We start from the raw sequence: 266,827 nt of genomic DNA, 5'->3' as shown, positions 1-266,827 counted from the left end.
GGCCTTCCTTCTTTGCCTCTTTGCCTCAGTCTGTTGGCAAAGCGTCTCTTCAAACTGGGAAAGGCCATGCTGCATAGCCTGCCTCCAAGCAGAACGCTTTAAGGCCAAGGTTTCCCATCTGTTGAGGTTCATTCCTAAGGCTTTCAGATCCCTCTTGCAGATATCCTTGTAGCGTAGCTGTGGTCTACCCGTAGGGTGCTTTCCCTGCACAAGTTTTCCATAGAGGAGATCCTTTGGGATCCGACCATCGTCATTTCTCATAACATGACCAAGCCAACACAGGTATCTCTGTTTCAGCAGTGTATACACACTGGGGATTCCAGCTCGTTCCAGGACTGTGTTGTTTGGAACCTTGTCCTGCCAGGTGATACCAAGGATGCGTCAGAGGCAGCGCATGTGGAAAGCGTTCAGCTTCTTCTCCTGTTGTGAGCGAAGAGTCTATGACTCGCTGCAGTACAGAAGTGTACTCAAGACACAAGCTCTGTAGACCTGGATCTTGGTATGTTCTGTCAGCTTCCTGTTGGATCAAACTCTTTTTGTGAGTCTGGAAAATGTGGCAGCTGCTTTACCGATGCGTTTGTTTAGCTTGGTATCCAGAGAAAGAGTGTCGGAGATCATTGAGCCAAGGGACACAAAGTCATGGACAACCTCCAGTTCATGTGCAGAGATTGTAATGCAGGGAGGTGAGTCCACATCCTGAACCATGACCTGTGTTTTCTTCAGGCTGATTGTCAGTCCAAAGTCTTGGCAGGCCTTGCTAAAACAGTTCATGAGCTGCTGGAGATCTTTGGCAGAGTGGGCGGTGACAGCTGCATCGTCGGCAAAGAGGAAGTCACGCAGACATTTCAGCTAGACTTTGGATTTTGCTCTCAGTCTGGAGAGCTTTCCGTCTGATCTGGTCCGAAGATAGATGCCTTCTGTTGCAGTTCCAAAGACCTGCTTCAGCAGGCATGTTGATATCCTTCAGTCTTGGAAGACTATGGTGTCACGCTCTGAATGGTGGTTCTGGAACAGAGTGTCCTCTCCAGTGCGCAAAGCCTGGGTAAAGCAGGTATGGAGGATAGGCTGTTACCCATGCAGCAAATCCCCCCTCTCCACGTCGCTGAAATGGTCCAATGGAAAGGCAGAGGCCAATACGGTTGGTTCCAGCGGCGTCGCAGGAGTTGCCAGAACGTGACTGTGCTCAGCCATGAACTGCCTCAGGGACTCCGGCTCCGGATTTTGCCTCGAGGTTGACTCCTGAAGCCTTTTCCATAACTGGATGTAGCCATGAGGCAGTGGAGGTTTGGGATCAGAGTTTTCCTTCTCTCAGATGAGCTGCCTTCCCAGGCTGACGAGTCCCATCTACCCGGTGGCTGTTTAGTCGCCTCTTACGACAAGTACAGCCAAACTGAGGGCCTATTCTTATCAGTGAAGAAAATCCCAAAGAAGGTCGGCGCGAGAACACAGCCCTGCTTCACTCCACTTCGGATGTCAAAGGGGTCTGATGTAGAGCCATCAAAGACTACTGTGCCCTTCATGTCCTCATGGAAAGACCTGATGATGCTGAGGAGCCTGGGTGGACATTCGATCTTGGGGAGAATCTTGAAGAGGCCGTCCCTGCTGACCAGGTCACAAGCCTTCATGAAATCTTTGAAGGATATAAAGAGCGGCTGTCGTTGTTCTCTGCATTTTTCCTGCAGCTATCTAAGGGAGAACCGGTGGTGGATCTGTTGGCTCGGAATCCGCACTGTGATTTTGGATAGACGCTCTCTGCAAGTACCTGGAGCCTCTTCAGTGCAACATGGGCAAATAGCTTTCCTACAACGCTAAGGAGAGAGATGCTGCGGTAGTTATTGCAGTCACCCCTGTCGCCTTTGTTCTTGTACAGCGTGATGATGTTTGCATCCCTCATGTCCTGTGGTACACCACCTTCTCTCCAGCAGAGGCAGAGGATTTCATGCAGCTCAGTGGCGATGATCTCTTTGCAGCACTTTAGGACGTCAGCAGGGATGCTGTCTTTTCCAGGTGCCTTGCCAGAGACAAGGGAGTCCAGGGCCACGTGAAGTTCTGATAGGATTGGTTCACTCTCAAGCTCCTCCAACACAGGCAGGCACTCAATGTTGTTCAGTGCTTCCTCGGTTACTGCATTTTCTCTGGAATATAGCTCAGAGTAGTGCTTCACCCAGCGTTCCATCTGCTGCGCCGGGTCCTGGATGACCTTGCCTGTGGCAGACTTCAGAGGTGCAGTTTTCTTCTGTGTTGGACTTAGGGCCAGCTTGATACCATCGTACATCCCCTTGATGTTGCCCCTGTCAGCAGCTATCTGTATCTGGGAACAAAGTTGGAGCCAGTAGTCATTAGCACATCTCCTGGCAGTCTGCTGGACTTTGTTATGAGCAGCTCGGAGGACCTGCAGGTTGCGCTCACTGGGATAAGCTTTGTATGCTGCTAGAGCTCTCTTCTTTTCCTCAATGACTGGTGTCAACTCCTCAGAGTGGCCTTCAAACCAGTCTGCCATCTTGTTGATCTTCTTACCAAATATGGACAAGGCAGTGTTGTAAACGGCATTTTTGAAATGTTCCCATCTGTTGGATGCATTTGCATCAGCCGGGCCTGGAAGAGATTCCTCAAGCGCTTGTGCAAATTCCTCCACTTTTCCCTGGTCCTGGGTCTTGCTGGTGTCAATGCGAGGTCTTCCTTCCTTTTTCATGTGATACAGTCACTTAGTTAGCAGTTTCACTCTGCTGCACACCAGGGAGTGGTCAGTGTCTCAGGCAGCACCCTGATAACTGTGTGTGATCTTGATGCTGGGAAGGCTGGAACGTCTGGTGAGAGTCAGGTCGAGCTGGTGCCAGTGCTTTGATCTTGGGTGTCTCCAAGAGACTCTATGTTGGGGCTTCGTGTTGAAGAAGTTGTTGCTGATGCAGAGACCGTGATGACAGCAAAGCTCTAGCAGGCATTGGCCATTTTCGTTCATCCTCCCAGTGCTGAACTGGCCTAAGCAAGTGGGCCACGAACTGTGATCAGCACCAACTCTAGCATTGAAATCGCTGAGGATGAACAATGGCTCTTTTTCGGGGATTTTCTTGATAGTGAATAATAATAATAATAATAATAGTTAATGGGATTGCAGTCTATAAACAACATTTGACAATTGCATAATGCTTCTGTTATGCTGTTTAGCATATGGGATAAAATGGGGGATGAACAAAATTTTAATTCACCTTGAAAAGCAACCCCACCTCTTGAACCAGCCCTGAATAACTGGTTCAGGGCTGGTCCAAAAAACAACTCTCATGTTTAAATGGTAATCTCAGCTTTGCTTTCTACTTGCTATTGAAGATTGCAGCACATGGAGGACTAAAGTACAGCTACAGCTACCATGTCCTGCAACTGTCACAGCTGATATGTTAATGCTTTCGGTGCTCTGGTGCAAACTTTGGTGTGTACCAGTGGAGTATATATTTAAACTGAAAAGTGCTGGGGCTCCAGCATGCCTGAAATGAATGTTCTCTTAACCTGGAAATGCTTCCTCCGCATGCCAGATGTGCTGGGCTATTTGTGACTACTCAGGGAGGAATTACATGTTATGATAAACTCTGGACTGCTGCCAGAAAAATAAACGGCAGGTCTGTCAGGACATGTGGCACGGATGTGCAGTAATTTTATGCCTTGACATCATCATCTTCAGCAGCAGCAGCGGATCAATGGAAAAGCTGCTTCTGCCGGCTGGCATCTTTATCAACCCTCTGGGTCCATCTGTACCTCCTCCTGGCCTCTCCCTCTGGAGGGAACAGCGTGGAGGCTGGACCATGCCATCAGTCCCAGAGGAGAGAAATCTCTGCCAAACACATCCCCCTGCCACCTCAATTGTTTATGAATCTATTTGGTTTAATTGTAGCTCCTGTTACTGGAGATTTTAATCTAGTTTATGGTTCTAAGGGTCCAACCCTATCCAATTTTCCAGTGCTGGTGCAGCCATGCCAATCGGGCATGCACTCCTTCCTGTGGTGGGGAGGGAGTCACAGAGGCCTCCTCAAGGTAAGGGAATGTTTGTTCTGTTATCTCGGGACAGCATTGTGGTTGCACCAGTGCTGGAAAGTTGGATAGGATTGGGCCCAAAATTAGATAAGAGCACTCGATTTGGACAGAGATCCGGGTGATTCAATCCCCAGGTTAGTACATCTTTTGAAAAATGAAGTAACCTGCAGATCAATGGTTCTCACACATTTAGCACCAGGACCCACTTTTTAGAATGAGAATCTGTCAGGACCCACTGCAAGTTATATCAAAACCGGAAGTGACATCATCAAGCAAGAAAAATTTTTCAATCCTACCCACACTTACCCAGGAGTAAGTCCCATTTACTATCATTGTTAAAATAATATACATAGTAGCTTGTTACAAGTACAGGTCTGTCATATTTTCTCAAATGCAGTCACATATCATGGGAGCATCAAGTATAATATATTAAAAATAAAATATTGAAATGAATGGGGACCCACCTGAAACTGGCTTGTGACCCACCTAGTGGGTCCCAACCCACAGTTTGAGAAACACTGCTACAGATACTTGGAGATTTCTCCATCCAGAGGAAAAGATATTTTTCTTTTATTCACCCTGCTTTTCTTCTTATTTGAGAATTGCTTCAGTTCTCATCTCTGCAAACATGGCGCAGACTGTGCTGAGCTCTGCAAAAGGGCCTATAATTGAGTCAGATCAAAGCCTGTTAATCTCGGCACCGGATGGGTTTGGAGAACAGCCTTGTACACCTTACAGAGCATTTTAATTCAGTCCACATTAACTGCCATTGTTTAGAACATAAGAACAGCCCCAGTTGATCAGGCCATAGCCCATCTAGTCCAGTTTCCTGTATCTCACAGCGGCCCACCAAATGCCCCAGGGAGCACACCAGAAAACAAGAGACCTGCATCCTGGTGCCCTCCCTTGCATCTGGCATTCTGACATAGCCCATTTCTAAAATCAGGAGGTTGCACATACACATCAGGGCTTGTAACCCGTAATGGATTTTTCCTCCAGAAACGTGTCCAATCCCCTTTTAAAGGCATCTAGGCCAGATGCCATCACCACATCCTGTGGCAAGGAGTTCCACAGACCAACCACATGCTAAGTAAGGAAATATTTTATTTTGTCTGTCCTAACTCTCCCAACACTCAATTTTAGTAGATGTCCCCTGGTTCTGATGTTATGTCAGACTGTAAAGAGCATTTCTCTATTCACTCTATCCTTCCCATGCATAACTTTGTATGTCTCAATCATGTCCTCCCTCAGGCGCCTCTTTTCTAGGCTGAAGAGGCCCAAACACTGAAGTCTTTCCTCATAAAAGGTGCCCCAGACCAGTATTTATCTTAAGGCACAATCCTAACCCACTTTCCAGTACTGGCATAGCTGTGCCAGAAGGGTATGTGTTGCATCCTGCAGCTGGGGGGCAGTCACGGAGGCCTCCTCAAGGTTAGGGCAAGTTTGTTCCCTTACCTTGAAGTTACATTGCCCTTATGTCCGTGCTGGAAAGTTGGTTAGGATTGCACCCTTAGTCGCTTTCTTTTGCACCTTTTCCATTTCCACTATGCCCTTTTTGAGATGTGGCCACCAGAACTGGACGCAATACTCCAGGACTGCTCCATTGTTCAGCAGATAAACTGAGCTGGAAAAACCATCTAGGATTAAATGACAATGCTGCAATCTTGCCAGTAACTCTATGGGATGCTACAAAGGCAGAGCTGAGGGGCTGTTGTGTGAGTTTGAAGTTCTCAGAAAACAATCACAGGGAGACACAGAATAAACTGTATGATGAGAGAACAGCTCTTGAGGCCTCTCATAAATCAAACAGGTGGTGCTAAAATTTACAGGCTGCTACCTGGAAGGTACAGGTACAGAATTGGAGACAGTATATGTAGTAAATGTTCATAGAGCCATGGCATATGTTGGGTAGAAATGTTATGAATCTGGGAATAAGAATTCAAAAGTCAAAGAATTCAAACATCAGATAAGAAAAAAGCAGAAGTGTAATAAAATTTATGCATTAAATCTGGTCAGGGAAGTAAAAGTTATGATACTCACAAAGCAATCCTTACCTGTGCTTTAAGCCGGTGCAGGCTCCTTGCGCCAGCCTCAGAATGTGACAAAAGTAACATAAGCCGTGTTTGCGTGGACCCAGGGGTTTCGGAAGCTGGTGCAAAGGCTCACAGCAGCTCCCAAAAGTCAGATACTGTGCTGGAGAAGGTGAGTTTGTACTGTCCAAGGCAGGCTGGCGCGGGGAGTGGGAGATGGTGGTGGAAGGGGGAAATGGAAGGGAGAGGTGCATTTTGGGTGAGGGGCGGCAGTCTGGGAGGCAGATAGGGCCCAGGAAGGGGCAGGATCTGTGGCTATGGTAATGCAGGCAGAATCTGAACCCCCACTCCTGGCCCAAACAGCCTCAGAATGTCACAGGTTCAGGCTCAATCCTGGCCCAATCCTGGCCCAGTCAGGCACAACTTGGGCTAGTCAAATTTGCACCAGCCCCATGGGTAGTCCCATTGGGTGGATGGGCAGTCCCACGAGTAGTTCCATGGGGTGGATGGAGCGTAATTCAGGGAAAGGGGAAAAATATTCAGCTGGCACCTACCTTGCATTGGGTATAGTGCAGGCCTGATTGCCTGCCTATTCCAGTGCAAGTTAGGATTGTGCTCTTAAAATAACAACAGTAGGGTTGCTATCCTATACATGCTTTCCTGGGAATAACCCCACTGAACACAATGGGGCTTATTTTTGAGTAGATATGCATAGAGTTGTGCTGTTGGTTTAGGAATGCTTACTTTTATCTGTGTGCAGTGAAGCCCACTAATTCTTCTGACAGAGAGGCTTTTTGTTAACAAAGCAGGAATTACAACATTAGATCTACAGCATCCGTCTTCCCTGAATCATGGCACAACAGAAGAACTTCTTAATTATCTCTACACTAGAACATTACAAAGTTCACATGTGATCCTTAAAATTTGCAGAACAGCTGGCCCTACATTTATTATAACTTTTTAATGATATATTGAATGAAGGTCCCAGTGGTGTAGCTAGAGGGTGTGAAAAGTGCTAAGTTTTGCAGGAAGCCTCACCACAGTGTGCAAGTGGCCCCAACCCTCTGGAGTCATTCCGTGTGGGGGGAGCAAAATGGAGGCATTGGCCTCCCTGCATTGGCCTCCATTTTGTATTCCCTGCCCGAAATGGCTCTGAAGGGGAGGGGAAGGGGCTGCTTGCATGCTGCGCTGAGGCTCCCTACAAAATTTAGTGCTTTGCACCCCCCTTAGATATGCCACTGGAAGGTCCAGTTCCCAATTCCTGGGGAACTTTTTGGTTTACTGTAATTCCTAAGTTGAGTAATTCCTATAGAAAGATCCAGAAGATGTGCAAACATCGGCAGGGAATGGGCTGGAAGGGGTGGATCTCAGTGGCAAACGTGCATCCCAAATCCTATCCTCCCTTTTCCAACCAACCCCCTTTCTCTCATAAGAACTTAAGAAGAGCCCTGCTGGATCAGGACAAAGGCCAATCTCTGCCAACTCTGGTGACCCCACTGTCTGGGTTAAAGATAAAGAGCAAGATAAAGAGCTTCTGGGGGCTGCATCTGGCCCACTGGCCTTGTGTTTGACACCCCGCGATAAGCTTTTGTGGGCCAAAATTCTGATAAAACCATGTGGAGAATGCCACAATTTATCTTAGGCTTACCCCGAAATCTGGTTCAATCGTATCCAGTGGGGGAGAGGTGGGGGCCAGTAGGCTATCAGGCCTTTCCCTTGCGACGGTGGCTACCTGTGCCCAGCAGCAAGCAAGCAATTGTCTGCAAAGTGTGTATGGAGAACTCTTGGCAGTGAACCCAGATGTATCCAGCTAGCAGGAGAGCACAGGAAAATCCTGAGAGGAAGTGCCTGGTCATTAATGACAATGGCTGGTTCTTCCCCAGTCCTTGAAACAATGGACCAAAAACACATGTTTACACAAAGGGGGAGTGGAATTGTAGCATGTCTGGAGGAAGATATCCATATATGAGCAAAAGGTTTGCATCCTTGCCACTCTCGCAGGCCCCAGTGAGCAACAGGCAAGGCTTTATTTTAGCACTGTGCTGAAGGTTATAAACCTTCCAGCTCCTTCACTCTAGCCCTATTGCAAATAGCCTCTGGTGCAGCCATTCTTTGACTGCACCATTTCAGACTGCCAGCCGGGGACTGCCTATTTGATGCCTTCACCCCACACAATAAAAACTTCCTCTTTGTGGAAAGCTTGCTGGCCAGGGAGAAGTCAAGGCGGAACACCCATCTTCCTGAAATGCTAGCTTTCCAGGGGTAGGGAGTCCGAATGTGGGGAATGTGAAAAATTGAAATATGCTGGTCTGCATCGGATCCAATCTGTTTGTTCTGTTTTCCCATTTCGTTTTTCTATTCCTTGAAAAAACAAAGAAAATCTGATTGCCCCCCCCCCCAATTCACATTTCTGTTCCAAGGTTCAGTGAGTTCAGTGGGGTTCACTTCCATGTAAATATTCATAAGATCAGAGAGATAGTTAGCAGCTGTTACCCTGCACATGCCTGATCTTGTCTGATCTCAGAAGCTAAGCAGGGTCAGGCCTGGTTAGTACTTGGATGGGAGACCGCTTGGGAATACCAGGTGCTGTAAGCTTATACCATAGTCTTTCGAGACTGAAGGTTGCCAACCAACCATTAGATTCCTATGTCACTATATTGTAAAGGTTTGTAGGCAGTAAATAAAAGTAAGTAAGTAAGTAAAGACAAGCCCAATAACAAGCAGGAGTGCAGTAATAGGACCAGTGGAGAGTTCAAAATGAGAACCTTCTGTAATCGGCTGGAGTTACTCTACCAGTGGATGTTCTCTTCTTCCTCCTTTGAGTTTTGAAAGGCCCAATCCTATCTACAAGATTCTGGCATATCCCTGTGCAATGACAGCCCCATCAGTGTAGTAGTTCGCACCCTACTCTAATGGAACCACAGAAACCACCACACATGGGAAAAATGCTCTGCAGATATAGCTAAGACAGCTGAATGCCAGTCGAGCTCCACCAACAGAGAGGTTAAAACGGAGGGGGGGGGAACTGGGGTGTGACAGGAGAGGGATGAGGAAAAGTGAATGTACATCATGTCCTAATTCCACTTTGGACAACACACACACTCCCAATCAGTCAGTGGCGTAGCTGGCCCTTCTGGCACCAGGGGTCATGATACTCGACGTCAACCCCCCTGGAAATGCCTGACCCAGAAATAAGTGCTGTGATGTGATGACATCAGCACCAGTTACTTCCAGGTTGCAGGCACTTGGAATAGTTGTGCACCTCTGTGAACAGCCGGTTGCTTTTTTTCACGGAAAAAATAGTGAGAAAAGCTGTCGGCCACTCAGAGCTGCACAAAATTGCTCTGAGTGCCCAGGGGAAGGTGCCCAGGAGAAGGTACCTTGACAACCCTCAAGGCTTGGTACCCAGTGCCCTGTATCACCAGAGCCCCCCCTTAGCTATGACACTGCTTCCAACACCAGAAAAATGGTATACCAATGATAGATCCACTTCCCTCTCTTACTTTGACCCTGCAAAAGGTGTGAGCGCAAATCTTGGTGTGAGCACAAATTCCTTGGCTGGACTCAAGCCTGTCCCACCTGTCTGTGGCTTTTTGCAGTGGGCCACCAACACCCTGCTTTGTCTGAATGCTGTTGTGGGTCCCCTTGTGACTTATCCCAGTCCCTGTCCTGTCAAAAGGGTTCCTTCCAGCTGGCAGATGCTCCCATGAGAACCTGGACCCTTCCCATGGAGGGGATTCCAAGTTTGTTTCACTTGTCTGCACTTTTCCAAGGCTATCTACTCACGCTCTGCATAAAAAGTATTTCTTGGATGTACGTGTTTCTGTGGGCTCAGGGGTCCCTAACGATTCGCTGCGTTAGTCCTGAAATATGCACATGGTTCCATTTCATTATAAATGATCTGGTATTATTTATGTGATCTTATACAGGAGCATTAAATTTTGTGGACTGCAATGCTGTCACCTTTGCTTCCAAGAAAGAGTCCTCTAATTTGCCCCATAAGTTATTATTTGTCTTCACCTTTACTGCTTCTTGGAGCAAGTAATTATAGAAGGTCAGTGTCCAGTTAAATGAAACACTGAGATAAACTAGATGAACATCCTGTTCCAGCCTCTGGCCTTTCAGAGTTTACTCTGGCCTCTGGAGTTTACTTTCCAAGTAGCACTGATGTTAATGGACATGGCCCATGTTTGAGCATTAAAAACCAGAGAAGCAATTATCATTCTTCACTGGCAGACCTAGGAAGGGCCAAAGGGGCACCCTCTGGGGGCAGCTCCACCAGCCTCACCCCCTTCCCGCCCTTTTGTCCTTTTTTTAAAGGAGAAGGGGCGCTCATGATCTCTGCTGGAAAAGCAGCGAAATGCTGAATGCTTGCAGGCCCTCTGGGCACCCCCTGTACTCTTCTCCTCTCCTCCAGCCTTGATCAATCCCAGGATGCCCAGGGTGAAATGTAGTCCTTGGGGCAAGGTTGCACATGGAGAGATGGGAGGGGAAGAAGCGCTGGTTGTGTGAGGTGGATGAAGCAGGGAGGCTGTACAGAAAGGGGGACTGTTCCGCAGGCACTCAGGACTCTCCACTGGCTGAGTATCAGCCAAGCAGCTGACTTGCTTCTGCAGCCCTAGCCCCCTCAGCCAATTTCTGTCAGCCAGAAGTAAGTTCCATTGTGTTCAATGGGTCTTACTCCCAGGTAACTACATAGAGCTGAGGTGTTCAATCTGTGCATGGGGCCTCCCTAGGGAGGCGTGGCTAGCTCCCAGGGGCCTCCTGAAGCATCTGGGGGAGAGAGGTGGCTGTAGCTGCTCAGCTCAGCTGCACCTGCTGCCTCCCTACTTGCTGCTTTTCTGTGGCTGTGAATGAGGTGGGGGGAGAGAAGGCTGGCTGGGCAGTGGAGGAGGTGCTGCATCTCATCAGCACAGGGCGAGCTCCTGGCAGGCTTCAAACTGGGAGGGAAGAGTAAGTACAGACAGCACAGCACTTTCCTCCGCTTGGGAAGGAGAAGCCCAGCCTGCTCTTAGTGTCCACATGCCCCCATCTTGCCTGAGGGGAACAGGGGTGGCATCTGCATGCTGGGGTGTATATGTGTGAGCAGCCCCCATCTACTTCAGGGGTGAGTTGTAATCTTGCTCAGTGCTGCTGCAGTCCTAGTTGCACTTTCCTGGGAGTAAGCCCCATTGACTCAAATGGGACTTAATTTTGAGTAGACCTATATAGGCATGGGGGTCTGTGTCAGCTTAACCAAGGATCTTCACCTTTCTCTTTTTCCTCCCACTTCAAAAAAGAAAAACGTCACTTTTGATGGCTTTGCCTCCAAAAATAGATTAAAAAATAAAAATACCCATTCCTTTCCAGCCACCCCCCTTTTTCCTCCTGCCTCTTGGGGGGGAACTTCCCATGTTGGCTGCTATTGTAAGACAAAAGGCACAATCCTAGCTAGGTCTACTCAGATGTAAGTCCTATTGTGTTCAATGGGACTTACTCCCAGGAAAGTCAGGTTAGGATTGCAGCCAAACAGTCTCTGGCTCTCAGTTTGCAATTAGCAGATACACACAAAACAAAGTCTTCCCCTCCCCCAGCAAATTCATCACTTCCTCCCTCCCTTTCCAAAACCCTCCAGGTGTGCTGCTAACAAACTCAGGGCACAATCCTAACCAGGTCTACTCAGAAGTAAGTCCTATTTTGTTCAATGGTACTTACTCTCAGGTAAGTGTGTTTAGGATTGCAGCCTCAGAGTGCTGGCAGCTGTTCTTTTGTTTCTAATGTATAATTATAACACCTTCATGCCCATTTTGGGGGTAACTGAGGTGTTGTTTCCAAATAAATGTGCTCAGGATTCTGATTTATGGGCAACTTCTTACATTGCATTTTAAAGATCCAGAACACTTTAGGATGCAGCTGTCTCTGAGAGAATGCTTTTGATCAGATATTTTCAGAGGTCATAATGCTACTTAAGACAGAACTGTATGTGTGGGAGATGTGCCAAGATTGTAAAATATTCATGACCCTGTGACAACTTAGGGCCCAATCCTATCCAATGTTCCAGTGCCAGTGCAGCTATGCCAGTGGGGCAGGCACTTCATCCTGTGGTGGGGAGGCAGACACAGAGGCCTCCTCAAGGTATGGGAACATTTGTTCCCTTACTTTGGAACTGCACTGCAGCTGCACTGATGCTTGGAAAGTTGGATAGGATTGGGCCCTAAGGCTGCAATCCTAACCTCACTTTCCTGGGAGTAGGACCAATTGAACACAATAGAACTTACTTCTGAGTAGACTTGCTTAGGATTGTGCCCTAACAAAGTAATGTGGTACAAGTTTTTGTAAGCTAAAGTTATTTCATCTACCATTTTTACATTGCTATCTTCTATAATACAGTAATAATAATAAATTTAATTAATTAATTAAATCATGTGGGGGCGCCAAAATGTTAGTTTGCCGCAGATGACAGGTTATCACGGTATTCAAAATGCCTGCCACATCAGTTGAACTGGGTGCAACACCAGATGCAATTCCCCTAAAGAAATGCTTATTTTATGCATTTAATTATGTTAGCATTTACAGGCTGTCAGTGGATCATAGCCAGAAACAAAATCCAATAAAATAATCAATTTGAAAACAATTAAGTCAAATTTATTAAAGACATTCATCATAAAAACAACCCTGTCCCAGAATAGCTAAGACAATAGCAGGCTCTATGTTTTTAAGATGCCTCCTCCAAAGGGAACCATAATGTGACTAACCCTGAACCTCCTACCATTTGGCACAAGGGCATGAACCTGTAATAGTCAATGCCCCTTGGATGTGAGTTAGGATCACAATATTTATTATAGCAGATTTTATTTATTTATAAAATTATTTATAGTCCACCTATTTGCTCCAAAAACTGGGCCAGGCAACAGAAGAAAAACAACAATGAAGCAAATTAAGAGTGCAATCCCAAAATGTAGATCAGCCTGCACTGGCTCCCAAGCATCACGAACATGCTGTAAAGCACATTCCTGCCAACTCAGGAGTCAGCTGGGCTGGTGCAGAGGCCTGCGCCAGCTTGAGGAGGCCAGAACCATACTCTGTGCCAGACTAAGGGTGCAATCCTCACCCCTTAGGTCAGTGCTTTCCAGAACTTCCATAAGGGCAATGCAGCTCTGAGGTAAGGGAACAAACATTCCCTTACTTTGAGGAGGCCTCTGTGAGAGCCCCCCAACTGCAGGATGCAGCACATGTCCCATTGGCACCACTATGCCAGTGCTGGAAAGCACTGACATAAGGGGTTAAACTGCTCCCTAAGAGGGTAAATTCATGCTGAACCAGGCAGGCCAGTGCAGGGGGTGGGAGGGGGTGGGTGGGAAGGCATTATGAAGGTGGGGAGGGGGCATTTTTGAGTGGGGAGAGGGCAGACTGGGAAGCGGATCAGGCCCAGGAGGTGGGTGGGACCAGCAGCCCATTCTGAATACTAACCCCCATCCCTGGCCTGAGCAGCCTTACATGGGCTGCTTGGATTTGCATTAGTGAAATCACTGGTGCAGATCTGAGGAGCCCCATAGGGGTGGCTGTGGCTTGACACGGGGTAAGGGGGGAAATATCCCCTTACCCTGAGTTGACATCCAGCCACCTCCTAGCCAGTACAGGACACAGCACAGGCCAATGAGCCTGCCAGTTCTAGAGCAGATTAGGACTGAGCTGCCCAGTAGACATACCAGCCAATAATATTACAGAAAACAGACAAAAGCTAAAAGAAAAGTCAAATATAATTAGAAACTAAATAGAGTAAATCTGCAATTTAATATGAATATTGTTTAGTGGGGGGGGGGGGAACTTCACCAGTGGACTCTGTTAGGATTGGCCTGTTAATTGGGTAAGAGGCACTTTTTCAAGTGGGTGCTCCTTTTTTTAGCAGGGGGAGAGTAACTGGTCCACCTCGCCCCAGCACTGTCTGTTCTAGTGGCTGTCTGCTGGTGTTCTTTTTGCATCTTTTTAGATTGTGAGCCCTTTTGGGACAGGGAGCCATTTAGTTATTTGATTTTTCTCTGTAAACCGCTTTGTGAACTTTTAGTTGAAAAGCGGTATATAAATACTGTTAATAATAATTAATTTAATCAGTTAACAGATTAATGAACTAGCCCATTGATAAATTAATTTATCTGATTAATCAACTATGATTTATGTAATTGGATGAAAGCCCCTATCTAGATTCTTTGCAACACTGCTGCCTTTGTTGACTGTGCCCCTCTTTCTGTAGCTTTCCTGTTTATGTTTGTCTGTGTTGTTCTGTGTATATAATATACGCATTTTTCTCTTCCTCTGTGCAGTTCTGTTTCCTTTTAATCAGGACTTGTGGGGAGCTACATTTGATTTAAATTGAAGGCAAGTAAGAGATAGCTGGCTCAATAATAGGCCAATTTCAATGGTGGCAGGTCTGAAAAATATCCTGTCGAGTCACATTTTACCTTCAACTTTAACTGGCTTGTGGAAAGGCTTTGCTTCAAATAATCATAAGGCAGATTTCTAGAGGACCTAATGCTAAAGGCATCCAGAAAGATCTGTTCCAGTAAAAATTTGAACCATGCATTTTTACCAAGTGACTTATTAAAGTTGCCAAAATATATATTTTTTAACTTTCTCAAGTAGCCAAAATATTTCTCTTTCTAAACAGAGAGATCTAATGTCATCCTTGTAAATGTAACAAATTGGTCGCAGATGGAACTGAGAACACCCTAGAAAGGAAAGATGCTGGACTGGTGCTCACAGTATAACCATAATGCTACTTATCTGTGCTGGGTTCAGGGCCTCTGAGAGGAATTTTATCAGGGGGTACAAAGTTTCCTTTGGGCCCCTTCCCAAAGGGGGAGGGAGTGAAATAGAGTGGAGGCAGAATGGGGTGGGCAGAATGAGGGCAAAACAGGCAGGGGGAATGTGGCAACAGTTGGAAGAATCTTTGGAGCCCATGTCTATCAGTCTTCCCAATGCAGAGGTCAGATCTACCTGCCTGCCCGGTGGTGGCAGCTGGATACAATAATACGGAAAACACTCCTAAGTCCCTCTAAAATATTGAATGGGAATACACTATTCAATATCTCTTGCAACAATGCATGTATCATTTTCCAATATTTCTTTGCTTTTTCACATGTCCACCACATATGATAAAAGGTTCCTTCAGTCTCTTTACATTTCCAACACTTATTTGATGACCCAGAATAAATGTTTGCTAATTTCTCTGGAGTACCAACCCCTGCTAGCTGGGTAAGAGGCACTTTTTCAAGTGGGTGCTCCTTTTTTTAGCAGGGGGAGAGTAACTGGCCCACCTCACCCCAGCACTGTCTGTTCTAGTGACTGTCTGCTGGTATTCATTTGCATCTTTTTAGATTGTGAGCCCTTTTGGGACAGGGAGCCATTTAGTTATCTGATTTTTCTCTGTAAACCACTTTGTGAACTTTTAGTTGAAAAGCGGTATATAAATACTGTGAATTAATAATACTACCCTGCATTTATCAACTGAACAATTTTTTATCTTGCCTCCCCTGATATTTTGAAGGAGCTTACAGCCAACAAGTAACACAAAAATAAAATAAAATCAACCCACAACTCTAACTTTCATTCAGCAGCACAGTCATTCCAACTGGGCACAGAGATCTTCACCCTTATATTGCACCTGAATGCAGTGGTTCCCAAACGTTTCAACACTGGGACCCGCTTTTTAAAAACAAACAAAAAAACAAAAACAAAAAACACTCCATTGGGATGCACCTATCCCTACAAGACTTTTAAAAAAGGTAATCTAGAAAGAAATTATTTATTTATTTATAAGTAATATTTTATTTACTTGAGAAAAAATTGATCCATTTATCATCTTGAGGCAACCCTAATGAAAAGCCTCAAGGCTTGAAGGGCTTACATCTGTGACCCAGCCTTCACCTGCCCCCACTATCTGTCATTGATAGACTTGGAAAAAAATCACACCAGATAAAAGAGGCTAAAACATTTATCTCCCTATATTTGCACAAGCTTGCAAACTGCAGGACCTCAGCTGTTTGCAGGGTAATTCACAGCTATCTTGCAAACTGCAGAAGCTCAGCTCTTTGCAAGACATTTACTAGCTATCTTGCAAACTGCAGAAGCTCAGCTCTTTGCAAGACATTTACTAGCTATCTGATTTTGGAATAGCTTCAGGGCTTGAGGCAATTAGTTATCTGATCTTTCCATCACTCCTGTTTTCACTGGAGGCTCTGCAAGACCCACCAGAAATTGGGTCACGACCCACTAAGGGCACAATCCTAACAAACTTTCCAGCACTGGCATAGCTGTGCCAGTGGGGCATGTGCTGCATCCTGCAGTTGGGGGGCAGTCATGGAGGCCTCCTCAAGGTAAGGCAGTGTTTGTTCTCTTACTTAGGAGTTGGACTGCCCTTATGTCAGTGCTGGAAAATCGTTTAGGATTGTGGCCTAAGTAGGTCCCTGCTCACAGTTTGAGAAACACTGCCTTAATTCATGTGCACTTTTAGTTCTCTGTTATGCTAACCAGAACCAATCCTGCCAGGGTTGGCCAATACAACCAGGGGGCCAATCCTGCTTGACAAACAGGAGAAAGCAGCATCTTACTAGGAAGTGCAAGTAAGGACCCTTCGTCCTGATGTGCTAGTAGTTTCCTGCATATAGGGAAGTGTTTTGTATAACATTCAGCTGTGTGAGGCTCCACCTGCTGTCTCAAGTGGTACAGCCCAGAAACAGGTTTACTTTCTTCACTGCTGTTTCTGTGATCCAGACTTCAGTGCTTGTGCAGTTTGTGAGGAATGAGATGCTCCAAGTGCAACCAGTTCCCTTAGTTACTCGCCAAGTACTGTAGCTGTGATTGGTATGTGCTTATTGAAAACGGCCTCATATACCTGTCCCAAACTGAAAAACGATGTGTCACAACCAGAAATGAGAAGCAGGAACAGTTGATCTGTGATAAATGTGTCATCCACCCAAATTATCAAGTGATAATTGCAGAAATAATCTAGGGCATGCATTATCTACCAATTAAGCCTACAATTCTGGTACAGGTTTGTGGAGACATGTAGTGACCTGCATGGTGATCTACAGCCTAATCTTGCACATGAACACAGCTTTGGAAAACCGAGAAAGCAGCCAAAAACAACTTAACAGTAAATTCTACTCCCTACATTTTCTTGGGATTTTTTTTTGTCTCAACATTGCATCTTTGCCATATTGATTCTTGTGAATTTTATGGCTGAAATCACTATGCTAACACAATAGTATAGCTTAATGTACCAGAAACATTTCGAAAGAACAGCTAGATAAATTTAGCTGGGAAGTATTGACCATTCTGCAAGATATTTGTGTTGGAATTGCTTTTTGCACTGTCTTATCTGAGCCTACAGACTAGCCCTATGTGGCAATTTCTGCTATATGGCAAGTGCAATGTTTTTAAAAGTTATTGGAAGTATTTATTTAAGAAATTTGTAACTTACCTCCCCCCACCCAAAAAAAACCTGGGTGCTCAAGACAGTGTACAGCATAATAATAAAATACAATAGAACACCATATAAAATATATACAGTGCAATAAATTACTAATATAATAAATAAAATATTAAAATAACAAATATAATAAAACACATTATAAAGCAGTAAGAACAGCAAGAATATACAGGTAGAGCCTATTTATCCGCGTTAGTTCCTTTCTGTGACTCGGCGCGATTAACAAAAAACATGTTGTGCTGAGTCCATAGAGCAAATAAGCTGCAGCCTGACACTTCTGGATGGAAGGAAACTAAGGTAGTTGTTCTCAATCCCCTCCGCTCTGTACTCAGCCCTCCTGTTGCCAGCTGTCCTGCTTCTTTCACAGCTGGGATGCTGAGCTTGCTTGGGAAGCCTCGTCTTCTGTGTCCCAGGCGGCCTCCCAACAGTGCTGCAGGTTCTCCCCCTCTTCACTACTGCCACTCCTGCAGCCCTCCCAACCACCATCATGGAAGCTCCTCTGCCCTGGAGCATTCTGGGGCTTATAGTCTGGCTATCTGCTCACCCTCACCTGTCTCTCCAAGGCTTCCCAAGAGCCTGCATCATGGGGGGGGGGGGATTTCAGCAAACACTCCCTGGGTTTTTTAAAGCAAGCCCCTCTCCTCCCCCTCCTGCCTCCCTTTCCTGAGCCCTCCCCATTGCCAGCAGCTCAGGTGGGATGCTGATCTTTTAAGAGTCCAGCCCTATTTGTTTCTACTCGAAAGTAAGCCCCATTCCAGTCAATGGGGCTTACTGCCAGGAAAGTGTGGAGAGGATTGGGCTGTAAATCGTATGCTTTGCTTGGTGGGAAGGCTATCACAAATAGCCTGCACCATGGGGGGGGGGGGGAATTCGGCAAACACTCCCTGGGTTCATTAAAGTAATCCCTTCTTCTCTTTTAAAGCAATCCCCACTGTTGCTATGGCACCTGCCCCTGTGTGTGTGTGTGTGAGAGAGAGAGCGAGCGAGCGAGCGTGCTCCACCTCCACCTCACTGCACGTGTTCTGGCTACAGAGGTTCTTGCCCCCCCTTCCCCTTTTCAGCCTAGGCTGGCTCAGGGGCTCCAGGAATGTTACTGTTCCTTTGCAAGGGGAACCTCTTCCAGGGCTCCAGGGCTATTCCCTGCCTGGGTGAGGTGGAGCCTTTTTGCAGTGTTTTGGGCTGCCTGGAAACAGATGGAGAGCCAGTGCAGGGCAAAGGAGGGTGTGACTTTCAGTACCCCTCCCCATTCGTGTTGAGACAAATTCGCAGATAAAAAATCTGTGGATAAATAGGCTGCACCTGTACTAAAATATTCTACACATGATTACTATGGCTATGGAGCCAAGTACAACCTGACATAGTTTGACATACTATGAGTACTACTAATACTGCTGGCTGAAAAGTCAGGATGTAAGCCAAATCAAATGCTGACCTAAATGAAAACATTTTATAATCTACAATGAAGGGCAGGATATAAACATTTTAAATATGCAACAATTAAAGGAATATTAATATAGTGGTTAGTGTAACTTTAAAAAAAAGGCAATCTCAGAAAAAAGTCCAGAACTTTCTGAAGAAATATCTTGATGTAGATAAGAGTGAGAATTGACGCCCATCTAATTCTGATAATTAAAATTTAGACAGCTGAACGCGCTTCTAGAAAATCTTATCTATCACGGTCCTTTTATCTCTTTCAAGGTTACAGAGTTTGTAGATCTTGTTTCTGATGATTTTACACTGCAGTAAATTTATATCGTCTCCATTTCTAGTTCCACATAATAAATGCAATTTACCTTTTGAAAGATCAACGAAGACTTTTAATACGTAGTTATTGCTCCATCGCAACCTATTTTTGAAGAGGTGAGCAATTCTGACAGTGATTTTATATGCATGTATACTGTACACACATTTATTAAGTGCATAAAACAGATTATAAAGAGAAGATCCTTGCCTGCAGGCTTACAATTTAAGAAAAGTCATGATACAAATCACACACAAGAAAAGAAACCTGGAAACTGAAGGCACAGCATGTCATGAGAAGGCTTGAGCAGACAGATAAGTCTTTTTAGATTCATCTTGAAGATAACTGTTATGTATGTAAATTATGCAGGATCGAAATCCTGCATAACTGATTGGACCAGACTTATGGCTGGCCAATCCGGTGATGGATTGAAATCCTACCATCCGATTGGCCCTCTAGTTAAGGTTTCAATTGCACCAATAAAGAGAAGTCTGGGTGGAGTTAAAGGCTATAAAAAGCCAGGGGTTTGCCTTGTATTTTGCTAGGTTCTGAAGATGGTATGAACCTATTGAGCTGTTATCGCTATGCCTTCCTTTATTCGCATGGACCCACTATATAACAATAATGATCAACAGATCAAGTAGATATTGTGGCATTCCATGATAAGGGGCAGAGAAGGAGATTGTGCACAGCTGTGAAATGTGTAGAAAGGCTATTGGTGGCAAGTGAAAGAAGATAGGACAGAAAAGATAAGAGAGTATAGCAATACCATCATTGATGTACCCAGTGCCTGACCCTGATGTGTAAGGTTGCTGACCCCTGGTGTACATGTGTACACCTACCCACACACTCTCAACCCCCACTCTTGCATTGCATTTTGCATCTCTTGAGGCAGACGCGCTTTCCATGCGCTGCTTTCTCATCTGATGCTTTCTATTAATACGTTCAAGTTCTGCAGTGACCTTCCCTGGCTGCTTGTCTCTCTTCATGACTGCAGGCTCCTGCGGCACAGAAATCTGCAGAAATGGGTCAGACAGTCCAATCAACAGAATTGTTTACATGGAGTGCAGCACCACTCTGCCCCACACGTGCAAATTATGCAAATACATGCCTGCAGATGCCTGAGCAGAGACATTCCTGCCATCATTCAGTCAGATATACCTTAAGTCCGTCCTCTGCGAATGACCCCACTGCCAGCTCCAGGAAACACAGGCTGGCATTAACTATAACAGTCAGAGAGTGCTTGTTATGTATACTTTAAAAAGATCCTGAGGCTGACACAGACTTGGCAGTCTGGAAGCTTTGGGCTCCAACTTTACACTGTCGGGGTTGCATATAGTAACTGAGTGGTGAACGGTGGGTAGTCCATTGCATACTCAGAGGGTCACCAAGCATTCTCTGCTTTGTTATTATTTCACATGCTATGGCAATCCTTCCTCGTGGGATGGACTGCAGAATAGCATTGTCATCGGGGCAGGATTCCTATCATGGTATGTGAACAGGGGCAAGTGAGTAGGTGGGAGGAGGAAGCCATGTTATCCCTTGCAGTGGAGTAGCTAAAGGGAGTGCAAAGCACTATGTTTTGCAGGGATCCTCACCGCAGCGTGCAAGTGGTCCCTCCCCTTCCTCTTTTGGAGCCAAGTGGGAGTATAATGGGTTTTGCTCTCACAACCTGGAATGGCTCCAAAGGAAGGGGGAGGGGCTGCTTGCACGCTTTGGTGAGGCTCCTTGCAAAACTTAGTGCTTTGCACCCCCTCTGGCTACACCACTGATCCCATGTCATGTTGCAACTGCTTTAGGAAGTGCAAAATATTTCTGGACCATCCCATTTTCTTAGCTCATTGGACTGCTTACAGCACAATCTGTTTTCTTATCTTGTTTGTTGAATTTAGGCTCCACATATGTTGGTAAGTTAACTTATTTATAAGGTTGTAAACAGTTCACTGGCAGGGCCTCTAATATAGGCCTGCTGCACCATTCCTCCACGGCTAAGGGAAGGTGAGGGAGGGGAGTATGCACTGTGCCTGAGTGTGACCCATATGAAGGGCAGACACACCTAGAATGCTCACATGCAAATAAAGATGAAGCTCCAGCCAGCTGGGCAAGATGTCAGCTGTTGCAGTGGAGGGCAGGGCCCTCAGATAATGGCCTTCCCCTCTTGTCTCCTTGGCGCACAGCTCAATTTATTCAGAGGCATTTTGCCTCGGTACAGCATATGGAGTTGCATTTAGTTGCCAAGATTCATAGCCCTCCATAAACTCACCCGCCACAAATTAATTCTTTAAAAAACAAAACAAAGCAAACATGCAACCCTCACATTTCCTCAGCACTTACACTGCAACCTACTGCCAGAACTGATCATGTTATAGTGTTCAGAGGATCGAGGAAAGGTGCAATTGCTGAAAATAACTCATGCAACCATATTCCTGTCCTTCTTTGCATCCAGTCACTTCATATATGGTGGCAGCAGATGCATCATTTCACATTTACGCCTGAGGAGGGGAGGCACCTCAAGGAAACTCTCCAAGAGTAGGCAGGAGATCAACTCACATGAGCATATTGGCATGTTGGGGACCTGGGTCTGTGTTGGGTCCATGCAGAATCCGGCACCAGATGAACAGGTGAGTAAAAAGCAAAGGAGATCCGGAGACCTTCTGCACTTTTAAATGTTGTATGGAAGAGGGAATTTCAGCATACGCAACTTGTCACCATGCATCCAATAAGAACATAAGAACAGCCCCACTGGATCAGGCCATAGGCCCATCTAGTCCAGCTTCCTGTATCTCACAGCAGCCCACCAAATGCCCCAGGGAGCACACCAGATAACAAGAGACCTGCAAGGCCTCCTGGGAATTGTAGTTAAGAACAGAAGAACAGCCCCACTGGATCAGGCCATAGGCCCATCTAGTCTAGCTTCCTGTATCTCACAGCGGCCCACCAAATGCCCCAGGGAGCACACCTGATAACAAGAGACCTCATCCTGGTGCCCTCCCTTGCATCTGGCATTCTGACTTAACCCATTTCTAAAATCAGGAGGTTGCACATATGCATCATGGCTTGTATCCCATAATGGATTTTTCCTCCAGAAACTTGTCCAATCCCCTTTTAAAGGCGTCTAGGCTAGACGCCAGCACCACATTCTGTGGCAAGGAGTTCCACAGACCGACCACACGCTGAGTAAAGAAATATTTTCTTTTGTCTGTCCTAACCCTCCCAACACTCAATTTTAGTGGATGTCCCCTGGTTCTGGTATTATGTGAGAGTGTAAAGAGCATCTCCCTATCCACTCTGTCCATTCCCTGCATAATTTTGTATGTCTCAATCATGTCCCCCCTCAGGCGTCTCTTTTCTAGGCTGAAGAGGCCCAAACGCCGTACCTTTTCCTCATAAGGAAAGTGCCCCAGCCCCGTAATCATCTTAGTCGCTCTCTTTTGCACCTTTTCCATTTCCACTTTGTCTTTTTTGAGATGCGGCGACCAGAACTGGACACAATACTCCAGGTGCTACTTGAATCAGGGACGTGCAGTGGGTGAGGAGGCAAGTGAGGCAGAACCTTCCCACCGGAGTCCTTCAAAGAGCGCCACTGCTGTATGAGGCATGCAAGCACTCACAACCCATGTGCATGTGTGTTGTGAGTGTTTGCATGCCTCATACAGTGGCGGCGCTTTTGAAGGACTCTAGTGGGAATGCTCTGCCTCACCTGCCTCCCCACCCACTGCATGTGGTGTCCAGGACAACAGTGGTGTCCTGGCAGGCTTCCTGCCCTCCAACCTGCAAAATCCTCATCTACATCATAATGCAATTCCATTTCTTCCTGCCAGCCTTGCCAGCCTTTCATGTGCACCACTTCAGCGCCCCCTAGTGCTTTGTTGCAGAAAGGAAGACATGAATCTTTCCAGAACATCAATACTGAGCATGACATGGGTGTGCAGTTATGGCACATCTGTGGTGAGTGAGCCACATGCAAAAAGATCTGCTTTCACGATGCAAAGGGCTCAGGGTGTTACTCTTGTGTGCTACTCACTTCCCTGTGCATTAGACATTCCAAAGGCAGGATTTGGTTTCCTTTGAGTGAGTGACAGAGTCAGTGCATGAACAAGAAAGGAAGGTATGGTGTTTTTAAAATAACATGTAGAAGTGGTGAAAGCCAACAGCAGGCACAAGTCAGCCAAATCTGCAAATAATAGATAGTGTGGAAAAAAAGTGGAGAGGGCAGTTTTCTGCCTCTTCCATAGAACTTTAAACCCAGGACATCCACGTGCATGCACACACCACTAAATCACTAACACCAGCTGTAGCATAGCTACTCCATTTATGCTCAGTTTTGCTCTAGTGGCCCAGTATGGCTCCAAAGGGGGGGGATGGTTGCTTGCATGCTGCAGTGAGGTGCCTTGGAAAACTTAGTGCTTAGCTATGCTACCGCACACCAGCCAACTGAGGAATAACACTTCGTGCAATGAAGTGGACTCTAGTTCACCAAAGCTTCTGCAGAAATAAATGTGTTTGTCTTTAAGTTCCTTCCAGGCTCTCTGTGTTTTCTACTCCAATTATAGTGGTTCATAGGTACCCTTGTCCACCCATCACTGTCCTCTGCCTGGACACCCAAACCCAACTGGAACAAAGAACACTTTCTCGAAAAACTGATGAAGGACAGCTTCATTCAAGGGAAGGGAACTCCAGCACTGAGGGCCAGCTAGCTACTGTGAACACTTTGTTAGGGCACAGTGAAGTTGAAGGCGGGCCATTACAGCGAAGTGCAGTTCTCTGGAGAAAGGCAGTGGGCCAATGGTACAGCACCTGCAGAGCATGCAGCAGGTTCCAAGTTCAGCCTGTAACATCTCCAAGTATGGCAGGGTAAGTGCCTGATACCATGGAGAGCTGCTGCTGGTGGCAGCCAGTGTGTAGACAACACCCATGTCACCAGTTGCAAGAAGCCCTTTCTGAAACCCTGGAAAGCTTAGGGTGCAATCCTAACTCCTTATGTGGTGCTTTCCATCACTGACATAAGGGCAATGCAGCTCTGAGGTAAGGGAACAAACATTCCCTTACTTTGAGGAAGCTTCCGTGAGTGACACCCAACTGCGGGATGCAGCACATGTCCCATTGGCACTGCTACGCCAGTGCTGGAAAGCACTGACATAAGGGGTTAGGACTGCGCCCTTAGTCAGCCAGTGCAAATGATACTGAGGGCCCAGTTCTATCCAACTTTCCAGTACTGATGTAGCCTCAATGCAGCCCCAAGAGAAAGGAGCAAACATTCCCTTACTTTGCGGAGGCCTCCATGACTGCCCCACCACCACAAGATGCAGCAAACGCCCTATTGGCACGGTTGCATCACTGCTGGAAAGCTGGATTGGATTGGGCCCTGAGTTAGACAACTATAGAGTGAACTTTTAGTTGAAAAGCGGTATATAAATACTGTTAATAATAATAATAATAATAATAATAGAGTCAGTTCTTCTAAGATGGTTTGGTGGGGCATGCTTCCCAGTTACACTGGAACCTGCTCCCTTGACTTGCTCACTGTTGCACTTGAAACCACTTTCTTCCTGTCAAATATTAGAGTCGAGCAACACAATTTAGCAGAATCACTTTTAGCAAAATAGCTCTAAGCAGCTCTTGTTGGACTGTACTACTTGAGAATGTAGGGAGATAACTTTATGTATAAATGCAGCTTCTTTATTTAAAGAAAAAATTATATACTGTGTGAGTGCATGAATGTGTATATGCCCCACCTTCCCTCAGACATAGAAAACGTGTGTGTGTGTGTTTTGGGAGCACTGATCCACAGTCGTAGTCTGTGGTGGCCCCTTGAGGCATAAGTCAGTCCAGCAATACTTTAGCATGCCTTGTTTCTTCAGCAGAAGCCAGACTTTAGATCTGAGGGTTTGTGTTCTCTTTGTTTCCAGTTGCTGTACTTCAGGATCACTTCTGAACATTCCCTCCGTGTGTTTTTGACAAGCATGTTGTGGCACAGAGGGCCCCATGGAGTGGACAAGTGAGGCCCAACTGGGGGAGGAAGACGGCTTCATTGTTTTTGTGCAAAGAGCAAACTGGGTCTGGAGGCTGACAATGAGGTTTAAATGTGGCCATTGTGAGTCATGCAGCTGGACCTCTGCTCCACTTGGCACACAAAGCCTGTGCCACAGGAAATGAGTCAAAAGTGTTCTTCCTCACAGCATCTTGCCCTCACAGAATGGGATTATGGAAACAGTGCAAGAGGGTGGTTCTCTCTTGAAAAACGGGCCATTCTCTGGGTGGGTGGTCCATGCTGTTTGTCAGACTCTGTGCACTGGTCTCTTTTATGTCCTGTTCTTGTCCAGCCCAAGTTTACTTGCAGTGGCTCTTTATTGATATTTCATCTCTCACTTCTTTTGTTCTTCTTTCCTGTTTTTCTTTTTTTTTTTTAAAGTTTAATTTCCAATTTGGCAGTCTGGGAAATGATGGAGGTTCAGCCGCACACTCAGACAGTGCTGGTTTCCAGGCGGAATCTGGCCAGGCCACAGAGCCCAACAAGTCCAGGGCAGACTAAACTGTTTATCTCAAGCCTCAGATTCTAGCACAGCCAGGAAAGAAATGGTTCACTTTTCCAACCCAACACTCCCCTTCCCAAAGTATAGTCCTGTTTTTGCTTCAAGGACAACCCTTTGATGTTCAGAGGCTGAGGCTGGACATCCAAACTATAAACAACACGCTCCATGAAGACGTAACACCTGGCCTTGGGGAACTGCGGTTTAATGTAGGGTGCAATCCTAACCAACTTTCCATCACCAAGGGAAGGGCAATGCAACTCTGAAGTAAGGGAGCAAACATTGCCTTACCTTGAGGAGGCCTCCCTGACTGCCCCAACCCCAACTTCAGGATGCAGCACATGCCCCACTGTCACAGCTATGCCAGTGCTGGAAACTTGGTTAGGATTGCACCTGGTATCAGATCGTTGACAAGACACGATCCACCCTGAGACTTGGTTGGAGGTAACTTGCAGGAGGGCTTCTGTGGTGGCAGCCTCCACATTGTGGAACGCCCTTCCCCACAGGAGATGCCCTTAGTACACTCATTGGCCATCTTTTGCCATCAATTGAAAACCTTTTTGCCTTTTAATCCTTGTGTAGTTTTCTCCTTGGCATTTAAGTTTATTTTTATCATCTCTCCTAGAATTGTTTGGTTGCTTGCAATTTGCATTTGTTTTATTGCATTACTGTTAGAGGTGTGATTTTTTTTTTGTAATAAAGACATAAAAACTGATAGCGCCGCTTTCTGCACTTCTCATTTTTGTAAAAACAAACAAAAAAATCCAAAATCTGTGAAAAAAACAAAACCATTTTCTAAAACCTGAGTGTAATGACTGTGGATGCATCTGCCGACACTATACCACCTATATCACCTACCTAGTACACTTTTAAAGCTATTGTAATTTATAAAACTGTACCGTTGGAATAAAAACACATAACACCGCCTTCTTCCTTGGGAAAAAACAAAATCTGCAAAAAATAAAAACATTGCAGAACATCTCTAATTGTTGCACTTTAAGATTTGCTATTGAGAACTGCCTTGAGCCATTCTGAAAGCCCACTCCTATCCTCCACCCCCCCCGCTGATGCAGCTATGCCATTTGCAATCTTGGGGGGGAGGAACTGAGATTCTTGGGAGAGGCAAGGGAAAACATTTTTCTTTACCTCCCCATAAGTATCCTGCTCCCAAGCTCCTCAGACCTGCATCAGCTCTTTACCCGGCACAAGTCTGGAAGAGAGAAAGGGGATATGCCAGGAGGTGAGGAAGGGGATAGTAGTCAGGGCAAGTTGCCAGTGTCAGGAGCCACCCCTCCTGCCTCCCAACATGATTCCTGTCTCACCAAAGATTCACTGTCATTGGCGGGTGCTCCGTTGCCCTCTGGCACATGGTGGACCTCTGCGGCCTCTCCATCAGTGCATGGCTTTGCCTGCTGCTAGAGAGATTCTTCCAATTGCCCTAAGGCAGTATCTGCTGGCTGAACACTAGTTCTGCCAGTGGATAAGCTCAGTAGGATTGGGCTGTCAGAAAGGCAGGATATAATTTTTAAAAGTAAATAAACAAATCACAGTTGAGATAAATCATGGTTTTCTGAGTTCAAACATAATGGGAAGTGATGTTGTATTCTGAGAGCAAAAGCTTTCAGTCCCTTCATCTCTCTTACGTGAGCATGAGGTTCTCATCTCTCCAAGGTTCTTTTCATGCACGTGGCAGAAGTTCAACAGGATGGATTACTGTGGACAAAGTTTAGGCACTACCATGACAAAGGTCCTCTCTTGTGTACCCATCAGCCACATCTCCGACAGCAAAGGAACCCAGAGCAGAGCCTCTGCTGTTCATCTGACCGCACAAGCAGTCAGAGGTCCTGGTTTTGATGATATCCTGGTCCTAGACCAGCCTGGGCTGTAAAGATAAGAACCAGCACTTAATGGGGTTTGGAAGCAAAAAGGCCTTTATGATCAAGCGTGATGGGACCGTAATGTATGATACTGTCTTCTGTAGGATCTGACCACTGCTCTTTCTAGACAATTATATTGACATTATTTATCCATTACAGTATTTATATTGTGCAATTTCCCCCTCCCCTTAGATGGGGAGGAGGCACTCAAGGTAACATACCAAAAACACTGGAAAGATTGTAGCTCTGCAGGGCTTCAGTGAGTTTTCCCCCAGCCCTGCCTGGCAGTGGCATTCCCAGAGGGGTGGGGGGGCACATTACAAAGTTTTGTAGGGTGCCTCATCACACCCTGAAATCCCTTGTCATTGGAGCCATTCTGGGAGGCAAAAGTAACACAGAGGAGACTTACTGCTGGCAGTTTTGCGACAACGGTTGCGGGACAGCACAATGGCTGCTGGCGTTGCCCCAGCATAGGTTCAGGCCCCTAATTCCATTACCACCAGGTGGGTTTTTCTGGAATGTGTAGGTTGGTCCTAGAATTTCTGGAATTCTAATCTTATGTCTCAGCTTGGCCTCTGTACCCAACTGAAACAGCAATAACTTGTCTACCTGCTGCTCAGGCAAAACAGTAAGTTGCTTTTGGAATGTAAAGCAGAGTTTTCTTCTTTCAAAAAAAGGCTTCAGGGCAGGAGAAGCAGAATTCCTTCAGTTACACATTCACTGAGCTCATTTTCTGTGGACAGGTGGACCCCAGAGGGATGGTAAGTTTGCGGCACTGTTTGGCTTGCAGGAAGTCCTGGTAGGTTTTATAAATGCCTTGCTTCGGCTCTTCTTGCAGTTTGAATTTTTCAGAAGCCTCAGAACTGTTTTATTACAAATTTACAACCTATGACAGACTCAATCAACCAATCACCAAGTTCACCCCAGCATTATGTCTTATATGCTATTTTTTTTGGTATGCAAGGGGGGAATGGGGCCATGTGCCCCATCCTCTCTTGGGGTAGGGCACCAAGCTGTGGCATGTTCAAAGGGGGCAGGAAAGACTGGTTTCCACTTATTGGGAGGGGGGAGTGACTATGCTTGATCCACAGGCACCCAGGAAGGCTCAGTTCCGCCAGATACATGAAGAAATGGGAATGTTTTGAATCAGATCAGAAGTAGCATGCAAGGCAATATGGGAGCTACCAGGTAAAAACAGATGACTTCTAGAGAACACATAGTAGCTGTAGTGTCACTCTATCTCCCCCTCCTCCTCATTCTCATTCCTTGATTTCTGAAGTTCCCAGCTTCATAGATACGATAGTAGCAAAAGAAGGATCACCCACAAAGCAGATACAGGTTTCTGAACAATTACTGAACTCCAGGAGTTTGCAGAGGTTCAGAACTTTTAAAACACACACAAACACAAAAGGGGCAAGGCCTCCTCTCATGCTTTTTCCAGTCTACTGGAGGGGGGCGGAAATACTTTCAATTTCAATGCGAGCGCAAGAAATCTTTGAACTATTTGAGGATGAATTTGTGGAGGGGAGGAATGCAAGGTAGAGAGAAAAAAAAACAGCTGGCAAGATTGGAAACAAAGCGGGGGGGGGACATAAATACAAAAACAGAGCTGGGAAAACTAGGAACTGAGAGAGATGACTGGCTGTACAATGCTGGGGACCCACCCAGCCCCTGAAGCCAAAGAGTTTGATCCAGCACACATTTGCTCTGGAGCAAGGCCCATGGAGTAAACTGGAACTTCCCCTTGGGGCCATTCGCAGACTGCAACATTCTGGTGCGGGATCCCTCTTGCATTCATACTGAAGGGCACACAGCCACCTGAGTTCACTTCACTGAACTCAGGTGGTTGAATCACTATCAGTGTGTGTGCAAAATGGGGCCACCACAAATAGGCAAGGGAGTGGTTGCTGCATACTCTGAGGATTTCCTGGGTACACAGAATTAGGTAATATTGTTAACTGAAAGAAAAAGAAAATGAACCCTCCCAAAAACAGCCAGAGCATGCTTAATGCCCCCCCCCACCAAGGACTAAAGATGTCTATGGGGGGGAGAGCATGAGCAGAACATGGAGGGGGCAGGAAAAGAGAGGGATTTGGCCTACCTGTGCCAATTGGCACTAGGGTTGGGAAGATGCAAATTCACTTCCGGTGGGTCCTGACAGATTCTCATTCTAAAAAGTGGGCCCCAGTGCTAAAAGTGTGAGAACCACTGCCTCAGAGAACAGCAGGATGAGAACTGAAATAATAATACCAACAATATTGTAATTTTGCAGTACTTCTCACGAAGGAAATTGGCCTCACCTTGAAACTTCCTATTACTTGGAGGAAGCGGAACGTAAGAACCACAAGCACTTGATGAAGAAACCAGTTATAAGAAAGAAGAAGGAGCTAGTTCAGTAATTGGGTAGTCTCACTTGGAGATATGTGTGGAAACCTGCCAAGGGGATTTTGGACAGCACTTTGCCTGTTCAGCAGTTTTAGAAAGTCAGACATATTCTTAACTTCCAGTTTCACTATTCCTATTCATTAAAATTACTTTTTATAATAATATAAAAAAATATTAGCATCTGTGTTTGCTTGCCTTTTGACAATGAGGGCATATGAGAGGTCTGCAGCCAACATTTTGGCTGGTCACCTATCATTTTTTTCTTCCATGTGTTGTCTGTTGAACTTTAGGATTATAAAAACTGCCTTCTACTGACACAGGGCCCAATCCTATCCAATGTTCCATTGCTGGTGCAGCAGTATCAGTGGGGTATGCACTGCATCTTGTGGTGGGGCAGCAGTTACAGAGGGCTCCTTAAGGTATGGGAACATTTGTTCCCTTACTTTGGGGCTGCATTGTGGCTGCAACGGTGCTGGAAAATTGGATGGGATTGAATCAGATGCTTGATTCCATCTGCTCAGAATTGTCTGCACCAGTGGTTCTCACACATTGAGCACCGGGACCCACTTTTTAGAATGAGAATCTGTCAGGACCCACCAGAAGGGAAGTCATGACCGGAAGTGACATCATCAAGCAGGGAAATTTTTAACAATCCTAGGCTGCGATGCTACCCACACTTACTCAGGAGTAAGTTCCATCGACTATCATTGTTAAAAGTATATACATAGTAGCTTGTTAAAAGAACAGGTCTGTAACACTTCCCCAAATGCAGTCACATACTTGGTAGCATCAAGTCTAATATATTAAAAATAAAATATTGAAATGAATGGGGACCCACCTGAAATTGGCTCACGGCTAGTGGGTCCCAACCCACAGTTTGAGAAACACTGGTCTACACTGACTGGCACGGATCTCCAGGTCTTCAGGTAGGGGGCCTTTGCTTTGAACCGATGGGAGGAGTAACTCTCAGAAACAGTTCTTGCTGAATGCACTTTTCTTTGGCGATCCAGGACATTAACTGGAAACTAATAAGACAGCATGCACAAATATTAGATGCTGTCTTTAATTTTGTGCAGGGAACAGCGTCTACAGCATAACATGTGAGGTGCAGTGCACTCTCCTCTCCAGGTACACAGAGCGGGGAGCCTCAACTCAGCCTTTGCAGGCATGGCAGGAAATAAACCTCAAAGTTCACTTGTTATATATTATACCCACATCACATTGTGGTTTATTGAGGAAGCAGTTACTGCTGTTTTGAAGAGCCAAAAACAATACATTAGCCTTTGAGGATTCTGCACAGGGAATAATGATGGTGAAACAAGCAGTAGAAGACAGGAACCACTGAATTTAATAACAGTTGATACAGTGCTCCAAATTACTTTACATGTATTATAACAACCATGTAGGGTAGACCAGGATAAACAGCATTGGTTGTATGCTGAGACATAGGGCACAATCCTAACCAGGTCTACTCAGAAGTAAGTCCTATTGTGTTCAATGCACTATGCATTGTGTTCAATGCACTATGATTGCAGCCATAGTGAGTTTTTGTGGTTGTGAAACTCAAACTTGGGACTTTCCAGAGGGACTTGACCTCTTAACCACACCTTTTGCTTCCAGCTATGCCAGATAGATTAATCTGGGAAAGCACCAATATCTGTGAAAGTTTCCTTTTCCTGTTAGAACCTCCACTGCAAGATTTTTTATCTTATGTGTTCCTTCACGTGTTCACTAAAGCTGTGGCTTCTGTCAGCTCAATGTATGAAGGCTTATAACAGACGGTGGAGTTAAAATATTGGGATACATATATAACTGGAGATAGTTTGAACTTTACTCCAAAGGTAATCCAATTAAATTTATTTTCCCATTTCTAACCTGTCTTTCCTGAAAGGCACCCAGGCAGCTAACGGTGATATAATTAAAATCTCCTGTAATTAAAACATAAAATAGGGGTGTGGGGAGTGGAGCGGGGAGCAGAGCTCTCCCAGCAAGGACAGTGACATCAGGGCCTAGGAGAGGGGGGTAAAAGGGGTAATTTGTACCCGGACGCAGGGTCAGAAAGGGGGCCCAGGAGCCAAAGGAGGGGGCCCAGAAATTTCCTGGGATCTGACATTTTATAATCTCACCCAGACTCACTGCCCACACGGGATGCTGTGGGCATTACCGTGGACACATGGCAGCGACTACTGCCACAAACCATACACACCAAGCCCAGGAATGCATACATTCCTTAACAGTGTCACAGCTGGGAGGAAACTGACCTGCTACCGTAGCTCTTTGGCCTGTGGATCCACTAACCAGGAAGGAGTGTGGAGGAGCTCAGGCACACAGCTGCAGGATTGCAGCTACTATAAAAGTCAGTTTTGGTGTACACAGGTCACCTTCCATTCTAGTGTGAGCCTAAATACAATGAGATTAATCTCCTGTAATGATTTTCTGTATCTGAAAGATTTTAGAGAGACTGACAGTGCAATCCTATGTATGTCTACTCAGAAGTAAATTCCATTGTGCTCAATGGGGCTTACTCCCAGGAAAGTTTGCATAGGATTGCAGCCTTAGGAGTGTGTTGGGTTTTCCATATCCAGCTGCCAAAGCCAGGCAAGCAGGCAGATGTGAGCTCTGCATTGGGAAGACTGGTAGACCTGGGCTCCAAAGACTATTCCGGCTGTTGCTATTCTGCCCACCCTCATTGCCAACCCCCACGCTGTTTCACCCCCCCTCCCTCTTTACGAAGGGGCCCAAAAGAAACTTGGTACCCCTGGATAAAATTCCTCTCAGAGGCTCTGATCACTTGCATCAGCAGGTGACGCTCATGTGTTGCCTCTGGAAACTTTTTTTTAAAAAACACCTCAGTTGAAAAGATGCATCCGGTTTAGTAGCAGGCAGACTGAGGAATTTGCCAATGGGCATATGTTAACCTCTCTAAGCCAGTGGTACTCAAGTGTTTAGTGTCGGGACCCACTTTTTAGAATGAGAATCTGTCAGGACCTGCCAGAAGTGATGTCATGACCGCAAGTGCCATCATCAAGCAGGAAAATTTTTAACAATCCTAGGCTGGAATCCTACGCACGCTTACCCAGGAGTGACTATCACTGTTAAAAGCAAATACATATACAGTAACCTGTTAAAAGTACAGATCTGCAACATTTCCCTAAATGCAGTCACATAGCAGTCTAATATATTAAAAATAAAATAATGAAATGAATGGGAACCCACCTGAAATGGGCTTGTGACCCACCTAGTGGGTCCCAACCCACAGTTTGAGAAATACTGCTAAGCCATTGTCATTCCTGAGGGCTGCCTAAGAATCAGTATAGAGCTCATGTTACATAAAGGCAGGGGTGCCCAAACCCCGGCCCTGGGGCCACTTGCAGCCCTCGAGGCCTCTCAATGCGGCCCTCAGGGAGCTCCCAGTCTACAATGAGGCTCTGGCCCTCCGGAGATTTGTTGGAGCCCGCACTGGCCCAATGCAACTGCTCTCAGTGTGAGGGCAGCTGTTTGACCTCTTGGTGAGCTGTGGGATGAGGGCTCCCTCCACTGTTTGCTGTTTCACATCTGTGATGCAGTAGCAGCAGAAAAGGAAAGGCCAGCCTTGCTTTGTGCAAGGCCTTAAGCTATTGTAAGACCTTCATTCATTCATATAAGGTCATCTTTAATATATTCATTTATGTAAACATATGTAAATTTATTCAAATTTGAAATGTAAATTAATTCTTTTTCCCCCAGCACCTGACACAGTGTCAGAGAGACAATGTGGCCTGTGGTATTTTCAAGTGCTTAAGCAGAAGCACACAGAAAGCCTTGGTACGATGATTGCGGGCAAACCCCCCTTGTTATTGGCAAACCGACAAGGAATGCTAGTTCCCAGGCTGAAGTGTGACAATAGCTGATACAGCACTCTGTGAAGAAGCACCCATTGTTCTCACCCCTGTATGAGACTCTAATGTGGCTTTATCTGAGAACTGAATGTAGCTGTCAAGGTTGCAAGTACAATAAAAACGCAGGAGGAGGCTAGTAGAATCAGCTTTCTCTCTCTCTGCTTTGAATCTAAAAGTCTGTCTCTCGTCTCTTCCTTGGCTCCTTGATTCTTTCCTGCACTTATTCAGCAACCTAGCCTGGGGGCTTGGTTGCTCCCCCAAGAGTCACTGCAACATCTGGCGCACCGAACAGGGACCCTCTGCAACAGTCAGGTACAGTAGACAAGCTGCCTTGTTCTTTTCTATATCAAGCAGCTTGTCCCTGGTTACCTCCCAGTCATTGCTTCATCTGACCCTGAAACAGGGGCCACGCAGACTACAGCCCGCTCACCTCGCCTTGCACAGGTTACAGACGCGTCAATCATCCTTCGAGATCCCAGGTGAGTATGGGTTCCAGCCTTTCGGCTGAACAAGAGCATCATCGCAATGACTTACGGTTCCTCCTCCGAAAAGCACAGCATTCTGTTTCCTCGCAGGAGGTCACAGACTTAGTGCGCATAATTGGAGAACAATGCCCATGGTATCCGGAGGCAGGCACTTTTAGGGTACACGATTGGGAACATATAGGAGAAACTTTACATAAAGAACCCCGGGCTTCTATTCAAGTTCTTCATTTATGGCATCTTTGTTTAAATGCTGTCAAAAGCTGCACTCCAAAGCCAGAGCCACCAGGGCAGGAGAGTAACAATGCTCCTTCTAAAAGCCCTTGTATTTTTCCTCCTCCCCCTTCTGCACCAGCTCTGTTAGAGCAAAAAGAACCACCAAACATTAGACAACCCTCCTTCATGGAAGCCATGGCTCGCCAGGCCATGAAGTCAGAGAATTTAACAGCAGAAGAATCCCTCGAGCTATCCTTGCTCTGTCCTGTGGTGCAGGGTCACGATGCACAAGGACAGGTTACTAGAGTGTGGCAAACTCTTCCTTATTCAGCACTGAAAGAGGTAAGGGTTGCACTCAAGGATTTTGGCATCACAAGCACCTATTCCAGAGGGTTGCTAGAAGGAATTGCCAATGCATACCGTCTAGTTCCTTATGATTGGAAATCTCTCATGCGCATGGTTTTAACTCCTGCACAAAATGCAGTGTGGCTTAATGAGTTTCGCCAAACTTGTGAAATCCACGCTGCACGCCTGCGCGCACAAAATCCACAAAACAACGTAATTTGGGAACAGCTAGCAGGAGAAGGCCAATTCAGCACTACAGACATGCAGGTACAACTAGGGGACCAGTATTTAAGTGAAACAGCCAATTGTGCACTACGGGCTTTACATAAAGTCCCTGTAACAGGGCTGCCTGGAAAGTCTTTTGCAACAATTAGGCAGGGGGCGGCAGAATCCTACGTGGATTTTGTGAACCGCCTCCAGGAAGCCATTAGCAAGCAAGTAGACAATAATGAAGCAGCAGAAGAGCTGTTAATGAAACTTGCTATAGACAATGCCAATGAGGACTGCAGAAAGGCACTTCAACCCTTATCAGCAGTCCGGAACTTAACTCTGGCAGACATGATTAGAACTTGCCAGAATATAGGCACCCACAGTCACAAAGCTAGTCTCCTTGCAGCAGCCTTACAGCAGTCAGACGCCCAACTCCCATCCCTAAAACAATCACAGTGTTCACTGATGGGTTTCCAACCAGGGGGGTAGTTACATACCAAAGGGAAGGTCAGAAAAAAAAAAAAACCACACTTTATAACAAGAGCAAATTGTACAAGAGAGCTTTAAACAGCTTGGCTCCAGTTCTGATCCTCAAACTGCTACTAACAAGCTAAACTCACCCCTCCCTTTCAGTTTAGTTTGTAGTAGTTCCCTAACTTTTCAGTGTCTCTCATTCCACACACCTTTCAGAACGGCAACCATCGGCCATTTTGTCCACCAGCAGCAGTTATTACAGCTTTAAAGTCAAACTAAACCTTATTCTGTCATTAGTCAGAGCTACACCTCTTTTTATTAAGATGTTTATGTAAAGGTAATAACAAAGCTATTCAGGCTTTTAAAAAGTCTCCCTGTTCTCATAGCTTTGACTGATTCTATCCTGTTCCATCAGAATCCTATAGTTTTAATCAAGCCCTTAAGGCCTTTTTGTTTTCATATATAAGTGACTAGCAGATAGTAATATTTTAAATTAGTTGTAGTGGTTTAATTATATCAGAAAGGTTTACACAAGGTTATTTCCAGTTCAAAGTTCAGATTCTCACAGAGAGTGCAAAAGATAGCAGTTTAGCAACAGTTATGTTGCATTTCAAAGACCAGAGTAAGTCATACAATGGTTATGAAAAATGAAGTCATTGTGATTAAAAGTGCAATGCCATTTGCTGACTGCAGAGAGTATGTGAATTATATGTGTAAGATGAAACAGAATTGTTTCCAGTAAAAAATGTATGTGTTTCAAAGAGAGAACCCCACATTGTAATAACACACATACAAGCTTTTCTCTTCTTCTCACTTCTGAATCTCACACACATACTCAATGCTTAGACATAAATCCCTTAAGATGTTGATGTAACTTCACTCACTCTCACTTCTAACTCTAACACTCTCTCAATGCTTAAATATAATGTGCTTTTACCCCCCATGTGCTTTTACAGATAATTGCCGGACCCAGAGTAAAAGGGCAAGCTTCATTAATAACTTAGCAGCAAGATTCTGCTATTCTGTTTATTTTCACAGAAATGTTTTAAGTGTCAGCACAGTGCGTGAAGATGCGTGGCACTAAAGTTTCCTGAAGACATCCAGTGAACCAAGAACCCCTAATAAAAAGTTCAATGTTGTTGTTCTTATGTTTGTTTTTGCTTTTTATAATTGTGTTAAAAGATAGTCATTTAGCACCCCCCTTAAGGGAGTGCATAGTATGTAACCAAGTTTTTAAATTTTCCCAATGTTTGCATAGCTCATGATGCAATGTCTTATAATGTAAATGTAATTCATGGTGAAATCCCAATGTCCATTTTGCATGGTGTCAAATGACCCACAATGAAATGCTATCTCAAAATTAAAAATAAAAATAAAAAGGGGGACAATGTGGTATTTTCAAGTGCTTAAGCAGAAGCACACAGAAAGCCTTGGTACGATGATTGCGGGCAAACCCCCCTTGTTATTGGCAAACCGACAAGGAATGCTAGTTCCCAGGCTGAAGTGTGACAATAGCTGATACAGCACTCTGTGAAGAAGCACCCATTGTTCTCACCCCTGTATGAGACTCTAATGTGGCTTTATCTGAGAACTGAATGTAGCTGTCAAGGTTGCAAGTACAATAAAAACGCAGGAGGAGGCTAGTAGAATCAGCTTTCTCTCTCTCTGCTTTGAATCTAAAAGTCTGTCTCTCGTCTCTTCCTTGGCTCCTTGATTCTTTCCTGCACTTATTCAGCAACCTAGCCTGGGGGCTTGGTTGCTCCCCCAAGGGTCACTGCAACAGTGGCCCTCCTGCCAAAAACTTTGGACACCCCTCCATAAAGGCTACAGTCCTATGCAAATTACCTGAGAGTAGGTCCTACTTAGTAAACTGAGAGTGCAATCCTGAGTTCAATCCTGAGTTCAATTCGCTCTATGAGCTGTCACAAGTCCCAGTAGTGTCACAAATGTGCCATAAAGCATAAGAACATAACAAAAGAACAGCCCCACTGGATCAGGCCATAGGCCAATCTAGTCCAGCTTCCTGTATCTCACAGTGGCCCACCAAATGCCCCAGGGAACACACCAGATAACAAGAGACCTGCATCCTGGTGCCCTCCCTTGCATCTGGCATTCTGACATAGCCCATTTCTAAAATCAGGTTGCACATACCCATACATCATGGCTTGTAACCCGTGATGGATTTTTCCTCCAGAAATTTGTCCAATCCCTTTAAAAGGCATCTAGGCCAGATGCCATTACCGCATCATGTGGCAAGGAGTTCCACAGACTAATTACATGCTGGGTAAAGAAATATTTTCTTTTGTCTGGCCTAACTCTCCCAACATCCAATTTTTTGTGCCTCTTTGCACACTGGCCTCTGGAGGCTGCATCTAGTCTCCATGCCGCTCAAAAAAGGTATGGTTGTGCTGGCTGAGAGGGAGGCGGGGGGAGGGTGGGTTGTGCCAGCCAGCGGGAGGGCAGAATGAAGGCATTTTGGGGTGAGGGCAGGTGGGCCAGTGGGCAAACCAGCCTGGGGATGGGGGGTGGGACTAGACTCTGCCACTTAGGCCAGATCCCAACTCCAATCCAGGCCATTTGGATCTGTGTCAGTGATTTTGCTGGTGCAGGTACAAGTAGCCCCATAGGTCTGGCTGTGCATGACACAGGGTAAGGGAAGTTAATTCCTCTTACTCTGACTTGCACTGCAGCCAGCCCCAGCCTTGCGCTGTATTTGGGACAGACCAGCTGGTCTGCCCATTCTAGCATGCGTTAGGATCAGTCTGTGAAAGTGTTTAGGATTCAGCCTTAAAAATTTAATGCCATTGCTAATTTGAAAGACTGGGGGGAGGGGAATTTAGATTTACAGAACAAGGAATATCCATGTGCATATGTAGAATTTGTGAAGGTTGTAAATGTCCTAAGCAGTGGTTCTCAAACTTTTAGCACTGGGACCCACTTTTTAGAATCTGTCAGGACCCACTGGAAGTGACATCATCAAGCAGGAAATTTTTAACAATCCTAGGAAAATTTTTCAATCCTACCCACACTTACCCAGGAATAAGTCCCATTGACTATCATTGTTAAAAGCATATACATAGTAGCCTGTTAAAAATACAGACCTGTAACATTTCCCCAAATAGTCACATACGTGGTAGCATCAAATTTAATATATTAAAAATAAAATATTGAACTGAATGGGGACCACCTGAAATTGGCTCATGACCCATCTAGTGGGTTCCAACCCACAGTTTGAGAAACACTGTCCTAAAGTGTTATTTAAAAATGTTACGTGTTGTGAGAAGATGGTTATTATTTGTCTGTTTTATGTACTTTATGGGTTTAAAAAAAATACTTGTAATGTTTTTAAACATGCACAACATGAGTGGCAACACTAGTATTAAATTTTGATTTTGTTGACTGATTCTGTAGACAGTTGTAGTGACTGCCGAATAACGCACCAGTCCCATCAGACTGGCATCCTTGAGAATGCTTCTATGTCACAGTTGTTAAGAATAAAGCTAGAGGGAACATATTAACTGGTCACAGCAGGTTGTGCATTCTCAGTGGAATCTCAGTGTCACAATTTATCTTCTGCGCATACACCAACCTGCAGAGCATTGGTTCGGTAGTCAGTCATGCTTCAGGTTGATTATCTGTCCATTAGTATTATTATTATTATTTAGTTGATTTTTATACACTAGGTGTATATAGTTGAACTTCTACACATTCATCCTTCATCTTATAAAGAAAATAATCTTCGAACATTTTAGGAAAGTTACAAAACTACAGCAGGGAATGAGAAGGAGGTGGGCTGGGTATGCTAGCCGACTCGTGCCTTTCACAGCTGGCAGCCCAATCCTATGCATGCCTCCTCAGAAGTAAGTCCCATTAGAGTCAATGGAGCTTCCTCCCAGGAAAGTCTGGATAGCATTGGGCTGTGACTTGTCCTCCGTTCAAACCGAAACAGCCTGGAAGCTTGCAGAACTGGTTTTGCTGTGCTCACCCTGAAACAGGAAAAGGTTTGTTTGCACTGAACTTTCAAACAGTTCCTGTTGCTCTGAAAATGTTATGTCTGTATTAACCCTTAGGAACATTTGTTTACAGTGGCATAGCTAGAGGGGGTGCAAAGCCCTAAGTTTCTCAGGAAGATTCACCATGGCACACAAACTGGCCCTCCCCCTTGTAGCCATTCCGGGTAGGGGAGCAAAATTGCTCTGGTCCATCACAGAGCAATTGGGGTCTTACTAAGTTTTTTCCTCCTTGCATTGCACAGAGAAAGTATGTATGTCCAGGAAGTTTATCCACCTCTCTTCCTAAGCCAGCCTGAAAGCCACAGCCTGGAGGCGTAGAAAGAGGTCTGCATCGTGCAGGCATGCGGAACAAGCAGCAGGCATTCCTGTTCTTGGAGTGTTTTCCATTTGTCTCCTCTTCTATGACCTACTTCTGGACATATTAGAAGAGCTAGCACTGACTGGGTTTCTTAGCAACTGTGGGGGCATGGAAGTGACCAATCGATGTCTCTAGTCCTTCTCCACTAGAGAAGGGTCTGGAATCTCCACAACATAAATGTCATTTATTTCTGCTTCACTATTTGATGTATAATAAAAAATGGAAATCCTTTGCTGGTAAAAACCATCCCAGCTTGCCTCTGATTTTGGTGCATTTTGCAGATGCTGGCTGAGTTCAGATGTAATGCCAAATATGTGAACCGTAGTTAAGAACACCATGGTTTGTGTTCCAATCATGTGTACACTGCCACCTGAATACCTCCTTATTCATGGCTGCTTGTTATCTGGCCTGATGCCCCTGAAGTTTTATTAAAAGTGCTTTTATCTTCTCTGTTTTATTGTGTTTTCCTTGCTTCATGGTTTTCATATGGTGAATTTCAGACTGTGTTGTTGCCCCTTTGTACAGAGAAAAAGCAGAGTACAAATATTTTAAAGAAAGCAACATCTCCCAGTTCAGAAGTGTCACCCTCCTGCAGGCACAATTTCCCAAGGTTCTGCTCTGCTTAAAAGCTGCAGACAGGTTTTCTTACAGACATGTCTTTGTGCTACTAAAGGATAACCTGTTTACTGGAATCTAAGCCAGCACTGCAGTTAGATACATGATATGCCCTGCTGGTTTCCAGATTTTTATAAATGCTAATGAAGAGAGTGCCCCAGGAGCATGAATTCGGGTTGTAGATACAAATGTTATCTCCACTGAACAATACTTTGGCCAAGTTTACATTCCTTGTGGCTTAAGACAACAGGGATATGCCCTGGGCGTTTACTACCTGTTTAAGCACTTTCTGGATTTGACATCTGTTTCATCAAGGAAGCTTCAGATATTTTTCCTTGAATGAAGTGACAACTGGAGAAGTGTGTGGAATATTGCATGTGTACCTTTCACTTGAAAAGACTAAGGGCCAGCCTTGTTCAATGGCCAATTTCTCCACACAGCCTTTTGACAGCAGGACCGGAGATCATCAGGCATGTTGAAAACCTGCTCCCCAGCAGCAAAAAGCCTCAGGCATAGAGGAATGGGGGCATTAGGCCAGGGCTGTGTTCTGAACACGTTTTGAAGACTGTCATCAGCCTAATATCTTAGCACATGTGATTGGGCATTTGCCAGCACCTGGTACTGACAAAGGGGCTAGCAGGCCTATGGCACATGCCCTTTGCACTTGGCGCAGAGAACTGAAAGACACCAAAGTTAGCCTGGAAAAAAGCACACAGGAGACAGCAGTCCTGGTTTCTGAACATTAGCACCCTGATGCTCAATAGGTGGATCGCGATCTACCAGTAGATCGCGAGGCAAAATGAGTAGATCGCGGAGTGCCGACCCCCCCCCTTCAGGTGCCTCTGGGAGGAAACGCCAGGAGTAAGGCCCATTGTACTCAATGGGGCTTACTGCCAGGTAAGTGTGGCTAGGATTGCAGCCTCACAGCCTAATCCTAGTCACGTCTACTCAGGAGTGAGTCCTGTTATACTCAGTGGGGCTCAAGGTACACCAACATACATTGTACGCATAAATGTTATATGTTATGATGGCGTGAACATTGTAAAAAAAACTCTGGTAGATCTCCGGGCCTTGCTGGGTTTCAAAGTAGCTCTAGAGCCAAAAAAGTGTGAGCACCCCTGCCCTGATATGTGAAATGTGACCATTGTTTAGCTTGGGGACTAAAAGCTAGGTTGCTTTATGGCTGTCCAGCATTGCTCCAATCCAGTGGCATATCAAGCAGGGGGTGGACGTGGGATGCCCCAGGGACCAGGCTGGAAGGGGGTGCCATGTGAGGCCCTTCCAAGATGTCAGGGGCAGGAGAATCAGCAGCAGCAGCAGCATGGTCGCAGGTATGTAGAGGCTGGGGTTACCACCTCCTTGAGTTTCAGTGCCTCTGTGATCTCACTCTCCTTTGGAGGTTGAGCATCCCCCGCTCGCCTAATCGGGCTGAGCAGTGGGTATAGGAAGCAGTGGTGAACCTGGGCCACTGGTGCCTGGCATGCAGATACAATACGTGGCACCTGGAAGTAGTTCAGTGGTGACGCAATTAAGTCATCATGTCATTGCACCCACCACCACGTGCTTCAGGGGGGTCACTATCTGTGGTCATTCAGAGTATGCTAGGGTCCATATGCTACACAGAGATCCTCTTGGTGGGGACTTGGGTGGCATGCCTATCACCCCCCACCCCATCGAGGGTGTTGCACCTAGGGCGGTCTGCACCAGCTTGCTTCCTTAGCAATGCTACGGGGGGGGGGGGTGTCAATGCAGGGCAGTTTACCAAAGGTCCCCTGAAAACTGGAGCTGGCCCTGCTACTTAGTATTGGAAACAGAATGCCAGGTCAGATGGATCTTGATCTGGTCCAATGGAACTCTCTGATATTCTTGTGCTGCTCCCATTCATTTCAGCAGCACCTATGCAAAAGAACAAATTGGTGAACTGTGCCCAGTTTGGTGATCTCTCAATAGCAGTATTATTAAAGGAAAAAAAAATACTTTGATTAAACAGCACAGAAAATTTTCTGTAATCCAACTGAGGCCTTCTCTGGTCCAGTTCTGGTCGCCGCATCTCAAAAAAGACATAGTGGAAATGGAAAAGGTGCAAAAGAGAGCGACTAAGATGATAACTGGACTGGGGCACCTTCCCTATGAGGAAAGGCTACGGCATTTGGGCCTCTTCAGCCTAGAAAAGAGACGCTTGAGGGGGGACATGATTGAGACATACAAACTTATGCAGGGAATGGACAGAGTGGATAGGGAGATGCTCTTTACACTCTCACATAATACCAGAACCAGGGGACATCCACTAAAATTGAATGTTGGGCGGGTTAGGACAGACAAAAGAAAATATTTCTTTACTCAGCGTGTGGTTGGTCTGTGGAACTCCTTGCCACAGGATGTGGTGCTGGCGTCTAGCCTAGATGCCTTTAAAAGTTTCTGGAGGAAACTGGAGTTTAAAAGTTTAAAAGTTTCTGGAGGAAAAATCCATTATGGGGTACAAGCCATGATGTGTATGTGCAACCTCCTGATTTTAGAAATGGGTTATGTCAGAATGCCAGATGCAAGGGAGGGCACCAGGATGAGGTCTCTTGTTATCTGGTGTGCTCCCTGGGGCATTTGGTGGGCCGCTGTGAGATACAGGAAACTGGACTAGATGGGCCTATGGCCTGATCCAGTGGGGCTGTTCTTATGTTCTTATGTTCTTATGGTAAGAGGCAGAAAATTTCAGCACTGCAAGTAAATGAACACAGATCAGCCTTTGAAATCTGCTCTATATGGCAATGACCTGAATCCACTTAGGAAAAGTATGGGCCTAATTCTTAAGATGTGAGATAAAATAGATCTCTTTTCTTCATATGCTAAGTTCATTGATGCAGCAGGGATAATCACAGCGCTTATAATGAGGAGCGTGCCTAGAAATTTTGCGTGCCTAAGATACTGTAAACCCGCCTTCCAGGTGGGAGAAGCTAAGTTAGGAAAAACTTCCCAAACAGCATCATAAAAAACAGAGCCTCCAATCAAGAATACTTCATTAAACTCAGCAGGAACAAAAGAAGGTAAGGAAAGTCTGGATGACTGACTCTGAAAACAGTGACTCAAGAAGAGCTTGTGATGAATAATTCACCTTTCCAAGATAACAAATTCACCTTGTGTTTTGATGGGGGGGGGGGGGATAACAGCAGGAAAACCAAAAGGTGTCACTGATAGGGAGAAGGCAGGAGCCCCTGCAAGATCAGGGGCACATGGAGAGACTGAAGTGCTTGCAGCAGAAAGGCTCTATAGAAGAGAATTAATAAACAAAATGCAAAACAAGAAACAAAGGCCACTTTCTATAAGGTGAAGTTACCAACTCTGACTGAAGCTATTTCTGGAGACTTTCCGGTGGCTTCCGGAGATGCCATGCCAGAAGATGCACCAGCCTCTGCTTCTCCTGCTCCTTGGACTGTAAAAGGAAGAGAAGGGTGGAATGGAAGAATTCTAAGAGCTGAGAACTCACAGTTTAAAAACATCAACTCATTTGCTTTCTAGTTTTATCAATATATTTGACAGAAATAGAAGCAACAGTATTTAACATAGTTTATCAGGAGCCTCAATCATTCACTAATGCTAGTAGCATACATGTTAAGCAGGCAGACATCTTTCAGGGGCATGTCCATCAGCATGGCATCACAGAAGAGAAGCTCTTCAGCCTAGAAAAGAGGCGCCTGAGGGCAGACGTGATTGAGACATACAAAATTATGCAGGCGATGGATATAATGGATAGAGAGACATTCTTCTCCCTCTCAGAACCAGGACACATCCACTCAAATGGAGTGTTGGGAGAGTTAGGACAGACAAAAGAAAATATTTCTTTACCCAGCGTGTAATTAGTGTGTGGAACTCCTTGCCACAGGAAGTAGTGATGGCATCCTGCCTAGATGCCTTTAAAGGGGGATTGGACAAATTTCTGGAGGAAAGTTCATCATGGGTTACAAGTCATGAGAGATACATACAAGCTCCTGGTTTTAGAGCTAAGCTACCTCGGATTGCCAGATGCAGGGGAGGGCACCAGGACGCAGGTAGTGCCTTGCTGTCTTGTGTGCTTCCTGAAGCATTTGGTGGGCCACTGTGAGATTCAGGAAGGTGGACTAGATGGGCCTTTGGCCTGAGCCAGTGGGGCTCATGTTCTTATGTTCAGTCCCATTTTCTGTACTTCAGTATTGTTTCTTGGCACAAAGTGTGCACTGGCAAACCAATTTTGTCTCTACTTGCTACAGAAGTGGTTAATATCAACAGTGCAGGAGCACACACTGTAGATGCAAATATAGAAAGATGGACGGTTACAGCTCCTGAGGATCTCCAGATCTGTACCCTAGTCCAGCTTCCCACGTACACTGTGTGCACCAATAGCATATCCAGAGGGGGGAGGCATGGTAAATATTGCAAGCACTGCAACAAGCTTTGTAAATGGCCCCCCTTCTTGCTGATTAAATTTTTTTTAAACAACTTGCACTTTTAATTCCAATCTACTGCATGAAAATGTACTTGTAAATCTAAGATGCACCTTTGATTTTAAAACGAGTCTCTTGCCCTCCCAATGTTTACAATATTCTCCTGTAATATTGTAAGGGTGACTTGAAGGTGCTTTTTCTTGTTGTATATGAATTTGACTCCAAAACGTAATCTTTTAAATAAGCTGATTGACTTGATAGCTGCAGCTCATAACAACCTTCTCCTTCTTGTGTAACCTTGTGATGCAGGCTTATCAAATTTAAACAAGAATTTGTGTTGACAGAAGATTAGCTTTTGTGGTTACACAAGAAAGTCTTTTCGGTGCACCTGACGTTATATGCAAGATATACTATGTAGTAGCTGCTAGAAAAGATGGGCTTAAGTTGTGTCTAATTTATTTGAATTAGCGGTAAATGTAGCAAATGGACTTTTATTATATTTCTGCAAGCCCAATCCTAACCAACCCCCCCCCCCAACGATGGAGCTGCGTCACAGAGTGTGTGCTGCAACCTGTGGGTGGGTGGCAGTACTGGAGGCCTCCCCAAGGTAAAGGAACTTCTGATCCCATACACTGGGGTAAGCCTCCAGTGCCCCAGTGGGTCTCCTCAGATCAAGTTTCCTTAGATACCACTTACTAGTCTCGCTGCAGAGGGGTGACTGGTTTGAGAATCAGCCCCAGCCCAATCGTTATGTACAAGCTTTGCATTCAGAAACTCTGACACTCAATCCCTGGCAGTGGAAGATATGGGAGAGATTTCTGCCTGGCATCTTGGAAAGTACTGGCCCAATCAGAGCAGCCAATCCATAGATGTATCAACCTGTGCTTTGACTCACAGAAAGACAGTTTCATATCCTCAAATGAGTCTTTGGTTTCCTGTAGCAGTAAAGTCCACTTAGGTTCTGCTAAGTTCAAAATGGTGCAATGCTCATCTAGTATATGGATCCGAAGTTGTTTAAGCAGCACCAGCGAACCAGAAGTACAAGAGGTGCCAGTTCAATCAGGTTGATTATGAAGGACAAAAAGGGTGCCCTCAGGGTGGTTCAACTGCCTTTTTTGAACCATATTTTCCTACAGAACAAGGAAGTCAAAGGCTCTGAAAGTAGCTACATTTGCATAGGCTGGATGAATTTACAAGAGAAATGAGGAGACACCTAGGTCAAATCCACACATCTAAATAACATGGAAAAGTCACAAAAATGCAAAAGAACACTAGTGATGCATTCTTATGCCCTCTTAGTAGGGTGTAAATACCACTGAAATCAGTAGAACCTATTTCTAACTAAACATGCTTAGGCTTGTGCTGTTACTGATTATGCAATGCCTTCTAAGTGCTCCCAACACTGCTCATTCACAAGCACACGTATGTTCTTACACATGTCGTGCATGCACGCACACAATAACATAAACTGAACCAAACTGGGGAATTAATTAGCAAGACTTGTAGAGAGGTCAAATCCAGCAGTGTCTGATGATTTTGGGATCGCTGACATGGTAAGCCAAGCAAACAACCTCAAAGTGCCTCCAAATTAGGCTACCAGTAACTACAAGACTGGGCTTTTCAAAAGAACATAGAGTTTATTAAAGAAAAAGTCATGTTTACTTTTAGTTACTTTGCTTAGGGGATTGATTACAGAGCTTTAAATGGTTGCAAAAGACAGAAATACTTGGGGGGGGGGGCATTTTTGCCTACTAGCAGGAGTTGAGGTTGTGGCAACAACACACTGCTGAAAAGGATAAACCCACCAAATACCATCTGAGGCCAATGTTTCTTGAACTCTCTGGTTGTGTGAGGTCCATTGAGGACCCCAAGTACCATGTGGAAGGATCCTTGAAGGGTTTAACACACATCTTTTGTGATAGTTACACAAGAAAGTTACAGAACTGCAAAGAATCAGGTTCAAAATCTAGGGAATGTTTCTGGATTCAGCTTTGCTACGGAGATCCAGCCAGCTGGGCTTATGCATTTTCAGCTGGTAAGCCAGGTGCACTCCTTCTAGGAGAAGATAAATCTGGGTACTGTGATCCATGCCTTAGTTGTAGCACAGCTGGACTACTGTAACATGATCTATTTGGAGCTGCCCTTGAAGATTGTCTGAAAACTACTGGTGATGCAGAATGCAGTGGACAGGGTATTAATCCCTTTGATAGAAGACATTTCACCAGTGCTCTGTAAAATGCATTGGCTTCTATTGTTTTTGGTCAAAATGGATGCTGGTTATTAACTATGAAGCTCTAAATGGTTTGGGACCAGGATACCTGAAGGACTATCTTCTCCCACATCAATATGCGTGCACTTGGCATTCATCACCAGAGGCCTTGCTTAAACTTCCCACACCTTGACTGGAAGGTATGGCTGGCAGAGATGTGGGAGAGGGCAATCTCAGCAGTGACCCCCAACTTGTAGAACTCTCTCCCTTGGGACTTGCCCTGGTGTTGCCCACTTTTAAGAGAGTAGTGAAGACTTATACTGTTTTATTTTACTTTCTCCTGAGTTCTTTCAGTTCCCTTGTTTTTCTGTTTTGCTCATTGGTGTTTTTCCTTTTGCTCACTATTCTGTTGTATTATTTATTTCTGATTGTCACTTTAAAAAAAGAGTTTATAATATTATTCTGTTGAAGTGCTTGGGTGATCCCTTCAGTGGAGGCAAGAGAATGTTTCAGGTCAATATTTATAGAGACGAGTGACTCTCAGCAGTGTGGAGATATTGCATCACCAATAACCACATTTATACTTTTCATTTCTGACTTGATCTTGCTGTATTTCCCTTTCCATTTCCTACATCATCTGCTGGATAAATATGGGCACCTTTGAGAGAACAGACCATCATAGCAGGGAAGGAAGCAAGTAGCTTGAATATGTTACTGTTATGAAGTCTGCTTGAAATTCTTAAATTAAAAACACTAGTACAATGCTTTCCTATCATTGTGCACAGCTATCAACACAGATTTGTATCCTGCAAATCTACCTGCTAAATATTATATATATCAATACTGCATAAACTAGCATGTACATTTTCAGATTAATAACACATTTTCAGATCCTGCCTCCTACCAAAATGCTGGCATTCTATTATTGGGCACCAGTGACAGATAAGCTCCAGTATCAGGTGCAGTATCAGGTGCAAATTCAGGCTGAAGGGCTCAATCCTATCCAATTTTCCCATGCTGGTGCAGCTGTGCCAGTGGGGCTTGCACTGTGTTCTGTGGTGGGGAGGCAGTCACAGAGGCCTCCTTAAGTTATGGGAACATTTGTTCCCTTACCTTGGGTGCTGCATTGTGGCTGCACTGGTGCTGGAAAATTGGATAGGATTGGGCCCTTCAGCCGTTACTGAGCAAACAGGCATGGCACCCATCACCTGAATACTGAAGGCCTGCATGCTACTATGGAAGCAAGAATATGAGTAACACCTTCCCTTTTCAAAAGGGAACATCTCTTCGCTGCTTCATACCTCTGATTTCTTATTTCCACAGTGACTGAAGAGTTGTCCTTCCACAGTCTTGAGCCTTGAGATGACCCCTCACCCATTTTGTGGCAAATTCAGAGGACAGCAACATGGAAAGACAGAAATAGCCAACCAAGGGAAAAGGAACACTATTTCTTTTCCATGTTTGGTCAGGTTCTCCCACGATGCACCAAAGGAATGACAACTGCTGTTCATATTGGTCATGCCACCTGGCATTAACAACAGTGGCAGAAGAGGCATCAAGGGGCCTAAGGTACATCCCTTGGGTTCCTTGGGGGCCACACACACACAGAACATAGGCAAAAGAACACCATAAAAAGAAATCCCCCAGCACCCACTTATGCAACAAGTCAGTGGCATAGCTAAGGGGTGCAGGGGGTAGCAGTTGCACTGGGTATCAAGCTTTAGGGGGGCAACAAGCTGAACCTGACACAAATTACCAAAATTGTGAAAATCTTGGTATATATGAGTAATACCATCATGTTATGTATCATTGGTAAGGTAATTTAATGCAGAATGCAATGAAACAAACTGCATAGGAATATCTGTATTCTATCAAAAGTTATGGCCAGTGAACCAGAAAATGAAAACTCCATTGCCTTATGGAACAAAAAGTGGATTTTCTTAAATCAGAACTGACCTATCAGACTGATTGTTCTGAGCCAGCAACATATTATTATGTTATTGACATGTTGCAATGACATGCTATCATAATACAGCATGAAACTAATAAGGTCTTAATATGAGTCAGCTCTCATTTCCATGTATCATAATACAGTTACCCCTGCTAACTGGGTAAAAGGCACTTTTCCAAGTGGTGCCCCTCTTATATTTAGCAAGGGGAGAATAACCATCCCTCTTCACACCAGCACAGTGTCTCAAACCTATCAGGGGCACACTTTTTTACTTATTTACTTAATTAATTTGATTTTGTCTGGGGGAGGGGCGGCTACAAATCTGATGCCAGGTAGCAGATAGATGCCTTAGCTATGCCACTGACTGGAGGGAGGCAGCAGAGCAAGCAGGTGGCAAGCTGCTGTGGGGAGAAGGTAGGTTTCTCCCAATTTTCACCTTTAAAAAAGCCCGGGTGTGACATCACTTCCGGTTGTGACATCACTCCTGGGGCAACATTTTGAGCTTGGCACCGGGCTACAGGATCATTAGCTATGCCACAGCAACAAGTCTCTTCTGTGGCTGATGTTTCGTAACACCACAAGTGTTATTTCTGTCCAGGTCAACTCTCAATCAAGGAACTCGGTGCTGGCAAGAGGAAGGCACAGTTCCTCATCTTCCTTGAGGGGGTGGCACTCACGAGGACAGAAAGCTGCTCTTTCAACACCCAAAGCTATTCAGGGTGAACAAAAAACTGGTAATCTCTTCAAATTGGGCCTGTTCTCCAAGTAGCAGCTTCACAAACGGGCAGAAACGATGTCACTGCAGTGGCGCCCGGGGCAGTGATGTCACATGGCTTTGTGATGTCACTGCAGTGGCACCCGGGGCAGCGATGTCACATGGGATTGTGATGTCACTGCAGTGGTGCCGGGGGCAGTGCTGTCACATGGCATTGTGATGTCACTGCAGAGACGCCCGGGGCAGTGATGTGACATGACGCTGTGATGTCACTTCTGGGTTCTTCCTGAGGTGCTGGCGGCTTCGTGCCCCCCATTCCTTCTCCTGTGGAAGCTCCCCTTTTGGGGAGCCTCCACTGGAGAAGGAATGGAGGGGTGCGAAGCTGCCAGCACCTCAGGGAGAACCCAGAAGTGACTGCCTTGCACCCCCTGGCACTGCACCCGGGGCAGGTGCCCCTCAGGCTCCACCGCAGCTACGCCTCTGTCCCCCCATCCAGGAGGAGCCCTCACAGCAGTGGGTCTACTCTGAGTCAGCCAGTGGGTGGGGCAAGAGCAGGCAGGGCTGGGTCAGTCACTGTTCCTCAGGCCAGTGCCAGCCTCCCCTCAGCCTTCACTGCTGTTGCCCCCCTTTGCAGATAGGCCCCGCCCCAACTGCTTCAGGGCCCGTGGCTCCCATTGGCCACGGCTCTCGAGGGTGGGGCGAGAGGGGAGAGTAAAGGGAGGGCGGCAGCCAATGGGCAAGCAGAGGCGGCAGTGCGCGGTGCCGGTGTGAAGGGAGGGCAGCGACCAATCAGCAGGGGGAAGGCTTCTGAGGGGCTGCGCGAGCGGAGCGGGGCTTCTGAGGGCCTCTGCATAACGGTGGGGGAGGGCGAGAGTCGAGGGCGGGGCAAGCGGCGGCCAATGGGCAGCGCGGAGGCTGCGGCCGACGTTGGCAGCCTGCTGACTCCCTCGTCGGCGGTTGGCGGGCAGGGGTAGGAGGCGCCGGGCGGGGCGCCTTCCCTGCCCCCCCCCGAGCGCAGTGAGGCGAGGTGGCTGCCGGCGCCCGTCAGGTGAGGTGAGTAGCGACCGACTGACCGCCCCGCCGACCCCTGCCGCACCTGCGCTCAGGCCGTGCGGGCGAGAGCGGCGGTCGGTGGCGCGCGGGGCTGGCGGGGGGGCCCTCCCCGGGGCGGGCGGCTGGCTGGCTGGCTGGCTGGCTGCCCGCCTCGTGTGCCTGTGGGAGGAGCGGGGCACTCAGATACCCCCCGTCCCTTCCCCTCCCCTTCTCTCTGGGAGCCCCTCGGGGCCCGTCCGGGCGGGGGAGACTCCACTGAAGAAGGGAAGGCGAGCGCATGCCTGTAACGAGTATCATGTATGTGTGCGCAGATATATACACGTTACATATATACACACACTGTGTGTGTATATATATGGTGTGTGTATATGCAGTGTGTGTATATATATGTAACGTATATATGTGCATTTACATGTATATACCTAGTTTGTGTGCATGTGTGTATTTGTATGTAGTGTATGTATATATATCTGTGTCCACACATATTTATTTATTTATTGTTTATTTAATTGATCTATACTCTGCCTTTCTCCCCAAAGAGCCCCAAGGTCTATATATATCTTGTGTGTGTGTGTATACAGTGTGCATTTGCATGTGTGTATCTATCAGGGGCGTGCAGTGGGTGGGGAGGTGGGTGAGGCAGAGCCCCCCCACCAGAGTCCTTTCAAAGCATCACAGCTGTGTGAGGTGAGGCAGAGCCTCCCCACTGGAGCCCTTCAAAAAGCGCCACTACCGTTAAGCAAAGCACCTGGGTTGAGTGTGCGTGAGCACCTCACAAGGCGGCAGTGTTGCTTTTTGAAGGGCTCCATTGGGGAGGCTCTGCCTCAACACCCACCACACCTCCCTTATATATCTTTGGTCTCCTGATGACATTTCCTACCCAATCGGGGTGAGGAAAATCTGTCTTTGGAGACTGTCTTAGGAAACTCACCCCCCATTACTCTTGGGGGGGGGGAGAAGACACTGGAATGTGGGTGACACTGATGCCAGCTGTCTTTAACATCACGTTCTCTGGTTTTTAGGAGTGATGACTGGAGTGGATCTTGAGTCCCCTGGGTAGGCTGGTTTGTACTGGAAGGAGTGGGGGGGGGCTTGGTCCCCTTCGTCGGTGCCCCTGCTATGGAAGACCTGCTGCCTTCCGCTGTGTTGGAGATCTGCGTCCTGGTCGGCGTTTCTAGGGACAGAGTGCAAGAAGCTTACCAGGTAAAAACTCAGCAGCCATCTGCTTTTTTGAGAGGGTCTCTGGACAGTTGTTTGCTGCACTTGGACTGGCACAAGGTGGCAGGGCAAAACATTGGAACAGGTTTTGTCCTTTCAGGCATGGATTTTGTTTAAACCAGTGCAGCCACATTTTTCTGCTACCCAGCTATGCAAAGATGCATTTACAAACTGGTATGCCCACCCTGAGGCTGAAAATCAAAGCCAGGCTCTCTTCCACAGATTCCCTTGTAAATGTTTAAATGAATTACAGGCACTTAGAATTATCTTGACTGGCTCACTAATTTAACTTCCTCCTCGGTTTTTTTTTGGCTCAGAGTGTTTGGTTGCAAATTTCAGTGTTGTGTAGTGTCAGCTTTGTAAAGGTTTTTTGCCTTGTGCAAGGTGAGATAATTCTTGCACAAAGTACTTTGCAAACAAATAAGCCTCTGGATGGGAGCATTCTGAAATGGAGAGGTGCTGTGGTGCTGAAAGTTGGCATGTCATCAACTTGTGATGCATCACTGGTATGCTCTGATATGCAGCAGTATCTTAGTCATCAAACCTCCATAAAGCTTAATTGCTGCATTTTCCTGTTGAGTTGCAACTTCTTTTTCTTGTTTGTCCCCCAGGGTTTCTGGATAGGGATTAGTCTAGCATTATGGCTCACTTATTGAACATGAATCTTTGTATTGATAGTTATTCTAGGCTTATTGTACAATCCTTGAGTGAATCTGCAGCTCCTTTGCAGGGGCTTTTGAACTGGGGGAATTACAGTACAGTAATGACTATTTTCTCCTGTTTCTTAAGAAGCAAAAATAAAATGAGGATTCATGCTGTTTGACCCCAGTGTACAATGTCAAACTCAGATAGCCATGGGTCATACCCTTCTCCTTAAAAACAGTTTTGTATGCTTTAGAGTGGGCTTTTGTAGCATACCAGCTCCATTTGCTGAGTGTTACTGGTTATATGTATATACGAGTGCCTGCATGTTGTGTTGAGAGGGCCGGACAGGATTGGGATTCTGTTGGTGTACCGCCCGCCCTGCTGACCAACAGTCTCCCTGCCTGAGCTGACTGGGTTGATCTCGGGGGTAGCAGTGGAGTCCCCCCTCCTACTTGTGCTGGGGAACTTCAATGTTCGTGCCGAGGCCCCTGCAGCAGGTGCAACTCAGGATTTCATGGCCTCCATGACAACCATAGGCGTGTCCCAGAAGATCCTGGCCCCAGCACATACAGCAGGGCATGTGCTGGACTGCTGATTATAGCTGGGCAAGGGGGTAGCGATCTGGATGTAGATTAAGATCACTCCGTTGTCATGGACAGATCACTTCCTGGTAAGATTTAGGCTTGTTGCGACTTCTTACCTTCACATTCTATGGTCCGCCCCCGGAGGCTAATGGATCCTGAGGGTTTCCTGAGGGCTCTGGGGGATTTTTCCACTGCCAAGACTGGCGTCTTGTCTGAGGCCCTGGTTGACCTCTGGAATGGGGAAATGACCAGGGCAGTGGATGAGATTGCTCTGCCACGTCACAGACTTGGAGCGGCTCCTTGGTTCACCGAGGAGCTGCGAATGATGAAGCGGCAGGGCAGGCATCTAGAGCAATGGTGGCAGAAAACCTGTGATGAATCTGATCGGACATGGAGTAGAGCTCACTACAGAGCCTATTCCGTGGCGGTGGTAGCAGCGAAGAGATTTTTCTTCTCTGATATCATTGCGTCTGCTGAGAACCATCCGACAGAAGTGTTCCGTGTGGGTCAAGGCCACCTCCATCAGGCCCCTCCAGTAGACCAGGAGGAACATGCAGTCAGCCATTGTGACGTGTTTGCACAACATTTCGCAGATAAAATCAATCATATTCGACATGACTTGGATGCCACATTGACAATGTCTGGCGATGTCCCCTTGGCAACTGCTTGTCCGGTGTTGTGGGATTCTTTTCAGCTTGTACAGCCTGAGGATGTGGACAGACTCCTTTGGAGTGTGAGGCCATCTGCCTGTCTGCTTGGCTTGGTTGATGAGCTGCCTGGGGTGGGCTGGCTGAGTGGAGGGTGGTCAATTCTTCTTTGATGGAGGGGACGCTGCTGCTTGCTTTGAAGCGGCTGGTGGTTCAGCCGCTCGTGAAGAGACCCTCCCTGGATTCCACTGTATTAGACAACTACCGGCCAACATCCCGTTTCTGGCCAAGGTGATTGAGCGCATGGTGGCGTCTCAACTCTAGAGGGTCTTGGATGAAGCGGATTATCTGGATCCTTTTCAATCTGGTTTCAGGCTGGGTTTTGGGACAGAAACCACTTGGTTGCCTTGGTGGATGACCTACGCTGCGGACTGGACAGGGGGAGTGCGTCCCTGTTGGTCCTGCTGGACCTCTCAGCGGCTTTCAATACCATCGACCATGGTATTCTTCTGGGCCGATTGACCAGGTTGGGAGTTGGAGGCACTGTTTTGCGGTGGTTCCACTCCTACTTGGTGGATCGGTCCCAGATGGTGGTGCTGGGGGATGCCTGTTTGTCACCCTGGCCCTTGAGGTGTGGGGTGCCACAGGGTTCAGTTCTGTCCCCCTTGCTATTTAACATCTATATGAAACCACTGGGAGAGGTCATCTGGGAATTTGGAGTGGGGTGCCATCAATATGGCTGATGACACCCAGCTCTATCTCTCCTTTCCTCCAGATTCCAGGTTGAGGTTCTGGAGCGCTGACTGGAGGCAGTGAGGATCTGAATGAGGGCTAACAAGCTGAAATTAAATCCGGATTAGACAGAGGCTCTCCTGGTTCGGAAATCCTCAGTACAGGTGCTGGAGTATCAGCTTGTGCTGTATGGTGTTGCGCTCCCCCTGAAGGAGCAGGTCTGCCCCTTGGGGGTCCACCTGGACTTGCAGCTGCTCCTGGGTTCCTAGGTGATGGCTGTGGCTAGGGGGGCCTTTGCTCAGCTTCGGCTGGTGTGCCAGCTGCAGCTGTACTTGGATCGTGCAGACCTGGCCACGGTGATCCATGCCACGGTGACATCAAGGTTAGATTATTGTAACGCGCTCTATGTGGGGCTGCCCTTGAAGACGGTTCGGAAACTGCAACTAGTGTAGAATGCGGCGCCCCATGTAGTTACTGGAGGTAGGTGGTTTGACTCTGTCAGTTTGCTTCTCCAGTGGCTGCACTGGCTGCCTATTTGTTTCCAGGCCCAATTCAAGGTGCTGGTTTTGACCTTTAAAGTTATATACTGCTCTGGGCCAGGGTCTCTTAGAGATCGCCTACTGCCATACAATCCTGCTCGTCCTCTTAGGTCATCAGAGAAGGCCTTTTTAAAAGTACTGCTGCCTAGGGAGGTACATGGGGTGGTGGCAAGAAATAGGGCCTTCTCAGTAGTGGCACCAATGCTATGGAATTCCTTCCCCCTTGACTCTTGAAACTTTCTGGTGAGGCCTGAAGACTCTTCTGTTTAGACAAGCCTTCTGAGTTCCTGGCCTTTTAAACATCATTTTTAACATCTTTTAATACCATTTTAAGAGCTGGTTATAGGCCTGGATCCTTTTATAAACTGCTGCTCTATACTCTTTTACACTTTTGTCTGACTACTGTTTTTTAAGATGTGTTGCAAATATGTTTTTATCTGTTTTTAAATTTGTTTTTAACCTTTGTTGTGAGCCGCCTTGAGTCCCTCTGGGGAGAAAGGTGGGGTAAAAATAAAGTAGTAGTAGTAGTAGTAGTAGTAGTAGTAGTAGTAGTAGTAGTAGTAGTAGTAGTAGTAGTAGTAGTAGTAGTAGTAGTTGTTGTTGTTGTTGTTGTTGTTAAATAATAACAATAATAATAAATCTATTTGATTAAGCTTTACTTTGTGTCCCTCCAACTAAGTTCAGGCATTTTCTGTCAACCTGCTTTTACTTTTTTCTATCCCCCTCTTTCCCCTTTTGTTACACTCACTGTCTTTTGGATTTTGAATAAGATTTTTTTTTTCCTGCTGCATAGTACATGTTCACAGGCAATTCAGTGTATTTCCTGCATGGTTGAGATGCCACTGTGGCTTTGATTTTTGGAGTGCTCTCCTTGGAGGAGAGTTTTCCCATATGGGTCCCTTCTACCTGGTCTCCGTAGCCCAGGATGGTGATAGTGGATTAAAAACTACCAGTTCCCTCCCCCATATAGCTGCAAACCAGTGAAATGTGTGCTAACCACTAGGCACTATTCCTCTTGGGCATCTCTGGGTCCCTTATCCTAACTATTTTGTTGGTACAACAAGGTAGTTCAGGGACAGTGGGTTCTTACTTGCCAGGCTGATCATCCTTTCAAAAACAGTATTGAATTTCAGGTTAACAAAATTTCTCTGTCTATTCAGTCTTCATTGTGATATAGTTGGAACTCAGTATCTGTGGAGGATCTGTTTCCAGACTCCCCTGCAGATACCAAAACCCACGGTTAAGCAGATCCGTGACTCTGGTTCGTAGGATCTTTGGACGCAACCGGAGATGTTCTTTTGTCATGTTCAAAGATGTTTTTGAGGGCCGCTGAGGTCTCTGTGGGCCTCAGAAAGGCCTCTGTCGGTGTCAGAAAGGCACTTGGTTTTCATAAAAATTGAAAGTGCTTTTTTGGCACCTCTGGAGGCCTTTCTGAGGCTTGTGCACGGCCTCTGTGAGCCCCAGAAAGCCTTGCACACATGACCAGAGATAAATTCCAGGATCTCGGGTCCAGCCCTCCGCTGCAGGTTTGGAACCTATGGTCCGTTAAATTCGCAGGTCCCAAATCCACGGACGGACCTGTACTTTTACAACTGTATTCTACACTATAGTACCAATACGCTGGTTCTGGGGTGCACTAGATTTTGAAAAGTCAGCATGATGGATATTTTCTTGAAATTTCTGGTTTAAATATTTTATTAGTTACAAATTTTTGCCCTGCTTTATCTCTCCGACAAACATTCAAAGTGGCTATCTTTGTAATTGTTGGCTGCTTTAAATACCTTGTAGCAAGGCAGACTATAAGAGGCGGCCTCTCTGCATGAATTTGTTTGAACTGGATGTTGTTGTAGAAAGTCAATCACTGCATCCTGAGCACCCGGACATGGTTATGGATCCAGGGACCCCCCCCTTCAAGCCAGAGTGAGCAGGGAGTGCTGAACTTATTCAGTGATTGGAGTCCTTATTTCAGGTTTTCTTAGGTTGCTCACTTCCACCCACCCAATCATGCATCATGGACAGATACTAAGGCTAAATAAAGCTAGCTGGGTTGGTTGAAGAAGACGGAACTGAATGTCATCTGTTTATGTATGGTGCTTTCCTCCATAGCAGTGGTTCTCAAACTGGTGGGTCTCAACCTACCAGTTTGTGTAATGCTTCCCCTGTCCCTTTAAAGGGCGGGGGAAGGGGAGGGAGGCAGCGACGCGATCCCCAGGATCGTGTTGCTAAGGGGGGTGAGGGGGGTGCTTTGCACTCATGTTATGTAGGCAGGGCTGCAGCAGGCTGCAGGAGGTGCGGGAGCCCTGCGCAGCCCTGCACAGTGCCCCGAGGCTTGGAACGTTCACTGAAAGTGGGCGCGAAGCACTTCTGCTTTGCAGGGGGTGCTTTGCGCCCGCTTTTAGCGAACGTTTCAAGCTTTGGGGCGTGCTGCGCAGGGCTTCCTGCACCTCCTGCAGCCTGCTGCAGCCCTGCCTACATAACATGAGTACAAAGCACCCCCGTCGCCCCCCTTAGTGACATGATCCTGGGGATTGTGTAGCTGCCCTAGCCCCTCCCCTGCAAGAACTTACAGAGGGTGTAAAGCTCCCTCAAAGTTTGAGAACCTCTGCTCCATAGGATCTTTTCACTGGGAGCTTGATCATCGTGTGTGCTGAATGTTGATGGTGACCACATCCTCTGCTTTTTGGGGGGGGGAATCATGGGAGTGTTTCAGCTTGTGGGGGTGAGGAAGTGGCTGGCTCCTTGAAGACTGAAATAATGGAATGACTGTGAAAAATATGGACAAGATCAAAAATGGTCCCATGGATTTTGTTTTGAGAACAAAACGGCTGATATTATAATGCCGTTGTACAAATCTATGGTAAGGCCACACCTGGAGTATTGTGTCCAGTTCTGGTTGCCACATCTCAAAAAAGACATAGTGGAAATGGAAAAGGTGCAAAAGAGAGCGACTAAGATGATAACTGGACTGGGGCACCTTCCTTATGAGGAAAGTCTACGGCATTTGGGCCTCTTCAGCCTAGAAAAGAGACACCTGAGGGGGGACATGATTGAAACATACAAAATTATGCAGGGGATGGACAGAGTGGATAGGGAGATGCTCTTTACACTCTCACAGAACACCAGAATCAGGGGACATCCACTAAAATTGAGTGTTGGGAGAGTTAGAACAGACAAAAGAAAATATTTCTTTACTCAGCGTGTGGTTGGTCTGTGGAACTCTTTGCCACAGGATGTGGTGATGGCGTCTGGCCTGGATGCCTTTAAAAGGGGATTGGACAAGTTTCTGGAGGAAAAATCCATTACGGGGTTACAAGCCATGATGTGTATGCGCAACCTCCTGATTTTAGAAATGGGCTCTGTCAGAATGCCAGATACAAGGGAGGGCACCAGGATGAGGTCTCTTGTTATCTGGTGTGCTCCCTGGGGCATTTGGTGGGCCGCTGTGAGATACAGGAAGCTGGACTAGATGGGCCTATGGCCTGATCCAGTGGGGCTGTTCTTATGGATATGTGTGTCAAGTTCAGTTCTCTCTGGGCTAGGAAACTCAGTGTTTTTATATGTTTGGCTTCTGGGCTAAGAAACTCACAGTGCTTTTATATGCACAGTGCTTTATGCTTTCAGTGGAACTTGACTACATGTATGCAAAAAATTTTCGCTTAAATCTGTTGGCATCTGATATACAAATGTAGGTACTACATAAGTTTATTGAACATAAAGGGTGGACTTGTGAGCATAAAATAGTCACACACTTTGTAAAATGCAGGTGTTATTTTAGCAATGTTGGAGCTTTATAGCCAAAAGAACTACTTGAAAAAATAAGATAGTAATATGTGAACCATCATTGGGAGCAAGATTGGGTTTAAGTTTTGTTCTTTGTTTTTTAGGCTGCTCAGAAAAAAGATGTGAAAAGCTTTCCTTCGTTAGAACCTGAAGTTCTTTCCGTCTTTGTTCCTCCATTTATCAGCAAACAGGAGTCGCAAATGGCAAATATAAATAGTAATGCATTGAATAAATCAAAACGACGTTCCTTTCGAAGGAAGAAAGAGAAACCGAAGATTGAAAGCGCGAGCACTCTCAATGGGGGCCAGAAAACTCCTGAGACTGAAGATATTACTGTTCCCAAAGATGTTGATCTTAATGGATTGCCACAGCTTTGCTTTCCAGGTATTGTGTAGCCTTTCTTCTAACAAACAACTTCAGGTCAGGCAATGGATAGAAGTCATGTTGACTTGCTGCTGTGCAGTGCTTGTAGAGTCTTATGTGACTGAGGTGTGGCCTTTCCTTAAGGACTGGTTCACATACTTAACTAACTGATGAGCCTTCTCTCATTCTGGAGGAAAGTTGTACCCCACTTCCTATGCACATAACATAAGATTTGACAGGAGTGCTCCACACAGAAGCTGGGAATGTGGGAAGATTCTTTCTCAAAAAACAAGGACTGTGGTGGGTGGGCAGGCAGAAGAGTGTGGTGAAGAGGCCAGCCATGGGTCTCTGAGTGAAATGCTTTTGTCATGTATTACATATGTGTGAAAGTCAAGCTGCATAGGCTATGCTTGAGCCTTATGCAAGTTCTTTCATACTCACAATTGAGCACAATGAGTAGAATTATGCTTGTTTGATGTAATTCCTTCACTGTAGGAAATTTCCATTGCTATATTTTCTGTAAACACTAGACGCTGTTCCAGAACCACCTTTCAGAGTGCGATACCATAGTTTTTCAAGACTGAAGGTTGCCAACGTATTTTCTGTAAATGGATCTAGTTTTTCTTTTTTTTCTGTGTATGAACAAATGGTGCCCTCAGGTAAGGAGTTCTAAAATAGATCTGTCACGGAATAAATATAAATTGTCCAAACATCTCAGATTTGGAGATGAAGACACTTACCTTCATCTGCAAAGTGACCTTGCAAGGCATGGCAACTTTAGGTATAGACGGAGCATTCCCCTTTCCCTGACTTTCACTTGTTGATTATCTGCCTTCATAATCCTGCTTTGGGCCAGTTTTTTTGGCAATTCAATAAATGCTTGTACTGTAATCAAGATTCCTAGTTTTTTATTTTTATTTTATTATTTTGCTGACTTCTGAAATACAATGTTTTTGCAGAAGGATTTTATGTATCATTTGAATCGAGGGAGGACAATATTCATTTTCTTGTGTTCACGGATGTCTATGGTACCAGAACATATGGTGTCGTTGCACAGTATTACCAGCCTATGCAGGTATGTTATCAAATCTGTTGTCGTTGTCCTCTCTAAGACTGCAAGTCTGTCCTCTACAGACTTACCTGGGATGAACAGTGTAATCCGATGCATGTTCACTCAGAAATAAGTCTCATTGTGTCAGTGGGTCATACTTCCAGTAATTTGTGTACAGGATTCTAGCCTGATAGCCTAAATTTAACCCCCACCTGCTGGCGTAACTAGTGTTGCACCTACAGAAGCTGCTTTATGGCTGTTACAAAGCAGTCTCCAGCATCGCATGCTGCAGGTCTGCTGGCAGGGAGGCCATAATGGCCTCTTTTGGCCATGGACACACACTGGAGCAGGTAAACCTGTAGAGGTAGTGCAGAAAGTGTATGGGCAGGGCAGAGAGGAGGGTGCATCAGACACAGGAGGGGGGTGAGACGCAGCAGAAGCCGTACCAGCACTGTTTCATTGTTGCTTAGAAATTTAGGTACAATTGGGCTATAAGTCTCGTTGAACTTGGTGGGTCTTCTGGTAGATCTGCATAGGATTATGCTATAACTTGTTTATTTGGCAGTGATGTCTAATTTTTAAAATAGCTCATCAAGTGTTTGTGTCTGTTGATACTGTCATGTTCTAGTTTAGACTTTACCTCTCTGAAGAGCTATTACATGATCGTGTCCGTTTGGGCAACTTCTTGTTAATATGCAAATGTAACCATATATAGGGATTGTCAAACATTTTAAAAATTAAGTGGTTATTTGTTATCTAATGTGTGCTGTAACTAGTCTGAAACTGACTTTCAGTTTTTTCCAGATGAACCTTCATTCTCTGTATTCTATAAAAACTCAACTTGTGGGTTTTCCAAAACTGAACATTTCACTTCTTACGCCATGTCTCAGTCAAGAATTAACATGTAATTTTATTGTAGGATGGACGCATCTTGAACGGGCATGTTCACTGGGAAACTCGGCAGAGCTCTAAAACGGCTGCATACTTTGTACCGTTTGCCATTTGTGTCATATCCAGATATCCATACTTTAATGCTCTGAAAGACTGTCTGTCTTGGTAAGGATTATTATTTATGCTACCCATGCGACTGTGTGCCTGTACCTGTGATTTTTTTTCCCTGGAACTATAGGAAGTGCCAGAATATTCTGTATCTCTCTGTAGGAGAATTAAGTCACCACTTCTGCTTGTAGGCAGAGGAAACAGAATTAAGCTTAAGGGAAATGTAGCAAACAAGCTGATACATGTATAATGTTGCTGTGTGACAAAATGTTTCTGGTCTTCTACCTGTTGAGAACAGAAAAGTATTTCTTTTCCAAGTAGGACTTCCTTCTGTAGTTGACCTTTTTCTGAATATTTCAACTTGGGGTTTGCAGCCATGTAGCATTTTACAGCAGTCCTTCCAAGTGCTGAACCAGGATATAAGGCTGTCATATAGATCCAAGTATTGGGGAGTGGTCTATTGCTTGTGTGTAGAAATAGGATGGTGTTTTCTTCCAGGAACTGTTTTGTGCCTGGAATGAATTTGGCCTCTAGAGACTGTGGGAATCAAGCTGTTAGGTCCTGAAGGGTGCAGCAAAAAAAAAGTCAGTGCATGTGAAGCCCTCTGGGCATTCTGTCTTCTCCGAAGTGGGCAATTCTACATCATGGGGTATGGTGGTTGACATTTTTCTCACTGCTGTGAATGGAAGTGCCCAAGAGGGTGAGAAGGATCAAGCAGAGCCAGGAATTCCGTGCAGCCTTGGTTGATTGGTCCATATAATGCAAAGAGGGGAGGTGCTCTTCGCATTAACCCTGGTCCTGGCTGGTCAGGTTAGTGGCGGTCCTAACCACCTGGGTCTACAGGTGGTTAGTCTAGGTGGTTCTAGTTCTGAGAGTTGGATCAGGATAGTGATAAACCCAAGAAGGGGTTTCTTTCTCTTAGCTTGCGACAGTGCTTAGAATTGCCCAGGGAGCACTCTCCCAGGGCCAGGTACTTCAGCATGTGCAGAACCCATGACCAACAGACAACCTTGATCTGGTACTTAATGAGGTATAGTTGCTGCCCTCTTCTGCCTGTCTGTGCTGCATGTCCCTGCTCTCATTGAGGCTTCCCTTTCTTCTCCTGGCAACGCCCTCTGGGAGGTCTTCCCCACCCTCTCCCTTTCTCCCCTTTTCCCTGCCTTCACTCTGACCTGTGTCTGTTGCCTGCATCTCCTTGTGTCTCCTCCAGTCTTTGCTCTTCTCAGCAGTCTCAATTTCTGTCACTCTCACTTTTCCCCTTTGGTCACTTATTCTCACTCTTTCCATCTCTCTCCGCTCCACCCACCTCATTGTGCCTGTCTTCAGCCCTTTTGAAGGGTTTCTGCTCTGGCCGGCCTCAAACAGGTACCCCAAGAGGTACCTGTTTGAAATGCTTGCTGTGACTCATGGAATTTCAGTTCTCAGTGGTGACGTCAGAGGCAGAGATGGCCAGCATGGTCCCAGCCAGGATGTGGGGCATCATGGTGGGCCATGTGGCATATGTTGAGTGAGATTTTTGATAAGTCGCTTGTCTATTTTGTAAACATCCACATGAAGCCTGAAGCTCTCCATTAATGTTGTGGTGGAATGCAGTTTGGAAGCCTATATTTAATTGAATGCTATGCTCTTTAGAATGCTTTAATACCTGGGACTCCTGGAGTGACTCTTGTTTTAATCTATCTCCAACTGTGCTGTACCCTAAGAAGCACTTCTGCATTAGTGCTTATTCAAGTATTTTGTCCCATTCTCCTCCCAGGGCAGTTCTCCTAGTCCCTTGAGAACCTGCTCCCAGGGGGAGGAACACCCTCAAGAGTTTGTGAAGAAGGAGAAATCCCTATAAACTGCATGGCGTTTCCTTATTTAAGAAGAGGGTTAAACTAGATTATACTTGGATGCTGCAATTTGTAAACTTATGAAACGGGAATTTTTGAGTGTCAATTTATTTTGTGTGTGTAATGCACCAGAATGGCTGCATTTGCAGAGCTACATAGAAATGTATATAGAAGCTGATAACTTGATTGACCAGCCTGGACACAATACTCCAGGTGATGGTAAGGCCACACCTGGAGTATTGCGTCCAGTTCTGATAGCCACATCTCTAAAAGGACATAGTGGAAATGGAAAAGGTGCAAAAGAGAGCAACCAAAATGTTTACTGGGCTGGGGCACCTTCCCTAGGAGGAAAGGCTACAGCGTTTGGGCTTGTTCAGCCTAGAAAAGAGGCGCCTGAGGGGGGACATGATTGAGACATACAAAATCATGCAGGGGACGGACAGAGTGGATAGGGAGATGCTCTTTACCCTCTCACACAACACCTGAACCAGGGGACATCCTCTGAAATTGAGTGTTGGGAGAGTTAGAACAGACAAAAGAAAATATTTATTTACTCAGCGTGTAGTTGGTCTGTGGAACACCTTGCCACAGCTTGTGGCGATGGCATCTGGCCTGGGTGCCTTTAAAAGGGGATTGGACAAGTTTTTGGAGGAAAAATCCATTACGGTTTACAAGCCATGATGTGTATGTGCAACCTCCTGATTTTAGAAATGGGCTACGCCAGAATGCCAGATGCAAGGGAGGGCAGGATGCAGGTCATGTCTTGTCCCTGAGGCATTTGGTGGGCCACTGTGAGATACAGGAAGCTGGACTAGATGGGCTGTGGCCTGATCCAGCGGAGCTGTTCTTTTGTTCTTATGATGCAAAAGAAAGAAATGTTTAGAAGAAATTAGGATGGAGTTTTGCCTTTTTCTGGAATCTGTCTCACTATTTGCTATCTTTTTGAAATTTCAGCTTATTAGTGCAGCTGAAACCTTACAAGGATTTAGATGTGGATGACTGCATAAAAGAATTTGCAGCAAAACTCTCCTTAATACCTAGTCCTCCTCCAGGACCGCTCCACTTGGTAACTACTCAAGCTGCTGTGTTTGATGCTGTTATATACTGTTTTCCTGAATGTTTTGCTGTAAATGAAGGAGCTTTGCAAATGTTTGCTTTTGGGATTGTGAATCCTGGAGAGCTGCTTCTTTACCTGGTGCTTAAAACAGTTGACGTTCCTTTTTTCTTTTCCTGCAGGCTTTTGTCTCTTCCACCTGCTTTTCTCTCAGGCTCCTTAGTCTGCAGTCTGCTTGGAACTCTCCTTCAGTCATCCTGCCTGTGGGGTTCCTTCACACCAGTGTGGGTCCCCCTTGCCCACAACAATGTGGGGGGTGAAATTTCCAGTAGCTGCAATAGTGGGCAGGACCTGGTGCTGAACATTTTTTTTTGGCCACTTCCCTTCCCCATGCAAATCTTCCTTGCTGTTTTCACCAAAGTGCATTGAACAGCAGGAAAAAAGGTCTGTTAGGAGGGAAGGTAGAAGGAAGAAGAATTCAGTGCCTTCTCCTGCCACTATCCCCATGGCGTTTTCATACTGTTGAGTAGTAGTCTGTGCTGGAACACACAGGCCTGTTGCTGTTATGTGTAGCTCCCCCTGAGTTCTTATCTCCTTGGATTTATTTCTCTTCCTCTAGCCAGACCCTGGTCTCCTACACCTTTCCCTTCCTTTATTCAAGTTGATTTGTATTTCTTTTACAACAGCTGGCCTCTCTTCTCTTGTGCATGACTTAATGTTCTCAGCAATAGGAATTACTGCATTTGATGTCGTCCTGGTAGTTCAGCTAATCAGTGTTAGTGGCTTTACTGACCTGTCAGTATCTCTCTTACAATACAGATTATTTCTTAAGGGAAATACACCTTTTAATTAGGACGTTGTATTAACTATGGGGAAAAATAAATAATGGAGGTGGTCGGTCTCCATTGTAGCATGTGGCCTAATCTGTAGGAGAATGTGGCAAAAGATCTTGTTTTCAATGTGTGTGTTGGGGAATACACACAGTCCTTGTGTGTGCTCGCTCTCTCTCTCTCCCTCTTTGTCAGCAATCTGTCTCTAGGGTTTGGTTGAACCTATGTCATCTGTTGTCTGATCGCAATACATTCCAATATTTGGCAATCTTTAAAATACGGGGTGGTTTTATAGTCTCCCCTTGGGCCTAAAGTCTGAGTGAGAACGTGATGTCAATTAATTGAAATTTTCTGTCTGCATTGTACTATGAGCCTTGGATAGCAACAGCTCAGTGGTAGGGTGGGGGTGGGGGAGCTCTCCAGGAGTGATCCATCAATTTAGCAACATTGGTATTTGTCTTCCTAGTTCACTCTCTCAATAATTCAACAATTCGTTTCCGCTTTTGCCTGACTGATTGAACAGTATTGTGTTTGCTTCAAAACAAGTCTGAAGTTCTGTTTTGCATATAAAAATGTTTTTTTCTTAGCAGTTCAGCCTGTTCCTTCCTGTTTGTTTTTAAATATCAAAATATTGGGTTGCAACAGGAGTTTGTGGAGAAAATGTACTTGGTGAAATATTAGCTGGATCCCCTCTTTTGTTTAGGTTTTTAATATGAAGCCTCTTCAAGTAATATTTCCGTCTCAGGAGGACCCTGACAGCCCAATTATTGATTTGGATCTTCATCTTCCCTTCTTGTGCTTCAAACCAGAGCAGGTGTTACAGGTATAGTATGATTGTTCTTGCTTTGAGCAGGTGGAAGTTTGCTCCAAGTTCTGTTTGTGGAAGTTCCATAATATGAGGTTATCCTCATGCCATTACTGTTAAAGCAGAGGTTCTCAAACTGGGGCATTTGCCAGGAAAGCCCTGTCACTGGCCATTTAAGGGGTGGAGTAACGGTGCTTCTGGGATTGTGTTGTTGCCAGGGAAGAGTGCTATTATTGAATTCACTGGGAACAGTGCTGGCTGTCCTGAGGGTGCAAGGAGTGTGCAGCCCCCTCTGTAGGGCTCCCCACACCTCGGAAAGGTGATTGCAACCCAGTTCCAGTTTTGCAATGCAAAGTTTGCTGTTGTGTTAATATGCATCCATATATGACAGCTGTGCTGTTTTGATTTTTTCTTTTCCCTAGATTATAACTTGCATTTTAACTGAACGGAAGATTGTGTTTTTCTCATCTAATTGGGCACTGCTTACACTTGTATCTGAATGCTTCATGCTGTACCTTCATCCTATTCAGTGGCAGCACACATTTGTACCCATCCTATCTCGTCAAATGCTGGATTTTGTAATGGCTCCTACATCTTTTCTCATGGGATGCCACATTGATTACTTTGAAGAAGTTAACAAGGTGTGTCATGGATCATTTCCAGTTGTTGTTTGTGAGGACTTGTAAATGAAATGTTTGTTTCCTGAATGTTGTGCAAGTTTCTTCATAAATGAACCCCAAAACTGAATGGAATCTATTTCTCCTTTTGATGTTCAAAGGGATGTTTGTGTATGTACTAACACTGCAAATTCAATCCAACCAAAATTAGGTGTTGTACATTTCAGTTATGTGAATGTGAGAAAATTTATCCCGATTTTAATATTCTCTAACTGAAAGTCTAGAGACAAATAAGACACTGTCTTCAAGTATCAAAGGCAATTACATGTAGTGAGATCCAGTGCTCATTCTGTAATCAGTATGAAAATTTGGGCTTTATAGGGCATTGACTTTTGAGAATGACTAAATAAATAAAAGTGCTGCCAAAGAAGAGTGGGGTGCAAATATGTATTAAATGAATGGACTGATACTTCATAGTTTTTCATATAGTTAAACCAAAGTGGACTGAGGTTTATAAAGATAACTCTGTTGTTGTTGTGTTTCTAAAAAAAAACAGGAGGCTGATGACTTGATCCTGATTAACATTGATACTGGAGACATCGCACAATCACGCTCATCTGAGGATGAGACTGAAATTCCAGATATCCCGTTGCAAGCAGCAGAAATATTTTTAACAAGGTAAAAAATAAAGTATCTTGAATTTCTCTTTTCATAAACTTTTACTCCTCACCATTTCTGCATACCGTCTCTGAGTGTTCACAATCAAGTTTGTGTGTGCTATCCCTTGCCAGAGCTGGTTTTGAGGTTGGGTGGTTTTAAGTGGTTATGCAGGGGGTTTACCCCCAAATTCAGGGTTTTCCTGCATGCCATGCCGTCTCCTACCTGGATGGACCCACTCTTGCCTTCTCCAACCTGCTGTTTGAACAAACCTTGTGTGGTCAGGTCACCAAAAGGGAGAGGTTAAATGATAGTGTTTGAGAAGACCTCTAAGGGAATACTGTCTTTGAATGCAGTAATGTTAAATAATGTGTAGATCACTTTTTCTTCTTGCAGAGTTGAAAGTGTTCAGCTATACTATGATCTAGAACTGTGCCACCTAGGTTCCTGTACAGACCTCGGTGATGCACAGTTGCGCAAGAGAAATTGGCAACAGAAGCTGAATTCTGAAATTCAACAGATTAACCTGCAGTTAATTGTCAATATCTTTAGGTAAGTGGTAAGGTATTTCTTGCATGACCCACTGTCCTGAAATTCTGTAGCATTAGTGCTTGCTCTGTATCTTTGAGAATTCTGTTGCTATCTTATGTGCTAAATTATCAGTCCTTAGAGGAGTTAAATAAGGATTTGACTCTGATGTAAGATCAATGATAGTAAATGATAGTTATCCCGATTCTCATTAAAGGTACCTACTTTTGGGGTTCTCATGAGAGGTATATCACAGACTATTCAGGTTTGGAGGGATCTTATTGTGAACAATAAAATGATTTAGTTTCTTGAGCTCTAGGGCTGGCAGGATCAGGGCTTAAAGGGAAGGATAATTGTTCAGTGAAAGGGATTGTATGTTTATAACTAAGGGCTATCAGTGCAGCATTTTGCTTGGAAGCTGGCCATCTTCATGTGGTAACTAATGTTTAGCACTTTTTCCACTAGTGCAGCTGTTAATAGATCCTGATCTATTTTAACTATTGTTAAGAGAATGGAGGCTGCCCCATGGAGTTGCATACTTCTTCCTCATTCAAATCCCCTCTCCCTTATGGGGATCCCATACAAAAATTTCTTTTTCTAGCTAAAGTTTTGGCTCTGACTAGTGTATGTTTCAGGTTTTGTTTTTGTGTATAAAGTGCCATTATGTTTGTGGTATCTTAAAAGAGAAGACTCTGAGCCCTGACAGGTTCGCAGTCTAAAATGAAAGAAGAGAAGGAGAGAGTCATGCCAGGGAAGACGGTGAAGAATATGCAGTTATTTCATGTACATCTACTTAGACTTAGTTGCAGTAAGGTGGAGGGACTATTCTGCTATCTGTGATAAATATTTGACCATTGGTTTATCTAAATGGGTATATAGATACTCATGATGATATAAAGCTAATCAAATGAGCATTCTGTCACTGGGCTTGAGATTCTTTTCTTCTCTTTTCCAGCTTTTCCTCTATCCTTTGTTTTTCTTTCCAGTAGTGTTTTTCTTTCCTTCTGCTGCTTTGTGTGCCAGAATCCAGGAACAAAGGAAGGTAAAAGTGTGATGCATATTTTGCTTGCAAATCGGGATATCTGTTTACAGTAATTGACAATAAAGGTATTTAAACCATCTTGTTATGATGGCCACTTGTACCGATAGCTTTAAGAAAGGTTTTGTGAATTCCTGGGACATCTGTCGATGGTTACTAACCATTACAGTGGAGAATGTATTATTGTTAAGAATATTTGTATGCAGTGTTTCAAGAAACACATTCTCACAGCAATTTATTTAGTAAAAAATAAGAAGGTGGTTCCTGTGCCAAAGGGGCTCAAAGTCTTAAGGGAGACACCAGCAAAAAGCTGGTGGGAAAGACTGCCTGTTCTCTCCACCTACCCTGTATAGGAACCCTCACTTTGCAAGGTACCTCTTTGTCTAGTAAGCAAAGATCCTCTATGTTTAGAAGTTTCAAAATACCAAATACATGGGGAGAAAATAAAAAATTTGATGGGCTTAAGCATGTCTTCCAATGTTTTCTGAAGACTATAGAAAGCCACTTAGCTGCCATTTTCTTTAACAGTGGTCACTGTTTTGGCTTAAGTGACAAGGTGCAGAACTGCTAGCTTAAGGGTATTGGCTCCTAGCATTCATGTGCCTCAGTTTGAGGCTTACTTCCCATGAGTGTCTTTCTGCTTGTGAAACATTTTAAATACATACATTAAAAGCTTTCCCAGATCGAATAAGATCTTCTGAATAATTTGTTGATATTTTTTGCACAACTATTACTTATTCAGACAAAACTGTTATCAAAATGAAATTGCTTGGTTCATATACTTCTGACATCCGCTTTGGTACTTGTTTGTTATTTTTTATGCGTGATAGATGCTTTCTGCTTTGTTACCAAAAAGGCTGTTTTATTTCGGGGAATTAGTATATTAGCCTTTTGGAAACTCTTAGGATCGCAGGCTGGATAACAAGACAGCGTAAAGCAAAGCGATCCCTTGTTTAGCTTAAAGAGGAGACTGGGAGAAAGGTAACTTTCAAAGGATTATATTTTATTGCAAAAACACACAAAGATAAACATAATACACATGGAGAATTGATAAGTATAGATTTCTAGTACTTGTGTCTAGTGAACCTAGCTTGTGGTGGCTGCATGTGCTATGTATTTGGATGCATCCGAAAAGGAATCAGAAATGGATAGGTTGTAGGGAAGTATTTTAGGGGTTCCTTAATCTGCTAAACCCAGTTTGCTAACTAAAGATGGGGAAGAAGGGAGGAATAGATAGGGAAGAAGGGAGAGGGTTTAGACGCAAGATATATTTACCTGTCCGGGGGGGGCAGTTGGGGGAAGAGTCCCGTGTAGGACCACTCCCACAGGAGGGCAGTCAGAGAGAGAGAGAGGTGTGCTCTGAGTTCTCTCTTAAAAGGGTTGTGTTTGACTTGGAAGCTGATCTAGAATGACCGGATCCCAGAGCTGTGCGCATGCTCAGTACACACAATGGTACACGTGGAGTATGTGATGAACCGGAAGGAAGTCAGCTTGCCAGCCATGCTGACCTTCTGGGGGAGGGAGGCAATTTGCATAAGGTGCTTAAGAGTGTTAAAGCTACAACAAAAGAACAATAGACTTCATCCTCTGGATTATGCTTGTTTTGCATAATCAGGAGACACAGTGATTAGGTTATACATTGACCTGCAAGGAAGTGGGGGTTGTGTAATTCATGTGCTTGTAGCTTGGCCATGGCCCTTAGAAACGTGTGCTGGGGGAGGAGTGGCCTGCTTGCTTGGTCTGTATGATCCAAAATAACATAACCAGATATAAAAATCACAACTTGGAAGGGAAAAGGGGATTTTCACGTAACAGCTTCATTATGGCAACTGAGGTATTAAAACCTGTTACCTGTTACCTGTTACCTGTTACCTGTTACCTGTTACCTGTTACCTGTTACCTGTTACCTGTTACCTGTTACCTGTTACCTGTTACCTGTTAAAATCTGGTATTAAAATCCTCCAAAAAAAGGTTTCACTTGCATTAAGAAGAATGTGGATTTAGTAATTCTGTCCAGATTGTTTCTGCCTACAAGCTCAATTCAAAAGTACACTTACGAACTGTCTGGTTTGATATTACCTTGTTTTATCAATAGGGAGGTGAAAGATCACTTGAATTATGAGCACCGAGTATTTAACAGTGATGAATTTATGAAAACAAGGGCACCAGGTGATCAGCCATTTTACAGAAAGGTATTATTCAGAATTTATTTTAATTACTTGATGTAGTTAACATTATAACTAGAACATTAAAGAAAAATTTAGACAATTGAGATTTGACAGTATTATTTATTTAAAAAGTTTATACGTTGCCTTATCTCTGACCGAGCAAATGCCCAGGGTAGTTTCCAGTTTCAAACTTTTTAAAATGAAAAAAGAAAAACCCACAATATAAATAACAATAAAATAATAAATAAAAACAAAGTAAGGGCATACAGAGGCTCGGGGGGGGGCAGACAGACAAAATATTTCTTTACTCAGCGTGTGGTCAGTCTGTGGAACTCCTTGCCGCAGGATGTGGTGATGGCATCTGGCCTCGTTGCCTTTAAAAGGGGATTGGACAAATTTCCGGAGGAAAAATCCATTATGGGTTACAAGCCATGATGTGCATGTGCAACCTCCTGATTTTAGAAATGGGCTATGTCAGAATGCCAGATGCAAGTGAGGGCATCTTGAGCTATAACATATCTAATTTAAAACTGTAATCACTGTCCAAGTCTCTAGGCAGGGTGAGCGCAAGAGATCATGGTCTGCTCAGTAAGGGCCGCACATGATGTGGTTTGGGTCCACCCACCTTCCCTGAGTGGTTTTACATCAATTGTTAGGTGATTTTTTTTCCAGGTGCAACCCAGAAGTGCCGATGATGCTATAGTGTTGTACGTCATCAACATTTCTGGGTTCCATGACCAGTGTCAGCAGGAGCAGGGCATTACAGGCCAAATAAGTTTGGGTAGTGCTGCATTCGTACAGTTTTAAGGTGAATTAAACACCTTAAAATGAACACTCGGCGTTCACTATGCCTGGCAGTTAATGATGCCTTCCTCTTGTATTTGTGCAGGTATTGGAGACCTATATGTTTCATTCTTTCCTTAAAGCTCGCCTTAACAGAAGAATGGATGCTTTTGCCCGCCTTGAGTTGAGCACTCAGAGTGAGGAAGAGAGGTATAACATTTAAATTATATATTTATATACTTGTGCCAGCATGGAGGCACATAGCAAATTATGTTTCTGCACTCGGCAGAGCATCTTGCATTGATGTTCTACTAAAGAAGCAGAATTTAAAATAGTCTATCCAATCAACTTGCCATATAATTAAACAGCTCTGTAATTAACAGTTTGGTAACTGACCTTGTGAAACAAAATTCAAAGCTTTATGCAACAGCCGGAGTTGTGTGCATTTGGGGCACTAAAACAGGCTCTCTGCACAAGCAGAATTTTATACCTGATGCAGAATTTAGCGTTCGGTGAGTGTTTTCATACTTTAAAACATCACACCCCACACTAAGATTGCAATCCTAAGCACACTTATGAGAGAGTAAGCCTTGTTGAACTTAGTGGGACTTACTTCTGAGAAAACATGTTTAGAATTGCAGTTTATTACTGGCAGTGCTGTTTAAGATGCATATGAAGTGCACATGGGGGGAAAAGCAATTGTGTGCAGGGGTCCTATGTAGTGGCCAATGGCACAACTGTGTAATTCAGTGGGAAAGGAAAACAAAGGTGAGAGTGAGGGGGCAAAAGAACTTATGGTAGTGCTCAAAAACCACAAAGCGTTGTTCAAACTGAGCTCTGCTGTGAAATGGCTCACTCACATTCTAAAACCAGCAATTTTTTAACCTTTTTCATCTCACGGCACACTAACAAGGTGCTAAAATTATCAAGGCACATCAGTTTTTTTGACAAGTGACTAAACTTCACTTCATCTGAATTTTGGAGGTCTGAAAGTTTCACTTTTAACAAGTAAGCAAGTCTCCATTCAAATTTGGAATGTTGAACTCCATGGATCAATTAAGGAGGGGGTTGATTGCATGGTTCAATGGAAAGTGTGGTCTTCCTGGCCTGTGGACCTGTGACCTCTTGCCATCAGTTCTGTATATCACATTACTGATCTGGTGCTTTGTTCTCCAAGCAGGCACCAAGCATCATGTACATGTGTGTCTCCCTGCGTGCCTTTAATCAGAAGAAAATAAACAGAAATAAAGTACTGACCATATAACAACTATTAAGTTTTTAGTCCTTACGTTTGCTGTGAACTACTTCAGAAACGCGTAGGGAAGAATCTAAAGAGAAGAGATGTTGCAGTATGTCTCGGTAGAGTTCCACGTGGATAGAGGGTTCCTTCACTTAGGATGTGGATTTTGCCATTTGTGGGCATAGCCAGGAAAGGCTTTGATCAGATAATCTCTGTAAAAATGTAATCTATGTTTAAAAAAAATCTGTGCAAAAAATGAAAATGCTGTTTTCTCTTAGATCAGGTTCACTGTTCAATAGCCCAAGGAGACTGACAATGGAGAAAATGATATCCAAAAGATTCAATCCTCAGTACATGATTAGCAAGCGAATGGGAATGAGTATGCCTAATCTGCAAGATATCAAGCCAATAGATAGCCCAGCCAGGAGGAATTCCTCTCTTCGTCGTCCAGAGGCTAGCCATGGTAAGGGGAAGAAACAGTTGGGCACCATGCTTGTTGCTTAACTGCCTTTAGGGCAATGGCCCTCCAGTTTTCACTCTGAAGCCTTAGTGAATGAAGGGGCAAAACCACCTCTGTGATAACAGAGGGAAAATAAAATGACTCCAACTGAGGTGTTCCTCTAGGGCAGGGGTCTCCAAACCCTGGCCCAGGGGCCAGATGTGGCCCGCAACAAGCCTCTTCCAGGCCCACAGCCAACCTCTTGTCCCCTGAAAGCCTCTGGTCCACTGAACTGAACATGACCAGAACTGTCCTCTGATTGTGTCTGGAGGGTGTTCTGAGGGCCAGAGAGGTTGAATGAATGAGCCCTCATTTATTCAGTCATCTAAGTGCCATCTCTAATTTATTTATTTAAATTTTATATTTAAATTTTTTTGCTTTATTTTGCTTTATTTAAATTTTATATTTAAATTTTTTTGCTGGCCCTCCACACCATGCCAGATATTTGATGCGGCCCTCTGGCCAAAAAGTTTGGAGACCCCTGCTCTAGGGTTTGGAGGGGAGGGGTGGTGGCAGCCCAGTAAATGTGGTCCCAGAGCCACAATAGCAGTCCCAGAGGGAAATCACAGAGGGAAAAGTCTTAGAAATGGGGATGGATCTTCGCTCTTCTGACCTTCAATATTGTCAGTCTGTCAACATAAGGGAGGCACAGAGTCTTCATAAGAACTTGCAATATATCAGTTCAGAAGCAACGTGCACTCAGCTTTGTGTGCTGATGACCGGGTCCTAAGCAAAGGTGTAGTTCAGACCAAAGGTGGTGCAAGACATGGGCATAGTGACATGACATGAGATAGGCTTGAGACCGGTGTATGTTTTCCACCTTACATCGAAGCAGCCTGGGAACTGTTCTTGTATCCTCGCTCTGAATGTGAGGTACATTCTGACATCTGTCCACCCTATCTCTGAACTGCCACACATATTTAGTGCTTCACCATGGCCTCTTGTCTGTTTGTACAAGGGAGGGGATGATTTCTGCAGATCTCTACTTAAACTTGCATCCCTCTGTGCCCCATGCAAGCCTGCCATAGAGGGTCTCTTGACCTCTCAGAGTGGATTGTCGCAGGGTGCAGTTGTCTGCTACGCTGAGTAGGCAATGGAAATACTTGCTTCCATGAGCTTCCTGCTATTCATGGTTCTTGGGATACAAACAATTTTGAGTAATTTAGTGTTTTGTCTATAATGCTTTCCCCCAATATGTGCTCTCATTCTAGAGCAGGGGTGCCCAAACCCCGGCACTGGAGCCACTTGTGGCCCTCAAGGCCTCTCAGTGTGTGGCCCTCAGGGAGCCCCCAGTCTCCAATGAGCCTCTGGCCCTCCAGAGATTTGTTGGAGCCCACACTGGCCCGATGCAACTGTTCTCAGTGTGAGGGTGACTGTTTGACCTCTTGAGTAAGCTGTGGGATGAGGGCTTCCTCGACTGCTTGCTGTTTCACATCTATGATGCAGTAGCAAAGGACAGGCCAGCCTTGCTTTGTGCAAGGCCTTTTATAGGCCTTGAGCTATTGCAAGACCTTTATTCACTCATATCAGTTCATCTTTAATATATTCATTTATGTAAATTTATTCAAATTTTAAATGTAAATTATTTTTTCCCTGGTCCCCAACACAGTGTCAGAGAGATGATGTGGCCCTCCTGCCAAAAGCTTTGGACACCCCTGTTCTAGAGTATGCCTTCCATTCACACAATTTCTAAGAAAATTGGATTCATGGCTTTTCTTTTTTGGCATATGCTACATCTCAATTTTGGGAATTTCCATTAGGAAAGGGCATTTAGACCATAGCTTATCCTACTGTAAAGCCCCTATTTAGTTGGTTCTACTACTCACCATAGTAGTTCAGAGCGCGATACCATAGTCTTTCGAGACTGAAGGTTGCCAACTACTCACCTTGTTGCCTAAGGAAAACTTGGGGACCTTAAGCAGCCCTCACTAAGGGTGCATCTTGAGAACGTTAAGGGGACAGTATGATACATTGCATGGCAGTCTTTGAAGCTGTATCTAACTAGTCCTTTTGGCTTTGTCCTTTTTCAGCTACAAGATCAGTTTCTAAATCAGTGAGCACTTTCAAGATCCCAGAAATCCACTTCCCTCTGATGGCTCAGTGTGTTCACTCTTACTATGTTGATTTTATCAACCATCTCAGCAGAGCTATAAACATTGTGTCTCCCGATAACTCTGCCCTTCTGGCAAGGTATTTCTACCTTCGGGGACTTATTGGTTTGATGCAAGGAAAACTTCTGAATGCACTTTTGGACTTCCAAAATCTGTATAAGACAGACATTAGAATATTTCCCACGGACCTTGTGAGAAAAATTGTGGAAGCTCTTCCTCCTGCTGACCGTTCCCAAGCGGATCAGAAGCCGGAACTGAAGAGGCTGATCAGTCTAGTGATGGATAAGCAACGGGAAACAACCAAAGTGGATGACCATGTGAAAAACTTTCAGTTGCCAAAAACTCACATGCAGCTGGATGACTTTGTGAAGCGAATTCAGGAATCTGGAATGGTCAAAGATATTGACACTATACACCGCCTGTTTGATGCACTAACAGTAGGTGAGCACAAGAGAAAAGTTTTACACCAAAAGAAGTGTATTGGGGGAGCTAAATCCTCTTCTCACTTAATCTTTCCACCCACAGTCGTCTCAGGATCTTTTCCCCATCCTGGATAATTTCTGATGTTTGGATCACAGGGATGAAAAGATAAGGGTGCAATTTACCTCATTTGCACACTGCCTGATATAAAAAAAATTTAGGCCCTCCTTTATTTTTTGAATGAGGGGAATGCCCCATCAGGTATATTTTTGCCCTAACACGGGTGTAATAATGCCAGGCATCTGTGGGCATCCAGCTTCTCAAACTTTGATTTGGACAGCCAAAACGCCTCTCTCAAAATGCTTGTTAGACTTGTACTTGGCAGTTCCATATACCCTTCTGTGCCATCTAGCTACAGGATGTGTAAAAATGTTAACCAGAAATATGCTTCCTTAATTTAAGGACATCAGAAACAAATAGACCCAGAAACATTTAAAGATTTTTACAACTACTGGAAGGAAACGGAAGCTGAAGCTCAAGATGTAAACCTGCCACCCGCAGTAGTAGAACATCTAGACAAAAATGAATGTGTCTACAAGTTATCAAGCTCAGTTAAAACTAGCAAAGGAGTTGGAAAAATAGCAATGACCCAGAAGCGCTTGTTCCTCTTGCTTGAAGGAGGTCGACCTGGCTATGAAGAGATTGCCACTTTCAGGGATATAGAGGTGAGTGTGACCCAGAATCGAAAGCTGAACTGCCTGGTTCTAAAGATGTTTCTTACATGGTTATGGTTTTGGGCTAACACATTGATGTTGTAAGCTTTACAAATGAATATTTTTAAGATAATGTCTAGACTAGTGTGTACAAACCTAAGACTAGAAATCTGCCTTTTAAACCTCTGAAATGAAAATAGACATTTTAGAACGATTCACAAGATGCATAAAAAAAGCTGTGCATTTCACACACCCCTCCGTAGAGGAAAAGAAGCCTCAGCAAAGAGCTTACAACTGAGGAACAGAAAATATGAAATGGAAAGGGGGGAGGGGAGCAAAACTGCATACCAGTTCTAACCTCAGTTCAAATCCTTGTTCCTCTGTGTTTTGGTTTCTTTGTCTTCAGGATGTGAAGCGTACTACAGTTGCCTTTCTCCTTCTTCGAATTCCCACTCTAAAAATTAAAGCCATGTCCAAAAAGGAAGTGTTTGAAGCCAATCTTAAATCGGAATGTGATCTTTGGCACTTGATGGTGAAAGAGATGTGGGCTGGGAAGAAAATGGCAGATGATCACAAGGTTTGGCATTTTGTGTTGGCAGTAAAAATATGACTTAGTGGTTAAAAATATACGGTGTATTTTCACCACTTTGTTAATTTTACTACTGCTGCTAATAAAAAAATAATAAAACGTGTTTGGAATGAGAGGAATTTAGTGTTACAAATTGATAGTTGACTGCTTTGTGAGCATATTGTTGCAAAATATACAAGGAAGGCCTTGCACTGAGCAGAAGGTTCTTGCAAGTTCAAGTAATGGCATGCACCTGTTTTTTTCCTTCCCCCAGGATCCTCAGTATATTCAGCAGGCACTGACCAATGTTCTTCTGATGGATGCAGTTGTGGGTGCATTGCAGTCTTCCAAAATAATTTATGCTGCTTCGAAACTGTCCTATTTTGACAAGTTGAAGAATGAAGGTGAGCTGGATTGTTACTTAAATGCTCTTGCTAGAGCCAGTGGGTGTTTAATATCAAAGTAGTATCCACAACTCTGCTATGCTGGTATAACTGCCACATGCATCTGTGGAGGCCCCCAAGCTGGAAATAACTTGAAACTGAATACCTTTTGGCAGAGTGTTGAATGCACGCAGAAGCTCACATTCAGACCAGGGCCCATGTGTAAGAGGAACAAGGTGTCTTGCACTCTTGTGATTGCTCTGACCATCTTCCATTCTCAAGACCCCCCTTCCCATGTCTGAGCTTTCTTGTAAAGGTTTCTAAAGGTTTCTAAGTGCACAACAAGGACACAATTGGTTACTCTTTTGCAATACAGTAACTTCAAAAATGTATTTGTCTGCTTTTTACTTCAGTGCCCATGATGGTCCCTAAAACAACAGCAGAAACACTTAAGCACAAGATAAATCCATCAGCTGGTGAAACTTTTCCCCAGGCAGTGGAAGTCTTGCTTTATACACCAGGTATGTAATACTGGATTACTGGGGATTAGGGAGAAGAAAAGAGCTGATGATGGTGGCACAGGGTAATGTTGCATCCCAAGGATGTTGTTGTGTATATCGGCTTATGCAACGTTACCTTCATTTTCTTCTCTTCTGTTGCTTAGAGCACAATCCTAGGCGTGTCAATTTAGAAGTTAGTCCTGTTGTGTTCAGTGGGGCTTACTCCCAGAAAAGTGTCTAGGATTACAGCCTTAGTATTGTTGTTGATCACAAAATTATTGGATATCAAGCATGACATTTCTTTCTCCTGCTAATACTTAGGTCAGCTTGATCCAGCAGAAAGGCATGGAGATGCCCATCCAAAATTGTGGTGTGCTTTAAATGAGGGGAAGGTGGTTGTATTTGATGCATCTACATGGTCAATACAGCACTATTTTAAAGTGGGAAACTCTAAACTGGTAAGCAACACTTCTGTGGGGATAAGGCTCAAACTTGAGTCATTAGGATGGGAAGATTCCTTGAATGTGTTTAAGAATGTTGACTCTTTAAGCTCTTCTGAATCTTTCACCCTTTAAAAAATTAGTGCATGATGATGGGCATATATGTCTTTTCTATACCTGGATATTTATGCCTGGATATAGTAATTCAGGCTAGGCATGGGGCATGAGGATGCACAAAATGAAGAACCACCATTCTTCATGCTTGGGCAGTGGTGGTTAGCTGTCTTCTGCTCTCTCTCGCACTTTGTTCTGGTTGGAATGCTTCAAGGAGAGGTAGGCAATGGGACATAGATATGTAGGATTGAGAGTGAGACACTCAGGAGGAACATAGAGATGCTGAAGAATTTCAAACAGTTCATATGAGTATTTATACACTGCTACTTGCTTTTTGCTTGATCACAATTTAGCATAGGTCTGTGTGATCTGTCAGAAGTATGGATTTTCCTTTCTGCACAGCAAGGATATATGCACCTTCTTCCTAGGGAAACCAGGTTTGTTTTGAGCAACTGCCCACCCAAGAGGCTCATGTTGAACTGAGTCCTCTGTGCAGTTCATGATTAACTGAAGTTTCATCTCTGAAAACCAAACGAAGTGATCTTTTTAAAAAAGTTGTTTCTATGGAATCATTGAGACCCACCTTGCTAAGCCCTTTTACTTATGTCAGCCCTTTGCAGCTGCTCCTTAGTATTTAATCTAGTGAAATATATTTAACTCTGGTACACATTCTGTGGTCATGTGTCCGGCTAGAGCACTTTTAGTAAGAAGAAAGAACAACTGGGTTGTAACTTTTGGGGATGGTACTTGGACTTTACATGTGGCTCTGTTTTTAGCTCTTTTTAAAATTCTTGTCAATACAGAAATGTATGGTAATGGCAGAGCAAAGCCAAGTCTGGATTGGCTCTCAAGACTCCATTATCTATATCATCAATACTCACAGCATGTCTTGCAATAAGCAACTGAATGACCATCGGGCTGAAGTTGTGGACATCATTGTGGAGAACAGAGATAGTGTGTCCAGGTCAGTTCAGTACAGAACTGGGGGCTTCTTGTTCAGTACTGAGAACTATCAGGGGTTGTGTCATGAACTGCAGCTAATAACCATGTATCACCATAAGCATTTTAATATGACGTTTGCCAAGAATTACCCTTTGTGCGAGGCCACAACTTGTGGGCAAGTTGTTTTCCTTCTGCGATGCCTCATTTGCTGCATGCACATTGTCTGGTCCTCAGCTTTCCATGAAAGGATTGCTGGTTAATGTGGCAGGTCTCCTGTTGACTGTGGAATCTCCCAAACCAAAAGCCTTTCAAAGCAACAAAAAACTTCTGTTGTGTTTTGACTTCATCCAGTATTTGATTTGTGTGTGGGGCGGGGGGGGGGGGGGCTTTTGCACATGTCTGTGTTAACATGCCTATGTTATGGCATAATATTTCAATCTCTTTTGTCTTTCTTGGTTCGTGACAGTGAGGCATATTCAAGTAGTTTAGATGGGACAGTGATTGCCTGGAACATTAGCACTTTGAAGGTGAACCGCAGGTTTCAGCTGGCCTGTGAAACTCTAACTTCTATCAAATTCCACAACAACCGACTTTGGTGCTGTAAGTTCTGTGCATTTTTAGAAAGTAATTTAACACAAAATGAGAAAAAAAGTTATTGATAGTCTTGGCAGGAGGTTTGTTAGGAATAAAGACATCTCACCCCTACTTTTTCTGGGGTAGTTTAATGTGTCCTGAAGTTTTAGTCCTTACGAGTGCCTGTTGTCTTGTGTGCTCCCTGGGGCATTTGGTGGGTCACTGTGAGATACAGGAAGCTGGACTAGATGGGCCTTTGGCATGATCCAGCAGGGCTCTTCTTATATAGAGTGTAGGACAGGGGTGCTCAAACTTTCAACTTTAGGGATGCTGGACCTTTAACAAGTGTATAGAAGAGAGAATTTCAGCAGGTGCAGCTTGTCATCTGTGGGATGACAAGCTGCACCTGCTGCAATTCTCTCTTCTATACACTTGTTAAAGGTCCAGCATCCCTAAAGTTGAAAGTTTGAGCACCCCGGTGTAGGAGCTATTAAGCACTTCTAGTGGAAATGACTCGCATTCACAGTGCGCTCTTTGGGTAAGTTTTTGCAAGAGAGATTTCTGGGTAATAGGAAGAAATTCCTCCTGGGGCTTATGATCAAACCCAACCGTTAGTCAGAGAGTAGTGATACTATGTGGTTATGCTGAATGCAGCAAAAGTGGTGCAGATCAAATTGATGTAGCCCCTTCCCCAGTTACATGTGAGGTACTGATTATCCCTTTTAAAGACCTGTACAGCTTAGGATCAGAACACCTAAAGGACCAACTCCACCCACACAAGCCTGCCCACTCATTAAGGCCAAACTACAGGGAGGTCCTTATAGGTTTGCTGCTACCATCTGCAGTGTGGCTGATGGTGCATGAGGGGGACCTTCTCTGTGTCCAGATCTAGGCTGTGGAACTTACCTGGAGAGATTTGCCTTGCTTCCTACCTAATGTCTAACAGTGGTTAGCCTTTTGTTTTTGGTTTTGGTTTTTTTAAGTTATAGTTTTTATTTTAAAAGATCAAAGATTAAAACATTCAAACTTGGTAAACTAGAAATACAAATTTAGAAATAGATGAAAATAAAAATTAAAAAAGGAAAAAATATTGAAAGTTCTGTGGTAGGTGCGGAGTTCTCAATCTACATTTCTTTGTTCTTCTGCAAAATCATAACATATCGGATATCTCATCTTAAACAGTCGGATAATTATTAAAGTGCATTTTCAACAACAAAAAAGAAGAAAAAACGTTATATATCCATTGTCTACTTACCAAATCCATAGTTCATTTGACCAGTTTTCCCCTTTGCATGCAGGAAGTCCATGAATGGTTTCCAATTGTCCACAAAGATTTGTACTGATTTGTTTTTAAGAATAATTGTATGTTTATAAATTTCTGCAAGGTCCAGTATCTTTAACCACCATTCTTCCACTGAAGGTATCTCTGGAATCTTCCAGTATTGAGCATACAATATTCTTGCAGTGGTTGCCATATATAAAAGCATCTAACAAGCCTTGTCAGATTGACAATTTTTATCCCTGGTAGCCTGGAGTTGGTTTTTTAAACTTCTGTTTATTGTTTCTGTCTTCTAATCTTTTTTTTGGTTGGACTTTGAAATAGTTTTTTATTTATTATTAGATAGTTTGTTAAACTGCCTTGTGCATTATATAGGAGATAAGTACTTTAAGAAAAGTAATAATACGTTTGGAAGGAGCAATATCTGTCCTCCTAAAACAATCATAATTTATCTTGTATAAAATGTATGTTTGTTAAAAGAAGCATTGTGTCCACATCTTGTATTCCGAATTCATGCTATTTGTTTTAATGCTATTTGTTTTAACCCCAATACTAAATTTCTTGTGTTTCTGAAGGCATTGGAAGCTGTATTCTCGTTGTAATGACAAATGGGATTATTCGGCAGAAGATAAAAGTGGAAGATGATGTGAAAGGCCCGCCTGTGTCCTTGCTCCATTTCCAGTTGTTCCCTGAGGTATTGTGTAGTGTTTTTTTCTGGTGATTTTTAACCTGAAAAATGCATTAGAAAAATGTGTGTTAAAAATAACTGTTAAAAATAACTGCTTTTACTTCTTGACTGTCTTTCACTTTAGAGGGACCAAATGTGGGCATCGTGCTTGGGGAGCAATGACCTTTGCATTTGGAATATGTCCAATCTGTCTGCGCCCTTCCAAAAGATAAATTTACAGGACTGTTCAGAGGTCACATGTATGATGAAAGTAAAAAATCAGGTAAATGCCATGCATGGGAGTCCCAGATCTGCGGGCTGATGTGTTGATGATGGTTTTGGACATTGATATTGAACAGCTCAGCATATCCTCCTGTCGAGATTGTATTTTGGGGTGGAGAGATTGGGTTTGTTCCGCATTGTTCCTTGTGGTGCTGGGGGACAGTGGGGAACAGCATTGATGTCATGCACCCAGGAAGCAAGAAAAGGATGGAGAGGGACAGGGAGACATTCTAAGAAAGGAGAACTGTGTGGTGCAATGGCAGTTGCGGGAAAAGCAGTTGGAATGTTGGGAAAGGGCAGTTAGAAAAGAATGAGAGAGAGAGAGAGAGAAATGTTACTGTTGGCCAAATCTCCTGGGGAGACTGTTGCAACGTAGCAAGAGTCCAGTGTAAGCCACCCAAATCCCAAGCAAGAAGGAACCAGACAGAGATGAGCATAAAACTTGAAAGGACTTTATTTACCCAACCTGGAGATAAGGTAAGGACAGGGAAGGAATGGATAGTACTCCACAACAAAAGTACCAAGCAACAAAAGGGGTTTCAGGATCCCTTTGGCATGACACCTCCCATTCTATATCACAACTCCCATCAGACTTCCTTTCTTGTTAGCAGTCCCGCTAACAAGATGGTTTCCTCGCCCTGGATCTCGTCCATCACAGGGGGCTTAAGTAGAGGCTGGTTGAATCCTACTTCCTCAGGGATATCTGAAGGAATGGCTGACTTGACATTGCAGCAGAATCACAAATCTTCTTAGCCGGTTGAGGGCAGGCTCTCACAGTGGGTGTCCCAATGTTTGCCTACTTGGAAGAGGTGATGTCTCACCTCTCCTGCAGAGGAGTAACATCAGTGAACTTGGGCAGGAAAGGGCAGCTGGCCTAGGGGACTCTGTGGTCCTCACTCCTCCTGACCCCAGCAATAGGGATGCTTCCTCACCCACTCACTTTCACTTCTTACTTTCTCTCTTGGCTTTCTCAACTGTCCTTTCTTCCTCCTTGTCCTCTCTCTCCTCTGCTTATTTTCCCCATTCTGTCCCTTGTTTCTTTGCCTCTCCTTCATCTTCTTCCGTTCTCCTGACCCTCTCTCTCCTACCCTACCTTATAATGTAGAGAGAGACTATAATGTTGGAATGTGACTAGCCTGTATGATTTGTTGTTCCTGAAACATGTTTATCATAATAGGGCTCATGTACTCATAATAATTCTTTCATTGTCTTCATGCAGTTTGGCTTAAGTCATTTCTGCCTAATGTTGCATATATGCAACAGGGACCAAATATGTACACCTGTGGGCCAGGTAAAATGGAAGTGGCTCTCCCGTCTGACATATAAATAGTAATAAAAGGAGCTAAACTTCATATGACTCTGGATTTACAATGTAAAACACTATTTTAAATGATAGATTCTTGCTTTTCAGATGTGGGTTGGCTGTAGAGGACATTCTCAAGCCAAAATGAAAGGAAAGATCTATGTGATTGATGCTGAAAAGAAAATGGTAGAAAAAGAATTGGTTGGACATACGGATGCAGTGAAGGCCCTCTGCTCTGCAGAAGACAGATATGTACTTAGTGGTTCTGGAAAAGACGAAGGAAAGATTGCCATCTGGAAGGTGGACTAGAGCTTAACATTGCACTTTAAGAAACCTGGATATAGGGATGGACGATTCTGTTAGTTCCCATTTTGGGGGTGTGTGTATTCTTCTTTCAAGGTTTTTTAATTTATAGGTCACTTCTTGGTGTAGTTATTGTTCTGCAGCAACAAAACTGAACTTCTGTTTCTCTTTGGTCATAATGAAGAAACTTGGAACTTTAACAGGGAAAGCACTGGGTAATTCTAATTAGGCAATTACAAATATCACTTGAAGTTGTTGGCTTCATGGCAGAGTAAGTGGTGCACTTTGTATTAGGTTTGTCTTTTCAGGAAGCATAGAACTAACTTATGTGGAACTTAACAGTGCAATTAACCTGAAAAAGTTTGTTAAAACTATTACTGCTTGTGCTCGTTTGAGAGGAGTGGGTGGTTCTGAGATTCCATTAGATCTCATAAATTTAGTTGACTCAAAGCTTGTCTTTTCTGGCTTGATTTGCTTGACCTGATCTGAAACCTTTTAGCATGCTAAGATTGGAGCATCTGCACCAGTGGGTCTCTCTACCAAAACTAAGGAGACAACTGTTGCCAGAAGAGGGAGGCCACCCTTAAAAGTACAGGAGATCCCTCCAAGAGGGTGGTGGGTGGATGAGACAGAGAATGGCTATGCAGTCATAAGACTGTCCCCCATAGTACTGGTGTGGTGAAGTGGTTCCTGCTGCGACTATTGTGGCTGCTTGCCATACTGAAGAAGGGTGCTAGTATAAATATAGCACAAGTGGGGTTCTCAAATCCTGAGGGGTAGGACTGTTTTGTTGTACTACAGATAGGATAACATGCTTGACTTGGTTAGAAGAAATTTGTAGTTTTAGCTTTAAAGTTGTTCTGATTTCCTTGCAAACAGCTTTTTCCACCCCTTGTGAAGTGCTGTTATTTAGCACTGCCTGAGCCTTTCAGAAAGTCTATAAACTGCACAAAATGCCGAGTTATGGGAAATGGCCCTGTGCCATACTTGCAAACAAATGCCGTTCTCCACTCCCCAGCCCTGATTGTGTATAGATGAAATGTAAATAAGTAGTTCTCTGCCTACCTTCTCCTAAATACATAGGTCCATTTATAGTAGACCTGAAATAAACTTTCAGTGGTTGTATCTATTGTGTTAAGGTATTGTATAATACTATAAAATATTGTAAAGTTTTGCTATTTTGGAAGTATTTAATAAAAGTTATTACTATTAAACTGAAAATTTTATATATTCTGTGTATGTAGAGTGAAAATATACCAGTCTAACAATAAAACCATCACAGTTTGGGAATAGTAAAAGCTGTCCTTGTTTCTTAGCTCTTGAAAAAAATCTACCTTGAACTAAATACTACTGTGTATTGATTATTGCTGCTTTTCTCCTGGGTGTGTGGAACATAAGAACAGCCCCACTGGATCAGGCCATAGGGTCATCTAGTCCAGCCTCCTGCATCTCACAGTGGCCCACCAAATGCCCCAGGGAGCACACCAGATATTCTGTATTCTGAAATTTCTGTACTTCTGTACAGAGTAGACCTAGCAGTTGACAAGCCTTCTGATTTCCTGGCCTTTTAAACATCTTTTAATACCTTTTTAAGAGCTGGTTACAGACCTGGACCCTTTTATAAACTGCTGCTCTATGCTCTTTTACACTTTTATCTGACTACTGTTTTTAAGATGTGTTGCAAATACGTTTTTATCTGTTTTTAAATTATGTTTTTAAATTTATGTTTTTAATCTTTGTTGTAAGCTGACTTGAATCCCTCTGGGGAGAAAGGTGGGGTAAAAATAAAGTTACTAATAATAATAAATCTATTTGATTAAGCTTTACTTTGTGTCCTTCCAGCTGAGTTCAGGCATTTTCTGTCAACCTGCTTTTACTTTTTTCTATCCCCCTCTTTCCCCTTTTGTCACACTCACTGTCTTTTGGATTTTATATATATATTTCACAGGCAATGCAGTGTATTGCCCTGCCTGGTTGAGATGCCACTGTGGCTTTGATGTTTGGAGGAGACCTTGGAGTTGAGTTTTCCCATATGGGTCCCTTCTACCTGGTCTCCGTAGCCCAGGATGGTGATAGTGGATTAAAAACTACCAGTTCCCTCCCCCATACAGCTGCAAATAGTACAGAAGTACTATTTCTGTACTTCCTTGAGGTCTACTCAGAAGTAAGTCCTATTTTGTTCAATGGGACTTACTCTCAGGTTAGTGTGGTTAGGATTGCAGCCAAAGACTCACAAGAAGTTTTGGAGAGTATGAAGTTTGGAGTATATATGATTCTGGAAAGGAGGAAAAATGTTATTAAAGTGTAATGCCAGAAAGTGCTGAGCACATAGTGGGGTGAGTGGCAATGAAAACACATGATTGAAAGAAGTGCAGGATTCAGCTGGAGTGGGGAGGGGAGAATGTGAGGAAAGTGAAAGATAGGGAGGGACAGTAAGAGAGGTACTAACTTCGATTATGAGATTTGAGGGGGGATGTGCCTGTGGGAGGGAGTGGAGTGGGGTGGGGTGGGGAGAAGTGCTAATTGCCCGCTCCTGTATTTAAGAAAAAAGAGTGCTACCAAAAGCCCAATCGTAGGCATGTCTACTCAGAAGTAAGCCCCACTATAGTCAATGGGGCTTACTCCCAGGTAAGTGTGGATAGGATTGTGGCCCAACGCCCTTCCCCTAAAAGGCAAAGCAGGGAGGGTCGCTTTGGGCATTTGCAGGCAACTGTGGCAGGAAAAGGGACTTTCCTGGACCCTGCGCCAGGCCCGCCAGTTCCTGGCTGGTAACCTCAGCAGACTCCATCGCTTCCGACCTGCTCCTGCCTCCCTCGTTCTCTCTCACCGCGGGCTTCTCTAGCTACCCAATCGGTGCGCGGGGCGGACGTGGTACCCAATCCTAGGCGTGTCTACTCAGAAGTAAGCCCCATAATAGTCAACGGGGCTTGCTCCCTGGTAAATGGGGATCGGGTTGCCGCCTTCCTCTAGCTCAGCAGCAGGAGATGCAAAGCAGCCAAAGCGGCTCCTTTTTCACCATCTGCCGCCTGAGAGTCAAAGCAGCCGCTTCTTCCCCCGCGCGCAGCTGCTACCTGCCTCCTCTCGCCTTGCGGCACATCTGAGGCTGTGTGCCACGGCACAGCGGTTGAAAACCCTGCTCTAGAGGGCATTTCCACTGCTGCTAGTGCATTCTTGCAATTTTCACCCTATAAGATGTGTATGTTCAGAGTACTTTATGGAAGTATCAAATTGCTGGGAAAGGAAATTTATCTTCCATTTTTTTCAAAGGAGCCCAGTTGAGGACAGCCAAAAGGAGTGTGACTTGGAGAGAACCATTTAAGTTGCTGCTCTTGCTCTCTCCCCCCCCCCCCAAAGTACTGAAAAATTGAAATGGGAACTTTGGAAACTTTAAGTCCTTTTTGGTCTTTTTTCTCTCCCAACAGCAGGGGGTGCTATTGCGCTACACAGTGTATGTTGTGCCACTGTACAGCACTAGGGGCAGGACTGAGAGGAAACTTATCTGTCTCAATCCTTAGTGTCACCCTCTTGATGGACCTTGTCCCTTACCAGACCATCAAGAATAAATGACAATATCACACGCACAGCCTAAATGCAGTATTGTCATGAATATGTACAGTTCAGGCCTAGTAGTATTGCAAGGCCTGAACCAAGCTAAAACAGTAACACAGAAGTGGCTTGCATTTCCTAGCTGCTAGGATTTACAACTCAATGGAAAGTGATTATGTAGCACCTAGGCAGCCAGAAAGATGCTCATCAAGGATGGAATGCAGGCAGATCTCCAGGGGGGAGGGAAGAGCTGAGAGGGTGAGCTTGCAGCCCCACTTCCAGAGGACAGGGTCTTTGTTCCTTGTCTCTTGGTGAGAGAGGTGGTGGGTGCAGATCCTGCCCCACCAGGACCATGTGGCCATAGGTAACTGGCCTGAGGATCTACAAAAAAAGCTGACCCAGGTGAGGGTTAGAGAATAACAGAGTTAGCAAGTTAGCTTTGTTGTTTTATGCTGATATGTTTCCTAGAAGTTTTTTATGCATCTAGCATTTGCTGCCTTTTGTAACTTTGTGTAACCCTATGTACTTAATAAAGTAAAAATCTTTTTACCATGCTGGTTCATTGTCTGTTGGGGACAAAGGTTCAGAAATCTGCCTAGCCGTTCAGCAAGCTACCAAAAATCCTCACTGAGGACTAGTGACTTGAGGACTGAGACTTTAAGTAAAGAAAGTGCTCAGTGCCTACAAGGGATATAGTTAAGCCTAGAGGGTCTCAAGTTCCCTGGACTGAGGCACTGGCTCTTAGAGGGTGGTGGCAGTACTACCAAACAGGGATCTTTGAGGGCTCTAGGGTTCAGAACCAACAACTCTGAGCACCCCAAAACCCTAGGAGTGAGACCCAAGTGTACGACAAGTATCACCCCATTAACTTCATTTATTTAAATAGATAACAGTACAGGTTGCCCAGCAAATCAGCTGGATGGATGGGAGGCACTGTGGAGCAGGTGCCCCTCAGCAGGACTGAGGGTCCTGCTCATTCATGAAACTCCATCACCTTAAATTTTCATTTGGGGGGGGGGGGAGAATACTGGCCAAGGAACAGCAGCAGGGCTAGAACTTTGAAGGTTTCTGCTTCACTCTTGATGCTTGGCCATTCCTTTTTGCAGTCCCCTTTGAAGGAAGCCCATATGAAGCAGGGCAACTGTGGCTGCAGCCACCTGGCCCCCCTCAGCTATTGCAGAAAGAGCTCCTCTGTTAACCCAAACACGGATTTAAGAGTTATTTCTTAATCATGCCAGTTGCATTAAAGGGCAGGGGGTGGCCAGCTCATGAGATGCATGCTACCGGTGGCAAACAAGACATTTTCTAAGTGGCACGTGCAAAATTGCCAAATATTTTTGAAATATATGTAAATAATAAGCACCACAGCAGTTTATGGATTGCTTGAATGCTTTGCTACTCCTTACACAGCATGCCTCCAAGTTAATAGTGCAGTGGGTGCACTCAGCGTGGCCATGCCTACTGTCATTGGAAAACAGGGAGAAAGGCAGGAAAAGAATGATGAACAGAAGACAGCCAGTAGGGTGAATGCTCCTGAGCTGCATTCAGCTAAGTGGTGAGTCATGTGATGGCCCAAGGAGGCTGAAGAGGCAAGGGGTGGTAGCAGGGTGCTGAGTGGGGCAGCACAAAGATGGCTGATGAGCTCAGCAAAGCCCAGGAGGCCCTGCCAGCAGAGATACCATCATCCTCACAGAGATTCTGGCTAAGATCATCTTTGAGGACAAGCAAGTGGGCAGGCAGAGGGGGCTGTGCTGTGCAGAAGACTAATGAACGCACCTTAAATGAACCTCTGATTGATTCCTGCTGGGTTGATTAAAGGTTCACGCAGGCCACCTTTGGGCCTCATCACAGTTGGCAACCTTTCAGTCTCAAAAGACTATGGTATCGCGCTCTGAAAGGTGGTTCTGGAACAGCGTCTAGTGTGGCTGAAAAGGCCGATTTGGGAGTGACAATCCCTTCCACACTGGGAGCAAGTGCAGTCTGTCCCTGGCCTGTCTCCCTGGCTATGGGCCTTCCTTCTTTGCCTCTTAGCCTCAGACTGTTGGCCAAGTGTCTCTTCAAACTGGGAAAGGCCATGTTGCACAGCCTGCCTCCAAGCGGGCCGCTCAGAGGCCAGGATTTCCCACTTGTTGAGGTCCATCCCTAAGGCCTTCAGATCCCTCTTGCAGATGTCCTTGTATCGCAGCTGTGGTCTACCTGTAGGGCACTTTCCTTGCACGAGTTCTCCATAGAGGAGATCCTTTGGGATCCGGCCATCATCCATTCTCACAACATGACCGAGCCAACGCAGGCGTCTCTGTTTCAGTAGTGCATACATGCTAGGGATTCCAGCACGTTCCAGGACTGTGTTGTTTGGAACTTTGTCCTGCCAGGTGATGCCGAGAATACGTCGGAGGCAGCGCATGTGGAAAGCATTCAGTTTCCTCTCCTGTTGTGAGTGTAGAGTCCATGACTCGCTGCAGTACAGAAGTGTACTCAGGACGCAAGCTCTGTAGACCTGGATCTTGGTATGTTCCGTCAGCTTCTTGTTGGACCAGACTCTCTTTGTGAGTCTGGAAAACGTGGTAGCTGATTTACCGATGCGTTTGTTTAGCTCAGTATCGAGAGAGAGTGTCGGGGATCGTTGAGCCAAGGTACACAAAGTCATGGACAACCTCCAGTTCATGCTCAGAGATTGTAATGCAGGGAGGTGAGTCCACATCCTGAACCATGACCTGTGTTTTCTTCAGGCTGGTTGTCAGTCCAAAATCTTGGCAGGCCTTGCTAAAACGATCCATGAGCTGCTGGAGATCTTTGGCAGAGTGGGTAGTGATAGCTGCATCGTCAGCAAAGAGCAGTCAGCCAAGTGTCTTTGGAACAGCACTCCTGTGTTGCGTGCTCTGTAGCTTCTGGCAGAGATATACTGCCCTTGAAGGTGGAGGCTCTGTTTGCCATGATAACTAAACACTAAAAGTAACATTAAGGTGGAGTGGCATGGCCAGGATTCTTTACATTGAAAGTGGCACATGGGATGCTGCAGGTTGGCCACCCCTGCTTTAGCAATAGACCCAACTACAAAGGGCCTCTTACTATCCAATTCCTATTTGCCCCACACAAACATCCTCTCATGAACTTTCTCTGCTGTGCAAAGAAACTCTCATTTTGGACTATATGCTTTGTGTGGTGCTGAGGGAAAGGGGCTGATTTGCCACTTTGTACTGGGTTTGGAGGGCGGTCAGCATCTGTAGGAGGCTCTTGCTTCTCGCTTGGCACCTCCTTCCCTGATGCCTGGCATAAACAGGGTGAGAGAATTCTCCAAGGCAGTGGAGGTGACTTGCTTTGTATGGTGTGTCTGGGAGTGTTTCCTTGGTGATGCTGTTTCAACATCCTGGACAGACCATGAGACTTGAGCCTTGCAGGCCTGCTGAGGTGGTTGGATCTTTTGTCCATTGCTGGATCCTACCAAGAAGTCTACCTTATTGTCAAATTCAGTGCTACTGTCAATAAAAATGCTGGTTTCCATTTTCCTGGGGTGGAGTACCATTTTTGAAGGTGGGGGGGGGGCTCTAGAATGCTTCCCTCTGCAACTTTTCTTCTCAGCACAGGGAGCAAACTCAAGCAGGCCCCTAACAGTAACTTAATGTCAACTGGCTCTGTAGGCAGCACAAGAACAAATATTTTGCTACTAAAATTAGTGTGGGGGAAAAAAGAACCATCTTGATCTTGATAATATGAGAGCAAACACCTCTGCTCCTCACTGAATTTGTCCAAACCCTCTTTTAAAACTATTTAAGCCAGTAGCTGTTGCAGCATGTTTAGGGATCAAATGCCATCTTTTAGAAAAGGGACAAGCAAGTGCACACAGACTTTTTTGCTTCCTTATCTAGTGCAACCTTCTCTCCAGGCAGTGGGTGGGGTGAGGCATGGTTGCACTCTACAGCAACTGGGTTGGTTGGCCGCCAAAGCCTGCAGTGTTCAGCGGAGATAACCCTAACCTGGTAGGAAAACTTAGGTTAAGTAAGTGTTCAGATTATGGAGGGAAAGGTGAGGGGGGCCTTACTGAAATTCACAAACTCCTTTCAAATTTAGCCATATCATGACCATGCAGAACCAGTAAGGTGGGTTGCCCAAAAGATAAAGGAGGCAGCCCTCTTGTAGTTGGAGCACTGCCTTACCTGCTTGATCTCTTGCCACCCTTTAAAGCAGAGGTTATTTGCTGGCACAAGGAATGGTGTGAAGGACCTGAACCAGAGCTTCTGTTCTCTGCCCTCTCAGCCACTTCTCTTTATGAGGGCATTGTTTAAGATGAAATAATGTTCTCTCCCTGAAAAGGAGCTCTTCTGCTCAGCCCAACTCCATATATGACCATGAAGTAATAAGAACGTAAGAACAGCCCCACTGGATCAGGCCATAAGCCCGCCTAGTCCAGTTTCCTGTATCTCACAGCGGCCCACCAAGTCCTCATTCCTTGCAACCCCCCCAGCAAAGAGGTCAGCAGCTAGACCAGGCCTGTTCCTGAATGCCAGTAACCTCAGTCGGGTTTGTCATTGCAGCATGGATATAAGTTCTCAGAAATGGCCTTGCCTCTTGCCAGTTACTAGGGGACAAGATCATGGGAAAGGGAACTGAGTAATGAAATCATTGACTGCCGAGCAGTTAGTCAGTTAGAGAGGAAAAAAGCAGAAAAGACGAAAAGGCTTGGCAGCTAGCAGATGAACTCCAAAATGAGGCTTGCATCGAGGGAAGATGTGGCTTCACCTGGGTCCAGCTGCCAGTCAAGAGGACTTGTGCCTGCATTTCCAAGGGAAGGACTCCCCATTAATTACTGCAGTGCACAAAAAAAGCATTCTGTCCCTTTCTCCCCCAAGTTGGCTGCAGAAAGCCATCCGTGCAGACTGTATACGTTTTGCTTTGTGAGAGTATGCTTTGAGGCTGGACCTCAGGGTGCTTCTATGTCTGCCCCCATGTGCTGTAAGCTCTTTGGGAAGGGCACTGCTCCTTGGCACAAGCTCACTGATGAGCTGCAGGAAGCTGGTGAACATTTTCGTGGTTAGAGATTGTGATGAATGTCCTGTGGGGGGGGGGGAGCCTCCCACATTTTCCCTTATTTTTGGACACTTCTGACTGCCCTCCCCAGAGCTCAGTGCTAGCTGAGCAGCCTGAGCTGCTGGTTCCTTCTCCTTCAGCAGTCTTTGTCCTTTGTTTGAACCACCATTATGCACAACCATGTGCTTTTGTGGTTCAGGCCCTTCACCCTTTCTAGAATAGGCAAGCTTCTCACTGAGCTTGGCATGTGTCTACCGACTGGGCAGCCAAACCTGACTATCCAGCTAAAGGGGGTGGGAGGGAGTGGCCAGGTGGGACACAGTCAGGTAACCTTATGCTATCACCTTCCCCTTATGAACCTGGTGTGACTATATCCACGTGGGTGACTTAAATTCAAGCATAGGGATGTTCATAGGTATTTCAGCCATGATGGAGTGTGTTGGTTCGTGGAATACACACACACACACTCAGGCTTCAGTAAGTGTAAGGACTGGGATTCCTGGGACAAGGTATGCAGTTAGTGAGAAGGACTGCAATTCTACCCAGAGGCACTGAGGAATAACTTTGCTTTGTTTGCTCTTTATTATTATTCTCTAAATGAATATCCTGCCCTTCCATACAGTTCACAAGGTAAGAGCACCAGCCACACCCAACAAAACCATGAATGCCCCCATAATGCCAGAGCTCACACAAACAAGGACCTGATCCACCAGCTTGTATTGAAATGTTTATTAAGAATGAACTGTAGAACAATGGATTGAACACAATGTAAAGGTGAAATAGTGGTTTGTAACTCTACATTCAGCCTTTTCTATCCATAAATGGAAAAAAAAAACAATTATATAAAGAGACCAAAAGTGCAGAACAGTTTCTCATGCAACCAGTCTTTGCCTTACACACCAGCAAGGAAAAGCGCCATGTTGAAATCAAATCCTGGAACTTTATGCCATCTACTCCACTCAGACACATTCATTTGTCACATTTCTTTTTGTTATCCTTTTTCCTCATTAAACTTAAACATTATGTGTTTAACACACGCTTATAAACATTGCTAAACTCAGCAAGAGCTAGTATAGTGCCCCAACTTAATAAGTTGATAAAAACATCGTTGTCATATGGCCAGTTCACAATGGAACTAAATATATATATTCACTTATATTTTTCATTATGAGATGCCTAGATGCAGTTTTTCACTAGGTGAGGCATTTTAAAAATTCAGCTGGCCATTTGGCTACCAAGGAGGTTTCAGGTTCATGTTGCAGCAGAAATAACAGCAAACACTTAAATTGGAACAGTTAAAAGTGCTCAAATCACACTATCCAGAAAAATATTATGCTTATATGCTGAATGAAAAACAACATTTTGGAACTTAACACTAACGGGAGGGGGGAGGAGAAGAGGGTCAGCCTAGATGAGTCTAAGTTATTGGTTGCATTAGATATTGGTTCCTACTTCTGAAGAAAACTAGATATCTTGACATTGTCACTGAGTCTGATTCATGCAGCAAGTTCTCTCATGTCCTGAAGAGTCAAGGGATTCAGGTTGGAATACTGACACTGTGGGTACTGTGTTGCCTGGACACCTACCATATGATTTTGCTTTCTGGCAATTACACGGAAATTGCAAAACTCCTACTGTGGACCAGAATGCAACATGATGTGGATGTCCAGTCCTATGACACATGTGGCAAGCCAAGCCTCCTTCAGAGTGGGAAACATTAAAAATGAAGCACAGGGCCCATGTCTAGGCAACATTTTGCAGCTACACTATGATTCCTGGAGTGATTCCATACCTCCATACCATACCTGGAAGGTATGGAATCTAAAACTCAAAAGGTTTCTTGCATCTTTAAAGAGATGCTTAAACTGAATCCCAGCAGCAGTTGCTTTTTCTCTAACAGTGCACAATGAGAAGCTACATCTGGTAGAATTCTCTCTTTTAGGCAACTCTGAACACTACTAGATTTCTCTCAGGGTGCAGGCTGAGGTTTGCACGTGTTATTCATACAACTTGCTCAAAGAGGAGCTTGGAGCCTACAAGCAGTGCAGAAGAAACCCCATTTTTGTGCAGTCTTAGCAGAGAGCATCTCGCATGGGTGGCAAACCTACACGAACGTTATTTTGGTGTTACTGCAACCACTGGAATAATTCCTGTGGCTACAAAGTGGTGCTTGTGAACTGGCCACCAACCGCAGGATGCTCAAGGCCAAAATTCATCCATTTGACGGATGCGCTCAAAAGTTAACTGCCTCTTCATTGAGAAACAAATGTTCATCTGAATTTGACTGCCTGGTAGGCTGTGCCAAAAAGGAACAGCAGTCACTGTCTGTGCTCCTGGACATCCTTTCCTAGGACCATCTGGATTCCTCCTCAAAGGAAATGATAGCATAACAGCTGATCAATTAGAAAATAATCTGCAATGAAATTTTATTTTGAGTACAACATGGAAACACAAAACCTGGGGAGTAGGTATGGGTTTTGCAAATGTCCTTTCCCCCCAATGCAGTGCTTTAATCCTGTGGCTTGGTGCTTTCACTGCTCAAGGATAGTCCCTGCATTCCATAGTCAGAAGGCAACCAACACTTTTTGGTGTCCTATTTTTTTCCTCTTACCACACAGCCATTGATTTCTCTTTCTGTGCAACATTTGGTGTCAGCTGCAAATGAATGAAAACCAATAACTTTTCCCCACAAAATACACTTCAGGGACACTGAAGTTGCTACATGTGCTGTGGGGACGACGACAGGGAGTCATGCAAAGTTGTTGTGTATGAAGCAATAAATGGATCTAGCTGACCTCATCTTGTTGACAGGTTCGTGGAGTGGTGGTGAAGAACTGTAGTGAAAATCACTTTGCAAAGTACAGTGACAGCTGACACTGCACGAAGGGGGTTTGGGCTCAAACATTCCTGTTTAAAGGAAAAGCTTTCAGTAATTGAGCTACGAAAAGGTAAGACCAGAAGATGCCAAACAACCTGGTTAACTCCTCTAAGTGAGCTGCAAAGAAACCAGTCAAAACAGTTGGATTTCAGCTATCAAAATGTATGTCCTGCTAAAGGGATTCCTTTGGCCACAGTCTGTTTCCTGACAACATAAATAAAAAGGACTGTGACACAGCCATTTTATTCTCTCCATCTACTGTTAAGGAGTGCTTAAAAGCCTCCTTAAGAAGTCATGGAGATGAGTCCGATGCAGCAAAACATGAAACCGGAAACAGGCCAGGTGTTCCCCACTTCTACAACATAGGTCTGTTTTGAATGACAGACCTATCTCCAAGCCCCATCAAGGTCTCAGCAGACTGAATTCCAAACCAGTGGCAAGTTCTAAAGAACACACTACACTCAAGCCAAACCCATCCTGGTCTTCCTTAAAACCCAACCTAGGGAACATTCTCTAGCAGTTTCTCCACAGGACATGGCACTCCGGAGGAACGCAGGCAAGATGGTCTGCATTAAAAGTGTCAGTTGTTTGCCTCCACCTCAGGAGCAACCTTCTGTTAGGACAGGAGGGGGACCAAGTTGCTGTGGCTCTTGATTCCTAAATCCTAAAACAAGTCTGAATGGCAGAACAGTGTGGGTGACAGATTAGACTAGCATTCAATGCCTATTGGGATAAAGTGCTCCCTGGACAAACAAGGACCCCTTTCTAAAAAAAGTTATTGCTTTTCTCTCTGTAAGTATCTTAAATGTACAAGTTTGTCTTAAATGTGGACAGTCTCTGAATATCAGTTCCTCTAATTTCCTAAAGGGTTATATTTAACCCTTACAAAACCAACAAAATCCAAGAGAAGTTTCCCTAAGAGTCGGAGACCCTCTGCCCACAAAAGAATAATTTAAGACTTTCAGTGTAAAATGTAGTCATGAGACAGTCAAGAAAAGAGCAAAGATTCAAAGATGGAAGTGGGATGGAGTAAAAGCAAAAAAGATGAAAACCCAAACCTCCCATGATATAATCCATAGGAGTCATAATGAAAATACTACATGTGCATCTTCCTTGCACGTAAACCTGTTTATCTGCTATGGCTTCCCATAAGGTATCCTGGAAATTTAAGGTTTGCTGGAATTCCGGGAATTTTGATACCAGCCCAAGAGAAAACTACAATTTCCAAGGTGCTTTGAATAGGAAGCCATACCAGCCAAGCTAGTTTGAGACGGATTGATAGATATACCCTTAGGGTGGCTTTCTAATTAGTTCTCTCTGCTCATTTTTCCTTCCCAAATTGAACACATTTTGTAATTATGTCTCAGTAATAACACAACTTGAATATCTGCATTTGAAGATATCTGATGGGATACATTTAAGTCTTGTGTCAGGTTTTAACAACATAGGCTAAATCACTTGCAAGCCTGCAAAGAGTAAACAACCCACAGCTAGCTACCAGGCATGAAAGAGACTCATATAGCTCTTTGGGAGTACTGCTGATCTTGAGTCTGTGGCTGGCACCAGTTGATGATGTCACTCAGAAAAGTTGTTGGTGTGTCTCTTTACAGACTCCAGCATGCTTTGGGAGTTGGTCAGTGTCCCCAAGACATATTGGCAGAAACAGAAAGGAAGTACTGCTAAGAATTTTAAGAGAGAAGATGAGAGGGCAATACTGAGAGCACCAAAAGAAACCTTCAAGGCTTGCTAGAATGACTTCTTTTCAGAATTTGAGACTGCTAAATCTCTGATTTGGCCACTTTCTTTTAACCAGGGGTCAGAAAGATAAAAGATGACACATTTCTTCTGGAAGGATGTAGTTAATACAACATGGTATCCCACAATGGGTGGAATGGACAGGAGCTAAGCCTGGGATCAGTAATTTTTGGAGTTGCTTAGGAAGAGGTTATTGAAAATAACCTAAAGAAGACGAGGTGCTGCCAATTCTGACCAACCTTTGCAAGCATCCAAGATGTGAATCCTCTGGACGAAGATTTCACCTTTTGAAAAAAAACCACAACCATTCTGGCCTTCCTGACTTTGAAGAGTCCTTGCAGAGGGACACTGGACCAAGTGAAAAATCACCTTCAAGAAAGAGGAACTACAAGGCAGAATGGCTGAGACTCAAACTGCACACTGTGGGAACATTCAAATGAAAGAGTGACTGGGTTTTAAAAAAATAGTCTGCCCCCCCCCTTTAACTCAAGCAGGATCAAGCATAAAGTAGCACCTTCCTATTTTTATAGGTCATGAAGAGTGACTTAGTTGGATCTTTTCAGGACAAGGTACAATATTCTGCTCAAAGTAAACTCCATTTAGAAAAAAATACGTTGTTCACATTTCAGAAGAAATCTGCCAGTTCCATGGTGAAGGAAGGGCTGTCATACAAATGTGATGCTGCCCTCAGACTCCAATGGAGGTTATTGCGTGCTTGGCGAAAGGCTGCTATAAGAACCACTTCTTAACCAGGTTGCTTCAGGAGGGCACTGCACATTAAATGCATCCAGTAACGTTCTTTGGAGGATAAAACACCCACTAAGTCTTTCCTCAGATGTTAAAAACTAAGTTCTGGACAACTGTCTGTAAAATGAGCATTGTACAAAACCCCCAGGGCCCAAAAAAGAGCCTGTTCACCCTGATGGAGGTAAAAAGGTAAATCCAGGAACTGACAAAGCACAGCTGAGAAAAAACAGAAGATGCTGCCAAACTATCCCAAAATGCCAGCAAGACGGTTCTTGGCTTAGCGATGTCAAACATACATATTCTTTTTAAATACATTGACAATTCAAGTAATTAATTAAAAACTGATTTTCATCCTGAAAACTCCCTCTATGTGTATATGCTGATGTATAGGCTGAAATAGGTAGATATTTGCTAGACTCGCAGCCTGGTTCAAGACATGCATTTTAAATACGTAAGTCTGAAGCGGCAAAAACAATCCAAGCCCAACCTGTCAAACACTGTGCTCAGCCTGCAAACCAAACTGCAGCCTCCTCCCCCTACAATCCCTGAAGACATGAGCGGAAGCCCAAGGACACGTTTGCCTTCAGGTGGGGGGCGGGGCGGGACTCTTAAGCTGCTTATCCCTAACAGCCTCCTCCAACAGGTTGCTCGTCCCAGCTTTGACTGGGGGTGGCATCTGAGTCTGGCCTACCTATGGATGGTGCTGAAAGGTAAGTTCAGCACTCAAGCACCCTCCTCCTCCTCTGTGGGTCATCACTGCTGACCTGGAGCCAGTAGTTGCAGTGGGTTGGGGTTAAGGGGTTGGGTTGAAAAGAAACTGGGTCAACAGTAAGATGATACAGAGGAAAAAGTTGACATGTTCTAAATATGCTGGATTCTTTAAGGCCCAAACCTGTTTCAAGATACACTAACAAAAAAAATACATAACTGCACCTGCAAACGGCTCCAGCATCGGAGGCAAGCCTTTGGGTTTCAATCATGGCCAGGAGATCATTTTTTTCACTCCACTATCACAGTTTCCAGCCCAGAAGTTCAGAAAAAGTGCAAACAACCCCTTCGAAATAAGGGAACCCTCACAACCAATGTGAAGAAACCGACAAAGGGGACCCCCATTCCCAAAGCAGCTTCGTCATGAAGGAGATGATTGGCTTTCGCATGCCACTAGAAAAGAGAACTCACATGTGACCAGCTCCCTGGCCGCAATGTGGTGGCTTAGCTGGAGGGGAGCGGAGCACCCAGCCTGTATGGCTCCGTTTAGCTCCACCCCCCTCCAGCTACGCCACCACCAGAATGGTCACTACATCTTCCACCGGTGCTCTTGAAAATGCTACAGGCGACCTGAAGTCAGCAGAAAACACTTCCCACCCAGTAAAATCCCTCCAACTCTACAGCAAGTGGATCTCACTCCTGAAACTGCGGCAAGCCGCTGGGGACAGGTGTTCAGAACAGCTTGAATTCAAAGAACAAAAACAAACCAACCACAGTTCTTCCACTAACAGCAGCACAAAAGAAGGCCAGGAAGAAGCAAACTTAGTAGCAACTGCACCAAGAATCATGAAATCCAGAGGAAGGTGTACAGGGAAGGGAACCCCCAAGAACTGCAGCAGTCAAGCCAATATTGCATCACTTCTAAATACACCATTCTGATTAATGTAACCGATTCTCTTACTAAAACTCAAGGTCTGAAGGGTTCAGACCAAAATGACAGAAAATAGTGACCTCTGTAAAAGCTGAAGCCAGGACTGCTTTGCTTCCATTACAGTTTAAGAATGGCAAAAGATAAAACCGTCATTTCTCCAAATGGACAGTTGGATATTTTGAGAAACTGCCACAACATTTAAAAAACAAACAAACATGCAAGGAGAAAGTTTACCTGCCGATAGTTAAAAGTTACCTTGGAAACTCAGGTGTGCTGGGCTGCATTAAAAATACCTCTCAGAAAGGATATCTTCCGGATTGCAGAGAAAGCAAATCAGCGCCAAAGCTACCTATTCAAGGCTACCCTAGGACTAGGAAATTTAATCTACACTTTTGCATGAAAGAACCATTAATCTGTTGCTGCAAGACAGGCAGCATGGATGTCTTTTGGAAGTTCAGATTTGCTTGTAAGAATGTTTTGACTCATGCACCTGAATTGCTTGGAATGTGTGTGAATGATGGCGATTCACTCAGACGGTGGATTCGCTTTCCACTTCCAGTGATGTGGCTTCTTTTCGAGAGAGCTTTATCACTGTTGGTTTCTCTTCATTCATGCCATTGCTTTCGGTTGTCTCAGGGGGTGCCAGGCCTTTCTGTTCGTCCTTTGGACTCTCACCAACATCAGGGTAAATCACCAAGAAAGTGGCCGTCAGAAAACCCAAGAAAGAACCCGCCGAAGCCACCATTGGTATGACCCGAACTGTGCCCACAGCATCCACTACTCCTCCTAGTGCAGAGGCCACCAGGATCTGGGAGATGTAGACCTGGCAGGATAAAATGGCACAGTCTATGCCAAAACCTCGCTTTGAGTTTCCAGGGCTGTGGTGAATATACTGGAAGAGACACAAAAGATGCATTAGCCAATAAATGGAGAATAAAAATGGTACAATCAGGTGGTCACAAAGCACGTCATCTTGCAAGTTTGGATACACTTTTTCGGTAGGGGATCTCCTAGGAGATTCAAGTCCTCTGTGTTGGTAGGCTCACCAGAAAATGTGTTGCTGTGCTTCTGTGCCCACTGCTTCAAAGCTTCTCAGAGCTTAAGGCTCATATGTCAGCTCTATGTCTGGCAAGGGTCATTCAAGGGGATTGAGCTGTAGATACCTGGAGCTGTAAATTTATCAACTGCAGCATGTGCTGCTAGGTGTGGAGGGGCAGGGAGTGCAGGAAGGGGAAGAACTTGGCAGAAGAGGTGCAGGTAGTTCCTCAAGTGACAGGGCAGAGCTTGCTGGCACAATCTTTTTGTCTAGGAAAGGCAGAACAGGATGCAGTTGAAAAATTACAGGAAAATACTCAGGTTGACCCTTGGGAAAAACAGCTTTTTTGAAACCTTTAGACCAGTGAACATATGGCAAATGCTAAACAAACAGGAGTAACAGTAACTACAGAATAGCTTCAGCTACAGAACGGAGGAGCCTTTGTGCAGTGGTAGAACACATCCTTAGTGTGCCAAAGGTCCCAGGCTCAATCTTCAGGAAATGGAATCTCAGATACTACGACTCTGCCATGATACTGGAGAGTCACTGCTGCTCAGAGCAGACAGCACTGGCCAGATGGACCAACGGGCAGACTAAAGCACCAGTACAAGGCAGTTTTAGATGCTCATCTGAAGTAGTTCATTTCCAGCTCCTGCTGTTTAAGATACTCTGATACTTTGGTACATACCTGTTTGATGTCATGGTATTGCCCCAGAAGAGCATAGGGACAGTAAGATATACTCATGGAGACAATTCCCATGGTGCTGATCATGATCATGGCAACATACATATTGGGGAATATGGCCATCACTGCCGTACCAATGGAGAATCCCAGCGTACCCAGGATGTAGATCACTCTTATGCTAAGGTCGTAGTTGTCCAAATATTTCTGTAGCAGGGCTGCAAAAGGTTCAACAAATGTCACAAGTCTAACACATGATGGTGTACATTGTCCCTTGGTCTACTTTTCTCAGTAGGTGGGGCTCACGAGGTGCCTCTTTCCCTCACCATTCATCATGTAGAGACTCCAAAATATCCTTTGCTGCCTGTGGGGCTGTGATAAGCTTCAGTTCTGCCACCCTGCTTCTTCCCAAGACTACACATGGACAGTATGATAAAGCAACCAAAAGCCAAGTGCTGGAAGCCACTGCAAGCAGCAAAGCGCATGGGACACCACAACAGTCCTGGAGTATTTTTGCAGGTCTGTCCCAAATCTATTTAAGTCCTTCAGCCTTGGACAAACTATAGTTGTATTATTTTTAAAATGAGTAAAAACAGAGATGCAGAAAACTCAGTCTGCATGTTATCCCCTAAGCTATTTTAGAGCATTTCCTCCTTGAAGAGCACAATACTGGCCCAGGCACAACATGTGCTGCGGAGATAAACTCTGTGGTGAATTTCCCAGATTATATATCTTGTCTAGTCAGTAGAACTCACAACATGAACAATGACTACCCTCGATCCGAAAGTATGTAGATACATTTGCAGGTCAGAGCAGGGAAGCATGCTAAATGATGGCCCCAATTCCTACGGCTTGTTCTACTGGTGTACGGTTAAGAGGGAAAAAATAAGATGCAGGAGGGGATGAAACAAGTTTATCAGTATGAAGGAAGTGGACAGAAGAAGGCTCCCCCCTCTTAGAACACCACCTCTTCACATAATTCAGAATTAACAGAGTTTATTGCCACAGGATATTATGAAGGCCACATACAGGTGTGCCCTGGTATCTGCAGGGGTTTGGTTCTGGACTCCCCACCCCCTGCGGATACCGGGGGATGCACTTCAATCATGTATTTCAATGCATTCTGGGGTAAACCTGGGCAGAGACAAGGACCAGAGCATGACCTGGAAGAAGCCAAAGTGTCTGCCTGGAGCCCTGCAACACAGCAGAAGTGTTGTGCAACAATCTGGCAAGTTACTGGGGGATTTTTTTCTTTGTTTCTTAACATGTTTGAAGTTGGTTCCCCAGTATCTGAAGATAACTGAAATGGTGAATACCAGATCTGCGGATAACGGGGGACGCCTGTACTTAAACTGGCACTTCTGAATGTTGGTTGGGGGAGCAGGGGAAGACTATTGATTTTGGGCTCCTGGAAGCATCATGTCCCCCATGGGAAAGAGAACACAGGACCTTTGTTCTGATCCAGTAGGGCTCTTTTTATTTTCTTAGGGTGAGGGTAAGGGAAGTTTACCATGGGTATGCTAAATCCACTGACCAAAGTAACATCTAGACCAGCTCCACATTTATAGGAAGTGTTCTCCTATATGCCTAAAGACCACTGAAGTTTCTCAATTCCAGAAGTGCCCTGTACCTACTGGCTGGGTGCCAAAACCCAACCCCTCTTGCGGCAAGTAGAGAGCCTAAGTGGTGCCAGTTGTGGAACTGCTACCATTAAAGAATGTGGATTTCAGACGGTTCCTCTGCTAAATTTACGTTTATCCATAAAGTTTATCCCCAATACTACACTGTGTTGGCCATCAATATTGTTCTGACCTGGAGAATGATCTTTTCATCAACTGACTCTGGAACTTCTTACCTGAACACACAGCAGCGGTAGCAGCATAGATGACCAATCCCCAGCAGCCATTCTGAACTCCAGCATTGTAGGCATGCAGTTCGGTGGAATTAGAAAGAGCCTGCAAGAAAATGAGGACTGTTTACTAGGTCACATTCACTCGAGCAGCCTTGCAAATAAGTCCGCTGAGTTTATGCAGTTGTCCATCGGCTTGCCTGCACACGCCTACATTTCTCTTTTTGGTCACAGTTAACCAAGAACCAAACTTTGCGATTTCCTTTATAGCAATGCTTCTTGGGTAAAGCTAACTTGCAATGAGGTGCTAAATGGAAATTAAGAAGGGACTCTATTTGGGGGATTTGCTTTCTGACCCTTGCTTGCATGAATGAATTTCAATTAAAATTTTGTGTAGAATGTAACAGAATCATGGAGTTGGAAAGGGCCTTCAAGGCTCAACAAGGGTGTATCAGAACAGAGGCCATTCAACATCTCTGAACGATAGGTTCAGAAGCTATCATATAGAAAGTAAGAAACTAAAATATTAAAAAACCTCCTGCAAATGAGTTTACAAAAAGCAGATGATGCTGACTCCATTAAGAAAAGTAAACCAGGACACAAGCTTCAGAGCAGACTACAAAACTTGCACCATCTCACCCCCTCAGTATTAACTAATCTGACCTGGTACATTTGGAATCTTTCCTTACACAACATACAGCATTTAGATCCTGGGCATAAAGCCTGGGCCCTCCAAGGGAAGTGTCATTGGGGGTGAAGATCCAAAGCACTCAACATGCTGTGGCATTCTGATAACTAAGAGGACCTGGGCTATCCTCACTAGTCCCAATATACTGACCACCAGATTAAAGTCAGAATGGCCTTCCAAAGTGACAGAAGGACTTGTGCAAGATTTCCCTTGGCTGTTTTCTCCAGGATTACTACATCCAAGGACACACCCATAAGGGTAAGGTGTATCCCATCTCTCATTCTGGACAGCATCCCTGATGGTTGCATCACGTACGTGTTATGTTCTAGAAAGGCCTCTACAGTAGTTTAGATTGTGAGCCCTTTTGGGACAGGGAGCCATTTAGTTATTTGATTTTTCTCTGTAAACCGCTTTGTGAACATTTAGTTGAAAAGTGGTATATAAATACTGTTAATTTATTATTATTATTATTATTATTATTATAGCAGCTGGGACAGGTGGTTAAGTAACTATAGCAGGTGCCTCACTGTGCCATGTAAGCAGCCTCTTCCAGTTACTGCTGCAGTCATTCTGGGCAGCAAAGGCAATGCACAGGTGCTCAGTGAGTGCCTGCGCACTGCTGTTGCTGTCCAGAATGGCTCCAGCAGGAAGTGGGAGGGGCCACTTACAAGGCACAATGTAGCACCTGCCATACTTACTGCCCCCCCCCTCTGGCTACACTACTGGGCCTCTATTTGTTACAAGGTACAGTAATAACTTTCATTTGACATTCCTCAAGCTATCAGGATAAACAATTTGTTCTTTCGAACACAGTATTCACTTCCTGGCTCCCCATCACTCCGATTGCCATTGCACCTCTGTCTGGGACATCAGTTAACACCAATGTACGAGATGCAAACTAAGCATGTAGCTATTTGACGGATGAGAAGCCAAACAAAGTGAAACACAGGAGCTCAAGGGCTGCTACTCTTGGGTCCTCCTCCCTTTATTTTGTCCCCACTCACTGTTTTGCAAGTTGGGACACAAACTTTGGGCTTACCTTGGGGTTACCATTAAAGATGACCTGTCCCATAAAGTCAGTATAGAACACTGCTTCGGCAATGATGGAAAACCAGGTTAAGAGGTGACAGAGGCACAGCCGAAGCAGTTCCCTGGGCATCTTCAGCATGGACAGCCACAAGAGTCTGACTGTGGTTTCAGTCTCTCCTTCTTCACTCTCAGTGTCTCCACTGGAGTTAGTCGCGCCACTCTGATTCCTATGCCTATATCTCTGCCGCTGCCTCTTCTGCATGTCATAGATGTCATTCATGCTCCGGGAGGACTTAATCAAAACAATGGCATTGGCCCGCCTGAAGCGGTAACGGTGGGAGCCAATTTTGCCATAGTAGGAGAAGGTATATGACGGCTGGCGGTAGAACATGTGTCTTCGCCTGCGCATAGAATTTGAAGTGTTTGACTGCTTCATGCCAATCCTAGCGTGCCCGTTCAGGAGGTCTTTTGGTAGGGAACCATTGCTGTTGGGAACTTTGGCTTCATTCAAGTGATTCTCAAGTAACATCTCCTCTTCCTTCTCATTTTCCCTGAGGAAAGCAGACAGGCGGTTGAATTTGGATTTCATGAGTTCCTGGCTGGTGCTGTGAGGGGTATTTGGGTAAGAAGTGTCCTGGAAAATGGAAGGCTCAATGTCATGGAGGAAAAGCAGCTCAGACTCAATTTCCAGAGTGGCATCTGGCATGTGCAGCACAGAGTCGCTCTTGCTCCGCACGATGTCCACCTCCAGGAACTCCATGTTGAGGTCTTGCTCAGACTGCACCTCGTCAGGGAACAAGGAGTTCCCATAAGGGTCTTCCTCGCTAATGACATTCAGCCGATTCAGAGGTGGGAGGCTGCCACTCAGCTTGACACTAGAAAGGGTGTCTGCTTCGTCATCAATTCTGTCCTGCTGAGGGTTGTACTGCTCTTCTTCAATGCTGAAAAGGTGAAGGACAACAGAGACGGAGAAAATAATGGCAGCGAAGAAAAAGAGGACTTGCTTTTGGGATTTGAAGATGGCCCCAAGGAAGGTCTGTGTCCAGTCCAGGCCCCCCAACATGTAGCCAATGGCACCTCCAAGACCTACGAAAGAGAAGGCAGAGCAAAGTGGCACAGCTGCTGCTTGGTGGAAATGTTCAGAACAATTCAAAGTGATGAGGTGGAAGACCTCCCCTTTCAGAACTGCTCTCCAGATTGGAAGAACAGAACACCACAGCCAAGTTAATGCACACAATTCATTCCAATTTCGGTAGTCATAGGAGAGTAGGGCAAGGAAGTACACAGGATCCTGTTGCCTCAACCCCAGCCCCACAAGATCTTATTAGATCACCTACCCCTGCCCTGACTCTTGAGAAAATGTTCAGGACTGCACACATGGTCCCCAGTCAGGCTGAGAGACACTAACTGGGCCAAGGGCACCCAATGAGCTCTGAGACTCAGCAGGGATTTTAGCCCAGGTTCTTCTGTGTCCTAACCAAGTGCTATTCAAACTGGGGTGTTGCGACGTCCCAGCCTGAGGGCCCTGGTCTGTGCCCCCTTAAGATGCGGGTGCAACCTAGAGGCGGGGGGAAGGCAGCGGTGCCACCCCCAGGATTGTGCCATTCAGGGGGCTGTAGGGGCTTGGGTGCACTTACCCAAGCCTCCTGCAGCCTCCCCGGGGTGTGGGGAGCCCGGCACGACTTCTGGCAGGGCTCCCCGCAGCAGGAAAAGTGGATGCGGAGCAATCGCGCCCCGTCCCCGCTAAAGCGGAAGTGGAACGCGATCGCTCTGCATCCACTTTCACTGCTGCGGGGAGCCCTGCCAGAATTTGTGCTGGGCTCCCCGCACCCCGGGGAGGCTGTAAGTGCACCCAAGCCCCTGCAGCCCCCTGAGGCTTCCCCCCATCCCCGTTGCCTCCTCCCCCCGCCCCTGCAAAGACTTACTGGCTCTCAAACTCTCCCAGAGAGTTTGAGAACCACTGTCCTAACCCAGTACTCTGAGTACTACACCACATTTACCCCATCTCTTCTCAGTAATAAGGACTAGAAATGTGCTTTTTAGGTGAGATTCACAGAAAATTGAATTCTTTGTCCAATACCATGTTCTGAACTTCTTTTGGTGCTCTTGTAGAGTATGGCATAGATACTTCACAAGGAAGCACCCCCCTTTCAGGCCCCTGCCCCCTTCTATGGGCAGCATTTCTTTTGAGAGCTTGTGGTCACACAGTTATGGTATGTGGGCAAAGCCTCTCATGAACCCAACACTGCTCCCCAAACCACACATTTCTAAAGCAGGAGCCACTGACGGTTGTTTGCATTTTAAGAGTCACTGCAAACTTCTACTTGTGTGCACTACACAGCAAACATTTTTTCCATGCTCAGGGTGCCTTAGGCAAATTTTTTGCTGGATTGCACTTGAGTAGATCAGCTGTCATGTTACAAGGAGTCAGACTTGCAGAAACCCAAGATCCATACCTCTGGCCCAGGGGTGCCCAAACCCCGGCCCTAGGGTCACTTGTGGCCCTCCAGGCCTCTCAATGTGGCCCTCAGGGAGCTCCCACTCTCCAATGAGCCTCTGGTCCTCCGGAGATTTGTTGTAGCCCACACTGGCCAGATGCAACTGCTCTCAGTGTGAGGGTGACTGTTTGACCTCTTGAGTGAGCTGTGGGATGAGGACTTCCTCCACTGCTTGCTGTTTCACGTATGTGATGCAGTAGCGGCAGCAAAGGAAAGGCCGGCCTTGCTTTGTGCAAGGCCCTTTATAGGTCTTGAGCTATTGCAAGACCTTCATTCATTCATATAAGTTCATCTTTAATATATTCATTTATGTAAACTCATGTAAATTTATTCAAATTTTAAATGTAAATTCATTCTTTTCTCCCTCCCCCTGGCCCCTGACACAGTGTCAGAGAGACAATGTGGCCCTCCTGCCAAAAACTTTGGACACCCCTGCTCTGGCCTAAAGTGTTGTCTCCAGTCTAGTTTACAAGAATTCCCTAAAATTCCAGAAGAATTCTCTTCTGTCTAGCAAGGTTTTGTCAGTCAGTCACCAACACTAAACTGGCAAGCAAATTCAGAGCTACCTTGGAACTCTTTGCCCAAGATTCAAGGTTGGCTCTGCTCTGATGGCAACTGATAGTGTTTCTGTTCTATTTAGCTTTTGGGCTTGAGTCTGTATTGGTCTGTTCTGTCTTCTCTTAGTTATGCCGTTTCAATATCATTTCTGGAGCTATATACTTTTTAATGTGGAGGTTTGGATTTGGGGGAGGGGGTTAGGCTAACTATTGACAAACCACAAAGAATTCAATTTAATTTTTAAATTAATAGAATGTAGTTCTAATCCTTTGGGATAAGGTGAACATTAAACTGAAAAATTACGAATGTTAGTTCTTGAAAACAAGAGAACATACCAGCTGAAAAGGCGTGGATATTGAGTGCCATGTCCTGCTCTTCGCTGTCCACCACATCCAGCAAATAGGCTCGGATTGGCCCCTCTGTTGCGTCTGCACAGAAATCCAAGACCACCACCCCAAGCACAGTAAGAACAATGCCAATCGGCTGCCTATCTGGGACATCTCCAATGGCTAGACCTGGATCGAGAGAAGGAAGAACCCACACAGAAGGGTTGGACATTTTTTGTTTCTGTGAAGAACCGGTTCAAGTAAAACAATAATAATTTCTCAAAAGAAAACGTTCATCTCTTTCACACACGGCCAGTGTGACCATTGGAAAGATTCCTCCAGTTGTCAAGATGGCCATTGCCACCTTGCAACCCAAGCTGTGCTAAGCCTGGGCCAGAGGCAGCAAAGGCAAGCAGGCTTTTCAAAAGCACACTTTGTACCTTTACGATAGACAAAAACTTAAAAAGAGAGGTTGAGAAGGACAGGGGCAAATGGTGTTCAAAAATGTTAAAAAAGAATGACACAATTTGTGAAAACATTGAGAAAAAAGGAGGAGGAAGCAGCACTAAACCTGCAGGGCTATAATTACACCCCAGAGTTAAGGACGTGTTCTCAAAAACCAATTATGGGAGTTGTCACAGTTTTGGAGTATTCTGGGGGACATTTTAAAAAATAAGTTATGTAAATTGTCTTCATCTGCAAAGAACATGCAAAAACACGCGGCCAATTCAATGTTCTGGTTCCTACTTTTAAAGCCCTGTGTGGCATGGGTCCTGCTGCGCATCAGCCTGTCCATACCAAGGAAAACTTTAGAGGCCACCCTCCAGGTTCTCCCACTGTCTGAGGTGAGGCAGGTGTGCCTGTGGACAGGGTCTTCTCAGTGATGACACCTTGGCTGTGGAGCACTTTTTCTAGGGAAGCTTATTTGGCACCCACTCTTTAATTTGTTTGGCACCAGGTGACGTGCTTTTCTATTTTCCTAGTTTTGATATGCATTTTAAATTCCAGATGAGGCTGGTTTTTCTAACAGCAACTGATAAAGACAGCTTTTATTGTGTAGTTTTACATTACTTTGCTGTCTGATATTGTCATTTTTAATACTGATGTGGGCTGCCAGAGAACACTTTTATTTGATGAAATCTCTTTCTAGAGGAACAGAATGGGGAGGGGTCCTGGCACAGTGGTGGAGCACCTGCTGAAGATCCTGATATCTCTAGGTAGGACTTGGAAAGTTCTATGAGCTGCTGCCAGTCAGTGGAGTCAATTCTGAACCAACTGGCCCAGTCCTCTTGCCCAGCAGAAGCTTTATTGAACTAAAATATTTTTGTCTTTAAAAAGTGACACTGGCAGCTTAAAAATTAAACACAAAAATATATCAAACAAAAAAAGTAACACTATAAAACTGTGGGGGGAGGGAAGGGAGGGGGAGGAATGGTCGCCGCATCTCAAAAAGGATATAGTGGAAATGGAAAAGGTGCAAAAGAGAGCGACTAAGACGATTACGGGGCTGGGGCACCTTCCTTATGAGGAAACGCTACGGTGTTTGGGCCTCTTCAGCCTAGAAAAGAGATGCCTGAGGGGGGACATGATTGAGACATACAAAATTATGCAGGGGATGGACAGAGTGGATAGAGAGATGCTCTTTACACTCTCACATAACACTAGAACCAGGAGACAGCCACTAAAATGGGGTGTTGGGAGAGTTAGGACAAACAAAAGAAGATATTTCTTTACTCAGCGTGTGGTTGGTCTGTGGAACTCCTTGTCACAAGATGTGGTGACGGCATCTGTCCTGGATGCCTTTAAAAGGGAATTGGACAAGTTTATGGAGGAAAAATCCATTATGGGTTACAAGCCATGATGTGTAAGTGCAACCTCCTGGTTTTAGAAATGGGCTATGTTAGATGCAGGGGAGGGCACCAGGATGCAGGTCTCTTGCTATCAGGTGTGCTCCCTGGGGCATCTGGTGGGGCCGCTGTGAGATACAGGAAGCTGGACTAGATGGGCCTCTGGCCTGATCCAGTGGGGCTGTTCTTGCATTCTTATGAAGAGAGAAAAAAGCCCAGGAAGATGAAGTGATTAGTCAACAGCACTAAATGTGGTCAGCAGCTGAATACGCAACAATCTCCCACATTTACCTGGACTGATTAAATGGCTCCCACTGGTTTCCTGAAACGTGCAGGCCCGCAGACTTTTTGGGTATACTTTCTGGGAATCTTCTACAAGTGGCAGCATGTCTACCAAATCCAACTTGCTCTAACCCCCAGGACAGACAGGGTCACAAGCCGGACTGCCAGCCTTGTTTCTCCCAGTAAGACACTGCTACAGGAGTGGAGTCTGTGGCTGAGTTCCCAAGGATGGTAAACTCCCAGCTCCAATTGTTTCCCCAGAACGTCGCTATTTCTAACAGCTTTGACAGGGACAAGGAAAAAGTTATTCTTCCTCTATGGTTAGTCATTTGATAAACAATTTTTAAATCATGCTGTGATCTTTTTTTTCCTCCTTTCTTCAATGCATGCTCTAAGATGAGAACAAAAAGTGAAAAGATCTTTCTTTCCCCCCTACAAATAATGTTGGAAACAGGATGTGTTTGCGAGATATGCATTAAAGGGAAATCAGAGCACAACAGGAAACACGTCCCTGTGAACAGGTTCCTACGGTTTTCCCATGCCAAGAGCCGGCTGCATTCATTCTTGCTCCCACTACTGTGTCGCCAGTGACCATTGTATTAATGGGAAGGTGTGCTTGCAAAAAGCAGCTCATGCCACGTTAAATATGGCAGGGAGTTTGAAAAAGGAACAAACAAAGGCCAGGACAGAATCTGAGATGGTAGCGGTTTCAATGCAACCGTACGGAGGGAAGTGTCTCTGCCTGTCTGCCATAACAGTGATGAGAATGCTGGTTCAGTGCTCAAGTTACAGAGGGACAGCCACTCCGCCATCTTCCTGCTGTGAGACAGGGTCAGGGGACCATGGTTTGACTAAAACTGGGGATGGGGAGTCAGGAAGGAGGTTTTAGGATTTCATGACATGAAATTCACCTTTCCCTCCATAATTTCCCCCAAACTGCCTGGGACATGGGAGATTTGGGTCTGAGTTCCCAAATTCAGCCATGAGACTTATAATGTGATTTCAGATTAGCTGCTCTCTCTCAGTCTACTCTGACCCTTCACAGCTTAAGGATAGTGATTTTCAACGGAAATGCCACGAAAGATCAACAGGATTTTGGAGCACGGTATTGAAAATTGCTGAAAAACTCTTCTAGGTTCTGCTGCTCTGTTTCTACGGCAACTGCCTGTAGTAACAAATGGTCTGGGACACCTTCCCTAGAAACAGAGCAGCAGAATTCAGAGGAGTCTCCTGGAAGCAACATCTCAAGAGGTGAAGATCAGAGAGAAGACCACAGAGGTCAATGTGCTATGAGAAGAAAAATGGTGAACATGGCTGTCTTAAGACCTGGGTATCAGAAGGAGAGCCTGTTGCTTCCCAGATTGGTAGGTATTCCCAGATACTCTGGGAAGCTTAATCAACAATATCTCCCTGTTAGTGGACGGCTATTGTACTATCCAGCTCTGAAATGACTGGATACAGTACAATTCTAGGCATGACAGAAGGGCATCTCCCAGTGCTGAGAGGGGCTTACATCTAGTTAGTGCGTTTAAGATTGTAGCTGTGATGTGGATAGTCAAATGACTGTCCTGAGCAGTATTAAAAATACTGTGTCAGAAAGGATAACATTAGACAGCCCAACACATTTTGCCATCTTAAAAGTCAGACCCACTCTTGGTACATTCTGAATTCAAAAATGGTGCTGGTTTTGTCTGATTGGCTCTAGTTTTGGGGTACAGCATAGCCACCTTATATGCTGATTCATGCAGCTTCCTCATGAGGAAGCCATGGTGCCTGCTTTTATTGTGCCATTTTTGGATTCAGCACCCCAAAAATATTCTGAACTTGGTCATACACCCTTAGCAAGTAAAAAGGGTTTTTTGGGCAGACCTGTGCTTCATTTGATTTCATTTAATTACTTTGGGCACTTCTGTCCTGCCTTAAAATGCTCAAGGCCAATGAAATCAATGACAATAAAATCATACAAAAAAACAAACCAAGAGTGAAATCGCAACAAGACGGCAACCAAAAATGGAGCCACAATAAAAAACAGTAAAACCAGCACTTAAGGTAAATGCTGCATATCTTGCTAATAAAAGACGCATGTGGAGAGAGTTTTTCTTATCAGTCAGAAGATGGGTGGGCTTGCTCCTGAGCAGTCAAATTTGAGATATCTTTATCTACCACTTGCAACTCCACAGAAAGTTTCCCCACATTTGGATAGTCAAGGGTGGGGAGGACAGGACACCTGAGAGTATTTCTATGGAAAATGGAATGTGGACTTTCTTTGCTCACTCCCTGTAAATCCCTTCTTAAAAGCCATCTTTTCTCTGAAGCCTTTGGCATCATGCCTTAGTCCTCATCCCCCACTGCAAATAAGTTTTAAGCTTATGCAACTGGAACAATCATATAAGCTTCCTCTGTTACCTCCTGTCTCCATCTCTCCCTTGTTTTAACAGATAAACACTGTAAGCCCCTTGGGGCCTGTCTCTTCACTCTGTCTATGTACATTGATGGCATTATACAAACACATACATACATAAATGAAACAACACCATTACATTTACCTATAACGGAGCCGTTTAAGAAAAGGGCAACTCCAAAGAGGACTCCAATGCAGAGAGCAAGAATAAAAGGCCGCCGGCGGCCCCAGCTGAGAGTGCAGCGGTCACTTGCGGAACCTATCAAAGGAGTGAAGATCAGGCCCAGGATCGGACTAAGGAACCATGTGAGACTGTAGTACTGTTCAGGAAGACCTAAGACAGATAATACAAAGAGGGAATATGTGTTATTGAATACAACCATAGAACAGTCTAGAACAGTCTTTACCTTGCTAAAGTTGCTGTAATATTAACTGCAGGAACCTGGGTGGCCCCCAGAACTAGTCCAATACTCTAACTCTGGCTCCAGTTCTGTTTGACATCCTTGTTAAGTGCTGACATAAGCATTATTGTAAGATAGCAATATCGTTGCACTGATATGCACTGACATCATGTGCTTGGACTTCATAGATAAGGGCAGTTGAGAAAGTCAACTGAGAGAAATATATATTGGAGTATGCTAGTTTCCTATTTGGCTGGTATCTTAAAAAGAATTTCTGGGGGAAATTACTTAGGACCAAGAAGACATGAAAATATATTTTATAAGTGTAATACTGCCTAGTAGCCAGTAGATGGTGCCAATGGCAGCATTACTTTCACAGAGAAGGCTTAAAAAACACAGCAATCCCCTTTCCGACACAAAGTACTTAATTTATCACTTCAGGTCACTATCTGAGAGGTTCAAATTAGTAATCAGGCCACCAAGGTCACACTTGCAAACCCCATGAAGGTGAAACCATCTGATTTGCCAAGATACACAAGACCTGGCTGAGGCTAGGTTTTGACCTTGCAAACACAGTCAACAAGCAAGCAAGCTTTCTGTGCTGCATTTGGGACTGGGATTACGACAATCCTTGCCTGAGATAATTTAAGCAGCAGTCTGGGGTAGTCTACACTGCTACTATTTAAAAAGGATAGACAGACAAATCCGCAGACTTGCACTATGAGATAATTAGCTGGGCTTTCTCGAACCTCCCTGGAGCATTCGTGCAGCTACACATGCAGCTCACCCTCATGCAATTATTACGTTAGAAAGTGGGTGGATTCACCAGCTGGAACCAACTGGTGTGGCACTCCTAGTCAATGACCTCTGGATCATTATTTTGGCACGTCTTCTGACTCGAGCCCTTTTACGATCTCCAGAACACGCACTGCCAAGTCTATGCTAGAGGGAAGACTGTACTAAAAACAAGTTCTTCCTGGAAAGGTTCAGCCCTCCCAGAACACCCTGAGGCGTGGAGTGGAAAGCGAAACCCATTTGTAGCCTTCTTTCTTAAGTGCAACCTGGTGATTACAAAGCAGCTTCAAAAATGGCTTTCAGAGCTCAGCATTCCTAGAAAAGTAGATGCTGCTTTTCAGGCTCTCTGCCTCTCGCTCGTATCCCTTCATCTGACATGGAACAAGACACAGCAAGGGACTGAGATCCAGATGAAGCAGAATAAAGGAGAACTCTGTCTGAATTCCAGTCTGCTGCTAAGAGAAAGAGACTCCATACACAATTTGCTTGTAAAAGGTCTCTTAATCTAATCTGAACCAACCAAGCACAAAATTAAAACCCACTTGAAATGTTCTCAGTTGTTGATGTGAATATGCACTTGGTTAGACTAGACACTTCAGCCTTTGGAACTCATAAACCATAGAGTAGTGTTTCTCAAACTGTGGATCAGGACCCAGTAGGTGGGTTGCGAGCCAATTTCAGGTGGGTCCCCATTCATTTCAATATTTTATTTTTAATATATTAGACTTGATGCTACCATGGTATGTTACTGCATTTGGGGAAATGTTACAGACATGTACTTTTAACAGGCTTCTAAGTATATGCTTTTAACAATGATAGTCAATTGGACTTACTCCTGGATAAGTGTGTGCAGGATTGCAGCCTAGGATTGTAGAAATTTTCCTGCTTGATGATGTCACTTCTGGTGGGTCCTGACAGATTCTCATTCTAAAAAGTGGGTCCCGGTTCTAAATGTGTTATAACCACTGCCATAGAGGACAGAGAACTCTACGTTTTCCTGACTCAAAACTCATTCTGCTCCCAAATTCATTTAAACTGGGGACTCTTGCAAGAAGTTATTTTTGCTTTCTACATTTCTTGATAGTTTAAGTCCATATGAAGAGTTGAAGAGGTAAACATAGATTACTGGGCCGGGGCATCTCCCTTTTGAGGAAATGTTACAGCATTTGGGGCTCTTCAGTCAAAGAAAAAAGGCGCCAGAGGGGGATATGACTAAGATATACTAATATGCAGGGGGTTGGATGGAGTGGAAAGAGGTATGTTCTTTTCCCTTTCACACAAAACACCAGAATTAGGGGATATCCACTAAAATTGAGTGTTGGGAGACTTAGAAAAGACAAAAGAATTGCTTTACCCAGAGTGAAATTAGTCTGTGGAACTCCTTGCCACAGGGTGTAGTTACAGCATCTGATCTAGATTCCTTGAAAAAGGGATTAGACAGATTTCTGGAGAAAAAGCAAATTACAGGTTACAAGCCAAGATGGGTATGTGCAACCTCCTGATTTCAGAAGTAGGTTACCTCAGAATGCCAGGTGCAAGGGAGTGACACCAGGTTGCAAGCATCTGGTGGTCTTGTGTGCTCCTGGAGGCATCTGGTGGGCCACTGTGAGATACAGGAAACTGGACTGAATGGCTCTGTGGCCAGATCCAGCAGGGCTCTTATATTCTTATGGATTGTTGTATTTAGGGTGAAGGCCAGGTGTGCTGGCCTGCTCTGCACCCTGCAGAAGGTATTTGGTGAAATCTTGAAAGCCCCAAAATTCTATTCCTGAGGCCTCAGTCTCATAGAAAGTTTGAAACTGGTGATCAAGATATTGAGAGGTGGAAAACAAGTTTCTCCCTCCTCAAAATGTTATTCTGTGCTTCAGTCATGCTTGTGATCTAACAAACTCCACACTTCTGGAAGTGGGAAGGAACCCTTCCTCCTCATGTCAGGGCCAACTTGAGCCATCAGGAGTCCTGTGGTGCTCTTGCATGTCTGAACTGAGTAACTGCCCAGGATGGAGCTGGAACGGAAGTGGACAGCCCTTCCCCCCTTTGGGCAAAAAAGTCAGGTTTGAGACCTACTTGACGTTTTGCCTGTTCTAGCTTAACCTGAGATTTCAGAGCTCAGGGTATCTTTGATTATCTTTCAAAGTTCAGAGTATCTTTGGTCTTCATAGGGGAAGAAAGTGCATGCCCTCTATTTAACAGCCCTCTATCTAATTGTTGTCTTAACAATTCTTATGCAATGCCTTTTCCCACACAGAGCTCCTGATCTCTTAGGATTCTCAGAAGGTTGACTAAGGGCCCAATCCTATCCAATTTTCCAGCACCGGTGCAGTCGCAATGCAGCCCCAAGGTAAAGGGACAAATGTCCCCATACTTTAAGGAGGCCTCTGTGACTGTTGCCCCACCATGAGATGCAGTGTATGCTTCATTGTCACAGCTGCACCGGCACTGGAAAATTGGATAGGATTGGGCCCTCAGTCTCTACACCAAGTGTCTTGACCATTTGGTGCCAAGCTGCTGGACAAGGTGTTTGGCGTTCTCTGAAGGGACACCCTCTTTGGGGAATGCTCCCCATTGCCAAATGCGCCCCATTTGTTTCCCTCAAGCTTTTAAAAGACAACTGTGAAGACCCCCCCCCCTTCCTCAGAGGCTCTTCTGGGTGAGAGTTTTAAGACGACTTGTTTCTTTGCATATGATGGACTCTAGGCAACAAAAGCTTACACAGCAATAAATGTGTTTGTCCCTTGAAAAATCTCTACCCCTTTTGTCTGGAAATGGCGCCTGAACAACTGTGTGATGCTTCGTCTCTTACTGTCATCAAAAACCTTCTTAAGCCCACCTCCTCTAGGACTCCTTTCCTACAATGCCTTGGTCTTTGTTCCATGCTGGAATGAAGTTAAGCACAAGTCACTGAAGCAACTGCACATTCTCTCCCTGCACCTTCCTCCCCTTCCCCTGTTTCTTTTGTAAGCCCCCCTTGAGTAAGGACCTGTCTGTGGAAAGCATCATGTACATGAAGGATGATACCATATATAAATGTATATACATAAAAGCAGCCACTAAGGGGCCACAAGGACTCTAGATATTTTTGCTGCAACAATACACAGCTATCCCTCTGGAAAGAATCGCTACTACGCACATTCAAATTTCACCATTTCTCTAAGGAGATCAGGGGGATGGACATGGGTTACCTCCTTCTTACCCCAACAACAAACCTGTGAGGGAGGCTAGGCTGAGAGTGGCTAGTCCCAGATCACCCCATCTGGCTAAACAGTATTGTATTTATCACTTCTTCTTCAGCTGCTCATTTAGCCTGGGCCCCAAAGGACGGCACACACTCTTGGTAGCAGCATTCCAAGTGACTTCAGAAATGTTGGATACTCTAGAGCAGCATCCCATGATGATGGCTATCACCATAAGTAACAAATATGCAACAGCCCCCCCCCCAACCTCACCACATGTGTGAGCACAGAAGTACTTTACACTTGCACAGGGGGACATCACTGAACGTGGCCATTAATCTTAATCTTGTCTTTCACTTATTCTGTGAATTTTCTACTTTATTGTACACTGTGGTGAGTTTTTATGGACAAAAGGCAGGTTAAAGATTAATGAAGGATAACTGGGATCCCCAAGCCCAAAAAAACAGCATCCCACCCTCCCATCTATTCTTCCCTGCAAAGAATGTCTTGTTCTCATTCTAAACAGATTATCAGAAAATACAAAACAATAATTATTTGCAAAGTGCTCTGTGTTATGAACCAGGCTGAACAATACCTGGCTTTTTTTCTGCTGACTTCTCAAGTGGGAGAAAAAAAAAATTCAACCTCCCCCTCAGAAGTTACTTAGGAAGCTTTGGAAAACAATCTGGGAAAACAGGTCACCAAAAAGCACCCTTGATAAGCAAAGCTGATTGTAACTTTTTTCTAAACCTGCTTTTCCACAAAGCTTTGACGTCCCACACAAATCAACAGAAAACAATCTCATTTGTTTGCAGCCACTGCTGCCGCTGAGACTGGGGAGAAATGGCATTTCCCAGCAAGCGACAAACAAACAGGACACGGGTCTATAGTAAATAAGTTTTGTTTGTTCTCCCCCCAGACACCCCAACGACTGGCCAACAATAGTGGGACCTGAGCAGCCTGCCGTTCACAGGAAATTGTTAGCACGAGTCCTCTGAGCGAGCCCAGTTGAGGTCAGGAGCGGCAAGGGAGAACTTGCTGGTCTCACGGTGCTGTATTGCCCATACACCTTTTGTGATAAACTCCGTAAGATCAGGGGAAGGGAAAACACCCACTTCCTGATCCTTCAGCGGCAGTAGTCTGGGATGGAGAAGGGGTCCTGCCTCACAAGGTCCGACCTTGCAGACCCTGGTCTTCAGGTTTCTGATTTGAGGGAATTCTTCATCTACTGGCCTAACCTGCCCACCTTCCCCGGGTAACACACCCAGAAAAATTAGAAGCTTCACTTGCTAAATCTGCTACTGGACAAAAGTGGGAGCAGAAAGAATAGCTAAAAGCCCAATGCAGGCACAGGTTTCACCTGGAGAATGTCTATTCCGATAACTAGTAGGACAAACAGGGGGAAAAAAGTAGGCAGCTGGGCTGGCCCATTAGAAAAAAAAATGCCACGCTATTGTCAGCCCCCTCCCCACTTCTGCTGCTTCAAGTGACAAAGATTAGGCCACTTCAATCGAGGGGGAGGATTACTGGGGTTAGCAGTTCACTGGAGACAATTTTTTCCACCATAACACCCTCTGAACAAACTACAAGGTGATATGCCATCATTCAGTCAGGATTTTAAATTGGCCATAGCAGCAAAAAGGGGGAAGCCAGCAACAAAAGCTTCCTTTTGGCTCCTCTTTTAGCCCCCAATCCCTGCAACTCTGAAGTGAAATGCTTCCACACAGCCTTTGGTTAAGCCAGTGATTTTCAGCTGGTGTGCCACGGATGACCCGCAAGTGTACCATGGGAGTTTGAGGACGGTCATTTATTAGTAGGGCAACTGGAGGATTTGATCCCCCTACCAGCAGCATGGCATGCCTTGTCAATGGTCAAAATACTGAAGGTGTGCCTTGACAATTTTAGCACCTTGTCAGTGGGCCATGAGATGAAAAGGGTTGAAAATCACTGGGTTAAGCCCCAGGGGAAAAAAAATTCCAAAACCACAGTGGGGAAATACCTTAATTAGAATCAATGAAAACGTCACCAAATACAATGCAAGCTTTTGAATTATTCAGAACTCTTCATCAGACCGGAGGTAAAGCAAAGCAAGGAAGGGAAGGTGAGCATGATGTTGGCATTTTGTAACCTTCTTAAGACAGAATATAGCAAGCCTAATGATAAACGATAAAGAACTCCTGCATTCCTTCCCATTCTTTCACTTCCTTTGTTATCCCCCTTTTTCTTTCAGACTGAGGAACAAGGTCCTATGTAAGTGACATGCAACTTGATGACACAATATAAAGTTTAAAGCAGCTGGAATGCAGGTGTTAGCCAGACTTCGTTAGATTAGATTCTGCAAGGAACAAAACAGATTTCAGGGTGCGGAGCAGAGGTTCTCAAACTCTGAGGGAGCTTTACTCTCTCAGTAAGTTCTTGCGGGGGAGGGGCTAGTGCAGCGACAAGATCCCCAGGATCAACTTACGGGGGGGGGGGCACTTTACACTTACTTCAAGGCGGCAGGGCTGCAGGAGGTGCGGGGAGCCCTGCACAGCACTCCCTGAGGCTTGGAACGTTCGCTCAAAGTGGGCGCAAATCACCTCCTGCAAAACGGAAGTGCTTTGCGCCCGCTCTTAGCAAATGTTCCAAGCCTCGGGGAGCGCTGCGCAGGGCTCCCCTCACCTCCTGCAGCCCTGCCTGCCTGCTGCAGCCCTGCCTTCTTGAAGTAAGTGCAAAGCGCTCCCCCTTGGTGAGTCGATCCTGGGGATTGTGTTGCTGCCTCCCTCCCCTCCTCTCCCCTTTAAGGGATGGGGGAAGCGTTAGATGAACTAGTGGGTTGCGACCCACCAGTCTGAGAACCACTGGTGCAGAGGGTTTGAGACCACAATGGCTGCTCACCCCATCTATGTAAATATAAAATCTTGCTGTTATTCAGATCTGTCTTCAGCACCAAGTGGAATACACAGCTCCCTGGTGGGGGAATGAGCAGATACTTCAAACCTTCTCACTTAACAGAACCTTTGGCCCTAGAGACTGGTGGGACGGGAAAATCAACGACATTCATCGTATGGCATAAGTACAGGCATGCACTGCTTAACAAAGCTGGGGCTGCTGACAAAATGGTAACCCTGGGTCAGGTTCCTCCTGCCCGTAACACACAGCAAAATGCATTGGTCTGGTCTGGACAACCTGATTCACCACATCCCGCATGTTAAATAATGTGGCTTAGCAAAGCAGGCATAGGAACACGCATACAGGAGCAGTTCAGACAAACTGGCCCCATGGGACTCGGGAGGATGTTTAAGGGAAGCAAGGGGAAGGTCCAAGACATGCACATCATTTAATGCATACGGCTGCTCAGACAGAAATATTATCCCAATGAGTCCATCATTTGGCATTTTCCTGTCGCTCCTCCTAAAGATGCTGTATGTTGTCCTACCTTGCTCCACAGGATGGGTTATAGGGGTGGGGTCCCCCATTTTCAATTATTTTATATACAATTCCATATTCGTTGTTTTAAAAAGGCAAGGGTGGGAGGGTGGGTGCCTAAGTAGATGTGGTTAAAACAGAAGGAGTGGGATCACATGGCCAAGACCACCTGAAAGCGATACAAGAGCATTTTTAACATATTCCTCTGCACTTCAGCTATCTGGTTTCCTAATCAAGGTGCTGGTGTTATAAATGGCTTGTGACCAAGATATTGGAAGGTCAACTTGTTGTCATATGAACTTGCCAGTTCGGTAAGCTTGCCTGCATCAAAAGACCTACTATAGATTGCCAGTGCTGCCTTTAGTAAAAAAAAAAAAAAAGAGTGAGAAGCGCACAGATGGGTAGGTAGGGCCTTTTAAGTGGTGGTAGGATATCTCCCACACTGTTCCACTGACATCAACTTGGCTGACTTTACACGGGCACTTGCAGATGCTTTTTATTTCCATAGGCTCTTACTACGGCTTTTTAAAATAGCTGCTGCAATTTTAATTGAATGGTAGGGCTAATGATTGCTTGTTTCTTACTTCTGCTTGGTATTGCCTTGAAAGTTTCACTTGAAAAGCAGCCTAAAAATATTTTTATTGCTGAAGGATGAAACAACACTCCCCTCCTTTGAAAATACAGGAACTGGAGTAACTCAGCCAGGAGTCGCTTACACACATCTCAGCTGTGTTACATTGGGCCATGTTCTCAACTGCTCCAATTTCCATATAAACATGGAGGAGGGGAGAACAAACTCAACATCTTCACTTCCCAAGTTACAAGGTTCAGGGCTGACAGGCAAGCAGAACCCAGCTCAATCTTGCTCTTAAGCAACCTGCTGCTGACTGGGGCAAAAGACAACTTCTTCCAATGCATGTTCCAAGATAAAAATCTGAGGAAAGAAATCTACTTATCTCTGACTGCACCCTAGTAGAAAGCTACTCCACACTGGCACGGGAGTGTTTCAATTGCACCGCTTAATTGCAGAGTTTGCTTAGGGTGTCTCCTTTTAATCTGGCAGCAGGTAACCTTGCAACAGATACACACCCTGTGCGGCCATCTAGCTGAATGATTGCAGCTCTAAACAGGCTCAGCCATGGAAACAGCCGCTTGCCATTGCCTCAGAAGACACTGAGGTTTGCTTGCAGGACTCCACCCAGTTGGTCATGTCATCAATGTCCATCTTACACACTTCCTTTTAGAACTGACCCTTGAAAACAAAGACAAGTGCTTGTGTGCTGCCTTTATGGCTGCCAACATCATCTTTGACCGCATGCTGAGACTGTGTCCACACCAGCTGTTTCTTTTACAAGGGCAACTGTTACCTGCATTGTGGGGGGATGCCAGCAAACCTTCCCTCCTGGAGCAGGCACAGAGTAAAGTCAGTTATAGGGAACTGCAACGTGTGTGTGTGTGTGTGGGGGGGGGGGGTGTTAGTCTATGAAACACTCTTGCCGTTGATCAAGATTGAACATCACAAGGCACTGGAAGACCCATAAAAGAACACCAATTCTAGCAGCTCTCTTGTCTATCGCATGCTTGGGAATATACAATGATCTTCCATTCTCTTTTCGTCCCAACTGCCCCCCCTTCTTAAAATCTCTACTATAGGCAACAGCTACTGGGTAGAAGTCAAATATCTTGCAGTGTATTAACAGCACTACCTTTTACTTAAGTCAAAAAGGCATCTACTCTTTTTGTCATGGATTAAGCGAACTATAAAGCAAAATGCTTTCAAAAATAGTATTTGTGAGGAACCAAGAGGATAATGAGCCTGGTGTTTTCTGTTCCTGAAAGATCTGACTTTTGAGGAACTGCTGCATGAGACGTAGGTATGCATGACATGCCTTCCTCTCAAGCGCTGATGCAACTGGAAGCAATGTCAGCCCTTTGAAGTAAACAGCTTGAATAAATTGGAAGTGCTGAAGTGAGCCTCCCACTAGGGAGGGCATTTATGTGCTTGAGTGGCAGCCTCCCACCCCAATTAAGCTGCAGTGCCTTTTGATAAAGTAAATGCTGTTGGAATCACAGATACAATAGAAGATTTTAGATAGGAAGCTACTATTGCTCACCTGAAGCTGAAAAGGGTGAGATGCTAAAGGCACATGAGAGTCTCTCCTACATGGGGAGGGGGAGGAGAAGCTGCTTGCTTTACATTCAGTACTCAAGACCTTCATTGTTGCACCATTTCCCCATCATCTCTCCATACAATGTTTGGCATGAGCTAAGCTGATGTTCTGCTGGTGTATTCATTTAATACACTGGGTATTGTACTGGGTATTTAAGTACAACTTTGTGAAGAATATACATGATCCAGATGGCAGGATTTGAAAACAGATCAGTGTCTCTATAAACATCAGGCACAAATGAAGAACACTGTAGAAGACAACAAACTGGGCAGTCTCAGAAGGTCAGCTTGCATTTTAAAAGCAAGTCTCTAGGCCTCATGGTGGTGAGAAAAAGTTTAATATGTTTAGGCACTACCCGCTAAAATGGCAGAGCAAAACTGAACAGAACATTACTGGTCAGGGCAAAGCAGAGAAGGAACTGAATATCCTTGCTTGAAGCATGCAGCTTTGAGAAAGCTCCTCTCAGTGCACTCAAAACAAACTATACTCATTTATTACCCAATCTATTTTGCACCATTTGAAGGGAGTAGTTTGCCTGCCCTGCCCTAGTCACGCATGCCAAAATAGTTCTCCCTCTCCAGTTTTTTCCCCTCCAGCTCCTGCTGCCACAAGTCTCTAAGGACAGGCAGTCCAACTTCTGACAGCTGGGGGAGCCACATGACCCTGGCATCATTCGCTGACTACGCAAGTTTGGAAGTAATTGGCAGTGATGCAATGTCACCACCAATTACTTCCATGTTCAGAGCCACTAAAGTCAGTGGGTTCTGAGCCACCCACAGAAGGATGTGGGTGCAGTGGGGCTTTCGATCTCCCTTCTGCACCATTCAGGCTTCTTCTCCGAATGAGAGCCAGAACAGCGCAGCAGAGAGACAAAAGGCTACTGAAATGGAAGGGGGTAGTGTGTGGTGTCTGCGGCAGGGCTTTCTAGGGCCACCAAAAACAGCCTGTAGGCCACATGTTAGACCCCCCTGTGCCAAGAACTCCTGCAAACTCTAAAGCAAGCAAGCTTTAGCCACACATGGGACTCAGAGCAGGATCTCCCTCATGGTATCTAGTTCACAAGTGTATGTATATACCTTTTGCCCCTACTACTCCTTAGCTTTCTTTGCAGCTCCTAGTGATCAACTGTTCCCTCCCTTCAGATTCCTTTAATTACAAAGGTGGATGTGCATTTGCTCGGTATCTTAAAGACTTACTAGCTAGGATAGGAGTGCTGCCTAATCACAGCTGATCTGCCCCAAGATAGCAGCTAAATTGCACCTACCTGCTATCTCCTTCCAAAACCAAGAACACTACCCGAATCTTTGACAAGACTCATTTCGCTGGGGGTTAATGAGGATTTTAAGCAGCAGAAAAAGCTTCCTGATGGAAGGCCCAAAAAAGCTGTTGAAAAGCAGGTACTCTAATGTCACATAGACTCTAAAGGCTGTACAGGAGATGCTGGCCTGCCAGAGTTCAGCTGCCTACAAGTGCACGTGCAGGTCCAACCCAGGCTGCTAAGTTATTTGCCGCACTGTAATCTTCCCATCTCTCCCCCTCTATGAAGGGCTGTAATTAAAATAAACAGGCTATACATGAGGCCCCCACTTACACTCCACACGGGTTACATAAGCCTGCAGTGCACTTGCTGCAAGATTAGACAACAGTTACAATGACATGTGTCGCCCACAGACATCCAGCAGCCCAGTTTATCCCCAGCTCAATAGAGCTTTCGTCATTTCAAGGATATTGACCAATTTAGAAATGAGTTCCCATAAGGATAATCAACGCAATACAGTGGGAAGCATTCTGAGCAGACCTTGTGAGGAGCGGATTTGGGGTGGTTTATTAACAAGACCTATCAGAGACAAACGATCACCTGGCTCCAAATTCATATTCTGATACTGGCAAGTCAATAAATCTGTCTCTAAAATAGGAATACTGTAGTTACCTTTACCAATCCAAAGCTGAAATAAAAAATAAAAGCACACCAGAATCCTGTGTGATTATACAAGGTGTGGTCAATGGTACTATGAGGAAGAAATGTAAAAAATATTGCGGGTAGGGATCGATAAGAGTACTGCTCTAAAATCCTGTCAGATCAATTTTTCCTGTTTTGGGAAAACTTTTTAATCAGAGATGCAAGAAGCTGTATGTGGTTTATTGGCAGAGAAAATAGAAGCCAAGGGTGAATTTTTTTTACCACTAAGTCAAAGAAAACTGATGATATCAGATCTAAAAACTGTAACACGTGGTTTGAGAAAGTGTTGCTAGAATCAGTTAAAAAACAGTCAAGAGCAATGGAGAGCAAAACAGAAAACAAAAGGTGCTTGTTTTTCTCTCCCAGGAACAAAGAACAGCATGACTGTATGTGGAATAGTGTGGTTTTCTGGAAAGGAATACTATTTGATGCTGCAGGCTTTAAATGATTTGTATTTGCCTCAAATTCTAAGGCCTAAAATATAGTTTCTATTTGAAAAATTTTCTATGGTTTCTATTAAAAAAGAAATAGAGAAATGAAACAGTGAGAGTTACAAGCAAAATCAGATGTAGCCCTACCCAAGTTAAAGGCATTTTACAAAAGTAACTTAAATCCAAGGGGTAGATTAAACAATTGGGGGAAGGGATATGGAGATTTTGTGGAAGTTGAAGCATAGTAATTAAAGCTGTGCAATTATAAATGCTCTCAATGTTTTCAGCAGAGAAAGAAAAGTTTTCAAAAATAGAAACGTACAAAAGACACAAACATTTTAAAATAAAGCTTCAACAATTAACACAAGTTTTGTATGATATGAGTAAATGTGAAACGTACATTAAGGCTGCAAGTTAGTTTTCCACTGGAGCTGCCTGGATTTTTAAATTTTAAAAAGTGTGAGAGTAAGAAAGGGTGGAGAGGCAAGTGTGCATTCAGAGTCCACCCTCTCCCCAAAGGAAGGCTCCTGCAGGTCCCTTTTTGTCATAATGCCATTACTAAATACTGTGCAATTTTAATATTGAAAAGTGGCTTTAAAGGAATAAATCCACTTTAGTATGCTAAGCCATATGAAACAGATACAAAGCAGCTATTGAGGATTCCACTTCATCCATCCGATGACATGACTGCAACCACCACAGCTTCTGCTGAAATAAAATAGTCTTAACATCCTATAAGACAGTTTTCATGGCAGATTAGCACAACCACTCATCTACATTTTTATTTAAAAGACTATAAGAACCACCCTTCTGGGTCAGGCCAAGGGCCCATCTAGTCCTATTTCTTGTATTTCACAGTGGCCCACCAGAGGCCTTCAGGAACACATGATATTTGCATCCTGTTGCCATTTCCTCTCACCTGGCATTCCAAACTAGCCCACTTCTAAAATCATGAGGCTGAATATACCCATTGTGGCTTGTAACCTGTGATGGAGTTTTTCTCCAGAAATCTGATCAATCCCCTTTTTAAAGACATCTAGGCCAGATGACATCACCACATCCTGTGGCAAGGAGTTCCATAGACCAATTGCACACGAGACATTTTCTTTTGTCTGTTCTAACTCTCCTGTCACTCTAGAGGGTATCCCCTGGTTCTGGTGTTGTGAGAGGGAAAAAAATATCCCTCTATCCACCCCATGTATAGCTTTATCCATCCCTTAAGGAACCTTTTTGCTAGACTGAAGAGCCTTGAACACTTTAGCTTTACCTCTACTTCCTCCAGTGGAAGCAATTCTGGATCCTACCTATGTATACTTAAGTTAGATCCAACTCTCCACTTCCTCCATTCTCTACTAGTTCACATGCCCAGTCCCTACCTTTACAACTTCCTCCATGTCACTCTATGTAACTGGAAGGGCCTCATCCATCTCTATTATGTGAAGTTACCTTTACAAATTCCACTTTAAGGTTTTCCTGAATCTGCACTGAGTCACCTGTTCTGTTCTCCTTACTCTTGCTTTGATACTCTGTTCACTCAATTTTTTCCAAGAGTCTTAGTTTATTTGACAGTGGAGATAAATGCATGGCAACTACCGTCAACATTTTATATGCATGTGGAGTTTTTGTAATATTTTACAAACCTATTCACATTCTCCACTCACCCCAAATTGTTGGCCAACCACCCAGTTGTTTGCTGATTTATACATTCCAGGAGATTTATCATTCCCTTTATGCCCCAGCTTGCATTGTAAATCTGAATTCAGGAAGTTATTCCCCAAATACTGTTTAAAAAGATTCTGAAAAGTATATCCCATTTTTAATTTTTTTTTTTTTTAAGTCCTGTATTGTATTGGCAACCTTCAGTCTCGAAAGACTATGGTATCGCGCTCTGAAAGGTGGTTCTGGCACAGCGTCTAGTGTGGCTGAAAAGGCCAATCCGGGAGTGACAATCCCTTGCTCCCGGTGTGGAAGGGATTGTCACTCCCAGATTGGCCTTTTCAGCCACACTAGACGCTGTGCCAGAACCACCTTTCAGAGCGCGATACCATAGTCTTTCGAGACTGAAGGTTGCCAATACAATACAGGACTTAAAAAAACAATATCTCCTCTAGCTTCAGCAAGAGACACAAATCCTGTTTCAAATGAAGTCTACTTTTGAGCCGAGTGGGTTGACTATTCAGACTAACTCTGAGAAATTGTTACATAGTACGCCAGTTAACTGAAGCTCATTCATGTATGGAGGATCATACGTACTCAGGGCATTAAGAGGGCCATTGTGCCAATAAGCACATAATTCTGCTGACAAAGAGTTTTCGTCTTCTCCAAAATAATAAACTACTATTAGAAACAGTCTATTAAAGGGGTGACCAGACTTGCTTAATGCAACAGCCACAAACTGCTTCGTGAACTTTTTGTTTAAAAGCGATATATAAATACGGTTGATGATGATGATAATATGAACTTCAGATGTTTGAGAGTCGCAATATTTAAGCAGCATTTAAATTCTTAAAAATATTTACTCATCATGAACATTAAATGTATGTTTTAATCCACTGGACTCTCAGTTTATAACAGGTAAATAATTCAAACTTGAAATTTTTTTATTTATATTAATTGTGATGCAAAGAGGAGCTCAGTCCACATATTTCCATGAACTACACATTTTATAGTATGTCAAAGAGCTGCACGTGGCTTCGAGCCACGGTTTGGCCACTCTGGTCTATTGGCCGTTCCTTCCTCTACAATCCCTTCCCACTGATTTTAGAAACAGAAGTCTCAGTCCAAGTGAGGAGGAATGGAATTATTCTTCACCTCTTAAAATCCCCCCAATATAACTGATAGGTCCAATGTGACCCAGCTGAGAAGAGCTGCACAGAGACATTAGGCTTGTTTCTTGGGTCCTAACATGATGTGGATCTGACAGGTGTCAAAGATGGTCTACACTTGAAGGATATTCCTTCCCTTTCCACTTAGGACTTTACTTGCATTGTTTATCTAGGACTCTGGACAAGCAGTGGGACAAGAGGTTACATTCCTATTAGTTTATAAGAAAACTGATTTTTGCCTAAGGTAAGAACATTTAAAGAGATTTAAATGTTAAAGAACATTTAAAGCAATTTTTCTTTTCTTTTCCAAAAACGCTTGGAATCCCACTGAAAAGTACCCTTTTTACATGTCCAATAAGAACAAACTAAGGCAGGCAGGAGGTTAACTAGACAAAGGCAGTCTAACAGGATCATACTGGCCAAACCAAGCTGTCTACTGCTTAAGTATATGTAGTAGGAACAGACCCATTACACTTGAATGTAATCATTGTAAAGTAGCAAAGGAAAGCCTACAAACTCTGGCAGGACCATGGAGGAAAGGATAAACTGGCATGGAAGCTTGCAGACAAGGAACACTGCCTTCCGAGATTCCAGTTTTAAAGAGGCTTTTGTTAATTAGCTATTGTCTGCAGAACTATTTGCTTTAATTGTGATTTCATTCTGTATTTTTTATTAACTGGAAAATTCTATGAGCAATCTTTAGTTGGAAAGGTAGCCTGGCAACAAAATGAATATGAACAGGTGAGAGGCGTGAACCCACTCGGTTCAAACTAATGTCTTTAAGCAGACAGCAGAGTCCATTCAATATGCTTCAGTGGTTGCAATCAAGTGGTTCATTTCAAGTCACCCTCGTCTAAGACTAGGGAATTTCAATTCTTGAAAGAGGTTGAAAGAGGATTTATTCCATAAAGGTTACAAGCAACCTGGGCAAGACACAAATCAAGCTGGTATCTCGCTTGGTCATTGCCAAAAGAACGTGCTCAATTTCAGTGGCTGGCTTTCCAAACTGGGAAATGGGACAAATTTGGCAGCCTCTTAAAATGATAGCTGTAAAGAAGTATTGTACCACTGTGTAACTCAGAGATAATGACTTGTCTTCATCTCTGAAAGACTGCAGACAGATTTCAATTGTGCAAATAAAAATACAATTTGCTTGATTTTTAGCTGGTTCTTAAGACTCAAGGAATGTTGAGAACAAAAGCAGAGATCAGTGTGGCATTGGTTCTTGCCTTTTTTGCTGTTTACAAGTCATAGTAGGTAAGTGCAAGCTCTTGGTTTTAGAGACAGGCTGCCTCTGATTGCCAGATGCAGGGGAGAGCACCTGGACGCAGACTGAGTCTGTTGTCTTGTGTGCTCCCTGCGGCATTTGGTGGGCCACTGTGAGATACAGGAAGTTGGAATAGATGGGCCTTGGGCCTTATCCAGCAGGGCTCTTATGTTCTTATGCTTTTGCTGTTCTCTCATTTAGGCGGTTGTTTTTCAGAGACTACTTTCATGGACCAGATAAGGAGAGAATTCATGTTGATGTGCAAGAGTCGCAAAGACAGATGCCAGCTGGACATAAAAGCCTCCACAATTGCCGCTTTAGGCCTTGCAAAACGCAGCAGAAGAATTGCCATCCATGTCTCAGAAATTGTTTATATTTCAAGGGACATAATTCACAGAATACTAAAGTGCAAGGCTGACTTAAACCCCTACACTCCTGCAACGGGAAGATGCATCATTTTGACAGTAGACTTTTAGTACATTAAAAAACCCTAGCCTCCCTTCATCTTCTCCCATTCTGTCAAAATTGAGATGCTTCTGCTAGGTATCCATAGTAACCGCCTATTTAGTCAAGGTTTAAGAATCTTTGAGTAAAATAAGCTGTTCCTATTGACAATTACAGAGAGAGGAAACTGCATTTTCTTTGTTGATTTATATACACAGCATGTTTACACAGATTTGATATTATTGCCAATAGTAATGCTTCCTGCAATTTGTGGTGGAAAATACTATGAATCTCTGCCTGTGTACTTGTGACAGTAGGGAAACTGAGGATATCCAGCAACTGCTTCCCTGCCCAATTAATGAGCATTATTATTTTTATTTGGTTTATTAGTTTTCCATTAAATGTCCCAAAGTGTCATGCAGTACATAAAAACATCAGCACTGAAACAGTTTAAGTATAAGGTTTTCAACAGTCAACGGAATTAGAGAATTCAATTTAAAAACTCAACTCCAAACACCCAGGGAACAAGTAGGGATCCAGAACACTAGAAAAACAAGGCAGTGCAAGGGAAGAAGATGGGGGCTCCTGGCAAGAAGCACAAGGGTCATCTTCTGTCACTGGTAATCAAGGGTGACATACAGTGCATTTCTAGGAGCTCCTTAGCTTCTTTCCAGTAAGGGAATGGCAGAAAAGCTGGTGGATTTCACAACCAATAAGGTCTAATAGCTACGACTATGACACAAGTTGGCGAGTGAAAGTAGTTTCCACTGCTTGGTTAGCAACCTCCTCTGTGTTTATATGACTAATAGTAAAAGCACTACTGGTTATGTTGACCACTAATTAGCAGCTGCTGGTAATTACATACGCAGGTCATCCTGCCAAAGCCCTTGCTGAAAAGCCATGGCTTTTCACAGCGAAACTGCCTTTGCTATACCACAATATTACTTACTACTTGTGTCTCCTCCCCTCTGATGGCCCACACAACACGGTAAGGAGCCCTCAATTGCCAAACTTGAGATCAAGTGCCACTTGGGTTCCTCTCCTTCGAGAACCAGCTCCTGCAGTGACCATTACACCTGGTCTTCATACACCTTTATGATACACCTGCAGGCAAATCAGGTAATTGGTACCTGAATAGATTTATCTTCCCCTCCTGTTCCTTTTTCATATCTGACTGTTAAGTCATCATTTTAAATGTAAACTGCCTTGAGTGCTCTGGCAGAATGGGTGGTGTAAATTCTTAGAAAGACAGCTCTTAAATGCGCACCCAAATGCACTGAATTCAGCTTTTACAATTTCAAGATGTCTAGGTGCTCTTATTGGAATCAGCAAGTGGAAAATTCTCTCTTCTGAAGAATTCTGTCATCTATCATATGGTGTTATTTTTGACAGCCAGCCTGAGCTCAAGCATGCTTGCTACATTTCATACCAAGAGAGAATGAAAAGGTAATCCCAAGTCCTTAATCATTACATCCAGGTTCTGCATATTCCATTTCTACGTATACCATACCCAACATGACAACTTCCAGCGATCCTTAGCCATAATAGTGCAGGAAGGACCTGAGGGTGCCCCTGGTGCAGCCCACATGCTAGTAGTGATGTCACTGTTCTAACTGCATGGTGGTTTTTCTGTAAGCACATGTGAGGGTGGGGAACACTTCAGTGGCCAGCCACATGGTTGAGGATTGACTTCATGAGTGGGAACTGGGAGATGAATCCTCAGTCATGTGACTGAGTTACTGAAGTCGTGCCCTAAAAAGAAGGAACCACTCAGAAAAAGAGTTCCCTGCATCTAGGGTAAAGTTTAAAAGCCTCCCTACTCATGTACAACCTGGGAGATCTAGCAGTCAAATGCTGACTTTTTCAGCCACAGTCTTACATAAGAACAGCCCCACTGGATCAGGCCATAGGCCCATCTAGTCCAGCTTCCTGTATCTCACAGCAGCCCCACCAAATGCCCCAGGGAGCACACCTGATAACAAGAGACCTGCATCCTGGTGCCCTCCCCTGCATCTGACATAGCCCATTTCTAAAATCAGGAGGTTGCACATACACATCATGGCTTGTAACCCATAATGGATTTTTCCTCCAGAAACTTGTCCAACCCCCTTTTAAAGGCATCCAGGCCAGATGCCGTCACCACATCCTGTGGCAAGGAGTTCCACAGACCAACCACACAATGAGTAAAGAAATATTTTCTTTTGTTTGTCCTAACTCTCCCAACACTCAATTTTAGTGGAAGTCCACTGGTTCTGGTGTTATGCGAGAGTGTAAAGAGTATCTCTCTAAAAATGCTCTAAATGCTCTAAAAATCTCTAAAAAGTCTTTAAAATTACACTTTGGTATCCAAGCTCTCTAAGATGAGGCAACTCTGAAATGTCCTTGATTACGCCTCTGCCTCCCTTAGAAAAAGGAGTGAATAATTCATACAGCTTTCAAGAGGAAGAACGTGGAATATTTCAGCTGCTCCAGCTCAGCTTTCATAGAATATTCAGTAGTATGTAGAAAAAGCTTTTCAAATAGAATAAGAGCACTTGTCACATTAAACATAATGGCCACTACAGGACTGAACTGCCACTACAGACGAACAGGTAAGGGAATTTACGGCACCAAATTCTGACCCTAAAAGGTAATAACCATAAAAGCGACAAAGGGTTCTTGAGGCAGCAGTGAACGGCTCCTCTACAGGAGTTTGTTCCAGTTCTGAACCATTGTACCTGAACATTTTGATTTTATAGGAACTTGCAACATAGGGGCTGAGAACCAGAGGTCTTGATTTTGTAAACGACCATGAAGCAATAAAGAAATGAGCCAGTGATGGTAACACCCTCTCACCTTCATTGACACACACACTGTGGATGACAGCACCCTGAAATGAAGAGGAGATGCACACATCCTATACTCCCACTTCCTTTCACCTCATTTTGTGATAGGACATGGAAAGAACCTTTGCCTCTCCCAGCAACTGCCTGCAACTCCTTTAGGAAATCCACCTCATGCTCAAGAGTCATACTTCTGTGCAGTAGTTACCAACTCCTGTTCCTTTAGCCTACGTCTGACATTGCTGGGGGAAGGAGAACAGTAAATCAAGTCATGCAAGAAAGACCCACCTGATAAACAGGGCTTTCTTTCTCCTGTTGCTATGCTACTAAGCCTGGATATGGTTACCCAGTCGTCTCTAGCTACTAATCTGGAAAAAGCACTACTGAAGGGTTATGCAGGATTCAGTTCAGAGCACCAACACATAGAGGTGAACAGTCACAATGGATGTTTTGTTCAGAAGACTCCTATAGGGTTCACTAAGGGTCAGAGCTTTTCTTCCATGGAACCCCATACCAGAGCAGTTCCCAGACAACTGTGAAAGCTGCACAATGTGCAACTGAGGAAGATGGAATTCCAATGGAAATTCTCTTCAGATGCAAGTGCACCTATAAACTGACTGACTGATTAGGACTGAAGTCAACCCAACTTACATGCCAACATCCCTCAAACAGGGCATACCAGTCCAGTTTTTGGTGATACAAATGTAAGCCCTAGATCAGGGGGGTCAGCATTCTTTACAGCAAAGGAAAAGACACCACCACCAAACTTTCAGGTTTCACTCAAAGAGTTTCTGAGTTCAGTCGTGACCAACTGTGCTGTCTAAAAACATACCACAGTTTGAGGCCTCTATGCCTAGAGAGCCCCTTGCTCTATACAAAACATGCCTAGTTGTTTATCTTTAAGGGCTTTGCTCCTTGAAATAAAAGATAAAGTTACTTGCAGCAAGGAACAGGGCTTTTTCAGGACTGGCAGAATGAACCTTCTCAAGAAGCACAGTCATGTACCCCCTTTCTAGTCTTCCAGCTGCTTATTACTTCTGGTGTGCTTTGGGATGTTGAAATGACACCATTTCATTATAGCAATATTTTTATTCTGGTTTTATTTGCTTTATGGCATGGTCTTGAACCTAACCTGATTTATTATGCTTTACCTTATACAGGTACCTTATTAGTACCTTATTTATTAGTAAGGTACATGCTTTGCTTGCAGAAGGTCCCGGGTTCAGTCTCCTACTAAAGAATCTCAAATAGCAAAACTGGGAAAGTAGGACTTGCCTGAAGTGTTGGGGAGTCTGCCAGTCAATGTTGTCAATATAGGGGAGGAAAATGGACCGTGCAAAGCAACTCTGTACGGCCAATATCTGGTTGTCAGTAAGATCATACTGCACACCTTGAATCCCAACCAGAGGGTCCTTTAGAATCCCTACATAGGCACTTGCATGAAGCAGGCAAACTCAAGGTGTCAGATGAGACCTCTGCACACATGTGCACACATGTTTTTCATGCTACTTCTTACATGGAGGTGCTTTCTGCATAGAAATGGTTAAAATGGAGAAGCTCATCTGCACTCCACCAACAGCTGGATGGTCAAGGTCTCCCAGTACATAGTTTAAATTGTCAATTCAAACAAATATGGCTGGATGGACAAGGTCCCCCTCCTCAATGTTTTGATTAAGATTCATTCAGAACAAAGCTGTTTCTCAAGCAGGCTTTGGGAGGCTTGAACTCTGCAGCATCAAAGAGAAGCAATATAGCTTTACAACCAGAATTACTACACAAAAACATTCACAGGCAGCATTGCACAAGCTAAGCTTTGCTATTCTTCACCTTCGTATTGTTTGATTACTATAACAGTCATCAAACTATAAGAGCTGTTGAAATTCTCTCTCAAGCTGGATAATCACTTGCAAGACCTGCAATGGATTGGGACACACCAGTCTTGCATCTTATGATAAAAGGCTTCACAATACCAAGTGCTATACCATCACCTTCAATTTTCAGCTTAGCTCAATCTGTTTTAACTGTAGCTGTCCTGTATACTATGTTACATTTGACACAGAGAGCATTACATGCATCCTGTATCAATATCCTAGAGATGCAATTTAAGGAAGATAATTTGCTTAGATTTTTATTTCCCAGGCTACGCTGAGGCATCAAAACTGAACAGATCCTGTGCCAGGTCAGTTTACCAAAGAGAAAGAGAGATTTGCCCAAGGCCAGCAAGCTTAAACTTTATCTCCTGCTAGTGGACTCAATGCCATCCACTGCACCACACTGGCTCTCAAACTTGGGCCAGCTTTGCACACACCCTGAAGTCTGCTTCCACTAGCTGAGATTAAGCGAGGCAAACATCTAAATTAAAATCTAGTTAGAAGCATACCAATATTGCACAAGCAGCAGCATCACATGGACAGATATTTCAGACAACTTTTGATATGTACAATCCAAGTAACTTTGGTTTTGCAGCAAGATATACTTTGGTCCTGGGGAATCCTTTACCCCACTTCAAAGAATGGCAAATCATTTAATATCTGCCAGGTAAGCTGAAGTGTTCCACTTTTGAAGCAGAATTTATAGTGACTGAGATTCTGAAGGCATCCAGAATGGCTATTCTATGAAGCAGGTAGGGCCCAACGACTTTCTGTACACAGATTCTAATCTACACCTGTTGCTACCTATAGTATTGGGCTGGCCCAGATCTGAGGCCAACAGAGGAAATGCCTCAGGTGGCAAATGGGGGTGCTCCCACTCCCTTCTCCTGCTCTTCCTTCTCCTCCACTCTAGACTGAAAAAGGGAGATGGGTGAGCTAGAGTGTCCTACCCCCATCCACACTTCTGCTGGACTCCTTTCCTTTTCAAAGTCAAGGGGCAGGAGGAGCAGGGGCTGGGACACCACCAGATAAAGAGGGAAAGCATTTGGCACACTGCCTTAGAATTTGAAGCAAGTAAGAGGTGATCACATCATGCAGGCAATCTGAGTGGGAATTCCCAGCCTGAGCAGTGGATAAGGGAAATAAGATAAAGTGGTTGAAAAAGCAGGAAACATTTGGACAGCTAAGAGTGGTGGACATGGAGAAGCTAAGGTCATGGGCAAGAGTAGGGATATATGACAGCAAAGATGTAAGGGGCAGAGCCATGGAGGACTGTGATGTAAAGACAAAAAAGCTTGAGTTGGATCCAGGAGAAGATAGAAAGCTAGTGTAGGAGCTTTTAGGAGGGATGCAAAGTAATTTGTGGCTGCGAATGATTTTGGCAGAAGAATGCTGGATAAAGATGTGAGTTGTGAGGTGAGAAAACTGAAAACCCAAAAGAAAATTGAAAGTTGTCAAGAGAACTCTTGAGAGCTCAAGGAAGCTCTTTCTTGAGAGCTGTCAAGAAAGCTGTCAAGAAGAGAGCCAAAAGAAAGCTGTCAAGGTGAGTGTCGTTCACCAGGGTTTGAACTTGTTTTTGTTATGTGGACAAGATGGATAGGCTGTATTTTTTCCATCTACCACAAGGCAGAGTGACAAGATTTGACAACAGACTTGGTAATGGGAATGAAAGAGGGGGAGAAATCAAAGATACACAAAAGGTTTCAAGCCTACTCAATGAGACTGGTAGCGCACGTATATCTGGTTCAGTGACCACTTCAGTTTCATCCTGTCTCTCATTCCAAAGCTTCCAGCTCCACAACAGCCTGATAGACTATCTTCCCAGCCCTTATAAACATATCATTCTGGCAAAAAGCTGATCTATATTAATTGATACATCATGGTGGCTGTTTCTTCAAGACTGAGTCTTCATGCGGCAGTAATATCTTGGGGCTGGGCCAGTGAGGCTATGACATCTCATGCCACTTCTCTCAGGACTAGCACATTGGTGCAGGAAATTACTGCAGCCAACTTTCATGACCTCCAGTTATAGATGTTTCTGCTCTAGTGAGATACAGTACAGAGCCAAATAAAAACTAAAAAGGTATTCTAACATGGGAACGGCAACCATGTTGTAGCACTTTACATGGCGGCCTTTAGTGTAATCACTCGGAGCCTGCTATGACATGTTTGAGAACTCTTGTGAAAGTCAGTGTGATTGGCAGTTCCATGGGTAGTGTAGCAAAGGATGAATGATGATTAGTTATGATAATATGCAATACAATTGTACTTACCAATTTGTAACAACACGGGCGTCACCAAAGCTGTCTCCATGGCGTAACAAAATTCTCTGCCAAACATCACAGCACCATGCATCACCCAGAGACGTACAGGTATCCGGTCTATGGATCCTTCGCTTATGGTCTCTTCTTTACTTTCATTTTCTGGTTTCTGGAGCTGTACCACAGGTAGCTCTTGAACTTGCATAGATTCCGAGTCAGCATTCTGGGGAGCCATTTTCATTACCATAAAAATATATAATATATTTATTATACCTATATAAATAACACTATCATCTGTAACGATAAGTTAAGATGTCTTCTCTTTTTGATGGCGTTGCGTTCCTCATGCAAGCAATATTTGTAATTTCCCTTGTTGCAAACAGGTTTCGTCATCAATTTTTCATGGAGGCTTTGAAACATTCAGAGGAACAAGAAGCTATTTGGTAGGAAATTCAACATATGGCTTGCTGGTTTGTTGCTCGTTTACTGTGAACTAGAGTTAAAAATCCATAATTGCCATTCAGTTAATACCAGTTTCATTATTATTATTGAAGAGGTGCTGAAGTTGATTTGTTTGCTACCCAAAGGCGTAAAGGTGACACAAAGAGCTGCTCCACTGTTAATCCCCATCGAGTGGCTGATTAATCTGCAAACAAGAGCAAAATGCAAGTCATGGGCTGCCCTGAGTACTCCGAGGCACACAAACTTAAGCAAGGTCCTTTCACTCTTATGGATTGCTCCTGAGCAAGAAGCCCAGTTTTAGGTGTTTATTTTACTATATTTATTACCCCTCATTGCCACCAAGTTGCTCAGGTGGCATATGTAAATTTCTTCCATATGTTACTTGTAAAACAGATTAGGTTCAGAGTATTGACTAGCCCAACATGATTCACTGAGCCAATGGTGTACCTAATTGGGTGCAGGGGGTAGCAGTTGCACCAGGCATCAAGCTTTAGGGAGGCAACAAGCTGAACTTGACACTAGTGACCAAAATTGTGAAAATCTTGGTATGTATGAATACCACCATCATGTTATATATCATTGGAAAGGTAATTTAATGCAGAATGCAGTGAAGCAAATGGCACTGGAATATCTGTTTTCCATCCAGAGTTATGGCCAATTAACCAGAAAATGAAAACACAACTGATTTCTGGAACAAAAAGTGGATTTGCTTAACTCCAAACTGACCTATAAGACTGTTCGTTCTGAGTGCCAATGAGATATTATGATACAGCATGGAACCAATAACTTTTTATTTATTTACTTAATTAAATTTGATTTTGTCATGCAGGGGGCTACAAAATCTTCTTTGACAGATAGTTGCAGATAGATGCCTTATGTATGCCACTATCTGGAAGGAGGCAGCAGAACAAGTGGGTGGTGAGGTGCTGTGGGGAGGAGGTGGGTTCCTATCAATTTCCACTCTTTAAAAAGCTTGGTTGTGACATCACTTCCGGTTGTGACATCATTTCCAGGGCAACATTTTGAGCTTGGCACCGGGCTACATGATCATTAGCTATGCCATTGCACTGAGCTTCATGGCTGAATGGGGGTTTGGACCTAGAAACAACCAGAATCTAAAGTCAGCTCTTCCCCAAATATACCACACTGATTTACAACGATTATGCAGGGCTGCCAAACGGCTGTGCTGCTTTTTACTAAGTTTATGGAAGGTATTGGATTATGTAAAATGCTTTTTCTGAACTCCAAAAACGTCAACAGGGGCCCAGGGAATGGACAATCTTCATCATTGTCCCCCACCAGAGCCCTGGTATGAGAGAGCCAGGAGTTGCAAAACACCCATCAGCTTGGGTGAGACAATGTCCTGCACTCTTGAGGAAAAGAGCTACCTGGCCCTGGTCACCAGTACCTGTGGGAGGGGAGAGGAAGAACTATTTCCCCCATAGCCACCATGAAATCTCTGAAGAATAGTTGAGACCTAGAGAACAGAAACTGCCCATTGTTGCCCCCCAATCTGTCACCATGGCTTAAAAAATGTGTTTATTTTAACAGTTGCCTTGAATGTCGATGTAACTTAGTAAAATTCTCTTGCTCAGTTTCACACACAAAAGCCACCTAGTATCAGCGCAAGCTGGAAGACACCATGCAGAGACAACTGTGCAAAAATGGAGCAGGCAGTGCTCTGACTTGGAACCACACTTCACAAAGCACCACATGCACACCTAGTGGCATAGCTAAGGGGGTGCAGGGGGTAGCAGTCGCACCGGCCAACAAGCTTTAGGGGGGCAACAAGCTGAGCTTGACACTAGTGGCCAAAATTGTGAAAAAACTGGTATGTATGAATACCATCAAGTTATATGTCATTGGAAACATAATTTAATGCAGAGTGCAATGGAACAAACCTCATTGGAATATCTGTATTCTATCAAAAGTTATGGCTAATTAACCAGAAAACAAACACAATTGCCTTATAGAACAAAAAGTAGATTTCTTTAACTCAAAACTGACCTATGAGACTGATTGTTGTGAGAGCCAATGAGATGTTATTATGACACAGCATGGAACCAGTAAGGTGTTAATATGAGTCAGCTCTCATTTCCATGTATCATAATACCACTACTCCTGCTAACTGGTAAAGAGGCACTTTTTCAAGAGGGGCTCCTCTTGTATTTAGCATGGAGAGAATAACTGTCCCTCTTCACCCCAGCACAGCGTCTCCAACCAATAAGGGGCACACAATTTATTTACTTAACTAAATTTGATTTTGTCATGGGGGGCTACAAAAGTTTCTTTGATCCCAGGTAGCATATAGATGCCTTGGCTATGCCACTGACTGGGGGGAGGTGGCAGATCAAGTGGGTGGTAAACTGCTGGGGGGAGCAGGCAAGTTTCCCCCAATTTGCACTTTTTAAAAAGCCCAGGTGTGATGTCACTTCTGGTTGCGACATCACTTCTGGGACATCATTTTGAGCTTTGCACCGGGCTACATGTTCATTAGCTATGCCACTGTGTACACCAGCAGTTGATCTGTGCTTGTGACAATGAACATACTTCAGGGAGCAGCAACTGAAGAACACGCCCACTGCATGTTTAGACACAAGCAAACACTCCTGTTTACTGTTACAAGTGGTGGTCAGGCACCAGTAAACCTATGGTTTCAATTAAATGGCTCTTCAGTTTATGACTGGTTTAACATAACAAGCTGATAGTGCTATAGCAATTCTATTCAATGAGGCAAAGTTCAGTTACAATTCAGAACTGAACACTTAAATTTTAACAGTCTTTGTGAAGCTTGTTCATCTCAGCACTCTTGAGTAGATTTCCACAGAGTACTAACACTGTTGTAAACATCGAGGTTAACAGAAAGAGTAACTTTGGAAGTTCAAAACCATCTACTCCATTTACTAGGATGCATTTAAGAAATGCTAATTATACCTTTAACTGAATAAAGCCTAGAGCCCCAATCTTAGGATATGCCAACAGTGTTTACAGTGAAGTTGCACTAACTTTAGGTATTTAATGTTGCTCTGCTCTTCATTTACTTCTGCACTGATTAATAAGCACTAACATATGGGCATCAGTGTAGACATTGATGCTGCCATAGGTTGAGACAGCACTTTCACATGCTTTTGCTTAACATACTGAGTATTTTTTGAAGTTTCAGAAATCTAGTGTTCAAAGTGCCCTGTTTATCCATTGCCCTGATTCAAAAGTAGACTAGCTCAGAATCTGCACAAATGCATCAATTGACTAATTTGCACAAGTGTCTCATAACTGAGACATTCAAAAATCCAGAATAAGGCATAATCCCTAGTTAAAAATGCATGCAATGCTCTCAAAGATTCCTCCTTTTGTTGGTTATGGTAGTTTATATGTTTAACACTACCCTCCTCAATAAGAAACAAGATATAAGTAAAGCAAGTAGAATGCGCAACTGCATAATTAGTGCTAGGTATTTGTAAGAAGGTATATGAAACTAGCATTACTAGGGCAGCTCAGTTGTTCTAATAACCCAGTTGTATGCAATACTAACATGGAAGATTAGATATCCAGTTTATTAACTGGGAGCCAAAATAGTGTAGTAGTTCAGGAGTTGGACTTATAACTGGAAGGATCCAGGTTGCTCAGCCATGAAGCTTACTGGGTGACCTTGGGCCAGTCAATAGTACCTTTCAGTCTCCTCTAGTTCACAGGGTTGTCGTGAAGACAAAAGGAGGGGTGATGGAGCCATGTACACCACCTGCTCCTTGGAGGACGGGCAGCAAAAAAGTGAAATAAATAAAACTAAGAAATTTTATACTTAGTTAGACAACTGGTCCATCAAGGTCAGTGTTGTCCATACTGACTCAAATGGTTCACCAGTATTCCAGGTAGAGATCCTTCTCAAGTTAACCTGAAAATGCCAGGGATTAAATCTGGCACATTCTGATTGCAAAGCATGTGCCCTGTATCAGCAGTTGTCAATGTGGGTCATGTGTTCCTTCCCAGGGCAACACCATACTTCAAATAAGCATGACTGCCCTGGGGGTTTGTGACCTCCAGGTTGGGAAACATGGATTATTAGATCACAAGTGAAAATGGAAAGTACCTTTTTCTAAGTAACAGAAGCTATGGGACACGGAAGGAAGGATCAGACGGAAATGAAGCTTAGAATGGGGCAATGAGCAAAAAAAGCTGGAGATGTTGTGCTCTACACAAGGGGTGCCCAAACCGCAGCCCTGGGCCACTTGCGGCCCTTGAGGATTCCCAATACAGCCCTCAGGGAGCCCTCAGTTTCCAACAAGCCTCTGGCCCTCTGGAGACTTTCTGGAGCCCACAGTAGCCTGACACAACTGCTTTCAGTGTGAGGTCGACTGTTTGACCTCTCAGGTGAGCTGTGGGATGAGGGCTCCCTCTACTGCTTGCTGTTTCACGTCTGTGATGCAGTAGTAGAAGCAAAGGAAAGGCCAGCCTTGCTTTGTGCAAGGCCTTTTATAGGCCTTGAGCTATTGCAAGACATTCATTCATATAAGTATCTTTAATATATTCATTTATGTAAACTTATATAAATTTATTCAAATTTTAAATGTAAATTGATTTTTTTTCCCCAGCACCCGACACAGTGTCAAGGAGATGATGTGGCCCTCCTGCCAAAAACTTTGGACACCCCTGCTCTACACCACTGAGCTACAGGCCCCTCCTCCCACACACAGACCCCTCTTGAACAGAAGCAAGCACAGCAGTATTCACTGGGGCACAAACTCTCACAGTTAAGATATACTGACCTTAATCATTCCAGTGTCAACTTTCTCATTGTTGTGCACAAAATGCTTTAAGACTAGGAACTGGCTCCTAGTTCACACACAGTGAACTACACACAGTTCACAGGCAGTTCAATCCTATGCATATTTACCCAGAAACAACTCCTACTGTGTTCCATGGGGTTTACTCCCACACACGTGTACAAAGTATTGCAGCCTTAAACTTGGAGTGTCCACCTACTTTAAGGGACTTGGCTGAAATTCTAGACAACTTCCAAGGTTTTGTCCAATTTGTTAGGATTTTCTCCTTTGAATAGCAGTATTCCATGCCACATCCCAGTCTGCTTTTAAAGTCTCCACAGTTTCAAAAATGATTTGTAGGGTGGCATAGCTGGCTGCTGGTTGGGAAACAGAAAACCAAAGAAGCCCCCTTGAACCACAAAACTAGATTCATGGTGCTTGGAATCCTCACCCATTTTTGTAAGATGCATAATGTGGAATCTTTAAATTCCTTCCGAAACCACTACTGCATATGATAAAAACATACTGCATCAAACGCGTAAGTACAGTTTGTAACAGACACAAGTGTCATACTCCATGGCAGCAATACTTGGAATAGACCTGATAAACGGATTTATCTGATAATGTGATTTATTGAAAAAAGGGAACCACTATGACTAATAGAGACAACGCTAGTTAGATTATTTAATGTTTGACAGAAAGACCATAGAGATAGTATCACTTTGAAAGAGATCTGAGGAAAGTTGGAGTGCATCTTTTGTGTTTTTTTTTAAAGAACTGAGTGGGGTAAAGAAGAGAATCTGCCCTTGGTGCAGCCTGAAACCGATCTTAGAAAGAGCAGTGTAATTAAATGGCTCAATAGCGCATGTACTCCACCTTAAGGCTATTGCAAACAGCAGGTGTTAGGACTTCAATTTAATGCCCCCCCACAGTTGTTTTGCTCAACATCCAGCCTGAATGAGTTATGAAGAACTTGAAATCTTTGATCACTACATTAACATTTTAGATGGTCCTAATAAAGAAGCATTCCTTCACTGTGTTTTTAAGACAGAAATGTGAATGCATAAGATACAGAAGTTGCAATGGGAAAGGACAGAACAAATGTTTGCTTGCTAAATATAAAAGACGTCTGTCCAGTGGAAACAAGCGTATGAAATTCAGCAAACTCCCCAACTCCAGGAATGGACGAAGTCCGCAATTTCATCCAACTCCCAATCCCAGGGAGTGATACAGCACAGGCAAAGATTTCAGCCTTTTGCTTTCCTAGCACTAATGTTCACAGCTAACTGTCACACTGCATAGCAGGACAACACTGAAGAGCCCCGAGTTAAAGGTATCACTGAAAAGTTCCATTCTAGTTAGAATGAGTATTTGCTACACTTATAAACCCACCTTCCTGCTAAAGCATTTAAAGCACTTAGAAGTTTCAGAATGACTTATGAGCCAAGACACATGATACAAAAGAAAAAAGTAATGGGGAGGGAAGAAGAATATTCCTGTTAACTCTCCTACTATTACATAATGACCAGGAGGAATGGTCACTTGGTGGAGATGGTTCTGGAAGGAGGAGATGGACTTAAACAGTTAGTTTCCGTCAAGTTGATGGAGAACGCCTCACCGTCTCATGAAGCAAATTCCTCACATAAACAAGGGTGGAAAACTGCAGAGATTCATCTGGATTCTGATCTAGTGAAAAGTTAATTCAGTATTCATTCTAGAGACCAAAATGATATTAGGAAGTCATACTTCAGCAATCCTACACTACGTGTGTTGGCCCACAACCAGCACTCCTGAATTTCCCCCCACGTGATCTTACAGGGTCTTGGGGTATGTTTCTTCATGAAAGAAGCGACCATGATCTCTAGGTTGTTACCGACACCCTCTTCCTTCATGACAGCCAAGTACTGAGGCTCAAGCAAACTGCAATCATTTGACAGGTAATAAAACTTGAAGCACAAATACACGAATACATATCAAGTCTGATCACATCCTTAGATGGAGTATAAACGTTCATTGTCTTATCTTATTACTGAGCAAATGTTAGTCAGGCCCCACCTAACTAAGAATTACAAGGCACACGAACATTTAAGCCAAGACAATATTGTCAAACAATTGTCACTGATCATGTAGGGCACAAACCACACTGCGCCCTATGCTGGCCCAAGCCCCTTGGGCCGGCCTAGGAGGGTCGCAAATGTGCCAGAAAGCACGTTTGTGCTTCCTTGGGAGGAAGCCAGGCCGGCACTCCGAGAAGCGCAGGCCTGCAGAGGCTGGCAGAAGCCTCTGCGCCAGCTTCCTCCCCAGCACTTTGCATCAGCTCGGATGAGCAGACACAAAAGGTAGGCGTGGGGAGGCAGGGAGGAGGAGGGAGGGCGATGGGCGGCCCTGGGGGTGGACAGGCTGGGAGCAGGAGGCAGGGCTAGAATCTGGCAGTTATGCCGGATCCCAACCCCTGTTCCCGGGGAGTTCGGAACGGCTTCAAGCCGCCCCACTCTCCTCAGACTTGTGCCACCTAAGGAGGTGGTGCAAATCTGAGGAGACCTATAGGCACCAGCAGCCCTTACCCAGGGGTAAGGGGGAAAGTTTCCCCTTGCCTCTGGTTAAGCCGCTTCTGGCCACAATCCTGCGCTGGATACAGCGCAAGTTAGGATTGCACCCTAGGTCTGACAACTTACAGATGGCCTGCATGATCAGTGAAAGACCAATAAGATGGGAAATATACATGGCAGGAAACAGAAATTTGCTTAATGCTTCAGCTGTGTTAATTCCCCCTTGAACCCTGTGATGGCCTCTGTTTCTCTTTATGTGTCACCTGATCCAATGCCAGTCTTATCTGTGATTGGTGTACCTGTTCTGATGTCAGATTTGCTAGCTTTGGCCTGATGCAATTTAGCACTGAGGAAGCTTTGAGAATCTGAATTCTAAGATATGCAACTACATAAAGGGGAATCATCCTTGCATCCCAGGAATAATTTCACACTGAATTGAAATGCCCACATTCATTCATTTGGCCAGAAGACACAGTGCTGTGCACAGTCATGGACTTAAGGTGACAATCTAAGCTGCTGTAGTTTTTAGGAGCAGGTGTGCTATTTTAACGCCTCCACATGTGGCAGTCTAGTTTCATAGCACCTGCTAGTCCATCCTACACAAGGACAGAAAGGAGGCACAGGATGGGTAGCTCCCTGAAATTAACATGAAATACCTGGAGGAAGAAGTACCTCCTCTTCTCTGTTTGCTTCCCAGTTCTTATTATTATAATACCCAGTTATTATTTCACACTCATCCACCCAGCTGTGCACTATGGCATGCAGGCTTGAATGTGGCAGCTGCCCCATTGTATGCCTTTATCAAGATCAAAACAATTAAGAAAATGATCCAAGAGATGCTTTCTCTACATACGGATATTTCACAGTGTGGGCTCTGTCCTACAGACACTCCCAGCTCCTAACGCAAGACTTCTTTCATCACAGCCGACTTCCTCACAATGAAAGTTTGAAACAGGGCCAAGATGTGGTTACTTCTCAGCACTGACAGAATCCTTGGCATTTATCTAAACTAGCCCTCAAGGATACAAAGTGCAACTGTCTGACCCTCACTGCCAAGGGCACACATAGTAAAGGCACTACAAAGCCCCTGAGGGAAGGTCCAACCACGGTATGTGTGTCCTTTTGGGAACCATCAGCTCCATTCTGTGCTCCAACTCCACAAGGTGTTTTATTTAGGGTCATAATTGTTGCAGAAATCCTGCTTGATAGATTAGGTTTCTTCTCTCTCACAGTGGCCTGTTCTACATGTTGACCCAAATGAAGTGGGAAACAGGAAAGGGTGACCCAAGAGTCACTGTTGACTGTTTTACCAGACCCGCAATTTTTGAACAGCAACTTCTTGGAGTAAGTCTGCCCTCCATGCCCTTTAGAGCTAAGACAGCAGCTACTTTTGCCCAGACAGCATGCACTTTCACTATTGTGAGTTGTCAAACTACCTACCTATCTTCAGGCAACTCTTTCCTCACATTAACCTGCTTTTGCCCACAGTTCACTGTCATGAATATGTACACATTAGGCCTTGGTTAGCATGTGGAGCCTGAACCAAACTAAGTCAGTAACGGAGAAGTTGCTAGCAGTTCCTAGCTACAAGAATGTGAGTAAACAAACACAAAGATTGTTGTCTCTCCTCTGCTGGCCAGAAAGGACAGACAAGAATTGTGTTTGTTTACTCACTGGACACTGGTAAGGACTCAACACCTTTGTATAAACTGACAGTGTGCCTTAGAGCACATACTGTCCTTCCCCTGTAGCTGTACATTGCAGGGGTAAAGATCATAGTGGCAGGCAAGATCTCCTTGCCATACAGAATGGAAGAACCTCAGAGTTCCCAGAAATACAGCCTGAAAACATTGTTCATACAGATGTTGGCTCCAATTAAGCAACTTCCATTTCCCACTCCAGAACCAACTAGCCAGGCAGCAAATCTTTCTGCTTCCATTCCACTGACTGCTAAAAGGCTTTGCAAAACTCAAGCGCAGCAATGGAGATCACACATGCAAACTGAGTACGTTCAAGCAGGATAAGCAGATTGGCACAGATCACATAGATTTGCAAAGCTCACTGTGTGGCATTCCAACAATGGTATCTCCCCTATAAGGACAATTCTAGGTGCCCATGGAAGCATTAGTAACTGCTAGCTCTAGCAAATTATCAGTCCACTAGCAAATTTAAACCAAATTTAATTCATCCATTAAATCCAAATTTTATCCTTTTGCTACAGTTAGTGTGCAAGATGGATTGTATCAAAAGGTAACATCCAAAGTGTCACAACAAGAAATATAGCAGCAAAATTACACAAGCTGGTGCATGCTAATTTTACGTACAACAGATTGTTCTTGAGCACACATGACAGATGTTCATGGAGGCTGGCATCTGAGGTCTCAAATATCATGCACATGGAGTGGTTTACAAAGCAAGCTAATTATCAGTTACTCTATAATAGCAAGATGGAGATCTCAAAAATGTCAACCCAGAACTTTTTTTAATTATAGACTAAGCATTCCCAAACAACATTGCAAGCAACCCATTGGGTGGTCATGTTTACCTGTCATTCAAGCAGTCTAGGCATTAATACAGCTGGCTTGCGTTCCTCAATCAGCTCAAACGAAGAGTGACAGTAAAGTTTTATAGAGTCAACTTCTATATGGACGAGACTGAAAAACCTCAGGGCATCTTAAATGTAAAAGGAGGAAACAATCAATGCATTTGCTAGTTTTATGACAGTTATGACAGCCATATACAAAGTAAGCCAACATCTTCCCATCCTCTATTCACTCCTGTTTCCAGACAAGGCTTCTCATTTTATAACAGTAATTACAAAAACCAAAAGGCTCCTGCAACACCCAAGTACTTTACCCCACTGGAGCTGCCTGTTGCATCTCTATTCCGGTCCCATTTTGGCCTTGCCTTCATCCGCACAGTCTTGGCAGTGTCTGAACACTCCTGTCGGTCTTTATATCAGATGCAACTGGATCATTTAACCGCTCCTAACAGTGATGCAATGGAATTATCTACCCACTCTCCAAGGAGCCTTCCTGTTACATCTGTGTATAAGTCACTGCTTTGGGCAAATTCTTTTTCCATAACTATGACTTACACAGATCAGAACTCAAGAATGTAGTTGAATTCAAAGGAATGAAGTCAGGTAATTCCTACACTCTAAAACAAGGCTTGCAGGATGTAAGATGAAAGTACACCTTCTATTTTCATTCAGAAAAACAGTGTGCCACCATCAGAAACCTGAGGAACACTGCTGTAGGGCAAAACTACACACTATGTAACATGCACAGTTTACTCGTGCCTTTTTAAAAAAACATTAAGGCATGGTTTGATCAGGATTGGGACCATTTTTGCATAATGTTCTGAATAAAAATAGTTCCCCTGGGGCTAATATTTACCACAGGAGAGAAGTGTTCATTGATGACAACAGAAGCTCCCCTTCTGGGGTTAACAGAACCTTCAATGGGTTCAATTTTCATCAGGACCATATCACAGCAAGGACAAAGTACTCCCTCCCTGTGTGCTACAAATTCCTTGACCCTCTCTTCCTTGCCCCCTCCCCAATAGTTGCTATTTAAACAAACATGATAGAACAAAGCATTCAAAAATATTTTAAAGGAAACATTAATTGTCCAGCCCACAAGTACACACATTTGCATATATGCAACTTTGAGCAGAAATGGCTCAAGTGGTGGTTCATGTACTTCAACTGTTGAGAGCCTGGTATTGCAGTGAATCTTTTGGGCTTTATTTGTAACAGTATTGATAAAATTGCCAGCAAAATGAAGAAAAAGTGACAGTGTTGACCTTTGTAATTGTACTAGTAAGGCAAGCATGTCTTTAACCTTTATATGACAGTTAGGTTGTACAATGATAAGGGTTGCAGGAGTATTGCAAGGCAATGATCTCTTCCAGCTCACCTTTAAGAGGCTGATGTTACCTAGCAAAACATCAGTTGGTGATACGGAAATAAGTCAAGCCTTATGTTCATCATCAGATGGAGATGAAGCTAAGTCTAGGCTTTGAACGTACACTACTCAGTTAAGAAATAAATTCAGCATGCTAAAAAATGCCCCGCCCCCCCCATTCTGTAGAAAGGACCCCACCACAGTGAGACAGCGTGACTGCCATTTCAGGTGTAGAGGTACCACTACACAAGCTCTTTGGACATTTAGAGTTTTTCAGAAGGTCCATTTCTCCCTACCTCCTTCCCCACAGAAAACAGACAAGTTAACACATATTTTTATATCCTGTGCTGAGTGCGAGTATCAATGTGACCACTTGCTTATCCCTTTAAACCTAATGAAATGTGAATACAGTGCTTGCAGTATAAACAGGGCAAAAGCAGCCCTCAAAAGGAGTGGCTCATTCAAGATATTCTAGGCTGAAATCTTTAGAGAAGGGGAGGAATAAATAGATCCAAAACTGTCTCTTGCAGAAGTGCCAGTAATTATTTCTTGCATTAATTTTTCAATTTGCTACAGTGCCAGCTTGGAGAAAACTGTCAGGGAATCCCAGGAAAACTGTCAGGAGCAGAGGGTAAGCCCTTGGCTGGCCAAGACTGGTAGATAAATAGCCTGAAGAGAAGAGCATGGATCCCAAGGTTGGGAGGGGAAGAGACCAGATTTACAGAATGTGTTCTGCAGCATGCTTCTCTGAGCTTCTTCTCTGCCTTACCCCCAAGTCCTGTGAACCTTTTGTGGCTGCATTTGTCATTTTCTAGTCTGAATTCCCTTCATTTCAGAACCTGCTTTGTGCCAACTCCACAGTAGGCACAATTGAGGCTTGTACCTTTGTCTTAAATGCCAAGTCTGTTATACTCTATACATACTGAAAAATCACAACAGTCTCCATGTGTACCAAATACAAGTTCCCAACCCACACTGCTGACAACCAGCACTCTTTGCTCCACTGGCCGGGGGACATAAGTTTTTAAAATCCAGTGTATAGAAAATGATTTTATACTTCAACTATAACAGCTCTTTCACCTTTTAAAGCAAGTTTAACACATATACACCAGTCATAATGTATACTTTTCTCTCTCTACACACACTGAGTTAAAAACTCCTTTCTAAGCAAAAGAAAATCAAGAAGCGCAAAAAACCGACTTGGGGACAACTATTCTAGATGTGCCACTGTTTTATACTGGTCTTCCTAAAAGATCCAGTGAACTGCAGTCACTACAACAGCTAGGATCACCCATATGCCCTCCTGCAATCTACCATGATTGCTAACTGACCCCCACTGTTCATGCTCTATTAGGCTCTCCAGCTAGTTAAAGTCTACAACATATTTCTCAAGTTATTTTATTCTCAAGAATTTTTAGAACTCTTCCAAACTGCACAGACATTTACTTCCCAGCCTATGAAAATAATTGTTCAGCCTGGATGAGAGCAGCCAACTCTACCTCTGACTCTTCCTCCATCTTACATTTACCTCCACTCCCTTGAATTAAGAACATAAGAAAAGCCCTGCTGGATCAGGTCAAAATCTCATCTAGTTCAGCTTCCTCTATCTCACAGTGGCCCACCAGATGCCTCCGGGAGCACATAAGACAACAAGAGACCTGCATCCTGGAGCCCTCCCTTGCACCTGCCATTCTGAGGTAGCCTACTTCTAAAATCAAATGCACATCATGGCTTGTAACTTGTGATGGACTTTTCCTCCAGAAATTTGTCTTGTCCTCTTTTAAAGTCATCTAGGCCAAACACCAACACCACATCCTTTGGCAAGGAGTTCCACAGACTAACTACGTGCTGGGTAAAGAAATATTCTGTTTTGTCTGTCCTAACTCTCAATTTTAGTGGATGTCCTTTGGTGTTGTACGAAAGGGGAAAGAACATCTCCATATCCACTTTATCCATCCACTGCATAATTTTGTATATCTCAATCATGACCCCCTCAGGCACCTTTTTTCTAGACTGAAGAGCTCCAAACGGTGTAGCCTTTCCTCATAAGGGGAGGCCCAAATGCTGTAGCCTTTCCTCAAATTATGGTATAGGTAGCTCAAGGTTGAGAACTTTTGAATTCTAACAAAAAACTCAAGTTGGTTCTGAAGTCTGCCCACCCTTGGTTTAATTGTAAGGGAGATTCTTCCCCACAGGTATGCGTTTTGTTCAGAAAGTTGTAGACTGATAGACATTAACACAGTATGCCTCTATTTCTATTACACAGAAGTGACCTAAGGCACAACCTTGAAGACATCTTTTGTCCACTATGTCCTTCTGCACCTCTGAAGCTCAACAGACCCCACACTGCTTATTCTTGCTCATACACACATTGATTCTCTTACCAAATTCCACAGAAACTGTGTCTAAATCTGCAATAAAATCACAACTCAGAAATGAGACCCAAGATAGCTCCCAAAGACAAACTAGCAATAAATTAGTATTAATGTCTTAATCAGAAATAAGGTAGAGTTAAGACAGACACATAGTGCTATTGCTTAAACTACTGTAAGTCTATTTCCAAAAATAATAACAGGCGCACTAATCACCACAGGCCCCATTTCTGCTGCTTCGTAATGAAGCACAGCCCAAGGGAAACATTTCCAATGGGCATTGTTACTGCATAATTGTTATTTGTTAATGCAAACTGGAGAAAACAAGCTGCAGTTGTCCTAACAACTTCCTCTATTGCCTTTTTTTGAAGTGTCAAGGTGACCAATGCCAAACCATGTGATTTCCAGCACTGCAATGCAGAGCAGCAGGCTGTTAATCTTGGCAAATAGCATCTCTCATCATATGCCACAGTACCACAAAATCAGTTTCAGCTAACATACCCCCACTGAACAGTGACTAACTTATATGATATTGTGCATCACCAGACAATATACTGATAACATTTGAATCAGTCTGGAAAGTTCCAGAGCAGCTCAAAATCTCTGCTCAAATTTGCATATGTTCTGCTAAGATAGGAAGAGGCCTCAGTTTTGAGTAATGTGGAGTTAAGATAATCAACTAGATTTCAGATATTGTAGTTAGGGGAATATTCTGCACCTTACATTTGACAGGCCACATGTATCTTGCGTAGCCAGTGTGCACACATACAGGAACTTTAAAGCACCTGGAAAAACTTAACTGAGTCTGGCAGATTCCTAGAAGCCAATTATAGTTAGCCTATTCAACAGGAAAGAATAGCTTGATTCTTTACTGATCTCTAAGCCTTCCAATAGCCTCCCTCTGCCATAAGAATTGGTGTGGTGTAGTAGCTAAGAGACATGTGAATCAGGACTTCAAATGCCACCTCTGCCATGCTGGCCTTAGGCAAGTCACTCCCTCCCAGCCTCAGCTCCCCAGCAGCAGCAGGGGAAAAACACTCACTACATAGCAGTAGTTCTCAAACTGAGACATGGCTCCTTGGGGAGATGTGAAAATGGGACTGTCACCTAGGCCCAGCCCAGGCTGCCGGGAATTCCCCAGGAGCAGGGGTCTCCTCAGGGGTAGGGGACTCCTCGGGAGTAAGACCTAAGCACTGTCAGGACTGGGGTCCCAGGCAAGACACCTCCCTGGGTGTAGGACCTAGTGCCTCCTGGGAGCAGCCAGCAGCCATGTGGGCAAAAGGGGTGCGGCTGGCTTCATAAGGAGGCTGGGCAGCCTAGAGAGAGGTTGCTCCTCTCCAGTTGGGAGCAGGGTCAAAGGGAAGGCCAGAGGGGGTAGCCACCCCAGCCTTATTCAGACAATCCAGGCCCCGAGGGGAACTTTGCATACCTCAGCCCTGGAGAGAAGGGGGGACAGCAGGAGAGGCAAGGTTGCAGAACCAAGGACCCGGTACCAACTACCTCCATTGGAGGCCAGCAGATCAAGGGGCAAGCCCTGAGGTACCGGGGGCCCTCCTGAGGACAGCTAAGCTGACCCCGGACAACAGCACTACAGCCCTCGGGAACCCATACCCCTGGCCGACAGGCATCAGCCGGAGAGTTCTGTCTGAAACCTCAAGGGGTCGGGAAGGAGTGGGGAACGAGCCTTTCGTGCGCCGATGCCACAAGTCTGTGTAAGGCAACAGGCCCCATGAATGTTAAGCGATTGACGCAAGTAAACCGTCTGTGCAAAACAGCTGTGTGCCTCCCGTCCTTTCCGCTGACGACTAACTCTCATCGACAGGGTAAGGCCCCGCACTCGGTCGCACCCCAAGGGGTGGGGCCTCCACCCGCCATGGAGATTACAGGGACCCACAGAATCCTTGTAAAAACCCATCACCCTATACAATGTTTATGATCATAGCCCTAATAGGGAGCTGCAGCCAATGGCCCAGTAGGTCAAGGGAGCTGCCAGTCAAAAAAAAAAGGGAATTGCTGCCATATAGGTTGTTGTAAAGAATTTATGAAGTGTTCTGACACTTGAAAGCACTATACAAATGCTAACTATTATGTTAAAAAAAACAAGTTTTTGAAAATCCAAGCACAGCATCCACCATCAATTTCATGTGATACAAAAAAATCAACATGAGAAACCTGAAATTAAGCCCCCACCAAAGGAAATAAGAAAATGGTGACATTTTTTACCACCTAATTTACAAACAGGGAGAGGATGTAGCTATCTGGTAGAGTATGTGGTTTGTGCATACTGGGCCCCAAATGCCAATAAATCTGTCGTGACAGGTCTGTCGAAGATGATACCTTGGGACTTGGAAAATATCAGCAGGGCTCAACTCTGAAAAAGTTAGAGAATGATGATGATACCTGGCCTGCCTTTGTATAAGATTCCCTCCATGATCAAGTAAATGCAAAATACTGGCAAGATGTAGTGCCACCCTAGCTGGTACTATTGTCGTAAAACATGAGCTAGAATGATTGCTCTGCCTCTGCAAACTAGTTCAAGAGGAAAGAATTTCCTAGAATGCACGGTTGTTGACAATGATTTCCACAGCAAGCTTTTGGGATTAAAAAGGTAGGGTCTGGTAGTCTCAGCACATGACTTCTGGCACCTCTCACCTTGATACTGTGAATGATTAGGTCCACGTGAATATAGACAGAGCTTTATTTAAGAACATCCTGCACTTGATTGAAAAGTTATATTGTTTTTGACAGCTTCTCCAGCCCCCCAAGCTCCGGACCCAGTTACACTTCTGTTTCTGCATTAACTATGTGAACAAATAGGGTATTGCGCACAGGGTAATATATTCAGAGACACGATGTCCATTAAAATTGACTGGCAGGACAGGCAAGACAGACAAAAGGAAATATTTCTTTACCCAGTACATAATTAATCTGTGGAACTCCCATGGAACGCAGGATGATGTGATGGTACCAGGCCTAAAGGGGATTGGACAAATTTGTGGAGGAAACATCCATCACAGGTTACAAGTCAGGATGACTCTCTGCAACCTCTGGGTTTTAGAGGTAGTCCATCTCTGAATGCCAGAGATACAGATATTTTGTTAATGTGTGTATTCCCAGAAGCATCTGGTGGTACACTATGAGATACAGCAAGCTGGACTAGATGAGATCTTGACCTGATCCAGAAGGGCTCTTCTTATGTTCTTACAGACAGGGATTAAGTCTAGCACTGGTTAATCTGGAAGAAGAGACAAATTTCATTTTGTCAATGAAAGACCTTTTTCAAGAATTCCGGCCAAACTTCTGCAGTTACATCACTAATCCTACGATAAGTTAGGTTATCAAGTTTTAGAACCCAGATCTTCCCATTCTTAAAATGTTTACTTCAAAATTTAATTCAAAATTAATTTAACAGCTGAAGGATACAAAAGACCATGAGAATGTGCATGTAGCTGGCATTCCACCAAGCAACCAACTTAATCTCCTGGACACCATCATCATGAAGGAATTCCAGAACATTCAACGTAATACAAAAGCAGCCCTACCAGATTAGGCCAAGGATTCATCTTGTTCAGTATTCTTTTTAAAACAGAATGCATCTGGGAGGTAGGGCATATAGGGCATGAAACAGCTGCCCCCATCTGCATTCAGCACCTGGTGTTCAAAGATGTACTGCAGGAAGCTCCCTGCAAGATACACTGAATGCTGGCCACATTCAGAACCTCTGATAAGGTCCCTTAGAAGGAAAGTTACAGACATTTGATGGTAAAGCTTCAGATTAAAGAGTTCCAGAAAATGGTCTGAAACATTCTTGCTGAAGCTTAGAAAGTCTGGTCTTAGAAAGCTTATAAAGTCTGCAACTGCCTGGCTGGGAGGCCACCAAAGAACCATGAGTATGCAACTCAGTTTTTTCCGAGAAGGACAAGGTCTGAGTGAATTCATAAAGGCTTCTAGTGAAGTGTTCATTCCTAGATCAGAACAAAACACCTATTTATCAGAGCAATGGTTTATCCATGTAAGGTTTCCCTGGTTCAGTTACACATTACAAATCAGATAATTCGCCCTCTCCCACACCTCACCCTGCCAGTTTCCAAGTATCAGCCCATTACCTACTTGGACAAAAGGATGAAAACAATACAAGAATATGTCACAAACATTTCAGCTGCACCAAATCAGAGTTAAACCAACCCTCACTTATGAATGCTCCCCTCCCCCTGGGTCAGGATTAAAAAAGCCCTCCTCATGCAGTGCATGAAACATTTTCGCCTGAGAGAGAGGTGCAAAGGGAAGCACAGACATTACTGCACTGATTTTTAATTTTGACAAAATGTGTAGTCAGAAATGCTGCAGTACACACATGGTTGACCCAGTTTCCAAACAGCAGCTGAGGTGCAATAAGCACATAGGAGTTTGCAGGAACAAGCCTCTCAAGCACCATGAGGATCTGCACTGTATTCACAGTGAAGGGATTTTAAGAGACTTCCCCTGTCTCACAGGCTGGGCAACTAGGGCACTGATGCCCTTAAGCAGAAGCATTCAAAACCTGGTTCCTATGTAAGCCTCCAGGAGCTTCTGTGGCCCAAGCTCTCCTATTTAGATGGTGTTGTAAACACAGCCAAATCTGTGTTAAGTTACTACAGAAACAGATGTGTCCCTACAGTTACACATCTCAATTGTCAAGTTGCAGCGTTCAATCAGATCTAGACTTTGTTCCAAATCTTTCTGCCCCCAAAACACAAATATCTGGGCTATGGCCTTAAATGCACCTTCACACATACTGTCATGATTCCTGCAAGGGAGCATGGGAAAGTCACAACAGTTCTTGGCACAAAATGGCAGAGTGGAAAACTGGAGCAATTCAACCTTCAATTGGGCATACAGATTATACAGCAGCAAAGCAATGAACAATGAAGTTGTTACACAGGAGCATCAGGAATGTTAAAATGTATAAATGCGATGGAGGAGGACATATCCCCAAGCACTGCATTTTTGCCACACACCACTGCTCACCTCTCCAGATTTTATTTATAAACTGCCTCTCTCATAGGCTCAAAACAGGTTACACAGGCAGTCTGAACATAAATCCTATTTTATTCAAACAGGGTTTTTATAGGTATTATTCTGTGAGAACTCTTAGAACCCTCCATTTCTTCAGGTGCACAACTTTCATACCAGACTTATGCAGGGACAAGCAAGAAAGCATATCTGGCCTGAATGAGTTGTCAAAAACATTTCAGACATAGGGCTACTGGGGAGCTCTTTAATTCAGTTTCACACATTGCTAAAGATCCCAAGATAGTATCATGGTATTCTTTACAGTTACTTTAGAGCAGTGGTTCTCACACATTTGGCACCAGGACCCGCTTTTTAGAATGAGAATCTGTTGGGATCCACCAGAAATGATGTCATGACCGGAAGTGACATCATTAAGCAGGGAAATGTTTAACAATCCTAGGCTGCAATCATACCCACACTTACCCAGGAGTAAATTTCCTTTACTATCATTGTTAAAAGCAAATACACAGTAGCCTGTTAAAAGTACAGGTCCGTAACATTTCCCCAAATGTAGTCACATAGCATGCAAGCATCAAGTCACTTAGTGCAAGCCACTAACTTGTGACCTATCTGGCATTTTATCTAAAAATCCAGATGCACAATGAAGTGGATGTCTGCAACAGGCCAAGGAACAAATGCTCAGACATTTTTACATACGCCACTAAGAGCATTTTTTGCCACTTCTCCTATTTGGAATGCAACAGAACTAGAAAGTGAAGTCAATCTAAAAATGTTTCTCCTTCTATTTCTATTCTCTGACAATATTTACACAGGCACACGCACAGCGCAGGATGTGAACACAGTTTGCATGAGATGTGAAATCCCCAGTTCAAATGTCACCCAGTCATGAACTCAGTGCCCTAAAATGAGTCTCTCTCAGGACAAAAATTCTTAGGATGCTGTAACAGTTCCTGCCTTTCTTTCATGAAAGACCTTGAAGTGGTGAAGATGGGGTTTTGCTAGGGGGTCACTTTTCCAGACCAGGACTAGACCTGCTTAGATCTTCAGCAAAATGGCAGTCTCATGTCATTTCAGATTGTGCCCTGAGATATTTATAAGCATACTAAAGCACTATGGACACATCAAGCATTGCCCTGCATGCACACCTGTACTTCAACTGTAACAGTCTGTGTCAAGGGGCAGATTTTACAGAGCAACAGGGCTAGAGGGCACAGAACCAGTACAGATATATCATTTCTACACCCCTCAACCATGGTTAAGGGACTGCATCATAAATTTATCACCAACTTGTCTCATTTCAATCTGACTTCCAACCTAGACTGGGACCTACATGGGGAAGTATGCAATTGTTGGAACTTACAGAACCTTCAGCAGGATTCAATATTATTTGGACCACCTCCTGGAACTGGGATCAGGCAGCAAACAATGTGATACTGGTTCTGGTCCAACCTGGAAGGAAGGGTGAAGACGACAACGCTGAGGACAACTGCTGAGTCCCTTGATCAGAAAACTTAAGAGGACCTGCAGGGTTCCACTTTGTTCTCCATGCTATTCAAGATTTACATGACACTACCAGAGGAGGTTTTGGGGGGATTTTGGTTGATGTTTCCTCAGCACATGGATGACGTCCAGCCCTATCTCACAAGTAATCTGATCCCAGGGTCTTCATGGGTGTTCTGAATCAGTGCCTGGAAGAGGCAATGGGCTCATTGTGAAAGAACAAGCGAATGTAGATAACATTGAAAGTGGTTAGTCAGCCCAAGATTAGTACTCTCCTACTGATTATCAGTCAGACTATAGATGCAATGGCACTTCCTCTGAAAGAGAATGCATGTCACTGAATTACTGCTGTTCATTATTGCTTGGAGTGCTCTTGGACCCAGTCTGGCTCCTAGAGGAGAGGAAAGCCTTTTGCCCAAATTCATCTTGATCTTTCCTCCAACAAATCTGGCAACAGTTATCCATACTGTAGGCACCTAATGGTTATAAAGTGAGGCCTCTTTGTGAGGCCGCCCTTGAGAAATCAGAAACCACAACTGCCTCAGAACTCTGCAGCCAGGCTACTGATAAGAACTGCATGATGTGGGGAGCATATTATTCCATCCTGCAGGAGCTACTCTGACTTTCCATCACTTTCTGCATCCAATTCAAAGTACTACTTGTTACCTTTGAAGCTCTTTCAGGTTGAACCCTCATATCTTAAGGGATCGCCTTCTGCCATAACAATGGACATGACCAGAAAAATAGTCTATGAAGGGACTGCACTATGGGCAGCCACTGAACAAGGGACTGTGCATATAGGACAAAGTCTTCTCTGTGGTGGCTGGCCAGGTGTGAATTTCCTTATTTCAAGGGGTTTGGAAGGCCTTCTCTTTCCCAGTCCTTTGGACCACTTAAGTCTCACCTGTTTCATCAGGTGTTTGGTGTCTGGATCAGATTTGTTCTTTTGTATTGGTTTGCTGATGGAACAGCTTTAATTTTGTTTTGCTTTTGTTCATTAATTTTGTTATTTGAAACAGTATCCTTACCTGAACTCAAAAGGTCCCAAGGTGAATAAAACAAAGGAATTTTTAAAAATCACAGGTTTTTCCCTTCTCCCAGCCCTATACCATATCATTAGGCTGCAGTAACTTTTTCCCCAAATTAATGAAGAAACCTGAACATGTAGCTATGAACATGATTTGAAATCTAGAGGCTGATGCAAACCTTGGGAGACCACTTGATGTAAATTCCTTTGTCTACTACAAGGGCACCAGCTTTTTTTAATTCTTTTCACATGTATTAAATACTGTCTTTGGCACCAGGAAAGTTAATAAACCCTAATCCCCAGCACTTTTCCCTAAAAACTTCTGAGCCATTTCCTTTCTGCTTCCTGTTGCATCCTGTCTGCAGCCTCACCATTAGATAACTGACAAAATACAGAGACAGAATGAAGAAAGGTATAGAGGGCATGAGAAAAGGGCAGCTAGAACATTAACTGGCATCACTGAAAGATGGGGGCCAGAGGTGGGGATCAACAGGATACAATAACAATGTCTTAGAAAACATTTGACTGCACATGTGTTTGTTTTTTTTAATGGTCTTAAAGTTTGAACTGGCACAGACTTATCTACTGCCTGCAGTTAAATTATACATAGCATCTCTTAACATTGTCATCTCTATATCTGTTCTGGAAAACTAGGCTGCTTGGAGCTTTATAGCACTGTTAGGAGAGATCAGTCATTAAGATGGAAGAGAGACTGCATGATAGTTTTACACACAGAAAATTGACCCTTGGCCTTGCCTCCTACTTCCCACAGGTCTCTGGGTTCAACTGAGAGCTGTGCATAGGGAGCGTGACAAAGTGGATGTGGCCAGGCTTGTGGCAAGATGTAGGCAAGTTTAGGTCAGAGTACACGCAGATGAGGAACTCTGTCACTCCAGCTTATCCAGAGAAGATAAAATTAGCTGTGCTGATGACAGGCTTGATTCCCCAACTACTCACATAGAAAATTTGAGAGCTGAAGGGAAGTGTAATTATCACCCACCTAAGGAAGTGGATAGTCATTATCAAGGAGATTATGCTTGAACCTGCAATTTCTAAACAGTTATGCAATATTTCAGACACAGGAATTAACTAGATCAGTGATTCTCACTCTTTTAGCAAGGGGACCCACTTTTTAGAATGAGAATTTGCCAGGACCCACCAGAAGTGATATTGTGACCAGAAGTGACATCATCAAGCAGGAACATTTTTAACAATCCTAGGCTGCAATCCTACCCACACTTACCCAGGAGTAAGTCCCATTTACTATCAATGTTAAAAGCATCTTCATAGTAGCCCATTAAACGTACAGATCTGTGACATTTTCCCAGTCACTTACCAGGGTAGTATCAACTCTAATATATTAAAAATAAAATATTAAAATGAATGGGGACCCATCTGAAATTGGCTCGCAAACCAACTAGAGGGTCCCAACTCACAGCTGAACTAGATGATCTGTTCTAGAGAAACAAAAGGCATGCCAAATTCAAAGATGTCTCCATGGGCCGCATGGGTCAGTAACTGTCAGTTTTGGCTTTATTAATATATTTGTGGGAATTTGAGACTCTTGCAGCATTGTATCGGAAAATCATCCACTGCACCTGTCAACTTGGCTTTTAAAGCAAGGCCTGGGTCTGCCCCAGAGGCTGCCCAGCAAGAATCCCTTCTTGCAGCTTCATGATTGCACATTGGAAGCAAGCAAGGGAAAAGTGATTCTTGATATGGGCAACACTGTAGCTTTGGCAGTCTGCATGGTTGTGCATTCCAACATTCTTGCCTTGGAACATGGCTTTAGCCAACATGAACACAGGAAGTGACCTTATGCCAAGTCAGGAGACTGGCCTAACTCACCCAGGATTGTTTACTCAGGCAGTAACTCTCCTTGGTATCAGGGCAAAGATCAGTTACCTGAGATGCTCATGTGGAGATGCCAAGAACTCAGTGAAGGCAAAAGCTGTACACAAGTAGCAATTCTGTAGGGGTGCAGAAAACAGAGTGGGCTAGTAGGCATTCAATTCAACTTTCTGAGAATCCAAGTTCTTAAAGTTTCTACTCCTTATGGTTACAAAAATATCCCTGAAGTGTAGGCATTCTCTGTGCTTTCTGCTTAAACAAAACTTTCAGTGGCTGGGGGAGACCTTCAGTGCCTTTACCCTCCTCTGACTAGCACAGCCAGATTCATGCAAGTTATACACGTATCCCATACTTCCTTCAAGGAATTCCGGGTAGTATATACCTCTTCCCTTCCCTTCTTTTATCTGCACAACCATGTGAGGTAGGTTAAGCTTATACTGTCAGCACAGGTCCAAAATCAGCCAGTAAGCTTCCCAGACAGCAGGGTCAGGGATTTAAACTTGGACCTTCCCAGTGACAGCCCAAGTCACCAACCACTACAACACACAAGTTCTTAAGATAATTTATGCAAATTGGCCCCGGCATGAGGAAGAGGCTGGAGCAGTGGACTGCCCAGCCAGGATGATGCCATGCAGCCAAGGGACAAAGTCCCTGGTGCTGCCTCTAGATAGCACGGCTCAGGGGTTATTGCTCCCTTATCACCACAAAACACCTAAACAGAAGTCACAGCACAATCAAATCTAAGGAGTGGATACTGCTCTATCATGTGTTACTTTCCCCACCCTACTTCCCCCTCCCCACTACTTGTCACCTTTGCTTTCAAGCATGAGCACATGCACACACATACACACCAAAACCTGGCTATGACTCTCCAGACTCTGTGGATCCACCTGACGCCTGGCCACTCACAACTCCCAGTGACACTGGCCGCCTTATTCATTTAACACCAGAGAATTTCTGCAGACACTCTTGTGCAAAACAAAATCACAAGGGCAAGCAGCAATTAGGGTGCTACTTTCTAAGTAAGGTAAAAGGCAGCATCTTGGCATTTCTGTCTCCTCCTAAGAAGTCTGTGTACAATATAAACCTAACCTGGGAAGCAGAGCCCAAGATTAGCATTTCTTTTCCTGCAAGGCTTCTTAACTGGCAAAATTCAAGGGTGTGCTGCACCAAGATAACCCAGTGGCTTGCAATTCACTGTGTTCGATTCAATGCTGGGAAAGAGGAACCCAGGCTCACCATGGATGCTGGGAAGGGCAGAGAACTTGCTCTCCTGAACAAGCACTCAGGGGGTCTCTGAGATTCTTACTTGTCATGAGGAGACACTGCACACAGCATGGATTTTTGTGTACAATCAATTGGCTTGAAGCTCAATGTTTATCATTACTGGCTTATATTTTTAGCTACAACGAGCCTTTTAATCTCCTGACGTGGGATCTCACATGGCACTAAATGCTGACAGGAGATATATCAGGTTTGCTCCAAGACTCGCAGTTATTTATGCAGCCCTAAACTAGCTAATGATCAACCTCTGCTGGGACATCCTAATATTTGCAAAGGTTAAAGCATCATCATGATTGCAATTAACTGGTTTAATGCAAATTATTGTATGCAGCGCTTACATTTTATTCTGTAATTAAGGTAACAGGCCACTAGGTGTTACTATCCCTTATATAGAAGGGAGAGACCCTATCAGCATTGCAATCCCAGTCTCCTCAACCACAGACACTGATCAAAAGACATCACTTCACCCCCCCTCCCTTGGGTGTCATCCTGAAACAGAACTGTATGCACACGTGTTGCTGTGAAAGCACCAAACAGAAGGACCAGCTAGTCCAACACTGTCGCTCCCCACAGGAGCCTCTGGGATGCAAAACACTGAGCACACCCACAGCACTCAAACATGTGGCCTTTAAAGCAGCTGACCTAGGATGCAGACCGGTGTTCCCAAACTGGGAACTACCAGGGCCACATAACTCAGTCTATGGCAGGGTAGTGACATTATAGAAAATATATTTTTGCAGATGGACTGATTAATTAGTCTAGCCTTCCATGTCATGCAAAGCTCCAGCAGGATGGGGTAGAGCAAGTGGGATTCAATCTCCCCTTGAGATTTACCACTGGCCCAACACTGGCCAGAACTCACTACAAGCTGTCATGATTCCTTTCTACCAACCCTGTCTGCTCCCTAGTACACTAACCAGTACCAGAATCTCTTGACCAATGGTTGCAGATTTAAACCAACCTTAGCCATGATGTCAGGCAGGAAAAGGGACTCTACAGCATGGAGAGTGACTTGAACACAGCAGGAACATATTGTAGTGGCTAACAGTTGTACAAAGATGCCCATATTTCATGCGTGTTGGAGTCTATCAATTCAGTGTTTAATCTCCAGGATCACACTTCTGAAGCACCCTTGGATTGAACAACTTCCCTGTATCTTATTCTGTCTGAACAAACAAAATGCAACTTCTTTTCACTATATACACCACATTCATTGCCTTAACACATGAAACTGAAGCATACCTTGGCATTAGCAAAAAAACTTGGAAAGGGAAACGGGTAAAAGCTTTGAAGTACGCCTTTCTGGCAGGAAAGACTCATGAACTGATACAGAAACATCTCATAAGTAGAGTTAGTATTGCATGAACATGATTACCAAACACCTCAAAGTTGTTCCTGGCCCACTGAATCCTGAATAAGACAGAGCAGGGGAGCCAAGCTGCACCTGCAAAGACATTTCTACAAATTGTTGCACATAAAATTAGCAAGCAAATAAACTGCACAGAAAATTATGATGCAATTCTACAAATGGAGACTTGCCCAAGCTGGAACTTGGCCACATTTAAAGCAGCAGCTGTTCCATAGACAGGTTTTAAGTGGATATGGCAGGTCTAGAGGGTTATGCTCTCATAAGTGAGGCCTCTTACTCAAGAAACGTTCTTCTCTTGCCCAAATGTGAACTCGTCTCCCACTCTCATTGAGAATGTCCATGCACAAGGTCCAAACACCACATGCAGCAGCCAGTACTTGACATATTGCATTCCACCAGCTATATGGGCATGATTTAGTGAAAAGATGGGTCCTGCACTGCCGATTCAGGTTGTGGCATATATTTCCAAAATAGCCACTCTCTACCAAGCTTTCTACGTCAGATGTTTTGCACATGCCACGTAGATTAAGGCTGGAAGGCATCATCACAACCTCAAAAGCTCCCGTTCTGAGGGGACATGCCTAGTTCTGAACTGATGGCAAAGAGGGAGGGGCTCACATAACACACACATTCCTCCCTACAAAGAAATTCCCTGCACACTAAAAACTGAAATGGCGCCCAGCTTTTCTCCAACATGCCAGTTTTTCATGTGCAGAGAACGTCATTGGTCAGAGCAGCATTCCACCACATGGAGCTTCCACATATAGTCTAAAGTGGTCCAGTCCAATCACAAGTTTACCATCTCAGAGATAACTCTGCCTACAGATTTGGGCTATTCAATGCCAGTTGGGCTTCCATGTACATTCTCGAACATTTGCAAACTTACAATGCAAGGATCTGTTAAAAAAGATCTGCAGTAGATCTTTTCTGCCTACATGAAGGTATGGGAGTTTGCTTGGGGCTGCAGAAGCAAAGCAGGCTTGTGGCCTTAGCCACTAGCAAGGGATGTGCATAAATTCTCAACCAAGGGAGCAACTTGGACATTAAGAGTAACACGAGCAGTGATTTTGTAAGGCTTGACTTGCTCACAGCCATTCCAGGAACTTAAATAGCTTATGACCAAACTGAACACCATTGGCTTACTCCAAAACACCAGTTTACTTATTGCACAATCACATGGCAACAGGTTGTAATCCAGGGTTGCACATACTTCTAAGGAAGCAATTTGGTTCTGGTTGTAGAATGTGGTGTCTGGAATCTCTGCTCTTTCCCCAGAAATGTTTACAACTATGAGGGCTGGGAAGGTATACTGGAAGATACCTGGGCAGTGCCTCGGAAACCCAGAGAGGCACTGAGTGGAACTGCCACTGCTCAAAGCTTCAGCACAGCACCCCTTGCCTACAATGCAGACAACAGAACAAAGTAAAATATAGACATACCCTTGGTCTGCAAAACATGCAAGACATCACAGGATTAGATGGTTCCCTACACAAAATATGAGATTTCAACACAGTATACAGAGCACCAGCTATATTCAGAGTTCTACATTATCTCCTGAAATTCAAAGTGCACCTGGCATCACCCGCTTGCTTAAGGTAGGCAGCTTTGATGTATGTCCAATATATTAAATACATGCAACAAATACTACAGTATCAGATTGGGAGCCAAAGTCTCTCCCTCCCCTTATTCTTGAACCAGCACCATACAGGTAATGCCAGCAAACCTGAATGGATAAAAAGGAACATTTACTAAGCCAGCTCAAAAACAACCAACCTGTTGATAAAAAGGGACTCCTGAATGGAAAGGTTGGGAGCTCAAAGGACAATGCATTGGTTCTTGTAAATAATGCCTCAGTTTACCAGGGGAACAATGCCTCATTCAGGGGGTTTAATAAACCATTCTGCATCCATCTCAAGTGTAGCATTTTTAAGATACTTTCCAGGATAAATGTTAGTTTTGTAGTATGGCCAGTCTGTCAGGATGTGAAGTTTGCTTAAACTGCATTTTTCCTTTTGCAAACAGAAGTGAGAATGGAGAAACTGTGCTGAAATAGCCAGTTCAGATCAACAGCTCAGCAACCAGAAAGGGTCTGACATCAGAACCTGCAAACCCCTCCAGGAAGCAAAACAGCCATCACAGTTTGTGCTCCTGCAAGTACTGCTGTTTTATCTTCCTATCTGGACCAAAAGTGCATACAGAACAGCAGGAAAATACTAAGCATTAAAAATAAGATGTATATGGCATCTCAGAGGCAAATAGGGACAGACATATACATTTTTTTCCTAGCAGCAAAGATGCCCATCAGTTGCAGCTTGGTAGCCATCATCTTCAGGAAATACACCAGCGTATCAAAGTTGCAGGTAACTGATACTACAGCCTGCTAATTTATAATGTATTTCTGTATGGCTCTTGCTGTTGAGTAAGTTGCTCACCACTATTATACACATTTTTACTCCTTGAATTACATGATTGTTCTAGTAGTTTAGAACGCTACCTAGCAATAGAGCACAGAGGTCATACCACTCACACGGAAAAAAAACTCAGCAGTATTCTTGCCACTAAATCAGCTTGTTTTTGAAACTAGTTTTCAGTTATGAAATGCCAGGGCCAAGAAGTGATGGGTTCCCTATTTAAAAATGTGCATTTTTCACTCTAACCAGACAGCTCAGGTTAAGCAGTACTTAGCAGGCAGAACATAAAAATACTGTAGTTTCACGAAGCTCGCCTCTTATTTGGTCGGTTTGCCCTTAACCAAGCAATCTCACATTGCCAAATCTTCCAGGAAGGGGATGCCATGAACCCTTGCCGTTCAACCATTGCACAGATATCAAAGAGCTCAGTTTAATTCACAGTGGACCTGCAACGAGGAAGGAAGCTGTCCATGGCAAAGGATGCCAGGTACCTAAAGAGTCAACGATGGCACCAATGAGTTTGCCACACTTTTCTCCCAAGTCTGCACAGACCGATATCTAAAACAGCGATGCAGATAATTCAACACCTGTTTGCGCTAAATTCAAGCAGGCCTCTATGTATCTGCAGCTCAAACTACTCTCAAGGCTCATGGATCTAGCCCACTATGTAAATTGCTCCTATACTTTGACATGCGTTGACCTGCCTCCTTCCTCATCCAATGTGGTCTCTGTAGATTGCAAACTTGCAAGCAGACCTACTCTCAGTACTGCACAATGCTTCAATCTAAAGGGACTTCAAAATAATGATTTCTGTAGTCCCCATCTGCCTGATGGTGAGTAGATGCTCTGCTCCACCTCCAACCATTTTTCCAATTCTTCAGCCTCCATGGCAACCATAGCTCCTACATGTGACAAATGATCAGTATAGTTGTCTGTCCTTAGTTTTATTTGGTAACAATATAAAACAGATCTATGAGTTATCAGCTATCTCAAAGCTTCCATGTACAGATTGCCAGTTCCTAGGGCAAACTGAAGACTACCCAGAAATGAAACAATAAAGGCACACTATAGGACCCTGCCAGGGCTTCTGCACCAACCCATTTCTCCTCTGTCCACTCCCTTTTAGAGACAGAAAGCACAGAGGAGATAATTATTATTATTATTAACAACTAGGTATTTATATACCGCCTTTCTGGTCATCAGATTACTCCTCTGACTTTATTCAAGGCGGTTTACATAAGCAGGCGTTTCTAAATCCCTCAAGTGGATTTTTACAAACATAGAGGTTCTCTCTTTCAAGAACCAACAACATTTCAGAATGGATCTTCCTGGTTTGGTCTCACTTCTGCCCTCCAGTTCTCCCACGCAGGCTGACAGCATCTTTCACATGGAGGGCAGCCAAGACGCTTCCTGCTCACACCAAGAGCAGGTGGAATCACTCGGCTTGGCTAGTCAGCTGCTTCAAGGTCTCGCCATTCTCAGCCGTTCAGGGAGCAGCCAGTGTCCTCGAACTGGCAACCTTCTGATGTAATCTTCAGGTTAACGGAGACTTCACCCTCTAGACCAGATCTCCTGCCCAATGGAGACGGATTCCAATTATGTCCGCCCTCCTCTAGGACCTCCCTTCTTAAGTGGAAGACACAAAGTAATGGATAGTGACTTTGCTCCAATCAAACCAGGGGCCCAGTAGGGCTGGCACTTTCCTCCTCAGTTTCTGTTTATTTCCAGAGCAGAGAAAACTTTTTGCAGCTCTGGCTTGTTTCAAAACTTTCCACATCTAACTCTTACAAAAAAATGCTAATGCTGAATTCGCACCGCACTGTGGTAGGATTAGGACAAGACACTGCAAGAAAAGAAAAAAGTAGCAGCTATTTGCACATAGCCTAGGCAAGGCACAATGTCAGACTGCTGAGTAATTGCAACTGCTAATAACCTGGCCAAAATCTAACATATACACAGCTGTGCTCTCACTAAAACACTAAGCTATGGAAGAAGCAAGCTCTTCTGAGAAGCAGGCAAAATCTAACATGCCAAGGGAAGATACAGATGAGCAGTCTTTGCTGGGGTAGGTTTTTCTTAAAGGCTTCAAAGCCACTGTGCACAGAATCCATGGGCAATGGCAGTCTCTACTTTTGACTTTCCTGCTTCTCCAACGTATGCAGAGAATTCCTTTGCTACTTTCCGAAGTATCAGAGAGCAGAAGCTGGGAGCACAACTGCAAACCAGGAATGTCATGGTGCCCACATGGATTCCCCCCCCCATCACTCTATTTGCAATTTAGACTTCCCAAAGGGGAGAAGAATCTTGGCCACAGGACCAAATGTGTCCATACCTGGCAGACATTTCTAGAAGAACACTGAAATCAGGTCAATCTCATGTATGCTGCTTGCACCACGGAGATACAGAGGATAAAAGATGTTCTGTCCACAAACCACTGTGGCCAATGGTAACCTGCAACTTAGAACTGAAATTTAGGCTTCTCACTAGCCTTTTCTTAACTCCACGAACGGGACTCAACAAAAATGACCACACCACCACATTAGCTGGCATCATTTACTACTGGGCATTTATTGATTATTTCCTACTGGGCAGCACTTTGGGGCAAATATTTTCTACAGCAAATACGGAATAAAAAAATACTACTGCAAAGATTGCAACTAGATCAGAGTTTTCAGGAAATTAACTGGCAGGGTGGTCTGCTTCACCGTTCTGGAGCAGGTGACCAAACCACTTCTTTCTGGGAAAGGGCCCAGCAGACTTCAGACAACCCAAGGACTAAGACCGGGGGGGGGGGGGGAGAGAACAGGACAGGAATGTGTGCAGACCATCTTGGTTAGGTGGTTTCTGTATTTTGTGGAAAGAGCACAGCCTCCTTCCTCCAACTATTTGGCACTTCCAAGGTGATAATGGACTTGTTTTGAAGGGGTTTTTTTTATGAGCCAGTAGTGCCTGTAGCAGGAGCCTTGCCAGCTGAAGGGAAAATATGCAGGATCGACAAAATACTGGTGTCCTATTCAGCTATGAAAACACTGCTGTTCCTCTTTAGACAAAGACTGAGAAGTTAACAGAGACTGACCCCAGTTAAAAACTTTAGTAGTTATCTGCGTACAACTTGATATGCTGCAATGAAGAGCTGTTTGAGTGCTCCAATATCATTTTCTACTCTTTTCACTCTATTTTTCACACTTACCCCAATTGAGTTTTTGGTAAATGGAAACTTGCCCTCAAACTGTATGAGCACTTTTTGGCCTGGAAACCAAGACCATTCAGAAACAGCTAGGATCCCTCTTCCAAACACCAAGGAGGGGGTCAGAACAACTCTGAAGTACAGCACAGAGTGTGACCAAAATTGGTGGCTGAACTGTGGAAGCCAAATGTACTTAAACAGCAGTGCAAGAATCTTAGACAGTCCTGGTAACCAAACAAGCCTTTGTGATCACCATGATCTGACCTCTCTCCAGGACCTAGTCTCACCCCCAACCTCACACTGCATCTCCAAAATTCCATGTGAGTTCAACAAAAAATACATGTTCTTCTCCCCACCAAGCAGCTGGAGAAAGGAAGCAGGGAGAAGCTCTATCTTACATAATGCTGTATTCCCAAGGTTCTTGGAAGCACAGCACAAAGCCCTAACCCTCATCTCTAGTTTGGAGTCCTGAGATGCCAGCCAGGGCTTATTTTTGGGGTGCGCTGAGCATCTTATAAGAACAGTGCAACTGTGAGGATGATATTCCAGACCCCTCCTAGCTACAAGGTTGGGGCTCACCATACTTCTCAAGGGGGCAGCGGAACACTGACTATGTTGAGTGGAACTGTGGACCCCTGTTTAAGAAGCCTCTGGGTAGCAGAAGTATTTGAAGGCTCAGAATCATTTTTTTTCCATTCTCTAATTTGCTAGGAACTGAATATGCCAGTTTAGGTATTTTAAAATAACCTTGGCACTTTGAACATTTTCTTTTACATCATCATTGTCTTTAAGACACTTTCCTATATGTTACTTTCTGAGACAAAATTAAAAGGCATGGGTTCTTAATGTGCTAAAATTTTTCATTTGCCAGCTGCAGACCTCCAATATGAATTTGCTGGCAGTGTCACATGATGAAGCACAGAAGAGATGGCACTGAGAGACTCTTCCCCAGGGGAAGTTCTCAAAAGGCCAAGGCAGAACATTATTTGGGGGCCACTCCAGAACTCACCTGGACTTCTTTCAAGTGGCCAACTTTAAGCCAATGCAGTACGGATGAACGCTTCAAACTTACATAACTGAGGCCCTCTTCTCATTTTCATGCAGTCTACTGCAAGCTCAAACTTAATTTTGATCAAGCCTCGACATCCCTTCAGGAAAGAATAATCCCCCAGAACTAATATGGTGGCAGCAGCATAGACTCTAGTAATATTTGGCCAAGTAATCCAAATGCTATGGTGGAGTGGCAGCTTGGGTCTGGCTGCCACTGGCTAAATACTCAGATCCTAGAAAGAGGGGAGATCAACTAGAAGGGCAGGAAGGGAGGGACCCATGAAAACAGCCAGCCCTGGAAAGCAGGAGATTTAGAACTAGGGGTGTTTCAAAGGAAGGGAGGCAACAGTTGAGAAGGCAAACTTGGAGGGAGAATGGGGACGGCTGCACAAGACCAGGAGTTGTAGATTGAGGGAGGTTGAAGTTCATTTTGATTTGAAATAGCCTACCATATTTTTGGTTGCATATAGATAAGAAGCACTCAGAACGACCTGAAAGCTGGTAAGCCAGTGGTTCCCAAACTTACCACGGTCATAGCACCCTTCTAAGGTGCCCTATCGTGGGGGTGCAATTACACACAATTAAGTGCCGGTAAGTCTAGAAGACATCATCAGATGCTGGCTGCTACACGGCCTCCTTTCACTTCAACAAAGTTTGCCCTGGAACACCATGCAAGCCTCCCATTACCTCATAAGAACATAAGAACAGCCCCACTGGATCAGGCCATAGGCCCATCTAGTCCAGCTTCCTGTATCTCACAGCAGCCCACCAAATGCCCCAGGGAGCACACCAGATAACAAGAGACCTCATCCTGGTGCCCTCCCCTACATCTGGCATTCTGACTTAACCCATTTCTAAAATCAGGAGGTTGCACATACACATCATGGCTTGTACCCCATAATGGATTTTTCCTCCAGAAACTCGTCCAATCCCCTTTTAAAGGCGTCTAGGCTAGACGCCAGCACCACATCCTGTGGCAAGGAGTTCCACAGACCGACCACACGCTGAGTAAAGAAATATTTTCTTTTGTCTGTCCTAACCCGCCCAACACTCAATTTTAGTGGATGTCCCCTGGTTCTGGTATTATGTGAGAGTGTAAAGAGCATCTCCCTATCCACTCTGTCCATTCCCTGCATAATTCTGTATGTCTCAATCATGTCCCCTCTCAAGCGTCTCTTTTCTAGGCTGAAAAGGCCCAAACGCTGTAGCCTTTCCTCATAAGGAAGGTGCCCCAGCCCCGTAATCATCTTAGTCGCTCTCTTTTGCACCTTTTCCATTTCCAATATGTCTTTTTTGAGATGCGGCGACCAGAACTGGATACAATACTCCAGGTGTGGCCTTACCATAGATTTGTACAACGGCATTATAATACTAGCCGTTCTGTTCTCAATACCCTTCCTAATGATCCCAAGCATAGAATTGGCCTTCTTCACTGCCGCCGCACATTGGGTCGACACTTTCATCGACCTGTCCACCACCACCCCAAGATCTCTCTCCTGATCTGTCACAGACAGCTAGATGCGAGTTGCAGCAGCTGGAGAATTGTACTCAAGGATTTAAGCCAGGGGTGTCAAACTCATTTCATACAGTGGGCCAAAGTTAGCATTCAGGGCTCCAGCTGAGGGCCAGAAGTGATGTCATTATGCAGAAAGTGACATCATTAAGCAGCTAATGGCCAGAAATCACACCCTGTTCTCATATAGAAACTCATTAACTGCAAATGACAGAAGAGGAAGTACGCAAACCTTGATCATATTTCAAGATTTGGGAAAGATCAATTTTCATGTGTGCTGCCATTTCAGCTGTAACACCTCAGCAGCTGAGAGCGGAGGTCCAGATAAAAAGCTGCATCCGGCCCACGGGTCTTATGTTTGACACCCCTGATTTAAGCAGTCAATGCTGGTTGACTAGATAGAAGCTTCAACCACCAGAAAGCTTGCAAATCTCTAGCAATATGCTCCAAGATTAGAGTTTGGGCAAATTAAGGAGCAAGGTAACCTGCAGGGGCTGCATCACTTATGTCTTAGCAATGCCAAACACCATCTTTGACACTAAAACCTTAATTAGCACCAGCAGGTGCAAAGCAAAGCATGCTGCTTCTTTAAGTTTTCCCACTGACATCTTGGGCACCTCTGTTGCCAGTACTTGTACTGTACTTGGCTTTCCAGACTGCTGAAAGCCAAGCCACATCTTAAAAAGCATATGGTACAGCCTTCTTCCAACTGCATTATTTTAGATTATGGGGGGGGATGGGGACTGCATGTTTCATTGCTCCACACGTAAAAAACAGTTCGCCCATCAAGAAGAAATTACATAGCACATCCTTTCTCTCCTGATTTTCCACAGAGCACAAGCTTTATCCTGAGAAATACCTGATCTATTTGATCAATTTCTGGTACAAAGGTTAACAGTTAGTTGCTTGGATCAATGTGACAACCACTTTATTGCATTTCCTGTAATAAAACCATTTTATGCAGATCAGTCTAGAAAAGGTAAGCCTTACTTTGTCCCTAGGATGGCATTTTTGTTACATCAGATGATGCTATTCCAGTACAGATCTGTAAATGGGAATAAAAGTATCATCTACCACAATAAGCTCTTCGCAAGCCCCCAAGAAAACAAGGGTGGCACTAACACTTAAAGTAGGGCTTAAGTAGGGAATTTTTCACAAAAGGAACATCCAGTTGCTGAACATTCCATGTATTCTGGCCTTTCCTTAACTGTTAGGAATTAGTATGAACCTTTTCCCCAACCATTCGATGAGGAACTGGCACTGTTACATTTAAAGATTATACCGCTTAATCAACTGGAGATTACTACAGCTAAGCTCCACACACAGAGGCACATATGGTATTCTTCACTGGCAGAACCCCAAACAGTTCACTGCAGAAACTCCCATACTTGAACACAAACAGACCTCACTTCACATCGAAATTACTATGGAACCATCAGATACTCGAGTAATCAAATTTTGGTCAAATCTACCAAAAAATGTATCCATCTGTGGCTGGACTGACCATTGTATTAGGTGACTGTCACCTAAACATACCTTTTTAAGTTGGTAGTTTTAAATTTACATTTTGAATAGTCTGTGGGTTCATTATTGATGTGGACAGGTGACATGCACTGGAATGGTGAACCTGCTGATTGAGGGACCAACCATCACATTCATCTGGTCCTTGAATGCAACACCTCATTAATTCCTGGGTTGGTGCTTGACATGCTTAAGAAAGCAGGATGGAATTTCAAATATGCAAATCCTTGTAGCATATGATGTGAAAAGGAATATATGGAAGGAGACAAGCAATCCAAGGGAATGTAATTAAGCCAGCTGCAATCTAATCAGCCTTGTATGTAAAATAAATATGACAATTTCGAAAGAGGCACACACCAGATCTGAGACTAAGCCAAAACAGGGCTGGATTAAGCCAATTACCCCTGACTTTCATGGTTTAAAGAGCCAGTTTGGCAGGTATGTTTTGGCAGGTTCCTTCCAATAGGCATTCCTCAGTGGCCTGTTCAATGCAATTCAACATGCTTGCGGCAGAAATTCCACACTGCTAGATCATTTGCTAGAACCAGATACCACCCCCACATCCAAGCAACCTACCACCATAATGTGCACCAATGATTTAGCAGGAAGGCTTTTAGCTACCAGTTTGTCCATAACAGAGAACAGCAAAATCCTAAAGTTCCGAGACATACATCACAATGCAAGTATTCAGTGACCAAGGGAAGAGGCAAACAATAGATAGATTCAAAGAATACAGTAAATCCAACACTGACTGTACCATTTCTGACTGTAGGCAGAGGAATTAAAAGAATAATTCCTACTGCCTGTTCAAACTAGCATGTCAAACATGCGCATTCTCAACAAGCACTCAGTCCTGTAAGGCTTTTTTCCCCTATGACCCTCTCACTTATGAACTTGGAACAACATTAGATCAACCATCTGATGAACTTGGATTCAGCTCTTGTCCATTCAAATATCTGACCCAGGTCCAAGACAAGGGCAAGGGCTGCCAGGACAACAATGTTCTACTAATCACCTTTAAACATCACTTGCACTATTTGGAACCCAAATCACCACAAATTCTACACCTAAGGGGAAAGGTACGAAGTTATAAGCCTTGAAAGAATTCCTAGTGACTGGATGCCCACCAGCTTACACCAAAGAAATATGAAGTATTTTCCCCAACCATGGCATTACACAAATGCGTCTTCTGTCAATTTTCTGTGCATGCTGAACATGGTTTCTCCAAGGGCTTCATCCATATTATGGTTTTAATGAGTACAGCAGTGTGGCAACTTACCAAATAGGGACAGACGTGCCATGAGCACAAACTCGTGGACCAGACTAGGCTGCAAATCCTATACTCATATTGCCTCAGGCAACACCATTAAAGGACTCAATGTCAGCTACACTACCAAGGGCCTATTTAGTTGTCCATCCTCCCAGGTAGTATATGCTATTATCTGCCACCAGTGCTCTTACTATAGTCTCCATAAGAAAAACAGGCTATTCTTAACACAAAAGAACAAATGGGCACAAGTCTGAGGTCACAAATGGCAACACTCAAACCAGAGAACATTAACCAGCCAAAACACTCTGCTGCATGCCTTAAGGGACAATATGTCAACAGAAATGTTTCAAAGTGAGACTGGAGAGAGAATGTATAAGGGTTAACATCACCACTGCAGGACTCAGAAGCTATCATTTTACAAGGTTAACTAACTTAGTAGTGCTAGACCATTATCAGTGATTGTGATCTATCATGCTTACCTTGAAAACTTGTAAAAAAGGATAAACTTGCGGCAAACATATTTCCTCTGGTATATGACTTGGTCTAAATTTTTTTCTAATCTCTTGTACACATATGCATACTGAAGAGTTCAGTATGTTCAGTATGTTATACATCTGTTGGTGGATTGTGATCTATGAAAGCTTACGTTACAATAAATTTTGTGATCTTTATAATGCATAAGATATTTTTATTAACTAAGTCAAAAGCAAAATACCCAATGAAGTTTCTAACTAATCTTTGTTCACCATACCAGACCATGAGATCTTTTATGTTTTTACTTAAGAACAACTTTAAGAGCCAAACAGGGGCCAGTAAAAGCACAAAAAAGGCCATGTTATGCAGATAATTGAAGTCCACAATTGCACTTGGCAGCTTGATGGCTGGGAGCTGCCAAGCCAATGATATCTACTAGGATAAACAAACATCTTTTTCAAGATTTTGGCAACAGCTACCAACCGTAGGGTGAACTTCACTCTCAGCCAGCCTAGTAACTGGAATACAGAGCATCTGAAATCAAGAGGAACGCTCCAAAAGACAGGTCTTGATGACAAAAAGGTGCAAAAGGACTTTGGAAGGGACCCAGCCCAGCATGGTAAAGTTCTATTACCTTGCAGCTTGAGGAAGGACTGCAAGGCATGCAGGATCAAGATGACAGACCAAGGACAGAAGAGGTATAAATAATGCCAGTTGGGGTTTATCAGCAGCTTTCATCTAGGTGTTTATAGAATTCTAGCAGCACTTAAGTATTCACCACAGATATATCTTTAAACATCTTTTTATTGCTGCTAAGCTTATCTTCAGGCCTCTAGAAAAATACTTCATCAAATTAACTTAGAATCTACTGCAGAACTTCCCAACTTCATCTCTTAGCATTGGAGTGTTCACACTGTGCAACACATACTGTTACAATTTTATACCACTCAGCACTCAAAAGCAGGTTAATTAGGTAAACTAGCCATTAAAACAAGAGTAGTTCACCTATGGAACTACTTGCCATGAACGTGGTGGAGTCTGCAGATTTTCAAGGAACAGAGGACCAGAGTGCAACTTTTGACATTGCAGAGAGCTTTATCAACTAGATCCTTCCAAATTATGTAAAATTAGCTTCTGGAATTAAACATTTAATAGTGTTAACTCCCAACTGCTTGGCAAGCAAAAAAAACACCAAGTGGGATGCACCCAAATTGGAGAAACCTCATTTGCAAAAGCTCCACTTGATGAACAAAGCCAAATAAAAGCACTTGCAAAAATAGAGGATTATCTTCCTGCTGCCTCTTCTGCCTACGTGAATTAGGTAGCTGAACTATGAAGCCTGCAGAAAAGTACGCTATATAAACAAGATCTATGCCTAACTTGGGGGTTCCTTCACTGTGAAAGCTGCAGTTGAAAAAATGGTCAGGGAATTGTCCCATGAGTTTGCAAGGGTAGTTATAGTTGAGGCTGTGGCCTGGAGAAAGACAACCCAGATCAGGCACCCTCCCAACCAGCAAGTGGAATTTACTGGTGGTGAGACTTTTTTTTTTTTTAAGACCTTGCCAAAGGACCACTACCTTAGTTCAGTGATGGGCAGACTGGTTTCCTTGTCAAATGCAATGTGGGGTAGTGGTTAGAGAATTGTGTCTGGATGTTTCAAATCCATAGGCGGCATTAGTTAAGTCAGTCTCTCATCCTAATGTACTTTATAGGCTTTGGGTCAGCTATAATGCCACTCTGAGCTACTGGGAAGAACAGTGTAATGCAAATGTAGCAGTTATTTGGGAAGCATCCATAGTTCAATGGTAGAGCATGTAATCTGTACTGACAAGCTTAACCAACATTGGACCTCCCAGTTAAAGAATTTCAAGTTGCAAGAGTGGAAAATAGCAGTGCCTGAGACTGTTGAGGGTCACTGTCAGGCAAACAGGGGGCTAGAGAGACTCATGACCTAACCATATCAGATCCGTGGCAGAATGAAATGCTAGAAAACTACATATTTCGGATTCCAGGTGAAAATTTATTTTGTTTTTCAATCATCTCACTGTCCTGATTGCTGACAACTGGGTGGTCCAATGCCTGGCCACGTAGTCCCTTATCCCACAGGACCACAGTCTTTTCACAAGCCAAGGACAGAGCCAAGGACACATGTGCAGCACATGTGTTTTTTTAAATGTTCTGCATAAATATCTCCCTGCAAGTAGAAAACCCAACATGAAAGGAGCAAGCGGGCCTTGAAAACCTCACCATGATGTGCTCAAGAATGTGGTAGTTTTTTGGTTTTACTTGCAAGGTATTTTATGAGGGAGAACATTCCCAAAATGATCTCACCCTCCTGCCATCTACAGCTGTATGATCCATTTCATCAAGGCAGCGATTTTCAACCTTTTTCATCTCATGGCACACTGACAAGGTCACTAAAATTGTCAAGGCCCACAATCAGGTTTTTTACAATTGACAAGGCACACCATGACGACAGTGGAGGGCTCACATCCCCATTGGCCCTACTAATAAATGACCTTCCCCCAAATTCCACTGGCACACCTGTGGACCACTCACTGCACACCAGTGTGCCATGGCACAGTGGTTGAAAATGGCTGATCTAAGGATTTCACCTCATTCCCCTGCATGTGCAAACAAAGTCTATGGCAGCTTTATATGTTCAACATTCGCATTCACAGGATACCTGTTTAAAAAATAAGCTTTCCTGAGCCTCTGAAGAAATCTCCCTTTAAAGACTGCCTTAGAATAAAGACTAAGAGCCCACCAGATTAAAACTGCACTTCTGAAAGACCTAGTATAATGTTTATTTCCAAAACAGCTGCTGTTGCTGCTACCTTGGTAAGTGCCTGCATGTTGGCATCAGCATTGTAGTCGTTTTGGCAGCCTCCCCAGTAAAAGCAGCCCTGCATAACTGCTTTCAGAAACATAAATGAAGCTCAAGATACTCCACTCTTTGTTGTGAAGTACATAACATAAACAGCAGCATTTTTCTTTTCAGGTTCCAGGCCTGTTCTTAAAGATTGGTTGTGAAGCACTCATTACAAAAAGCAGCCGGGTTAAAGGGATACACATCAAGCTGCATTTTCTTACTCTAAGCAGTGGTTCTCAACCTTTCTGCACCGGGGCCCATTTTTTAGATTGAGAATCTGTCAGGACCCACTGGAAGTGATGTCATGATTAGAAGTCACATCAGGCAGGTAAATGTTTAACAATCCTAGGCTGCAGTCCTACCCACACTTACCCAGGAGTAAGTCCCATTGACTATCATTGTCAAAAGCATATACATAGTAGCCTGTTAAAAGTACATTTCCTTGAAACGCAATCGCATACAATGGTAGCATTAAGTCTTAATATATTAAGAAAAAATACACACTGAAATGAATGGGGACCCACCTGAAATTTGCTCATGACCCACTTAGTGGGTCCCGACCCACAGTTTGAAAAACATCACTCTAAAGAAAACCAATAATACTTTCCACCACAAGCTCACCATTTTATTACAGCTATAAAAGCAAGGTAACAATTCCCTTTACTGCACTGAACTGATGAGCAAAGTGTGCAATCAAAAGCATTAAGAATGCACTCCAGAGAAAATACAACAGCTTAAAAAGATTCTGTCACCCAGTTACCCATGATGTGTTCTGTCCAACAAGAAGCTGACGGAACATACCAAGATCCAGGTCTACAGAGCTTGCGTCCTGAGTACACTTCTGTACTGCAGCGAGTCATGGACTCTTCACTCACAACAGGAGAGAAAACTGAACGCCTTACACATGCGCTGCCTACGACGCATCCTCGGCATCACCTGGCAGGACAAAGTTCCAAACACAGTCCTGGAACGTGCTGGAATCCCTAGCATGTACGCAGTGCTGAAACAGAGATGCCCGTGTTGGCTCGGCCATGTCATGAGAATGGATGATGGCCGGATCCCAAAGGATCTCCTCTATGGAGAACTCGTGCAAGGAAAGCGCCCTACAGGTAGACCACAGCTGCGATACAAGGACATCTGCAAGAGGGATCTGAAGGCCTTAGGAGTGGACCTCGACAGGTGGGAAACCCTGGCCTCTGAGCGGCCCGCTTGGAGGCAGGCTGTGCAGCATGGCATTTCCCAGTTTGAAGAGACACTTGGCCAACAGTCTGAGGCAAAGAGGCAAAGAAGGAAGGCCCATAGCCAGGGAGACAGACCAGGGACAGACTGCACTTGCTCCCGGTGTGGAAGGGATTGTCACTCCCGAATTGGCCTTTTCAGCCACACTAGACGCTGTTCCAGAACCACCATTCAGAGCGTGATACCATAGTCTTTTGAGACTGAAGGTTGCCAACAACAGAGTTCTGCTGCAAAGTCAAGTCAATACCCACTCACTTGCACTGACAGCAATCAGCAGCAGATCCGGCTGATTTCCAATACACATTAGCAGCACTGCCTAGGCCAGGCTGTGGACTGCTGCGTGGATCATGAACAGAGATACTTAAACCAGAGCAGCAAGCAGCACAGGCCATTTTAACAACCAGCATACGCCTTTGCAGAAGTTAAATGGCAGAAAAGGAATCCTAGTAGTCCTTTGCAAATCCAGTTTATGGACCATTCACAAGAGGCTTGCCCAGGCGTCTCTGGGGACAATCACTCCCAAGTTAAGTGCCAGAACATAGAAACCAACTACATTTCTGTTCAGCAGTTCCTTCAATGGTAAACTAACTGGCCACACTTGGAGCAGGCATCATTAGAACCCTTCCTTTCGGTTCTTCCTAGAAGCTGGAATCACTGACACCACCAACCAAAAATAACTGATGAGGGATCCGGTGGAAGGATAACATGCTAGCTGTGAAGAACTATTTGACTGTGGTGATATTATAAAAAAAATACTGTGTTTTCCTCAGGTCATCCTCAAGGTCAGCAGTGCACTTTCCCCGAAACACAAGAAAAAATTTCTCTTTGAAAACCCAGCACTTCAGCTATTCCTAAATAAGTCTAAGTATATACCAAGTGGTTTTGGCACAAGAGATCCAAATGGCATTCAGGAGATCTCTGACAAGCACAAAAAGTTTCAGAGTCTTAGGTTTATCAGGTCAGAACAGAACCTGAGATTGCCTGTTTACAGATATCCAAAATGCATCACACAATCCAAGCACTGCTCCAAGGTGGCAAAGCACAGGAACACAAGGCTAATCACTACAGAGTTTGCAGCTGCAACACAAGTTTACACTTTCAACTCGTACGTATTCATAACAGGATTTCATTCTGCTAGGACCAGACCACAAATAAGCAAGCTGAGGTATTTGACTTCTACATCACAAAGTGCTGACTATTTACATCAAAGGGAAGCTGGACAAAAAGGACTGACTGATTGCCACTCAAGTTCTAGTCAAGCTGTTGCCGTTCCTGACCCCAGAAGTAGATTGCAGAGGTGCCTTCCACATAAGCCACATTCCATCATGTCCCTGAAAATTAGGCAGCATTCTGATATATGAGGAGGGATCCTAACATTAGAACCCATTAAAAGAAATGTTGCCTGGGCAACAGGCAGCCAAAATATATATAGAGAGAGAATGGCTGGTACTAACCTGTTCAGCTAATCTCACTCACATCCCCACTTCAATCAAATATAGTATAAGTCAAAAGCAGTTCCATTCTCCCCAAGTATCTCCCTCTGGATGCCCCCAAATCCCTTTCTGCTGCCTCCCGCCTTTTTTCCTACAAGACCCTCAAGTCATTACTGATTCCTCACTAGCGACACCCTCCTCCTCTGCTAGTAACTTCTCCAGGTTCCTGCATCCCTTTCAATGGTCCCTGCACACAACCCACCTGCAATTCCCACACGCTTTCTTCACAGTTGGCCATTGCTTATGCAACCACTACAGAGAGTCAAGTCTCCAGTCTCTACCATCTTTCATTTTGTCTTTTAAGAATTCTCTTTTCTCCAACTGAACAACCTGCTGTGAAAACGGCCCCAGAGCCCACCCTTGCCTCCTGAATAGTGCCTCTGTGCAGCCTTCCCTGTCCCACTTGACCTTCCAGAGACAAGGATCTCTTCTTTCCTCTTAGCAAGTCCAGGCCTCTCTTTCAGCATCAAGTTCTCACCCCATACTTATCCTGGAGACCCACATTCAGACCAGCCCCACACTCTCCCCTTCCATCAGACACAGTAGCATGCTCCTCCCCAAGGGCTCTCCATCCACACCTGATCATTCTCACCTAACAGCCACCACACTTGACCTCAAATAACCTTTTTCTTCCACACCTGCCTCTTTCATCTGATCCACTGCTCACCTGAGTCCACACCTCCCTGCCCTCCAGGGATTCCCCTCTTCTTCTGACACCCTGCAGAAATGCTCACTAATTTAAGCCAATACCAACCTACCACCCTGTTCTTTTAGCCTGCCTTCCCTCTTCACTTGTCACAGGTTCCCCTCTGTTACACTCCTAAATGCTCTCTTTCCAATAGTCCATTCCTGACCTCCCCTTCTTTTGCTCCTCACTGCACATCTGACACCCCAGAACTCTTTTCCTTTTGCTCCCTTCTTGCACACTCATATTTCACCTCCCACATGTCTTCCTAGCCCCTCATCTCTATAGCTTTTGCCCCAATCCATTTCCAGGAGCTTCTCTGACCCCACTTGCTCCCTCTCCCCCCAGACTTACAATCCTCTTGTGCCTGCTTTTCATGCCTCTTTCTCCATGTGCCACCACCTGCCCACAAGAACGCAAACCAACCAATCCAGCCCCCTTTCACTCTGCGATGCAATACCACCTCATACAATACCCCCTCATCAACCTAATCCCTTGAGTATGGAGACCTAACCCCTTTCTCACAGACAGATTCCTTTTCCTTTTGTCTCGCTCCCTACCGAAAGGACAACTTCACTATTGACTGCCACCAGCCCCTGCTCAGCCTCTGTGACCACAAACTTCACCACCTTCAACCCTTTTCTCCCTTTGCCTGTCCTCCAAGATGCATGGTCCCCAGCATAGCTCCATATCTCAGCCCCCTCTTCTTGGTCATGAAATATCCCACCAAGCCAAACCCCAAAGCATACATTCTTTGTTTGCATCCTCCCCAGACCCTTCCCCAACTGGTTCTGCTCTCAACTCTCACCCTCCCAACCCCAAGGTGAACAGTCACCTGCATCACCTACTAGTGAGGCAGATTTTACAACACAGCAGGCTTTTACCAGATGAAATCGCTTTATAAAAGGGGAATTTGAGGAAAAGAGGGCTGTTAGGCATATCAACTAATAAAGAAAGCAGAACCTCCATGTAAAGAGGCAGCATATCTGAAAATCGGGGTGTGGGAGGACTGTCCTATTCACATTATATAGATGGCCAATGTAAGAGAAAAGATGTTGGGACAGTATCATCTAGTAAGGTCTTGGATACAAGCCTGTGCACTATTGCCCATTAATGACCCTGATTAGCAGTACAAAAGAAAGGCTAACAGCAGTGTTCAGAATGGCAAAACCAACAACTGCTACTTGCCAACACAGCCAAGTGGAACCTCCACATCCAGAATGCCCACCTCTGGCTTCCAGATGTCTAGGGACCAGCAGTAGGAGAGACCTGTGATCTTCATGCTGTGCTTACAGGCTTCCCAGGGGCACCTGGATGGCCACGAGGAGAAACCAGCTGCCAGGTAAGCAAATAGGTGATTTAAAGCAGCTTGATTTTAAACTCTGTGCTGTGAGCCATCTGTGCAGACCAGTTGTTTATTTGCCTGGATATGTATTTGTGCCCCACCTTTCCACCTCCTTGAGTGGGAAGACAGACCACAAAATGTTTCTCAACGCTTGTCCTCCACTATACCACTTCACATGGTCCACCAACTGGAAGCACCACCAGACATTCTGATGATACCATCATTGACAGTTACTTCTGGGTTAGGAAGCTGAATGCGATGTGACAAACACCAGTTAAGAGGCTCAAGTTGGATAGGAGAGCTTTTTTGTGTGCAGAAAAGCATGCTTTGGAGTGCTGCCTGCTGCCTTGAGCCTCCTACTGCTGTTCGCTGCGTCATGTCCCTGGTCTAGCTGCCGGTGGCGGGGGTCCAGGGGTTCAACAAGCACCACCGGACACCACCTCAAGTACCACTGGTAGTACCTGCACCACTGGTTGAGAAACACTGCTTTACACAAAAGGTAACAAGAACAGCCACAGACAAGGACAACTGGAAACTCCATGTTCAAAAGCAGTGTATCTCCAAGTACCAGATAGCGAGTGGGGGAGGGAATTAAAGAGGGGAGCTGGTATAGCTCTGCAGAGAGTTCCCAAGTAAAGGAGAGCCCCACTGCGTGAGCCCAAAGTGGGCAGAAACGCTTTCTTGCAGGAGAAACAGAAACTGCCATTTCAGCAGAAGGGAACTATGCTGAGCCCATAGGAAGAAGATGCCAGCCAACATAAGAACCTAAGAAGAGCCCTGCTGGATCAGGCCAGAGGCCCAACTAGAACAACATCCTGCATCTCACAGTGGCCCACCAGGTGCTTCAGGGAGCACACAAGACAAGAGACCTGCATCCTGGTGCCCTCCCCTGCATCTGGCATTCTGAAGTAGCCCACTTCAAAAACTAGGAGGTTGCACATGCACATCATGGCTTGTAACCTGTGATGGAGTTTTCCTCTATGAATCTGTCCAATCCCCTTTTCAAGGCATCCAGGTCAGATGCCATCACCCACATCCTGTGGTAAGGAGTTCCACAGCCTAACTATATGCACATACCCATCATGGCTTGTGACCTGTGATGGACTTCTCCACAAATCTGTCAAATCTCTTCGAAAGGCATATAAACCAGATGCCATCACCAGACCCTGTGGCATGGAATTCTACAGAGTAACCACAAGCTGGGTAAAGAAATATGTTCTTTTCCCTGTCCCAACTCAGTGGATGCCCCCTGTCACCACAGCAGGGGAGCAGCAGAGCCTCCACAGCCAGGAGAAGTGTGCCTCCCATCAGGGCTTCAGAGTGCCTCCCATCAGGGCTGCCAGTCCCTGTGGCGGCTGAGAAGGCAGAGCCTCAGCAGCCAGGGGCAGTCTACCCCACAGGGGCGCTCCAGGGTGCTCCTTCCAGGGCTGCCAGTGGCAGAGCCTCCAGAGCTGGGGCAGTCTATGCCCACAGGGACTCTCCCTCCAGGGCTGCCAGCAGCAAAGCCTCCAGAGCTAGGGGCAGGCTACCCCACAGGGGCACTCCATGGTGCTCCTTCAGTCCACAGGAACTCTCCACAGTGTCTCCCTTCAGGGTTGCCAGTCCCTGTGGCGGCTGAGCAGGTAGAGCCTCCAGAGCCAGAGGCAGTCTATCCCGCAGGGCGCTCCCTCCAGGGCTGCCAGCGGCAGAGCCTCCAGTGCCCGGGGCAGTCCACCCCCAGGGCCGTCCTGAGGGCGCCTGCCGCGCACCTGCCGCGCCGCCCCTGAGCGGTACCTGCTCCTCTGATGGACCGCGCTGCTCGGCGGCCCGGCTGGCGCTGCCTCCGCCCCGCGGGCTCCTGGGTCGGTCGGCGGGCGGCGCGTCGCTGCGGGCGGTCAACGGCGGCGAGCTCCGGAGCGGCGTCCAGCGGCTGCGGCGGGCGGCGCTTTATACCCTCGGCGCCTCGGAAACCGTCTCTGCGCAACGCTACCACTTCCGCCCCGCCCGCCTCATGAATATGCAAGAGGGCGGGGCTTCGGGCGCGCAGCCAATGAGGGCGAGGGCAGGGCAGGGCAGGGCAGGGCGCCCCACGTGGGAGGCGGGCGCCGATTGGCCGCGCGAGCCGAGGTGGGAAAGACCTGCTGGCCTGCAGGCGGGGAGGAGAGGGGTGCTCGCAGACTTGTCTGCCGCTGCTGCTCCTGCAGCTGCTCTTTACCTGCCACTTTGCAGCCAATCAATCAACGAATCAATCAATCAACTAACCAACCAACCATCTGCAGATATTTATATGCTGCTTTGCAGCCAATCAACCAGTGAAAATGAACGGGACACCCATAAAAGTGGTTTTCAGAGCAGCACAAATAAAGAAATAGGGGAAAGGGGGAATTTATAGCTGATGGTTTTTAAGTGGCAAGCCCCTGCCCCTATGTGCAATGTGGCCTGCCAGTGCAAAAAACACTGATCCAGCAAGGCTCTTCTTACTAGCAACACCATGGTGTGCAAGCGGTCCCTCCCCTTCAGAGCCATTCCTATTTCTTAATGGTAGGACAGGTTAAAAAAAATCCTTTCAAATGTCACACTTTCCATACCTGATGGATTAAAATATCTCTGCACATTTCCACTTGCCTCCTATATGATCTGCTCTGGCTATGGTGTCTTAGTGAGTGTTTTTCCTGCAGCAAAGCAGGAAAGCGCATGGGTTTATTTACCAGTTTTTCACATGCTTACCCCACCTTCTCCTCTAAGGAGCATCGTGATTCTCCCAACAATTCTGTGGGGTACGCTAGATCGAGTGGCACTTCCCCAACGGACAATAAGTGGTGTTTGGTACAAGATAACCCAAGACATTTTGATTACTAGAAGATTCATGACAAAAGGGCATGTGATTGTACTCCTGAAATTTATAGCATGGCGTTTGTCTCATTAAGCAAGTCAAATCAGAGATGAGGACACAGGCTATTGTTCCGACCTTCACACATTATTTTTCTGACTCTTATACCATGCTTCCTCCAAGGAGCTCAGGGCAGTGTACATGGTTCCTTCTCTCCTTTTTGTCTTCACAACAACCCTGCAAGGTAGGTGAGGCTGAGAGATAATGGTCACCCAGGAAGCTTCGTGGCTGAGTGGGGATTTGAACCTGGATCTTCCAGGTCTAAAACCAACACCACAACTACTACATCATCCACAACCTTCAGACTGGGAGATACACTCTTATCATCCCCCCTTACCTTTAATGCATGGGAACATGGCAGTTACTCATGAGACTTTTTTAAACCCAAGCAGTAAAATGCATAGTCGCATACTGGGGAGCTAGAAATGAAGGATCCCTGCAAAAGGAATACAATATACAGCTACTGTGTAATGTCATGTGACTGGTCTGCATAGTATTAAAGTCCCTGTCACTGCATGCACAGGCGCTCCCTCTTCTGAGGAGGCCCCATTTGACTAGGGCTTTGGGAGCTGGCAGGTTCTCTCCATAGCTGCTACTGACCTTTCCTTCTGGAGGGCTGAGTGTGTACTAAGGCACTAAGTCAGTCCATGCTGCTGTTATACAGATGTTCAACAGGCCTGGCTGGCACCTGACCCAATGTAAAGTGAATGTGTGTCCTATAAGATTCCCCAGAATCCTCTGCAACCCACAGTGTTTTAGTGGCAGGTGAGGTTTCTCTTGGTGAACTAGTTGATGCGAAAAGATGGTGGTTGGCAACCTTCAGTCTCGAAAGACTATGATATAAGCCTACAGCACCCGGTATTCCCAGGCGGTCTCCCATCCAAGTACTAACCAGGCCTGACCCTGCTTAGCTTCCAAGATCAGACGAGATTGGGCATGTGCAGGGTAACAGTAGAAAGTCTGAAAACTACAGTTCCAAAAGCTTTGTAGTTTGCAGTTGTTTGTAGTGATCTTCTGTCTTGTGACTTTTCCCAGGACTGAGTTAACCAGCATGGGCAGCCTCAAAGCATAATCTTAAGTGGTGGACTTCCAACTAGGCATAGTAATTATTCATGCCACTAAGTTTTTGCTACAGCTATAGTCTAAGCCACTGGCATCGCTAGGGGGGTGCGGGGGGTGCAGGCTGCACCGGGTGACGCGCTGGGGAGGTGATGCACCCAGGGGGAGCATGCGCTAACATCACGGGGTTAGCAGCTACCCCGTCATGCCATACACCGTTGGATGTGGAATGGCCAGCGGAGTGCAGTGCAAAAACAGAATTGAAATAGCTCCTTTCGTTCAAAAGTTATGGCCAAAAAACCGGAAGGAAAAAATGCATGGAGCCCTATGGAAAGTGAAAGCGACCCATATCGCACGTTTACTTGTGAGCAGGCATACGTGCCACAATCTGTCAGAAAGGGCAGGCTGAGGGGAATCCAACAACACCAGAATGGTCCCAATCCAATGACTGCAGCCCCCCCAAATACCTGAGAAGCTCCCCCCTCCCAGCTGCGAGTCTGAGCCCAATGCGAGTCGCATTTACTCACAAGTAAGCAGGCGTGCCTTGGCTGGTGGTTAGGCCAGGCACCAGGTGGGTCTTTATCTTGATGTGCCTGAAATAGAAGAACTTTAAACTGGCCACTGGGAGGGCTGGAAATCTCACTGATTCTTTTTGGGGGGGTTATTGCAGGCAGACTACAGAGTAAGCTCCATTGACCACTATGGAACTTACTTCTGAGTAGACACGCATAGGATTGGGCTCACAGGCTGCAATCCTACCCACACTTTCCTGAGAGTAAGCCCCATTGACCACTATGGGACTTACTTCAGAGTAGATTCACTTGGTGGAACAGGACTGGCTCCCCTTATTTAATTATTTTATTTTAATTTAATTATTAATTTAATTTATTTAATTTAATTATTTATAATTATTTATTTTAATTTGCTTGATGATGTCACTTCTGGCCATGACATCACTTCCAATGGGTCCTGGACAGATTGTCATTCTAAAAAGTGGGTTCCAGTGCTAAAAGTTTGAGAACTGCTGCAATAAGGTGTTAGTAAGTTGACAGGGTGTGTGTGTGTGAGACTCTACAAGTTTTCAAAATCACTAAAATCAGAATTTGGAGGACTAATCCCATCATGTTATATATCAATCAATGCGTAATTTCATGCAGAATGCAATGAAACAAACCACATTGAAATATCTGTGTTATAACAAAAGGTACAGCCAAAAAAACGGTGGGGACAGGGCGATGGTACACCACCATGCCCACCTGGGGTGTTGCCCCGCCCACTACATGGGGTGATGCACAGGCCTCCCGCACCGGGTGACGTGAATCCTACCCACAACTTGGAATACACTCTCTTTGATCTCAGCCTTTGACAACCAAAGAAGTTGCCTGCAGCTAACAGATTTCATGGTATACCCACAATGTATTTGAAGAGAAGACAAACTACCCATGAATCTTTTTCTTTGTGGGTCATGTCAATTTGAACAGTTTTCTCAATATTTATTAGTGGGCTGGCAGTGGGTGGCCTGTATCTGGCCCCCATGGTCATTGTATTTGACCCCTGTAGGTCCAATCAGATTTCCATCAAGATACAGTCAAAAGGTTTGGCCCATTTCATAACTACAGAAAAAAACCCAATGTTTTCAAGTTGGAAGAAATGGAGATACATCATATTTTCACTTACTGTAACACATCTCTGTTGATTTAGGACAGGGGTGCTCAATAGGTGGATCGTGATCTACTGGTAGATCGCGAGGCAAAATGAGTAGATCGCGGAGTGCCGACCCCCCCCCCTTCAGGTGCCTCTGGGAGGAAACGCCAGGAGTAAGGCCCATTGTACGCAATGGGGCTTACTCCCAGGTAAGTGTGGCTAGGATTGCAGCCTCACAGCCTAATCCTAGGCATGTCTACTCAGGAGTAAGTCCTGTTATACTCAGTGGGGCTCAAGGTACACCAACATACATTGTACACATAAATGTTATATGTTATGATGGTGCGAACATTGTAAAAAAAAACTCTGGTAGATCTCTGGGCCTTGCTGGGTTTCAAAGTAGCTCTCAAGCCAAAAAAGTGTGAGCACCCCTGATTTAGGATGTAACATAGCAGGGATGTGTGGTAGGTGGGGAAGCAGGTGAGATAGCCTCCACACTGGAGTCTTCGCCATGTGAGGTACCCAAGCACTCACAACCCACGCGCTGCACATGGGAGAGGCTCTGCCTCACCTGTCTCACCTGCCTCCCATCCACCGCACATCCCTGTAACATGTATGCAGTATTTGTCTGACTGCACATGATAAGGAGTTGACCATGTCCTCCAGAATGCACTGATTTCGACAAGGAACATGACCACTCATGAGGACTTCATCTTGTGGGGTAAAATACCAGCCTTCAAGACCATGAACAATAGAATGACCCTCAGAGAATAGGAAAGTTGGTTGTCCCTGATTTACCACTAGTTAAAACCTTTTTACAATTAAGGAATTGGGGGTAGGAGGGGGAAAATTCCTTACCTGAGAAGGAAGTAATGAATTATTTCCTCCCCCCTCCCCCCACTGTATTTGAGATAAGTGGATGGAGACAGCAATTTTCGCTGTTCAGCTGGCTCCCAAGGGGATGGGATGAGAGGGGCAGTGTTAGAAACCGATTTCCTCTGCACTCCAAACTTGGAACTGCCTTCAGAAGGAGGGGTGAGTGAGGAATCCTGTTGGGGGTGGTGGTAAAGTTGAGTCTCTCTGTCATAGTTCTGAGCCACATTGCTCCCCCAGTATTTGCTATTTGCCATGAAATAAAAGCCCCTCCCCCCGGGGCCTGATCTAGTTTCATTTAATGGGAAAAAACAAGTGTGGCAGACTTAAGTATATGCTTGATTTACATGGTCATGCTAGATCATGTTGGGAGAGTGTGGTTGGTGGCTGGGATCTACCATTGATGCTTCTCCCTTCATTTTTTCTTTAAAAATAAGGATTTTAGGCAGCTCCCAAGTTTCAAAAAAAATGCATCATAAAAGCAATAGAGCAACAAAATGAAACAACACATCATTAACACACAGCTGAGAACTAAACCTGGAAACCTGGAAAAGTCAAACTAAGGAAACAGGTTTTCAAGGAGTGACAACATGAAAGAAAAACAGAAGGGACACAGCAAGTCTCCTCAGGAAGTGGCTTCCATAAGAAGGGGCCACCACAGAAAAGGCCCTTCTATGCTTCTTCTCCCATCTCAGGTGGTAGTGGGATGCACAAGAGAGCCCCCCTCCCAGAAGGCATCAGGGTTGGAGAGGAATATCCTACAGATACTCTGGTCCGGAGCAAACCCACAACCAATGCAGCCAGAACAACAGGGGCCTGACACAATGATGGCACTTGTAATGGAATTGGTATGCTGAAGAGTTATGTTTCCACCCAGCCTTTCAGGGCATCTAACAAATCACAAGATAATCACATTAAAAAAATACAGTGAGTGTGATTGTCACTGTAAATACTGTGAACGGAGCAGAGGAACAAAAACAAACAGAAAGCCAGAGAAAGAATGCAAGCAGCCAACTAAAAGCAGTGTAGTGGATATGCTGGCTGCCTGGGCAAAGGGGGAGAGAAAGAGAGAGAGGCAGGCAGGCAGGCAGGCATTGAAATCCACATGCTGGGGGTTTAAGTGGGGCTCCATGATTCTCTGGTAGAAATTGTCAATGCACACATTTTTATTAAGTTTATTTTAACTGCATCTGTCTGCTCCTCTTTCAATCAAAGAGGTTAATAAGTAATTCTTCAAGAGAGCTGGAGTTTGATGCTTCAGTGGTTTTGGCTGACAAAAGCCAGAGGACTAGTGTCAAGGTGCCCTTTTGAGAAGCAACAAGGAAAGTCACACAGGGAATGCCTTGCACTGCTTAGAAGCGGGGCAGGGGGCCCCTCTTTCATACCTGGGAGGGGGGCTCACAGTATGTTTTCAAAGGCCCCTTCGTCACAAAAGAGCCAATTTCAAGAGCATGTGCTGGGGCTGCTTTTCTGAACCTCAGAAACAAACACTGAGGAGCAGTAATGTGGTTTAAAACATGCAGTATGTGTCTGTGCATGGGGCTGCCTCTCACATCCTCCAGAAATGGCACTGCCTGTGTATTTATGATGCTATTTTTTTCTTGCAGCTGATATCATCTTTTCATGTGATTTCATGGTTTCATAAGCCACCTTAGGTTAAATAACACGGCTGCACACTCCTGCTTCCCTGAGCAGTGAGAAGGTGGAGGGGCAATTCTCCCATGGTTTTGATTTCCTTTGCAAGAGACTGCAGTGGAGACTTATGGCCCATAAGTTATGGGCTGTATCCTAACCTCCTGCAGGTTCATGCAAATAAACTTCCCTGTCTCCTCCTCCCCACAGTGGTTCCCTCCCTTGGAAAAGGTAATTTTTAAGGGTAACTGAAGATGCTTGCACCTTCTCTGCACCATTGATGATAAAGAGAAAAAAGGTGACAATAATTAACGCCCCCTCCCCCACTCATTCATTTATCTGATTGGAAGTTACAGCATGGCTTTCAGCTGGGTTAATTTACAACAAAATCTGGCTGCATGGTTTTATGCTCCCTCTAGGTTGGAGACATACATGGGTTTCAGGGCCCTAGTCTGAAGGCACCTGGTTGCAACCATATTGCTGATGACCAGCAAATTTGGGCCTCAACAGGAGAGTACTTGAGGATCATGTACACACCACTTCCAATTCCATGGGAAAAGGCAGGATATCAACGTAACAAACAAATATTGTCAAATAAGATTCTTTTGGTTCAGTCTGTTGTGGGTTTAAAGGCTCTGCTGCACCTTTTTTAGTGTGTTTTGCTTTGCTAAGGCAGTTAGTTCCACTAAGAGTACCTACCTGACCTGTGCCCCCTGGTGGCGGACCTCCCATTATGTCTGATTGGACAAATGCCCCAGTCGTGAGCCTCTAGGACCTCTTGAAAGCCTCTCTGAGGCTCCCGACGGGGTTGGAAACTGTGCTTCTGGTTTTCTGGAAGCATAGCTTATAGCGTCAGGAAGCTTCCAGATGCAGGCTTGGGTCGTGCAAGGCTCCGTGAGCCTCAGGTGAGCGGGAGGGGGGGGGGTGGATTTACATGTGGGGGGTGGCAACAGTCTGTGGGGGGGGGGTCCATCACGGACCTTAGCCCTGGGGTGCAGGGCTAGGGAGGTCCGCCATTGGTTTACCCATCTAGTTTGCATTGAGAACACTGACTATGGGGCTGATTGCAATGAGACATCTGAGGTCCCATTCACTTGCCCACAGTGGTGTGGGAGCAGCTCCTCACAGCAATCTGGGAGTATATAAATGAATTAACCACTGGGGCAGGACTTGAGAGACAAAGGCATGGTTCCTTCCCATGTGGATATCATTTTGCCCCCCAGTTGGCTGGACCAGCAAAACACAGATTTGTTGGCCTACCTATTACTTGGAGAATTTTTGCCTTGAAAAGACACTGTCCAAAGAGACTGCATGGTTAAAATGTCATCTGATAAATAAAATGTGGTCCTCATGATGTTTTAAAAATGTTTTAAGATTCTGTTTTGAGATGATTTGAGATGGAGAGCGATCCAAAATAAGGGCATTTTAGACGGCCAGCCATTCTAGCACCCCCAGGCTCACTTTCAAGCTGTTAGGTACTTTCTTGGAGAGGCAATGGAATACGTAGCCAGAGAGTGAAAGCTTCCCACATATGTCTGCAAGTACATTCTTGACTTGGCTTTTGGGGGCAGGCATGGAGGAAGGAAGGGAGAGCAGAAAGTAACAGATGATAGAAAGAACAAGAATTCTTCATTCTCAGAAGCTGGGAGCTCTCCAGATAAGGAAAAGAAACATTGTGTTATGGAAAAACAGCAAGAAGAGATCATAATCGCAGCAGCTGTGAGCAAGAAATATAAGCTATGTACACACCAGGTGTTTTTCATTGCAATTATTCTTGAAAATAGTGTGGGTAGCTTTTGTGGTCCATATCTCAGTTCAGGTTCTGGCTTAGAGTGACACATCTAGGGATGCTTTCTGGCACTCAATTCTATATACAAACTTATAGCCCAATCCTAAGGGGCCCGTATGCCTCTGGAACTAGCATTCTGGCGGTATAAGGTGCTTTATGGCAGTTGCAAATGTCACCTGTCTTCCGGAGTAGCCAGGCCACCACCGCAAGTGGGGGCAGTGGCCAGTCAGTGGACCTGCTGTATCCAATAAGTCAATGCAGGCTATGGGAGAAAGGTGGGTGGTAGGAGGATTAGGGCAGAGAGGGGGAGGAATGAGGGCTATATGAGGGCTGGAATGATATCTTATTCCTCTTCCAGGTCTCAGTCTGCTGGCACCACTCCAAGTAGACCCATTCTGGAGCAGGGGCTTACCCAGAGAAGACTTCCAGGCCTGCCCTTCCACAGGATGCAGCGTGCACTCCGGCAGTATGACTGCATAGGAGGAGGGGGAGGAAGATAGAATTGAGCCCTTAATGAAGAAGGGCCCAATCCTATCCAACTTTCCAGAGCTGATGAAGCTGTAATGCAACCAGGAGGGTAGGGAGCAAACATTCCCTTACCTTGAGCAGATCTCCATGACTCACCCACCCCACCACAGGATGGTGCTCAATCCTGCCTCAAGTGGACTAGCAGGAGCAGTGCAGATGGACCCCAAAATAAAAGAGATGACACAATGGTCGCTATGCACCTCAAGAGTTAGGTGTACATAAGCCCCGTTTACCTCAGTGCCATGTCTGTGCACATTGCTATACACACTGGAATTTGGTCAGTACCTCAACTGGACCAGCTAATGTGATGAAACAAGGTCCAGGTGGAGAAGTTCAGAGCAACATTTTAAAAGGTGATGTTATCATGTGTGAAGGATAATTTGAACATAGGGCAGATGTTCTTTAAACTAAGACCCACAATGTGACCCACAACTAGGTCATGTCTCATTTTAAGATAAGTTGCACCAATGACATCATGATCTTTTTTTCCTGCACTTTTTTTTTTTAAAGAGGAGACTAGGATCCTTCGAAAGAGAAAGTGAGTAAAATTCAGACAAAGGGAAAGATGGACATTTGCAGAAAAAAAAAGTAAAGCAGACCATTTTGAAGAAGGTGTTAAAAGTATGTTCTAGGTCTGAATAAGTTGAAGACTACTCTTTTAAAACAAACTGAACAGATGGGCTTAATCAGGGGCGGTGGTAGCTGGACTATAATTGCCTAGTGCCCTTAGCGGGGAGATCAGGTTACACAAACTCAGAGAAACAGCAAAAATTGTAGGTAGTCATGTTGGTTCATAAAAAGGAACGGCACAGTCAGGTAGCGTCTTTCTTAGGACCCACAAAAATTGAGAAAGCTTTTGAGTTTTCCAGCACTCTTCTCAAGCCTAACTGTTAAGTGAAACAACAGCGGTTGGTGTGGGGGGGGGGGGGGAGAAAGGGAATCCCCAAAGCTTGCAGTTTGTAACAGCTTTAAGACAGAGTGCAGGAATGGAATCACTGCTAGATTTGAATTTCAGGTTGCACCAAGGACTGCCAGGACACAGAAACAATAAAGATTCTTCCTCTATTTTTTTTAAGCGTACAAGGTTCTTCCAGTCTAAGTGCCACTACAGAGAAGGACCTATTTCATGTACACACTAGTTCAGGGGTGCCCAAACATTTTGGCAGGAGGGCCACATCATCTCTCCAACACTGCCAGGATCCAAGGAAAAAAAGAATTAATTTACATTTAAAATTTGAATAAATTTACATAAATGAATATATTAGAGATGGAACTTATATGAATGAATGAAGGTCTTGCAGTAGCTTAAGGCCTTGCACAAAGCAAGGCTGGCCTTTCCTTCACTGTCACTGCTGCATCACAGACATGAAACAGCAAGTAGTGGACGGAGCCCTCATCCCACAGCTCACATGACAGGTCGAACAGTCACCCTCATGCTGAGAATGGTTGCGTTGGACCAGCGCAGGCTCCAGCAAGTCTCTGGAGGGCCAGAGGCCCATTGGAGACTGGGAGCTCCCTGTGGGCCGGATTGGGAGCCCCCAAGGGCTGCAAGTGGCCCCAGGGCCAGGGTTTGGGCACACCTGCACTAGTTTAATCTCAGAGACAAAGCAGAGCTCCTTCTTAACAGGAGAGGCAGAATGTTGGACAGGCAGAAAGATATCTGGACAGGCAGAATGATATGTGAGAGCTCCTCGGGTCAGTGAGCGGTAAGTGCCTTGGGTTGGAGGCAGATCTTGTCACAGCAATCCTGCTCCCTCCTCTATGTACTGGGTATACCCAGGTTGTAGTTGCCTTCAAGGTGCTCTTAACAACACTATCAGAATCAGAGTTGGAGGGGACCTAAAAGGTCATATAGTCCAACTCCCTGCCTGCAGCAGGAAATCCTCCTAGAGCATTTCCAGCAGGTGCTTGTTGAGCCTCCCGTGAGATAGAATCTGCCACCTCCCTCAGCAATCTGTTCCACTGCCGAACCACCCTAGTGTAGGAAACAAGCACTGTAATTCCCAACCAGTTCCAGGCAGAACTCTGCCAAGGGAAACTGTTTATACAAATGTGAAATTGACAAATCACATCAGTGCCTCACACCCTGTATTGTTTTTCTCTTTGTCTCCACAACAGCACAGGCCTGCATCTGCATCTTTACGTGTGGCTGAGAAATGTCTCAAGGACTGAGGTGATATTTAAGAAGCAGCACTATATTTTTGTACAGGAAGCACCTCCTTATTGTCAAATGCTAATCAGTATGTTTCTACACTCAACCTCAATAAAAATTCCTTCATATAATTGCAGACAGCTGAGGGTCAGATACATTACAATCCATCATGCATTAAGCTGGGAACTCCCTTGGATTTTCAATAGAACGTGAACAGAAAGGAAACGCACTCTTTCCTGTATCATCCTTTTGGGGATCCTGCAAGTGTTGGCAAAAGCCATTTAAGACAACATTTCTGCTGGAGTGCGGAAGGAAAGGAAACTGTGAACAAGCAAACAGCACTCAGTTCCAGGAGGTGCAAGCGGGCAGCTCGTTTTGGAAATCAGCGAGAGCCGTTTGTTTAAAAAAGAAGCCACATTTATAATCTGCTACAATATTCTCTTCCTTGCTGCAGCATTAAGATTTTGAACAAGGAATCTTAACCTTGCTGCAGCCCATGTCCATTACACTAATCCTACCATCCTGACCCCAGAGAGTGAAACCGACAATCTAGCATCTTCTGTTTATGAATTCCTCTTTTGGCAACCTAGGAAGCTGCCTTATATTGAGTCAGAGGATTGTCCATCTAGCCTGCTATCATTGATGCTGGCTCTCCAGGAAAGCAGGCACTACTTTCTTCTGTGCCCACCTTAGAGGGGCTGGATATTGAACCTGGGGCCTTCTGCGTGCGAAGCATGTGCCTTACCATTCAGCTACACTCCCTCCTTTTCTATAGGGCAGTTCATTACCACCAGCCCCCTGTTGACTGTTTCACTTTGGGCGAAATCCTAACCACTTATGTCAGGTCTTTCCAGCACTGACATAAGGGCAATGCAGCTCCAAGGTAAGAGAACAAACATTTCCTTACTTTTGAGGAGGCCTCTGTGAGTGACACCCAACTGCAGGATGCAGCACATGTCCCATTGGCACTGTTATGCCAGTGCTGGAAAGTCAGGGATCATCCTTGATAAATGGCTTTGGAAGACATATTTAAAGACAAGGCTGGGACTTCCACCCTCTGGGAATAGACCTTTTCCAACCTTTCCAGCACACACTCTTCTTCAAACCACTGATGTTGAATGTGTGATTTGTCATCTGGGCATAGTAGCACACCAGTGCCAGAGCAAAGGTATTTTTACTACTAAAACTCAGGGAAAAAACAAGACTGAAAGATAGCACACTCATGATTGCATAGGATTTTTTACAGATAGCACCTTTCCTGAGGGATAACTCCTTGGTCTTTTTCCGAAGGACACTTTGAACTTGGTCAATCAGACTCTGAGGCTCAGAGTTAGTCACTCAGGGCCTGATCCTGTCCCCCACCAACCCAGAGTGTGCAGTGCCCCCGATGGAGCATGAGCTGCAACCTATGAATGGGACAGGGCACCAGACAGCCAGGAGAGGTAAGTAAATAACTTCTAAACTTATTTCTCTGTAGGCCAACTGGTCTCCAATAGGTCTCCTCAGACTACAACAGCTCTTTAGCAGGGATATGTCCAAGGAGACTCCTGGGGTGGGTCTGGGCTGGGACAGGAGATAAGATCTCAGTGTGCATGGTTGCTGCTGAGATCCTCTCCCAATCTGCTCCAGAACAGAACCCAACCCAGCCTGCTCCCTACCCACAATTCTCCCCCAAACTGCCCCCATCACTGACCCCCCTGTCCTGGTGGAGTTTCTATAAGAACATAAGAGCTTAAGAACAGCCCCACTGGATCAGGCCATAGGCCCATCTAGTCCAGCTTCCTGTATCTCACAGCGGCCCACCAAATGCCCCAGGGAGCACACCAGATAACAAGACACCTGCATCCTGGTGTCCTCCCTTGCATTTGACATAGCCCATTTCTAAAATCAGGAAGTTGCACATACACATCATGGTTTATAACCCGTAATGGATTTTTCCTTCAGAAACTTGTCCAATCCCCCTTTAAAGGCATCCAGGCCAGATGCTGTCACCACACCATGTGGCAAGGAGTTCCACAGACCAACCACACGCTGAGTAAAGAAATATTTTCTTTTCTCTGTCCTAACCCTCCCAACACGCAATTTTAGTGGATGTTCCCTGGTTCTGGTGTTATGAGAGAGTGTAAAGAGCATCTCTCTATCCACTTTATCCTTCCCATGCATAATTTTGTATGTCTCAGTCATGTCCCCCCTCATGTGTATCCTTTCTAGACTGAAGAGGCCCAAATGCCGTAGCCTTTCCTCATAAGGAAGATGCCCCAGCCCAGTAATCATCTTAGTCACTCTCTTTTGCACCTTTTCCATTTCCACTATATCCTTTTTGAGATGCGGCAACCAGAACTGGACGCAATACTCCAGGTTTGGCCTTACCATCGATTTGTACAACGGCATTATAATATTAGCCGTTTTGTTCTCAATACCTTTTCTAATGATCCCAAGCATAGAGTTGGCCTTCTTTACTGCTGCCGCACATTGGGTTGACACTTTCATCGAGCTGTCCACCACCACCCCAAGATCTCTCCCCTGATCTGTCACAGACAGCTCAGAATCCATCAGCCTATATGCGAAGTTTTGATTTTTTGCCCCAATGTGCATGACTTTACACTTACTGACATTGAAACGCATCTGCCATTTTGCTGCCCATTCTGCCAGTTTGGAGAGATCCTTCTGGAATTCCTCACGATCACTTTTGGTCTTCACCACTTGGAAAAGTTTGGTGTTGTCTGCAAACTTTGCCACCTCACTGCTCACCCCTGTGTCACTTATGAAGAGGTTGAAAAGCACCAGTTCCAGGACAGATCCTTGGGGCACATCGCTTTTCACCTCTCTCCACTGTGAAAATTGCCCATTGACACCCACTCTCTGTTTCCTGGTCTTCAACCACGTTTCAATCCAGGAGAGGACCTGCCCTCTAATTCCCTGACTGTGGAGTTTTTTTCAGTAGCCTTTGGTGAGGGATAATGTCAAATGCTTTCTGAAAATCCATATATATAATGTCCACGGGTTCTCCCATATCCACATGCCTGTTGACCTTTTCAAAGAATTCTAAAAGGTTTGTGAGGCAAGACTTACCCTTACAGCAGCAATGCTGGTTCTCCCTCATCAAGGCCTGTTCGTCTATGTGTTTTGAGATTCTATCTTTGATGAGGCATTCCACCATCTTACCCAGTATAGATGTTACCTGGTATAGATGTTAGGCTTACCTGGTATAGATGTTAGGCTGACCGGCCTATCGTTTCCCGGGTCCCCCCTCTTTCCCTTTTTAAAGATCGGTGTGATATTTGCTATCCTCCAATCTTCTGGCACCGTGGCCGTTTTGAGGGACAAGTTGCGTATTTTAGTCAAGAGATCAGCAACTTCATTCTTCAATTCCTTAATAACTCTTGGGTGGATGCCATCAGGGCCTGGTGACTTATTGATCTTTAACTTATCAATTAGGTCTGAAACATCTTCTCTTTTAACCCCTATCTGACTTAATTCCTTGGTCAGGAGGGGCTGTTCGGGCAGCGGTATCTGCCCGAGGTCTTCTGCCGTGAAGACAGATGCAAAGAACTCATTTAATTTCTCTGCCATCTCTAAGTCTCCTTTTATCTCCCCTTTCCCTCCCTCACCATCCAGAGGGCCAACCGCTTCGCTGGTGGGTTTCCTGCTTCTAACATGTTTAAAGAAGCTTTTATTATTCCTCTTAATGCTGCTGGCCATGTGTTCCTCATAGCCTCGCTTTGCCTCCCATTTCACCTTCTTACATTTCTTTAGCCATAGTTTATGTTCCTTTTTATTCTCTTCATTAGGGCAAGACTTCCATTTACGGAAGGAAGCTTCCTTGCCATTTACGGCCTCTCTAACTTGGCTGGTTAGCCATGCGGCCACCCTCCTGGATTTAGTGGAGCCCTTCTTTCTTTGTGGTATACACTTCTGCTGGGCCTCTGTTACTGTTGTTTTAAGCAGCCTCCATGCACTCTGGAGAGATTGGGCTCTTTTTACCTTCCCTTTCAACCTCCTTCTAACCAGCCTCCTCATTTGAGGGAAGTCCGCCCGTCGGAAGTCAAGGGTTTTTGTGAGAAATCTGCCTGGTATTCTTCCCCCGACACGCATGTCAAAACGGATCGCAGCATGATCACTGTTCCCCAAAGGCTCTGCAACATTGATATCTCTAACCAGGTCCTGAGTACTGCACAATATTAAATCCAGAGTCACCTGTCCTCTGGTGGGCTCCATGACTGGCTGCTCTAAGGCACAGTCATTTAGCATGTCAAGGAATCTGGTCTCCTTTTCGTGACCAGAACACAAATTGACCCAGTCTGTATGAGGATAATTGAAGTCCCCTGACATGGGGCTTACTGGCACCTGCAATGTCATTAATGGGCTGCAGAATGACAAAATGTCTGCAGGTTCAGTGGTCCTGGGTTTATGCTGGCTAGTGGATCAAAAGAACAACCAGCATAAGACCTGGCTAAGATTGGTTCATAGCTGATTTATGATCAATCAACTGGGAAGTTTGGACCTAGCCCTGCCAGGTCTAGCTAGGTGTTAATTACTAAAAGCAGCTTAGGAAGAAAGGATATTAGGACAACAGAAGGTGATGCTTCTTAATTATAGACACCTACAGCAGAATTCTATGATGCCCCAATGCACAGAAGAAGTTCAATGGGGCATCCTCCCAGGTACATATTCGTAGGATTGCAAACTGAAATGGGTACTTTGTCAGGTGGAAGTGGGCAGGTGGGCTATGTTTGGGAGAATGGGTATGATAGTCCTGGGGTACATCCTTTGATGGGGTACATCAATGGATCAGTTTGAATTTATAGGCCCCAGGTTCAATCCCCAATGCTTCCAATGAAAAGGATCATGCGGTAAAAAATGGGAAAGACTCCCACCTGAGACCCTAAGAAGCCTTTATCAGAGAGTAGGCAATGCTGGGCTTGCAGGACCAATGGACAGACTCAGTAGAGGGCAGCTTGTGGTGTTAATGGCTGTGTGGTTCTCACCACTGATATCTTTGTGACAAAAGGAGCTTTGGAAGCAGAGAGGCCCCAGAGCCAAGTGGAAGCCAGAGGTGGCTGATTTATGCGTGTGAATTTCACATGTTAACCAGTCAAATATTTGGCTCTAGGACCAAGAAAGTAGAGAGATGCTAATCATGGAGAAGCAAAAGCCAAGAGTGACTGATTCCCCTCTTCACACAAAAAAAGGCAATCCATTTTGGAAGCATTGTTCTGCGGCTCACTAGAAAAATCACTTGAGAGGCTCCCAGGAGAGGAGCAATACATTATTCCAGCAATGAGGCACACTGATGTGAAAAGCTATAAACTATTCAGCCATCTATGGACTCCTTGTTCTCAGTGGGTCCTGAGTCTGCTCTGCCATCATTCGGGTTTCTCCATCCAATCAGGCAGTTCTCGGGGGAAGGGACTAGCAGCCCAACTGGAGTTAGCTATTTTTAAGAGCCAGAAAAGTTTCAGCTTTGCAGAAACTATATTTCATCTGTCAAAGGTCTCACATTTATGACCACTGTGAAATGCTCGGCATTTCTTACCATCAAGGGCAGAGTTTGGCACTTGTTCCTGCCAGTGGCATAGCTGGAGGGGGTGCAAAGCCTATGATTTGCAAAACTTAGTGCTTTGCGCCCCGTCTAGGAATGCCACTGGGTCCTGCAACTCTGGATTCAGAGAGAGAAAGCAGTGAGTCCGCTTCTGTACATATATGCAAGTTTTACACAAAAATCTTCATTTGGTAAAAGAAAAGATAGGAAAATGAATGGCTGTCCAGGATGACTATCAAAAATGTCCAGCTGGTACCATCTGGGCAAAGAGGGACCATTTGAAGTGATGCTCCTCTTATATTTAGCAGAGGGAGGGCAACTGTCCCTGTTCATCCCAGCATAGAATCTTTTCCAGTGGCTGCTTGCTGGTGTCCTTTTGCATTTTTTAAAAAATTGCATGCCTTTTGGGATCAAGGAACGACTTATTTATTTACTTAAGTAAACTCATTATGAACATTTAAATTGAAAACCAGTATATACGTCCAGAACCACCTTTCAGAGCGCGATACCATAGTCTTTCGAGACTGAAGGTTGCCAACATACATGTCCTAAATAATATTAATTTAACTATTCACCTCTTGAGAAGATGCCAGGGTTTGGGAGTATATTCTAATGGCTCTTCAGCATGTGGCCTGCGGCCTTTTAGTAAAATTGAAGGTACTATACTGCTATTATAGTTTATCATATAGAAAACTTTTTATCATATAGAAAGTTTATCTTACAGAAAACACAATCACAAAGTATTTTCAGATGTTATTCCTTACAACCACCTTGTAAGGTAGACCACTTTTCCACTTCACATATGGCAGACTGAGGATGAGAGACAGTGACTAGCCCAAGTCTAAATGTTTGCCAGTGGTGGTGGGGGGCAGTAGTGGTCTGAGCCTTTAAAAGCTGTGTGACAGGTTGAAATTCAACAAATGTAGCTTTTCCAAGCATGGTAGCATAGTGATGGGGGAATTTGTTGCTGTTGACTGTCTGCTTGTTTTGTGGTGGTTAAAAGAACAGGATCCCTGCCAGGCAAAAAGTGGCATTTCTGCAAGGGGCAACTCCAATTACAAGCTCTGAATGAACTCTGCTTATTGTCTTTCCCAGCAATTCACTTTCCCAATTCATGGGAAGACACATCACTCCCCACATTCTGATGCCACCATTCTGTTACATCAGTTACCATCACACCAATGAAATCCCACAATACATGTGTAAATAATGCGCACACTTAATAATAAGAGGCTTTCATAAATGGAAAGCTGAGACACATTTGCCCATTATACTCATGCATTCTGATCTATTTAGAAAGAAGCTGATTTATTCCTTTTTCTTTGTAGTAGAATCCCAGAATTCTAAATCACACAAGAAAAAAGGTACCTCATAATTATGACTGAGAAGTGGCATACTAGAAGGGGTGCAAAGCACTAAGTTTCGCAGGGAGCCTCAGCGCAGTGTGCAAGCAGCCGCTCCCTTTCCCCTTTGGAGCTATTCTGGGTGGTGAGAGCAAAATGGAGGCATTTGCCTCAGTGCCTTCCTGCATTTGTCTCCGTGCGCCCACCACCCAGAATGGCTCCGAAGGGGAGGGGCCACTTACACACCGTGCTGAGGCTCCTTGCAAAACTTAGTGCTTTGCACCCCCTCTAGCTATGCCACTGCAGTGGAAATAAGTCCCATTTTGAGGAACATTGCTGTAAGGGCTGAAAGAATGCCTCCTCTTTTTGATTATTTTTCAGCATTCCTTGTAATTCCTTGTAATAGGTAAATGTTTGCCTATTTGATTGTTAGCATCTTTCTCTGGACCACTTTGTTTACCCTCAATGATGTAATTATATAGCCACATCTGATTGGTTACATCAGGCAGTGACACCAGCTTGTTCACTGCTTGCTCTAACTTTCAAATGACTAACAGCTCAATCCTACTGAAACCCCTGCATAGTAATGCAGGAACAACTGCTCTGCCTCTGCTGTATCTCCTGGGGGAGTTTTGACTGCTGGAGGTCTCAAAATGTATGTTGGCCTGTGTTATCATTGCAAAAACCATATTCACTGTAGCCTGTAAAAGTACTGATTCCCCAAATGCAGTCACATACCATGTTACGTGAAAATCCCGTTTTGCCTTTTTATTGTGATTTTCTCTCTATATCTGGTTATGTTACTATGGACTAAAATATCATGCAGCCTAAACTTCTCCCAGCACACAGGCCACATTTCCAGAACTCTGGTCAAATCACAAGCTCATGGTTACACAACCACCACCACCACCACCCCCCATGGTCACACATTATGGGAGGAAGTCTGGCGTCTTAAATCATTGTTAAGTGTCTCTTACATTACTGTATTCATTGTATTGTTTTAACCCAATCACTGTTTAAGAACTGTATGCAAATGTGAACTGCCTTCTTGTGTTGCTGATTCATTGTATTGTTTAAGTTCCCCCATCTAAGAACCCAGCCATAGACCCCATTGAATTTTGCTGATAACTGACATCCTGATCCTCTTTCAATGTTTTACATACTCCAAGAACCCTGCTGTGTGGTAGTATCAAGCTACCATCCAGCTCAGCACTGTCTGCAAACCCCTTTAAAGTGAGGGCTTACTCCAACATGCTCTCGCTCTCTCTCCAAGGACCAACACATCTGTGTTGTGTCAGAGGGTCCTCTTCACAGGACTCCCTCCCCACTGCTCTACAGGACAGGTAACTATCTTGCGCCTGGACCTCTTTCTCTTCTCCACCCCCTTTTTCTCCCCTTCTCTCCCCATCTAGTTAGCAGCTGGGGTTGGCAGATCAAGGAGCCCTAAAATCCTTCCCTACAACCTTTCCTTTTTTCTAATTTCCTTGGATGCACCAAATACTCTTTACACGCAACCACCATGAAAGCTAGGTACACTAGATTCAAGTACTAGGACCAAGAAACATACACTTATCATTTCTCCATGTGCATTATGTTTACCTTTGTGCGTTTGTAATAAAACTATAATCTTTTATTAAAAGTTATCTTTCTCTCAGTCTCATCTTTAAGAAAAAGGGAATTTTTCTGCATTATGCCGTCTCGTTATCCAGCCTACGACCCTAAGGTTCCAATAAGGGCAGTGTAATAATTCCCCTAAACAAAACAGCCCTTTTGGTAACAACCGTGTTGGCATCAAATCTAATATACTAAAAATAAAATACTGAAATGAATGGGGACCCACCTGAAATTGGCTCGCTACCCACCTAGTGGGTCCCAACCCACAGTTTGAGAAACAGTGGACTAGACAATTAGATTAGACTACATGCATCAAGATTAAGCAATCTGCTACCTGGGGGGAGTACTATAGCTAGATAACATTTATAGCCACTGTGGCTTGAGTGGTTGGTAAAGATTTGGGGGGGGGGGTCCCGATGCTAAAATGTTTGGGAACCACTGCATTAGAGGGAAGTGGAGAATAAGGGGGGAGGTGCTTCTGGTGGGGGCCAGACTTTGATTTTAATTTATCATTTTGGTCTTCCTGCACCACTGAAAGCAGTGACAACAAGAGCCTCGTGGCGGCTCAACAGGTTGATCTTACATTAAATGACAAAGTACTCCGAGGAAAAGTGATCTCAAGGAGTATCTTGAGATCAAAAGTTGATTTTAAAATCACAGTTGATTTTACAGCGGTCAACCACCAATAACTGTGAAAACTCATGTCTTTGGGTATCCAGTTGTTGGAGGATGAGTAGGTTCAATAGCAACTGTTGCCAAGTGCACCCTGTCCAAGAACAGTTCTGGGCAATAGAAGGTTCCAGCCTCATTTCTGTAAGGCTAAACTCCCCCGAGACCAATGAGATGAAGCCAACAGTAATAATATTTGCTGGCTTACACTGCAGTGGGAAGAGAGCCACCTATTTTCACTGTCCAAATGAAACAGACCAAACTAAATAGGACGCAAAGGGTGAAGGACCATTCTCAAAATACACTCAGGCCGTTCCTCTGGGATAGGCCCATCCACAACAGCTCTCATGAAGTTTTTCCTGTATGTGGAGACCCTTGAACTCGGGTGTGATGCTTAGAAGCTGCTCTGGAGAGACATCTGTGGATACAATGAATCTACTGGATTGGTGACTACCAAAAGCAGTCCTGAACACCTGAACAGGGTCTCCAGTAATTTCCATCACGTTGGGAAAAGAAAATCTCCAGGAGTTGGTTCTGTCAGAGTTGGGAGCCCTATCTCAGTAGCGTAGCTGGGGGAGGGGTGTGTGGCAAGTATAGCAGGTGCTACAATGTCCGTGTAAATGGCCCCTCCCACCGTGTTGCTATTGCTGCCCTAAATGGCTCCAGCGGTGTGGGAGGGGCTGCTTACCTAGCATGTTGCGGCACCTGCTGCACTTACTGTGCCATCCCCCCTCTGGCTACACTACTGATCTATCTCCTCCTGTAAGCTATTGGGTGAGTATGTGTGTCTCAAGCCAGGGCTCTCAAAAGTCCAGCTCCAGCATCCTACCTCTTATGTCCATGGTGTTTCTTCTACAAGTCCAACCAATTAAGCTCCATGCTTTGAGGGTACCACCAAGGCAGAGTACTTAGACAGCTGACCCCCAAGGACCAAACCCATCCCATCAAGTTGTAGCTACAGAGCTTGCCCTTTAGCTTGAGCAATTTATTTCTGCTGTTGTGAGGACACTACCTAAGCATCTGCTCTGTTTGTTGGGTAGCTGCCTTGGAGACTGGCCCTCTGTCTGGTTTTCAACCCCTCTGTTCCTTGGTCCCCTGATCTAGAACTTGAGACCAGCCTATTTTGAACCACACCCTTGTCTCTTCCCATATGGGCCTGATAGCTAGTCCACCCTGGGTTCCGAAACCTGATGTCCTGGAGTCTGACTCCACAGATGAGGACTAACACCTCCTCACTCTCCAACCATAGCCCACCAAAGACAATTTAATATCTAAGGTGGGAAATCTAGAAAGCAATCCCCCTTCTCACTCTCACAGAGTATTGAAATATCATTGTCTAACACAACTAACAATTTGCTGCCCTCTGATAGTGCACCAAGCCTGCCACCGGAAGTAGCCCTCTCACTCTGCCTAATTATTGGACCAATGTCATGTCCAACCCAAGGAATGCTGTCTGGTGATGGGGCTGCAAGAAGGGGGTCTTCTTACATGAGGATCTGACTGACTATAAGAAGTGCTTGCAATGCTACCAGCTCCTACTGAGATCCATCCAACCATCTTGTGCTCCTTCAGGATTTTCAGTGGTCTCAATGGGCTACTTTTCAATGTGACGAGTGTCATATACTGCCAGGCTCTAACTTTTCTTTGTTTATGGTGCACAATGTCAGCTCCATCAAAGCTCATTGAGAAGCTCATTTTTCTGTGTTGTTATAAGTGAAAACATTACATAAACAGGGGTAAGCAATACCAGGAAAGAGAATATCAGAGAGGGCATCAGAAACTTTAGGATTCTACATAAAGGACCTTCAAGAATAGTTGGCAACCTTCAGTCTCGAAAGACTATGGTATCGCGCTCTGAAAGGTGGTTCTGGAACAACGTCTAGTGTGGCTGAAAAGGCTGATTCGGGAGTGACAATCCCTTCCACACTGGGAGCAAGTGCAGTCTGTCCCTGGCCTGTCTCCCTGGCTATGGGCCTTCCTTCTTTGCCTCTTAGCCTCAGACTGTTGGCCAAGTGTCTCTTCAAACTGGGAAAGGCCATGTTGCACAGCCTGCCTCCAAGCAGGCCGCTCAGAGGCCAGGGTTTCCCACTTGTTGAGGTCCACTCCTAAGGCCTTCAGATCCCTCTTGCAGATGTCCTTGTATCGCAGCTGTGGTCTACCTGTAGGGCGCTTTCCTTGCACGAGTTCTCCATAGAGGAGATCCTTTGGGATCCGGCCATCATCCATTCTCACGACATGACCGAGCCAATGCAGGAGTCTCTGTTTCAGTAGTGCATACATGCTAGGGATTCCAGCACGTTCCAGGACTGTGTTGTTTGAAACTTTGTCCTGCCAGGTGATGCCGAGAATACATCGGAGGCAGCGCATGTGGAAAGCATTCAGTTTCTTCTCCTGTTGTGAGTGAAGAGTCCATGACTCGCTGCAACCCAGATTCCACCTCTTTCTTCATTTGAGTACTATCACAATGTGTCCCTACAACATGCCCAATCTTGTCTGATCTCGGAAGCTAAGTAGGGTCAGGCCTGGTTAGTACTTGGATGGGAGACTGCCTGGAAATACTGGGTGCTGTAGGCTTATACCATAGTCTTTCAAGACTGAAGGTTGCCAACCAACCCTACAACAACTCTCATTCTCGGCTTATTGCTTCCTACAGTGAATGATTTGTAGTGTTAGCGGTGGAACTCTGGACAGTTCTATATAGTATATGGCACTGACTGTTGACCCCGAATCCAAAGACAAAATATACACTCTGCTAGCTTTAAGGAACATTTTCCTGTAGTTTTCTAGTACCATGGCTTGGAGAGGTTGGGTAGTTCCTGAAGGATCCAGCCTCATAGTTTGAAGGAGCACGCCACAGAACTACTGCCTAGGGGAGCTCTCCAAAGTAAGAATGGGAACGGAAAGCCTTTGCTCAACTTCACATAGGAGGTGTGACATGGCACAGACTAAGGACTAGTTTTTACTGAGATGGTAAATCTGTGTCTGAGCTGCAACATTCCTTGCTGAAGCTGGGTGCTTGTAGGATTGATCATTCCTCAGCACAGGACTTGTGCACAGAAAACCAGCATGTCAGGAAGTAGGGTTCACATTTAGCCTTCTCTCCAACATGGCATTTGTCTATGTGCCATTTTTCTTTCTTAAAGGGTGGCACACGCAGTCATGTGAGTCGCCAGCATTTTCCAAAATGGGGATAGGACCAGGGAGTGGGGCCTGGGCAGGTGTGGGATCGGAGGGTCTTCTGAGGGTTCTTTAAGGTTTACAAGGTCCACAGAAGAGGGAGTAAGGTGAGAAGGCAAGGGACAAATCCCTGTGCTCTGAGGACCGAAGCTTAGTAACCTAAGAACATAAGAACATAAGAACAGCCCCACTGGATCAGGCCATAGGCCCATCTAGTCCAGCTTCCTGTATCTCACAGCGGCCCACCAAATGCCCCAGGGAGCACACCAGATAACAAGAGACCTCATCCTGGTGCCCTCCCCTACATCTGGCATTCTGACATGACCCATTTCTAAAATCAGGAGGTTGCGCATACACATCATGGCTTGTACCCCATAATGGATTTTTCCTCCAGAAACTTGTCTAATCCCCTTTTAAAGGTGTCTAGGCTAGACGCCAGCACCACATCCTGTGGCAAGGAGTTCCACAGACCGACCACACGCTGAGTAAAGAAATATTTTCTTTTGTCTGTCCTAACCCGCCCAACACTCAATTTTAGTGGATGTCCCCTGGTTCTGGTGTTATGCGAGAGTGTAAAGAGCATCTCCCTATCCACTCTGTCCATCCCCTGCATCTGGTATTATGTGAGAGTGTAAAGAGCATCTCCCTATCCACTCTGTCCATCCCCTGCATAATTTTGTATGTCTCAATCATGTCCCCCCTCAGGCGTCTCTTTTCTAGGCTGAAGAGGCCCAAACGCTGTAGCCTTTCCTCATAAGGAAGGTGCCCCAACCCCGTAATCATCTTAGTCGCTCTCTTTTGCACCTTTTCCATTTCCACTATGTCTTTTTTGAGATGCGGCGACCAGAACTGGACACAATACTCCAGGTGTGGCCTTACCATCGATTTGTACAATGGCATTATAATATTATTCCTTGTTCTATAATATTATAATATTATAACCTTATAATATTAATATTATAGTATAATATTAGTATACTAGTATAGTATAATATTAGTATACTAGTATAATATTAGAACCTTGTTCCTTCTTCTGAACGGACTGTTTAAAGAAAGCAGGATATGTGAAGTCAGTGGAATCCCAATGGAAGTCAGTGGAATCCCAGTCAGTGGCGTAGCTAGAGGGGGTGGAAAGCACTAGGTTTTGTAGGGAGCCTCACCAAAGCATGCAAGCAGCCCCTCCAACTCCCCTTCGGAGTCATTTTATGCAGGGGGAGCAAAATGGAGGCAAATGCCTGGCTCCAAAGGGAGGGGCCTCTTGCACACTGTGGTGAGGCTCCCTGCAAAACTTAGTGCTTTCCACCCCTTCTAGGTACATCACTGATCCCAGTGCCTTCTACATTTTCTACTTTGTTTAAAGAGCCTGCATGGAAGGAGGAGCCAGGTAAGGGCGTTTTCTGAGGGGGGGCGGCAGTGACAGTGCAGAAGGTGGCATGATTGGGTTGCCTCAGTTATAGACAATGAAAGAAAGTGTTTACATCAAGAGGGTAGCACTCAAGATGGAACCAGGCTGGCTGGCAGACCACAAGTGCCAGGGGGAAGCAGGTCCTGATAGTTTGCATTTTTCTTTGTATATCGGAGTCCCAAACCATGAATAGGAGAGAGAGGTCCAAAAGGCTGCTTCCTTTTTGGCCTCTGCGCAGCACTTCTCTCCATGTGTTATCAGTGAAATGTCTTCTTAGAAAACAAAGCGGCCAGCTGTCATTAGGAGCAAAGAAGAACAGCACTGCGGGAAAATTACAATCACGCCGTTTGCCTTTTGGTTCCCTCAGAGCACACCCAGAGTGTGCTAAAAATGGCCTGGGAGAGAACAAGACACTGCAATGTTATTGAGTGTGGGTCAGCCCTGCTGTGCTGCAAGGGTGGGAAGATAGAAAGCTCCAAGGGCCAAAAATCTCATCAGTACAGCAAGTCTATAAGAAGACAATGCCAACAAAGCCCTGGGAAGAGGGACTTCACAGCTGCAGCAATAGTAGGCAAGGGGCACATGTGCTGACAGTTCTGGCTGGAGGACCCCTCCCTCCAGCACCCGTTAACTAAGCTTGCAGATCAGAGGATGGGTGTGTGTGCTGTGTCTGGACGAGGAGCAGGAGCCAATGAAGGGGTGACTATGAGGGTGCAGATTGGCACGGTGGTCATAGCAGCAAGGCAGCGCCATAGATAACACCAAGGAAGCTAACCTCCCAAAGGATCAGAAGTATATTGAGGCCTCCTGGAGACCTCCTAGGTTCTGCCTCCTTTCCTGGAGTCTGGAAGCCTCAAGGGGCAGCCTTTCTGGCCCAAAGTTTTGTGCTTCTCCTACTCTGTATCAAGCGTTAGTGCTGCTATGTGCCTGCACTATATTCAGGCTTGGAAAGTCTAAAGTGCCTAGTGTGGGATGGGCCAGTCCTTCTGGGGGTCAAGGTTCCAAGAGTGTTGTTGCTTCGAGCTCTGTTCTAGTGTTAGGAACCTGATCATGGCTCACTGCTGCTCCCACCTCTTTAGGATCACTCTCAGAATGGGGATGATGATGAGGTGTGCCTGCCTGACTCTTTCACTGACTGAAGGCCAGACTACACAGGATGCTAAACTTGTCATTGTCTTCTGCAGCTAGAGGGGGTACAAAGCACTAAGTTTTGCAGGGAGCCTCACTGCAGCATGCAAGCACCCCCTCCCCTTTAGAGCCATTTTAGGCGGGGGGGGGGAGCAAAATGGAGCCAATATGCTGCTAAAGATACCCACCTCAGTCAGAAATGCTGGATGCAAGGATGGGTGGGTCCTGCACATAGAGGATAGTATTTCTAGAGATACAGTTTTGAGAGAGTCATGCACTCATTAGGAACAACTCCAAAGGCAAACATTTGCATCACAGAACAGAGAGACAAGAAGGCTGAATACTATAAAGATGACAAAATGACTCATAGGCAAGTGGAACAGAACATTCAGGACACTACAAATTAACGGGAAGTCCAGAGGGAAGAACCCTTCTCATTGGAATGCCAAGTTGCTAGCAAGAGGACAGACAACCCAAGGAGATGGTCCCTCCATAAAATCATTTGCCAGGAATATAATTTTTCAGTGCACAGATCAAATCCACTAAAGACAAAAAATAATAGGAGAATAAGATCATGTTGTCACTTCATTAATGCTCAACAGTTGGCATTCAAGATAAACACTTGCATACCATTTAAGGGCCTTTAGTCTCATTTTATACTGAGGAGTCTGAAATGCAGCACTAAGTGAGTAGCCCAGGGTCAGTCAGCCAGTCCATGCCACAGAATCCTTAATTTTTATTCCTGCTTAAAAGTAAAAAGAGTGGTAACCTCTGAGCATGTGCAGAGTGCTACCTCACACCACTGAGCAATAGTTTCCACCTTCCCACACACTCAGAATTAAGAAGCATTAAGAATGGTGACATATCTTCCATACAGGTCAAAGGCTGCTCCAGCACCTCTCTTTTTAGAAATTAAACGCTGAAATCCATTGCAAGCAAAGTACAACCAGAGAACGTATACGTTCTTCCATGTATATGCTTCCATGCAATAATCCACTCCTTGTTTTCTCTCCTCCTGCCACCAAATCCTCCACAAAAACAGGTCTCCACCCATATAACTCTTCCCCCACTGCTTTCTTCCTTTAAGCAATTACATAACTAGGGTAGGGCCTGAGGGTGGGTACATGACTGCCCCTCAGGCTCTGCCCTAGTTACAGAAGAGGTGCTGGTGGCTCCATGCTCCCATTCCTTCTCCTTCCAAAGGGAGCTTCCACAGGAGAGGGAACAGGGTGTGAACCACCTCTGGAGCAAACCTGGAAGTGACATCACATGACGTTGTGATATTGCCCTGGGTGCTGGGCCAGTGCATTACGCCTCTGGTTTTCCTATCCATTGCTCAACGTAATTTGAATTAAGACCACATCAGGGATCATTCCAGGAGTCTTTTTTTTCCTAAATCAAGGGTGGGTCCTGTTTATGGGAAGAAAAGTCCCTCTAAGCACTTGCACTCTGTGCACCCCTCACCACTGAATCACTGCACCCCCCTCCCCTGCCTTCCCTCACACTTGCAGTTCAGGAACAGGTTGCCTCTGAGCACGTACATGGGCAGGGTTTTCAGTATATGCGACAAGCATGCAATTGGGCTTAGTGGTAGGGGCAGCCAAACAAGATAGTTTGAGGGATATGGCATGAATAAAATACCCATTTACAGATCTCTGCATGTAAATTTATAACCTTATATAACAGGGATAAATCATGAAGGTTGCGCACTGAAGTCATGAAAGGGTCAACAAATGTAATTAAAAGCAAGGTGTTTGGAAGTTGAACAAATAGAGAGAGGTGCTAAAGATGCCCCTCAAAGGAGGCACCATTTGGTCTAAGGCTGGCTTTTCCATTACAAAAGAATCCACTCTGCTTTTCTTCACTGCAATTTACTAACACAGTAGGACACTTTTCATTTTTTTAATGTTCGTCTTAATGTTTCAGCAATGATTTTTGGGAGGTGGTAGAAACCAGAAAGCGCTTCCCTTCCCCAGTCACCTCCTGCCTTCAGTCTCCCAGCCAGCCATGCAGACTTCCTTACATCTCCTGCAATCTCATTGGGCTAGGAAAAGCAGAAGGAGGTAGCCAACAAGAGCTTCTCATTCCCTGATCTGGGAATCATACAATTCTGCTTGGATTCTGCGTAAGAACAAGAAAAGAGACCCCCACATATTTTCTGCTTGGGGTGCAAGTGATAAGAATGGCTAGCAGTGCTGCCTTAACCATCCACTTCACCCAGATGCCTCGGAGTCGCCCAAGAGCAGCTGAATTTCAAAGACCTATCCAATGCAGCTACTTGAGATATGCTAGGATTACACATCTCCAATTCCCACATGTCCATTACCTGAGTTACAGCAGATCAGAATGTTTCCAAGCCAGAAGCCAGAAAACAGCCTCTATTTTGGACGGAGGTGAGAAAGTAACAGTGCGATGCATGGAAAGGCTTCCTACCTTTCCCTGTATTCAAAGAAAACAACAAAAAGGAGGGGGGAGAAAAGTTGGAATGCAATTCTAAGCAGTCTTGATGTTGTGGTTCAGATTTTATTTTGGCTGTGCAAAAGATAATTTTCAAATCCTTTTTTTCAAATCATTAATTAAACCCCTTATCCCTCATTTTCAAATCCCTAATAAATTAATTAATTTTTCACACACCTAGTGTGCTTGGGGTCTCTTTGAGTGCATTGGAGCCTTTCAGTCTTATCTTTTCTGCTCTTGTTCATGTTTTTGATGTTCTTTTGTTCCTCTCGTTCATAATGTGAAAAGGCAGTTTTCTCATAATTAATAGCAAACCTTGTGAAAGAAAACCTGTTTGAGATATGCGCTTGGCACTTCTTTATTCAGATTTCAGTATGCGGGGCAACATTCAGCCTCCTGGTGTATGGATCTAGACCAGGCGTCCCCAAACGATGGCCCGGGGGCCACATCGATCCACCACAAGATTTGATCTGGCCCACAGCAACGTAAAATATTTTTTCCCCAACAACACAGTTGGACAATTGATACATCAGTTCTGTCCACCGCATTCCTTTCCATATGGTCAGAATAGTGTCAGCCTGGCTAACCTTATTTTCAGTCACCTGGGCAACAAAGCTTTAAGACCCTCAAACCATAATTATTCAATGTTAACCTAAAAACAAATCTGGTTTCCACATGTTGACTTTTCAACAACGCCATAAAATGATTGTGGTGAGGGAATAGCATCGTTTTTGCACACACATAAACAAATCATAACAAACTGGGTTTCCACAATGGATTGGGCAGAAAACGGTGTGCCATGCGTCACTCACCTCTGCCTGATATAAGCGGTTCACGTTTAGATAAGCTGGCACAATGGACTGACCAGTATCAGCTCACCACGAGGCAGGGTGAGGCAGCTACCTTGAATGGCAGGCTGGATGAGATGGCAAAAAGACTAGAGGTGCCCTATGCCTGTTTATTGCCTTTCCTAGTCCACTGTGGGCCCAGCTGCTCCACCCTGCTACTGCCCCATTCTCTCCATGTAAATCATGGAGGCATGATTTACAGCCTCCATTCTCTCCCCTTCCAGGCCTTCTTCAATGCTGGCTGGGCAGGGCCTGGGCAGTTTTGGAGAAGCCGCAGGGGCAGCAGAGATGGCAGTGTGAGCAGGTGGGGCATGCACTCTTATGCACACCCAGAAAGTAAAGGGGGACAGTGAAATCCGAGTGCTGTTTTCTATTCAACTTCAGCCAAGCCTAAGGATAACTCAGTGCAATATAAGGCAGCTTTATGCATTCATGTTAGCCCTCTTTTGAAAGTTCTCTGCACTGGTATATTTTTAGATTATTCTTTCTTGTTCTTTTCCCTAAGAGATTTGTGAAGGCTGAGAGGAGTCTGGAAATGCTCATTGTCAACTGGGAACGTTGAAGGTCCCTTGTCACATCACAACTTGAGCATCTAGTGTGTGCATATTTAAGCCCTGGCAAGAACAGGCTGATTCGGGAGTACTGGAATGGGGATCATCTACTGACTTCTGTTTATCTTGCGCACAGGCAAATCTTCATTCTCCATGCCACGGTCTTTAAAACCCCAAAACAATTGTTCAGGTGCAAATGCCCCCCCACCTCAAGTCTCTCCGTTAGTTCCCTTCCTAGATTTTCCCCTTTGTTGTGGTTCTGAAAATTTGCAGAATGGAAACGCTAAAGTCTATCTATAGACTTTTGGATCTGTTTGATAATGACAAACCATTATTAGGGAAGTAATTTTTTTTTATTAAATTAATTCTCAAATGAAATGATTTTGGACCCAATCCTATCCAGTTTTCCAGTGCTGGTGCAGCCATGACAATGGGGCATGCACTGCATCCTATGGTGGGCAGGCAGTCACAGAGACCTCCTCAAGGTATGGGAACATTTGTTCCTCTACCTTGGGGCTGCATTGCAGCTGCACTGGAGCTGGAAAGTTGGATAGGATTGGGCCCTTTATTCTTGGAGTGAAGGTTTATTGCCTGCCATTAGGCATGATAGCTAAACAGAACCTGTTATTTTAGAGGTACGAAACCTCTGAATACCAGATGCTGAGAACAAAGGAGCAGGGAATTGCTGCTGCCAGGTTGTTGGGTGGACCTTTGCTAGGCCTGCAGTGATGATGGCAGGGTGACAGGGGCCTGGAGCACCTTATGGTGATCATGCTGGACACCAGCATACTTTTTATCACAACGTAAAATGCCTGCCCCATTGCTGTCTCACCTTCACACAGTCATGGGATGAGGACCTTGTGTTGTTAGAAAGAGGTGGTGGTGGCCATTGCGGCTACCATGAAGTGCACTCAGGCTCTTGGCTGAGTTGGGCACTGGGTGGGTCCTTAAGTCTGGGCCAGTGGACTTCTGGTGGGCCTGGCCTCCGGTGAATGCTCAACTTGCTGTTGCTTTCATATTGCAGAAATTTAAAAACAAAAAACAAACAGCAAGTGGAAGGAAGCAAAGCCTCAAAATAATGATGAACATGGGAGACAAATATATTGGGAGTGCATGCTGTATATAACTTTCTTTAGAGATTTCTAGTTCACTTATTGTGGCGAGTCGTTCAAAGCATGTTGTTTCAAAAATCATGCCAGGTGAATAAGGAAGAGGATTCGTGATCTTGAGGCAAGGATCCTGATTCCAGTTCAGGATTAGTTCTGGGTCTGGCTCCATATTTCCATGACCTGAAAACAGCTTTGCACAAAATAATCATGAGATAGTTACTTGCGCTGCACACAGCAAACAAAGCCTTGCTTTCAGTTAGCTGGACTAATCAGCCTGTGTTGATGGATTCAGGGGAGCCTGAATGTTGTGAAGCAATTTAAAGAAAGCTTTGAATGTCAATGGAGTGGGTGTAGGTGCCTCCCCTGCTGAAGGATCCTCTTGGGGCCATGCTCAGTGTGGTCCGTTCAGACTGTACTAAACTAGGTTCAGTACTAAACTAGGTGTGTGTGTGTGTGTGTAGATTTTTCAACATTTTTCTTCTCATAGTACAGGGACCTCTATAGTCTTCTCTATGACTTCCTGCTTTCTGTAGACTCTTTCAGGTTCTGTGGCAGGGCTGGGGGACGAAGAGGGACAGGCCATTACTACAGACAGTTGCCCTAGAAACAGAGGCACAGAACCCAGAAGCGTTTTTCAACAATTTTCAACCGCTGTGCTACAAGCCCCTGCAGCACACCTGTGGGCCTTTTGCACCAGTTGAAAATGGTTGGTGTAGAGGGCCAGGTCAGAAGACACCCCCCTCACTAAGAAAACTCTCTGAGAAGCAAGGAGAGGGGCCTGGTTGTCTGTGCGTTGGGAGTGTGCATGGTGCTAATCACATGGGGCCAGTAAGATGGAAAATACTGTCAGATTTGGTCCAGTGTAAAGAATTCTCTGGACATTAAAGCCAATGAATGAAAATGAGCCTGTAGCAGCCAGTTGTTTGATGATCCAAGGTGGAGTTTGGGGTTCACAATGAAACCTAAGAGGCTTGTGCCGATGTGCCTGGATAGTCAGAAGTTAGCAGGTTAGCAGGTCCCACACACATCCCAAAGCATGCTTATTTATAAGCTTCCAGAAAGCACTTAGTTGTCCAGTGTGGGAAACAGGATATTTGACCAGATGGATGTCCAGTCTGATCCAACGTGGCTCTTAATTCCTTATGGTTTCAAGTATAACAGATCTGTAATTTCTTGACTAATCCCAATATATAATCACATAAGAAACTGTGCTCTTTACAGTAGATGGCTGCTTAATTCATTCTGCTTCAGCCTGATCAAAAGACATGGTTTCTGAAACCGACAAGAAGCTGAACAACAGATCCTGTGGAAATACTGAAGGGTTGGGGGCTACCAAGGGAGGCAGATGTAGGACAACCCACGTAATCTGTTCTGCTGTCTGTGACTAGTGGGCCGTAGCTAAACCGGTTTCAATCAGGAATAAAGAAGCACATTGAGAGGTCATCATCATCACTATATTTATAATTCATCACTGACATGATCCACAAGCTGGCGGATTGGAACTCAGTAAATATTCTGTATGAGATGAGGTTGCTTTGTGCTTCTGATTTTTTTGAGTGGAGGAGTGCTTTGAGAGAGAAGCCAAATCTCTCCCAAGACCTCCCATCCAGAACTTAAACTGGCTTCATTCAATATTACTGAGGGTGGTTAAGAAAGTAAGAAAAACTTCCGTCTCGAACTGTGAGTAAGTACTTGTAACTGAAAGGATCATGCATTCTTCCCCTATTTACTCCTGCCTCAGTTCTCCTCTGTCATCTGCCTTGTGTCAATATCTAGATGTAAGTTCCTCAGGGCAAGAATCTATTCTCTCTGGGTCAAATCCTATTTTCCATCGCTGGTGCAGCCATGCCAACAGGACATGTGCTGCATCCTGCAGTAGGGAGGCAGTCATGGAGGCATCCCCAAGGCAAGGGAATGTTTGTTCTCGTTCCTCGGGGCTGCATTGTGGATGCACCAGCGTTGGAAAGTTGGATACTACCCAACTTCCCAGCTTTGGTGTAGCCACACTGCAGGCCCGTGGTAAGGAAACAAATGTTCCCATACCTTGAGAAGGCCCCAGTGACTGCCCCTTCACTATAGGATGCAGCACCCACCCCACTGGCACAACTGCACCAGCACTGAAAAATTGGATAGGATTGGGCCCTCAGTCTCTGTAAACTGCAGTGTAGACAGATGGCACAATACTGAATACAAACAACTAAATAACAGAGCCCTGCCGAATCAAGCCCCAGGGCCATCAAGTCTTGCATTCTGTTCCCACAATCAGATGCCTCTGGGCAAATAAGGTGCCTCTGGGCAGTCACAACCAGGGCATGAAAGCAGCAGGCCTCCTCTGCTTTCGCTCCCCTCTAGCAACTGGTATTCCGTGGCAGACTGCCTCTGACTTTGGAGGTTCCACCCTGTCACCATAAGTAATCCCAGTGACAGATCTCTCTCACCCACCCCCAACAGATTCCAAATGTTACGTGTTGTTCTTACAATGCCTATTCCACTAGGATGGCATTTTACTGCATTTAGAAAGAAATCCTTTTTTTACATGCTTCTTGTGTAGAATTAATTAGCCATTCATTAGAGAACTCCTCCAACCCTGTCATGGTCCCTTAGAGCAGGGGTCTCCAAACTTTTTCGTATGAGGGCCACATTGTATATTTTACAGATTTTTGAGCCCCCACCCCCAAAAATCAGTTTTATAAATGAATGAATGAAATTTAAATGAATGAAATGTTTTACTTGAATTTTTTTTTTGTAACCAGCATGTTGTGATTTAGAACAAAAGAGAAGTGTGACAATTACAAAGAAACAATGCCATGCTTAAACTAAGAAATGATACATAAGGAGATATATTTTATGTATATCCTTATATTTATAAAAATTTCAAACATTAGCAAGTGCTTGACAAAAAGAAAAAGTTGCTGAGGGTCGGATGTGGCCCCCCCCCCCGGGTCGTAGTTTGGAGGTGCTGCTTTAGAGCGTGGGGTGGAGTGATAACTGAGAAATTAACAGCTCAAATTCATTCTCCAAAGGGCCAGCTGCACCTGGTGCTCTCCTTGCTAACTGGCAACCCTTTGCAGCATTTTGTTTACGCACTGTCCCTCTCTACACTGGCACTTAAAAGTAAGTGTGCTGTTGGAGCTTTGCTGTTTGACAATTGTAAACAGGTCTGTCATGATGGTTTCCCCTTAAAGCAATGCGCAATCAGAATCTGGGCTATGACAAGAGAATGTTAATGTTCTTTAATAGTCAGCTGATGTCTCTTTATAAGAGAATTGTTAGAAGATGATTTCTCTCTTTCTCTTCCTCTCTCTCACAGCCCAATCCTATGCATGTCTACTCAGAAGTAAGTTCCATTAGAGTCAATGGGGCTTACTCCCAGGAAAGTGTGGATAGGATTGGGCTGTCATATTTGTATTCATCATTTTCTTTCTTTTTTCTTGACAAAAATGACACAACAATAAATTTTTAAAAAACAAAAAATATATGATAGAGTGGTTGACCCAGTGATCTCTCTGGAATGTGTGAAATGGGGAGGTCATGATGGTCTTGGGAAGAGGCTGCGTTCCCTACCCTTCAGCCAGTGGCATAGCTAGAGAGGGTGCAAAGCACTATTGCAGGGAGCCTCACCGCATCCTACATTTGCCTCCATTTTGCTCCCACTGGCTGGAATGGCTCTGAAGAGGAGGGGGAGGGGCTGCTTGCAAGCTGCGGTGAGGCTCCCTGCAAAACTTAGTGCTTTGTACCCCCTCTAGATACACTACTGCCTCCAGCTAAAGGGAGGGGATGGGTGTGTGAATGTGAGGAGACAGCATTTTAGGCAGCCTTGGAATGGGGAGGGGAGAGAGAGAGGGAGGTGATGGCTGAAGTCATGAGGGGCAAGGGTACCTCTCCTGGGGATCTGCTGTGGGGCAAATGTGTGGTAGGTTTATGTGTGCTATTTGTCTCTATTCAGGCTCTAGTCTAACTGTATATTTTTAACCAAAGCAAAACATCCTGTGACTCCATAGCTCTTTTCTCCAAAGGAAAGCAAAACCAGAGTTTCCCCTGGAACTCCTCTCCGCTTGCAGAAGCAGGGAATATGCAACTGTGGACTTTCTTCTGGGTTGTATAATTGTCTCTCTTAAACAAATGTGTCCACTGTGTTCTGGTTTTCTTAGGACAGGGAACCATTTCCTGCTGTCTCTGATATAAAAACTACAGGTATAACCTAATTATCCACAGATTTTTCACCTGTGGTTTTATCTCAACCACATGAGAAGGGCACTTTAAATTAAAAGGGAAAAGTTGTTTAATCTTGTTAATGTGAAAGACAGCAGCTGGCTGACAACCCATCAATCATTTTCTCTCCAGGCACTTAGAACAGTTTCACTCCACAACAAGTGACCCCCCTCCCTTCCCCCTGAGCATGTGAAAGAAAGATAAGCACTTTGCATTCTTTTCCAACTCTGGGCTCTGGGTGAACAGAGGGGTCCTTAGCTCAGAGTGATTGATTGATGGATTGTCTGTCTTTGTGTCTTTCATCACAAAGGTAAACAAGGCTGTTTTTAAATTGCCTAGCAAAAGGACATTGTTTTTTAAATGAATTTGCTTTAATACTATTTTTGTTGTGTAATACTATCTTTTAATACTATTTTTGCCATGAGTTCTGGGAATACCGAGACTCAACCTGTACTTTCTGAACTTTTCATTGAAAAGCAGTAGATGCATATTCTGTCCAACTTTCCAGTGTTGATGCAGCTGGTCAATGGGGTGTACTGTGCATCCTACAGTGGGGGGGGGGCAAATACGGAGGTCTCCTTACGGTAAGGGACTGGGATATCTAAGGGATCGCCTTCTCTCACATCATCCTGCCAATCTCCTTAGATCTTCAGATAGGGCCTTGCTTAGTATACTGCCACCATTCGACACTAAGGGGATGGTGACAAGATGCAGAGCCTTCTCTGCAGTGGCATCTCATCTCTGGAATGAACTTTCAGAAGCACTCAAGACAGCCCTCTCTTTTTACTGTTTCCAGTGGGGTTTAAAAACACACCTATTTCCCTTAGCCTTTGAGGATGGATGACCCCCCTGAGTGGTCTTTTCTACGTTGGCAACCTTCAGTCTCGGGAGACTATGGTATCGCGCTCTGGATGGTGGTTCTGGCACAGCGTCTAGTGTGGCTGAAAAGGCCGATTCGGGAGTGACAATCCCTTCCACACTGGGAGCAAGTGCAGTCTGTCCCTGGTCTGTCTCCCTGGCTATGGGCCTTCCTTCTTTGCCTCTTAGCCTCAGACTGTTGGCCAAGTGTCTCTTCAAACTGGGAGAGGCCATGCTGCACAGCCTGCCTCCAAGCGGGCCGCTCAGAGGCCAGGGTTTCCCACCTGTTGAGGTCCACTCCTAAGGCCTTCAGATCCCTCTTGCAGATGTCCTTGTATCGCAGCTGTGGTCTACCTGTAGGGCGCTTTCCTTGCACGAGTTCTCCATAGAGGAGATCCTTTGGGATCCGGCCACCATCCATTCTCACAACATGGCCAAGCCAACGCAGGCGTCTCTGTTTCAGCAGTGCATACATGCTTTTATAAGTCACTATAATCTTTAATGCTGCTTTTATGGTTTCTGCTTTTACCCACTCATTATCTTGTTGTTTTGGTTTCAAAGTATCTGTTGTAATTGTTATGTTATGAATTATATTTCATACAGTGTTTTTAGCATTTTAAATTATGTTTTATGCTGTTGCACACTGCTTTGAGCCATGGGAAAGCAGCATAAAAATCTTTTAAATAAATAAATAATTAAATAAATATTGGTCCTTTAATCACCTTTACAAGTGATGATGCAGATTCATGGAAAAGCAGTCTGTCAATGGCATTTACTGAACGGACTTCCATGTTCAAGGAACTGTATGGCTGCTGGTCACCAGTTTGCCGGAGGCAGCAGGGAGAGAGACCTGTTGCCCTTATGCACTGCCTGTGAGTTTCCCAGAGCTTGGCCACTGCAGGACTAGGAGAAATGTTGGTCTGATCCTGCAGAGCTCATCTGAGGAGCAGTTTGTCATGCAGACTGATGCACACCTGTCAAAGGCTCAGAATCTTCGGTCACTTTCACATCTGGTCACTTTCACCAGCACGCAAACAAAGCACTCTTCACTGTCAAAACACATTGTGTGTGTGTGTGTGTGTGTGTGTGTGAGATGCAGGCATGTCCCATGTGACCTTGATCAATCCAATCAAACATTGCTAGGCACCCACTCGACACTCTGTTACGCAATATAAATAAAGAATCAGCTCCGTTCCTCTCATCTTACGCCAGCTGAGCTCATGGAGATTCTGAATTCTCCTTTTTCCCTGAGGCTGACCTGCCACTGCGTTTATGAAGCATTTGTGTGGTTTCCTCTTAAGCATTATTTCTTCTTTTCTAAACAGGGAGGCAAAACAGCTCCTGCTAGAGCTGCTGCCTCTCCTCTAAAAAACACCCCTTCCTACCTATCGTTTTTTGCTCATAGCTGATAGTCGAGCCTGTTAGTGATAGAGGGAGCTGGCTTGCTGACTTACCCTTCATGCCTCTCGCTCTTGTTCAGGGATGCTGCCAGCTACATCCGCAGCCAGTAGCTTTGCTGAGAAACAGGACACCCTTTCCATCCTCAAAAGGCGACCATCTCCTGTAGTGCTGGCTTAGAAGTGCCTTCTGCCTCTCATAAACAGCAGCCCGGTAGGCACATCAACGGGTGAGAATGCTCTTTTCCCTTCTCTCAGCCTCCCTCCCCCCCAGCCCTGGCTCGCTGATGGATGAGATCAGCACATATTAGGATAAAAAATTGCTTGCTTAATGTATGCAGGAGGCTCAATGACCCCAGCGGCACCCGCCTAAAACACCCAGTTCTGTTTTGGAACTCAATATTGTCTGCAGCCTTAATTGAACTAGTTTAAAAGCCTAACAACATCAACAAAACACCAGAGAACAAAAACACCCGGTTGGTACATTGTAGGCATCTCTTTGGGTTCCTACGACTACACAATGGGATATAAAACTAGTGGTAAATTTGGCTGAAATCTTAACTCTGTTAAAAATTGCTAGGAAATTGGACTTTGGCATCGATGGGAGGCTGATCCTGCCACTGACCTCAAGATGGAGCATGTCCAGAGTGCAAACGGGCAGATGAGGTGATGGAAATGGTGGCTTAACCATTTAGCCACCCGTGAATATTTGAGTGACCGACCAAAAGTCAGCCTGGCTATGAGAACACATGTTGTGCAGTGCCTGAATGTCACCTGCCACCCTGTGGCTTTTGGATCAGGCTTCATGTTCATTTGTGCATGCTGGCTGAGTGACCAACAGTGTGTAGGTGTTATAGACAACACAGAAGTAACACAACCCTGCTCAGAAAGCTTGCAGTATATGTTTAAAAGAGAGAATGGCTGGAAATAGAAGTCGATGCTGCCTAAGAAGCTCCTTCTTCTTCTTTGGTAATTTACACATGGCGTTTGTGTACACATATATGTGGTGCTGGGTGCATGCCAGGAGAGCATGACGCAGGACAGTACTGTGGCATTGAAACTGGAGTTATGGCAGGAGGTCTTACCTACCAGTAGCATAGCCAGGAGGGTGTGATAAATACTGCAGGTACCACAATGCTCCGTGTCATTCGCTGTCGGAGCAAATCCAGGCAGCGACGGCAATGCTTTCTTTGAACATTTTTCAAATTTTCTTTGGGAAAATTCCATGAGTTGCAGCAAATGTGGCTTGTTCTGTTCGCACAGCACTTTTGTACTCGTCAACAAAGGCCACATGCTGGGAGCTTCCTGACTTGGAGTAAACAAAGTTATTAGCAACTACAAAAGAAGGGTCTCCAACCCTGGCTGCCCTCACCAGCAATATGGCCAAATCTGCACATGATTGATCTTGTCTGATCTTGGAAGCTAAGCAGGGTCAGGCTTGGTTAGTACTTGGATGGGAGACCGCCTGGGAATACCGGGTGCTGTAGGCTTATACCATGATCTTGGAAGCTAAGCAGGGTCAAGCCTGGTTAGTACTTGGATGGGAGACCGCCTGGGAATACCGGGTGCTGTAGGCTTATACCATGATCTCGGAAGCTAAGCAGGGTCAGGCCTGGTTAGTACTTGGATGGGAGACAACCTGGGAATATCAGGTGCTGTAGGCTTATACCATAGTCCTTCAGACTGAAGGTTGCCAAGCAGTATGTATTGAACTGTATGTGAATTGAGGCCTGGCCTCCAGAGCAAGTCAAGAGTTGGTTGCCACATCCCTGACAGGGTGCAGAGCGACAGAGGCGTCCATCTTGAGTTGGGGGTGATCAAGGCAGGGGCCATCAAAGACCAAAAGAAAACACCTTGATGAGCTTGCCCTCCACAAACCCCATGCTGTCCTATGGGGATTTAAGGTGTAGAAAGCTGGCTCACAGGCCCCTCCTATTGTTATTCATTCATTGGTCCCTGTGCACCATTCCATTCTGACCCCGAATGAACACACACACACGATTCTTTGGATTTTGGAGAGGCAATCAAACAGGCGACAGGAGAATTCAAAGAACTTCTTAACGTTTACTGTTTGCAAACGGGACCTCCACACACTTGGAGGACTCCGAAGCATTACAATAATGCAGGTTTTATAGGGAAAAATAACATACAGGCAGACGCCCAAAATAACATTTGGCATGTTATCAGTACAGGATGTTGATCTGAGGATGGCAATTCAATACACATCGGCAGTTTGTTTACAGAGATATCCGTTAGAGGGGGTCTGGCACTCTGACTCATCCCTTTTACCCTAACCTTTTTATCCTCGTTTGTTGATTGCCTTTGTCTAGGACCTTTCTGTTCACCCTTGGAGGCTCATATCACAGTTAACTGGTTCTCTGAGAGGGATAGCTTTTTTGGTCAGGGAAGAGCCTTATGGGTGAACTGGGCATCTTGGGATATTTCCATATTGTGAGCTGGGCATATTGTTATCAATTCCATTCATTCATTTTACCCACTGATCCAGTGTTAAACATCCCAACTCCATCTACTACCCAGCCGGCATTCAGGATGGGCACCAGGGTGGTCTCTTCCTTTCCAGTCTTGCTCCTTTTTTCTCTGAGCACCATAGAAAAGTCACTGCTCTAGTGTTTGCTGAGCAGACATCCTTTGGTAAGCCTCCACTCAAACTTGTGCTGAACTGCCTCACACTACACCCTTCCCCCAGCAAAGCAATCTCCGCTCCCTTGCCTTGCTTTCCCGCATCCCTGGAAGGCAGCTGCCTAGCCCTCTGGGTTTGCTTCAAATCCCATTTCTTGCCCTGCTTTGAACCAGGAGGTGATCTGGTCTTGGCAAACCAGCACTGCAATTCCTGCAGTCCTTCAGACTCAAATCAGCAAATACAGATAGGTACTTTTGCCAACAAGTCCCTTTCTGTTTTCAGATTGATGACATATTTAGTGCCTCTGCCTTCTTGTCTTTGGTCTGAGTGCTCTGTTTGTGAGTCTAGGACTGAGTCTATTTTTAAAAGTCTATTTTAGGGGAGGCCCAAAAAGATTAGCCCCAGGCTGCCAAAGTATGTTCTCCCAAAACAGAACCATCAAGAACCAAAGAACACTCCTGTCAGGGTCAAGAGAGAGGCTGCCAGCGACCACATGCTGATTCAGGGCAGTAGAACTTAGTGGTTATCAATGTCCCCTGCATGTTTGGACATACAGCTTAATTGGGGCCTTGGAAGAATGAATTCGCTGGCACCAGCCCGGGAGATCAGGCTAGCCAGAGGTGCTCCATGGACAGAAACCCTTGCCTAGAGCAATACTGAACTAAAGGGGCCTCTATGAAAATCACTCTCACAATAGCACCTGCAGAGTGAAGAGTCATGACAATCCACTGTACTTCCCATACCAGGAACCAGGCAGACTTAAGGTTAAACTGTACAAGATTTATTAAAAGTCCAATAAAATAAAAAGGGGATAAACAAAACCAAATAAATAAGGAAGAAGAGCAAGGAGAATTGAATTTGGCAGAAACAGGGTTACTGCAATCATGCAAATGGCCAGCAGATGGTGCTGAGGCACTGTGGAATCTCAGGCATGTGTTTTTTAACCAGGGTTGCTGCCTGCAAATTTCGGTTTGAGCTGTACAACATGTTCAAGACTTTTGGCACGGCTAGAAGGACACAGCCCCCCAAATAACACAAAAGCTAATGATTTTCTACCTACACAGTTTCTTATCTGACCATACTGGGGTGATGGAGCCATCAGTTCTTTGCACTTGCATCCAGTGAGAGCTGGTGGGCTCTCTGACCTGGAGCTGGAGAGAGAGAGCTTCGGACAGGAAACCGTTTTTCTTCTTTGACTGAAATATCATCACTTGTCTCTGTGACTGAAGGAGGGCCAGCTCTCCGGTCACTCTGTCCCATCCACTTGAAACTGATTGAAACCATTTGGCTGGTCATGGTTGCTCAGAATCAAATGTACATTTCCTCTCTACTCCTGCCTGGCAGCTGCTGTACTTTGCAACCCAGCTCCGAATGACTCTGAATGGTTGCTTGCTCAGCCTTGGCTAGCCTGTGGCCCTGCTTGCTCCAAATCAACATAAGAATGGTTGATTTGGATCATATTGAGGCCCATCCCAGTGGCATAGCTAGAGGGATGCAAAGCACTAAGTTTTGCAGGGAGCCTCGCTGCAGCATGCAAGTGGCCCCTCTCCTTTGGAGCCATTCCTCCCACCACACGCCCACCACACACCACACGTGTTTGGTATTTCACCTGATATTTAGAGGACTAGTCTTTCGGATCAACTCAGAGGTCCATCTAGCAACGCATTTGGTTTCAAAGTGTGACTAGCTCAGTATTTCTGGGGAAGCTTACCAACCGGACATGAGAAGCTTCCTGGGTGACCTTGGGCCAGTCACTTTCTCTCAGCCTCACCTACCTCACAGGGTTGTTGTGAGGACAAAAGGAGGGGAGCAGCTGTGTACACCACCCAGAGTTCTTTAGAGGAAGAGCAGTATAAAAATGTGAAAAAATAAATAAATAAGCAACAGCCCTCCCTTGCTCCTGATATTCAGACATTCACTACTGGGGGGCTGTCTTCCATAGATCCTTCTGTTGCAGTAAGCATGGGTTTCTGATTGTCCGGGCTGGAGAACCCTTATGACTGCCATGTCACACCAGCTTAATTTTCAGCCTGTTTGAATGACCTCAGATCCTTGGAACCAGCTCAGTCAGGAGTGTGCCAGTTGGGCAGCTGAAAACTAGATTGCTTTGGAAAACAATGAGGACTAATACCCTATCAAGCAGAACATGAGCAAAATACTCCCAGGGCATGTTAAAACACAATCAGACAGCAATTTCTACATCCCAGTGAGGGGCGTGTGGGTAGGAGGAAGAAGATGAGCTGCTTTTGTCCACACCCAGGAACACAATTCACTCTCTTTGCCATAGGTTGGTACTCTGGCTTGAATGGAAGCCAGTTTGGATTCCTGATGCACAGTTTATATCTGGCAGAAGAAGAGGGATAGACAATTCACTACAACAGACACTGCTGAAACAGAGACGACTGCGTTGGCTCGGTCATGTCGTGAGAATGGATGATGGCCGGATCCCAAAGGATCTCCTCTATGGAGAACTCGTGCAAGGAAAGCGCCCTACATGTAGACCACAGCTGCGATACAAGGACATCTGCAAGAGGGATCTGAAGGCCTTAGGAGTGGACCTCAACAAGTGGGAAACCCTGGCCTCTGAGCGGCCCGCTTGGAGGCAGGCTGTGCAGCATGGCCTTTCCCAGTTTGAAGAGACACTTGGCCCACAGACTGAGGCAAAGAGGCAAAGAAGGAAGGCCCATAGCCAGGGAGACAGACCAGGGACAGACTGCACTTGCTCCTGGTGTGGAAGGGATTGTCACTCCCGAATCGGCCTTTTCAGCCACACTAGACGCTGTGCCAGAACCACCTTTCAGAGCACGATACCAGAGTCTTTTGAGACTGAAGGTTGCCAATATAACAACAGACAGTTGTCCCAAAGTCACCCAGAAGAGTCTCCTGGAAGCCAGAAGAGCCGAAGACCTTAGAGAAAACGTTGAAAATTGCTGTTCTGCTCTTAAACGGGAATAACTGGAGGGCATGGAAGGGGCCTTTCTTCTGGTGCTTGCCAATAGTAGTAAAGGCCAACTTTTCAGGGCTGTTCCCATTAAGTGACCCCAGCTTTTCACCTTGCATCAGGCCATGTCCCCTGCCCCCATTTGGCCATTCTTGAGAAGCCTTGAAGTGAAGAGACACATTACTGACAGAGGCCATCTGAGCCATTGCCTTTGATATTCCTTCCTGGCAATTCATAGCAGATCATGTATCACACACTGGTTCTCGAACCACCAAAAGGCACACAGATGAGGCTTGCTAATTAGTGCTGGCATGGTGAGGTTGGCAACTGTCACCATGGCAGCATCAATGAGGAACATTTCTTAGCAGAATATGGGATTAAATCCAGGTTCCCTTAAACTAGCCTTGATTTTGTGTGTGTGCGTGCGTGCAGTGCAGCAATGATTTGTACTGGGCTGCAGCTGCACCCACAAGAACGCTGGAGAAAAAGGTGAGTAAGGTAAAAGTGAAGACAAAGGCACTTAAGAAGCAACAGTTGGCATGTCTGCGAGGTCAGCACACAGACTTTCACAGTCTCCGGTTCAAAGGAAGAGACTCAGCTGGAAAATTGAGGATATTTGTAGAAGCCATTGTGTTACTCATATTCAATAGCATAGGGTAGAGGGGGTGCAAAGTGCTAAGTTTTTCAGGGATCCTCACTGTAATGTGCAGGCAGCACCTCCCCCTTGCCTTGGGAGTCATTCCAGGCCACTAGAGCAAAATGGAGGTGTACGCCTTCTGAGAGTGTTCCAGTGTTCTGGGCATACGGCTCTTTTGCTCTAGCGGCCTGGAATCTGAAGGGGTCATTTGCATGGCGTGGTGAGGCAACCTGCAAAACATAGTGCTTTGCACTCCCTCTAGCTATGCTGCTGCTCATATTTATGTACCAATATGAACCCAACTGCCGCATCCTCCTACCTAGGGGTACCTAAGGCTGAATGTGCAAGTTCTGTGCAGTTGGGGAGAACAGCATGGCATATGGGTTAAGGCACAGAAGACATGGCTTTGGTGGCCATCCTATGCACATTTACCATGGGGTAAGTTCCATCACACTCATTGGGGCTTACTTCTGAGTAGACAGGAATACGATGGCACCATTGGTGTGGTCATTTGAAGCAAATGAAAAGGCCACAGGCAGCCCAAGCACCTGAGGCAAGAAGCATCTCCACTTGTCAGCTCATGAGTTCCTTCCTTGCTTCATCTCCTTTGCAACCCCTTCAATGACTTTGATGAACAATCAGCCCACAGGAAGGTCTATTCCTATTTTGGAAAATGAAAAATTTGCATACCAGGATCTGTTAATCTTTATGTTACTTGATGCTATAGTCAAACAAAGATGAGTGGATATGCTTCCTCTAATCTTATAGAAGCATTTTAATTTGAATAGCTGATATGCCCAGCAGTGGCATAGCTAGAGGGGGTGCAAAGCCCTAAGCTCTGCAGGGAGCCTCACTGCAGTGTGCAAGGGGTCCCTCTCCTTTGGGGCCAGGTGTACACCTCCCTCCGTTGTGCTCCCACCACTTGGAATGGTTCTGAAGGGGAGGGGCCTCTTGCACGCTGTGGTGAGGCTCCCTGCAAGAATTAATGTTTTGCACCCCCTCTAGCTATGCCATTGATGCCAAGTAGTATTTCCCCCTCTCCAGCACAAACCTGAATCCCCAGGCAGGCACTCTGCAGTTTCCAAGCACTAAATCCAACCCTGCCAGTGGCAACCAGGCAAAATCCAAATAAACGAATAGATGTAACCATGTCCAAAAGGCCATTAAGTCTTGGGTGTGGAAGGAGATTCTGCCACTTTTTCCATGAAGCCAAATCCCAAGTGGTTTGCAATACAAACAAGAGTTATAATTAAAACAAACAAAAAACATGGAACAGGCGGAAATGAAAGCCAACAAAAACGGGTTGTTCTCAACATCCCATCACACTCAGGAAAGCAACCCCAAGTTGGGGCCACACAGAGCAGGGCTCAGCCCTGGTTCGAGGGGCACTGACAGGTGCAGGCTACAAGGGTAACAATCCTGACACTAATGGTGCAATGTGTTCCTCTCTTGACTTCTAGCACCAGGGCAAGACATCACAGAAACTGGCATTGGATTGAAAGCTGTTGACTGGATTGCCAACCCACTCTTGCCGCGCTGCAGTAAAAAGGAAAAAAAAAAGGAGTCATGTTTGTTTAGTGATTTAATTCTTTCCAAGCATTCATCATTTTTTTGGTTTCCTTTCTCCGAGCTATGCTTATAACCAGTTTTGCTTGGAAGATCCCAAATAAGCAGATAAAGAACCCATTTATGTGGGCACAGATGTTATAAATAACTTCACAACACTGGCATAGTGAAACCTTAGTTGGCCCCACAACCACATATCATCAGAAAACTCCAAAGAAAAGAACATTTGGGGAGCTGACCACCTTGCAGGTGGAAACAATTTGGGGATACTGTGCAGAGCAGATCCCTCCCTCAACCCATACACGGGCTACTGTTCTGCCTCTGTAAAGTGGCCAGTCCTTACTTTCAAAAGTTCTCTGGGGCCTCATCAGTCCCTGTCTCTCCTATACTGCTACATGGCTGCCCATGACCTTTGTTCTTGCAAATTCATAACCTTGAACCATTGAATGGTCTCTTACTCTGCCCTTCACTCTAAGTCAGGGGTGCCCAAACCCCGGCCCAAACCTCGAGGCCTCTCAATGCGGCCCTCAGGGAGCCCCCAGTCTCCAATGAGCCTCTGGCCTTCGAGATTTGTTGGAGCCCGCACTGGCCCGATGCAACTGCTCTCAGAGTGAGGGTGACTGTTTGACCTCTCACATGAGCCGTGGGATGAGGGCTTCCTCCACTGCTTGCCGTTTCACGTCTGTGATGCAGTAGCAGCAGCAAAGGAAAGGCCAGCCTTGCTTTGTGCAAGGCCTTTTATAGGCCTTGAGCTATTGCAAGACCTTCCTTCATTCATATAAGTTGATCTTTAATATATTCATTTATGTAAACTTATGTAAATTTATTCAAATTTTAAATGTAAATTAATGCTTCCCCCCCCCGGCCCCCGACACAGTATCAGAGACATGATGTGGCCCTCCTGCCAAAAACTTTGGGCACCCCTGCTCTAAGTAAAGAGATGCTGCTACTATGTAAGAACATAAGAAGAGCCCTGCTGGATCAGGTCAAATGTCCATGTGGTCCAGGGACATGTGGTGAGAGTGTGGCAGTTGAGGCAGAACTACCCCATCATAATCCGTGGTAAACCACCACAGCTACCCTGCCCGCTTACACCTGAGAAGGCTCCCCTTACACCTGAGAAAGCTGAGAAGGCTGTGCTGCAGTGAATGGATGTCCCCAGTTATGCAGAAGTAGAAACTTCTGTGGCTTCTGCTTTCATGAAAAGTTTTCCTTAGCAATGAGCAGCTCTCAAAGCAAATAATAAATGTGTGTTTATAATAAATTGTTTTTGAGCATACTTTGCCATCGGGTCAATGCGCTACTGCACCCCTCCAGAAGGACTGCACTGCGCTCTTCAGAGTTCTGTGATTCATCAGCTGCATTTATTCAGCCTGGGCCCCTTCTGTGGAGTCTTTAGTCATCACTCATTGAGCTTCTGAATGACTCTCTTGTCTGGCTTCCCCTGAAAGTTGGAACATAACTGTGCTTGTCTAATGCTTATTTGACCAGATAATTTGATAAAGAAAGCCACTCTCCGTCCTTGAATCTCTCCCTCCTCCCTCCTCTTCTCTCTTCCATGGCTGATGGCCTTGGGAGTCAAAGCAGGGTTGGCGCACCCATGACACCAACTGAAAGGCTCAGGTTGAGTTAGGGGAGGAACAGCAAACTGCCCCACGCAGACCCCATGTCTGCTTGCCAACCTCCTCCGGCCCATTGCCACCAAGCTGTTTCAGTCAGCTCAGTGGTGTAGCTGTCGGGGGGGGGGAGGTTATGTGGAAGACTGGGATCCTTTTCAGTGGAAATGCTGGGGACTGAACATGGGCCCTTCCTCAGGCAAAGCATACAGAGCTATGAGGTATGAGCTTTTCTACATTAGAAGGGGGGGAAGGCTTGGGTAACAGATGTACAGAAGAACTAACCTAAGTTGACAGGCTTTTCTGAGAGTAGGAATTTAAAACAAACAACCAAACAAAGACCCATTTCAGTTAAAATGAAAAGACTGCTTTAGATTTCAGCGTTAAATTTCTGTTTAGCTGATAGGATCTCCACTTGTTGGCATCTTCCTGGATGAGGCGAATGTCTGTTCCCTTTGCCTAGGCCATTTTGTTTAATGAAAAGGATTGCATCTGATAGATGCAGGGCTGCGATTAGGTAATTGCCCTTGTAAGGATGCGTAGAGAAGACCTATAGCAATACCTACAGCGATAGAATCTGAGAGAATCAGACAGAGTCTATCTGTAGCGATAGAATCCAGCAAAGTAGAGATTGAGGGTGGGTCCGACTCCACCATAGAATCTCTGTGGGTTAAATTACCAGGCCTGAGGAGTGATGTAGTAAAAGGTATTGAGAACAAAACAGCTAATATTATAATGCCGTTGTACAAATCAATGGCAAGGCCACCTGGAGTATCGCGTCCAGTTCTGGTCGCCACATCTCAAAAAGGACATAGTGAAAACGGAAAAGGTGCAAAAGAGAGCGACTAAGATGATTACTGGATTACTGGATGATTACATAGCTGTTGTATGTACGAGGAGACCCATTGGCAACTAGGCAGCCTACGAGGAGGAAAGTCGAAAGTATTTTTACTTACTTCTTTCTAGCCTGTCTGATCCCCCCTCCACCAGTGCATGCAGCATGCGCTCCAGGAACGTGGTGCATGGTGGAAGATGATCAGGATAGGATTGAGCCATACGTCTAATTCAATTCATTGTGATTTACTTCTGAATTAATATGCATAGGAGTATTCTGTTTGAATCGTTATTAAATAGTTTGCTCCCACATGTTGAAATTGTATTGTATTGTATTGTATTGTATTGGCAACCTTCAGTCTCGAAAGACTCTGGTATCGCGCTCTGAAAAGTGGTTCTGGCACAGCGTCTAGTGTGGCTGAAAAGGCCAATCCGGGAGTGACAATCCCTTCCACACCGGGAACAAGTGCAGTCTGTCCCTGGTCTGTCTCCCTGGCTATGGGCCTTCCTTCTTTGCCTCTTTGCCTCAGACTGTTGGCAAAGTGTCTCTTCAAACTGGGAAAGGCCATGCTGCACAGCCTGCCTCCAGTTGGGTCGCTCAGAGGCCAGGGTTTCCCACTTGTTGAGGTCCATCCCTAAGGCCTTCAGATCCCTCTTGCAGATGTCCTTGTATCGCAGCTGTGGTCTACATGTAGGGCGCTTTCCTTGCACGAGTTCTCCATAGAGGAGATCCTTTGGGATCCGGCCATCATCCATTCTCACGACATTACCGAGCCAACGCAGGCGTCTCTGTTTCAGCAGTGCATACATGCTAGGGATTCCAGCACGTTCCAGGACTGTGTTGTTAGGAACTTTGTCCTGCCAGGTGATGCCGAGAATGCGCCGGAGGCAGCGCATGTGGAAAATGTTCAGTTTCCTCTCCTGTTGTGAGCGGAGAGTCCATGACTCGCTGCAGTACAGAAGTGTACTCAGGACGCAAGCTCTGTAGACCTGGATCTTGGTATGTTCTGTCAGCTTCTTGTTGGACCAGACTCTCTTTGTGAGTCTGGAAAATGTGGTAGCTGCTTTACCGATGCCTTTGTTTAGCTCAGTATCGAGAGAAAGAGTGTTGGAGATCGTTGAGCCAAGGTACACAAAGTCATGGACAACCTCCAGTTCATGCGCAGATATTGTAATGCAGGGAGGTGAGTCCACATCCTGAACCATGACCTGTGTTTTCTTTAGGCTGATCGTCAGTCCAAAATCTTGGCAGGCCTTGCTAAAACGATCCATGAGCTGCTGGAGATCTTTGGCAGAGTGGGTAGTGACAGCTGCATCGTCGGCAAAGAGGAAGTCACGAAGGCATTTCAGCTGGACTTTGGACTTTGCTCTCAGTCTGGAACAACACAGAAGAAAATTGCCCCTCTGAAGTCTGCCACAGGCGAGGTCATCCAGGATCGGGTGCAGCAGATGGAACGCTGGGTGCAGCACTACTCTGAGCTATATTCCAGAGAAAATGTAGTCACCGAAGAAGCGCTGAACAACACTGAGTGCCTGCCTTTGCTGGAGGAGCTTGACAGTGAACCAACCCTAGAAGAACTTCACGTGGCCCTGGACTCCCTTGCCTTTGGCAAGGCACCTGGAAAAGACAGCATCCCTGCTGAAGTCCTTGCAGAGTGCCAAGGGTTCTAATCTGTCCTCCATGCTTTTCAACATCTACATAAAACTACTGGGGGAGATCATCTGGGGATTTGGGATGGGGTGTTACCAATATACTGATAATGCCCAGCTCTATCTCTCCTTGCCATTGCATTCTGGGGAAGCTGTAGAAGTCCTGGAGCACTCTCTTGAGTCAGTTGGGGTCTGGATGAGGGATTGTGATTAAATCCAGAAAAGACAGAGGTCCTCTTGGTCATAAAATTCTCAATGCAGGTAGAGTCATCTGCTTGCTCTGAATGGGGTTGCACACTCTCTGCAGAACTGCGGGCACAGTTTGGGAGTGCTCTTGAACTCACAGCCCTCCTGGGAAGAGCCAAGTGGCAGCTATGACAGGGGTTCATTTGCCCAGCTTCGACTGATGCGCCAGCTGTATCCATACCTGGGTCAATCAGACTTGACCATGGTGACCCATGCCTTAATGCAGTGTTTCCCAAACTGTTTCCAGTGGGTCATGAGCCAAATTTTGGTGGGTTGCAAAAAGTTTTTGAAACATTAAGAAAAAACTTTGCAAGCACCTTTGCCCAGTTTGTAAAAGAAAATTATTAGCTGGAGTGCTAACCTGTGGTATGAGGTAACTTTCATATCCCCCCAAAAGTCACATTTTCCAATTTTCTCTAGTAACTGGTGTGCCATAGATCATGTGTGAACTTCAGTTTCAGCCTTTTGTCTGATCTGGAAGTCCCTAACTGCACATCTTGCTCTCCTTCTGGGTACCCTGGAATGACTCTAAGTTTGGGGAAACAGTCCTTGAACTCCATTTCTAGGGAGAGTCTAGCAAATGTCTACACACACACAAGTCTCTAGCAGCCTTGGAAGCACAGAGCCCCAATTATATAAATTATACATTAATTATTATTAATAATACATGAAATATTATTTCTTTCTAAATCTCTTTTTGTCTAGTGGGTCACAATAGATTGTCATTTTAAAAAGTGGATCCCGATATTAAAATGTTTGGGAACCACTGTCTTAGTGACTTCAAGATGGACTACTGTAACATGCTCTACATGGGGCTGCCCTTGAAGATGGTTTGGAAGCTGCAATTATTGCAGAATGCAGGGTTTCTGGAGCTAGGCAGTTTGATTCTATTGATCTGCTGCTTCAGTGACTACACAGGTTGCCCATTTGATTCTGGGCCCAAATCAAAGTGCTGGTATTGATCTCTAAAGCCCTTCACAGTTTGGGTCCTGGTTATCTGAGAGACCACCTTCTCTCATACATTCCAGCCCGCCCTCTTAGGCCATCTGAAGGTGCTCTCCTGCAAGTTCCACCCCTGTCCCTAGTTAGAGGGATGGTGGCCCGAGGGTGAAACTTCTCTGTAGTAACACCATAATTATGGAATTTCCAGTGGCGTCGCTAGGAGGGTGCAGGGTGTGTGGTCCGCACCAGGTGACGTGCACAGGGGGGTGACACGCACAGGGGGTGACACGCAAAAATTGCAGTGGTTAGGAGTAACCTCATCATGTTGTATACCATTGGATGCAGACTTTTGAGTGGAATACAATGCAAAAAACCAGAATGAAATATCTCCTTTTTATCAAAAGTTATGGCCAAAAAACTGGAGAACAAAAAATGCATGGATTCCTATGGAAAGTGAAAGTGAGCCATATTGCACGTATACTCGTGAGTAGGCAAACTTGCCTTAACCTGTTGGAAAGGGCATGCTGAGAGGAATCCAACAACACCAGAATGGTCCTGATCCAATTAATGCAGCCCCAAAAAACACCTGAGAAGGAAGTCCCTCCCTCCAGGCAGATGAATGTATTAAGCCCTATGGAAAGCGAAACTAAGCCTCATGGTCGCGTTTACCCGTGAGTAAGCAAATGTGCCTTGGCTGGTGTGGAAGATCAGGTGAAGGAGAGTGCAAGGCTACCAGAATGGTCCTGATCCTATGCACCTGGAGCTCAACAAGTGCTCCAGAAGGCAGCCTCCCCACCCACTAAAAAGGATCAAAACAGAGGCTTCCGCTGATAAGGTGAACTTTTTGAGACTTGCAGAGCCAAGTGGATCCTGACAGTGATCTGGTTTAAACAGAAGTTCTTAAATTGAACTGGGCACTGGGTAGGGCTGAAAACCTTACTGGTTTTGGAGGGGGGAGGGTGTTATTGCAGGCAGGCTATAGAGGAAATTCACTTGGTGGACCAGGGCTGGCTTCTGTTTATTTAATTATTTGTTTTACTTTAATTAGTTATACTTATTTATTTTAATTTACCTGATGAAGTCACTTCCACCATGACCTCACTTCTGGTGGCTCTTGGACAGACTGTCTTTCTAAAAAGTGGGCCCCAGTGCTAAAAGTTTGAGAACTGCTGCAATAAGGTGTTAATAAGTTGACACCCTTGGGGGTGTGTACACCTCTAGTGACCAAAATCACTAAAATCATAATTTGGAAGAATAATACCATCATGTTATATATCAATCAATGCGTAATTTCATGCAGAATGTGTTATATCTTTGTTCTATCAAAAGGTACAGCCAAAAAAACCAGTGGGGGCAGAGTGATGTTACATCACCACGCCCACCACCTGGGGTGTTGCCCTGCCCACTGCATGGGGGGGGGTGATGCGCTGGCATCCCGCACCGGGTGACACCAACCCTAGTGACGCCACTGCTGCTGGGGGAATTAAAGAACTATCCCCTCCCTCACGGCTTTACTGAAAAGGCTCAAAATGTTTTTGTTTTGTTGGGTGTTTGGGTAATGGGCTGGTGTCTTCCCTCTGTGCTTCAACAGGTTCCTGCTCTCTTCTGGATAGTCGTTCCCCCAAATGTTTTGAACCACTTTTACTGATTATTTTAGTTATCGTTCCTATATGATTGTTTTCTGGAGCTTTGTGAGTTGCCTTGGGCATGTGCTTCGGCATGGGAAAGGTAGGATACAACTTTTTAAAATAAATAAATAGAGGGGGGCTGAAACAGCATGGAACCTCAGCAGAAGGGTAGGGCAGCTTTAGCACTTTGCCACTGAGCTGGTTTCCGTCCCCTCCTCTCTCCTACTTGGAAGTACAGGCATCTCACAGATCCATTTGAAAATGTTTGGGGTTTGCTTGGAGCAGGTGCCGAACACTTTGCCAGCTGGTGGTTTTGCACATGCTAGATGCTTTATGGAGGGAACAATGATTGTCTTCACTGCCTTGCCTCCTGTCCTGCCAGCACTGCCCTGCATCACACCAACCCTGCCACCTCTCTGGCCTGCTACCTGCTACAGCCTGTGTTGTGCCTGTATCTCTGCCCACTTTCTGGTCCCGCCTGAGACTCTGGCATGCCCTGGATCAGGAGGCAGAAGGGGCAAAAGGTTGCGAGGGAAAGTAACAACAGGGATTACTGTGATTCTACAAAGGAAAAGGCAAACAAGCAAAAACAACAGCAGCGGTAGCAACTGCACGTTCATTTCTAACATAACTAGTGTCTGTTTCGTCCATGACAAATGGCATGAGGTGGCAGGATACTTTCCCCATCTGCTTCCATTCTGTTTTAAAAAGCGCTTGTGTGAGATCCCACATATGCCACGCAATTGTGAGCAATTGCAGGTAAATGAGAGCAGGGACAAACACCAGAAGAACAATTACCGAGGACCATAACTTAGATGTCACTTTGAGGCTGGTGATATGAGTCGAGCACAGAGAAATTTGTGCAACTCTTCGCCTAAGAGGTGTGCTCCATGTTTGATTATAAAATGCATGAACCTTACCCACTATTCATGGAACAGTGTCATCACACTGCCCAGTGGAGTAGCTCGAAGGTGTGCAAAGCATTAAGTTTTGCAGGAATTTTGCTCCCCCCCCTTGGAATGGCTCCAAAGGGGAGGGGCTACTTGCATGCCACAGTGAGGCTCCCTGCAAAACTTTGTGCTTTGCACTCCCTCTAGCTATGCCACTGACACCACCCTTGCTTAGGGCCCTGGACACAGCTGAAGAACAGCCCTAATGAGATGTGACATGTCCTATTGAAATACACCCCTCATCGTCCTCCTTATTTGTTGTGACACATCCACCCCACCCAGTGAATCAAGAGGCTTTCAAAAGCCACCATCCATCTCTTCTGGGGAGCGAAAGGCCCTGAGAAGCCTCTGAGTCTGTCCAGCTGCAATCCAATCAGGCAGTAAATTTCTTACACATGATGGCGCAACAGATCCCAATATAATCCGATGTTTCATAAATGTCTTAAGAGATTAAAGCATTGTTCGCTCTCAAACTCTCTGGGTAGAATCGCATCCCTGCAGAATAAACTCTGGCAACTGTCTTACATAAGAGGCAGAGAGGTACATAAGAACATAAGAACAGCCCCACTGGATCAGGCCAGAGGCCCATCTAGTCCAGCTTCCTGTATCTCACAGCGGCCCACCAAATGCCCCAGGGAGCACACCAGATAACAAGAGACCTGCATCCTGATCTCCTCCCTTGCATTGGCATTCTGACATAGCCCATTTCTAAAATCAGGAGGTTGCACATGCACATCATGGCTTGTAACCCGTAATGGATTTTTCCTCCAGAAACTTGTCCAATCCCCTTTTAAAATTGTCCAGGCCAGATGCCGTCACCACATCCTGTGGCAAGGAGTTCCACAGACTGACCACACGCTGAGTAAAGAAATATTTTCTTTTCTCTGTCCTAACTCTCCCAACGCTCAATTTTAGTGGATATCCCCTGGTTCTGGCGTTATGTGAGAGTGTAAAGAGCATCTCCCTATCCACTCTGTCCATCCCCTGCATAATTTTGTATGTCTCAATCATGTACAGGTTTTTCCAAAATCTGGGGGAATCTCTACATGAGCAAAAAAACCCCAAAACTCACTGAACTGAGTGAGGGCTCAGCGATCCGAGAAAGTGTGACAATACTCCATTTGAGGAACTGAGACCAGCAGGGCAGTGAAGAACAATGAAAAAGGCGTTTATTAAAAGACTGCATGAGCAAGTCAAAAATAAAAGAAGCAGGGAGAAAGTGTGCATGATCAGAAACACAAGATGCAGTTTGCAGCCCCTCTGCCTGTGTTACAACCAAACATTCTCCTCCTGACAGGTGCTGTGACATAACCTGTCTTGTGTCTCTCTTTATATAATAGTTCTGTTGCACTCACTCTCGTAACTCATTTGTCAAGGCCCTTCTAGGTTACTATGAATCCTTTTTTTGCCCGTCTTCAATGCTTTGTTCTCATGACAAACTATGAGGAAGCAGAATTGTTTTTCACCTTCTCTATTCGGAACTTGCAAGACAGGAAGCTGCTCCCAGGAGAGATCAGTTTGAGGATTCTGGGGTCAATGATACCATGAAGCAACAGATCTGGGATTGAAGACTGGAAGGGTCAATGGGTCAGTGGCGTAGCTAGGTCCTGGAGCCCATAAATTTTTGTCACACCCCATATGACAAAATTAATTTGTCAGCGGGTAAAGGGCCCACCAGGATGGGAGCGAAATTGGGTACCAGTCAGAATGGGAGCCCAGGTCTACCTGGCAGGTAGAACTGGGCTCAAAGTCTGGACAGAAGGCCGGAAGGCCTTTTGGGTGCCTTTTAAACTGGGTTGGACTGTCAGGGGTGCTGGATAGGAAGGCTGGACAGGGACCGTCTGGCTCTGATTGGTCTGTGGAACTTCTTGACGCAGGAGGTGGTGGTGATGGCACCTGACGGCCTAGATGTCTTTCAAAGGGGCTGGGGGTTGGACAGTCAGGGGTGCTGGACACAGTGGCTGACTGGCGGGTGCTCTCCCTCTCCGCCCTTGAATCTCAGGGTTTGGGGGAGCTGTTCGTGGTGTTGCCTAGGTTCTGTGGGCAGGTGGGTCTTCTCATGGCCAGCTTTCTGGAGCTGTGAAGCCACCCACCTGGATCTCCCTGTGTGTCTGGAGCTCAGCCCGGGTGCCCTCATTTCAGGGCCTGGAAGCGCCGGACAGGCTGTGAAGGGGCAAAGGGCGCAGACCCCCCCTTGCCCTGCTGGACTCCCTGGGGGCTTCTGTCCACTTGCACCAGCAGGCAGGCAAGGGTTGGATCAGTCTTGCTTGGGGGGGGAGAGACTGGCCTCTTGGCTCCCTCCCTCCCTCCCTCCCTCCCTTGGGGGGCTTCTCTCCCAGAAGGGGGGTCAGGAAGAGGAAATGAGTTACTGGCATTGCTCATCCATCTATCCATCCATCCATTCATCCATCCCCATCCCCCCTCCCTCTCCCATCCCCCAGCCACAGAACAACCCCCCCTCAGTAGAAAAAATAGACCACTAAATTATTGTTTGTGGAATGTCTACAACAAGACAAACTTCTCACTTCTCACTGAGTCTCAAGAAGGCTGCTGTCATTCAATGAAAATGGCGCAAGACAACCAGAAGGAAGAAGTTCTTTCAGCCCTGTCCTATTCTTCCTGCCCCCACCACCCTGCCAATGCAGCAGTGCCCAAAAGGCTACCATTGCATCTTGTGGTGGGGGGCAGTTGTGGAGGCCTCCTCTATGTAAAGGAACAAACGTTCCATCAAGATCACAACCAGGAAAGAAGTTAGGACTTGATGGCCCCTACTGCTTCCTGCCCCTTTTCTGGACCTGATCCTCCCATCCTCCACCTCTGTTGCTGCCTTGGTCCACCCTCCCTCGTTGCTGCCTCATTTCACCCTCCCCTGCTGCATTTCGCTCACCCCCACACCCTTCCCCCCATCTTGCTGTGATTGGTGGGTGGCTCAGAATCTGTTGGCATGGGCCAGAAGGCTCCAAGCTTACTGCCAGCATACTGGCAACAAGCACTCAGTGTGCTGTCGTAGTGTGCCGACGGTTTTATGGCAGTCAGCACTAGCAGACGAGGTGCTCTGACAATGGCCAACCCCTTTAGTCCACACTTTAGTCCAGCGTATAAGCAGTTATTACAGTGAAATGAGATTATATGATAAGAAAGCTCACACAATTCTACAATTAAAAAAATTAATTAAAAACAATCCAACAGATTCACCGAGTATCAACCAGATCCATATTTTGCTGTCAGCCATGAGAGTTAAATTCAGAAGCAGTCAGCCAGTGGCATAGCTAGAGGGGGTGCAAAGCACTAAGTTTTTCACCTCTGTACACCTCTGTTTTTCTCCCCCTGCTTGGAATGGCTTTGAAGGGGAGAGGCAGGGGCCGCTCTCTGTAAAACATAGCGCTTTGTACCCCCTCTAGCTACGCCACTGCAGCCACTCCAAATTAATGCTGGATCTTCCATTTAGCCACTACTGGGGATCTAGTTCAATCTTTGGTTTAATGCAGCCAGACAAGCTTTATGGCACATCAGCTGCCAGCTAAAGTTCACAGTCGCTTACATGGAACCCATCACTGCCAGTAAGCTGAGCTGAGCTCCAGTCACACTAATTCAGGTTGACTGGGATAGGTCAAATGCTTTGACAGGTGAGTGACAGAGGATAGTTGCAAAAAGAAGCCGGTTAACTTATTTTCTTCCTCCTTGTGTCTTTAGATTGTGATGGGGGTGCGGCCTTCATCCTTCTCAGAGTCTGCTACTAAACTTGCGCCATCCTGATCCCTGCATGACACTCTCTGACAGTCTTCTGTTTCCCTTCCAGTCTTTTCTCGCAATTCTTCTTGCCTGTTGACAGAGGAATGAGGAACATTCTTCACAAAATGCGAACCTGTTTGTGTTAAGAGAGAACTGAGTGGGGATTAACTGTGAGCCCTCTTTTGTCTGCCTGGTCATTTCACCTGCTTGAGTGCAGCTCATCCCCTTGGGGCCTGCTGCTCTCCAAGCTACTCATTAGTGAAAGGTGAACCTGGGGCCAGCCCAGGGAGAGGCAAGCTTTGTACGCCTGCCTGACCTGTCCAGTTGTCAGCATTCTAGAGAATTAAGGCAAAGACCATCTGAAAGGGCCTGAGGGCTGGGACAGCCCTCACATGTCAGCCAGCCTCTGCCCAAGCACTGAGAGCAAACCCTTCCTGGTGCCAAATGCCCAGGGGGATCCCATTGCCAGTGATTCCCTGCTTGCCCATTAAGGAGCTGCTAACAAGTTCACCACCTTATTTCTTTGTCCCTTCTGAATTTATATTTAGATGTGCTCATCTGTGATACAAAGGAGGCGCCTGAAAGCCCAGCTGGAAATGCAGTGCTCCAGTCACTGGCTGGGCCCTCAGCGTCCCACCTGGCATAAATATGGAAGACCTCAAAGGTGAAAAGTCTGATGAAGGCCCCAATCCCGTCCCTCACCATTAATGACAATGCAACTGTGCTGATGGAGTGCATGCTGCAGCCAGTGGTGGTGGTGGGGCAACCAGGAGGTAACAATACTTTCTCCTTACCTTTGCGCAGGCCTCCTGGTGGCCTATGGTTCTCCTCAGACCTATGCCAGCTATACAGTTGGAGCAAATCTAAGGAGAGCAAGAGGTGGGGTGGGTTGGAAGAGTGGGGATAGGATTGCATGCTGTGCTGTTAGGATCCACCCCCTCTCTTACTTTCCTCTTCCTCCAAAGCAGCTTCTTCTAAATGGCTGGAAGCAGAAGCTTCTTCGCTCAGGATCCTCTCTGCTACCAGTTTAGAAGAAGTGGCACTGGAGGAAGACAAGGGTGGTGGGTGCTGGCTGGTGCTTGTCCAGGGTGTGTGAGTGCTATTGCTTGCGTTAATGCTGGAGTGGGGGGAGCGCGTGATGGTGATGCCGTGAACCAAGAGTAGACTCTGGCCAAAGTAACGCCATTTTAACATCAGTTCTGACTCTGGTCCCAAAATGCTTGTGAGCCTAAAATGCTTGTTAGCCAGAAACTGTGAGCCACCCCTGACCCAGTGCCTGACTCTCTAGTGACCTAGTCCTTGAAGACCAGACAGAGCTGGTCTGTGTTATCTTTCCAAAGCAACAACAAATAGGAGGGGTAAAGAGGGTGTTTGAGGTGGCAGGGATGGAATGTTACAGGACCTTTGTCTATGTTTGAAATGAGTATAAAAAGCTAGCTGTGTCTAGCTATGCTTGCACATGATCTGAGGCAACTGGCCTCCTTGCTTCCTTGCTTTGGTACCAGCAGTAAACAAGCTGTTTTCTGCTATACCATCCCTCAGAGTGTTAAACTGGGATGTAGTAGTCCGGGTAACAAACCTCATGCTGCCTTTAGGTGAGTCAAAGGCAACAAGGGCATACAAGCTTGCATGCACATGCTGGGTGGCAGAATTTGGACAGGGTGGCCAGTGAAGTTTGGCACTACCTCTGATGCTTGGTCATCTTGGGAGGCCCCTGAGAGGTCTCAGTTTCAATCCATGCTACCTTCAACTAAGCGGGTCGGGGGCAATTGATGGGAAAGACCTTTCCTCCCTGCCTTAGACTGTGATGGTGGGGAGCTGCTGTCGGAGTAAGCCACCCTGGCCTAGATGCACTAACAGTCTTACTCAGAATAGGGCACCACTGTGTGTCCAAATGCTGGTTGTAAAATTTCAGTTTCAAAATTTTTGAAGTTTCCCATAATCACATGAAAATGTGAAATGTGAACAAGAATCTCCCCACTTCCAAAGCTGTTCTACTACAGTGGTGAGCAGATCTGGATATAGCTACAAAAGGGCAAATAGAGACTTTAAATTCCCTTGAAAATATTTCACACAGTTAAATCAATCACAGAGAGTAGACTTGGTTGATATCTGTGCAGAGGACAGGACTTTTGCTACCAGTGAGGAAGCTTCTGGCTGTAATGCGAGGTCAGCACTAAGAAGACCTTGGTTGCACCTATTGAGAGAGAGGATTCTGGAGGCCTGCCAGAAGATTATTAACTGGAGATGCTTTGGTTACGCAAGATGGTAAGAAAAGAACATGCTGTAAGGTGAAAGGCTGTTTACATGACCCAGCAAAATCTACTAGAGAACCATCCGAGGTTGGGGGAGCTGCAGCAAAGTGTGAAAGCAAAGAAGAAATTGTAGCACAGCTCTTTATGTGTGCGCCATCTTCTGGCAAGTTGGAGAACATCACAGAGGCACAAATCATCTAACACAGTGTGTTTTACACACACACAAGCGTGCGCACGCACACGAGCGCACACAGAGAGAGAGAGAGAGAGAGAGAGAGAGAGAGAGAGAGAGTTGTGTGTGGGGTTTCTGAACTATCTGAGTAGAAGACAGGATAGATGTCCCAAGGATTGACAAGTCATTAGATTCTGAAGCCCACTCAATCAACAGGACTCTTGATACATTATTTAAGCTTCTGACCTGTAAAGCTGTGAATGATCCAGGGTCAGAAATATTTGGGACTGTCTCTTTTTCTGTGTGTTTATCCTCATGTCTATCCTTTGACTCGGGTCAAAGTCTGAAGCCTTGTTCTGTGTCCTGATGCCTGAGCTGTGGCAACTGGGCAGGCTGGATGAGGCCTTTTTAGTCATGGCACCAGAGCTGTGGAATGTCCTCCAAGAGAGGGGAATCCGTCACTGCTTCCTTTCCAACAGGCAAAACAACCTGGTTGTTTTGGAAGGCCTTTGGGGAAAACCTGGTTGACTGATTTACTGCTGTCTCTGCTTCCGTGGCGTATTGAAGAAATGCTTTCATGAGATGCTGTGTTTTATTCTGGCTTTATCACTCTTGATCGGCATCCCAAGATGGCCTTTCTGACAGAAATGTGAGGTTAAAATGATTTAACAAAACACATAATTGAAAATATGGTTCCAAATCTAATGGGTGGTGCTGACACCCGCCCCCACCCCATGCCACTGGCATTGCACACAGCTAGACTTGAGGCCTGCTCAGGAGATGCCACAGAGCCTTCCAATCAGCCATATGTCAGAGCAGGTAAAGCAGCTTCTAGGCGGATGATGGAAACCCACCATGTCCTTTTCTTCTTCTTTAGAACATTGGACCCCGCAGCTCCTAAGGTTGGCCCTGCTATGTAGGGTTGGACTGTGTAGTGTCAGCCCACATCTTATGTGGATTTTACTTGCACAAATTTGACTATACACACCCAGCAAAACAAACAAACAAATAAACAAAAACCTCAGAGAGAAAAAACAGTTGAAAGAATGTATGCAGTTCCACCCACCATTCCACTTACTAAATACTTGCCCCGGAGTGAGTGTGAGATCGGACATGAAAACACACACCTAGCATTCAGTAGGACTTCAAACTCTGCTTTCTTCCAGGGAGGGGAAATGGAATGGTGATGATCTTTGGATCATGGAGCCTTTGAAAATGCCCTCCACAGATTGAGGGCAAAATGTCAGGCAAAATATCTTTGGATGGACCGTTGGCCTTCAAACCCGGACACTTTTAATTGGACTACAAGAGGGAAGAAGTCCTTGGGCAAAAAATGATCTGTGTGTCTTGAGATTGTCTTCTGTTTTGTTTTAAAATGGGCAAACAATGCATTGGGTGTGTGTGTTTTAACTGTAGGCAACCTTCAGTCTCGAAAGACTCTGGTATCACGCTCTGAATGGTGGTTCTGGAACAGTGTCTAGTGTGGTTGAAAAGGCCAATTTGGGAGTGACAATCCCTTCCACACTGGGAGCAAGTGCAGTCTGTCCCTGGTGTGTCTCCCTGGCTATGGGCCTTCCTTCTTTGCCTCTTTGCCTCAGTCTGTTGGCCAAATGTGTCTTCAAACTGGGAAAGGCCATGCTGCACAGCCTGCCTCCAAGCGGGCCGCTCAGAGGCCAGGGTTTCCCACCTGTCGAGGTCCACTCCTAAGGCCTTCAGATCCCTCTTGCAGATGTCCTTGTATCGCTGCTGTGGTCTACCTGTAGGGCGCTTTCCTTGCACGAGTTCTCCATAGAGGAGATCCTTTGGGATCCGGCCATCATCCATTCTCACGACTTGGCCGAGCCAACACAGGCATCTCTGTTTCAGCAGTGCATATATGCTAGGGATTCCAGCACGTTCCAGGACTGTGTTGTTTGGAACTTTGTCCTGCCAGGTGATGCCAAGAATGCGTCGGAGGCAGCACATGTGGAAAGCGTTCAGTTTCCTCTCCTGTTGTGAGCGGAGAGTCCATGACTCGCTGCAGTACAGAATGTACTCGGGACGCAAGCTCTGTAGGCCTGGATCTTGGTATGTTCCGTCAGCTTCTTGTTGGACCAGACTCTCTTTGTGAGTCTAGTGTTTGGAGTCCTCCAATCCAGTTCATGGCACAAAGAGAAGCAGATGTGCTTCTCCCCTCCAGAGGGCAGCAACACACATCCTCTGTTATTGCAGCGCCAGAGGAGCAAGGCCAGCCAGGGTTGGATTTTGAGACTGTGTCAGTGTGAGCCCAAAGAAGAGGTGCTGTGGTCTGCCTTGTGCCCAACCCATTTCCAGCATCTGATCTAAGCAGACCACATACAGCTAGGGAGCTATTATCCTGTTGCTTGTCACTGTCTTTCTTTTTCATTGACGGAGACATCAGCAAATTGTTAAAATATCAAGCAAGATTCACATCTTTGAATATTTTCATCTTGGTTCCTGTGCAGAATGAAAGAACCCACCCTTTACCTTACGTCCTTCACATTGACAGTCTATAGATATGACCTCAATTATTAACTTCTATTATTTTTTTCCTACCTGTAGCAAAGATCCCTGGGTTTTTTTTTTTTTTCCATTTTAGGTCTATTTTTCATCTGCTTTGGATCTTTCTGGTGCCCCAGAGTTTTCTTGTCATTGCTGCCCAGGTGCAATAGCCATTATCCTTGGTTCTCATCTCTTGTTTGAGTACCTTCTTCTTCCCCAACTGACCAGTAAGCACAGAACTTGGCTCCTTGGACCATGAAGCCCACCCGATTTCCCAGACCTGCAAATTCAGGTGGCGCCCGGGTGTATCGCCCTGTACCCAGTCCATGTGTGACACCTGGTTAATAGCCACAGGTTATGAAAGTAGGGACTTACACACACTCCTCTGAGCATGTGGCTCAGGCCCAAGGTTGGCAACCCCTGATGTTGCTTGGGGGCTCACCTTGCTGCACGTGTGGGTGCTAGGACTTGGACACTGGACAGCATGAGTAAGGCAGGGACAAAGCCAGAAAGAATGCATTCAAGCTTGTGTTTTTTCTCTTGTGTTTTAGCATCATTGACAATCTTTGCCGTGCCCCTTGTCCTCTTTTTGCTAGCTGATCAGTGCCTTGTTTTTATCCCTTGCATTTTTTCTCCTTTGTTTTGAGTGTTCAGTCTTTTAAGGTGCTTCTTTTACTTTCTCTACTTACCTGCCTTGGGTCAGTTCACTGGGGAAGCAATGGGTTGCCCCATCTACTAGACTATCCACATTCTACTACTGGTTGGTTTTGAGGGGATGCCTTAGATCAGGGGTTGGCAACCTATGGCCACAGGCCAGATCCAGCTCGCTACTTTAGATGCAGGCTACGTCAGAATGCCAGGTGCAAGGGAGTGACAACAGGATGCAGGTCTCTTGGTCTTTCGAGTGCTTCCAGAGGCATCTGGTGGACCACTGTAAGATACAGGAAGCTGGAACAGGTGGGCCTTTGGCCCGATCAAGCAGGGGCTCTTCTTATGTTCTTTTGTTTGGCCCTTGTGGAGCTCAGCATGGGAGGCTTTTTCTTCCACCCAAGTTGCCATGCTCTGGACAAGGAATGGTGGAATATCTGGGCTTGTGGAATTCCTGTGCCGTATGGCTGCACAGGGACTCTACAAGCCTGGGCAGGCAGCTCTACCATTCTTGTCCGGCATGCAGCAACTTGGGCAGGAGGCAAAGTCTCCCAAGCTGAGCTCCGCAAGGGCCACTTCTGGGTTCTCAGCAACCCAGAAGTTTTGCAGTGACGTGATGATGCTACTGCTGGAACTCCTGGCCCCTTTAAAGAGAAAGGTTGCCAACCCTACCCTAGATCTTGGGTTGCTTTTGTCACTACTTCCAGGAGTGAAGTGTTCCCATGGTGGTGTCCTTCTCTCTGGTGGTGGTGAAGGCTACCTTTCTCTATCTGATCCCAGTTTACCCAGCAAAAGGAATGAAGCAGAGAGCAGTTGCTAACCACCAGGCGCTCTGCCTGTTTTGCCCTCTACCTTTTCTTACACTGAATTTCTAGAAAGATTATCCATCTGGTTTACAGTCATTAAAATAACAATAAAACAGCAGTTTAAAAACAAACTGCAAACAAAATTATCCAAGAAGCCGCAGCCCAAACCCAATTAAGAACAGTATCTGGGAAAAGTCTGCAGGAATGAGATCACCCATGCTACTCTATGAAGGACAGGATACAATGGGGCTGTGGGCATGTTTCTCTTGGAAAGTCTGCTCCAGCTTTTGGACACTGCAGTTGAAAAGCTCCTCTTGCTGGTGCAGTATCTCTAGTGGCAGGGGTATCAGAGAAGAACCTCAGGTAGGCTCCAGTGGGAAAAGGCAACCCCCAAGATATTCTGGTCCCCAGCTGTTTAGAGCTATAAAGGTCTCTGTGCCTTTCCATATACTTTGTGCTTCAGCAATCCTGAGATTGCTATATCGTTGTTTTGTAAATCTGTTTTAAATGGTGGAATATAAACATTTAAAATAAAAATCAATTAATCAATACAGTATTATCTTTTGCAAAATGAAAAAGTAAAATACAAATCCCATGTGAAATTATGCAGGGGATGGACAGAGTGGATAGAGAGAGATGCTCTTTTCCCTCTCACATAGCACCAGAACCAGGGGATATCTGCTAAAATTGAGTGTTGGGCGAGTTAGGACAGACAAAAGAAAGTATTTCTTTACTCGGCATGTAGTTAGTCTGTGGAACTCCTTGCCGCAGGATGTGGTGATGGCATCTGTCCTAGATGCCTTTAGAAGGACAAATTTCTGGAGGAAAAGTCCATCACAGGTTACAAGTCATGAAGTATAAGTGTAACCTCCTGATTTCAGAAGTGGGTTACCTCGGAACGTCAGATGCAAGGGATGGCACCGGGATGTGGGTGATGAAATGAGAACTGAGTAACCTTGCCCACTTGGGTCTGCACCAACCAATGGCTTATTGGTGGGCAAAGAGCACAGATTGGGGTCAGTAGTGTAGCTTCAGGGGGGCAGCAGCGCAATAAGTGTTGCTGTTGCTGTTACTGCCCAGAATGGCTCTGACAGTGAGTGGGAGGGGCCACTCACACAGCGCACTGCAGCGCCTGCAATACTTACCGTACAGCCCCTTTGTAGCTATGCTACCTATTGGGGCCCATGTGTGAAGCAAGGGATCTGTTTGTACTTCTGCATGCCTTTGTGTTTCCATTTGCTGTAAACTGTTTAGATGACTTTAACGCTGTTTACGTTTGCAACCGCGCTCCCAGATTAATTTCAAAGCCAGATGGCAGAAGACTGAGGCTGCGCATCACATCGATCAGAGCAGTCTCAAGGAATTTGAGGGTTACTCAGAACTGGTGAAGATGGATGAGAAATTCAGAGCGCGATACCATAGTCTTTCGAGACTGAAGGTTGCCAACAACGAATTTCCTGATATACTTTATGCAGAACGACCAAAATAATAAAACCATGGATATTCCTAGATTGAACAATGCGTGATTTGATAGAGCAGTGTTTCTCAAACTATGGGTCAGGACCCAGTAGGTGGGTCATGAACCAATTTCAGGTGCGTCCCCATTCATTTCAGTGTGTGTTTCAAACAGATCAGCAACTGCTTGGAAGGTTTAGGGGAGTTCTTCTTTATTTTAAATGCATGTTTAAACTTATTGTAATCTTGTAATGTACTTAATTTATTCATTTGATTTTGTCGTATGGGAGAGTGCCCAAAATTTTCCTGCTTGATGATGTCACTTCTGACTACGACGGCACTTCCAGGTGAATGACATCATTTTTGGTGGGTCCCAAATTGTCATTCTAAAAAGTGGGTCCTGGTGCCAAAAAGTTTGAGAACCACTGTGATAGAGTATAGGGTTCTAACTTGTGATATGGTCCTCTGGGGTGACAGTTGGTTTGGATGATTGGAGAAGGGTTATGGCACAATGCCAGAGCACATGCCTGCTTCCAGAAGGCCCCAAATTCAACATCTTCAGTCAAAGAGGAGATATCAGGACAGAGACCCTCCTCTGCATGAGACCTTTGAGAGCTGCTTCAATCAGAAAAGGCAGCTCAAATTGACCAATGATCTGAGTCAGGATAAGCCCCATATCTTCAGATGAATTAGTCCAGACTATGAGGGTGTCACTGCATGTGTGGTAGCAAAATCGGACCACATGTATTCTGACTGTACCTTTGGTACTGATGATTCCCAGATATAGTCTTCGTATTGGTACAGATGTTTAAATAGCACACATACCGTTGAGGTCCATTCACTGGCTGAACTTGTGACAGGATTGATTTGTTTATGCCACCCAGTGTTTGAAACAGAGTGAAGCATGGCTGACGGAATGCGCGCAAGAGCTCTACTGTATATAATAGTAGGCCGAGGGGTTAAACAATGAAGGCCTGCTTCGTTGGGTACTAGGCACAAAATGCCATTTCCAATTAAACAAGGCATTGCTCAGCGTCAGCTGCTTTCTAACAGGATTTCAGTGCCGAGATGAAGTGGGTGGCACTGAAGCAAAATCGGTATGGATTAGATTCCAAAGTCCACACACCCACCTGCCCGTTCTTGAAATTCTTCAGGATGAGACCTGACAGTATGGCATTCTATTCTCCAAATAATGTAAATCAGCTAGAAGGATCTGACCCTAAATGTTTAGATTCAGTTCAGCAGCTGAACTTTTCCCCACATTCAAGGGTTTCCAGTTGCACTGATCTTCTCTGTGAAGGGCCTGCAGAAAACATCTCTTTGCTCACAGAGATCCCTTACTGCTTAGGAAGATGCATCAGTCTCTTGAAATGGTGCAAGAAGCATCAAGATAACAATGAAAGGTCAGTGTTATGCATGAAGCTGTTTTATACCACTTTGTGAACTTTGTAAACCGCTTTGTGAACTTTTAGTTGAAAAGCGGTATATAAATACTGTTAATAATGTTAATAATTAATACCAAGCTAGACCCTTGGTCCATCTAGCTCAGCAGACTCCAAAGTAGAGACAACTGTGTGCCAGTAAAGCCATCCCCTGTGTGGATGGAGCTTACCATTCTGCCTGGGGGCCTCCCATTTGCACCACAGATCACCCCCCCGACCTTTGTGCCAGCCAGCCGCGCATCTCTGGAAATCCTGGCTTTTTCTTCCAGAAATTTGTCCAATCCCCTTTTAAGGGCCTCTAGGTCAGATGCCACCACCAGATCCTGTGGCAAGGAGTTCCACAGACCAACCACACACTGAGTAAAGAAATGTTTTCTTTTGTCTGTTCTAACTCTCCCAACACTCAATTTTAGTGGATGTCCCCTGGTTCTGGTGTTGTGTGAAAGTCTAAAGAGCATCTCTCTATCCACTCTATCCTTTCCATGCATAATTTTGTATGTCTCAATCATGTCGCCCCTCAGGTGCCTTTTATCTAGACTGAAGAGGCCCAAGCACCATAGCCTTTCCTCATAAGGAAGGTGCTCCAGCCCAGTAATCATTTTAGTCGCTCTCTTTTGCACCTTTTCCATTTCCATTATATCCTTTTTGAGATGTGGTGACCAGAACTGGACACAATACTCCAGGTGTGGCCTTACCATCGATTTGTACAATAGCATTACAATATTAGCAGTTTCGTTCTCAATACCTTTTCTAATGATCCCAAGCATAGAATTGACCTTCTTCACTGCTGCCGCACATTGGGTCGACACTTTCATCGACCTATCCACCACCACCCCAAGATCTCTCTCCTGATCTGTCATGGACAGCTCAAACCCATTAGCCTATTTGTGAAGTTTTGATTTTTTGCCCCAATGTGCATGACCTTACACTTACTGACATTGAAATGCATCTGCCATTTTGCTGCCCATTCTGCCAGTTTGGAGAGATCCTTCTGGAGCTCTTCACAATCACTTCTGGTCTTCACCACTCGGAATAGTTTGGTGTTGTCTGAAAACTTAACCACTTTGCTGCTGAATCTCCAGGTCATTTATGAATAGGTTGAAAAGCACTGGTCCGAGGACAGATCCTTGGGGCACACCGCTTTTCACCTCTCCCCATTGTGAAAATTGTTTATTGACACCCACTCTCTGTTTCCTGGTTTTCAACCAGTTCCCAATCCATGAGAGGACCTGTCCTTTAATTCCCCGACTGTAGAGCATGGAAGTCAGGGGTGATCTGTGGTGTGAACAGGAGGTTCCCTTGCAGAACGGTAAGTGGCATTCATGCATGGGAGAGATTAGGCAGGGCACCGAATCTGGCCCATTGGCTGGAGTCTGAAGAGCCCAGACCTAGTTCAGTGCTTCCCTGTCATTTTAGCACTGGGACCACTTTTAAAAATGACAGACTGGTGTGACCCACTAGATCAGCAGTTCTCAAACTTTTAAGCCTTGGGACCCACTTTTTAGAATGGTGGGACCCACTGGAAGTGATGTCATTAACCCAGAACTGATGTCAAAGCCAGAAGTGACATCATCAACCAGGAAAATTTCCCCCCTTTTTTCACACTTACTCGGAAGAAAGTCCCATTGACTATCATTGTTAAAAGCTATAACATATACTATGTTAATATATACATAGTAGCCTGTTAAAAGTACAGATCTGTCACATTTCCCCAAATGTGACATACCATGGGAGCATCAAGTCTAATATATGAAAAATAAAATATTGAAATGAATATTCAATACCCACCTGAAATTGGCTTGTGACCCACCTAGTGGGTCCTGACCCACGGTTTGAGATATGTTGTCCTAGACAACTGTCTGGAATGGTTCCCAAGAATAATGACATTTGCCAATCTGAAACAAGGTAACCTTCCTGGAATTTGGCCCATGTACTGCTGTGGGAGTATATGAAGTAAAAGGGGGTTTGAGCTGCAGGGCAAGCCAATATTTAGATCATGTCTCCATTTGACTGGGACAGACTCACATTTCAGTTTGCCAAGTAGCCATAGGGGTTTTTTTTCTTTTTTTTCCAGTGGGATGGCAAAGTGTCCCATTAAAAACAAGTCAGCTGAGCAGCCTCACTCTGGAGTTTATGAACATCGATGCAAAATACATGTCTGTGGGGTATATGTGCATGTGTGTGGTGCTGCCAAAGCCACCTATGCCCCTGTAATCTCCTAACTTGATTACTGCAGTGCGTGATGCGTAGGACAGCCCTTGAAAACTGTTCAGATGGTGCAGCTTGCACTGAATTCTGTGACCACCTGGCGGGCCACAGAATCATAGGTTACTTATTTTAGCTTAATTGCATTGGCTGCCAAAAAAGCTCTCAACCCAATTCAAGGTGCTGGTGCTTACCTTGAAAGCTCTAGAATGACCCTGCCTTCACCTGTACGCACCTTCTTATTCACTTAGGTGAGGGGCCTATGAAAAAACATTTAAAGAGCAGTTGCTGTACTCCATAACTCTGGCCCAGCATACCTTTTCTACTCTAGGGTCTAGCTCTGAGAAAACCAGCTTCTGTTGAACTGTACCAGAGACCAGATGTGTACTGGGCTGCTTGGCTGGTGGCTGATGAACACCCCCCCCCCCCAAACTACAGGGCAGTTTGCCAACCTCTTAGAAATGGATTATGCTTTTTTAAAAAAAGGCGATAATGTAATTGAACCAACCATCTGCCTGAAACATGAATTGAGGGGCAAAACCTGATGACTGAGGGCCCAATCCTATCCAATTTTCCAGTGCTGGTCCAGTTGTGCCACTGGGGTGTGCACTGCATCTTGTGGTGGAGGGGCAGACACTGGGGCCTTCTGAAGGTATTGGAACATGTGTTCCCTCACCATATGGCTGCATTGTGGCTACACCGGAGCTGAAAAGTTGGATAGGACTGGGCCCTGAATTAGCATTGGGCTAGCTGGAAAACAAACCTGTTATACCAAGCAAAGGGGGAAGCCAAACATCCATTAAAACAGCAGTTGCTGCATTGTTTGTTTTCCTCTGGTTAAACAAACAATGCAGCAACTGCTGTTTTAATGGATGTTTGTATGGAAGCCTCGTTAGATATTCCTTCTGCTCAGGTGAGATCTACATTTTCAGCAGTGATGCCCACACCATGGAATGCCCTTCAGAGGTTGTTTGCTTGCTGTTCAATATGCCTGTTGTCTTGTGTGCCCCCTGGGGCATTTGATGGGCCACAGTAAGATACAGGAAGCTGGACTAGATGGGCCTTTGGCCTGATCCAGCAGGGCTCCGCTTATGTTCTTATTGATGTCTTTGTGAGCAAGTATAAAGGTGGCTGGATTCTGTGTTTGAAGGCTGTTGAGAGCCTTCTGCAAATATGTGCAAGAACAGTTGTTTGCTTGAAAATTCACTTAAAGAGGAAGCAGTTAAGGGAAGAGAAGTGGCTCTGGGTGGGGAGTGAGCAGAGCCCACTATTTCCCTGATTGCCCTTTCCCTGCTTCTACTTGGCATTCATCTGGTCATGTCTTTATGATGTTCAGAGCACTCACATACATTATCTCTGTTATCCTTACAACAGCCCTGTAAGGCAGGCAGTGCTGTTATCTAGGTGAGGCTTTGGAGAAAGTAGCTTGTCTAAGGCACTGCTGTGACTTCATGGCAGAGGCAAGTGTTGAGGTGGGGACTTCCTGTTTGTAGGTCAGTCTCCTTGCTATTACATCACTTTCTGGTAAAAAAAAAAATAACACTAATGCTCAGAAACTCCTCCCCTCTCCCACTGTTAAATGATTGCTCAAGGCAGCATTTCACAAACTGTGGGTTGGGACCCACTAGATGGGACACAAGCCAATTTCAGGTGGGTCTCCATTCATTTCTGTGTGTAATATATTAGACTTGATGCTACCATGGTTTGTGACTGCATTTGGGGAAATGTGACAGATCTGTGCTTTTAACAGAATATTACGTATATGCTTTCAACAATGATAGTCAATGGGGCTTACTCCTAAATCAGTGTGGATATGATTGCAGCCTTTGGGATGTCTGGGGAATTTTTTTTAAACAGATCAGCAACTGCTTGGGAGGGTTCTTTATTTTAAATATTTTTTTAAACTTATGCTTACTGTGATCTTTTAATTTACTTAATTAATTTAATTTGATTTTGTCATGAGGGGTGTTAAAAATTTTCCTGCTTAATGATGTCATTGCTTCCGGTTTAATGACATCACTTCTGGTGGGTCCTGACAGATTGTCATTCTAAAAAGTGGGTCCCAGTGCTAAAAGGTTTGAGAACCACTGGCTCAAGGTAATTTACTATGACAGCAGCTCTGGTTGAAGAAGCCAATGAAGCAGTGTCATGATTGCATTATAGATAAAACACATCCACTGAACCATCAGGGCTAAGTACATGTGCCACTCCTCCCACCCACCAAATAGACAGTTGTTAAAGGTGCAGTATCTCTAATAGGCAGAAGTTCAGCAGGTATAGTTTTTCCTGGCAAGGATGGAGATAGCAGCGCCTTTAAATATTTTGCCTGCCACATAGTTGTTAAAAGTAAAGATTCTCTCTTTGGAAGTACAGAAGCAACCCCAGAGTTTAACATTTGATTTGAATAGATTGAGCTTCCTTCCATTTGGGGCCTTGTGTAAATCTTCAATATATTCCATTTTCCACTGGACTGTAGCCAAGGTGACCTTATATTGTCAGGATAATGAAAAAGCAGGAGGCTGCTAGTTGTTTAATTTCCTGCTATTAATGGAGCATAATCTAAATACTGATGGCAAATATTTACCTCTGCATTCCTTCTGCCAAACGTCCTGATGGGTGATAGACAACCCTCTTCCCTTTCTCAGCAATTGGGTTTATTAAGGGATATCTGAAGAGAGGCCACTTTCATAATTTAATCCTATCACTGCCAACTTTTTAGCTGTCTGCTCAACTGTGCCTTTAAGAGCAGCTGGATCTGCCAACCTTCATAAGTGAGAAGAGTCAAAGATTTTCTTTCATGTTTTGAAAAGCTTCACTGGCTGATTTCTGCAAAATATATTGCTGTTAAAAGGCACAGGAACAGATCAGGTGGTCTTTTCTGGTTGGTTGGCAACCCTATTTAACTCCCTGACATCAGTTCTGGAGCTTTTTACTTAAAAGCCTTTTATATTAATGTGATGATTGAATGATAGGGGGACTCCTTGTATAGATGTCAAAGAGAGAATTCTGGCATGTGCAGCTTTTCTCAACCAGGTGTGGAAAACTGAGCTGAACACCTGGAATTCTAGCCTCCTACTGCCCTTGCTTGTGTCTGATAAACGCACCTGAAAAACTAGCTAGGAGAAACTTCATTTTCTCCCATTTTCATTGGTTGGTTCATCAGTGTCATAAGGTAGATTATGCGCACAAGCCTAACTACGTCTACTCAGAAGTAAGTCTTGTTTTGTTCAATGGGGCTTACTCTCAGGAAAGTGTGATTAGGATTGCAGTCTAAATTATTGGTTGTCAGGCAGAGTCTGCAGAATCAGATATCTAGGACTGCTATCATGCACTAGTTATACGTATATATCACCAAGGCAGTTTTTTAGGAAGATTTCAGCTACGTTAAATGACAGCTTCTTTTTTTGTACAATTTTTGGTTCTGTCCATGAAAAAAATTACCTGCTTATTTACATTGCTCTCTGTTGTTGTCGCTTCCAACTGATATTACTTCATTCGGTGATGTCAGCAAAAAGCCAATTGGCTCTGTAGGTACTGATACCAGCCCATTCGCTCTGTGATTCCTGATTGATTGGGATTTGGTTTTTGACTGCCTGAGAAAGCATTGCCCTGACTCTTAACTGATTTAATGGAAGCATTATCCCCTTAATTGCCTTCTCTTTTTGTCTCTTCCAGTTAACTTAATTTACCCCAGTGACACCATCACAGCCAAATCTGCTGTCTGTCCATTAACCATGATTCCTCATTGTCTGGGATCACCCCAATTGATCCAGGAAGGAGAAAGAAACAATATGGCCACAATCCTATCTACACTTACGTGGGAGTAAGCCCCATTGACTCTAATGGAACTTACTTCTGAGTAGACATGCATAGGATTGGACTCTTAAGTAGTGAAAAATAGTGACAAAATAGCAGCAAAAAGGGAAAACCAATTGTGCCACAAACCACTGCAGTTGGTCCCTGCAACCACAACAGAATTCCCCTGTGTGCACATTCCATGTATCTTAAACATATGCCTGGTAATGGGACAGCTGCGTAGAGTGACAGACACAGAGAAAAGCCACAGGCACACACACAGCACCTGACAAAGTGTTTTCATTCTAGAGCAGGGGGGCCCAAACCCCGGCCCTGGGGTTACTTGTGGCCCTCGAGGCCTCTCAATGCGGCCCTCAGGGAGCCCCCAGTCTCCAATGAGCCTCTGGCCCTCTGGAGATTTGTTGGAGCCCACACTGGCCCAACGCAACTGCTCTCAGCGTGAGGGCAACTGTTTGACGTCTCACGTGAGCTGTGGATGAGGGTTCCCTCCACTGCTTGTTGTTTCACATCTGTGATGCAATAGCGGCAGCAAAGGAAAGGCCAGCTTTGTGCAAGGCCTCTTATAGGCCTTGAGCTATTGCAAGACCTTCATTCATTCATATAAGTTCCACCTTTAATATATTCATTTATGTAAACTTATGTAAATTTATTCAAATTTTAAATGTAAATTAGTTATTTTTTCCCCCGGCCCCGGACACAGTGTCAGAAAGATGATGTGGCCCTCCTTCCAAAAACTTTGGACACCCCTGTTCTAGAGGATAATGCTCTTTTCCAGTACAAAGTCTTCTTTGAGGGACTTCTAATCTGCTTGTCTGAAAGTTGGACAGCTGCCTATTGCTTACAGTCCTGGATTTCAGGCCTGGTTTGGCAGGTAAAATCTTTGCAATCTCCAGAAATGTTAAGAAACTCACCAGCAAATTCCTCTTTCCCTAGAATATTTCCAGGGGTAGGTTAACATGGTCTGACTTCTAAGTTCTAACCCTTTCCTTGGGCTTTATTCGCGCACACTTAGGAACTAATAGATGGTGTTGGGACCTTGCCTCTCAGTTCAGTTTCATACTCAGCTTCGACGCATTGTGTGGGTTGGGCTGGTAACATCCTTTCAGCATCCTTTCAACATCCTTTCCCTATTTGTAAGATTCAACCAGTGGCGTAGCTAGAGAGGGTACAAAGCACTAAGTCCTGCAGGGAGGCTCAGTATGGTATGCAGGCAGCCCCTCCCCTTCAGAGCCATTCTGGGAGGAAGAAGCAAAAAGGAGGCATTGCTCCCCCTGCCCAGAATGGCTCCGAGGGGGAGGGGCTGCTTGCACACTGTGCTGAGGCTCCCTGCAAAACTTAATGCTTTGCACCCCCTTTAGCTATGCCACTGGATGCAACCCTACATCACAGAGATACTGCGAGGGTGAACAAAATAACATTGCACACCCTAAATGGTTGCATTCCTGCCTTGCACCTTGCTTCCTTTCCTGTGTGAATGGACAATAACCTTTCCTTGGCCATGTTTACAGGGCTGCTTTGGGTGGAAGGTAAGACAGTGTGTGGATCTTCTTCTCACGTATTAGAGAAACACTTTTCCTATGAAACTACCGCTGCATATATGTAACGGTAATAGATCCCACAGTCTAGAAACGGTGTTTCATCTGCATCTTAAAATTGTGGTAATTTTGTGAAACGGCTACAACCAGTAGCGCAGCTATGGGGAGAGGCAGAGGTGTGGTAAATATTGCAGGTGCTGCAATGCACCCTGTAAGCGGCCCCTCCCACTCACCATCGGAGCTGTTCTGGGCAATGATGGCAATGCAGTGGGAGGGGCCACTTGAACGGGCACCTGCGACACCTGCAATACGCACCCCCAGTCCTATACCGATGCTACTGGCTATGGCCTTTTTTAGATTCTGAGAGACGCAGCAGTGAGGGACCACAGAAAGAAATGACAACCGCTTGACTTTCTTGCTTCTCAAACACCTGTATTAAAGGCAAAGAAAATGTTATCCCAAGTAATTAATGGACGCGCTGGTGTTGGGTGTATGCAAAGCTTTGCACTGCATGCAGCCTTCTGCAGAAAACCCTGATGGGCTGTTTCAGGAGGAGGGATTAACAGTGAAGATACAACATGGATGCAACTTAACCCTTGCCTTTCACTTTTGTGTACCAACTCTCTTTTCTCCCAGGTTCATCCCCCCTTCCTGTGATCTTTCAGACACTTTATCTTTACAAATCTGGAGCACTGTAAACAGCAGATGCAATGGGAGCTGTAGCTGAAAAGCAGTGGACAGAAAAAGGGGTGCGTGCCCCTCATCACTTCTTCACAGAAAATCCCCTGCTGGACATTGCTGTTTGGCAAAGAAACAGGCCATTAGGGCTTTCATGCTTCACCTGCATTTACCATGTAGTTTGGTCCAAAGAAGTCCTGGGTTACTCTTTCCAAACACTATAACATTTTGGAAAAATAGATTGCTATCACAGCATTTCTAAAATGCGCCGAATTGTGGTTTTAATTGTTGATTGCTGTTTGCTCGCCAGGATTCAAGAGACTCTCGGGTAACTCCCTTCTATGGCTCTGAGAGAGTCGTTCTGCCACCAACATACAAAGGCTGCGGGCCCAGAGGTGACCTCAAGAATCATCACCATTAGTGGAATCCCCCTGAAGTCCTGGGCCCTTAGCAGCTGTTCAGTAATGCCAGCTCCTGATTCTGGCCTTGGCTACTCTCATGACTGTGGCATTCATTTGGTTTAGATGTGACAGTCTTTTCAATCGGAGGCGGGCAGATTCCAGGCTTGTGGGATCTAGATGAGTTTCCTTAACAAGAATTCCAAGGTCCACCACCTGGAGCCAGATACAAAATAGAAGTTCAGAGGGTGGAGCCAATTACCTAAGGCACCTGAGGAGTCATATAACGGGAAAACATCTGTGCAACTAAAAATCTACGTCTGCATTACTACAGACAAGCGATTCTCAAACACAAACAAACTGGCAAGTAGAGCTGCCTAGAAGTCTGGCCAATGGAAGCCAATTTATACCCTTGTTACACAGGTAAGTGGAGATCAGTGAGCAGTACAAAGCCAGCCATGGAAGGTTCTTATTAATTTTTACTTGGAATATTTGCACTTTTGGAGTAGGAACTCTTGTGCGAATTTACTGCAAATTACCCAGGGATCTACCAGCAGATCCCAACTGGCCTTCTGTCCACCCAACTTTAAATTACTTCCAATTACCACTGTCATTTTTCCATAGCATTTTACTCTGTTCTCCTCTGAAAATACAGGTCTTGGTTACATGTCTTAGCTGTCTGTTTGTAACCACATGTAGCAGTCATCAGACTCATCAGCACTCCTTGCTGTTTTTAAACCACCCTTCTTTGTTTCCGGTCCTCCAAATCATTATGGAGAAGTGGATAGATCTGCCTGAATTCATAGCTTCATCTGTTCTTCTCTCTGTGGTTCCCAGCTTGAGGGAGCTGGCACTGAATTGGGCTGTAGACCCTAGGATACAATCTAGGAATCTGATCATGAATGGAGCCATCATTATATCAGTCCCTGATGAAACAGCTGCCATAAAACAAATGAGTGGAACACACAAGAAGTCCTGCTGCCAGTTTGCCGAAGGTAGTTGTGATATTCTGAAGTACTCCTAGAAAAGAGGACAGTATCACATATATCCTGACGTTTCCAACAATGCACATAAGGGTCTTCAAGCCTCTAGGAACTTGCCGTACTGTTAGGTGAAGGCAACCCCAAAGGACTTGCTATTGCATTTGAGAAGGCTATGATGGCATTTGAACCTGAGCCCTTGTTCACACTGATGATGTCTCCACTGGTTTGCTCAGGTTCGGACTTCCTGAAGATATTTTTCATGGTTGACTGGAAGTTGTTGGTGACAAAGCAGTAGACAATGGGGTCCATGCAACTGTTGAGGCTGCTCAAGGTGACAGTCACATGATAAACAATCACACTGACGTCATTGGGCATGTCCGGATTAATGGAAATGGCCAGTTGACGCACATGGAAGGGGGTGAAGCAAATCATGAAGATGATGAGGACGGTGATGAGAAGTTGCACGGCCCGCATCCGCCTCTCACGGCTCTGGTGCATGAGCGTTGGCTTGGAGAGGGCACACATGATCCTGGTGGTGAAGAATGTGATGATGAGAAGGGGGAAGAAGTACTCGCAGACCATCAAGGGCAATATCTGGGCAACACAACATTCAGAGAAGTACATGGCCATTGTGAGGATAGAGAAGGTGACCACCGTGGCAAAAACCCAGATGAAGGCACAGATGCCCTTGGCATAGTTAGGGTTCCTCCATTTGCGGGAGGCTTCCACCTGGACAATGGCCAAGTACCGGTCAATGCAGATGCAGGTGAGGAAGAGGATGCTGCAATACATATTGACAAAGTACGTGAAGATGTGGACAAGTGCACAGCGATCGCAGTCCTCGGCGATGTAGTGAACGATTATCCGGATCGGCAAGGAAAAGCCCACCAGCAAATCCGTGATGATCAGATTGATTGTGTAGATGACTGAGGTGGTTTTTGTCTTTGTACAGAAGCAAAAGACATAGAGCGCTAAAGAGTTCAACACCACCCCCACCAGGAAGATGATGACATTGACCGCTACCAGTACTATCCACAGAGTCTTAAATGGCCGTGACAGTTCTCCATCCAAGTGGATAAATTTGTTAAATAGACGGCTGTAATTGGATGACACTGTCGAGTTGCTAAGGATCCTGGAGGACTCCATGGTCAGCGGTTTACTGGCACCTATAAAACACAAGCCAAGATGCAGGTTCAGAATTCAGGGTTCACCTTGTATAGAATCAGCATAGGATGGGAGTTAACACTCAGTAGAGTAGCAGGGAACTTTTGGAGGACTCCGGGGGGGGGGGGAGCTGCTAAATAGATGTGTTTCCAGAGGATCTCAGCAATGAGGGACTCTTCATTGTCTAAGAAGAAGGCATGAAGGCTGAGAGCTTGAACTTGGGAGGGGGGGGTCAATAGGGATGGTGGTCGCAGAGATAACCCCCAGATATCACTCTATGCTGGATCACATCTTATACTGGACGCCATCTTCGGAGAAGATTCGGAGAAGACAGATTCAGATAGCTGGGTACCCCCCCCCCATGCCCTAGATACAACACTCCTCTTGCCTGGGATGGGGAGGGGCTGCTTTCATGCTGTGGGGAGGCTCCCTGCAAAACTTAGCACTTTGCACCCCCTCTAGCTACACCACTGCTTGTGGAAAACTTGACTCGGGCAACAGGGAACAACTTGATTCTGCTAGAATTTGGAATGCTTTGGACAGCACATTTTGTTTGCAGGGATATACACCTGAAATGCATGCTTTTTCTTTTTTTTATCTGATCTAGCTGGAATGCACAGAATCTTTCTGTTTCAGCTCATAACTCCCCCTTTTTTTGGGACAAGCAATTTCGGAAAAGGCATTTGCAATCTCCATGCAGTAGTGAATTTGGTGTACATTTGAACTTCTAAAGCTGAATGCTTATTTATTATTTAAATTAACATTCATAATCTACCTACCATGATAACATATATAATGTTATATATTAACATTTGTAACCAACCTACCACACTCAGGACAGTCTATAAGCAATATTAAAAGCCCAGTCACTGTATTTGGGGGCTTGGAAGGAAACAGAGAGATACGAACAAGTGATCCTGGAGTGAAGATTATGAACATGTAAAATTGCCTTTTACTGAGTCAGTCCATTGGTCCAATGAGCTCAGTGGCGCCAGCACAGACTGGCAGCAGCTATCCAGGGTGCCACGCAGAGTCATAGCTAGGGTGCAGCATGATGCTATGCCAAGGGGTGGCGCATGACTGCCCCACAGGCTCTGCCCTAGTTGCGGAGAAGGTGCTGGAGGCTTCATGTCTCTGTTCCTTCCCCTTCAAAGGGGAGCCTCCACAGGAGAAGGGGTGCAAAGCCACCGCAGCGAGTGCTTCCTCCTCTGGGAAGAACCCAGAAGTGATGTCATAAGCCATGTGACATTGTGACATCACTGCCCTGGGTGCTGGGGCAGTGCGTTAAGCCTCTGGTGCCATGCAGAAGTCTTTTCTACCCTTCTCTGGTATGCCAAAGACTAAACCTGTGAGCTTCTGCAAGCAAAACATGTGGTGCCCCACTAAGCTTTGACCCTTGTTTGGACTGAAAAGAGCAGTAACAAATGAGAGTGAAATTCAACTTCACAGCTTCCACGAATGTCTCAGACAGACTCGGAACAGCCCAGCAGGCTGGCTAACTTTTAGTGTAACTTCCCTGTTCCTGTCTCTTTGCGTAACTCTTGCTGCCTGGGAATAATTTCCTGCCCAGCTCAATTCTCCAAAAGCTCTGTGTTTAAACTTTCTTCCAGTGATTTATCATTTTATTTATAAACAAAGGGTTAAACTTTCTTTTAAAAAAAGGTTCACTTTGTGCCTTGGCAAGTTTCTGCTCGGCCACGGCTCAGGTTGGCCAAATATGGTATTTTTCTTTGGTGCAGAGGGGGAAGGCTGGCTGTGCTTGTGGGACAGTTGCATTCAGTGCCATGCTTAGGATGAGAGACGTGGAGGAACGGGGCTGCTTTTGTCAGGGGTGGAAGAGAGCCACCATGTGACACTTGGAAAGGGCCCCGAGCCATGTATGGAAAGGAGGGAGGCTACAACCAATGGAGAGGTGACAGGAGAAAGCTGACTGTCTGTATTCTCTAAGCAAGTCAGGAAGGCAGCCCACTTCTGGACCACCCATGGCTGAGTTTCTATGACTTCTGCTGCCTTATGTTCCCATCCCTCTGCCCAGCAGGTTATGATTCACAAAAATGCTTTTATGTGAGGCTGAGATCATCCTCTCTCCCCCAAATGCCACTACTAGATGCCAAGCCTTTTTTGTGCCGGTGCAAGGTGGTGGTTGGAGTACTGGACTGGAATCTTGCTATTACATTCGTACAGACATCACCATACCCACAGAATTGCAGCCCTCCAGGATTGGCCTGGAGCTTCCAGGAATCAGCCTCTATCTCTAGGTGACTCCTGGAAGTTTTCCTGGAGATTTTAACAAGGTCTTCCTTGGCTTAATGACACTGTGCCATGTCAGAAACAAAACATCTCCTGGAGTAGCTTCCATCAGAGTTGGCAACCAAGCCAGCCCCCCCAAATGCTTACCATGCTTGCCTGCATTGAAATATGCTGTACATTGGGATACTTTCTTCCTGTGACTGGAATGCTGACTGGCCAGGGCTTCTGACCCTGGGGAGAACCATGTCTCCCCCAGGTACAGTGGTTATGCAGACAAATGTAATATGCATAGGGAACAAAGCTTAGGGAGTGTGTTGGCAACAGGGTCAGGGTTTACTACTTGTTCTTGATTCCCTCCCCATTATCTTGAGGATGATGTCAATGTGAATGCGATTTCTGAGCCAGGCTTGCGTCAGCCACTATCTTGCAGCCTAACCTACCTCATAGGTTGCCATGCAGATACGGGGGGACCGCATATACTACCCTTGGAGGGAAGACGGAGAGGAAAATGTAAGAAACAACCAATGAAATAGGTATGCTTCTGGCTCTGGCTCTGTCCTGTTTCTGTATCTGCATGAGATTTTGCTCCCAGGGGACTCCTGCAGCATGACTCCCCAGTGGATCCTGGCCACATCTCCTGGCCGTAAATATGTCTCTGCAGCAATGTCCTCCCACAGTATGTCATGCTGCTCCCTGACAGTGCGAGCAGGTCAGCCTCACCCCAAGAGATCCAGAGGTTGACTAGGAGCTAATATGAGCACAATCCGCTGGGAAATTCACCCCCAATGCACCAGAAGCCCCTCTGAGCTGAGAAGGAGAATAACTTCCCATACACAGAACCGGCAACATCTCATGGGACAGGAAGTAAAATGATCAAGGGACTGGAAAGGCTAAAGCATTGGACAGTGTTCTGAGTTGACAGCAAAGAGAGGAGGTGGAAACTGAGGTGTATGGGGGGGGGGAGGAAACAGGAGCCAAATCAACCCCCAGTTTCTTCACCTCCACCTGTAATGGGGCAGCAACACAACTGCTGGTGGCCCCCAATTTATCCCCTTAAGTGCTTATTGGAATGATCCAATGTCATCATGTAGTCCTCACCATGCAGGATTGTTCAATGGGACTTCTGGGGAAAAGTAGCTGCCTGTAGGGGTCTGCCAGGAGGAACCCCCCCCATCATCACTAAATGTTGCCCCACCCTCAGTTTTTCACCATCCCTACATTAACCAGTGGATTTTTGCATTGATTTGAACACTTGAGCCTGTCAATTTTCCCCGTCTTTAAGGATCTGTGCTCCTTGCCTGCCCACCCTGCCAGTCCCTCCCCAACCCTAAGAAAAAAAAATCCTTGCCTGGGGAAGGGGGGGCAACAGGTGGTGGAGGGCAAGAGAGTATTGAAGACCTGATGTGATTCTTGGGGGCTCTCCTGCCCTCCACTGCCTGGCACCTCCTTTCCTTCTGCAATGCAAAGATGATTTTCTTTTTGGATAATGTGCAATGAAGCCACTTACGGAAAGGTCCTCACTCAACTGTAGATGGAGCTATTTGTCACCTTATATGCAGTATTTTTTCTACTGGAAATAGTTCACAAATGGAGGCTTGGTTCACACATGCAGGTGATAGTCCTGATGGCATTTGACTGCTTTCTCACATTTAAAAAAGTAGAAAACTAGCACATCAAAGTGAGAGATTCTCTGCTATTAGGTCCCTTCCAACTCTATGATTCTAATAGGTCATCTAGTCCAACCCCCTTCCTGTAGCAGAAAATCTTCCCAGAGCAGGGACTTTGCTTTATAAAAAACAAATTCAGAAATGCGATTCATATGTTCATACACATTTATTCATTCCAGTTTTAATGTATTTATAAGCCACCTTTAGAGAATATATTCATGTGTGAACCAACCAGCCCTCTGTTCCTGAATAGCCAGTCCTCTAGACACACCAAAATTGTGTAGGATCTCCCTATAATCTTTCCCTCCTCACAGCCTCTGTCCCTCACTCTGTGACCTATTAAGGATGCCAGCTTGCTGGATAGCATTCATAAGAACATAAGAACAGCCCCACTGGATCAGGCCATAGGCCCATCTAGTCCAGCTTCCTGTATCTCACAGCGGCCCACCAAATGCCCCAGGGAGCACACCAGACAACAAGAGACCTGCATCCTGGTGCCCTCCCTTGCATCTGGCATTCTGACATAGCCCATTTCTAAAATCAGGAGGTTGCACATGCACATCATGGCTTGTAACCCGTGATGGATTTTTCCTCCAGAAACGTGTCCAATCCCCTTTTAAAGGCAACCAGGCCAGATGCTGTCACCACATCCTGTGGCAAAGAGTTCCACAGACCAACCACACGCTGAGTAAAGAAATATTTTCTCTTGTCTGTTCTAACTCTTCCAACACTCAATTTTAGTGGATGTCCCCTGGTTCTGGTGTTATGCGAGAGTGTAAAGAGCATCTCTCTATCCACTCTGTCCATCCCCTGCATAATTTTGTATGCCTCAATCATGTCCCCCCTCAGGCGTCTCTTTTCTAGGCTGAAGAGGACCAAACGCCGTAGCCTTTCCTCATAAGGAAGGTGCCCCAGCCCAGCAATCATCTTAGTCGCTCTCTTTTGCACCTTTTCCATTTCCACTATGTCTTTTTTGAGATGCGGTGACCAGAACTGGACACCGCAGTTCCGCAGAATTCAGAAACACCATGGAATTGTATTCAGCAAAGTGGTGCTCCTTGCCTTTTGCTTCTCAAAATTTCCTCCCTATCTGAGGTGAGGAATATGAGGGGGAAAGAGAATCGGAGCCACCGCTATCTTCCCATATGTAGGAATCGTGAAGTAGGTTTCAGAATCCTGCACGTGGCACCTCTGAGCCTCAGAAGGAGCCTGCCAGAGGCCTTAGAGAGGCATTTCCAGTTTTTGCAAAAACGAAGTGGCTTTCAAAGGCCTTCTGAGGCTTAGGGATGCTATGCAAAGCCTCCCAGAGCCTCAGAAGGTCACTTTCTCTGCCTTGGGTCTGCTGTTGGGGGTGGAAGTTTGCACCCCCTTAAGGTGTGGTACCTGGCCAATGTACCCCCCTGACCCCCTTAGCTATGCCACAGTGTGCGAAGCTGCCTGGAGTAGAGTCCATCTGGCCCTGTATCATCTCTCTTGACTGGCAGCACCCACCCAGGGCAGCACCCAGGCAGGGAAGGGTCTTTCCCAGAACTGCTGCCTGATGGTGATGCTTTCCATGGGAGATGCTGCTATGAATGGAACCTGCTGCCTTTGAGACTCAAAGCCAGTGTGTCCTGCTAGTACCTTGGGCCTTGCAAGTGGGCCCTCCTCCAAGTCACCTTCTGAGCAGACCATTGGTCCATCCAACCCATATCCTCTACTGTGAGTGACAGCCATTGTCCAGGGTCTCAGCCAGAGGTCTTCCCTTGCCCTGCCTCACCCTAAACTCCTTCCCATGCAAGCACCTGCTTGGTGTTTTAGGAACTCTCCTGTTGTTGTGATGAATCCTGAGTGCTCCAGACTGGATTCTCAAGGCACCTTCTGTCCCTCCTGGCACCCATGGCTAAAAATACCCCTTCATAATAACACAAGCTGAAGAGCGCTTTTAATGAAAACACCGTGTGACATGGCTGGAGTTGGCGGGCTCCTCAGCCAAGAGCCTTTGCCTCCCTAAGCACACACTGTAAACCTAGTAAAAGCATTTTATTAATGAAGTTGGGACCATTCCATTGCACAAGTCTCCAGGCGTACACTCGTAAACCCTTCACAGCACCACCTTCATGGACACAATCCAGCAAGAAGGCAGCTGCAAGGAAGCCCCACTGACACCCAGAGGCATTGCAGCTTAATCCTCTGCACATTGACTCAAGGGAGATGTGTGAAACGGGGCCGTGGCACTGGTGGTGATGTTTCTCCTTCCAACTAACCACCACCACGTTCTTCATTTTTTTTCTCCATTCCCCACAGAATGACACTATATAAGGCTGCAGCACTGTTTTAAGGGGGAGGGGCTGTGGGGGGAAATGGTGGCCACCAAGTGGGAAAAGGAGCATCATCACTGCAAAACTGGTAGCAGCCATGACGTGAGGTGAGCAGGGGAAGCTGAGCCAGCACTTTGTCCCTCTGGCTCTCCTAAATTCAAGCCAGGAGTTTGCCAAAGAGAAGTCTGGGTACACTCTAAGTTTGGACAGCATGCCCATTGTGCCAGCAGGAAGCTCTACCAGGTTCTGAGGACATGATCCAGTTCCCTCATCATCTATTGGTGCCCCCCAGCTCCCTAGAAAGCGTGAGTCCCTGTAAGTCTAAACCCTGCCAAGTAGTCTGTCCGTGA

General features: G+C 45.1%; 3 protein-coding genes and 2 pseudogenes across 5 annotated transcripts; 2 read left to right on the top strand and 3 right to left on the bottom strand.

The window, feature by feature from the left end:
* The first annotated feature begins 8,531 nt into the window (after window positions 1-8,531).
* LOC136650600 (5S ribosomal RNA) lies at window positions 8,532-8,648 on the top strand (annotated as a pseudogene).
* A 42,178-nt stretch (window positions 8,649-50,826) lies between these two features.
* DENND3 (DENN domain containing 3) lies at window positions 50,827-85,999 on the top strand. Its single transcript, XM_066625802.1, has 24 exons — window positions 50,827-50,984; window positions 52,007-52,187; window positions 59,234-59,513; window positions 60,452-60,567; window positions 61,463-61,599; window positions 64,329-64,440; window positions 65,962-66,081; window positions 66,486-66,704; window positions 67,237-67,358; window positions 67,734-67,889; window positions 71,000-71,096; window positions 71,962-72,065; window positions 73,374-73,558; window positions 75,625-76,146; window positions 76,588-76,850; window positions 77,245-77,415; window positions 77,681-77,810; window positions 78,203-78,310; window positions 78,611-78,747; window positions 79,647-79,807; window positions 80,252-80,385; window positions 82,213-82,331; window positions 82,450-82,587; window positions 83,998-85,999. The coding sequence occupies exons 2-24, from the start codon at window positions 52,104-52,106 to the stop codon at window positions 84,196-84,198; spliced, it is 3,816 nt and encodes a 1,271-aa protein (XP_066481899.1). The 5' UTR covers window positions 50,827-50,984; window positions 52,007-52,103; the 3' UTR covers window positions 84,199-85,999.
* A 7,478-nt stretch (window positions 86,000-93,477) lies between these two features.
* SLC45A4 (solute carrier family 45 member 4) lies at window positions 93,478-183,843 on the bottom strand. 3 transcript variants are annotated; one of them, XM_066623893.1, is made up of 10 exons: window positions 183,736-183,843; window positions 157,232-157,320; window positions 147,124-147,251; window positions 136,820-137,453; window positions 113,124-113,312; window positions 108,458-108,637; window positions 105,077-106,152; window positions 103,356-103,455; window positions 101,507-101,718; window positions 93,478-100,674 (listed from the first exon to the last, which is right to left on the bottom strand). In XM_066623893.1, the coding sequence occupies exons 4-10, from the start codon at window positions 137,052-137,054 to the stop codon at window positions 100,312-100,314; spliced, it is 2,355 nt and encodes a 784-aa protein (XP_066479990.1). In that variant the 5' UTR covers window positions 137,055-137,453; window positions 147,124-147,251; window positions 157,232-157,320; window positions 183,736-183,843; the 3' UTR covers window positions 93,478-100,311. The 3 variants fall into 3 exon arrangements, with proteins under 3 accessions (XP_066479990.1, XP_066479989.1, XP_066479991.1); XM_066623892.1 differs by lacking the exon at window positions 157,232-157,320; XM_066623894.1 differs by lacking the exons at window positions 147,124-147,251; window positions 157,232-157,320.
* A 1,831-nt stretch (window positions 183,844-185,674) lies between these two features.
* Window positions 185,675-185,788, bottom strand: LOC136650492 (5S ribosomal RNA; annotated as a pseudogene).
* Window positions 185,789-259,201: 73,413 nt separating this feature from the next.
* On the bottom strand, window positions 259,202-260,242 carry GPR20 (G protein-coupled receptor 20). The gene has a single exon (XM_066623187.1). It carries the CDS (start codon window positions 260,240-260,242, stop codon window positions 259,202-259,204), a length of 1,041 nt encoding a protein of 346 aa, XP_066479284.1.
* Between the last annotated feature and the right edge of the window lie 6,585 nt (window positions 260,243-266,827).

This window comes from Tiliqua scincoides, chromosome 4 (assembly GCF_035046505.1).
Source record: "Tiliqua scincoides isolate rTilSci1 chromosome 4, rTilSci1.hap2, whole genome shotgun sequence".
Classification (NCBI taxonomy): domain Eukaryota; kingdom Metazoa; phylum Chordata; class Lepidosauria; order Squamata; family Scincidae; genus Tiliqua; species Tiliqua scincoides.
The sequence above is the reverse complement of the archived record's forward strand: the minus strand, read 5'-3'. Positions and strand labels throughout refer to the sequence as shown.

What these genes read in the sequence shown, in the direction of transcription:
- DENND3 (XM_066625802.1), top strand. Translation starts at nt 52,104, where the DNA reads ATGGAAGACCTGCTGCCTTCCGCTGTGTTGGAGATCTGCGTCCTGGTC. An exon ending in TCGTCCAGAGGCTAGCCATG is followed by an intron (nt 73,559 to 75,624) that starts GTAAGGGGAAGA and finishes GTCCTTTTTCAG; the next exon opens with CTACAAGATCAGTTTCTAAA. An exon ending in AAGTGGGAAACTCTAAACTG is followed by an intron (nt 78,748 to 79,646) that starts GTAAGCAACACT and finishes TTGTCAATACAG; the next exon opens with AAATGTATGGTAATGGCAGA.
- SLC45A4 (XM_066623893.1), bottom strand. Translation starts at nt 137,054, where the DNA reads ATGGTAATGAAAATGGCTCCCCAGAATGCTGACTCGGAATCTATGCAA. An exon ending in CTTAAACGGCTCCGTTATAG is followed by an intron (nt 108,638 to 113,123) that starts GTAAATGTAATG and finishes CTCTCGATCCAG; the next exon opens with GTCTAGCCATTGGAGATGTC. An exon ending in TCTTTAATGGTAACCCCAAG is followed by an intron (nt 103,456 to 105,076) that starts GTAAGCCCAAAG and finishes ATTTTCTTGCAG; the next exon opens with GCTCTTTCTAATTCCACCGA.
- GPR20 (XM_066623187.1), bottom strand. Translation starts at nt 260,242, where the DNA reads ATGGAGTCCTCCAGGATCCTTAGCAACTCGACAGTGTCATCCAATTAC.